The sequence below is a fragment of the Dipodomys merriami genome, unplaced genomic scaffold (assembly GCF_024711535.1).
Source record: "Dipodomys merriami isolate MVZ:Mamm:240054 unplaced genomic scaffold, mDipMer1.0.p SCAF_533, whole genome shotgun sequence".
NCBI classification, from domain to species: Eukaryota; Metazoa; Chordata; class Mammalia; order Rodentia; family Heteromyidae; genus Dipodomys; species Dipodomys merriami.
In genome coordinates, this window is record NW_027206106.1 from 315582 (window position 1) to 594928 (window position 279347).

At 59.7% G+C, this 279347-nt stretch overlaps 4 protein-coding genes, 1 long non-coding RNA gene and 1 other non-coding gene across 14 annotated transcripts; 3 read left to right on the top strand and 3 right to left on the bottom strand.

Annotated features, from left to right (window-relative positions):
- Positions 1–13032: 13032 nt before the first annotated feature.
- Kcnip1 (potassium voltage-gated channel interacting protein 1) lies at positions 13033–193699 on the bottom strand. Of its 5 annotated transcripts, none has more exons than XM_069999218.1 (9): positions 193455–193699; positions 23210–23242; positions 20185–20309; positions 19900–19969; positions 19390–19460; positions 18668–18775; positions 16211–16315; positions 14869–14931; positions 13033–13793 (listed from the first exon to the last, which is right to left on the bottom strand). In XM_069999218.1, the coding sequence occupies exons 1-9, from the start codon at positions 193540–193542 to the stop codon at positions 13746–13748; spliced, it is 711 nt and encodes a 236-aa protein (XP_069855319.1). In that variant the 5' UTR covers positions 193543–193699; the 3' UTR covers positions 13033–13745. The 5 variants fall into 5 exon arrangements, with proteins under 5 accessions (XP_069855319.1, XP_069855320.1, XP_069855321.1 ...); XM_069999219.1 differs by lacking the exon at positions 193455–193699 and adding an exon at positions 137654–137752; XM_069999220.1 differs by lacking the exon at positions 23210–23242 and having other exon boundaries at positions 193455–193694.
- Trnaa-ugc (transfer RNA alanine (anticodon UGC)) lies at positions 174836–174905 on the bottom strand. Its single transcript has one exon. It is a non-coding gene; the product is annotated as a tRNA-Ala (tRNA).
- On the top strand, positions 177936–184375 carry Kcnmb1 (potassium calcium-activated channel subfamily M regulatory beta subunit 1). 4 transcript variants are annotated; one of them, XM_069999214.1, is made up of 5 exons: positions 177965–178018; positions 178722–178825; positions 180139–180296; positions 181480–181651; positions 182754–184375. In XM_069999214.1, exons 3-5 carry the CDS (start codon positions 180163–180165, stop codon positions 183021–183023), a joined length of 576 nt encoding a protein of 191 aa, XP_069855315.1. In that variant the 5' UTR covers positions 177965–178018; positions 178722–178825; positions 180139–180162; the 3' UTR covers positions 183024–184375. The 4 variants fall into 4 exon arrangements, with proteins under 4 accessions (XP_069855317.1, XP_069855315.1, XP_069855318.1 ...); XM_069999217.1 differs by having other exon boundaries at positions 178722–178809; XM_069999215.1 differs by having other exon boundaries at positions 178003–178018; positions 178607–178825.
- Positions 193700–209476: 15777 nt separating the features above from the next.
- LOC138811505 (lymphocyte cytosolic protein 2-like) lies at positions 209477–232063 on the top strand. Of its 2 annotated transcripts, none has more exons than XM_069999207.1 (21): positions 209477–209713; positions 212399–212461; positions 213613–213659; positions 215028–215093; positions 215669–215700; positions 216523–216560; positions 217759–217954; positions 220132–220229; positions 221346–221412; positions 221510–221593; positions 222520–222545; positions 222640–222662; positions 222851–222934; positions 224188–224218; positions 225784–225796; positions 226237–226366; positions 227043–227089; positions 228087–228178; positions 228987–229064; positions 229778–229933; positions 231807–232063. In XM_069999207.1, exons 1-21 carry the CDS (start codon positions 209636–209638, stop codon positions 231927–231929), a joined length of 1572 nt encoding a protein of 523 aa, XP_069855308.1. In that variant the 5' UTR covers positions 209477–209635; the 3' UTR covers positions 231930–232063. The 2 variants fall into 2 exon arrangements, with proteins under 2 accessions (XP_069855308.1, XP_069855309.1); XM_069999208.1 differs by lacking the exon at positions 209477–209713 and adding an exon at positions 211779–211795.
- Positions 232064–233662: 1599 nt separating this feature from the next.
- CUNH5orf58 (chromosome unknown C5orf58 homolog) lies at positions 233663–238018 on the bottom strand. The gene is made up of 4 exons (XM_069999209.1): positions 237909–238018; positions 237469–237518; positions 236287–236383; positions 233663–233985 (listed from the first exon to the last, which is right to left on the bottom strand). The coding sequence occupies exons 2-4, from the start codon at positions 237493–237495 to the stop codon at positions 233885–233887; spliced, it is 225 nt and encodes a 74-aa protein (XP_069855310.1). The 5' UTR covers positions 237496–237518; positions 237909–238018; the 3' UTR covers positions 233663–233884.
- A 209-nt stretch (positions 238019–238227) lies between these two features.
- Positions 238228–259488, top strand: LOC138811508 (uncharacterized). Its single transcript, XR_011367424.1, has 3 exons — positions 238228–238358; positions 242601–242779; positions 259237–259488. It is a non-coding gene; the product is annotated as an uncharacterized lncRNA (long non-coding RNA).
- The last annotated feature ends 19859 nt before the right edge of the window (positions 259489–279347 follow it).

Below are 279347 nucleotides of genomic sequence, written 5' to 3' on the forward strand. Positions count from 1 at the left end.
GGCCGGGGAGGGGTCAGGCTGTGCCCAAGGCCCAGAGGCCCCTGCCCTGAACACGGCCCCCAGGAGAACTGGGGGGTGGGAGGCGGGAGCCAGGCTGGAGGGGCTCGCGTCGCTCTCCGTCAGAGCCCCCCAGCCCCAGCATTGTGCTGGCTGTCCGGGAGTGGACGCTGGCGGAGAACATTCTCCGCGGTGTGTGAGCCGCGAGACCCGGCCTTCACCTGGGGACTCTCGGTGAAGTCCTGGTGCTGAGAGTTCTCCCACAAGACAAAGGCTCAGGGTAACAAAGGCAGCTCAGAGCTGGGGCTGGCCGAGACAAGGGGCGTGGCCGCTCGCCGCACTGGCCGGGTGCTGGATGCTTCTGGGTCTTTCTTGGCCCTTCCACAGTGTCCCTGCAGAAGGCAGCTGGGTCGGGACGCGGCCCGGGGCGTCGGCATGGCGTTCCCGGCTGTGTGAGTGCTCCATGGCTGATTCTTCTTCACGAGTCACATCTTCACCTGCTCGCACTTAGGAATCCAACCTTGTATTTTCCCCTTCACCACTACGGGGCGTTTCTCTGTGGGTATTTAGAGATGTGCGTTTCTATGAGTGCGTCTCTGTCATTCATATCTGTCTATCGTCTGTCTGTCTGTCTACACATCCACTTACCCACCTTATATCTGATCTAGCAGTCACTCTCAGGGCTCATTTCCGCATAGATAATCAGTGAATCTGTTCCTAGATGGATAACACTTGTGGGGATTCTCTAACTCTTCACCTGGAAAAGCAGATGAGAAGTTGATAAAAACAGGAGAATTAGAAGTGCTCTGTTCCGGTTCAGACCGAGGGTCAGCCCAGTCGGCTGGGCCGAGGACTTCCGGGAATGGCACCCTGCCCATGCTCGGGAAGTCCTGCCGGCCTCCGCGCGTCCGGGCAGCCTGGCTCCCGCGGTGACCTCTGGTTTCGGGATAGGTGAGGTCACCGGGATGTCAGGGTGCTGAGCTCTGCAGGCTCACCCCTCCTCCACGCCGCCACAGGCCCTTCTGGAATGTGTCCCAGAAACACAGGAGGGAGCGTGAGTCACAGTCCTGTCACCACGCAGGCAGGACGCCAGTGGGTCGTGGCACCGTGCACACGCACAGCCTCTGTCAGAGCAGCCTGTCGGGCTGCGTCCTGGGAGGACACCGGCAGACCTTATTTTTCATTCTGCAGATGGCGAATCTACAGACGCTCGGCAGAGGGACAGCACAGGCTGGAGCCGGGCCTGAGGGTTTAGAGTCAGGTGCATCATGCGGTGGAATTCAGCCGCGTGGATGGCTGACCTCGCGTCTGAGCAGAGGGCTGAGGGCAGGGGCTCTGTCGTAGGATCTGCGCTTCTGTAACACGACAGTCAGGGCCCGAGCCCTAGAATGACACCCTGTGCATGCCTTTCTGCACGTGATGAGCAACAGCGCTCAGGTGCTGGACGCCTGGCCACGGCAGTGTGCTACTTACTTATATCTGCTCCCTCCCTCCCGCCCTCCCTCCCCCTCCCCCAGCAATGCTTGAGTGAGCCAGGCGAGCCCTCAACCACCCATGGTGACTGCCCCACACCCACTTTTAGTTTCTCCCTCCCGTTTCTTTGTTGGGAGTGCTGCGGTTTGAGTTCAGGGTCTTCATGTGCCAGGCAGGCGTTCTATCGCTAGAGCCAAGCCTCTGGCCCGGGTGATTTTTAATAATGAGTGTGTAAGCTTTCTGTAAGCCCCTCCGGGAAGTTCCAGCCTCTAGGAGGTGAGAAGCCACGCTCGCAAGGCAGGGGCCAGGCCAGAGGGGCTGCGGTCAGCAAGAGCCCCAGGGTACGGCTGAACTCACATTCACGTTTTATTCACTGCCCGGGTGAGGGGCCTCAGTGAGACGGCTCCTTCCCCACTCAGGGCTCCGCTGACAGATTTCCGAATGCCGGCTCTGTGCTCAACGGCGGGCCGTGTCTAGGTGAAAAGCAGCTGTTCAGGCCAAGCTGTGGCGGGGCTTGGAGACCGGTGCTGGAGCACCCACGGGAGGCCTGGCCGGCGGACGGGGCGGAGGCCCGGAGAGGCTCCACACGGGGCGTTGGGCTGGGTCCTGAGGGATGGGAGGGGGGACTGGGGGCGGAACTCGCCCAGGTGGCCCAGGACACCTTGTGGGAAAGGCCCTGGCCTAGGCCCACATCCCAACCAGAGGGAAGGGGCGGCCTGCCTCCTGTCTCTTCCGCCTGAGGAGTTTTCCTCTCTCCAGCTCTCTGAACGCCCAATGTCCACAGTCACAGAACCCCTCCCCCACGCCGGGACTCCCCTCCCCCACACCGGGGATGCTCCCCATCCCCTGGGCTCAGCCGGATGCACGGCTGTCAGAACCCTGGCAGCCAGACCCCGTGGACCCCCGCGCCCTGCATGGCCTGTGGACCTCCATGCCCTGGGTGGCCGGTGGGACCCCCCGTGCCCTGGGTAACCCGTGGACCCCCTGGGTGGCCCGTGGGACCCCTGTGCCCTGCATGGTCTCCACCCACTCTTCCCACCCTGGTGTTTTGCTTTGTGTCCTCCACCAGGAGCTCCGTTCTCTCCTGAGCTGCATGGCCACCGGCACTTTTAGAAACTTCCAGAGCGTAAGGCCCTGGAGTCCTCCATCTCATCTGGGCCACAGGCCAGGGGGTTGAGCTGGGAGGGCCGCGGTGCCGTCCCGTCCTGGGGGAGGGAACCCCACAGGAGGGCTGGACGCACACGGTTCAGCAGCAGAACCAAGACCAGACCAGGGTGAGCTCTACCAAGTACCAAGTATCTAGGAACCGCTCCATACACACACAGGCAGGGCAGTCCAGGCTTGCTGGCCGGCCACCCCTCCTGTCTGGTCAGCCCGAGGCCCTGGCTCCACGCTCGTGTGGGGGAGGGAAGAGCCTGTCGTGGCGGTCCGGCCCTGAGCCCGGCTCTCTGCCCTCCAGGGGGGTGGTCCGGCCCTGAGCCCGGCTCTCTGCCCTCCGGTCCTCCCTGAAGCCCCGTGCCAGGGCCCTGCCTTTACTTCCACCCCTTTGTTCTTAACCTCTTTCTACTGGAAGAACATGACTCATTCATTCATTCACACGCATGTTCAAAAGTCGCTCGCCGGTGGCTCTCATGTTCAAGTGCAAGACAGACAGGTCCAGTGAGCTTCCAGGTCAACCAAGATTTTCAGAGAAGGCCAGGCAGCGTTTCCAGCTTTGGGGCCACAGGTCTCTTTCACGACCTCTCGAGTCTGCACAGACGATCGGGAGGATCAAGCCGGGCGTGTCCCCAGAGGGCTGACGAAGCCGGGCCGGGGGCCACGGTTTCCAGCTCGGGTCCTGCAGTTTGCTTGGCCCTGTGCTGTCTAGAGCCGGCTCCTGTGAAGCACCCAGCTCAGAACGCCTCCAGCTGGGACAGCGCCCAGGCCGGCGGCAGGGAGCCGGGTGGCGGCTGTGGGGGCGACAGGGCACCGTGGTGTGCATAGGAGCCCGCCAGGGATGTCCACAGAAGAGGGGGGCCTGAGGAGAACCCTAAGGTCTGAGCAGGTGCCCTGCGGGGTGCCGACTGAGGGAGGTCAGCGCTTGGCGCTGCTCGAGCAAGGCCAGGGGGCCGGCAGGGGACTTGGGGTGGCCGCCGGGTTCCACGCCCAGGAGTTTGAGCCTCAGCCGGGCACTGGGGAGTTAGGGCCGTGGGGGGCACAGGAGCGCACTTGGCACTGGGGAGATGAACGGCCAGGGCTCAGCGGGAAGCCGGGCAGCGCCCCGGCTGTGCCCGAGGAAGGAAGGGGGGCCTTGGCCTCCACAGCCCTGGCCTGTGTTGGGAAGAGATGCTGGATTCCGTGATGGGCTTGTTTGCTTTTCCCAGGCCCCGGGCTGGGGGCGGGAGGGGCGGGGAGGAGGCGGTGTGAAGTTGGCCGAGATTCCAGAAGCCGAGTAGCCAGCCCCGGTGGCTGAGCACGGCACTGTGCGCAGACCTCAGCCAGTTCAGCTCTGGGCCGGGCCTCCGCGTCGGGCTGGGCCCTGTGGTCTGGTGTAGAAAACAAACTCTGGAAATCCAATCCTTTCCAAACTCTTTTGTCTCCCTTGCAACTTGATCCTAGCTCTGAAACTGCCAATCAGAGAGGACTCGGCCCAAGTACCCCCCCACACACACTCGTCTCCATTTTCACGTCCCACAAAGATGCCGGGTGTGGGAGGGGGCAGAAGCGGCCTTCCACATGGCCACCCAGAGGCTAGGATCCCACTTCACATCCCCAAAGTGGAGCTGGTCCGCGGGGCATCTTCACCGCGCCCCGGCCTCTGCTGGAGCAGCTGTGTAGCCTTTCCCCCGCCCCCCAGCTCGCTAACCCCCGGCTGGCCAGGGTGCAGCGCAGTGGCCATCCTTATCAATAATGAACATCTTGAGTTCCTGAATGGCACTTCCAGACGCATCCACCGTTTCCTAGTCAGGTCCCAGCCTTGCTTAATTTGATGCTTGTCTGAAATTTAAAAGTACCTGGCGTTGCCTGTGACAGTGCGTCCGGGAAGGGGGCCTCTGCCAGGGCGGCTGGAGCTTACTGTCCCGCAGGGCTGGAAACTAGTTCAAACAATGGGTCAAATACACCTGCGCCCCAGGCCGGCGTCTGCAGGGCTGAGGAATGTGGGAACGGAAGCTCCCGGTGCAGGTGCAGTCTCCGGAGGCTCCGGCGCTGTCTCCGGAGGCTCCGGCGCTGTCTCCGGAGGCTCCGGCGCTGTCTCCGGAGGCTCCGGCGCTGTCTCCGGAGGCTCCGGCGCTGTCTCCGGAGGCTCCGGCGCTGTCTCCGGAGGCTCCCGCCCTGTCTCCGGAGGCTCCGGGCCTTCTCCCCGGCTGAGTGGCGGGTGGGGTCTGTGGGGAGCAGAGGCCTGCTGCCTCCCCCCAGTCCAGCATGAAGCACCGTCACTTTCCCTCTTTCCCTGCCTGTAACCATTACGGTTCACGTGTAATTAAACTCTGGAAAACACCTGCTTGAGGCCAGCGCCGGTGTCTGCTCTATAAACAGTAATTTACTCTGAGCCAGGAAATAGACTGTTCATAGCAGAGAGGGCCGCTCCCGTTAGAACACAGCTAAGCCCCCACGCGCTACGGAACCAATTCAGACAGAATGACCGGCAGGAACTGTGTTCAGGTGTTATCCAAGAGGGGTGCAGTGCTCTTGGGAAAGCCCCAAACTCGGTCATGGTGACCCCTCTGCCCCCAGCAGGAGGTGAGGTTGAGTCTTCTTTCTTCCTCCTTCCTTCCTCCTTCCCTCCCTCCTTCCTCCCTCTCTCCTTCCTTCCTCCCTCCTTCCTCCTTCCCTCCCTCCTTCCCTCCTTCTTCCTTCCCTCCCTCCCTCCTTCCTCCCTTCCTCCCTCCTTCCCTCCCTCCTCCTTCCTCCCTCCTTCCCTCCCTCATTCCTTCCTCCTTCCTCCCTCCCTCCTTCCTCCTTCCTTCCCTCCCTCCTCCCTCCTCCCTCCTTCCCTCCCTCCTTCCTTCCTCCTTCCTCCCTCCTTCCTTCCTTTCTCCTTCCCTCCCTCCTTCCTCCCTCCTCCCTCCCTCCTTCCCTCCCTCCCTCCCTCCTCTGCTGCAACCCCCTCCTTTCTATTTTCATTCTTTATCTTGCTGAGAATTTGAACTCAGGGCCTTGGGCTCTCACTTAGCTTGCTTGTTCACAAGCTGGTGTTTTTGCCACTTGAGCCACGCCTCCAGTCCAGCATTTTGCTGGTTAATTGGAGATGGAATCTCATGGGCTTTGATCTGTGATTCTCTGGATCTCAGCTTCTTGAGCAGCTAGGGTTACCAGCCCAGCGTGCTCAGCTGCCTGCCCTGTTTACTGTAGCTGGGTCTCTAAGACTAAGTTTGCCAAGGAGGGAGAGTTGATTTGGGCTCTTATGTGAGCCTGGTGGCCTCAAGCATCCCCCTCAAAATCCGGTCAGCTTCCAGGGAGCCAGGCCTCAGCCAAGTCCTGCCCGAGGGCCGGACCCCAGCGTTGCCTGGCACTGTTTCTGAGCCCGTGGGCAAGCACTCACTTTTGGGGCTTAGAATCAGTCCAGCCTCTGCTTCACTTCTGTGAGTTCTGCCTGTCCTTCCCCAGAGCCTTTAATCCTGGAATAGAATTTTGTAGACTAACACTAAGCCCCTTCGGTGTGCAGGGGGGATAAATGCAGAGGAATCCACGAGCACTGGGCTTCCCGTGGCAGACAGAATCTACTTAAATTCGCCCCTTCCAGAACACGAGCAGCGGTGCCCAGCCCCGCCGCCGGGAGGGGAGAGAGCACAGCACAGGGGCAGCTCCGTCCCGGTCGCGCGCACACTCGCCGTGGGCACACGCGTGGGGCCACTCGTCCATCTGTCCGTGCGGGGCGCACTCAGACGGCCTCTGCGGGCCGCTCCCGCCTGCGGCTGTGGGCCGTGTGGGAGCGCAGCCGGACGGAGCGCGGCCAGGGCGGTTGTTCTGTTCTGGGTCCTGGACGGCCGTGCGTCGCTGGTCAGCCCGGCCCTGGGCCGGGCCGGTCGTTCCGGTGGCCGTGCCGCCGGTGGTCCACCCTGGGGCTGTTGTTTGAGAGCTGGGGGTGCCCCGGGCCTGCTGGGGACCCCTGTGAGCCGGGGCCGCTCTGAGGAGACTGGCTCTCCCAGGGGACCTCCCAACCCGGTGGCCTGGGTTTGGGCACTGACCGCCACCACCAAGGGCCACGGCCGAGTCGGGGAGTTCCCGCTGGCTTGACGACACTTGTCATGCTGACTTCCCTCCTCGAAGGAAAAGGAGGCTGCCCTGCAGGGACTACGGGGTCGGCTTCTTGCTCCGGGATGCCCCCCCGCCCCCCCGCCCCCCCCCACCCCCCAGCCCCCCTGCCCTCCCCGCCCCCTGCCCTCCCCGCCTGGCCCCTCCCCTCCCTACCCCTACCCCTGTCCTAGTCAGGACTGGAAGGCCCGACCCTAGCCTAGGGGACCAAAACCATCGGAAGGAAGCATCTGGTCAACTTCAAAGACACACTTCCTGCCCCCTTTGTGTGAGGACTTTCTAGCCAAGAAGGCAGGAAGGGACCAAGTACTGGCTATGCAGCTCAGCCGTCCATGCTCAGCCCTGCGCAGGTGCTGACCACACGTCAGCTGTCCATGCTCAGCCCTGCGCAGGTGCTGACCACACAGGTCAGCCGTCCATGCCCGGCCCTGCGCAGGTGCTGGCCATGCAGGTCAGCCGTCCATGCTCAGCCCTGCGCAGGTGCTGACCATGCAGGTCAGCCGTCCATGCTCAGCCCTGCGCAGGTGCTGGCCACGCAGGTCAGCCGTCCATGCTCAGCCCTGCGCAGGTGCTGGCCACGCAGGTCAGCCGTCCATGCTCAGCCCTGCGCAGGTGCTGGCCACGCAGGTCAGCCGTCCATGGCCGGCCCTGCGCAGGTGCTGGCCACGCAGGTCAGCCGTCCATGGCCGGCCCTGCGCAGGTGCTGGCCACGCAGGTCAGCTGCAGGGTCATGTCCAGTTCCGCCTGGCCTCCATGCTGTGAAGCCTCGGGGTGCTGGGGAGAGACGGGGTCAGCCAAAGGGTTCTGAGTGCTGTGCACGTGCGGGCGTTGGCCTCCGGCTGCTCTGGGCTGAGGCTCGGGACAGAGACACAGAGACTTCATGCTGAGCGTGCAGGGGACGGGGAGATGCCGCTGGAGGCGGTCAGCGCCCGGGTCGCGAGGGTCGGAGGGGATCTGAGGTTTGTCGTAGGACATGTGGGAAGGACATGGAGGGATGGCTCACACACACACACACACACGCACACACACGCACACACATGCACACACGCACACGCACACATGCACACGCACACACACATGCATACACACACACAGAGGGACGGCTCACACACACACACGTGCACACACATGCTCACATACACATGCACACATAGGTGCGCACACACACACAGAGGGACGGCTCACACACACATGCACACACGCACACACATACATACACAGAGGGGCGGCTCACACACACACGTGCACACACATGCTCACATACACATGCACACATAGGTGCGCACACACACACAGAGGGACGGCTCACACACACATGCACACACGCACACACATACATGCACACACAGAGGGGCGGCTCACACACACACGTGCACACACATGCTCACATACACATGCACACATAGGTGCGCACACGCACACACACACAGAGGGATGGCTCACACACACACACACACACACGCACACACAGAGGGATGGCTCACACACACACACACACACACACACACACACACACACACACACACAGGAGGCCCACTGTGGTACTGGAGCAGATAAAGGCATCTTTCAGAGGTCTGTCGGAGGCCGTCTTCCCACGGTGGCCTCTGCGGGCCTCCCTGTCTGTTTTGAGTGTCCCCATTCATCCCGGAGCTCAGCACGGCAGGAACGCTGGCCCCAGGGCTTGGAGGCGCCAGGTCTCTCTGGGGTTCAGGTGGGTGGACACCAGGGTGGACCGGCTCTGGTCCTGGGAAGACTCCGTAGCCAACAGCAGCCAGCCACCTCCAGCCTGCCTCCACCTCTCCAGGAGAGTAATCGTACCGAACGCCTGCGAACTGGAGAGTGCACGTGCTCCCCGCTGCGTTTTCAGATGAGAAGACCGAGGCTGGTGATCAAACTGCTAACAAACGACAGGGCTGGTCTCTGCTCTGTGTTCTTCTTGATTCTATAGACGTGAGAAGCTCAGAGAGGTAGAGTCACCTCCCTGGTGACCCTCAGTGGGGTGTCTCTGGGCCTCCCCGACTCCAGAGGCTCCAGGAAGCCCTCTGTCCAGATGCAGCCCAGGGGTGGCTCAGGGTCAGGGTGCCGTGACTTCGGCCCCCAGAGCAAGCTCGGAGCTGGGCCTGGGAAGCAGAGGCTCTCCAGCGTGGAGGCCCTGTGGTCAGCACCGCGCCATTCGGCCGCGCGAGGTGAGAGGCACACGTTTCCAGACTCATTTCACAGCGTGAGTTTTTACAAGACGGTGGGTTTCAGACAGGTCTCGGCTCCGCCGCATGCCCCTGCCCGCCCCTCCTGCCGGTGTCCTTCCCGTGGCCCCCCGTGTATCTTTGGGTCTCTCTGCCTTTCAGAGTCTGGTTTATTTTGCTTTACACCCCCCCTCCCCCCGCTCCCGCAGGTGTCACAGTTCTTCTCTTTTAAATGGTAGAATGACACACTATTGTGTAGATATGCCACACTTTCTTCATTCACTGCGTGACGGGCCTCAGCCGCGGTCAGCGGTGTCACGGTCATCTTGCCCGTGGCCAGCCCAGCTCCTTCCTCTTCCCTGACCTCGCCCAGCCCCGCCCGGCCCAAGGCGGCTCTGCCGCGGCCGGTCCGGCCGGTCCGACCGCATTTCTCCGGCTTCTTAGCCCTGCAACCCTCTCACTCTCTGGTGACCTCTGAGTCAGACTCCCCCATCCGAGCCCTGACCCCAGGGAAGATTCCAGAGAGGACAAGCGTCCATCTTTGTGACAAAACCCACACTCCAGTAAAGAACATTTACCCAGCGCCAGGCGCTGGCCAGGCGCCGGGACCCCCCCTCCCCAGCCCTTCCTGGGTCAGCCCTGACAGATTTATCTTCCCTTTATCTTTGATGAACACCAGGTTCGGAGAGACACCTGCAGGGCACTGCGGGCGGGCGGGGCCGGACCGGGCTGTGCCTTCTGATCCCCGGCCTTTCCTCAGCCATGCTGGGCCCACAGCCAGGAGAGCCAGCGGGGTTGGGGCACACAGACCCTGCTCCTCACACTGACCCTGCTCCTCACACACTGACCCTGCTCCTCACACTGACCCTGCTCCTCGCACACTGACCCTGCTCCTCACACTGACCCTGCTCCTCACACACTGACCCTGCTCCTCACACACTGACCCTGCTCCTCACACTGACCCTGCTCCTCACACTGACCCTGCTCCTCACACTGACCCTGCTCCTCACACTGACCCTGCTCCTCACACACTGACCCTGCTCCTCACACACTGACCCTGCTCCTCACACTGATCCTGCTCCTCACACTGACCCTGCTCCTCACACTGACCCTGCTCCTCACACACTGACCCTGCTCCTCACACTGACCCTGCTCCTCACACTGACCCTGCTGCTCCTCACACACTGACCCTGCTCCTCACACTGACCCTGCTCCTCACACACTGACCCTGCTCCTCACACTGACCCTGCTCCTCACACTGACCCTGCTCCTCACACTGACCCTGCTCCTCACACACTGACCCTGCTCCTCACACTGACCCTGCTCCTCACACTGACCCTGCTCCTCACACACTGACCCTGCTCCTCACACTGACCCTGCTCCTCACACACTGACCCTGCTCCTCACACTGACCCTGCTCCTCACACTGATCCTGCTCCTCACACTGACCCTGCTCCTCACACACTGACCCTGCTCCTCACACTGACCCTGCTCCTCACACTGACCCTGCTCCTCACACTGACCCTGCTCCTCACACTGACCCTGCTCCTCACACACTGACCCTGCTCCTCACACACTGACCCTGCTCCTCACACACTGACCCTGCTCCTCACACTGACCCTGCTCCTCACACTGACCCTGCTCCTCACACTGACCCTGCTCCTCACACTGACCCTGCTGCTCCTCACACTGACCCTGCTCCTCACACACTGACCCTGCTCCTCACACTGACCCTGCTCCTCACACACTGACCCTGCTCCTCACACTGACCCTGCTCCTCACACTGATCCTGCTCCTCACACTGACCCTGCTCCTCACACTGACCCTGCTCCTCACACACTGACCCTGCTCCTCACACACTGACCCTGCTCCTCACACTGACCCTGCTCCTCACACACTGACCCTGCTCCTCACACACTGACCCTGCTCCTCACACTGACCCTGCTCCTCACACTGACCCTGCTCCTCACACTGACCCTGCTCCTCACACTGACCCTGCTCCTCACACTGACCCTGCTCCTCACACACTGACCCTGCTCCTCACACTGACCCTGCTCCTCCATGGGCAGCCCTCTGGGCACAGATGGGCCTTGTCCGGGCACAGCAGGGTGTCCTGCTGTTGAGGGTTGAGCTCTGCATCTTCATGGCTGGGGCTCGGCCCTCTCCTGGGGAGGTGTGTCCGGGTCTCACGAGGGCCATGGACATGGACATCGGCACCCCAGGGGCAGCGGTGACCCCGCGCATTGGGAAGTGTGGGAAGTGTGGCAATGTGTGAATGTGGGGCCTGAGTCCTGAGCCTGAGCCCCAGCGGCCCCAGCGGTTGGCGCCATCTTGTGGTGAGAACTTGCCCTGCAGGCGATCGGGCCGGGAGTCCCTGCCACCACCTGCCCGTCCCCTCTCCTCCACGCCCTCCCTCCCTCCTGCCCTCTGCCTCCCCTTCCCCTGTCCTTCCCACCCTCCCGCCTCGGCCCTACCTCCTCCCTTTCCCGTGTCCTTCCTCCTCCCCGAGGTCCCAGATCCTCCTAGGTGAGCCAGCCTGACGGCCTTGGGGCAGTGCGGCCCCCGAGCCAGTAGAAGGACAGGACATGGCCAGGGCTCAGAGCCACCTGCTGTCCTCCTCCTCCTGCTCCTCCTCTCCCTCCTCCTCTCCCTCCTCCTCTCCCTCCTCCTCTCCCTCCTCCTCCTGCTCCTCCTCTCCCTCCTCCTCTCCCTCCTCCTCTCCCTCCTCCTCTCCCTCCTCCTCTCCCTCCTCCTCCTGCTCCTCCTCTCCCTCCTCCTCTCCCTCCTCCTCTCCCTCCTCCTCTCCCTCCTTGTCCTCCTCCTGCTCCTCCTCCTCCTCCTGCTCCTCCTCTCCCTCCTCCTCTCCCTCCTCCTCTCCCTCCTCCTCTCCCTCCTCCTCCTGCTCCTCCTCTCCCTCCTCCTCTCCCTCCTCGTCCTCCTCCTCTCCCTCCTCCTCTCCCTCCTCCTCCTGCTCCTCCTCTCCCTCCTCCTCTCCCTCCTCCTCTCCCTCCTCCTCCTGCTCCTCCTCCTGCTCCTCCTCTCCCTCCTCCTCTCCCTCCTTGTCCTCCTCCTGCTCCTCCTCCTCCTCCTCCTTCCCCATCGGGCCCTTAGAGAGGGCTGTGCTCCTCCCCCCCAGCCAGGACTCAGGATGGCGACCCCACACACTGTGTCCTCCCCCCCCCAGCCAGGACTCAGGGTGGCGACCCCACATACTGTGTCCCCCCCCCCAGCCAGGACTCAGGGTGGCGACCCCACACACAGTGTCCTCCCCCCCCCCCCAGCCAGGACTCAGGGTGGCGACCCCACACACTGTGTCCTCCCCAGGAACACAGCCGCCTCACCCAGACCCGGCCCCCACTCCTCTGCTGTGCAGATCAGTGATCCCACAGCATTGAACGTGTTGCTTTTGTCCCTGAGAATTACTTTCAGTGCTGTTTGAGTGCTGTTGTGCCTTTCATTTCAATGTCTGTGTTTGGAGGTGTTGAGATGAGGATTGCTTATTTAATCGCAAACCACAATCAGGAGGGCGCCGTAGGCTGGCCGGAACGTCAGCTTTGGGTGTGAGGAGACGCCGTGGAGTTTCTGGGTGTGAAGTGGATCTCACCGCCCGTGCTCCCGCTCAGCTCTCCCGTTAGCTGTCGGCGTTTGTTGCTGGACCCATCACACTTTCCGCAGCCTTGGTCTAACTCCATCCTCCCAATTTGGGTGCCTTTTACTTCCTGCAGCCTTGGTCTAACTCCATCCTCCCAATTTGGGTGCCTTTTACTTCCTGCTTGTGCCAGAGGCATGGGCGTGGGGCACGGCGCTGCTGGGCGGCGGGGGGGGGGGGGGGGGGGGGGGGGGTGGAGTCCGGGGCAGGGGACAGAGCGGGGCGTGGAGTTCCCGCAGAGTCTCCTGCCGGCAGGGATGGCCTCTGCAGTCTCCGATGAGCTCCCTTGCCCTCCTCCTCCACGGACAGCGCGCGCGTAGCACGCAGGACTCGCGGCAGGACGTGGAGGGTCTCCTGCGAAGGTGAGCTTGCGCGTGGTCTCCACGATGCCCGTGATGGGGTGCGGGCCCTGGGGGGGGTGCCAACAGCGGACGGAGGCTGGTGAACGGACCCACCTCTCATCCAGTGCAGTCACGGAAGGAACAATGGACGGCGTAAGAAACAGTGTGTTTATTGGTTAGAACATGGTATAAAATTACAGCATTTTGCAGGCATGTGGATGTCCTGGGCGGGGCATGCAGCCTGGGGGAGGAGGCCGGGGAGGAGGGATGGATGGATGGGGACGGGAAGGGACTCGCACGCCGGGCCCAGATGCTAGAATGGGAGAATTACTGGTCTTGAACTCTGCAGACGAACGAGGTGGACCGCGGGTGGTCGGGTCGCGCCATGCGTGATCGTCGGTCTATCTTACCCGTGTCCAGTCCGTGCCCTGGGTTCGACTGTTCCCACAGCGCTCCCTCGCCCCCCGCGGGAAGAGCAACAGGCACATTGGTTTGGAGGCCCTCAGAGGACGCGTGTGTCTGGCTCGCGTCTGGCTCAGGCCTCGGGCTGCCTGCTTCGCAGGGTCTGCCTGGCGCAGCGGCGGCGGCCGGGGTGTGGAAGCGAGCCGGGCACCACGGTGCCCACGCGAGCAGGGGCCTCCCCCAGGGCAGCGGGAAGAGACGGCATGCTTCAGAACAAACTCAAATCTCAGCGTGTCTCTCTCAAGACGGGAGGAGGAGAAGGTGGCGGAGAGGGGCCACGTGACACCGGGTTTCCTAGAAAGTTGTCCAAAGTGTAAAAGGTGTTTTCTGTCCCAAGAGTCGGTGTGTAAAATCGGAACAAGGGGGTTTAGTAGTGTCTCTGAGGGCCGGGTGCTGAGTGCCCAGTCACATGACGTTTTGGAACAACTGGAGAGACCTCATGATGTTGTCGTCCTGGGAAGAGAGGAGGGAGAGCCGCTGGTTAGAGCCCCGGGTCCCCCTGGGGGCCGCCGTGCACCCCCGCGCCTGCGTGGGTGTCCCCCCCGCCCAGCCCAGGCAGGAAGCGCCCCTCAGGCCTTCAGAGAGATCCGGAAGACAAGATCCGCGTCCACGCCACCGAATTGCATTCTATCAGCCGGCTAAGCCTTTTTTTTTTTTTTTTTTTTTTAAGGAAAACTCTTGTTTCCATTTCCTGGAATTCATTTCAATAAATATCATTTTATATCATCAGAGGCACAAAAGCATGGCGCCACTCTGTTCCTCCCCTCGGTCTCCTCCTTTGGTGCTCTGTGTGTGAATGCTTAGACATAATTTATCGTGTCCCGGTGTGTTTTAGATCTAGCTTCCACATATGAGAGAAAATATGCACTGTTTGTGTCTCTGAGCTGGGCTTAAATCAGGTCCATCCATTTCCCCACAAATGACACTGTTCCTTCTAATGGCCGGGCACAATTTCACTGTGTGTAGGGACCACATTTTTGGGATCCCTTCATCAGTTGGGGGCATCTGGGTCGTTTCCATTTCTTGGCTGTTGTGCCCAGGGGTGTAAAGGTGTCTTTATCGTATCCTGCTCATGATGAGACCCTGTCTCAAAACCAGATGCGAGCGGCAGGGCCGGGGCATGGCGCAGGTGAGAAGCAATGCACACTTGCCTGGCGTGCTGGAAGCCCTGGAAGCCCTGGGTTCAACCTGGACTCACGTCCGGTTTGAGAGCTTGTTCTAGATTTGGTTTTTCCAGCTGTTCCCTTGGGGTCGGACAAGAGGGAGCAGGAGGTCGCAAAGCCAGGGGCAGGCGGGAGCTGCCCCTGGGAAGCTACTTTGTCTCCTGGATCTGTACCTCAATGGATCTGTACCTCCCAACAGACTTGGCCTTGGCCGTCTGCTCGGCCCTGCTGGGAGCAGGTCAGCCACGGGCCGGCGGGGAGCGGAGATGGCCGGGCCTGTGGCGTGTGAGGACGGTGTCCGGAGGAGATAGTATGGCAGGCTTTCCTTCCCAGACTTTGGGGTGCTATGCCTGGTCTCCCCTTACCTCCTGACAGGACTCCAGGAATTCATCTAAAGTCACAATGCCATCCTTATTTTTGTCCATTTTCTGAAAGACACAAAAGGAAGCGTGGAAAGAATGGGGGGTCTGCAGGCAGCGCCTGCCGCGGGTCCCGAGAACGAGGCTGCTCGGGCTGGCTCTGGAGCCCTGAAGCCCGCACGCACATCCTCAACCAAACCAAACCAGCAAACGGATCCGTTCTCACCACACTGCGGCCCACGCTTCCCGCACCCCCGGGCTTTGTGTTGGTCTGTTTCCTGCTTGCAACAAAGTGCACAAGGCTGGTCGTTGGTAAGGAAAAGGAGCTGGCTGAGCTCACGGTTTGCAGCTGGAGGTCGGGAGCCTGGTGCTGCCCTCTGTGGGCTCCAGCGGGGCCACGGGGTGCGGGCGGGGGGGGAGGCGGGCGGGGGGCCAGGCCTGCTCCCTGCACCGGGTGCGGGCGAGGGGGGAGGCGTGTGGGAGGGGGGGCCAGGCCCGCTCCCTGCACCGCTCACCCTCAGCCGGGCACAGCCTCGACCCAGCACCCCAGGACTGAGTCCCCACCACCTGATGCCCCCACCCGCCCGCCTCCAAAGATCCCCTCGCTGCTCACAGGGACCGCGAGGGCCGCGTTGTCCAGGGGGACCCGCAGGGAGGGCAGCGGCGGCCGAGGCTCGACTCTGCCGCTGACCGGGAGCTTTGGGGGCTGTGCGGTGGGAGGCTCCGCTCTGCCATTCCCACCGCCCTCACTCCCGCCCCCTGCGGACTCCTCCGCAGCCACGGCGTGGGACGGCTGGAATCTTCTCTGCCCACGCAGCTCCTCCCAGCACTTCTGAGGGGTGTGTGCGTCTCAGACAGCAGCACACGCCAGCCTGGTGTGTGGCCCCGTGCGAGCGTCGGCCCCATGTGTGGCCCCCGTGCGTGGCCCCCGTGCGAGCATCGGGCTGGCCCCGTGCGTGGCCCCCATGCGTGGCTCACCCATGCGAGCGTCAGGCTGGCCCCGTGCGTGGCCCCGTGTGTGGCTCACCCATGCGAGCGTCGGGCCGGCCCCATGCGTGGCCCCCGTGCGTGGCCCAGTGCGTGGCCCCCGTGCGAGCGTCGGGCTGGCCCCGTGCGTGGCCCCCGTGCGTGGCCCCGTGCGTGGCCCCCGTGCGAGCGTTGGGCCGGCCCCGTGCGTGGCCCCTGTGCGAGCGTCGGGCCGGCCCCGTGCGTGGCCCCTGGGCGAGCGTCGGGCCGGCCCCGTGCGTGGCCCCGTGCAAGTGTCGGACTGGCCCCATGCGTGGCCCCCGTGCGTGGCCCCATGCATGGCCCCCGTGCGAGCGTCGGGCCGGCCCCGTGCGTGGCTCACCTGGAAGAAGATGTCCACGTGCCTCCGGGGCGTGTCCTCCTTGAGCACGGGGTAGGTGTACTTCCCCATCATGTCGTAGATGGCCTTGACGATGTCCATCATCTCCTGGGACACACGGAGGGTGCGTGAGGTGACCGCGTGGCGCCCGTCCCCTCGCCTGGCTCAGCAGGTGGAAGGGGTCAGAGAGCTGCCCCGACCCGTCGCCTGCGGGGGGGGGACCCCCGGGGACCCCAGGGGGCGCTGTGCGGGGCGGGGGGGACACACACGCCCCCCACCCACACGTGGGGGCAGGTCAAACACTCCTCAGAACCCGAGGAGCGAAGGTTCTGACGGATTAAACCTCCACGGGAAGCGGGCCAATGGTCAGGACTGCCAGTGCGCCCTGGAGATCTCGCTCCGCCTCTGTGAGACGTTCCAGCAATCGCAGAGTGTACCCAGGCCTACTTCCCACCCTGCTTCCTCCGCAACCCAGAGGAAAGTGGCCGACACTGTGGTCGACGTGGCTGCAGCAGGACTGGCCGAACCCCCGGCCACGGCCACCGTCTGGCCGTCACCTCCTTCCTTCTCTCGGTTGGCTCTCGCTGGGCGATCACTCGCACCGTGATCTATGTTGATCTTCTGAGCTTCGCGGGCACCTCCTCGCCCACCATCCCGCCAGGTGCAATGCAGTGGTGGAATAAGGGGAGTTCAGCCCTGCTCCCGTGTCCGGCCGCGTGTGCTCTGGTCACTGTCGGCTCCTGGCATGTTCACACGCATTTCAGGTCAAGCTGCAGAAGCCTGGAGGGACTGTGAACCTAGACAGAGTTTGATCCGTAGGCTGTGTCTTCTGCTCCGTGTGCACTACGTTTTCCACGTGTGTCTCGCCCACTTTACTGAATCTGCCACAAGCTATTTTGAAGCTATTTTAAGGGAAATTTTTCAGTTGTGTTTTTCAATTGTCTTGTTAATTACGTAGGTAGAACTGTGAGTTTTGTAACTAGAATTCGTGTACTGTTACTTTCTTAAGCTCATCTGTTCTTTCTAGTGTCTTTGCAGACTCTTTAGAATGTTCTGTGCATACAGACCTTTCTTTACAGATAAAGACAGCTTTTATCCTCCATTCCTACTCTAGCCCATGGATTCCTTTTGCTTTTCTGGCCTCAAATTCCTGGTTTCAACCCTGACTTCTTCCACCATCGCGTGGATGCTGGTGGCTAGGCCAGGGAAGATGTCCCTGATCAGACTGGAAAGCCGCTTGACTCCCAGACTGCTGGCTGCTCTGACTGGCATAGGGGTCGGCTTTTTGCCGAGGAAGTGTGCATTTACTGCTCTAATGTCTTGTCTGTCTTGACATTCTGGTGACTCGGTGACTTACAGTGACATCTTTGTTAAACCAGCTCTACATCCCCCAAATAACAGCCCCGCTTGGCCATGGATAGATTCCAGCTCTTTCTATATCACTGTGATTAACTTGCATCCAGTTGGCCGAAGCGAATAGTGTCTCCGCTCACGAGAAAGAGTGGCTTATCATTTTCTTCTAAGCACTTTTTCCTGGTTTGATTATTAAGGTATTTCTGGTCCTGCCTTCTCTATCACATCTATCTACATCATAGTAATAATCATTACTAGAATCTGCCAGAGAGCCTTCTGGGTGGGCTAACACGTCTCTGGTGGAAAGACTTTAAATTGTGAATCCAACTTCTCTAAATGATAGAGACGTTTGGGTGTTGTCACCATCTTGGAGTCGGTTTTAGCCGTTAGTGCCTTAGAGAAATGGCGTCCGTGTGGCCACTGGCCAGGCGCGGGCAGGTCCTCCACGGCGGCTCTGTCTGTCTGCGTCACACGCAGCACCTCCCCTTGGCGGCTCTCCCCCGACTCGGACCCTTCCCGTGGCACAACACCTTCCAGAGCCCCTGGGTGGACGTGCCGTGGTCTGGCGTCTATGTTGTCCCGCACCAGGCCTGGCCTGATGCCCTCCCGTGTCTCCGGGACAGGGAAGAAGCCCTCAGTCTGCACAGAGCAGACACAGGACTGCGGGAACAAGGCCTGGGGCTGGCTGTGCGCTCTGAGTGTCAGCTGTGGACCAGAGCGGACGCTGGCAGGGCTGAGGTCAGGTGTGGTGGGCAGAAGCCCAGCGCGTGGCTCTCACGCTCCAGTGAGACACAGCAATGTCTAGGCGGGACCGGCGCTAGACGCACACGGGCCGCCCCGTCCACGGCCGTGGGGTCCAGCGTGGAGGTCCGCGGCGGCTCAGGGCGGTTCCCCATTCTGGGGCAGTGTGGGTGGCAGCCAGCGCGGGCCCAGGGTGCTCTCGTCTTCCCTGGGAACTGCTTCCTCGGGTGCTGCCTGCCATGGGTCCTGCGCCCTGCCTGCGGCGGGTCCTCCCGCGGCCGGTCCTCCCAGGTGCACCCCCGCGTCCCCGCCCTGGGCTCCCGGGGGGAGGAGCTCGCTGTGTGGCCCAGCCCCTTCATGGCTCACCTCCTTGTTTATGTATCCGTCTTTGTTGATGTCGTACAGGTTAAACGTCCACCTTAGTTTCTCATGGACAGTTCCTCTCAGCAAAATGGACAGTGCAGTGACAAAGTCCTGAGAAGCGGAAAAGGCCAGAGGGCTGTTAACCACGGGACATGGCAGGGGGGGGGTAGGGGGGGTGGGCAGGGTCTGAGCCAGACTGAAAAGGCCAGAGCGCTGTTAACCACGGGACCACGGGGGGGGTGGGTGTCTCTGAGCCAGCCTGGGGCATGCTCACACGAAGGCCCCGCCCCGCCAGCTTGGGGCGCCGGGCCCGGCCTCCAGGCAGGGAGACGCAGCTGCCGCGGCTCAGCTGCCACGGTGGCGGTTGCTTGCGACAGTGTGGCCGTCTCCTCTAATAGCTATAAGCATGAGCCGCGGGAGCATCCCGAGTTCAAACCCCTCCCCGACCACTCCCCAGTATTCTGAACTCAGTCTGTCTGCCCTGCTCTAATGCAGTGGTAAATCCTAAAGCCCAGCTGGCAGGTGGCCGGGCGGTGAAATGGGTTAGTGCGAAGCGCAGGTCCACAGAGCAGGAGCTCTTACTTCCCTGGGAGCAGGGAAGTTTCCTCTTCCACCTGCTGTCTTAGCGGGGCACTGGTTAACAGTGATTCTCTGACTTGGCTGAGAGCATCTGGGAGCCCAGCCCTCCCCCCAGGGGCTCCCAGGGGGGACCGGGATGCCCGCACCTCAAACTTCACGGAGCCTGCCTGGGTGGTGTCGAAGGCGTTGAAGAGGTAGTGTGCGTAGGTGCTCGCGTCTACAAGACAAGGAGGGGAGGGGGTGAAGGTTGGAGGCCCCAGAGAGGAGGCCGAGACCGCAGAGAGAGACGGAGGCTGGGAGCAGGGGCTGGAGGCTGTTCTGGAGGCGGAGGTGAGGAGCGTGGTGGTTTGAGGACAGGAGGAGCGGGGCCTGGCCGGCCCAGCTGCAACGGCTAGAGAGAGCAGAGCACCTGCCTGGCAAGCTGGACGCCGGGTCCAAACTGCAGTGTCTGGGGGAGGGGTAATGCCCGAGAGAGGCCCCGTGTCCGGCCCGTCCTCAGAGCGCCTTTCCACAGAGGTTCCAGAGTGCTCGGACGCGTGCCCACCTCTTCCAGCGCCCCCCCCCCCCCGCCCCGTGGTCCGGAGGCTCGGCTGTCGGGAAGCGGTGGACGGAGGACCAGACGGCTGCTGGCCGGAGGCCTGGGCGGGGGCACTCACCTCCGTGCGGGAAGAACTGGGCGTAGATCTGCTTGAATGTGTCCTCGCTGACCACGCCGCTGGGGCACTCCTGCGGAGGGGAGGGGGGGGGTGCTGGGCTGGCGTTCTCCTACGACTGTGCGCGTGGGAAATCCCTGTGGCAGGTGGATGGTTGCACACACACACACACACACACACACACACACACACACACACACACACGCTCATGCACGCACACGCCCCCCGCCCCCGGGGTGTGTGGCCATCCCGGCCTCCCTGGGTCTCCTGCTTCTAGGTGTGTCTTACGTTTTTGAAGCCTCGGTAAAGGACCTGGAGCTCCCGCTTGGTGAAGTTGGTCTGGGCTTCGAGCTGCTCCAGGCCCTCGGGCCGGTGGCAGACCACGGTCATCTCCAGCTCATCTTCGATCTTATCTGGAACCAGAGCGTGGCCCTGTAGCGTGGCCTGTGTCACACCAGCCTGGACTCCGGGGGGGTGGGCAGAGGTCTCACGGCCCTGCCTTGTCCCCTCTCCTCCCGGTCACCAACTGCCCCGCCACCTCCTGGACACATCCTCCCTTTCAACACATCCTCTTGCATGCTCAAATCGCCCCCTGGAGCCTCCTGAAGGTGCAGGCTGGGGGCATTAGAAGCACCCCTCCACCAGCAAAGGGAGCCAATGGTTTCAGAGAGGCAGCGTGAGCTGTCTCCATGAACTCAGCACGAAGTTCAGATGAGGACACACGAAATACTGCCTTGTGGGATCTGTGCGGTGTCCGTTAAGTGCCAGGAAGATGACTCACATGGGAGCTGCTCTGTAGAGACAGCAGCTTCTCAGGCATTGAAGGGTGCTCAGCTGTGGAGAGCGGAGGGGGAACTGCCCCCCGCCCCCACCGCACGAGGGCACGGTGTGTGGGGCACCGCGGTGCAGAGGTGTCCTTCAAACACGCAGCTGCCGCCTCCCACCCAAGGGTCAGAGAGTTCACGGGCCTGCCCAGCTTCTGCACACACACACACACACGCGCACGTGCGCACACACATGCACACGCACACACATGCACACGCGCGCACACGCACACGCACATGCGCACACGCACACACACATGCGCACACACACACGAGGAGCCAGAGTGAGGCCCAGCTGAGCTCCTGCACACACATGCACACACACATGCACGCACCCCCAACACACATGCGCACACACACATGCACATACACACACACACGAGGACCCAGAGTGAGGTCCGGCTGAGTCCTGCTCACACGCACACACGCACGCACACACGCACACACACACACACGAGGAGCCAGAGTGAGGTCCGGCTGAGTCCTGCTCACACGCACAGCGGGCTGTCGAGCGCAGTTCTCTACGCCGGCTGGGCTCGATTTCCTCGGCCACCTGTCACTTCCTCAAACCTGGATCCCACACCAAAGGAATCCGTTCAAGTTTTTATCCTGCACAGATTCCCACAGAAGCGTGAGCGCTCTGGCAAGGCTCCGCCGCTCCTGACTGCTCTCGCCCACATGGGACACTCATGCTGCTGGAGTGAGGCCGAGCCCAGTGCGGGTCAGAAGCCCATTTACACACGCCACCGCCGCCGCTGGCCATCATGCTTGCAGGCCTCTTGGTATCCTGGTTTGTAGCTAACAAGTTAAGTAGCAATTACCTAAACACAAAGGGTGCTTTGTAAATCACAGGGCCAATTCTCGGAAAGAAAAGGAAAAAGAAGAGAAGGAAAGGAGAAAACTCCACGACTAATGTAGAATGCTGACGTACATATCTGTCTATCTTAAACTCATTCCTGTCCATCCTGTCGGTGGTGGGGCTTGAACTCGGGGCCTGGAGCTGTCCTTCAGCTCTTCAGCTCAAGGCGAGTGCTCTACCCCTTGAGCCAGGGCGCCACTTCCGGTTTTCTGGTGGTTCATTGGAGATAAGAGTCTCACGGACTTTCCTGCCCCAATGAACCACCAGAAAACCGGAAGTGGTGCCGTGGCTCAAGGGGTGGAGCGCTTGCCTTGAGCTGAAGAGCTCAGGGACAGTGCCCAGGCCCAGAGTTCAAGACCCACCACTGACAGGAAGACAGGAAAGGAAAGAACAGGCGGCCAAATGCCACGGGCACACAAGGGAGGGAGCGAGCGGTTTCACCGACACGCGGGGCGGACTTGTTTGGCAGTACTGTTCCCTCCCTCACCTTCCGGTGACTCATTTCTTTGAGCAGGGTAAGGTAATTCTGATTCAGACACGGCACTTTTGCGCCCCATCAGCTTCATTGAAAACGCACTAATTATCGAGACTCCCTACGGTGGAACTGGGCTTTATTAATAAGGGGCTTGCTGCTGTCCAGGGGCAGGCCCCCGGTCAGCACTGAGAGCGTACCGAGGGCCGGTGCTGTTTCTCCTGGCTTGTTTGCCACCCTCTAGTTGTCAGAGACATAAAGACGTCCACGCCTTTGGGTTCAACATCTGGAAGAATGCCTGCCTGTGGACGTTCGGGGCCGGAACCCGTGGCCGTCAGGCTCGCCCCTCGCTGTACGCCTCTGCTCACTGGTGTTAAGCGTGGCCCTCAAACCTGCCTGCTACACTTAGCCGTGTGTATGTACACATACTTGTCTATACGTAGGCTCAGGTACTGTTCTGAACACTGGCCGCTAATACGCTCTTTCCTCTATATTGCTTGTGTGTAGTCTGTGTTTGATTTCTGGGTTTGTTTGGAAATGGGATGATTTGGCCTGTGGGTGGCTCAGGCTCCCCCCGGGGAACCGTCCTGCTGCTGGGCGGGGACTGGCCACAAGCCTCCAGGGCCCCGCTGCCCCGTGGCGCTCTTAGTCCATTTATGTTCCTGGCCTGGCCCAGGGGCGTTTGACCCTGGGGCTGCCTGACCTGCCTGTCTTCTTCTGCATTACGGACCCTCCATTTCTTCTATTTAAACACACCTCTCTTTGTTGCTCAACAGACTTGAAGCAGATCATAGAAAAATAATACACGCAGATGCGAACATCTGCCTCCCAAACCGTGGACAGATGGAAGGTCATCACCCAAGGGGAGCAAGGAATCACAGAAATTCTGGCCCAGAGTTGTTCGCGGTGACTAAACTTGTGCTGTGAATCAGCTCGAGTGAGGTTTCAGAGGTCCTGGGGTCAGGAAAGGAAAATACGGTAGTTTCTAGGAGGACCAAAGCATCTTTTAAGCAACATTCCCAGCTACTTCTACACAAGGCAAGTGTGCTCACAAGGGCACAGGAAGGCCAGCGAGGAGATTAATTTGCAAAACACACATGTGATGGAGAAACTCTTCTTTTGCATGTGAGGTGACCAAGGAAGTTAAACTTTTTTTACCTCTCTGATACTGGTAAAACCACCAGGCGATGTCTAGGAGAAAGTAAGAAAACAGTTTACCAAATCCATGCATCAAAAATGCAAAGCACACCTCTGTCATCGGACAGGCTGCCCGCAGGAGCTCGGCCGCGGGGTCCGCGTCCCCGGGGCTCTGGTCGGCGAGCAGCGAGTGTCCCGTCCTCCTCCCGGGGCGGACGGCGGGGGCAGGGGTCGCCCGGCGCAGGCTGCCCGCGGGGGTTCGAGCATGCCCTCAGCCATGCGGTCATGCAGCCTGGGGAGATGGATGGCCCGTGGCGGAGGATGCGGGGTGCGGATGGGTCTGGGGAATGCCGGCGTGTGACTGGAGAGTGCCCTGCGGCCCAAGGAGGCCCGCCTGCCTCCACTGCCCCACGGGCCGGGGCTGGACGCCCGGCAGGAGCTGCCCCACGGGCCGGGGCTGGACGCCCGGCAGGAGCTGCCCCACGGGCCGGGGCTGCCCCACGGACCGGGGTTGGACACCCGGCAGGAGCTGCCCCACGGGCCGGGGCTGGACGCCCGGCAGGAGCTGCCCCACGGGCCGGGGCTGGACGCCCAGCAGGAGCTGCCCCACAGGCCGGGGCTGCCTCACGGACCCAGGGCTGGACACCCGGCAGGAGGGCCGACTTCCTCACCCAACAACCACCAGCCTCACCGAGTACACGCTCGCTGTTCCCACCCACAGGCTCCTCCGTACATGCATGTGCATGCGTGTGCACACGCTCACCGCTGTCATCGTCAGTGTGTCCTCTGTACGTGTGTGCACTCACCGCTGTCATCGTCAGTGTCCCCTCTGTACATGCGTGTGCGCACACTCACTGCTATCATCGGCACAGTGTGTCCTCTGTGCATGCGTGTGCACACGCTCACTGCTGTCATCAGTGTCCCCTCTGTACATGCGTGTGCACACGCTCACCGCTGTCATCGGCACAGTGTGTCCTCTGTGCATGTGTGTGCACACGCTCACCGCTGTCATTGTCAGTGTCCCCTCCACATGCGTGTGCACACGCTCACTGCTGTCATCGGCACAGTGTCCCCTCTGTACATGCGTGTGCACGCTCACCGCTGTCATTGTCAGTGTCCCCTCTGTACATGCGTGTGCACACGCTCACTGCTGTCATCGGCACAGTGTCCCCTCTGTACATGCGTGTGCACACGCTCACCGCTGTCATCGGCACAGTGTCCCCTCTGTGCATGCGTGTGCACATGCTCACTGCTGTCATTGTCAGTGTCCCCTCTGTGCATGTGTGCACACGCTCACCGCTGTCATCAGTGTCCCCTCTGTGCATGCGTGTGCGCACGCTCACCGCTGTCATCGGCACAGTGTCCCCTCTGTACATGCGTGTGCACACGCTCACCGCTGTCATCGGCACAGTGTCCCCTCTGTGCATGCGTGTGCGCACGCTCACCGCTGTCATCGGCACAGTGTCCCCTCTGTGCATGCGTGTGCACACGCTCACTGCTGTCATTGTCAGTGTCCCCTCTGTGCATGCGTGTGCACACGCTCACTGCTGTCATTGTCAGTGTCCCCTCTGTGCATGCGTGTGCACACGCTCACTGCTGTCATTGTCAGTGTCCCCTCTGTGCATGCGTGTGCGCACACTCACCGCTGTCATCGGCAGTGTCCCCTCTGTGCATGCGTGCGCACGCTCACCGCTGTCATCGGCACAGTGTGTCCCTCCACATGCGTGTGTGAGCGTGTCCTGTCTTGCGGCATCCCTGACCAGAGGCACAGGTGGCCCTCCGTGTTTTAACCTCTCCCCCTCACAATCGCAGATGGAGCAGCAACCTTCTGCGGTCATTCCTGTCCACAGAGGCTCCCTCGCCCATCCTCACCCTAGTCAGCTCATCACCGTGTTACCAGAGGATATTCTGAGAGTAGTGTTAGGTTCATAGAAACAGGGCGCCATGAACAGAGTCCCCCACACCCCTTCCCCTTTCACCCCCACCCCCTCCCGGTCTCCTCCCTCCCAGTGCTCCCCCACACCCCTTCCCCTTCCACCCCCCCCCACACCCTCTCTTCCAGTCTCCGCGCTCCCCGTTGCTGACACAATATTGGTATATCCATCAGGGGAGCCCATGGCTTGTGCTTAGCGCATTCCCTGCACTTGAAGCTCTCTGGGTTTGGACAGGAGTACGTATGGCATTCACTGCTTAGTGCTCTAGACTAGAATTCCCACACAGCCGTGCTCACAGGGGAGGATGGAGCCCTGCAATGCCGGGACTGGGGGCTGGGGGAGACGGGCAGACCCAGGGGTGCCCACACAGCCCGGAGTCCATGTGACCTCTGTCCTCCACGCAGGACGCCAGGCCTCATGTTAAAGGATGTACTGCGCAACACACCCAGGGGTGAGCTGGGCACCTGTGGGGAGTCAGGGTCACTGGCACACCTGTGGGGCACAGAGGGTCACTGAGCACCTTTGTGGGGCGTAGAGTGGGTACCGGGCATGCCGGTGGGGTGTAGGGGTCAGGGGGCACTGGGCATGCCGGTGGGGTGTAGGGGTCAGGGGGCACTGGGCATGCGCATGGGGTGTAGGGGTCAGGGGGCACTGGGCATGTGCGTGGGGTGTAGGGGTCAGGGGGCACTGGGCATGCCGGTGGGGTGTAGGGGTCAGGGGGCACTGGGCATGCGCGTGGGGTGTAGGGGTCAGGGGGCACTGGGCATGCCGGTGGGGTGTAGGGGTCAGGGGGCACTGGGCATGCGCGTGGGGTGTAGGGGGTCAGGGGGCACTGGGCATGTGCGTGGGGTGTAGGGGTCAGGGGGCACTGGGCATGTGCGTGGGGTGTAGGGGGTCAGGGGGCACTGGGCATGCAAGTTGGGTGTAGGGGGTCAGGGAGCACTGGGCATGCGCGTGGGGTGTAGGGGGTCAGGGGGCACTGGGCATGTGCGTGGGGTGTAGGGGGTCAGGGGGCACTGGGCATGCGCGTTGGGTGTAGGGGTCAGGGGGCACTGGGCATGTGCGTGGGGTGTAGGGGTCAGGGGGCACTGGGCATGTGCGTGGGGTGTAGGGGTCAGGGGGCACTGGGCATGCCGGTGGGGTGTAGGGGGTCAGGGGGCACTGGGCATGTGCGTGGGGTGTAGGGGGTCAGGGGGCACTGGGCATGCGCGTGGGGTGTAGGGGGTCAGGGGGCACTGGGCATGCGCATGGGGTGTAGGGGTCAGGGGGCACTGGGCATGCGCATGGGGTGTAGGGGTCAGGGGGCACTGGGCATGCTGGTGGGGTGTAGGGGGTCAGGGGGCACTGGGCATGTGCGTGGGGTGTAGGGGGTCAGGGGGCACTGGGCATGTGCGTGGGGTGTAGGGATCAGGGGGCACTGGGCATGTGCGTGGGGTGTAGGGGGTCAGGGGGCACTGGGCATGTGCGTGGGGTGTAGGGGTCAGGGGGCACTGGGCATGCCGGTGGGGTGTAGGGGGTCAGGGGGCACTGGGCATGTGCATGGGGTGTAGGGGGTCAGGGGGCACTGGGCATGCGCATGGGGTGTAGGGGTCAGGGGGCACTGGGCATGCGCATGGGGTGTAGGGGTCAGGGGGCACTGGGCATGTGCATGGGGTGTAGGGGGTCAGGGGGCACTGGGCATGCCGGTGGGGTGTAGGGGGTCAGGGGGCACTGGGCATGTGCGTGGGGTGTAGGGGTCAGGGGGCACTGGGCATGCTGGTGGGGTGTAGGGGTCAGGGGGCACTGGGCATGCGCGTGGGGTGTAGGGGTCAGGGGGCACTGGGCATGTGCGTGGGGTGTAGGGGGTCAGGGGGCACTGGGCATGTGCGTGGGGTGTAGGGGGTCAGGGGGCACTGGGCATGTGTGTGGGGTGTAGGGGTCAGGGGGCACTGGGCATGCGCATGGGGTGTAGGGGTCAGGGGGCACTGGGCATGTGCGTGGGGTGTAGGGGTCAGGGGGCACTGGGCATGTGCGTGGGGTGTAGGGGGTCAGGGGGCACTGGGCATGTGCGTGGGGTGTAGGGGTCAGGGGGCACTGGGCATGTGCGTGGGGTGTAGGGGTCAGGGGGCACTGGGCATGTGCGTGGGGTGTAGGGGGTCAGGGGGCACTGGGCATGCGCATGGGGTGTAGGGGTCAGGGGGCACTGGGCATGTGCGTGGGGTGTAGGGGGTCAGGGGGCACTGGGCATGTGCGTGGGGTGTAGGGGTCAGGGGGCACTGGGCATGCGCGTGGGGTGTAGGGGTCAGGGGGCACTGGGCATGCGCGTGGGGTGTAGGGGTCAGGGGGCACTGGGCATGTGCGTGGGGTGTAGGGGTCAGGGGGTACTGGGCATGCTGGTGGGGTGTAGGGGTCAGGGGGCACTGGGCATGTGCGTGGGGTGTAGGGGTCAGGGGGCACTGGGCATGCTGGTGGGGTGTAGGGGTCAGGGGGCACTGGGCATGTGCGTGGGGTGTAGGGGGTCGGGGGCACTGGGCATGCTGGTGGGGTGTAGGGGTCAGGGGGCACTGGGCATGCTGGTGGGGTGTAGGGGTCAGGGGGCACTGGGCATGCGCGTGGGGTGTAGGGGGTCAGGGGCACTGGGCATGCTGGTGGGGTGTAGGGGTCAGGGGGCACTGGGCATGTGCGTGGGGTGTAGGGGGTCAGGGGGCACTGGGCATGCTGGTGGGGTGTAGGGGTCAGGGGGCACTGGGCATGTGCGTGGGGTGTAGGGGTCAGGGGGCACTGGGCATGTGCGTGGGGTGTAGGGGTCAGGGGTGTGCTCGGAGGAGCCCTGCAGTATAACATTCCCCACCAGCAGGGCTACAGAACAGCCCTCACGTGCCTAATCCTGCGGCATCGAAGAGGGAGCCCAAAGGGAAAACAGCAGGTGCACATTGTAACTGGACTTTAAACCACCTCTCTCCGTGACCAACAGCCAGAAAAGTCACTGGGAGAAAAAACAGGAAGTGGCGCTGTGGCTCACGGGGTAGAGCGCTAGCCTTGAGCAAACGAAGCTCAGGGACGGCGCCCAGGCCCTGAGTTCAAGGCCCAGGACGGCAACAAAACAAAGTGGCTGTCACCTGGGAAGACGCCGTTGCACACCACACACTCAGCCGCACAGCACGCTCTCGTGACGGAGCCGGGTGACCCCGAGCCCCGTGTGGCCCAGGGAGGCCTCGCGTCCCCACCTCCCCGGTGCTGCACCGCCACGTCTCACCACCATCGACCATTCTTGGGACATAAAGGTAGTGTCAAAAAAACCCCTGCTGTTTCAATTATAGTGATTTCTGCCAAGATTGGAATTAAGCAAGATATCAACAGCAAAAGAGAAAAACAGGAAGCCCTTACATGCGTGGCAATGGAGCAGGAGCACAGACACACTACACTTCTAAGCCGCCTCGTCTGTAAGGGGCCGACGTGTGTGGGGGACTCTCACGCGAGTCACGCGTGTGGCGGGTCACAGGATGCTGGCAGTGTGGCACGTCGAAGCCTCCGGACCTGGTGATAGCCGGACCCAAAGGGAAAGCTAAAGAGCTGCAAACAGTTTCAAAGAAACGGGGGTACCGACTGTGGAATGCACCGGACCCACGGTGCCCGTGCTCCGCCGGTGTGCCGTGCTGGGGTCTGGCCCTGCTTTCTCCGGTGGGTCGTGCCGGGCCGGCCTGCTGTGGGCGAGGCCCGTGTCCTCTGACTCAGGCCCCCAGCGGATCGAGGGGTGGAGGCTCGTTGGGCACCCGAGGACAGCGTTTGCTCTTCCAACCTGAAGGCTCGCACGCCCCCAGCCAAAGGCTCCAGGGAGTCACGATCCCGCGTGGAGGACACGCGTGCGCACACAGCTCCTCAGCTCGGAATTCTCCGGAGTCCTGCACTGAGCCTGACAAAGGTTTTTTCCTGAGCTCCAGGTATTTCCCCCCAGTCTACTTGGTTCAATAAAATTCAAGTCATGTTTTGCTCCGAGCATTTGTTCTCTTAATCTTGAAACCCCTCTTGCCCCTTTCAAGCAAAATTGAATTTACACATTTCTCGTTCATTTGCACCTCGGTCCTGAGCATGTTGTGAAGAAAACAAGAGTTCCATTTTCTGAAACTCGTGGCGATTCCCCGGTGCCTGCGGCCTCCAGCTCACTGCGAGGGGGCCGGGCCAGGCTGGGGCTGGGGCTGGGGGCAGGAGCCTCCGGATGGGGGGGTCGCAGAGCCCCTCCTGGGAAGACGTTTCTGTGTGACACTACCAGTGCCAGATTTCCACAGGCACGCGTGTGGACACACAGCACTGGGGCTGGTTCGCAGGGCCTCTCGCGCCCTGTCCAGCCACGGCCCCAGCCCTTCCGCATGACTTTCCAAGTGGGGTCTGGTACTTTTGCGCAGGTTGCTCTCAGACCAGATCCGAGTCATGCCTGAGACGGTGGGATGTTTATGCATTTTTGACCGGAATGAATAATTGAGCATGGATGTATCCAGAAGCTGGGGTGGGGCAGAAGAGAGCCCGCAAGTACGTCAGGCCAAGGGGCAAGGACTCCGGTGACCTCCGCCTCCCGTGACCTCTGCCCCCCGTGACCCTCACCTCCGAAGCAACGTCTCCTGCTGCTCTGTTTCAGAACCCATCGAACCACCTCGCGGTGGCTGTAGACCTGAGTGGCCTCAGACGTGTGGGTCAGGCGTGTGCCGCGCTCTGTGCTCACGCTGGGCTGGGTGTGCTAGTTCCAGCCCAACACAGCTCAGCTGTGATCGTGCAGCTAGTGCAGAATTCACAGCCACACGCCTTTTCTGGTGGATTTACTTAAGGGCAGGGCTGCTTCTCCACGTCGCAAGTGTTTCTCGTTCTGCGGCTGTCTGTTAGAGAGGCCTGACGGCCCGTTCAGCCTGGAGTCTGTCCGTGTGCACGCTATCTTCTAGAGTGACCACAGTGGCCATACGTCCACACGGGGCTCGGGAGGGGGCACACCGGTGCCTCGCCCATGACCAGGGAACCGAGCAGACGGGGTCACCGACACCGGGGGAAGACGCCCCGTTAGATCCTCGCGTGGCTTCACGTGGGCTGCCCTGAATAAGGAGACAGTCAGCGCCCTCCCTGTGTTGGTCCATTTCCTAGCTGGAGGCTGAGTGCCAGGGCAGCATCTGTCCGTCTGTCCGTCCGTCAGGGAGTGTGGACGTGGCTGTCCAGGGGCAGGGAGGCACAGAGTCCTCCTCCCTGTGCACTTAATAAATGAAGCCTGGGCAGACGCACCTTGAATTATGAATGAGATTATCCCGCGCTGATGGCTCCCTTCTTGGGGAAGGTGATTCGCTCAGATGCCTTTGACGAGACTACACAGGACATCACAATTGGGCACGTTTTATGCGAAACTTTATGGTGATAATAGTTCCGTCTCATTTAGAAGCAAATCAGACATTATGAACTTCGTGATCTATTCCTGTATTGATTTCTATAAATGTCAGTGCGTCTCACGTCCGCCCGGAGGAGCCGGTGGAGAGCCAATGAAAGTGTAAGATGAGGCCACTGGAACAGGAGGAAGCGCTGGCTCTCCCGAGCATGGGAGGGCCTGAGCGGGGGTCACCGCAAGGCTGCGGCCGACTCTGTCCCGCTTCAATCCACCGTGGGCCAAACAGACTCACCCCAGAGGGGGCGGGCCTTCCTGTGGGCAGGGACCTCCAGCCTCCCAGGGTAAGGGGGTGGGCCTTCCTGTGGGCAGGGACCTCCAGCCTCCCAGGGTAAGGGGGCGGGCCTTCCTGTGGGCAGGGACCTCCAGCCTCCCAGGGTAAGGGGGCGGGCCTTCCTGTGGGCAGGGACCTCCAGCCTCCCAGGGTAAGGGGCCTCCGCTGGAAGGGTTCCAGCTCACTCCAGTCTCTGCCCATCACCGTGTGACGTGGAGGTCACTGTGTGACGTGGAGGTCACTGTGACGTGGAGGTCACCGTGTGACGTGGAGGTCACCGTGTGACGTGGAGGTCACCGTGTGACGTGGAGGTCACCGTGTGGCGTGGTGGTCACTGTGATGTGGAGGTCACCGTGTGACGTGGAGGTCACTGTGGCGTGGAGGTCACCGTGTGAAGTGGAGGTCACTGTGACGTGGAGGTCACCGTGTGGCGTGGAGGTCACCGTGTGGCGTGGAGGTCACCGTGTGGCGTGGAGGTCACCGTGTGGCGTGGAGGTCACTGTGACGTGGAGGTCACCGTGTGACGTGGAGGTCACCGTGTGGCGTGGAGGTCACTGTGACGTGGAGGTCATTGTGTGACGTGGAGGTCACCGTGTGACGTGGAGGTCACCGTGTGGCGTGGAGGTCACCGTGTGATGTGGAGGTCACCGTGTGACGTGGAGGTCACTGTGGCGTGGAGGTCACCGTGTGACGTGGAGGTCACCGTGTGGCGTGGAGGTCACTGTGACGTGGAGGTCACCGTGTGGCGTGGAGGTCACCGTGTGACGTGGAGGTCATTGTGTGGCGTGGAGGTCACCGTGTGACGTGGAGGTCACCGTGTGGCGTGGAGGTCACTGTGACGTGGAGGTCACTGTGACGTGGAGGTCACCGTGTGACGTGGAGGTCACCGTGTGGCGTGGAGGTCACCGTGTGGCGTGGAGGTCACCGTGTGATGTGGAGGTCACCGTGTGGCGTGGAGGTCACCGTGTGACGTGGAGGTCATTGTGTGGCGTGGAGGTCACCGTGTGACGTGGAGGTCACCGTGTGGCGTGGAGGTCACTGTGACGTGGAGGTCACCGTGTGGCGTGGAGGTCACTGTGACGTGGAGGTCACTGTATGATGTGGAGGTCACTGTGTGACGTGGAGGTCACCGTGTGACGTGGAGGTCACTGTGGCGTGGAGGTCACTGTGTGGCGTGGAGGTCACCGTGTGACGTGGAGGTCACTGTGGCGTGGAGGTCACTGTGACGTGGAGGTCACCGTGTGACATGGAGGTCACCGTGTGACGTGGAGGTCACCGTGTGGCGTGGAGGTCACTGTGACGTGGAGGTCACCGTGTGACGTGGTGGTCACTGTGTGACGTGGAGGTCACTGTGTGGCGTGGAGGTCACTGTGACATGGAGGTCACTGTGACATGGAGGTCACCGTGTGACGTGGAGGTCACCGTGTGGCGTGGTGGTCACTGTGACGTGGAGGTCACCGTGTGGCGTGGTGGTCACTGTGACGTGGAGGTCACTGGGTGACGTGGTGGTCACTGTGACGTGGTGGTCACTGTGACATGGAGGTCATTGTGTGACGTGGAGGTCACCGTATGATGTGGTGGTCTCTGTGTGGTGTGGCTTTGGGGCTTCCAGGTACTAATTTGGGCTCTTCTGCACTGTGGGCATGCTGTAGGAGTGACCATGTGACCAGCAGTGGCCAATCAGAGGTGAACTTGCAGCCTGGGCCCAGAGCCAGCCCAGTCCCAGGCCACTCGCCTGGCTCCCATGGGGGCGGGGCTCTTTGGGAGCCTGGGCCTGCACCATGGAGATGACCAGGCCCGGCCAGGCGAGGAGTGAGGACAGGAACTCTGGGCCAGACCAGGGAGTGAGGGTTGCAGGGAGGCCTTCTCTGGTGGCTGGGCAAGGCCGGGCCTCTGGGGCCGGGATGTGGTCGAGAAGCTCACGATGCCCGGGAGGCTTTGCCGGCCCACAGAGAGCAGACACAGACAGGTGTGTTCTGAGAAGCCAGGACCCTCTCAGTCACCAGCGGGCTTGGTGTTAATCCCACGAGAACGGCACCCACGCCCCCTCCCTCCTTGTCTGAACTTTATCGATTTGGTGGCGCAGGCCAGCGCTCTGCCAGGCCTAGCTCCCTGTCTCTGGGCCGGCTCCATGCAAGGGAAGGTCTCCATGAACCAAACAGGCCTGAGACCCTCGGCCCAGCCCCGCTCTGTGCAACAAGGGCAAGGGGAGCGCATCTGACATCCTCAGTGAATAAAACCTGCAGCCTGAGATACCTGAGGTTTCAGCCGGATGCCGGAGGGCTTGGAGATTCCTGTTTAGAATGCCAAAGGGCGTGGAATCGGGCTTGGCTGGAGACCTGACTTGCTGGCACTGAGAATATTATAAGGCAGGGGAAAGATCTCCCCGGGCAGAGAGGCCTATCTGGACCGTCCAGACCCCGCAGGGCACAGGTCCCCGGCTGTGATTAAGAGGCAAAGATTAGACCCGAGAAAGAGAAGTGGTCACTGCAGAAACCGAGTTCAGGAGTGGGGGCGGCGATGAGGCCAGGCTCAGCGATGGGGGGTGCACGGAATATTCTCCGATGTGAGAAGTATTACCAAGGCGAGGCTCTATCTTCTCTCTATTCAGATCACATCCAGTTCTACCAAGTCACAGCACATGCCCACCATCTACCCACACCTCCTATGATCCCAGCTGTTGCTCATTTCTCTAATCTCTGTCTGTCTGTCTGCCTGTCTGATCCCCCCCTCTCTCCGGGGCATCTTGCGCCATGCACGTAACAGTGTTTATCTGAGGGTTTGGGTCATGGAAAGCTGTGCCCGTCTTTTGGTGCTGATGTGCATTTTACAGGTTTTCTACAGTGATCATCTGCTACTGTGAAGAAATTCAATGGACAGACCCGGGCAGACCCGGGGCGCCCTTCTGTCCTCAGGAGCCCTGTGCGGGGTGGGCGGGGTCCTCGCAGGGCTGGCCTGGCCGGGGCCTGGTGGGGTGGGGGCCGCGTCCTGGGGTGGGGACGGCGCGGCCTCACAGGTCCTGGACGCTCCAACAGTGGCTGGCATTCCAGAAGCGCTCCATGCACCAAGTGCTTCGCGTGCGTGTCTCGCCCCTCCGCCCCCACCCTGTGACCCCCCCATGGCGGACAGAGAGGTGTCACGTAGGGACCGAGGTCATCGGCCAAGGCCACCGCAACCGCAGGGCCAGATTCGAACCCCAGGCATTTCTCAGACACTCAGCACCGGTACAGAGCTGAGCCCCAGCCTGGCTATGAAACCCGGCGGCCTGGACTTAGGGTCTGGCGGCCTGGCCCTGGTACTGGCGGCCTGGCCCTGGTACTGGCGGCCTGCTGACTCCGGCTGAGACCCACTTTGCTCACGTAGGCAGTGGGTGTGTTTTAATCACGCCTCGGGGGCTTCAGTGAGGACCAGGTCCTGAACAAAGTGGCACAGGTACTGCCCTGAGCGGCATTCCCCCGTGGGGGCTGGTGCCCGGCCGGCCCCCGAGACCGCGCGCCCAGGAACCTGTGCTCAGCGGACCCCTCCCCCCCAGGCCGCGCGCCCAGGAACCTGTGCTCAGCGGACCCCTCCCCCCCAGGCCGTGCTCCCCGCAGCCCGTGCTCCCCGCAGCTGTGCTCCCCGCAGCCGTGCTCCCCGCAGCTGTGCTCCCCGCAGCCGTGCTCCCCGCAGCTGTGCTCTCTGATCCTCCCCAGGCCGTGCTCCCCGCAGCTGTGCTCTCTGATCCTCCCCAGCCCGTGCTCCCCGCAGCTGTGCTCTCTGATCCTCCCCAGGCCGTGCTCCCCGCAGCTGTGCTCTCTGATCCTCCCCGCAGCCGTGCTCCCCGCAGCTGTGCTCTCTGATCCTCCCCGCAGCCGTGCTCCCCGCAGCCGTGCTCCCCGCAGCCGTGCTCCCCGCAGTCCGTGCTCCCTGGTCCCCAGAGGTGTGCTCACGCTCCGGGACCTTCAGGAGCTCCAGGCTGCACTGCTGATAAAGCATTGTTTTTCTCTGTTCTGTGGACGGTTTTAATATTTAATCAGGGAGGCCTTCTCCTTGGAGAGGGGGCAGGCTTGTCATTATCTTCCTCGCTGCCCCTGGGATCGCTCACTCATTTCCAGTCACACGGTTTAATACTGCAGCAGCTGACGAGGAGATGGCTGGTCCCCAGGCCACGGGAGACACCCCGCCTGGGCAGCCGGGGGCCAGTACTCAAGATGGAGACAGGGCTCGGCCAGCAGAGGCCGCAGAGCGCTTCCTGCCCTCAGAGCACGGGCACCATGCTGAAGGGCGGTTTCGATACAGAAGCAACCTCAGGGTCAGAGCTCCTGAGCACAGCAGCAGGCTGGGCTCCACCACACAGACACAGACACAGACAGACAGACACACACACACAGGGCTCCTGAGCACAGCAGCAGGCTGGGCTCCACCACACAGACACAGACACAAACACACACACACACATACACACACACACACACACAGGGTTCAGACGCATCGGCAGTGAGACCGCTCTCCGGGAATCGGAGCAGCTGCTGTGTGCTGGGCTGGCGGGATTCTTGTCCCCTGACCTAACCATCATGGAGACAATTAAGAAGCTACAACCGTGCGAGACTTGCTTCTTGCTGTGGGAGGGAGTGACGGGTGAGCCTCCGGCAGGGAGCAGGGTGGGCCTGCAGCCTGGAGGCGAGGAGCTTCCTGGACGGGAAGGGCTGTGTGCATCAGACAGACACGCGAGGGGAGGAAGGGTGACGGGGACCCGTGTTCGCGTCTGTGCAGACCCTTGAGCGGTGCTTCCCGGCAAGGCCGTTCCCGCCGCCCTGGGACAGCCTGGACGCTGCTGCCGGCTGACGTGCACACCAGCCCCCTCTGCTCGCCCGGGCCGCCGGGGCTCCGTCTGCACACCAGCCCCCCTCTGCTCCCCCACACCACCGGGGCTCCGTCTGCACACCAGCCCCCCTCTGCTCCCCCAGGCCGCCTGGACGCTCCTGCCGGCTGACGTGCACACCCAGCCCCCCTCTGCTCCCCCGGGCCGCCGGGGCCCCGTCTCTCCCGCACGCCTCTGCTCTGTCAAGGCTCTCCTTTCAGAAGGCGCTGGCCGTTGGTCGGTTACACCTCCTCGCCCGGCCGCAGGTCCGGCCTCCCTCCGTGTCTGCCGGCCTCCCTCAGCCGGTTATTTTCCCGAGTCTCCACACGCCCAGGGGCTGCCGCTTCACGGCCGGGATGCCCCCAGAGCCCTGCAGCGTGGAACCCCCAAATCCTGACTCGGGGGCTACTCGCAGCTCCTGTAACACCACAGGACGAGCTGTGGACGGACCCCGGGAGAGCTCCTCACGGGGCCGTGACGGTTCCGGGCACCAGCCAGCCACAGGCCTGTCGGCCCAGTCCCCGCAGCAGCAGGAAGAGCACCAGCTGCACCCACGGGACACGTGTTCTGACACATTTTACACATCACCGGTGGTCAGTCCTGAGAGGCCTCACCGGCCCTGGGTTCTACACATCGGATCTTCTCCAGCGCTGTTCAGGATTGTTTGCTCACAGGCTTGCGGGTGTTTGCCGAGGGGACAGGTGATGGCACACTGTGCACACAAGCGCACATTCTAATTGCTTTGTGAGCTCCTCCCAGCACCGAGTGTGAGCGGAGGAGGAGGTTAGCCAGACTCTCAGATCTCCTTTCCCGCATGACCGGGCGCGATGTTCGGTCACGGAGTGGCGGAGTTGAGTCTGAGCCTGCTTCCATGTGGCCAGGCGTGAGGTCCGGGTTTGGTGGGTGACAGGTGCGGCCATCTCCCCAGCTCTGCCTCCGTCATCCGGCCTTGGTGCTCCGAACGTGCTCAGAGCTCTATTTTACCATTTCAAAAGACACGTACCCGCCGTGGCTTCTTACGGGGTAATAAAAACGAACCATCTGGGGTTCATTGAAAAACATGTCAGAGCTATTAAAAATGAATGATTTTTTTTTTTTACTTTCAGATGGGATGGCCGTATTATTCAAAAATCATACGCCAAAACGTACTATCCATTATTCATTTATTTCTAATAGACATCTTTCCTATAGATTAGTGTTCTAATTACTCCTGAAAACGTGGGCAGCAGCACGCGGTTTCCAATTAAAATTGTCCTGAAGATAAATTGAGGTCTTTCGTCGGAGAGCACTCTCCCCCGCTCCCGTCCTGAGCATCTGTCATGGGGCACGGGGCAGGTTCGCATTTGCTCTAGATCTCAGGCTCACGCTGACTGGGTGCTGGTGTGGGGAGGGGGGTGGTGGGGCAGGGAGGGGATGGAGGGGTCGGGGCCCAGCTCTCAAGTTCTGGGCTGTGAGTTTCCCCCTGTGTGCCTCCATTTCTTCTGCGGTAAGAAGGGGGACCCGGGCCCTCCTTTCTGCTCCCAGCCTCGGGCAGCTCCATAGTTTATTAATCATTTGTCAATCCAGAGTCATCTTGAACCCGTGCTATTTCCAATTAGATTAGTTTCTTCTTGGGATTGCAAGTCTCATTAAGTTTATTAATTAGGGGACAGCCAAGCTTTTCCAGGTCGGTCCCAGCTTAGCGTTCCGGTCACCTGCTTTGGGCGTGTTGTGGAGGCTTTGCTTTTACTCTGTCTCTGTTTAGTAAGCGTGGCAACGTGTCCTGGATTCTCACAGACAGACAGCCGGAAGGATGGCTGTGCACCACGGCCGTGAGATGTCTGTCTCTCCTTCCCTCTTCCCCGCACCGTGCGACACTGGCCAGCTGAGGCCAGAGCGCGGAGGAGGTGCGGCAGGCAGCGCGCCCAGCTCCGTTTCTGCAGTTCTGCGATGCAGTGCTTCGCTGACGCGAGTGCTGCTTCAACGCTTCGAGGCCACTGTGGCTGCTCCTCCTGTTCACTCCCGGAGCTGTTGGGCATGGATTCTTTGCTTCTCCAGGTCTGGGGAACTTCTGAAAATCTTGCTTTATCTGTAGAAGCTCGGGAGGGCTGGAGAGCAGACTCTGGGGGGTCCTGGGGGCCCCCAGCAGCCTCCTCTCTGTCCTGTTGCTATTAGCGGCGGGGGTGGGGGCGTTTCCGGTGGCGGCTGTGGCCCCACAGCAGCCCTGTTTTTAACCCCAGGAGTGTTTAACTGCGTCTGGACAGCGGGCAGGCTGTGGGGAAATCAAGGGCATGTATATCAAGCGATTTTTGAATTATTTCTCTATTGGCTCTGTGAACGCGTCTCTGGGGAGGCCTGGGAAGCTCCATTAGTTGTTTCCAGCAGGATTAGAGGAAGCCGTGGAGGACGGTCCACAGGGAGCAATAACTGTAAACAGCAGCTCCATGTAAACAGGTCTTAATGCGCTCTCCGTATTGAATTCCGCAGCGGGGACCTCCACCGTGCTCCAGGACCCGTCCTGCGGGCCGGAGTCGGGCTGCTGAGGAGGAGTTGGGCCCGTGCGGGCTGGGGCCTCAGAGCACGCCGGGGCCGTCCGCGTGCCCCAGGCCCGCCTGGGCGGGGCGTGACACGAGCTCCACAGGTCTCTTGGTCAGTCTGCTGGAGTGAGCTCAGAGACCTCGGCGCTGGAATCCATTCCCAGAAGGAAACCGTGCCCAGAGGCTAGGCGTGCCATAGAGAAGAACAGCAGATGCTTGGGTCAAAGTGCAAGTTTGGGCAAATGTGGTTTCCCCTCCCTAAGCTCCACCTGTGGGAGCTTGGTCTCCTTGCGGGTTCCTGGATCTAACTCAGCACTGTCATTGTAATCCTGGGGGGCGGGACGGGGGGGGCTGGCACTGAGCTAGGACCCAAATTGCCGAGGTCCACCTCGGACCGGGACTCCGACGTGAAAATAGCCTCAGACTCTGCATCGCGGGACAGTGACTGGCTGTGCGTGGTCCACCCACCTGGCGGCTGGCATTGCCAACGGTAGAACGCACCCAGTCCTTGGGGTGTCCTCTCAGACCTCAGAGGTCACCCCAGGACGCAGCAGGAAAGGAGCGGGGGCCGGAAGGGCAGCGGAAGGGGTGCACGCGGGGGTGGGGTTTGTGCCGACGCCGGCTCACACCTCTGCAGGTGTCTGGGAGCCGAGACCAGGGGCTCCAGGGCCCTAATCCACACCCTGCACGCACGTGGTGCCCCCCGCCCGGCCCTGTGCATCCGGGGGGCTTTTCTCCCCTCCAAAGCCAGTGCCTAAGGGATGGCCGGGAAGCAGAGGCGGGAGCTGAGAAAGGGGGGGCCCCAGCACGGGGCACGTGTTTCCCCGGGTTTGGCTCCCTCTACCCCCCTCCCCCAGGTCCCAGCACCTCCCACAATGGCACCACCAGCTGCAGACCTGAGCCTCAACTGGGGAGTCTGTGGGGCACGCAGTCAAATGATCCGTCAATCAATCGCATCTGCCCTCCATCATCCACAGAACAGTGAGCGTCATCACCATGGCCCACTGTGCGGTTTATCATCCCTAGAAGGAGCAGACCGAAGCCCCCGAGCCACCAGCTCGTAACCACACACAGCGCTGCCAACCTGAATTACAACCTCACCCTCTTTAAGCAACAGAAGCTCAAGTTGCAGCGGATGAGGCCGTTGAGGAAAGTGTTCTGAGGGCTGCGGGGGCAACGCGCACTCGTTCGGCGTTTTCTGGGTGTCGTGCGTCTGTGCTCAGCACCTTACAACAGTTGTTACCTCCGCAGAAGTGTCTCAACTGCCTTTTAAAGTTAGGCAACATCATGATTTGAAACCTTTGATTTCTACAAAATAATATATATATGTAAATAATCGGGCACGTTCAGAGAGACCTGGGGGGCAACGGCCGTTCCCAGAGGGGTCCCCCGGGGGGACCCCTGTGCGGGGCAGGCTGGGGGTGGGAAGAGGTCGCGTCCGTCCCCAGCTCTGCTCCGCCCGCCCCGCCCGGCCGGGAGACCAGGTGGGTGCCACGCTCCTGGGTCCCAGGCTCCACCCAGGCCAGAAAGCCCATTCCCGAGCGAGGGTTCCCTTACCATCTGACAAGTCGATCAGGCCAAGGAACTGCAAGAGCTTCAGAGAGGAGCACAGGGCCACCACGATTCCCAAGGTCTGTAGCCCTTCAGACTCGCCTTCTGCCCACATCCTCCCCCAAGACGCCCGAGGAAGCGGGCTGCCCGGCCTCCCTCCCAGCTGCGCTGCGGACGGACGGGGCTGCAGGGCTTCTCCCCCGCCCCTCCCTCCCCCCTCCTCCCCGCCTCCTAGCCTGCAATCTGTACATTTCATAGTAAGCTTTGCTTTTATTTCCTTCTTCTCCCAAGGTGATTTCTCCAAAGTTTAACCAACCCCTAACCATCTGCTAGCTGATGTAACATAATTGGCAACATCTCATGGTGTATTGTCTGGAGGGCTGAGAGAGAGGAAGAGCGGCGTTCACTGGTTTAAAGACACTGCTTCCGATCCTAGACAGACCGAGGAGGTAGAGCCGTTATTTTTCCAGGGGGACATCTCTTTTTCTTTTTTTCCTTCAGTGAAGATGATCAGATCACTGGTCCTGGAATGCAGCTGGCCCCTGCTTAAGCTGTCACAGCGAGGTCCCTGCCGGCCAGGCTCGGGTTTCAAGTTTTATTTCTCCATCGGCAGTTATTAAGTGGCATGGGGTTGGATGGGTGACCCCTGGACAGCAGAGAAAGAAAATCTCCTGGATGTAGGAGGGACGGAGCTCTGGGCCTCCGTTTCTTCTTGCACTGGGGTAGCATCAGCCTGGGACTTGTGGGAGGGGGGTGGGGGGGGAAGAGGGGAATGACTTGAGCCTTAGCGGTCAGAGACCCAGCCTCAGTCCGTGCCTGGGTCCCTGGGTCCCAGCTCCCCCTTCCGCAAACAAACAATCTCTGCACAAAGTGTGAGAAGAACAGACATCTGCAGGCACTGGTCTGGGGTTCGAGAAGCTGCTGGCAACAGCACGGACATGTACTCTCTCGATGGCTGGCAGGCTGTCAACAGTTAAGCAAGAAGTGCGTGTATGCTCGCTGTATCCAGACTTGCAGGTCTCTTCCTAAGTCCGCGCTTTGCTCTCTGGGCTGCTCCCTGCCGTGGGTCTCCGTGTGGCTGTGCCGCTGTCCCCGTGTTGGCATGCCCCCTCTGTGCCAGGCTGGTGGTCCCGGGAGGCGGCTGGTACGGGGCACCCTGGCTCACCTTCCCACCAGCTCCCTATTGGACTCCCTGCCCAGGTGCAGGGCGCGAGGCACTCCGGGAGCCAATCAGACGCCAGGCTAAGTGCTCAGAAGGAGACGTCATCCGCCCTCTGAGAAGGGAGGAAACGTCTCCGACATCTACCACTCCATTACTCAGAATTCTGACCCCAAGAACAACTTCCCTCCCGACTGTGAACCCCAGGCTTCCGGAGCGGCGGTGTCTCAGGGAGTGACCTCGCTGGCAGCCAGCAGGACTTCAACGGTGTCGCAGGGGCTGCTGGGTGCAGCTGGGCGTAGCTGCCCGGGCTATCTCCTCAGCCATGCTGGGGTGTAATGGGCTGGGCCTGCTCAACAGGCAAGACCCTGTTCAAAAAAGCAAGAAAAGCAAAAGGCACTGGGATCAAGGAGCAGTAGCAGAGCAGTTGCTCAGCCAGAGCGGGGCTCGCGTTCAACCGCGTGGCCAAAAAGGAAATGACCGGGCTCCACTTTCCACTCCCAAGGGAAGCCCGAGCCCAGGCACGCACCTCAAACCCGCTCTCACGCCAGTGCCGGTCAGGGGTGAGCGGGGTGAGCACCGGTAGCGCCCACCGGCGGCCCACAGCTCCAGGGAGATCTGAGCCCGCCTAAAACATGACACTTTTCCCACTAATTTGTCCCAAATCACCACATTTTTTTTTTGGCCCAGAATTTTAACCTCATGGAGAAATCATAGCCTCGGTGTGTGCGGTGGGCAGGTTTGCACTGGGGACAGGAAGAGGGACATTTGTAGGAAGGGAACGGGACAGACTTGCCCTGGACGCTGTGGCGTGCTTGAACCTGGTGGTCTAGCCGCAGATCTCCCTCCCGGGCACACAAGAAGGACCCCAAACTGTGCCTGGGTATCTTCCCCCGGGGCCATGGAATTCCACTTCTAGTCTAGCCGGCTGCCACAGCCCTCGGCTGGCGACCGTGTGAGCGAAGGTGAACACAGAAGCCCTGTGGTGCAGACACACGCGCACGCGTGCACAGCATCTCCTCTGCCCAGTGCTCCGGTTCTGGGGTCACCCCGCCCCTCACTCAGCAAACCCTCCCGGGGAGACACCACCTCCGCTTATTTGGTGTTCACCTCACATCTGAGATATGCCGCCGTTGGCACAGAAATAACGCTAATAGCTGCGCTTGGAATTTTCTTTAAAATGCGTGGAAGAAATCCAACGGTTCCTCAGAGCTCCATCCCAGAGCTCCGCCTCTACCAGAAAGCAAATTAGTTAACTGCAACAGGATTATGGTTCTGAGGGAAGAAAATCAATATCATTCCCATCACCGGCCAGCACGGCGCTCTTTTGGGGCACAGGCTGGCCTTGTTTAAATTAGTTTTATAATGATGATGATTATGTAACGCAGTAATGATCCGCCGCTCCCCGGCGCTCCTCCTCCTGGGCCTTCGCTTCTCCGTCAACGGTGAGTGGCTTGCCTTGTACATTTACAGTGTCTGAAAAGTCCACTGGGACTTTTTCAAGTGGCAAGGTCCTCTTTACCCTTATGGATCTCTTTGCGCACGGTGGCTGCTTCGTGTTTGTCACACTCGGTGTTCCCATTTGTTTCTGTTGTGCTGGTGGGAAGCAGCCGGGGAGGGGGAGGCGGGGGCACGCGCGGGGCTGGGTGGGGATTGGTGTTCAGCAGGCAGGGCTGCTTCTCGGCCCCCCTCCCCCCTGCAACGTGCGCCTTCCCTTTTGGGGCTCCCTTTGGGGGCTGAGGCTCAGGGGTGAAGCTCTCCCTTAAATCGGGTGGGAGAGCAGGAGGACGCTCACCAGAGAGCCACCGCGTCTGCGCTGGTTGTTGGCGCTCATCGTTTGTTGGTTTGGGGAAACTGTAACTGCTGTCACCGGAACGTGACAGGTAATGAAGCCAGTGACGGTGACATGTGAATGCTCACTGACAAGTGCTGCTCCTTGCTCTCAGGAGGGCTCCAGGCTCTGCTGGAATTTCAGCAGAAATTCCAGACCAATACACACGTTTGCAATCAAGCATGTGGATTTGACTCAGGCTAATTAGCTGCCGGACCCTTCCTCCGGCCTCCCCGGCCTCCCTGCCTCTCTCCCGGCTTTGCTCCCAGGAAGGCGCTGCCTGCGATGCGGGCGGGGAACACCCAGCACCAGGAGCCTGCACCCCAGAGGCGGCCACCGCCGTGTGTGCGCGCACGGCCCTGCGCCCCGGGTATGGTCACGCCGCCCGTACCCCATCCGCAGCACCTGTGATCACAAAGCCCAGGCCTAGAGGAGGACAGGGACAGGACGGGAAGAAAGCTCTGCGGGAGCTCAGAGAGGGACAGAAATCCCGTCCATCGAAGCGAGACATTCGCAGTTTCTCCGCTGGGCCCAGAGCGCTGCGCCCGTTTTCTCAGATCTTGCCGGGACTCCTGCCCAGGCCCGGCCCGGCCCGGCCCGGCACGCCGGGTTGCTCGGGCCTGCAGGCGGAGGGCGCTGGCGCCAGGTTCCCCTTCCCCCCCCCCCCCCCCCCGTGCCTTGGGATCATGATTGGAGTTCCGCAAGCCTCAGCTTCTCTACCTGTTTGTGTCGCAGCACGGTGACAGGTAACAGGTGGCCCCGAATCCAACATGCTACCCCCGTTACCGTCCTGGCTCCTGGGGGGCGGGAGCCCAGTTTAGGTGAGTGGCAGAGGGTCACAGCTAGTAAGGGCTTCGATGTGGACTGAAGGCCTCCCGTCCTCTTGAAAAGTACCCATCTACCGATCTCTCCTCCCCAGTGCTGCGTCACCGTGATGAGCCCGCTCCGTCTCTGAGGACCAGCCAGCACAGACTGCCACCTAGGCACCGGACGGCCGTGTTGAATGAGTGGCGCCCGCTGCCACCCTGTCCCCGGAGCCCCGTTCCCCTGCTGCTCCCTCCCAGGAAGATATTTGTCTTCAGAGGCTGGTAATGAGCTATTTGCCATTACATGCATTTTGACGGATTTTACATATGCTCCAAGAAGCAAGGGCTAAATTACACGGGTGAGTTATTAAAAACAGCTCTCAATGCTGCTATTATTTATTGCATTTCCAACTCTCAGAAGCAGCTGATTACACTGCTTAATCTTGTGTTTTTTTTTTAATTCGCCACCCAGAAATTAATTCTCCCTGCAATGAATACGCAAGGTCAGCCACACTGAACACCCTCTGACAGGCTTCCAGGAGGGAGTCTGACTGGCAGCCCTGGGCGGTCCCCGCCTCCCCAGAGGTGAAGCCCCTCACTTGCACACACACAGCTCCTCCAGAGGGATTCCCAAGGCAGCTCCTTCCGGGTGTTCCCTGCGGCTGCCGTCTCCCCCCACTGAGGAAGGTCCTGAGCCCGGCCCTGTGTGCCGCACAGCCGCACCTCTGCGTCTGGGGCTCACCCCGTCCAGGCTCCCCCAGTGCCCTCTCACCCGACGGTCTGCCTCTGTCCACACTGTTCTCAGCCGGCACGTCTAAGCCTCCCACCAAAGACGGGGTTCCTTCCGCCTCTGTGAACCCCACACGGATGTTGCACACGGGCGCCCGGCCCTGTCACGGATCATTCTGTGACTCTAGTCACAAGCTGAGCTGCTTGAGAGTAAGGACGGATCTGAGGTGACCAAGTCCAGTATTAGATTTACTTTGCTACCTTGGAAAGAATAAAGATTTAAGTCATCTGGATCATCTATCCATGCTACCATCCATCCATCCATCCATCCACCCATCAGACATCCAACCATCCATCCACCCATCAGACATCCAACCATCCATCCATCCATCCACTGACCCATCAAACATCCAACCATCCACCATCCATCATCCATCAACCCATCTACTCATCCATCCATCTCTCCATCTATCTACTTACCTATGCATCACCCCTCTTTCCATCTATCCATCCATCCCATCCACCCATCCATCCATGCATCCTTCCTTCCAACATCTCTCCATGCATCCATCTATCTATCTGTGCACCCATCTTCCCATGAATCCATCCAAGAAATATTCACTGGGGAAATAATGAAAGAGGGCTTAGAAGCCAGCCTCTTGACCTGGTAGAGGGCATATTCTGCCCTGGTCCACATCCGTCCAGTGTCTGTCAGCTATGGCCAAGAGCATGAAATCTGGTCCAGAGACATTGTCATACAGTTTTGTTCTTTTACATCTTCAATTGCTAAACTGAAGCCTGAGGCAAATCCTGCATTTTTCTCTCCTGATTTAATTGGCCCATTATTTTAAGCTTTTGTAGATAGGGGAATACAAAGTCAGTGGATATTGTATTCATCACATTCAAATTAATATGTTCATTTCCACCAAGACAAGTAGTGTAGTTGCAATATTTTCTCAAAACTTTTAATTGAACAGAGCATGGGAGGGGGAAGGTAAAATGAAAACCACCAAGCTCCAATGCTGTTTTTCACTTTCTCAAAATGTGTGCTGCATGTGATCTACTCGTCTCATTAGTGTTAACTGTGAACTAAAATAAAATGCCACTTAACATGTGCTGAGATTTTAACTAAAGCTAAACCCCCACACCCAGCAACTCTCTGAAGTCCAAGAACATTATCATAAAATGTCACAACCTTCTGCAGAACTGGTGGCAGTCCACACTCTGCTGAAGAGGGCTGCTATCTGTCCACCCATCATCCATCCATGTATCCACCATCTGTCCACCCATGCATCCATCCATCCATGCATCCATCCATGCATCCATCTATCCATCCATCCACCCATCCATCCATCTATCCATCCATCTATCCAACCATCCATCCATCCATCTACCCATCCATCCATCTACTCACTCATACACTATTGCTCGTCCATCCATCCATCCATCCATCCATCCATCCGTCCATCCATCCATCCATCCATCCATCCATCCCACCTATCCATCTATTCATCCATCCGTCTGCCCATCAACATATCCATCCATCATCCATCTGAAAATCCATCCATCTATCACCCACCTATCCACCATCCACCCATCTATCCAGTAAGTATTTGGGGAGTCAAGAAGCTGCAGAAAAATGACTGTGGCCTGTACACTTTTCCCGTTTTCCCAGCTTGACCTATGCCCCTCCCCTGGCAAGAAGCCTTGCTACGTAGCTTCTCTTTCTAACTGTGATTAGTACGTCCACTCAGAACTGAATGCTTTGGCAGTCTCTCCCTCTGAAAGATTCCTTTCTTATCAGGGAAAATACACATTGCGCTCTGGCCTCCTCACATCTGTGTCCTGTGCTTTATTTTAGGGCTGATCCGTGTGACTAGTTTGGTGACGGAGCCTGATACGAAACAATGAGACCCTGTGAGACTCTGATGCTCAGTCACATGAGCCAGTGGACTCCCTTTTAAGGAATCTGCAACTTAAAGAGTCCAGGAAAAGCACCGGCTGATAGGGATTCGTGCTGTGTGAGCACTGGCGAGCTTACTTGGTATTCTCAGCGATAGTATGGGGTGAGTATCCCCTGCTTGGGTGAGGTAACTGCAGGAGGAAGTGATGGAGCTGGACCTGGGCCTGAGCAGCCCGGCACGGAGCACGCTTCGCCCGTGTAATACTCCTTACAGCTCCATCCAGGACCCTTCTAGAATTCCCAGGCCTCCTGCAGCCTCGCCCACCATTACTGAGGATCTCAGATCCCATTTCACCTCATTCCTGTGTTTGAAAAACAAATGCCTTTCTGTTTTTATCCCCCAGAAAAGTGTAACTCAGTTTTCTGGACTTCAAGGGGACCAGGATCTTGTTTCCAGATGGCCTCCCCTGGCCTCGCGGGGTCTCCTGGCTGTTAGATTCATTAACTCGGCGTTTTCTAATGATTAGCGCTGGTCAATAACGGGCTGAGCCTGGCCCCTCAATCAATTGTCCCATTACCGAGAATGAAGGCTTCACTTTATTATCAGAGCCCCGGACCTTGTGCAGGAAAGGCTTCTGGGGCTTCGGGCTTCCATTCCCGCTGCAGTGAGGGTTGATTAAAACCTTCGCTTGGGCTTGCCAGCCTCCTGCCTGGGAGTTGGAGCAAACTCTGCTGTTGGGAAGGACTTCCCAGGTTTGGCTCTCACCCAGCGCTGGGGTTGGAAGAATGATCCAAAGGCCCAGTGTTGAAAGGTGTGGTCCCGGAGGCGGGCCACCGAGCGAGCGGAGCTGGTGGAGCCTCAGGGCGTGGTCTCAGGTGCCCGTCTGGGATCACCTAGCTGAGGTGGAGCCTCAGGGCGTGGTCTCAGGTGCCCTGAGGCCCTGGTCTCTTCACAGGGACCTGCTGCCCTTACCCTAGGCCCAAAGCAACAAGAGGGCCACTTGCTCGTAGGGAGCTCCAGAAACTTCTATCTTGCTAAGATATCCTGCATCTCTTATTGTGGCAACTCAAAGCTACCCAATGCGGAGCGAGCTGTTACCTGAGGAGCTCCTGTGCTGGTCCAGGCCACGGCTCCCAGCCACGTCCTTAACACGCCCCGCCCTTTCTCAACACCCAGACACCCTCTCTCCAGCCCCTGTGCCCGCTCCCCGTCACAGTTCTAACAGCCGACGCTCCCCACCCCAATGCCCGCCTACCGCAGAGGGTCCCAAAGGGTGGCGGAAAACAAACACTGGGAAAATGTCCAGACACTGGCAGAGCAGAATGAGGGAGGCCCAGACCCTACCCTCCAACCTCAGAGCACCACAGGGAGATAAACACAGAAGGCATAAGACAGACACAGGGTGGTGAGGGCTTTCAGTGAGGGGGGAAGGAAGAGGAGGAGGAGAGAGGACAGAAGGAGGAAGGAAGACAGGAAGGAAGGGAGGCAGGGAGGGAGGAAGGAAGGAAGGAAGGGAGGGAGGGAGGAAGGAAGGAAAGAAGGGAGGGAGGGAGGGAGGGAGGGAAGGATGTGAGGGTGGGAGGAAGGTAAGGGGGAGGGAGGGAGGGAGGGAGGGAGGGAGGGAAGGAGGGAAGGATGTGAAGGTGGGAAGAAGGTAAGGGGGAGGGAGGGAGGGAGGGAAGGAGGGAAGGAAGGATGTGAGGGAGGGAGGAAGGTAAGGGGGAGGGAAGGAGGGAGGGAGGGAAGGAGGGAAGGAAGGAAGGATGTGAGGGCGGGAGGAAGGATGGAGGGAGGGAGGGAGGCTCCCGAGCTCACAGCAGAGCAGCTGTAAGTGACAGGCCCTGGGGGACAGGTGAGGATGTGAGCAACAGGTTCTCCTCCTTTGAGGAGGCTTCACTGGGCTTCCAAACTGGAGGCCCGCGAGCGGGAGGGGCTCCGAGCCCAGCCTCTCGGGTCGCTCAGTGTAGACGCGTGACAGCCTCTGCCATGGCCCCCCCCCGCCAGGACGTGGGTCCAGACCAGGTCAGCCTCAGAGCCACCCCTCCCAGCTCGGCACGCACGCACGCTCAAGGGCCCGAGACCCGTGAAGACTGGGCAGATGCCAGCCAGCAGGATCCTGCAAGCTCAGGCCACGGGGACAGGACTGTCACGAGGATTCAAACCAGCCAGCAGGATCCTGCAAGCCCAGGCCACGCGGACAGGACTGTCACGAGGATTCAAACCAGCCAGCAGGATCCTGCAAGCCCAGGCCACGCGGACAGGACTGTCATGAGGATTCAAACCAGCCGGCAGCAGTCCTGCAAGCCCAGACCACTCGGACAGGACTGTCACGAGGATTCAAACCAGAAGCTAACTCTGGCCAGTTTCCTGCACACAGGACCGGTGCATGACATTCCTTCTGAGACACGGACAGGGCCCAGCCTGCACCATCAGACCATCACCTAGACGACTGGACTACCCCCTGGATGACCAGACTGTCCCCTGGATGACCAGACTATTGACTGCATGATCAGACTATTGACTGGATGACCAGACTATCCCCTGCATGATCAGACTATTGATTGGATGACCAGACTATTGCCTGGATGACCAGATTATCCCCTGGATGATCAGACTATCCCCTGGATGACCAGACTGTCCCCTGGATGATCAGACTTTTTTGGACTAGATGACCAGACTGTCACCTAGATGACCAGACTATTGCCTGGATGACCAGACTGTCCCCTGGATGACCAGACTATGAACTGGATGATCAGACTATCGACCAGATAACCAGACTACAGACTGGATGACCGGACTATCACCTAGATGATCAGACTGTCCCCTGCATGATCAGACTATCAACTGGATGACCAGACTATCGACTGGATGACCACACTATCGACTGGATGACCAGACTATTGACTGGATGTTTAGACTGTGGACTAGATGACCACACTATTGACTGGATGACCAGACTATTGGCTGGATGACCAGACTATTGACTGGATGATTAGACTGTGGACTAGATGACCACACTATCGACTGGATGACCAGACTGTCCCCTGCAGTTGAGAGAACAGCGTCCCCAAGCAGAACAGCAATTCGTGAAGCAAGGTGCAACAGCAGCCAAGAAGGAATCGGGTCGCTGCCGCAGCCTCCTGTGCCTGGCCGGGCAGCCATCTCCGGAAGGACCCATGAGTGAGGGCCACCCTCACGGCTCCTCAGATGCTCAGATGTCCCCCCAGTGCCCATCCAGACGCAAAGACCTGGCGGTGCTCCTGCCCAACAGGGTCCTCTGGGCTGGCGAGGTGTGCGCATTTAGCCAGAGGAAGTGCTTGTGGGGGAACTGGGCTTGGCCGTTTAACCCCTCCCCCCACCTCAGCTCCCTGAACACCGGCCGTCCACTCCCACAGGACAGGACCCGCACACTCCATCTTCCACAGCTCAGTTCGCTTATTTACACGTCTTATATTCTAAAGAGGATGGGGAAGCTTTCCAGGGTAATCTCGGTTATACCCGATCTTTGTGAGCGGACTCCAGACGCACCCAACTCATTATTTCATAACCGCCCTGCGGCGGACACGTCCTCATCTTTGTAAGCTCGTTTCTAAATGGTTCTGAGTTTCAAATTAGCATGTGGCCGAATGGTGCGCGTCGTCAACAGGCTCAGGGGCGGGAGGGTGAGCGTGGTCTTAACGCCATCTTGCTACCTTCCAAGGAGCAGAGGGACATTTTCTGTTCACACCATTAATTAGAAAAGGTGGATGTAAGCTAAATGTGGAGCAGCGACGGGGGTAGTTACCGTTGTGATGTCTGCCAGCCCAGGGCTGACCAAATCCCCCCACAGGCCGACTTGGGCTTGATGTACAGGCCTCGTGGATAACGTCCGCCCAGAAAGACAGACGTGCAGACCCAGCCATGGCAGGAAAGGATACTTTAAGTAATACGTTTTGCCCTCATTAAGAGCATTAACATTCATGAGTAGGTGATTGTACATATGTATTTCCTACTGTGATGACCCAGATTCGAGTCCTCCTCCCCCTGCGAATGCATACCCAGCATCAAGCCACAGCACGGTTTCGCTATGACTACCGACGCACTCTGCGTACAGCGTATGAACTTGCTGTCTCTGTGGACGTGACTAGCACGCGGTGCCTGTGTGAGTTCATCTTGCCTTTGGGGTTGAGCACACAGTGGGTGCTCGGCAATGTTCAGCTGATGGAGCACTGGGTGCAGGGATCCTTGCGGGGAGAGGCCAGAGACCGGCAGAGTCCTGGAAGAGGAGGCCAGGAAGGGCCCCGGAGAGGATGCTTGGCACTGGGGTATGTGCCGAGAGGGAGGAGGAGCTGAGGGGGAGGCAGGGCCCGGGGGGGGGGGGAGGCAGGGGCCGGGGGGAGGCAGGGGCTGGGGGGGAGGCAGGGGCTGGGGGGGAGGCAGGGGCGGGGGGAAGGCAGGGGCTGGGGGGGAGGCAGGGGCTGGGGGGGAGGCAGGGGCGGGGGGGGAGGCAGGGGCTGGGGGGGAGGCAGGGGCTGGGGGGGAGGCAGGGGCGGGGGGGAGGCAGGGGCTGGGGGGGGAAGGCAGGGGCTGGGGGGGGAAGGCAGGGGCTGGGGGGGAGGCAGGGGCTGGGGGGGGAGGCAGGGGCCAAGAGGGAGGCAGGGGCTGGTGGGGGGGGAGAGGGGAGGGAGGCAGAGGGCGCAGGGAGAGGACTGGTGGGGAGGCAGGGGCTGAGGGGGAGGCAGGGGCTGGGGGGGAGGCAGGGGCTGGGGGGGGAAGGTAGGGGCTGGGGGGGAGGCAGGGGCCGGGGGGGGGGAGGCAGGGGCCGGGGGGGTGGGGAGGCAGGGGCCTGCAGGGGAGGCAGGGGCTGGCGGGGGCGCAGAGGGTGCAGGGAGGAGAGGAGCAGGGGGGGGGAGGCAGGGGCCAAGAGGGAGGCAGGGGCTGGCGGGGGGGGGGAGAGGAGCAGGGGGAGGGGCTGGCAGGGGGGGGAGAGGGGAGGGAGGCAGAGAGCGCAGGGAGAGGAGTGGTGGGAAGGCAGGGGCTGAGGGGGAGGCAGGGGCTGGGGGGGAGGCAGGGGCTGGGGGGGGAAGGCAGGGGCTGGGGGGGAGGCAGGGGCTGGGGGGGGAAGGCAGGGGCTGAGGGGGAGGCAGGGGCTGGGGGGGGGAAGGCAGGGGCTGGGGGGGAGGCAGGGGCTGGGGGGGGAAGGCAGGGGCTGGGGGGGGAAGGCAGGGGCTGGGGGGGAGGCAGGGGCTGGGGGGGAGGCAGGGGCTGGGGGGGGAGGCAGGGGCCGGGGGGGGGAGGCAGGGGCCAAGAGGGAGGCAGGGGCTGGCGGGGGGGAGGCAGGGGCTGAGGGGGAGGCAGGGGCTGGGGGGGGAAGGCAGGGGCTGAGGGGGAGGCAGGGGCTGGGGGGGGAAGGCAGGGGCTGGGGGGGGAAGGCAGGGGCTGGGGGGGAGGCAGGGGCTGGGGGGGAGGCAGGGGCTGGGGGGGGAAGGCAGGGGCTGGGGGGGAGGCAGGGGCCGGGGGGGGGAGGCAGGGGCCAAGAGGGAGGCAGGGGCTGGCGGGGGGGGGGAGAGGAGCGGGGGGGAGGGGCTGGCGGGGGGGGAGAGGGGAGGGAGGCAGAGGGCGCAGGGAGAGGAGTGGTGGGGAGGCAGGGGCTGAGGGGGAGGCAGGGGCTGGCAGGTGCAGGGAGAAGAGGGGGGGGGAAGGCAGGGGCAAAGTTGGGTGCAGGGGAGCCTGTGGCTTTGTTTCCCAGAAACACCCTCCAGTTCATATGCAACAGTGAAAACTGCACGTTCCTGTAGAAGATGTTTCCAGACAGCAGATGCTGGGGAGGAGGGGAGGAGGAAGAAGAGGAGGAAGAGGAGGAGGAGGAGGAGGAGGAGGAGGAGGAGGACGAGGAGGAGGAGGAGGAGGAGGAGGAAGAGGAGGAAGAGGAGGAGGAGGAAGAGGAGGAGGAGGAGGAGGAGGAGGAGGAGGAGGACGAGGAGGAGGAGGAGGAGGAGGAGGAAGAGGAGGAAGAGGAGGAGGAGGAGGAGGAGGAGGAGGAGGAAGAGGAGGAAGAGGAGGAAGAGGAGGAGCAGGAGGAGGAGGAAGAGGAGGAAGAGGAGGAGGAGGAAGAGGAGGAGGAGGAGGATTATGAGGACGATTGTGAAGAGAAGGATGAGGGAGAAGGAGGAGGAAGAAGAGGAGAAGGCTTGAGAGGAGGAGGAGGAGGAGGAAGAGGAGAAGCAGGGAAGGAGGAGGATTGTGAGGAGGAAGAGAAGGAGGAGAGGGAGTAAGAAGGAGAGGAGGGAGAGGGGGCAGGGAAGGGAGGAGGGGAAGGAAGGGGAGGAGGGTGGGAGGAGGAGGAGGAGGAGGAGGAAGAGAAAGGGGAGGAGGGCACGGGAAGGGGGAGGGGAGAGGAGGGGAGGGGAGGAGGCCTTGCTTGGTGGCCCCCGGGTCGCAGGGTGTCGGGGAGGGGGGCAGTCCGTGCTGGGCTCCGGGTCGCAGGGTGTCGGGGAGGGGGCCAGTCCGTGCTGGGCTCCGGGTCGCAGGGGGGGGGGGCCAGTCCGTGCTGGGCTCCGGGTCGCAGGGTGTCGGGGGGAGGGGCAGTCCGTGCTGGGCTCCGGGTCGCAGGGTGTCGGGGGGAGGGGCAGTCCGTGCTGGGCTCCGGGTCGCAGGGTGTCGGGGGGGGGGCCAGTCCATGCTGGGCTCCGGGTCGCAGGGTGTCGGGGGGGGGGCCAGTCCATGCTGGGCTCCGGGTCGCAGGGTGTCGGGGGGGGGGCCAGTCCATGCTGGGCTCCGGGTCGCAGGGTGTCGGGGGGGGGGCCAGTCCATGCTGGGCTCCGGGTCGCAGGGTGGCATGGGGGGGAGGGGCAGTCCGTGCTGGGCTCCGGGTCGCAGGGTGTCGGGGGGGGGCCAGTCCGTGCTGGGCTCCGGGTCGCAGGGTGGCGTGGGGGGGGCCAGTCCGTGCTGGGCTCCGGGTCGCAGGGGGGGGGGGCCAGTCCGTGCTGGGCTCCGGGTCGCAGGGTGTCGGGGGGGGCCAGTCCGTGCTGGGCTCCGGGTCGCAGGGTGTCGGGGGGAGGGCCAGTCCGTGCTGGGCTCCGGGTCGCAGGGTGGCATGGGGGGGCCAGTCCGTGCTGGGCTCCGGGTCGCAGGGTGGCGTGGGGGAGGGCCAGTCCGTGCTGGGCTCCGGGTCGCAGGGTGGCGTGGGGGAGGGCCAGTCCGTGCTGGGCTCCGGGTCGCAGGGTGTCGGGGGGGGGGGCCAGTCCATGCTGGGCTCCGGGTCGCAGGGTGTCGGGGGGGGGGGCCAGTCCGTGCTGGGCCCCAGGTCGCAGGGTGGTGTGGCGTGGGGGGGCCAGTCCGTGCTGGGCTCCGGGTCGCAGGGCGGCGTGTGGACAGGCTGCAGCGTGAGGGCCAGCGAGGGCCAGCGTCCGGCCTTCAGTCTCCGGCGTGTGCCAGCGAGGCTGGGAGGGCGCGTGGGGCCCCGGAGCCCCGTGCCCTGCGTCCGCCGTCTCTGGCCCTGCGTCCCGCCACGGTCACCCAGGACGCGCCCGCGCCCTGCCCTCCCCCACCACCAGCAGCTCCCATCGCTCACCCTGACAGCCACAAATGCCTATTTATTTGCCGACTAACTTCCTGGTGGTTTAATATCCTCTTGAATTACTGTACAATCTCTTTCAAGTTATATTTGATTATTTTTCACATTTAAAAACATGAACACAATTACCCAACAATGGCACGTGCCGTTACAGTCAGGAATAAAATAGTACTGCAATACCCTGGCTGCGTGGCGGGCACCGCGTCAGCCCTGGAAATTATGTCTGTGCCGGGGAGCCGGGTCTGCAGTGATGCGCACCGCATGCAGCACAGGAGACAATAAATAGCCACGAAGGGAGAGGGTGCTGAATAATTAATCCGCGCCTCTCCAGGAGCGCTCTTTATAAATCTGTCCCCGGCGTTCATTTGTTTTTTTACGGAAGCAAATATTTAAAAGTAAAGGATAAGTAATGGCCAGGATGGAGACATGAAAAGAAAAAGTCAGCAGGAGGGAGCAGACGGTTACAGATGGCAGGGCTGCGATGGGCCAGGGGCGAGGGGAGGAGGGCGTGGGGCGGGCACTGGTACCCGTTAGTGCGACCTGTGGACTGCGCACCTGGGTGCCACCAGAGTTTCAGAACTCTGAGGGAAACAGATCTCCCAGAATCTCCGGATAAGAGCAGGACTGGAGGTGGCCCTGTCTTGGCCCTGGCCCTCAGCCCTCCGTCTGCCCCTTGCTGTCCTGGAGCCCGCCTCGCCTCAGTCCTGCTCCCCCCGGCTGAGGGGCCTAGCGCACCCTCCCAGCGCTCCCACATGAGTATCTCAGATCTCTGATATTCTTTTCGTGGTTGTGGGGCTTGAACTCAGGGCCTGAGCTGTCCCTGAGCTCTTTTTGCCTAAGGCTAGCGCTCTGTCACTTTGAGCCACCGCACCACTTCCAAGTTTGATTCACTGGAGGTAAGAGTCTCTCGGACTTTCCTGCCGGACTGGCTTTGAACCGAGATCCTCAGATCTCAGATCTCAGCCTCCTGAGTAGCTCGGATGACGGGTGTGAGCCACCAGCGCCCGACTCAGATAATCTTTGCAAATGTTTTCTATCTCTTTCTGGTTTTCCTTCTAATTAATGATGACTTTAAGGTTTTGGTGGGACCTGGCTTATGCAGCGCGCTGGGACGTAAGGCGGAGCGACGCTTCGCCAAGTCCTGGGCCCCTCGTTCATCCATCATCCCACGACCCACAGCTCCACACTCAGGCATTCGCCTGGGACGAGCGAGGGTTTTATTTGTGCAAAGACTTGGACTCGGACAGCAAGGAAGCTCCGTCCGAAGCAGCCATGACGGACGGCAGCGAGGACATCCCTCCAGAGAAACAGGACAGTCAGTGGGCATCGAAGGATGAGCCGCCATCACCCCAGATCCGCAGGTGAGTCCCCATCACCCACAGTGACTGAGCCCCCATCACCCCACAGTGACTGAGCCCCCATCACCCACAGTGACTGAGCCCCTATCACTCACAGTGACTGAGCCTCCATCACCCCACGGTGACTGAGCCCCCATCACTCACAGTGACTGAGCCTCCATCACCCCACGGTAACTGAGCCCCCATCACCCCATGGTGACTGAGCCCCCATCACCTCACGGTGACTGAGCCCCTGTCACCTCCCTGGGAAGTGGCCCCCAGGAAAGACTGCTCAACTCTAGGCTGACTCATGCGAAAGTGCTAAGGAGGCGGAGAACTCATCATGAGAGAGCTGAACTGTATGCAGCTGGGGGGGCAGCGGGTTGAGGAGGGGCGTGAAGAAGCCCTGGGGCGGGGTGGCTGCGCCCTAACTTTTTGGGCAGCGCAGGGGATTGAACTCCCAGCGTGAGCTCGTTAGGCAACGCCGTCTGCACTGGAGCCGCGCCCAGCACCTTGATTAGCAAGGTTCCAGGGGTGTCAAGATCAATAAAACTTAAAGGCTGGAGCAGAATGCAGGGACACACCACGCACACCTACAAAATTACGAGAAGGGAGGGAAGGGGGAGGGAGCGGTGCGAATGTGGGAAGACCAAGTGTCTTCATCAACGGCTTTGCTGGACAGCTACTACAAAGTATTTCCAAGTTAACGCGTTATGCCCTGGCAGCAGTGTTTGAGAGCTCAGCTGCGTCTGGAGGGTCCCACCAGGCGTCTGTGCCTCCCACTCCCTGGAGCTCGGAGGCTCTTGAAGCTCCCTTTCCTCTCTGGGTTTCCCTCTTCTCCGGGCCCTCGGGCCGGCCTCCAGGCTCCCCCTCCTTTATCCTGAGCCTCTGGCGTCTTCTCTGCTCTTCCATCCTGCCGCCTCCTCCCTGGATTGTTCACGGCAACGGGAAGACCCCGAGTCCCCTCTTCGCCTTCCCTCGGCGGGTCTCCTCGCTCCCTCTGTGGTGGCCCTGCCGGACCGTCTGGTGCGTCTGGTGTGGCGTAGATGGGCATCCACAAGCCCAACAGGGCCGGTGTGAGTGGGCAGGCTCAGCCCCGCGAGCCCCTGGCCCCAGGAGCCCGTGGCAGATGAGGTGGAGGCGGCTCCTTTCGGGGGGGCAGGCCAGGCCTCAGCCCCCCGCCCACCCCGCAGCGGGGGCGTTGGCTCAGGGCACAGGCAACACAGCCGAGCCCAGCTTGGGACAGACGGAGATGGACAGACGGACGGATGGACGCAGGGAGGGCGGGAGTTGCTGTGCACCCTTGGTAGGGAGGGAGGGTCCTCGTTCTCAGTTTTCCCGTGCGCACGCCAAGTTCCTTCGGTCATCTGGCGGCTGCTTTGAGTGGCTTCCTCTCCCGCGCTGTGCGTTCGGCGTCTCTGGCCACACGGGGCTGCCGTGCCGTGCCAGCAGACTTTCCCTGCGGGAGCCCTGAGCTCCGGGGCCCCACGGTCACCCCCATGCCCCCGGCCCTCCGACGGGTGAGGAACCCCATCACCACCATGCGTGTTTACTATTTTTGAGAGTGGTGTTGGATTCGCAGCGAGGAGGAGCAGCCCCGCCCCGCGCACGCAGGGCCTGTGGCGGTGCACCACGGCAGGGGGCCGGCGCTCGCCGCCCTGCAGCCTGGCCAGCAGGTGGCGGTATTCTGGATTTTGGCCACTGGAAGACAGTTTCGGATGGTCTGGGAATCAAGCCTGGGACTTGAACGGCAAGGCAGACGCTCTCTCGTGGCTACGCCGACCTGCGTGTGAAGTACCCGACACCCGGCTCGGTGGCGTGCGGCTGCGGGCACTGTCCACGTGCCGTTTTCCGTGGCACGCTCTGGGTGCCAGGGGAGCTCCTCGTGATGGCGGTGGGGCAGGTCGGCCCCCTGCCTGCAGCACCCGGGGTTCCATCCCTTGTCCCAGAGACCTTGGAGGCCTGGGACGGGAGCCAGGCCAGGCCGGAGACAGACATGGCCCCGAAGGTCTGCAGGCGCCCACCCCCCCACACCGCATTTGTACGTGCGCGTGTTCTGGGGCAGGGCGCAGCTGGGGGCCTGCGCGCTCGGAGGACAAGCCTGGTCCCCGGGGAAGTGCCCGGGCTGGCCCCGCCATCTCCTGACGTTCAAAGGAAAGAAATCTGCCCCGCGCTTGGCAGAAACTTCCCCTACCTCTCTTGCAGGCAAGAACTGAACCAGAACGAAGGTGAAGAGGGAGAGGGAGGAGTTGGCAGGAGAGGAGGGGACCCGAGGTCCTGGGGGGGGGACAGCAGGAGAGGGACCCCAGGTCCCGGGGGGACAGAGGAGGGGGGACCCCAGGTCCTGGGGGGGGACAGCAGGAGGGGGACCCCAGGTCCTGGGGGGGACAGAGGAGGGGGACCCCAGGTCCCGGGGGGAGGACAGCAGGAGGGGGACCCCAGGTCCTGGGGGGGACAGAGGAGGGGGACCCCAGGTCCCGGGGGGGACAGAGGAGGGGGACCCCAGGTCCTGGGGGGGGACAGCAGGAGGGGGACCCCAGGTCCTGGGGGGGACAGAGGAGGGGGACCCCAGGTCCCGGGGGGAGGACAGCAGGAGGGGGACCCCAGGTCCTGGGGGGGACAGAGGAGGGGGACCCCAGGTCCCGGGGGGGACAGAGGAGGGGGACCCCAGGTCCCGGGGGGGACAGCAGGAGGGGGACCCCAGGTCCCGGGGGGGACAGAGGAGGGGGACCCCAGGTCCCAGGGGGCACAGCGCCAGCGTCCGGGCCACACGCGCCTGTGTGTGGGCAGCAGGCCCTCCTTGTGCTCTGGCATTGCAGTGCCCCAGAGAATGGCTCTAGAACTTGTCACAGCGGCGGCCGTGAGTGAGGTGCGTGCACGCGCGCCGGGTGGAGCCTGGTGTGAGGAGATGCGGGGGATGGGCGAGGCGGTGGGATGTCGTGAGTGGGATGTGGAGCTGCATGCCGGTGTGGACAGGGCCTGGGGAGCAAGCAGGGCCCGTGGTCCCCGAGAGCCCTGCCCCCGCCCTCCGTCCCATGCCTGGGCCGGGAGAAGCCCCTCAGAGCCCTCGTCGCCCCCCCCCCCCCCAGCAAGCCACATGCAGACACCAGCCTGGGACCCCACAGCACTCAGCACCACGGGCCGCCGCCCCCGCCCCCGGCCAGGCTAGCAGTCCTCTGGGGCCCCCGAGGCTTGTCCACCCCCTTCCAGGCCCAGAGAAACCTCTCTCGGGACGGAAGCCCCACGGCAGTCGGCCCCACGGGGCTGAGATGCCAGGAGTCACCGTGGCTTACTGTGGCGAGCTCGGTCCCAACGCCAAGCGTCCGGCTGCGGGGACCTGACTTACCTGCAAGAGAAAACACACGTGACAGCCACCCTCCGTGGGCCCCGGCAGGCAGGGACCCGGGGCACATTTCCGCCTTGACCTTGAGCAGGTCCAGCCGGAGGGAAATACCAGGAGGCCGAGCTGCTGGGAGAGGGCAGGCGACCCCGTGGGGGCCGCAGGGGTGGCGGGGGGGGGGTCCCGGGCCTGGGAAGGGAGCGCCACCCATCGGGGGCTGTCGTGCTACCCAGCAGCCAGGGTGAGGTTCAAATGTACTTTCAACCCTCTGCAGGACTGCAAGCCAAAAGGAATGAGCGGAAGGGCGGAGCTGGTTATCTCGGGAAAGAGGCCCCGCCAGCCTGGTGTCTCCCCGCGGGCGTCCAGGGCCTCGGGCAAGGATGAGCGTGGGCTGCGAGTTCCACAGTCCAGCCCCTTCCCCAGCCCCAGAGCGTGCCCGCACACCCCACACCGCACTTGCCACAATCCAACCCCAGACGCTGCCTGTGATGTGGGAGCACCGGCAGAGCCCAAACCCGGCATTCAAGGCGGCCACGCGGGGCGCCCGCTCAGGGGTCCAGGTGTGACCCGCCTCAGGCCGCCCTGGCCCCACCCGGGCTGTGTCCTCCCTGGACTCTGCCCACTGGCGGCGGGTCAGGTGGGCCTCCCCGACTCTCAGGTAGAGCTTCCTGCGGCCTCCGGGCCCTGGGCCTTGTCTCAGAAGACGGACGCAGCCACGTGGTCCTCGTGTGAGACACGGGGCCCCGCCCCTGCTCCCTGGCAGCCCGTCTGCAGGTCTGGCCCATCCCTCCCTGGAGTTTTCTGGAGCCCACGGCCACCGGCTTCTCCCGGCACCAGTTGCTCAGCAGCCATCTTGGACCCCGAAGCAGCACCACGGCTGACACGGGTGACGGTGGGTGAGGCGGTACCTCAGGATTCCGTGCGGGAACTGCGCCTGGCCTGGCCCCCTCCCCCGGCTCGCCTGCGATTAATAAACTTCCTTCTCCATACAGTGATCTGGGGGAGTGGGCCTGCAGACGCAGCAGCGGCCCCGGATCTGACCTGTGAGCAGCGGCGCCCTGGACCACGGACTGACCACGTGTGACTGCAGGGCTGGCCTGGAGGCTGGAATACCTGCCCAGGGGGTTCGAGGCCAAGCGTCCCAGCCCCAGTACAGCAACACGCATGCACACGCACACACACGCATGCACGCACACGCGCACACATGCATGCACATGCACACACATGAACATGCACGCACACATGCACGCATGCACGCACGCACACGCACACACGCACAGGCCTGTGGCTGCTCCTGTGGTGGCTTGCTGCCCTACCTCGGAATCACCATGGTAACGCCAGGTCCTCCACTCTGCCTGGCTGAGGGCGCCGGGCAGCGCCGAGCACAGACCCTGGGTCCCCTCAGAGCCTTGCCACTCTCTCCCAGGAGTCTGGCTTGGGCCGGTTTAGACTTCCTGAGCCACGCCTCCTGCTCGCTTTCCCGGGATTTCCCCGGACCACAGTCCTCCACACTCCACTTGTTGGTCTAAACGTTTTTCCTGGGTTGGCTCAGCCCCTGAGGCGGCTGGAGGACAGGCGTGCGTCCCTCTGGAGTGGCTGCTGGTTGACGTGGGGGGTTGTCCTGGAGCTGGATTTCTCCATCTCTGCCTCCCCTGTGCCAGGATTACGGACGTGAGCCTCAGACCTCTGGGGGCTGCAGGGCCCCGGCACCCCACCCTACAGAAACCTCGCTTAGTCCCTCCTGCGGCCAGGCGGGCGGGGCCGGGAGCACAGGAGCCTCTGCCCAAATCCTCCCTCACACGCCTGGGGCCTTCACCGGGCCTCTGCCTCCCTCTGCTGGTCGCAGATGGGACGTACACGCGCGGCCTTCCTGAGCAGGGGTGCGGGAGGCTCGGGGCACCTGAGGTGTGGGGAGGGCCAGAATCCTGCCAGAGGCACTGCAGGGGGCTGGGCCCGGGTGAACAGAAGTCCCACTCATCCCCGGAGGGGCAGGAAGGGTCTGATGAGGGGCACAGAAAACGCCACTGCCATCTGCAGACAGCTCTGGGATTCCCTGCAGACCGACACAGGACGGCCTGATGGAGGCACCCGGGCCCCGTGTCCGGCCTGGCTGGGTCTCTGCGCCGAGCCCCTCCTTGTCGCACAGCCCGGGGGATGCAGTCGCTGTCCTCGGTCCCTCCACACCTCGGTAGACCCCGATTTCCCCACAGAACCAGGCCAGACAAGGCTGAGGCTGCCGGCCGCCGGCCCGGGCACTTTCAGGGCCAGGGACCCTGGCTTCCGAGGATCGGAGGGGAAGGCCGGGCGAGGCAGCGTGGGTGGAAGGGGCTCCTGATACGTCCGTGAGCGGAGTCATCTGCTCACTGAGCACAGAAGGGAGAGGAAAGCACAGGGTGCACTGGAGCCCGCGGCCGCTGACCACACACAAGGCTTCCCCGCTGGATTCCAGGCTGAGATGCACCCGGTTCAGGAGCTATGGGTGAATAATCTACACACGCAGTGCGCGCACAGGCATGTGCACACACACACACACGCACGCGCACACACGCACGCAGCGCTGTCCCTCCCAGGACCCTTCTGACGCGTCAAGTACCTGCACCTCACCCACCCCTGCCTCCTCCTCACCCACCCCTGCCTCCTCCCCCCGTGCCTGCTGAACCGGCGGCTCTGGGGACCGGGACGCCTCTCTGGCCTCTGCACCAGCCCCTCCTCTGGCACCGTCCACGGGGACGTCCTGCCACAGACCGCCCAGCCCTCACCGCCACCGTGCGCCCTGCCTCCCAGGAGTCCTCTCCTGGGCGGGGCTGGTGGGCCTCTGGCTCCGTCCAGCCCATCATGCCCGCTCTGGACACCAGGTGGCGCTGTAGACCGCACCAGCTCCTGCCTGGGAGCCGGCGAGGGAGGCCTGGGCCTCAGCCACGGCCCACGGCCCACGGGGGGGCCTTTCCTGACCCCCGAGAAGGACCGCTCCTCTGACACAGCCCGGCGTCTGGGGGCAGCTGCGCCCACCACACTCCCTCCGGCGGCCTTGGAGCCCGTCCCTGACCCAGCCTCAGCCCCCACAGACCGGCAAGGGTGCCCTGGTGACCTCAGAGCCCCGGCCTGTGCGGTCAGGACCATGCTCCCCAGGATCAGATCCTTCCACTGCTCTGGGACACTCCATCCCCACTGCTCTGGGATGAGGGAAGGCTGGCACGGATGTCGGTAGAGCTGGGTCCTCCCCTGGACATGGGACTCGGACTCCGTGTGCTCGCTGGGCCGGGCAATTTAGTAGTGGCGGTTCCACTTGCATTTTCCAGACGCGCAGCCTGAGCGTGGAGGGCACACCGGGGCCTCGGGACCCTGCCCTCGGCACCTGCGGGTGCCCTTCTGGTTCTGGGGGCCCTTCCTCTTCCTCTCTGCCCCTCCACAGACCCCCTGCCCCCCTCTGCACTGGAGAATGGTGATGGAGGGTCCCTCATGCCGAGGGCTGACCTTTTCCAGCCCGGGACAGCGGGCAGAGGTCACGGTGAAGGGCGTCCCCACGACATTGTCAACGTTCTGCTCATGGGACCGCCCGGCAAAGGCCTGGAGAGGCGTGAGGCTGCTCGGGCTCCCAGGGCCGGGGGCAGACCGGGGCAGGAGGGGTGGGAGCAGGCCTGAGACCGCCTCTCCCCATCCAATGATGCTTCTGGTGTGGGCCGCAAAGGGAGACTGGAGGCTCACCGTCCGGACCGTGCAGCCTGGCTGCAGGGCCAGCGTCCAGACCCGGGTCCCCGGTGGGAACGGGGACGCGTTTGAGGGGAAAGGGAAGCGTGGCGGGTCCCTCCGTGATAGAGCAGCTCCAGACGATGGTGTGACGCGTCACCCAGCCAGCCCTCTGATGTTGGCCCTGAATTGGTGCCGAGCAGGCCAGACCCACAGCCCAGGACAGCGGCTCACCCAGCCCAGTCCAAGACCACACACACCAAGCGGGTGACAGTACTTGACCTGGCCAGCAGAGAGGCCCAGGAGAAAGTGCCAGACTCCCTCCTTCCCTGCCCTCTCTCTTTCCCACTCCCCCCCACCCCCTCTCTGTCTCTCATGCTCAGCACTGCGGGGACACCTCTGTTTTGGGGTCCCTCTGAGCCCCGGAGCACTGTCCCCACAGGAACTGCCAGCCGAGTGCAAGCCGGGGTTTTAATCAGGCAGCATTTAAACTGTCCCGATTCTCTGAGATTACGCCGGATGTTTACATCCTTTGTAATGAGACAAATTGGGACAAATTGCCAAGGACAGTTATGTAAATGAAACCAACAGAAAGGCTGCATCTCCCGAGCTGGCCAGAGGCTCCTGGGCTTTCTCTCCCTCTCTCCCGGGGACCTACTTTGTATTCCAAACCTCTCCTTGGGCAAGCAGGCTCTCGAGTCTGTGCGACTCCCTCCTCCGTGTAGCTACTCTCTTTCCACCCCAAGAGGAAGCCCCTGCACCATGGAGGGCCCCTGCCCCATGGAGGGCCCCTGCACCATGGAGGGCCCCTGCACCATGGAGGGCCCCTGCACCATGGAGGGCCCCTGCACCATGGAGGGCCCCTGCCCTCCCCGGAGTGTCGGCGAGGTGCTGTGGGTCATATGTGAAGAGGAACTGTGGCTACCAAAGAGAGCAGTCTGTCCTGCGGGACTTCTCAGGGCCTAGGCTTCGGTACTGAGCAGAACGGCTTACAGGAGCCTCAAACCGGCTTGACAAGGGACATTTCAAGACACAGTTCTTCATGAGAAGAACTGGCTTTGGAGAGGTCACGTGAGCAATTCTCCTGCAGGCCCCCTGGCCCCCGTAATCTGTAAGCCTGGCTCAGGAGAGCAAGCCCAGATGGGTAGCAGATGCGCAGTGGGGAAGAGCAGGGGACACAGGCCTGGGGACCTTGGCCACCCCTCCCACCCCTCTGGCCCTCGAGTGCCCCACACTGGCTGTTCCTGTGTCCTGGGCCTGGAGGTTTTCTCTCCCTCTGTACTGGGTGGCCACCGAGGCCCAAGTCTGACGGCTCGGTGGGCAGTGTCACCTGCCTGCCCTGCAGAGCACAGTCCCGGGATCCCCGGACCCCCCTCACTCACCCTGCCACGCCCTTCCCTGACCTGCGGAGCGATCGCCACACTGTTGGGCCTGGGCTTTGTGTGTGTTGGACAGCTGCTCTAGCATTCAGTGACGCTTCCAGTTGAAGTTTCTTCAACATTTAAAGCAAACCGAGGCTGGCAATGGAGGCCGTGTGTGAAGGCTGATCTCTGCCGGCGGTGGGTCCTCGGGGGTCGAGTGCCGGCCGGGAGGGTGGGCCTGGGCCCTGACCTTCCACGCTGGCGGGGAACAGCCCCTGCTTCTCGGCCGCCCTGGCCTGCAGGGCTCAGTCTGCGGGACCCTCCCCGTGGCTTCCCTGCGGGACCCCCACACCTGCACACTGCCAGTCCTCAAGAAGAGCTGCAGGCCGGGCATGGCCGCTCAGTCGGCAATCCCAGCTACTTGGGAGGGGACAGACAATTCAAGGCTGGCCGAGGGGACACGATTAGGTAAAAGTATCTCAACTGATATAAAGCTGGGTGTGGCGCCGATGTCTGTACGTCTGTCACAGCCACGTGGGAAGCTCAGAGAACTGGTGGCCGGCTGAGCGTTCTGGACGCTCCCACGCGCAGGAGCATCCCAGCAACTTCTGAAAGTGAGCCTGTGAATCCCATGTACTGCCCCCTCTTCCAGGGGGCCCGGGAGCAGAGAGGCGCTTGGGGGAGTCCGCGTGGTGGGGCGAGGCTGGGAACCAGCTTCCGGGTCCACCCTCACGAGGCCCTCGCATTTCTCGCAGGCTCCACCCCCTCCCGGGGGCCCCGTTCCCAGGAGGTCCACCCTGCCCCTTCTAGGCTGATGTGCTTCCTGAACTTTCTGGCGACACATCGTAAAATCAGCTCAGAAATAGTGACTCGCCGCACGAGGAGGGCTTCCCCGAGGGCCAACCGAGTCCCCGCAATTTCATGGGGGGCGGGGGGAGCTGACTCAGGATGGCGGCGGGGGGCTGTCACGGCAAGTGGACAGCCAGCTCCAGGCCGCTGGCTCCTCTGTGCAAGCGGCCAGCAGGGCCGTGATGGGGCCGGCCGTGGCTTTCTTCTCGGACGGGCAATTCATCAGGAGTGTTAATGAAAACGCCAGCTCCCTGACTGCAGAAACTTAAGTAATTTATTGGGAATTGAACGCGGGCCATTAAAATGTTATTACAGGCTTGTCAGTCAGGGCCTCCCGTGCTTCCGCTAGGCAGCCTCGGCCTTCATGTGATTGTGTGGTCTCCTGGAGCCCGGGGTGTCTGGATGGTCTCTGGATGGCGTCTGGCTCAGCTCGCCGCGCGGGGTGATCTGCTGCTCCAAAGCAGGGCACGGCGGCTCTGGGTGGCGCTCCTGCCGTGTGCCAGGCACGGCGGGGGGCACGGCCCACGCGGCACCCAGCCCTCACGGGCTGCGGCTCCTGCGGGGCCTGCGTGTGAAGATGGGGGAGCCGGCTCCGTGGGCGGGCCATGTCCGCTGCCACCTCTGTCCCCTTCTGTCCCCGGACAGGAGCGCTTCCAGCAGGAGGCGCCACAGGAAGGGGGCACTTCCTGTGTGTGGCTTCCTCGCCTGACAGAGGGCGGCTGACTGAAGGCCGGGCTCAGCGGGAACGGGCCGGAACTGGTTCCTGGGTCACGGTGAATGTGCAGGTCTTTTTAGGGGGACGTGTAGCCGGGCCACACCGCCCCGTGGGCTGTGACACGCGGGCGGGTCACACCTTCCCCTCGTCCGTCCTGGCGGAGGACTGACTGCTGGGGACCGTACTCCCTCGCCGGCCGGAGGGCAGCGGGAGCTGGGCGACCTGGCGCTGGAGCTGGCCTTCCACACGGACGCGACCGCCATCCATTCCCGTGCCCAGGCCGTCCGGAGCCAGGAAGCGAGCTGCCCGGCCAAGGCTCCGTGGCAGGAGACCCTCCCGCCGCCCTTCCTGGTCTGACGGTGCCTTCCTGCAAGCGACCTCCCATGTCCTCCACAGACGGGCGCGGACCTGCAGCGCACATTCCCGCCCTGCGGCTGAGACCCGCCCAGGCTCATTCCTCGCACCCGCCCTTCTCCTTTTCCTCTGGTCTTCCCTCCTGCTCCCTCATCTTGTCTCCCGGGTTCAGATCTTGCCTCTCCCACTTTTTTAGCAACAAGCCTTTTATTTAGGTCTCTTCCTGCCCGGGTTGTTTGATCTGCCAGTTGTAGGGTAACAACTGTATTTGCTTAATGGGATACTGAGAAATTGAATGAATTCGTGCATAAAATAAAGGCGCAGTCATGTTTCATCTAGTTGTGAGTTATGCGGTTGTGACTGGGAAAGATGCGAATATGGACTAGCTGGGCCGTACCCAGGCTGGCTGGTGGTGATGGGTGTCCCGGCCTGGCCTGGGCTGAGGCCAGGCCAGCCACTGCTGCCTGCAGGGGCAGACCGCAGGGCGGGGCTGGGGACACGGGGGTCAGACACCGTCACCATCGCGTGAGGCAGGGCTGGGGACACGGGGGTCAGACCCCGTCACCGTCGCGTGAGGCGGGGCTGGGGACACGGGGGTCAGACACCGTCACCATCGTGTGAGGCAGGGCTGGGGACACGGGGGTCAGACACCGTCACCATCGCGTGAGGCAGGGCTGGGGACACGGGGGTCAGACACCGTCACCATCGCGTGAGGCGGGGCTGGGGACACGGGGGTCAGACACCATCACCATCATGTGAGGCAGGGCTGGGGACACGGGGGTCAGACCCCGTCACCGTCGCGTGAGGCGGGGCTGGGGACACGGGGGTCAGACACCGTCACCATCGCGTGAGGCAGGGCTGGGGACACGGGGGTCAGACACCGTCACCGTCGCGTGAGGCAGGGCTGGGGACACGGGGGTCAGACACCGTCACCGTTGCGTGAGGCGGGGCTGGGGACACGGGGGTCAGACACTGTCACCATCGCGTGAGGCGGGGCTGGGGACACGGGGGTCAGACACCGTCACCATCGCGTGAGGCGGGGCTGGGGACACGGGGGTCAGACACTGTCACCATCGCGTGAGGCGGGGCTGGGGACACGGGGGTCAGACACAGTCACCGTCGCGTGAGGCGGGGCTGGGGACACGGGGGTCAGACACTGTCACTGTCGCGTGAGAACTCTGCACCGCGGAAAGGCCTTCTGCAGGGGAGGGGCATGAAGGTGGGAGTTCTAGAGAAATCTCTGCACAATCTGAAGAGCAGACGGGACTTGTGCATAGCCCTGGGGGAGCCTGCGGAAGCCCCCCGCCACGGGCCCCAGCTCGACGGGGTCTCTCCCAGCGCGGGGGCCTGTGTGCTGCCGGGCTTGCGGGTGGGGAAGGTCAGCCGGCGCTGCCGGCCCAGGCAGGCAGGGTGGCGCACACAGCCATTATCTGAAAGAGGATATACCACGCGGGTCAAACCAAGGTCTCTGAATTGCTGGGGCTGCGTTCGCTAAAAGCCAAGGCTACCGTTGTCAGGCTGGGGCTGGTGATCGGTCTGCTCTCCTGACACCATGACAACCGTGCTGCACTCTGTTAAACCAGCGTGCACCTGCTTTCTGCAAACTCGGAAAGCCTCGGGGCAGGGCTGTGGGGCGCCGACCGCTGGCTCGCCGTGGCAGTGGGGCAGGGGTCGGTCCTGTCCCTCGTTAGGGTGGGGAGGGGGAGGGGGTGTCCCCTCCCCAGGCCCCCATGGAAACATGGCGGCCTGCAGAACAGCAGGGCCGGCCGAGGGGCTGGGCCGTGCGGGACCATGCTGCGCTCGGGTCCCACGCGGGAGAAGCTGGGGAGGAGCAGGGTCTCCCGACCTGTCTAGAGCTCCCGCGTGACAGCCGAGGGCCTGAGGGTGTCAGGGGTCTCCTCCCGGGGTGGGGAGCGGATCCTGAGCACCCGGGGGCCCTCGCTGCCGTCAGAGGGGCCCTGAGGAGGGAAGGGAGGAGGAGGGGTGATCTGGCAGGGGGGCAGGAAGGGAGCGGCGTGGCCCTGAGCTGGCAGAGGCTGGCTGCTACCCGAGGAAGAGAGTTCTTTTGTGCTGGCCCACCAAACCAGTGCTGAAGGCCGGCACGAGAGAGGAAATGGCACCGAACACGTTCCCGCCCGAGAGGCGGAGAAGCCCGGGCAGCTTCACGGGGAAGGGGACCAGCTCTCCAAGTTCCACGGGGAGGAGGAGGAGCCTTCTCAGCGCACCACGTCCTAGAGCCGCCTCTCCCGCGGACCCACCTCCCCCCGCCCGGGGTCCCGGCCAGGCCACACTGCGCCCTGGCGAGCCCAAGGACCGTCCTGGGACCGGCACCCGGAGGGCAGGGGTCACCATGCACAAGAAGGCAGACGGTGGCGTCTGTCTGCGGTGAGCAGGTGGAGCGTGCGCTCCAGGCCGAGCACATCTGGGGTCTGTCCCCACAGTCCATCCCTGGCTGCTAGGTCAGAGGTCAGGCCATCTGTGAACGGGTAGACCGTGGACCCCACTGAGTGCGTGAGACCAGGAAAGGCATCAAGCCGGAGTGGCCGTGGCCTGCCCTCCACCAAGGCCGTGCTAGGTCTGTGGGGCGGAGCGTTGCTGTGAACTACGCCGTGGGGAGCGGGGAGTCTGTCGAGCCCGGTCCTGTGGCAGCGACTGTTACGAGTGCTACAGCCTGGGTCCGGGCGGCTGCAGCCAGGGCAGCTCCGCGGCCCGGGCTGTGAACGCAGGGTCGGCGTGTCTCTCCCCTGCCGCTCCCGCTCGGCCCTCCATGTGCCAGGCGCCAGTGTCAGCTACCCCGCTGCCCTGGCCACCTGCCTTGCTGCCACCGCCGGCTCCCGGCCCAGGATGCACCTGGGCTCCCGGAGGCCCGCGCTCAGGAGTCTCCACGGCCCTCCCTGCCATCTCCCAGGGTCCCCCCGCCCACATGGCCGGACGCGGCTGCCCTGGTGTGAAGCCCTGCACTGTATGCGCCCCCCGATGCCCCCAATTCTCAGGCGACAGGATCTCAGGGCGCTTCTACCAGGTGAGTGGGAATCCTCCCATTTAGACGAGATATCTGCAGCAGTCAAACCCACGGGGGCAGAGGGGGACGGGTGGGGGTCAGGAGTGGCGGGGAGCTGGGAGACGCTCTCTTAGTCACAGCGGGCTTCCACTCTGAGCGAGGCAGAGCAGAGGGGGACGGGTGGGGGGACGGGTGGGGGTCAGGAGCGGCGGGGAGCTGGGAGATGCTCTCTTAGTCGCAGTGGGCTTCCACTCCGAGCGAGGCGGAGGTGGCGGCTGCTCCACACGCGGGTCTCATTGACACCGCTGAGTCGCACGCTTCAGACAGAGAAGTGCCACGGCCTACACACAGCTGTGTCCCCACACAGCCCGGGGACGCGGAGCACGCCAGGTCACCTCGCCACCCGGCATCCTGGCCCAGCCCCGGCCATCTTACACGCGTCTGAGCACGCACGCTGGCCTGTGGCTGGGAGGCATAACCTCCCGCGGAGCCCGCTTTCAATAGTGCGCTCAGCGCCTCGTGTGACTTCCTGAACACCGCTCTGACTATTCTAAACAAGAAGGTGCATTCGGGCTCCCTCTCACACGACAGTCGAAACTCTTAACACCCGACCACTGTTAATCAGGGACTGTGAAACTGCGTTTTGCGCTCTATGTATCTGATCACAGTGAATAAAACAAAGACAGCCTGTCTAATTATCTTTCTATCGCTCCCAGAAATCGCAGTGTGGAGGGGGACGTGGTAGTGGAGGTAGAGAGGTCCCGGGAAGGCTGAGGACTCAAGACTCGGGGCAGGAGGGGCCGGACAGGCTCAGAGGGTTAGACGGGCTGGGGGTAGTGGATCCCCGGCCCCACAGCACCAGCAGGAGGCGCGCCCTGGGCCCTCGGCGCCTGCCCTGCCTCAGAGCGGCCAGGACGGCCCCCTGCCGTCACTTCCCATTTCCCATCCAGTGACACAAATGCCCACGCGCTGACGTCCGGCCGGGCTTTCACCTGGCACTCAGGCAGTGCGGGCGGCGCGGGGCTGGGCCCGGTCTGCCACACTGGCTGGTTCTAGTCCTGGCACCTGACCTGCAGGGTGCTGGGTTCTGGCTAGGGGCGATCACCCCCTGCACACGGCCTGTCACGGGTACACGCGGTGTCTGTCCCCGCGAGTTCCGGGCAGGTGGAGGGGCCGGCTCTCCCGCGGCCTCTCCCGCACGTGCCCCTGCCCGCGTGGAGGTCGGTGTGGATGGAGTGGAAAGCGGCCGTGGAGCTGGACGCGCCGGCAGCAGGCAGCTCCTCCCGCCGCCGCTCCTCTTCCCACCAATTCTCGCCGCGCAACCTCCAGACACACTTGGAATTCCTGCAAATTACTTCCTGCTGCGACTTGTAAGCCAGGTTGCCAGGCAACAAGAGGGGATTGGGTCCTTACCGAAGGGCCTCATGGGCACGCGGCGCGGCGCGTTAGAAAGATGTCCCGGAGCAGCCCCGCGCCAGCAGGACCCGCCCTGACTCAGCCTCTGCCCCCAGGGCTCAGCAGCCCTAACAGAGGAACTGCTCAGAGAGGGACCCGCTGGCCGGCTGGGAAACTTGCTCATCATTGGCCCTGTGACCTAGCACGGGACTGGGGAGGAGGGGGAGCACAGAAGAGCACGGGACTGTGGAGGAGGGGAGCACGGAGGAGCACGGGACTGTGGAGGAGGGGGAGCACGGAGGAGCACGGGACTGTGGAGGAGGGGGAGCACAGAAGAGCACGGGACTGGGGAGGAGGGGGAGCACGGAGGAGCACAGGACTGTGGAGGAGGGGGAGCACGGAGGAGCACAGGACTGTGGAGGAGAGGGAGCACGGAGGAGCACGGGACTGTGGAGGAGGGGGAGCACGGAGGAGCACGGGACTGGGGAGGAGGGGGAGCATGGAGGAGCACGGGACTGGGGAGGAGGGGGAGCACGGAGGAGCACGGGACTGGGGAGGAGGGGGAGCACAGAGGAGCACGGGACTGGGGAGGAGGGGGAGCATGGAGGAGCACGGGACTGTGGAGGAGGGGGAGCACAGAGGAGCATGGGACTGTGGAGGAGGGGAGCACGGAGGAGCACGGGACTGTGGAGGAGGAGCACAGAGGAGCACAGGACTGTGGAGGAGGGGGAGCACAGAGGAGCACGGGACTGGGGAGGAGGGGGAGCATGGAGGAGCACGGGACTGGGGAGGAGGGGGAGCACAGAGGAGCACAGGACTGTGGAGGAGGGGGAGCACAGAGGAGCATGGGACTGTGGAGGAGGGGGAGCACGGAGGAGCACAGGACTGTGGAGGAGGGGGAGCACGGAGGAGCACGGGACTGTGGAGGGGGAGCACGGAGGAGCACAGGACTGTGGAGGGGGAGCACGGAGGAGCATGGGACTGTGGAGGAGGGGGAGCACGGAGGAGCACGGGACTGTGGAGGAGGGGGAGCACGGAGGAGCATGGGACTGTGGAGGAGGGGGAGCACGGAGGAGCACAGGACTGTGGAGGAGGAGCACGGAGGAGCACGGGACTGGGGAGGAGGGGGGGCACGGAGGAGCACAGGACTGGGGAGGAGGGGGAGCACGGAGGAGCACGGGACTGGGGAGGAGGGGGAGCACGGAGGAGCACGGGACTGTGGAGGAGGGGGAGCACGGAGGAGCATGGGACTGTGGAGGAGGGGGAGCACGGAGGAGCACGGGACTGTGGAGGGGGAGCACGGAGGAGCACAGGACAGTGGAGGAGGGGGAGCACGGAGGAGCACGGGACTGGGGAGGAGGGGGAGCACGGAGGAGCACGGGACTGTGGAGGAGGGGGAGCACGGAGGAGCACGGGACTGGGGAGGAGGGGGAGCACGGAGGAGCACGGGACTGTGGAGGAGGGGGAGCACGGAGGAGCACGGGACTGGGGAGGAGGGGGAGCACGGAGGAGCACGGGACTGTGGAGGAGGGGGAGCACGGAGGAGCACAGGACTGTGGAGGAGGGGGAGTACGGAGGAGCACGGGACTGTGGAGGAGGGGGAGCACGGAGGAGCACGGGACTGGGGAGGAGGGGGAGCACGGAGGAGCACAGGACAGTGGAGGAGGGGGAGCACGGAGGAGCACGGGACTGTGGAGGAGGGGGAGCATGGAGGAAGCCCAGCACTTGCCATCAGAATCAGCACTGAGGGCCGTGTCCTGGGGAGCCGCTCCTCGCTCCATCCTGGGTAAAGTCCCAGCGTGAAGCTGTGGGACGGGGAAGGTGTGGGGCCTGCCGGGCGAGCAGCGCAGCGTGGCTGCAGTGACTCCTGCCCTCCAGGCTGATGCCCCTGCAGGCTTAGCAACCCTCACCCCGCAGGGGTTAGGGCTTCGCGCACCCAGCACGGAGAGAAGTGAAGGAGAAATCGGAGTCGCTCTGAGTCCTTGGGAACATCCAGCCTCCATCCCCCAGGGGGCAGCTCACGTCGACGATGCCCTTCCAACACGGAGGAAGCTGTAAGCCGCCCTTGGCTGAGCACTGTGTGCCAAGCACTGAATACAGCGCTCCGTCCTCACAGCCCTCGGACCCGGTGCTGGGGCTGCTCTGCCCGGAAGTCCCTTGGAGCTCAGACGGGACCTGAGCCACTGACACGTGTGTATGACCGGCGGTGCTGGGCAGGAGCTAGCGCCTCTTCAAAGCGCAGTCCTGAGAATAAAAAGACTCCCCAGGAGGAGCTCGCAGTGGAGGTGGGGTGGGCATGCGGGCTGGGCCGCCGGTGCTTTCACAGGCCACGGCCCCCACGGGCTCTGAGAGGGCGTCCAGGCCTGGTCTCCTGTCCAGAGCGGGCGTTTGGAAGGGCCGACTGTTGGAATGAACACGACGTTCTGTGCCGACTCTCTCCACTGCTGAGGTGTTCACTGGTCCTGCCCACCTGCCTTCACCTTCTCCTCCTCGTCTCCCGACTTCCGTGCTGCCAGGCTAAGAGCGAAGAGAAGCCCTGAGTGCACAGCGCTTGCCTGGCAGGGGGCTGGGCTCCGTGGCATCTCCATCCGGTTCTAGGAGGTGTTTACCTGCTCCCACGGTCTCTGGGGATGGCTGGCAGCTGACCGCAGTTCTGGTCCACGGTGCCCATAATTATTTCCAAGTGTTAATTTCAAGAAGCCGTATTCCGCACCGCACGGCTGTGAGCCCATCCGTCCCTGACACGCGCCCCATCATCTTGGAATCGCGGGCTGCGTGTTTGAGAGGCGCCGGTGCCCGGCTTACGGCCTGGGTGTGCCTGCGGTACGGCACGGCTTCGTGCCCAGAGGCAGGCAACCGATGGGCTCAGCCCCCGTCAGGCTCCGGGAGCGGGCCACACAAAAGGCGCCGTCTCTGTGCTCTTGAAAATCCTTGGGAGAGCGTTAGACTCTGTTAATGGACAAGGATGTGCGGCACACAGCAGAATGCTTCGGTACACGCACACGTCCGAGGCCTCATGTCTAGAAACTGGTAGCTCCAACAGGGCTGGAAGCCAGGCAGTCTGCCTGCAGAGACCACGGCTGGGGACCCGGGGTAGGGTGGCAGACCGGCCCATCCCTTCTCCTTCCACTCCCCACTGGCCCCAGACCTGCTGAGCCGGGGGTGGGCTGGCTCCTCCCCCCCGCTCCCCCCTCCCCTCTCCAGAGGCAGGTGGCTTCCCTCATCTCCCATTCAAAGGGCGTGGGGCTGGCGGAAGGCAGATGAATGAGCTCTGCACCCAGGCAAGATTGTGTTGCTAAAATACGCAGGCTGATTAGGCGTGATTGAAGGGCTGGAGAGAGGCTCTTAGTCGGCGGTGATTTGTTCTGATTTGAAGTACTGCTAAACAAGTCACCAGGAGGCAGGAGGGGGCAGGAGCTCGCGGCACGGGGCCTTGGCGGCGATACATCGCCCGTGGACGCCCGGCCGCACCCAGGGATTCTGGGCCGGGTTGAGAGCAGACTCGGTACATTCATCCTGTCTGGCTTGCACTCGGCACAAAAGCTGCTGCGTATTGTCTTTCCTCTTTCGCTCTTGAACTCCTCATTTTTCTCATTTTGTTTTTCTCTGTCCAGCATTAGAAGTGAGCTGCAAATGAAGTGGAGGCAGCCGGGGGAAGGAGGCGGCCTGGGCGGAATACTGGTGTTATCTGTGGCTCAGAGCCCTCGAGGACTGGCAGGGAGCGGCAGCTTTGGGAAATTCACCCTGTCGGGGCTGACGGCAGTAATTGGGACCAGTGATTCACGACCCCTTTATGGGCTCGTGAATGCATTTATCTTCCAGATTTATCTCATTTCTAAAATCCGTGGCTCCATCAAAAGGAGGGGGTTGGCGGGGGGAGGGAGGGGGGAGGCCGCGGCTCTGCAGAGATGGAGAGGCAGCCCTTGGGGAACGCAGCTTGGGGATGAGATTTCGATTAGGCGCCTTGCAGGAGGCCTCTGCCGGGTGGGCAGTGCGCTGGCCGCCGCCCTCTGCCTCTCGCTCTGGCTGCCTGGGCTTCAGTCATGGGCCTAGACGCTGCCCTCTGCCCCTCCCCTCCAACTTGGACCCAGATGCTTTCTCTGTGGTGATGACTCCGGCCAACTCTCTAAAGGCAGGAGAGACGTAGCCAGGGACCCAGATGCTGGTGACAGACGGGCTGGGTTCTAGCCCCGGCTTTTCCTCTCACAGGTGGATGAATGACCCATGACTCGGTTTCCCCGTAAAACTTGAGAGAAGCACGGCATCCAGCAAGCGCTCGGCCAAGGCTGCCGACACCGCTCACTTTCCCGGGCTCTGCCTGCCCCAGCGCCAGGCCTTGGTCGCCGGGGCCGTGGCCTCTGGGAAACCTTCCTTTGGTTTCTAGCGTGGTGGTGTTGCTTGTGTGCCCAGTAGCCCTAGTTAGCAGTAGCTCGGCCCTGCCCCAAGCAGCCCACAGGAGAGCCTGGGTCAGCTGGTGCGGCCCCTGCCAGCCTGGCGGCCTGGGGTGTTGTGGGTCCCAGGCTGTCCTGGGCGTGAAGTCCGCCTTCCAGGCCTGGCCCTCAGCTTGGCGTCGTTGGTAAAGGAGGACGGAGCTTCTGAAGCTGGCGCTGTGGGTGGCGGGGCCAGGGCATGGGCAATGCAGAGAGGACGGCAGTGCAGATGAACGAAGCATACAGACAGACAGCAGTGCGGACGGACAGCAGTGCAGATGGACAGCAGTGCAGATGGACAGCAGTACAGATGGACAGAGCAGTGCAGATGGACAGAGCAGTGCAGATGGACAGAGCAGTGCAGATGGACAGCAGTGCAGATGGACGGCAGTGCAGATGGACAGAGCAGTGCAGATGGACAGAGCAGTGCGGATGGACAGAGCAGTGCAGATGGACAGAGCAGTGCAGATGGACAGAGCAGTGCAGATGGACGGCAGTGCAGATGGACAGCAGTGCAGATGGACAGAGCAGTGCAGATGGACGGCAGTGCAGATGGACGGCAGTGCAGATGGACAGAGCAGTGCAGATGGACAGAGCAGTGCAGATGGACAGAGCAGTGCAGATGGACGGCAGTGCAGATGGACGGCAGTGCAGATGGACGGCAGTGCAGATGGACAGAGCAGTGCAGATGGACAGAGCAGTGCAGATGGACAGAGCAGTGCAGATGGACAGCAGTGCGGATGGACAGAGCAGTGCGGATGGACAGAGCAGTGCAGATGGACAGAGCAGTGCGGATGGACAGAGCAGTGCGGATGGACGGCAGTGCAGATGGACGGCAGTGCAGATGGACGGCAGTGCAGATGGACGGCAGTGCAGATGGACAGAGCAGTGCAGATGGACAGAGCAGTGCAGATGGACAGAGCAGTGCGGATGGACGGCAGTGCAGATGGACAGAGCAGTGCGGATGGACAGAGCAGTGCAGATGGACAGAGCAGTGCAGATGGACAGAGCAGTGCAGATGGACAGCAGTGCAGATGGACAGAGCAGTGCAGATGGACAGAGCAGTGCAGATGGACAGAGCAGTGCGGATGGACAGAGCAGTGCGGATGGACGGCAGTGCAGATGGACGGCAGTGCAGATGGACGGCAGTGCAGATGGACGGCAGTGCAGATGGACAGAGCAGTGCAGATGGACAGAGCAGTGCGGATGGACAGAGCAGTGCAGATGGACAGAGCAGTGCGGATGGACAGAGCAGTGCAGATGGACAGAGCAGTGCGGATGGACGGCAGTGCAGATGGACAGAGCAGTGCAGATGGACAGAGCAGTGCGGATGGACGGCAGTGCAGATGGACGGCAGTGCAAGCCAGTCCTCTAGAATCAGCCCTTTGGATTAACGCCCTTGAGTGCATGCGGAATCCGCCCTGTGTGCCTCTTCCGCTGCGTTCAGAGCCCAGGGAGCCCCGTGTTCTGGGTGGAGGGCACCGCGGGCGGGCCTGTGGGGTGGGGCCACCGCCCGCTGCCCACGCCCACCCTGGGGTCAGCAGAGGGCACTTGCACGCTGGCACTCCACGTCTGCCACACTGGGTGGCCGGCCACACGGCCCGCGGGTGGAGAGGAGCCAGCGGCGGACCTGCTGTCCGAGCCTGGACTCAGATCCCGCCCTCTGTGGGCAGTGGAGCCGCGGCAGCGCCGCTCGGGGTCTGCAGGCCTGTCAGTAAAGCGGGTGGCCCGCCACGGGCAGCGCCGCTCCGTCCCCCTGCCCGCCCGCCTCTCCTCTGCCTGCAGCCCACCCTCCGCAGCCCCGACTCCCGCTCTAGCTACCCACGCCCCCCTCCCCTCCCCACTGTGGCCTCCTTCCCCGTGCAGGCCAGCGCGGCACTGGACCTCGGGGGAGCTGCTCGGGAGGTTTGATGAGGGGGGAGGAAAAGAGGAGTCAGCTGGGTGAATCCAGCCATGCGCAGAGACAGCCCTGCCGTGCCCCCGGCTCTTCATGCACCGCGCGTGACCAGTTCAGTGCCTGTGATCATGGCGACGGGACACGCCTTCCACATCATCTCCAGGAAGGAGGAAGAATCAGGAGCGAGCACGGAGCCCCCAGCGGTGAGGGTCACCCGCGCTGCGCACCCGGGCATTCAAAGGCCTGGCCCTGCCCACTCCCGCCGGGTCACCAAGGACCCCATGCTTTGGAGCCTCGGGTCGCTCGCCCAGCGAAGGCAGTGTCCATGGGGCAGAGTGCCCTGTCTCTCGTACCTTGTTGGGCTACCGGCATTCTCTTCCACCCAGCGAATGGGCGTCTCCCAAGCTCAGTGGGCAGGGCCCACATCTTCCCACCCAGCCCTCCCTCCTCTCCCCTTTCCCCAGGAATGCCTGGGAAGGGAAGGCCTCAAATGGACCCCGAATTCCAGTTCTCTCGAGGCCCATGCTGCCATGGAGGTCTCCTGACCTTCCTCCGCTCAGGGAGAAAGCGACTGGGGCTCCGGGAAGGGAGACGCCCAGCCAGGATGACGTCCCGTTTCACGAGGGGCCGTGGGAGGGCAGAAAAGACACCCAATTTGTCTGTGTTGCCTAAATACCTCTTAAATTCTCCCTTGAATACTTGTAATTCCGCCGAATGTGAACAATTATAGCAGAGAGCTATTTGTAGGTGGAAGGGGGCTGATGGAATTATTTATCAAAGTGACATTTTAATTATAGTGAAGAATGAGTTTGTTGTCACTGGGATGGAAGGTACACCCCCCCTCCCCTTGATGGCTTCATCGGGGCCGCGGACACAGGAAGCCAAAGGCAGTTCCTTGCGGCAGACACTTCTGGAAGCAGGCGATGGGGTTCTGAGGGGAGGGCAGTGTCCCCAGGGCACATGGCAGGGTTGGAAGAGCCCCTCCAAGCCGCCCCCCCCCCACCCGGAAGCCTCTTCTTCTCCCCCCCTCCTGTGGAGCAGGCCACCAGCAATTGTATTGCTCTCCTCACCTTACCCCTCCCTCCCCCCCTCCTCCTCTCCCTCCCCCTCCTCCTCTCCCTCCCCCTCGTCCTTCTCCTCTCCCTCCTCCTCCTCCCCCTCCTCCCCCCCCTCCTCAGAACAACTACAACAGGTTTCCGTATTCTGCGTTCACACTTCCATAAAACGCACTTCAGCCCTGCTTCCTGCCTCTGGTGGGCCCCTCTCCTGCTGGTAACCCACCCCCAACATTCCTGCCCTTCATTTTCCAGCATATACGAGTTGCACGGTGGAGTTGCAGCTTGGAAATCCAGACATGCGTATGCTGTGATTTAATCAGCCCTCCATCCCCCGCTGACCACCAGACATAGACACTCTGCTAGGTTTTACTATTATTCGCCCTCCGTCATCCTCTTTTCCCCTCCCACACCCCCCTCCTCCCCTCAGTCCTCCCGTCCCTGCGTGTGTGTATCACGTGTGGTGTTTGGGTCTAGGTCCACAATCTCTATGATCCCGGGCCCCGTCCATTTTCCTGCAAATGACATGGCTTCATGTTTCCTTAGGACTAACAGAGAGAGAGAGTATATAATCTAAATGCACATCTGTGTATAGTCGGGACAGGCACACGCACAGAGGTGCGCAGGGCAGGCGCCGCTCTCCTACGCTGACCTCACTCTCCTGTGCATGGAGGCCCAAGTGTGACAGCCTCGCAGAAGGCGGCATAAAGCAGATTCCAACGGTACAGAAGTACACACAGTTAGAATTAAGTCACTTGAAGTAAATGAGCCAATTTCCTCGATCTCCCCGGAGGCCCCCGGCTCTGGTACTGCTTCTCCATAGCAACGTCTACGTCTAGATGCTCCTGCATTGGCCCGGAGATGACTGACACATGCACTCAGGCACTTCTGTAGTCTGTGCTGGCTTTAATTTTCTTCTTTGGAGGAAAGCAAGCAGAGGACACGAATCGCGCTGCAGGCCTTTCTTGTGTGTGTCCTTGGCTCACAGTGAGCAGGTAGCTCACCTTTTCCAAACAGCGTGTGGGGAACTCCGCTCCTATCCTCACTCCGGGATCAGAACGCAGACTCTGGCAAAACTGAGCCCCGAGCCTTTGGGTGCAGCCGGGAGGGCTGGCATTCGCTCAGCATGTGAACGCTGGCCCTGCCACGGGCCCTGCCACGGAAGGAGCAGGCATCCGAGCCACGTGTGGGGCCCGACAGGGAGGGGGAGGTGAGTAAACCAAGACACTATTTATAATCGTGGGTGTCGTGACACGCACTTCAGGTTTAAAAAGAGGAGGACGGTGTCGAGTGTGTGCGATAAACACTCCCTTTCTAGACTGTGAGGCGTTGCCTGCTTCTCTTAGGCCTTTTAGGGCTCCGTTTATTTAGCTGTAAGATGGACAGAACAATCTCAACTCACTGGCTGTCAGGAGGGCGGGGAGTATTTGTAAGAGAGAGAGGAACTGAGTAGACAGAGAAGACACCACAGGAGACCCAGGAGCCAGGGGAGGGCACCGGCACCGCACTCTTGAGTGCAGCCGTGGGCGGCCTGTCTCCACGGGGACGGTGACTGAGAGGAGGGAAACCCACAGCAGCAGATGCCAAGTGTGTGGGGAGGGCAGACGCGGGGCACAGCCTCTCCCAGCACCAAAGAGAAACACCCTAGCATGCAACAGTGCTGCTGCTGGTCTCGGGCCAGAACACCTCAAAGCAGGGGCATCTGTGTTCACGTTTACATCACTCACAAAAGCCAAGAGCTGAGAGCCACCCAAACGCCATGGACCGATGGCGGATGATGAACAGCGCACGCGCGTGCGCGCGCACACACGCACACACGCACACAGAAACGTGCAAGGAAGGACTGGCCAGCCTTCTTTCCAGACAATGTCCTGTACTTTTGCCTGGGTCAATCGGGGACCTCAACCCCTCACCTTTATCTCCTGAGTAGCTGGGAAAACGGAGGGAAGCACCAAGCCCTGCTCCCACGCCGCTTGAAAAAGGAAGACACGTCTGACACATGCAGCCACACAGCTGAAACGTGAGGACACTGTGCCAAGGAGAGGAAGCCACTGCACGGGACAGACGCCATAATTCCTCGGGTCTAGGAGGCGGCCAGAGTAGATCCCTCTGCCTCAGGAGGAGGTTAGGGTAGATCCCTCTGCCTCAGGAGGAGGTTAGGGTAGATCCCTCTGACTCAGGAGGAAGAGGTTAGGGTAGATCCCTCTGACTCAGGAGGAGGAGGTTAGGGTAGATCCCACTGACTCAGGAGGAGGTTAGGGTAGATCCCACTGACTCAGGAGGAGGTTAGGGTAGATCCCTCTGACTCAGGAGGAGGAGGTTAGGGTAGATCTCTCTGACTCAGGAGGAGGTTAGGGTAGATCTCTCTGACTCAGGAGGAGGAGGTTAGGGTAGATCCCACTGACTCAGGAGGAGGTTAGGGTAGATCTCTCTGACTCAGGAGGAGGAGGTTAGGGTAGATCCCACTGACTCAGGAGGAGGTTAGGGTAGATCTCTCTGACTCAGGAGGAGGAGGTTAGGGTAGATCTCTCTGACTCAGGAGGAGGAGGTTAGGGTAGATCTCTCTGACTCAGGAGGAGATTAGGGTAGATCTCTCTGACTCAGGAGGAGGAGGTTAGGGTAGATCTCTCTGACTCAGGAGGAGGAGGTTAGGGTAGATCTCTCTGACTCAGGAGGAGGAGGTTAGGGTAGATCTCTCTGACTCAGGAGGAGGAGGTTAGGGTAGATCTCTCTGACTCAGGAGGAGGTTAGGGTAGATCCCACTGACTCAGGAGGAGGAGGTTAGGGTAGATCTCTCTGACTCAGGAGGAGGTTAGGGTAGATCCCACTGACTCAGGAGGAGGTTAGGGTAGATCTCTCTGACTCAGGAGGAGGTTAGGGTAGATCTCTCTGACTCAGGAGGAAGAGGTTAGGGTAGATCTCTCTGACTCAGGAGGAGGAGGTTAGGGTAGATCCCACTGACTCAGGAGGAGGAGGTTAGGGTAGATCCCACTGACTCAGGAGGAGGTTAGGGTAGATCCCACTGACTCAGGAGGAGGTTAGGGTAGATCTCTCTGACTCAGGAGGAGGAGGTTAGGGTAGATCTCTCTGACTCAGCAGGAGGTTAGGGTAGATCCCACTGACTCAGGAGGAGGAGGTTAGGGTAGATCTCTCTGACTCAGGAGGAGGAGGTTAGGGTAGATCTCTCTGACTCAGGAGGAGGAGGTTAGGGTAGATCTCTCTGACTCAGGAGGAGGAGGTTAGGGTAGATCTCTCTGACTCAGGAGGAGGTTAGGGTAGATCCCTCTGACTCAGGAGGAGGAGGTTAGGGTAGATCCCACTGACTCAGGAGGAGGAGGTTAGGGTAGATCCCACTGACTCAGGAGGAGGTTAGGGTAGATCCCTCTGACTCAGGAGGAGGAGGTTAGGGTAGATCTCTCTGACTCAGGAGGAGGAGGTTAGGGTAGATCCCACTGACTCAGGAGGAGGTTAGGGTAGATCTCTCTGACTCAGGAGGAGGTTAGGGTAGATCTCTCTGACTCAGGAGGAGGAGGTTAGGGTAGATCCCTCTGACTCAGGAGGAGGAGGTTAGGGTAGATCTCTCTGACTCAGGAGGAGGAGGTTAGGGTAGATCCCACTGACTCAGGAGGAGGTTAGGGTAGATCTCTCTGACTCAGGAGGAGGAGGTTAGGGTAGATCTCTCTGACTCAGGAGGAGGAGGTTAGGGTAGATCTCTCTGACTCAGGAGGAGGAGGTTAGGGTAGATCTCTCTGACTCAGGAGGAGGAGGTTAGGGTAGATCTCTCTGACTCAGGAGGAGGTTAGGGTAGATCTCTCTGACTCAGGAGGAGGAGGTTAGGGTAGATCCCACTGACTCACACTTCAGGACAGAGCACAGGGATAGCCACCCACTTCCCAGCTGTACAGCAAGGAGGAAGGCAGATGCGTCTGACACTGAAGCCTCCCGGTCACTGTGTCCCCAGACTCCCCAGCTGCAGGGCGCAGGACCGTGAGGGAGGGGCGCAGGGGCGCAGGGGTGCACAGGTCTCTGGTAAGCGGCCACACAGGGAGACGGCCCTGCTCGGGGAGAAGCAGATGGGTCCGTGCCACTTGGTGGTCGGCCTCATCTGCCGGCAGGGTGCCTGTGGTGCCTGCACCCCACCTCCAGGGTGAACTCCGACCCCACTGTGGTTGGGGTGCACTGGAAGCTTCAGCCCCACGGAGCCATGCCTGCATGGGGCTGGGCGGCTGTGGCCGGCGGCGGCCTGGCGGCGGGCAGAGAGGCCAGCGGAGCACGCGTGCAGCCAGGCATGGCTGACCGGGCGGGGAGATGGCCAGGGGCTGGTGAGGTGTCCTTGGTAAAGATCTGACCGAGGAGGAGCGGCCGGGACCGCAGGTACCTATCAACGCCCAGTGGGGCAGAGCTGCCAAAGGAAGTTCAAGGGGCGTGTTCGAGCCCGCGCCTCCCCTGCTCAGGCCCCGGCTCACCCTGTCCCTCACCAGCGAGCTCTGCTGGACCACGCCTGGCTCCGGGCCTCGGTTTCCCCCCTGAAGGGTGAGGACCCGGAGCTCCTCAGAGAATCCTATGCCTTCTCTCCATGAGACCCACAGTGGGACTTGAGCAAGCGTGGAACTCAGAGGCTCCTTTTAAACGACCCGAGTCCGGCTTCTCCACGCTCGTGAGCTGTGTGATGCTGGCCCGTTACTCTGCCTTCCCCAGTCTGTTTGCCTGTGAAACTGAGAGCCCGGCTGGCAGGCTGCTGGGGGCTCCTGCCATGGAGCGTTAGCTCAGGGCAGAGCCGGGGGACACTGAGGACCAGGCCCGCTCTGCTCTGGCTTCCGGGCTCTCGTGGGGCAGGTGCGGCCTGTGGGAAAGGGAGAATGCAGACAGGATGTGGAGGGAGGAGGGAGAGCAAATCATGGGTTTCTCTGTCACCACTGATTGGAGCTGAAAATAAAACCGAAATTCAGCTGAAAAGTGGGGCGTATGTGAGTCACTGGGGAGCGGCTCCTCGGTACCCTGCAGTCCTGAGAGCCGGCCTGACCACACCCCGCAGTCCTGAGAGCCGGCCTGACCACACCCCACAGTCCTGAGAGCCACCCTGTACCCCTGTACCCCGCAGTCCCGAGAGCCGGCCTGACCACACCCCGCAGTCCTGAGAGCCACCCTGTACCCCGCAGTCCTGAGAGCCGGCCTGACCACACCCCGCAGTCCTGAGAGCCACCCTGTACCCCGCAGTCCTGAGAGCCGGCCTGACCACACCCCACAGTCCTGAGAGCCACCCTGTACCCCGCAGTCCCGAGAGCCGGCCTGACCGCACCCCGCAGTGCCGAGAGCCACCCTGTACCCCGCAGTCCTGAGAGCCACCCTGTACCCCGCAGTCCTGAGAGCCGGCCTGACCACACCCCGCAGTCCCGAGAGACACCCTGTACCCCGCAGTCCCGAGAGCCGGCCTCGCGGCTCTGTCCTGGTCCCCGTGACCTGCTTCTGCCCCAGACCTCACACCATTGAGACCCTCTCTGCGCTGCTGTCTCCAACGCTTGCCATCCCTGTGCAATGGGGCCTTGCTGCATTACCCCCGAGCCCAGCCCTCCACCACCCAGCCTTCTGAGCGCCCACGCCATGCTTTCCCAAGACCTGGTCGCGCACGCGTGGTCAGCTGCGGCTCTCACCTCTGCGAATGGCCCCGGGGCAGCCACTCGATAGCATGAAAGAGCACACCACCACCGGGTTTTCAATCGGCACAGGCCCTGGTGGCCACCAGCCGCCCTGCGGCCCGTCCAGCATCCCCAACGACATCCCCGCCAGACGCATGGACGCAGGACGCTTTCCTCATTGGATTCAGATGCAAAGTCGGAATGGCTCTCGAAGCAGTCCCCGAGGCCTCTGCTCTCCCAGGGAGTCGGCCTGACTTACGCTGAGTGGTCAGGAAGATGGGGAGGGGTCCCCAGTCTCATTCCCGCCCCCCGCATGGCCACAGAGGAGGCTCACACTCACCCTGAGCCCCACAGCCCCAAGGCTGAAATGAACAGCAGCTGCTGTTGTCCTCTGGGCTGGGAGACAAGAGCCACCGAGAGCTCAGAGCACAACCCGGGCATAGTCCGGGGGGTTTTCTCCCCACCCTGCCCCCCACTCACAGCTCAGGGGTGGGCCACGTGAAGGCACCCTCAAGAGCTATGCCAGGCAGAAGCTTGTGTGCTCCACACAATAGAGAGGAAGAGGCCGGCGACCACCTCTCTCCACCCGGGCGGAGGAGGTGGGGAGAGAGCCCGAACGCTGCGGCTGCTCGCGACGGGGAGGAGAGCCCAGCTTGCTGCTGAGAGTGCAGGGGAAAGCAGGCCGGCGGTGGGGATCCTGGGGGCGCAGGACACGGGGAGGAGGCGGCCCCGAGAGCTTGCATTTTTATCATCTGGGCAACTTCTCAGGACTTATGAAGACGTATGCACTGACTCTCTCTAGCTCTGTCCTCAAGTACAGCTACGCAGCTGATCAAACAGTCTTTAAACGATGCTTGTGACCTGATAAACGTGGGCACAGTGGGCTGGGGGGGCATGTGCTCCCCTTAGCTCGGGACAGTGCGACCCTTCGACACTCAGCTGTTGGCTCCCACGGGTGCCACCTCTGGGCCTTCCTGGGGTCTCAGGAGTGTGGATGTGGGGGTGCCCAGGAAGGCCGGGAGCTGAATGGAGTGGGGGGGGAGGGAGCTGCCCTGGCTTTTGAGGCCTTCCCTCTTCTACTTCACCAGGAGCTCTTTGGGAACAAGAGACTCCAGACACGGGCTTTGGAGCCACAGTCTGGAGTGGGGGCCTGTGGGTCTTCCCGTGCTGTTTCAGGGCAGCCATTGCTGCAAACCCTGGAATAGCTGCAAGGGTACCGAGGCACAGAACGGGATTGACCACATACACTGAGCGCCTGGACCCGGTCTGTGGCGGCCCCGGGGAAGGCGTGGGCTCAGTTACCAGCCAGCACTCCACGGTTGCGGGAGCCGCTTCCTACAGTACCGCTCTGGCACCTTGGGGTGCCCGCCAGCCCTCGCCCTGTGCTCTGGGGGAGCTGGGGGAGCTGTGCCTCATCCTGCCTACCAGGGCAGAGTTCCGCCACACACACGGGTCCCGAGTGGCTCCACGGAGTGTGTGGGTGTGTGTGTGGGTGTGGGTGTGGACCTCATCTCCGTGTCCTCTCCTCTCGGCTGGCGGATGCATGTTGTGGACGCTCAGGAAGGTCAGGCTACTGCTGTAGCCCTTCACAGCCATCGTGGGGGGATAATACTAACAACCACCACGGTCTTCCTGGGGATGGCCTTCCGCTCACAGAGCCCCGAGAAACACCTCTCCAGCAGAGCTCCTAAGAAAGCCCAGGTCCTGGGGCACGGTGTGTGGTCTCTAGAATGTGGCATGGACCAGTGGTGGCAGAGGACAGGGGGCTGGAGGAGGTCAGGACCCCAAGAGACGAATGGCCGACAGCCATTTTCCCATAAAGCCTCAGAAAAATCAACTTTAGAGCCAAGGAGGCTAAATCCCAGCCTGTCAGCAGGCAGCGGGCATATCAACCAACTTGCAAGAAACCCGTTACATTGCCTTCGTTTTTATCCTTCCCCATTAGGCTGTTCAGCCCAAGGTATTTAGGAGCCGACGGGGCAAAGTCGATAAGCCAGCAATGAGCTTGGGAACGCCCCTCCTCCACACACGCTGCAGGCAGCCGAGAAGTAGTTCGGGCTGGGGGGGCTGGGGGGCCGGGGGAGAATGCTTGCTTTGATTCCTCCTGAGCCTCTCTAAGCCCTGGCCAGAAGGCCTTCCAAATCCTGCTCTGGGCTGGGGCTGGAGCCTCTGACGGTGATGCAGGGGAGCAGCCGCACTCAGCAGGGAGCAGGGCCCTGGGGCAGGGGCAAATGTCTTCCCTCCAGGCTTTCCTGTGTCAGTGAGCGGGCAGCGGCTCAGGGTCAGCGTACGCACAGGCCCGGCCGTGGGAGGCGTGGGGGACTAACCCGGAAAGCGAAGAGGAGGCTGTGTGTGCGTGTCTGGCGTGGGGCAGCCTTCAGCGGGCTTGCCGGTACACAGGCCACACTCTTCAGATCTACCTGCAGTGACTTTGTAAGAAAGTACAGGTTTCTGGGGCTTCCCATGCCTGCTGACTCAGACTCTCTCAGGGGGAGAAAGGGCGCACTGTGCCTAACCGGCACTACATCACACACTGCGGTGTGAGCCACTGCGTCCAGACACGTACGGCGGCGTGAGCCACTGCGTCCAGACATGCATCACGGCACGTGAGCCACTGCATCCAGACATGCATCCTGCATGTGAGGCACTGCATCCAGACACGCGTCATGGCGTGTGAGCCACTGCGTCCAGACACACATCATACATGTGAGCCACTGCGTCCAGACACGCATCATGTGTGTGAGCCACTGCGTCCAGACATGCATCATGTGTGTGAGCCACTGTGTCCAGACACGCGTCACGACATATGAGCCACTGCGTCCAGACATGCATCACGGCACGTGAGCCACTGCGTCCAGACATGCATCCTGCATGTGAGGCACTGCATCCAGACACGCGTCATGGCGTGTGAGCCACTGCGTCCAGACACACATCATACATGTGAGCCACTGCGTCCAGACACGCATCATGTGTGTGAGCCACTGCATCCAGACACGCATCATGTGTGTGAGCCACTGTGTCCAGACACGCGTCACAACATGTGAGCCACTGCATCCAGACATGCATCCTGCATGTGAGCCACTGCGTCCAGACATGCATCATGTGTGTGAGCCACTGTGTCCAGACACGCATCATGCGGTGTGAGCCACTGCGTCCAGACACGTACGGCGGCGTGAGCCACTGTGTCCAGACATGCATCATACATGTGAGCCACTGCGTCCAGACACGCATCATGTGTGTGAGCCACTGCGTCCAGACACGCATCATGTGTGTGAGCCACTGTGTCCAGACACGCATCACAACATGTGAGCCACTGCATCCAGACATGCATCCTGCATGTGAGCCACTGCGTCCAGACACGCGTCATGGCATGTGAGCCACTGTGTCCAGACACGCATCACGGCACGTGAACCACTGCATCCAGACACACATCATGCGTGTGAGCCACTGGTCACAGCGTGCAAGCCACTATGTGCTACTTTGGAAGTTCCAAAGTAGGTGTCACAGAGCAGAGGGAGGTGGTCAGAGAGGGGAGAGGAGAGGCAGGGAGGGAGCTACAGAGGGGCTGCATAATGCGTTTGTATTAGATACGCGGCGTAAGTTAGATATGCGGTATAAGTTCTATGGAGCAGCAGAATGACTACCACGATATATCACAAGTAATTACGTGTTTAGCAAGAGCTGGGGAAAGGATGAAGTTTCCCAACACCAAGAACCACGAGGAGGAAGGCTGATCGTCCTGATGTGACATGTATCACATTGTATCACTGGGCCCTGTAGATGCTCTTATTTGTGTTCATTTAAAAAAGATGTTGGCTACCGAGATCCCCTGTGGGACAGCCTGGCATCTGCGGCCGGTGCACAGGAAGCTGCTGACAGGGAGGTGCGTTTACGTGATTTCTATTTCTTTTTTCTTTTTGCCGTTAATAGATAAAGCTGCATTAGACATTCCTGTCCCTACCCATGCTCAGTTCTGATACATACTCAGGATAGGTCCTTCAAGTTTGAACTACTGGGCTGTATGGTATGAACTCTTTTAAAAGTCCTACTCTTTCCAAATGCACTGGGCTGTCTCCCTAAATCTATCAGCAAAATCACTTAGGAGAACCAGAGAGAACCCTGTCTCTTTGTATCCTTAACCCATTTGAGTCAAATGAAAACAGCATCACTGGGAGTCAGAATTAACAAGTGAGACATTCCATATGAGAAGACTCGGCTAGAATGAAGACAAAGGTGTGGTATGGGCTCTGGCATCCCACACAGCAGACACATAAATGGGCTTCTCTTGGCTCCAGCTTTCCACTCAATGTATCCAGGCAACAGAAGTCTGGATTTAATAACAGATGTTGCTGCATAGCAATCACCGTATAATGCCAGGGTAGACCGAAACAGCATTTTATCAACCAATAAATGTGCTGTTTGCTTTATTTCACCATGTTGTTCTTCGTTCCCTTCGAAACCGAGAGGACAGATTGAGTCACTCGGCATCTGCTGGGAGCAATCTGCTTGGCTTCATTTAAAATGAAAAATCAGGTCTGTGTTTACATTTTTCAGCAATGCGTGGCTCTGACATGCCAACACCCCAACCGGGCTAGCCGGAAGATCTTTCAGGAAAATCCCAGGGGAGGTTGGACGGCGCTGAGAAGGCGGTCGCCTCCTGGGGGGGACAGATGGTGCCCTTTCCACTTCATGCCACCCCCTCGGGAGAAGTTCGGTCCGCACCTCAGAGAGCCAGGCTGGCAAAGACCCCCGCTGGGCTGCTCCCCAGAGAGCGGCTGGGGCTTTGAAAACAAGCATCCCCTTGGAAAGACCATCCAGCAGGCAGAGGCAGGCTTGACTCACTAGCTAGGTGTAACCCAACACTTAGGAATACACGAAATGGTTTTCTAAGAGAAGATACGGTGAGGTCATTAGCCAAGAAGACCGTTATTTCAGGCCAGGGCAGTGGACCGTGGTGAAGGGGGGGAGAGGAGGAGGCCGTGCTGGAGAGACGCTGACCCCTGGTCTGCATGTGCGCCTGCCCTCAACCCACCGGAGCAAGACGCGCGAGAAGATCCCAGCTGTCCAGAGCACAGACAGACCGCTGTCCTGTCAGGGCTCTGTGAACAATACAACACAGCAACTTCTTACGCAGCATTTACACCGTGTGAGGTATGCTAACTCATCATTTGCAGCACGGTTTTGATGCAGCACGGTGAACAAATCCACCCCTCCTCCAGATTCTGATTCCTCCCCTTCCTCCTCCCCCTCGATCCAATGATTGGTGGGCTCCACAATCCCACTTTCACGTGCTTGTACATAATGCCCTCGTGCTCATCCCTGAGTTGAGTAAGTACCCGGGGAGGTGTGCAGATCCTGTGGCATGCCAGTTCATGCAAGGGCTTTAACATCTGCAGATCTGGGATCCCCTGGGTCCTAGATCCAGGCTCTGCAGATACCCAAGGGTGGCTGCACAGTGCACTGGTACCAGGCTGATTTTTCCTATTTTACCTCATTTTGGTGGAGAAGTTAAGGATCAGAGAACTCTCCAAGCAGCTGATAAAGGAAAGGGGAGGAGGGGGCTCAATCCCATGCCAGCCCTGGGGTGACCAACTGTATTACAAATGATGCTTGTAGTCATGTTTTCTGAGCATGCTCACGGAGCCTTGGTACTTGTGAATTTGGTGCTTAGGCTTGTGAACAAAATGATGTCTTGTTGTTGTTAGTTTAAGGAAGTACGCTTGGAGTGATTTTTCTGATTTGTTACACAGCATAGCTAACCGATACATTGGGGAACTCAGAAGATGATTAAAAGAGCTCCATGTACACCAACTCTTGTGCATCTGGGTAAAACTTTTCAGAGAAAGAAACTAAGGAAAAATTATGCCAAAAAAAACGGGTAAGAGTTATCAAGGTGAACTGTCCACTCTCACACTGGAGAGCCGGCCCTGTGCTCCCTTTGCCCAGGAGGCTGAGAAGCTGCCCACAACACAGCTGGAAGGGTGAGATGTCACCACACACGCACACACGCGCACAAACACACACACTCACGCACGCGCACGCGCACATACACACACACACACACACACACACACACACACACGGGAGCCCTGCCTGCCGACAGAGCGCTGAGCCTGGTCAGACCCCTGCTGCCCTGGGACTCGGTGGCTGACGCAAATGTGGGGAGCCAAGGCGTATTCTGGTCATGGTCTCGGCGGTCCTGGCCCTTGGCCAGTGGGCCCATTGCCTTGGTCTGTGGTAGAGAATGCCATGGGGGGGGGAGGTGGAAGGGGGTAGGGGTGGGGGTTTGGAGGGAGGGAGGGCAGAGGCAGAGGAAGCTGCTCAGAGCCTCATGGTGGCCAGAAAAGGGAGAGAGAGAGACAGGAAGAGGCGGTGTCTCCAAATCTCCTTCCAGGTCAAGCCCCTCCTACCAGGCCCCATACCTTAAGGGATCCCCTGCCTCCCAACAGCCCCGGGTCTGGTGATCAGTCCTTTAATCCAGGGCACACGGAGAGCTCCTGCCCAAACCACAGCAACGTGACAACGACAGAACCCACCACCACCTCACAGAGCACGCGGGCCCGGGGCTCTGGTTCCCCATGCGTCCCCCGGAGGCTGCAGTGTGGATCCCAAAATGACGGCCGGCGGCAGCTAAGAGGAGGTCACGCTGACTTAGAGACAGAACGTAACCTGTACGCACTTGCAGTGCTGGGCTCAGACAGGGTCTCACTTTTGGCTGAGGCTGGTTGCCTGCCTGGGCTAGCCTGACACCACCGCCACCCTCCTACCTATGCAGAGACCACAGGCAAGCCCTCCAACCCCAGCCTGTTTTGTTAAGAGGCTGTTCACATAACGTACGTGCCCGGGCTGGCCTCAGACCACGTTCCTCCTATTTGTACCTCCCAAGTAATAGAAGAGGTACATGCCGCCACCTGGCAAAAACTGCGTGACTGGGGGGTGTGCGCTGTGCATGTGTGTGCCTGTGCATGCGTGTGGTTCTGGGGCTTGAGCTCAGGACTTCACACTTGCTAGGCAGGTGCCCTACCACTTAACCTAGCCCCAGCTGCACAACTGGTATTTCTTACAGTCATTTTCCTGCTTAAATGTAAGTAATCTATGCTTATGAAAAGGGAGATTTTCAGTAAGTCTTGAATTATTATTATCATAATGTTACTTAATATGCACAAGCATAAAACTTAGGTATAAAAATCCTTATGCTTTCAGCACTATTTAGCTATAAAACAGAAACAAATTTCCAAATTAAACACCAATAAGACTGCAATACCCATAAACTTCAAATTAACAGCATGAGTTTAACACAGGTTGGTTGGAATGGATCGTTGCTTGCAGCCAGACTGGGTCACACTTTGCACACATTGTGTAGGGTGAGCTGGGTCTCCTGCTTGCTCGGGAGCTACAACAGAACCGTGCTCCTCTATTTCAGATTCTCCATGCTGTGTATACCTCCTCCCTCCCCACCCCGCTCCCCACTCCCTGCCCTTCCCCCTCCCCCTTCCCTCCCGTCTCCCCTTCCTTGGTTCTTCTCTCCCCTATTTCTTTCCTTGCCTCATTAATGGCATGGAGGTAAACGTACAAACAAGACCGACTAGCATATCCACCTCAACTGAAAGTGGGGTACAGGGCACTAAGATCATATTGTGTAGGTCAACAATACAGATTACCTGGCCAAGGCCAAACAGCAAATAATTTCACCTTTGTTGGTCCCCCCATCTCTGCTGCCGCCGCTCAGCTCTGGTGTTCGGCCTGCACACATGGCACAGATGTGCCGTGGGTTCCTACTACTCACGGCGCACAGGGTGCTAGCTGGGGGGTCTCACGGACACCAGCACTGTGGGTCCCCATCCTCTCCCATCAGTGACGCAGTGTCTGGGGGACCCACGCACATCCACCTGTGTAGCCGGTAATCTCCAGAAGGCGTACAGGACCATGAGGCAGATGAGGCCACTGTGGTGATGCTGAGTTACTTAAGGAATCATGACAAGAAAAGTGCTGGCATGCACAGGGCAGGGGCCCGGCTCTTACGCGCCTGCGCAGGGCAGAAGCACGGCTCTGATGTTTGTCTGGCCTGAGGCTGGTGGGTTCTGTGGATGTAGAACCCGAGAGCAAGCGGTTGCTATGCAAACGAACCGCTGCTGCCTTCACCACACGGCCTCCTCGGCGGCCACCGCGCGTTGAGTTTCAGAGACTGTGGGTGTGGTGACACATCCTCTTGCTTAGTTCTGGCAGTCCTGGGGCTGGAACCCAGGGCTTCCCGCTTGCTAGAGGCACACTCCACAAGGCGAGCCGTCTCCAGTCCTTCCTTGCTTTGGCTGCCCCGTGCACAGGCTTGGCTTGTTCACGGTCCTCCGATGCACACCTCCCATGTGGCTGGCATGAAGGGATATACCACCGCATCCACATCCAGGCTGGCCTTGAACCAGGACCCTCCGGATCTCTACCTCCGGAGCAGCTGGGACCCCAGGTGCGAGCCACGGTACTCAACTTCTTTTGATATATATATATATATATATATATATATATATATAAATTTTTGTCTCAGCAATTTAAACTGCAAAACCATTTTTAACTTGCAGACCATATAAAAATAGGTCAGCATAGCTGGACACAAAATGAACACATAAAAATCAGTAGCTTTTCTGTACATCGACAATGCACAGGATGAAAGGGAATTTAGGAGAACAATTCCATTCACAATAGCCTTTAAAATGTACCCAAGAAGAAACCAAACTAGGAGGTAGAAGATCTCTACAGTGAACGTTATAAGGCAGCGAAGAAGGACACGGGAGCGGACAACAGAAGGTGGCGGGGTCCTCACGTCCTGGCAGACCACTGTGAAAATGGCTGACCACCAAAGTGATCTCCAAATGCAGTGGGACACCCATGCAAACCCCAATGTTCTTCACAAAGACAGAGACGCCAATCCTAAAATGATTATGGAAGCACCAGAGGCCTCAAACAGCCAAAGCAATCCTGAGCAAAGGAAAACAAGAGTAATGCTGGAAGGATCACAATGCCAGACTTCAGATTATCCTACAGAGCTGTAATAAGAAAAATAGCACGGCACTGGCACAACACAGACCCAAAGATCAGTGAGTGGATTAGACGGCCCAGAAACGTGTCCACTCAGCTACAGCCATCTGGTTTTTGACAAAGGAGCCCAAAATGTACACTGAAGAAAAGATGGCCTCTTCCACCAACAGTGCTGTGGAAATGGGGCATCCGTGTGAGAAGGGTGTATTAAGTCAATTCAGAGCGGATCCAGGATCGTGGTGAACTGGAATAGCTCAGCAAATAAGAGAAGGACAAAAAGGATCACATCTAACTAAAAGGCTCCGCACCGGACAGGATATGGTCACCAGCCTGCAAGAACAATCTACAGAATGGGAGAGAATCTCAGCCAGCCACACAGCTGACAAGAGCTTGGTAACCAGAATGTAGAGGCGGCTCAAAAACCCAAACCCTTAAAGAATTAATAAAACAATTAACAAACAGGCAAACACACTGAACAGGTAGGTACTTTGCTAAAGAAGAAGGACAAATCACCAATAAGCACAGGAGGGAATGGCCCGTATTCCTGGTCATAAGGAAAATAAAGGGAAAACCGTAGTAAGATTCCATCCCTCTCCAGCCAGAGCACAAACAACCCACGCCCATGAGGACCCGGAACAGTCTCACACTGGGAGAGGGAACGTAAACCAGAGCAGCCACCCTGGAAATCAGTACGGAGGTTCCTCAGACCCTGACCACGGACCGGCCCCATGAACCCCAGGAAGGTGAGCCAGGGTACACCACAAGTGCTTACACGTCCATGCACACAGCAGCTCTACCTCAGGAGCCCGGCAGCCAAGCTACGGACAGCCAGACCCCTGCGCCGGACGGATGCAGCAAGAACGTGTGATTGTATGTGCACACACAAACACGTGTATGTGTATACACGTGTGTGAAAACGGAACCGTGAAACCCGCTGAGACTTGGTCAAGGTGTACTGTATACTAATCGATGGATGCTAATGAAAACGACAAGATTGAGAAAGTGACTTAAAAATCAGGTCAGGAGGTTTATGGGCTTAAGTTTAGGAACAGGAAATAGTTAAAACACATGATCTAGGATTAGGTATTTCTGTCACCATGCCAACGAAACACATAAATCAAAGCCATTGTTTATCCTGGGGCTATCTATGCTGGGCTTCAGCTTGAAGGCCCTGCTGGAGATTCACGGCACGACCCGGGTGCACGGCTTGGGGTGTCTGGCTTGGGGTGTCTGGCTTGGGGGTATGACCGGGGTGCACGGCCTGGGGTGTCTGGCTTGGGGGTGGGCTGGGCTCTGGGCAGGGCCTTCGAGGGAAGTGCCCTACGCCCAGCACTGGGGAAATACAGATGCATGATACAAGTACTCAGAGCACCCTGCTTTGTCCATAGAAGCACTGTAGAAAAACACAGTAGAATCTATTACTTGCCCAGACAGCTTGGCAAGGATGAAGTAGCCTTCATCCCACTGGTGTGGGAGAGCTCGGCCTCCAGCCCACCCGCAGTGTGACCTTGGGTTTAATCTGCCTGCACTTCCCCCGGGTAGCCGCCGCCGAGGCTCAACCACCACCACCCTCCAAAGACACTGCGGCCGGCCTGGGTGTCCACAGGTGTCCTCAGCTTCAACCAACCGCTGACTGAAAACCCCATCTGTCACGGCGTGGCAGGCTTTCCCTGGTCCTTGACACAGCACTGTTTACACAGCTCTGTGCAGTATTAAAAGGATCTGGAGGGAATTTAAAGATCCTGCAGGGTGTGCACAGGTTCTATGCAAATGCCCATCACTTTGGTAACCTGTGCAGCCTGGGATTTAAGTATCAGGGAGGGTCCTAGAATCAACGCTCCTGTTGCCACGGAACAACTGTATCTGATGTGCTCGCTACACTCCATGAGCCCAACAGACAGCACTTGCTGATGAAGCCATCTTAGTGACTGCTGCCGGGAGCTTGGGGTTCTTCAGCCCCTTAGAGGAGGGGGGAGTTCTGGGCTGGATCAGAGCGCTCTGAAGTGCTGCCTGGAGCAGGTGTGGGCTGGATCAGAGCCTCTGCAGGACTGTGTGAGCAGGTGTGGGCTGGATCAGGATCAGAGCGCTCCGCAGGGCTGTGTGAGCAGGTGTGGGCTGGATCAGAGCCTCTGCAGGGCTGTGTGAGCAGGTGTGGGCTGGATCAGAGCGCTCCGCAGGGCTGTGTGAGCAGGTGTGGGCTGGATCAGAGTCTCTGCAGGGCTGTGTGAGCAGGTGTGGGCTGGATCAGAGTCTCTGCAGGGCTGTGTGAGCAGGTGTGGGCTGGATCAGAGCGCTCCGCAGGGCTGTGTGAGCAGGTGTGGGCTGGATCAGGATCAGAGCCTCTGCAGGGCTGTGTGAGCAGGTGTGGGCTGGATCAGGATCAGAGCGCTCCACAGGGCTGTGTGAGCAGGTGTGGGCTGGATCAGAGTCTCTGCAGGGCTGTGTGAGCAGGTGTGGGCTGGATCAGAGTCTCTGCAGGGCTGTGTGAGCAGGTGTGGGCTGGATCAGAGTCTCTGCAGGGCTGTGTGAGCAGGTGTGGGCTGGATCAGAGTCTCTGCAGGGCTGTGTGAGCAGGTGTGGGCTGGATCAGGATCAGAGCGCTCTGCAGGTTGTGTGAACAGGTGTGCTCAGGCTGGCCTCTGACCCCTGCCCCCGCTCCCAGCTTCGGTTCATTCCAGTAGTAGCCAAATCCTGGAATGAGTATTTCTGTTTCCTGTCAGTACTGCGGTAGAACTTGCGGTGAACCGAGGCGGCAATTCACCACAGAAGTGGGAAGTGCTTGCTCTGGCGCGGGGAGGAAGTGGGCACCGTGTCGGGCCCGCCCAGCACTCTGCGCAACCTCAACGTTGGAGCGCTGCCTGCCTGGTTTATCAATGCTTTTCCTCTGGTGTTGGGATTGGTGGCACCTTGGGAGGGCAATCTGGGGTACACAGAAGCCTCAGCATCTGATGGGCTTCTGTTTTGGGTGCTTAAGGTCCCACTTGGGCCCATCGGGGAGAAAATCCTCTACTTGCAGAAAGATGTATGCAAAAGTTGTGATCTAAGAACCAAAAATCTCTGAGCAGATGTTTAGTCTAGCGTGCGCGCACGTGTGTGTGTGTGTGTGTGTGTGTGTGTGTGTGTGTGTGTTAGAAGAACCTCTTTTTATCATGGGGACATTATGCCCGCGGTGTAATTCCGGCTTGCCTTGCCAGGTCCCAGGGCTGCTCCCCGGGGACGCCCAGCTGCAGCCCCCCTCCCGCCCCCCGCAGGCCCCAGGGCTGCTCCCCCTGGACGCCCAGCTGCAGCCCGCCCCCTGCAGGCCCCAGGGCTGCTCCCGGGGGACGCCCAGCTGCAGCCCCCCCTCCCACCCCCCCAGGCTGGGCAGGGTCCCCGTGCTTGCCTCTGCCAACCCCCAACACCTTTCCTTCTTCCCACATTTATCACTGTGTGCAGACTGCTATTTATCTTACGGTGGAGACACCGCTCTCTGATTTCATATCTCTATTAAACAAGGGGAAATGAAAGATAGATCGAGGGGGGCGCATTTTTCAAGAAAAATGGTGGGAAACGTGTTTTCCTGTGAGATTGAAGAGTACTCCTGCTGTTTCACATGCAAATGGCCCACTCGGCTTGCTGCTTTGCTTTTCCTGACCCAGACTTTCAGATTACTCCGTTAGGAGACCTCCAGATGCCCCCAAGGTCTCTGAGGTCTGCTGTGTCCTGCGCCCTATTTTTGTGTCCGCGAGTCTCCCTCTGCCCTGGCCCGTGTGCGTGCTGTGTGACAGAGCACGGCCAGCCCGGTGGTTGAAGTGAGGGAGGGCAGTCAGGAGCAGCAATGCTCTGGAGGAGCCGAAGCGATGGAGACGGACGGAGGCCAGGGAGCCAGCCCTGCGATTCCTGCTGAGAACCTGCCGGAAGCCGAGTCCAGATAGAGTGTCCCACATGGAGGGGAATGCGCATCTGTGGGCATCAGAGCCAAGTCCAGCAAGGTGAGGGACAGCTAGGGTAGGGTGACCCGCAGGGCCACACATACGCCCAACAGCCTTGCAGAAGCAGGAGCAGGGAGACAAGGAAGAGCAGACGGACGCAGGGCTGAGGACGGACGCAGGGCTGAGGGACGGACGCAGGGCTGAGGGACGGACGCAGGGCTGAGGGACGGACGCAGGGCTGAGGGACGGACGCGGGGCTGAGGGACGGACGCGGGGCTGAGGACGGACGCGGGGCTGAGGACGGACGCAGGGCTGAGGATGGACGCAGGGCTGAGGACGGATGCAGGGCTGAGGGACAGACGCAGGGCTGAGGGACAGATGCAGGGCTGAGGGACAGACGCAGGGCTGAGGACGGACGCGGGGCTGAGGACGGACGCAGGGCTGAGGACGGACGCGGGGCTGAGGACGGACGCAGGGCTGAGGGACGGACGCAGGGCTGAGGGACAGACGCAGGGCTGAGGACGGATGCAGGGCTGAGGGACAGACGCAGGGCTGAGGATGGACGCAGGGCTGAGGATGGACGCAGGGCTGAGGGACAGACGCAGGGCTGAAGGACGGACGCAGGGCTGAGGGACAGACGCAGGGCTGAGGACGGACGCAGGGCTGAGGGACAGACGCAGGGCTGAGGATGGACGCAGGGCTGAGGACGGATGCAGGGCTGAGGGACAGACGCAGGGCTGAGGATGGACGCAGGGCTGAGGATGGATGCAGGGCTGAGGGACAGACGCAGGGCTGAAGGACGGACGCAGGGCTGAGGGACAGACGCAGGGCTGAGAACGGACGCAGGGCTGAGGGACAGACGCGGGGCTGAGGACGGACGCGGGGCTGAGGACGGACGCAGGGCTGAGGACGGACGCAGGGCTGAGGGATGGACTCGGGGCTGAGGACGGACGCAGGGCTGAGGACGGACGCAGGGCTGAGGGACAGACGCAGGGTTGAGGACGGACGCAGGGCTGAGGATGGACGCAGGGCTGAGAACGGACGCAGGGCTGAGGGACAGATGCGGGGCTGAGGACGGACGCAGGGCTGAGGATGGACGCAGGGCTGAGGACGGACGCGGGGCTGAGGACGGACGCGGGGCTGAGGATGGACGCGGGGCTGAGGACGGACGCAGGGCTGAGGGATGGACACAGGGCTGAGGACGGACGCAGGGCTTCAGTTTGGGGTGAGGACACAGGGGCAGGCAGAGCCAGCGCCTGGCTCTCTGACACTCAAGGACGCTGTTCAGCTCTCCTCCCGCATCTGTAATGAGCTCATGACAGACATCTCTTGGGGCAGCTGCTGCAAGGGCTCCGTGCCACCCGTGGCTCCGGCATGAGGACTTCACCACCAGGTACCTACGGCGGGCGACCCTCTTCTCCTCCCGTGGGGCATCTCTGTTCAGGGGCCCCTGCGGGGACCCCCCAGGGTCGCCATCTGCCGCTGCGGTGCCAGCGCCCACCTGCCACCTGGCGCGGGGCCTGCGGTGGCAATTATCACTTGCGGATCGATTCCTTCGAGCCCTTTTGAGCAGGCTGAGGAATGCTGTGATTAAAATGATTTCAAACCTGCCTCCTGTCTCACAGCTTTTAGTATCTGGTCAGGTTCGGGGCGAGGGGGAGGAGGCCGAGGGGGAGGAGGGCAGGGAGGGAGATCTGGCGGGATGCGGCTGTAGGCCGTTTCTGGGAGCACTGAGGCTGGCCCTGGGCTGACTGTGCCCCGCCACCCACGGGCAGAACGGGCGTCAGAGCGCAGGGGAGGGGCACGGCCGCCCCCCAGGAGACAACACCCTGAGCCCACGCCGCCTGCCGCGTGTGTGCGTGTGGGTTTCTCCACACGGACTGCTGCGTGTGTGTGGGTTTCTCCGCTACGCACCGACTGCCGCGCGCGTGTGGGTTTCTCCACACGGACTGCCACGCGCGTGCGTGTGGGTTTGTCCATGCTGGCCAGATGAGAGCTGGCACCCACGTTCACGGCTGGAGGGCAGTGACCACCCTAGCACACCTGAGCCGGGCACGGTTCCCTCCGGTTCACACCAGCTGCCTCCTGAACTTGGCCCAACAACCTTCGGAGTCCATCATCTCTGTCTGGAACCTGAGGAAGCGGAGACGCAGCGCGAGTTTGCGTAAACAACCCTGGCGGGAAGTGTGACTGTCTCTGGTGAGGGACAGATGGTTCAAGGCTTCCCCAAGGCCTGGGACGGCCACAAAGTAGGTGCCGAGTGTCCACAAGAGCTCAGTCGACAAGAGGAAGACTCGGAGAGCCCTTCCTGCTCTGCATGGGGGCAGACTTCAATCTGGCTTATATCAGGATCCCCAGAAACAGCCTGAGGGGTCACGTGCTCTGCTGACTGCGTGGGTCCAGGCTGTGGCTGTGGGGTGGTGCCAGGGCTCGGGTGACAGTGTCTTTCGCGTGCTGGAGATGGCGGTGGAGTCTCTGCCCCTGGAAGGCGCCTGGTCTCTTCCTCAGGAGGCCTCTCCACACGGATCTGCTCCTCACCTCTGGGTCCTGGGGTAGAATTTTTAGATCCTGAGATTCACTGCTGACACTGACACAGAGGTACCCAAGCTCAAGCTTCTGTCCGGGACATCACCACCACGAGACAGGTCCACCGCAGATGCTCTGCCTTGGGGGATGGGGGGGAGGGAGCCGGAGGGGGGTGGGTGACGCCGGCCTGCGGCAGACACAGCCACGCAGCCCTTCGTACGTCGCAGGCTGACATGTAACGTGTCTCTGCTGCCCACAGTCCTCACCTGCGCTGATGATGTTGTACGGTCTGTGAATGATGTCACAACATCCACATGACCCTTGAAAAGTAACAGCTCTTCAACCCTAGCTTGAACTCTGACCACAGGCCTTTCTTCCTGGCTCTGGCCACAACTGTCCTTGCTCTTGCCTCTTTATGAGTGCAAAATAAATTGTCTGCCGCCCCATCTCCAGATATCACCCAGCGATCTCACCACGGTCCACCGCCCGTCTCCAGATACCACCCAGCGATCTCACCACGGTCCACCGCCCGTCTCCAGATACCAGCCAGCAATCTCACCATGCCACAGCCTGTCACCAGATACCACCCAGCGATCTCACCATGGTCCACAGCCCGTCACCAGATACCATCCAGCGATCTCACCACGGTCCATCCACCGCCCCATCTCCAGATACCACCCAGCGATCTCACCACGGTCCACAGCCCGTCACCAGATACCACCCAGCGATCTCACCATGGTCCACAGCCCGTCACCAGATACCACCCAGCGATCTCACCACGGTCCATCCACCGCCCGTCTCCAGATACCACCCAGCGATCTCACCATGGTCCACAGCCTGTCACCAGATACCACCCAGCGATCTCACCATGGTCCACAGCCTGTCACCAGATACCACCCAGCAATCTCACCACGGTCCATCCAACCCCCTGCCCCATCTCCAGATACCACCCAGCGATCTCACCACGGTCCATCCAACCCCCCCCATCTCCAGATACCACCCAGTGATCTCACCACGGTCCATCCACTGCCCCATCTCCAGATACCACCCAGCAATCTCACCACGGTCCACCGCCCGTCTCCAGATACCACCCAGCGATCTCACCATGGTCTACCACCTGTCTCCAGATACCACCCAGCAACCTCACCACGGTCCACCGCCCCATCTCCAAATACCACCCAGTGACCTCACCATGGTCCACAGCCCCATCTCCAGATACCACCCAGGGATCTCACCACGGTCCATCCACTGCCCCATCTCCAGATACCACCCAGCGATCTCACCATGGTCCACCGCCCGTCCAGATACCACCCAGCGATCTCACCATGGTCCACCGCCCGTCTCCAGATACCACCCAGCGATCTCACCATGGTCCACCATCTGTCTCCAGATACCACCCAGTGATCTCACCATGGTCTACCGCCTGTCTCCAGATACCACCCAGCGATCTCACCATGGTCCACCGCCCGTCTCCAGATACCACCCAGCGATCTCACCACGGTCCATCCACCACCCCATCTCCAGATACCACCCAGCAACCTCACCACGGTCCACCGCCCCATCTCCAAATACCACCCGGTGACCTCACCACTGTCCACAGCCCCATCTCCAGATACCACCCAGCGACCTCACCATGGTCCACAGCCCCATCTCCAGATACCACCCAGTGATCTCACCATGGTCCACAGCCTGTCACCAGATACTACCCAGCGATCTCACCATGGTCCACAGCCCGTCACCAGATACCACCCAGCGATCTCACCACGGTCCATCAGACGCCCGTCTCCAGATACCACCCAGCGATCTCACCATGGTCCACAGCCCGTCACCAGACACCACCCAGCGATCTCACCATGGTCCACAGCCTGTCACCAGATACCACCCAGCGATCTCACCACGGTCCATCCACTGCCCCATCTCCAGATACCACCCAGCGATCTCACCATGGTCCACAGCCTGTCACCAGATACCACCCAGTGATCTCACCATGCCACAGCCTGTCACCAGATACCACCCAGCGATCTCACCATGGTCCACCGCCCGTCTCCAGATACCACCCAGCGATCTCACCATGGTCCACCACCTGTCTCCAGATACCACCCAGCAATCTCACCACGGCCCATCCACCGCCCCATCTCCAGATACCACCCAGCGATCTCACCATGGTCCACAGCCCGTCACCAGATACCACCCAGCGATCTCACCACGGTCCATCAGACGCCCGTCTCCAGATACCACCCAGCGATCTCACCATGGTCCACAGCCCGTCACCAGACACCACCCAGCGATCTCACCATGGTCCACAGCCTGTCACCAGATACCACCCAGCGATCTCACCACGGTCCATCCACTGCCCCATCTCCAGATACCACCCAGCGATCTCACCATGGTCCACAGCCTGTCACCAGATACCACCCAGTGATCTCACCATGCCACAGCCTGTCACCAGATACCACCCAGCGATCTCACCATGGTCCACCGCCCGTCTCCAGATACCACCCAGCGATCTCACCATGGTCCACCACCTGTCTCCAGATACCACCCAGCAATCTCACCACGGCCCATCCACCGCCCCATCTCCAGATACCACCCAGCGATCTCACCATGGTCCACCGCCCGTCTCCAGATACCACCCAGCGATCTCACCATGGTCCACCGCCCGTCTCCAGATACCACCCAGCGATCTCACCATGGTCTACCGCCCGTCTCTAGATACCACCCAGCGATCTCACCATGCTCCACCGCCTGTCTCCAGATACCACCCAGCGATCTCACCATGGTCCACCGCCCGTCTCCAGATACCACCCAGGGATCTCACCACGGTCCATCCACTGCCCCATCTCCAGATACCACCCAGTGATCTCACCATGGTCCACCGCCTGTCTCCAGATACCACCCAGCAATCTCACCATGGTCCACCGCCCGTCTCCAGATACCACCCAGTGATCTCACCATGGTCCACCGCCAGTCCAGATACCACCCAGCGATCTCACCACGGTCCATCCACCGCCCGTCTCCAGATACCACCCAGCGATCTCACCATGGTCCATCCACCGCCCGTCTCCAGATACCACCCAGCGATCTCACCATGGTCCACAGCCCGTCTCCAGATACCACCCAGCGATCTCACCACGGTCTACCGCCCGTCTCCAGATACCACCCAGCGATCTCACCACGGTCTACCGCCCGTCTCCAGATACCACCCAGTGATCTCACCATGGTCCACCGCCAGTCCAGATACCACCCAGCGATCTCACCATGGTCCACCGCCCGTCTCCAGATACCACCCAGCGATCTCACCACATTCCACTGAGAGCCACCAGTTCTGCAGCCAGGGCACAGATGGCTTCTGTTCCTGGCCCTTCCGGGAAGCAGAAATCCCTTCAGGCCTTTGGAATCCTGGCTGCAGTGCTTTCTGCTCTACATTCTCCTAGCTGTGGCTTCCTTCCTCCTAATCCTTTGTGCTTGTTTGCCTCCTGCTGAATCATTTTACATTTTAATGATCAGTTCCATTTCTCAGGTGCTCTGGGTGGGTCATTAATTTCATGGTGCTCCACTCTTATTAACAGTTTTGCTCTGAGAACCAAGGGCCTGATTAACCCCCACCCTCCCTGTCCTCTGCCTCCGTTCCTGCCTTCCCTCACAGCCCAGCCTCCAGGAGAGAAGCCAACGCTGGTCCTTGCGTCACTGTCTTCACATGTTGGTTTCTGGCAGGGAGCAAGGTAACGTGGTCCATGGGGAGGCCTGGCGCAAACAGAGAGGCTTTCTTACCTTCTCCTCACTATGTGACCCCAGGAAGCCGCAGGAGTCTCTCCACAGCGCAGTGTTCCCCTCCCCCTTCAAAAGCTTCCATGCAAGTATTAGTGCAGCTCACGCAAGACTGAGAAGAGGACGGATGCCCAACTGTTGTTCTTCGTCCGTGTGCACATGCTATCACCCACTGCTGCAAACACCCTGTCTGCACTGGGCTCCTTTTTCTCATTAGAGAACTAGACGACTTAACACTGTGCTGTGTCGTGTGGAAATGAGGCTTTTAGATTTAAACGTTATCTAATTATTTCTGACCACAGTCCCCGCAAAAGAGATTCCAGTCTGCAGATGAAAATCTTCAGGTCACAAGATCCCACTGGGAATAGTCACAGAGATACAACCAAGGCCTACGTTTACTGTGCTTAAATCACATCGTCTGAAGCAAATAGCATAATCACTCCTCAGATGAATTCATGGAATTGAGTGGTCCTGCAAGACATGCACTGTACCTAATGAGAGAGTATGAGGTCCAACAGTGCCTGGCTTATAACAGATCCTATCCGACGTCAGTCTCTTTCCTTATCTACTTAGGGGTCGACAGTTGTGCCTGAAGTCCCAGCTCCTTGGGAGGTAGAGTTGGGAGGACTGTTGTTCAAGGCCAGCCCAGGGTAAAAGTAAAACTCCATCTCAGCCAACAAGCTGGGCGTGGTGATCGGCACGTCCACCTACGGGGGCATGGGTAGGAAGACTCAAGTCCGAGCCAGGCTCCTGGCAAAAAGGTGAGTAACCACCTGTAATAGTCGTAAATAGTCACAGTAAACATGGGTTGTGGGTATATGGCTCAAGTACCAGACCGCCTACCTAGCAAGCAAAGACCTGAGTTCAAACAACAGTACTGCCAAAACAATAACAGCTGTAGTCGTAATTTTAACAGTAACAACCGTGAGTGCTTACAGGAGAACAGAGCGTCTTAGAAGCCCCCTGCCTTCCTTCTTCCTTGCCACATTCTCTACCGGGGTCAACGTTCCCTTTGCCTGAAGTAGTTAGTGCCAGTCACCCGGCTTCCCGAGGGACCTTGCCCGGGGCTTACGTAGTTATCGACTCAGCTACCGGATAAAACAATCCTGGAGCTTCTAAGTCACCTCTGCAGTGACTCTGGGGAGGGAAGGGGTTGTGTGCCGGCCCGTCGCTCTCAGAGGCTGGAACAAGCTGTCCCTGTCACTAATAGAGACCCGAGCGTCACTAATTGGCAGGCAGAGGCTGTGTTCTCTCTGTGGGAATCAGGAGGAGTGGATCGTGCTCTGAATGCTCATTTCCTCATCAGCCGTACTTGGGGATGGGAGTAAGAGGGAAGCGGAACGGGGCACAGGAGACTGCACAGAGCCCTGGATTCGTGGTTGCTCTGTCGGAACCTCCTGGAGTCAGACTGAAAGGGCACAGGATGTGGCGGCGGGAAACCAAGTTGAGTTCCTGAATGTTTCTTATAAGCTAAGTCAGAGATGAACTCAGTCTCCCTGAGCCACGGTGTGCTGTTGAGTGAAACAAAAATTTTAAGTGTGACTGGTAAAAGTATTTGTTGAATAAATTAATAAAATTGGATAGATCTTTCAAAGAGATGCGACACCACTTATAAAACAATCTGTTTTCTTTTGCATGCATGTGGACAGAAAACATAAGGCTCAAAAATTCAAAACTAGTGAGAAGCCACAGGCCGGCTTCTGAACTGGGAAGGAGCAGGGTGATGAGCCTCGCAGCCACAATAAAGCTCCCAGCCTTATAGAAATAAAGAATGCCGAAATAAAGCTCAGTCGGTAGAAGGCCCAATGGTTTCTTGCTGTAGCTCAGATTTGGCAGTCGGGCCTCTGACGCTCTGCCGTGCACTGCGATGGAGGCGTGGCCTGTGTGCGCACGGCTCTGTGTGAGGGCAGGGGTGGGGGAATCTTCTGGAATGCACAGTTTGCCTCTGCCCATGCTTCCTGCAAGGCCCAGGCCCAGGAAGGAGGCAGCTCTGCAGAAGAGCACGGGACATCAGACATGGGGTTCTGGGCCGAGCACAGAAGAGGAAAAGGGGGAGGGCGGTACAGGAGATCCACTAGATCCCTCAGGCTGAATTCCGACGGGGACCCCCCCGCCGCGGCCGCCCCGGCGAGGGGCAGTGTGGACCCAGGGCTGGGAAGGACCCCAACCCGAGCAGGGGCACAGTGCTGGGAGGGAAGGGCAGCTCTGCTACCCCTGCCCGAGGCTCCTCACGGGGGCCCGGGGCGCCAGCCCCGTCCACTGGCAACTCCCGGGCCTGCTCCCTCCCCGCTGTGCCGTGGGAGGTGGAGGGCAGCGGTGGCACTGAAGCCACGGGTGAGATGTCACCGGGCACTGGGGAGGCTTCGAGCCGTGGTGGCAGGCGGCGGTGGCGGTCACGGCAGCCCCCACCCTGCTCAGGCAGCACGGGGGTCTGGGCCTGGCTGGCTGGGGCAGAGCGGGGCCTTGCTCTGGACACCTGGTGGGGGAAGGTGGGTGCCTCCCTGATGAGTGGGGCCCTGGACCGCGGGGGCCACAGCAGACGGTGCCAGGGGCTGCACTGCGCCGATCCAGGGCCCGACTCCCGCACTGGGACCGCGTCCCGCTGGCTGTAGTCTAGCTTTCCGGTTGCAGTTGGAGCCCTGGGCTCTGGAAGATAGATTTCTCTGCACCACAATTCCAGGAAACATGAAATGCAAATGTACCCTGGCTGGAAGGACTTTCAGGAGAAAGAGCAGCACTGCGTGCTTTGGCAGGAGAATGACTCAGGGCTGGGAGACCATGCACAGGAGACAAGGGCATCTGGCACCCACAGGTGCCAGTCTCGGGCAGCGGCTGCAAAACAAGCGCTCGTGCACGGAGCTGCTGGGCTCTGGGAGCTGGGTGAGGGGGAGCTGGGCCAGAGAGGAGCGCGCTCATCTACCAAGGAAATGTGGGTCCTTCCGTGCCTGGCTACAGCGGCACAAGACCGGGCACAAGACTGAGCGTGTCTGCCCTCTCCAAGCTCCTGTGTTAGCTGCAGAACCCCAGGGCAATGTGGTACGGAGGACAGATCTCACAGCGCACGGTCCGCTCCCTTTGCCCCGCGCTGAGCTCATGCTGCCTCTGTCCTGGGCTGGGCTCTCTGTCTCCTCTCTGCTTCGCAAATGCGTGTTCATTTTGGGGTGTCAGGAAGCCTGCCTGTAGGAGGGAGGGGCCCACAGCCTCTCTTCTATCTGCAGGGCTGGAGATGGAACGCTATGACTCTTGGTTGCTAGGCGGACACTTTACTACCTGGGCCACCCTTCCCGCCACATCTGAGTCGACCACTGATGTACTTTTCCGCTTGTGTTTGGAGATGCAATGCACTCCTGGCGAGGGCAGGTCTGAGTCCTGGTCGTTTGGCGTACCTGTGCCGACCAGGCCCCGTGCTCCTCCCGGGCACAGGTGGCCGGGGACCGGCCAGCGGGGCCTCAGGAGCCTCCCGGCCCACTGCGGCATGGGCAGCCGCTCTGTCCCTTCTGAGACTCCCGAAGAAGTGTGATCCCTGCAGAGGCGAGCAGGGCGCTGCCCTTCTGAAGTGACTGGTCCGTGCATGGGAGTCAGGGTTAGGGTTAAAGGACTCTCAAGGGAGGGTCTGATGTAAGGGCTGGCTTGCCTGGGCCTCTCTCACGATCTCTGTCTCTCCTTATGAGAAGCCGAGAGTCACCGTGGGACTCTGCTAGCCAAGAGTCACCACCAAATACAGACCTTGAACCTTGAACCCGAACCCGACCCGTACCAACAGATGGAGACGGCGGGTGAGGGGTGCGTCCCGAGCAAGGTCCCTCCCCTGGGACAGAGGCCAGTTCGGCCCCACACCTGCCCCTCCAGGCAGCGTCCGGCACTTTCCCGTGGGTCTGACCGGCTGCTTTCCCTTTCTGCCTCCACTCCTCCTCGACTCTGCCGGCCCTCTGGCTACCCCGGCATCCGCTTGCCGACAGTCTCTGGTAGGACAGGCAAGGCAGGTGCATCTGGGGCTAGGAGCCAGCCAGGCAGAGCCCAGACTTCTTAATTGACATTTAAATGTCAGTGCACCACATTAAACATTATGGGTGCTTCATCTCAGCCCTACGGCTGCCCACATTAATTAAGGATGCCCTTTGCTGAGCGGAGACAACGCACTGTGGCGGCTACACTCCAGCCGGGCTGCTGGCCCCTGCCCGCCGGCCCTCCCGACAGGAGAGAGGGAGGGGTGGGAGGAAGGAGACACAGGGAAGGATGGGGAGGGAGGAGAGGCACAGGGAAGGGTGGACAGTGGAGGACGGGGAGCCCGAGGGGAGGAACGTGCAGGCAGCCACACCTCCCAGGAGTGACCTCACGCTGGCCTGCCCCTGCAGAGAAGGTCCTTGACTCAGTTTACCTCTACCACATCTGGGTGCTCCCATGGGCCCAGTCCTTTAAAGGAACTCACTGTGAGGGCAGCAGGAGATGTCTGGGGCTGCACCCTGCACACGGGGCACACTGCTAACAGTGGCTGGGGGGAGGGGCTGGGGCACACCACTAACAGTGGCTGGGGGGAGGGGCTGGGGCACACCACTAACAGTGGCTGGGGGGAGGGGCTGGGGCACACCACTAACAGTGGCTGGGGGGAGGGGCTGGGGCACACCACTAACAGTGGCTGGGGGGAGGGGCTGGGGCACACCACTAACAGTGGCTGGGGGGAGGGGCATACTGCTAACAGTGGCTGGGGGGAGGGGCATACTGCTAACAGTGGCTGGGGGGAGGGGCTGGGGCAGGGGCCAACTTGTCTGTTTTTTCACTCTGTGCATCCCATGAGCTCTGGGGGGAGGGGCTCTGAGGGACAAGGTCAGGGTCACACAGCCAACACAGGACAACGCCACTGCATGAACCTGGGCAGAAGGGCCTCCGTCTGGCCCAGGACACTGGAGTGCAGGCGGCAGCCGGCAGCTGGCTGGCGCGAGCAGCGTCTGGAAACCCTGCTGAGCACCGACTGCGGGTCCGGCTGTGCCGTCACCCGGAGGCTCTGGGACGGACTCCGGCACCGAGCCTGCGTCTGCACACCGGCCCACGCGCCCTCTCCCGCCGCAGGGAGGTGTGGGCAGGGCCTGGGGCCGGGCAGAGTCCCTGGCAGGGAGGGCAGCACGGGCAGGGCCCCAGCCTCCCGGGGGGCTCTGAGGACCACTCCTCCACGCTCTCACTAAGTCCTCTGGTAAACCCAGAACTGGGGGCCCCGGAGCAACGCTGAGGTGGTCTTGGCAGTGTCCAGTGCTCCTGAGCATCACCCCTATTTGTTGCTTGGCTTGGGGGCTTTGGCTCCATGACCCAAAGCAAGGATAGAACGCCTATTTCCCAGGGTCTCGAGAGTGCATAATGCTAGGCCTAGTGTATACTATGTGCTCAATAAACAGTGGGCTTGCAATTGTCCAGGTTGGGGTAAGTCGAAGGTTCATAGCAGGCTGGTTGCGTCTAGGCCAGCCTCACCCACAGTGGAGCCAGGCGCCCTGGCTCTAGGCTTTCCCGAAATGACCAGATCATCACACGCCTCCACGCTGCCCGTCTGCCCCGGGCATTCACCAGAGGCCTCCTGGCAGGTCACTGGGAGACAGGGAGAGGAAGGAGACACGGGGCACGCAGCACCTGCCCCTCACCACAGCAGCACTGGGCACGCAGCGCCCGCTGGGATGAGCCGACTGGGACTCGCTCGGGCAGAGCTGAGGAGTGCGTGGCCTCCTTGCTCAGGGCACAAGCAGCAGGAGCTGTAAGAGCCTCTCTCACAGCCTCAGTTTCCCCAATGTGGAATGAAATGCCAACTCAGCCACTGCGGAGAGGATTAAACGCAACCTCCGGCGGTGGGCATACAGTCGGCGCTGCACTGCACTGGCTCCTGGAGTCCGCACTATGCTTTCCGTGCCCGGCCCCGGGGGAGGCTTCGAGGCCAGGCCAGCAGGCTCTGTGCACACCACCAGCCCGAGGGGTGGCTGGGCCCGGGCTCTGCCTGTGAGGCTGGGCCTGGGGGCCACTCGCCACGCAGCCGGGAGCAGCCCCGGGATGCTGGTTCTCAGAAGGAGGCAGGAAGGAAAACGATCCAGCCTCCGCCTGGCAGCGCTGGGGCATAATCACAGAGCTTGTCAAAATAAGACGTGGAGACAGAGCTGCTCCTCGCCAGCAGCTTCTCAGATCTCTCGGGGATCCCTGGTTTAATTAAATACCTGGTGCAAACGCTCAGCTTGGCGCTGGGTCTCGGCAATATGCCTGGATCAAAAGCCCACCCTGAACGGAGCCAGGATGAGGGTGGCTCTTCCCCTCCTTACACGCGCCACGGGTGGTGCAGAGGAAAAGGAGGAGGGGAGAGGAGGGGAGGAGGAGGGGAGAGGAGGGGAGGAGGGGAGGGGAGGGGAGGGGAGGAGAGGAGAGCAGAGCAGAGCAGAGCAGAGCAGAGGAGAGCAGAGGAGAGGGGCTATGGGAAGGACACTCACAGGGAGGACACAGATAAAGCCGTCCAAGGAGGCTCTGTCTGCAGCGGAAGGAATTAGATGGGACATAAAACGAGTTTCCCAACTGGGAAACTCGCCTGCAAAGGAATTTTCTGTGGTGATGAAGGAAAATCAAACTCACATCCTCAGGACTGCTGGGGGCGGGGTGGGGGGAGCCAGGGGCCGAGGACCCTCTCTCCTCCAGCCTTCCTCCAGGACTGCTGGGGGGCGGGGTGGGGGGAGCCAGGGGCCGAGGACCCCCTCTCCTCCAGCCTTCCTCTACGCCCTCTGCCCTCAAGAGCTGCAGCTCTCCGCCTGGCCCCGTTTGGTACACAGAACACGTCCTTTAATCCCTGCAGAATGGTAAGCTCGGCTGCAGCATCAGACAAGACTTAACTGAAATCCTGGGGTGACAACCGGAAAATAAACACTGAGCAGGTCTTGAATCCAGATAAGCTGACATGCGGATGTAGCTTCCTCCTGGAGGCCCCGGCCCGCACCACCTTCCCACCAAGTCTCCGAGGATCGTAAACAAGTGGGCTGTGGGCTGGGTCTAGCATTCAGGATTTTTCTCTGGGACACTGCCTCTTTTTTTTTTGGCAGTTGTGGGGCCTGAACTCTGGGCCTGGGTGCTGTCTCTCAGCTCTTCAGCTCAAGGTGAGCACTCTACCACTTGGCCACAGCACCACTTCCAGCCTTTTCTGTGTATGTGGTGCTGAGGAATCGAACCCTGGGCCTCACGCATGCGCGGCAAGCGCTCTACCACTGAGCCACCTTCCCAGCCTGGGGGCACAGTCTTTTAAAGATGCAGGGGAGAAGGGGGCCTCGTACCGCCCTGGCTGGAGGACAGTGCAGGGGCAGTGGTGGTGTGGAGTGCAGAGCATCCGGGCGGGCTGCCTGGCTCAGGCCTCGACTCGGTGTGACAGTGTGACGGTCACTCAGCCTCGCTAGGCCTCGGCTTTCCTCGTCTCCTACACGAGGTGTGTGAGTGTTGCTATAGCATGACGGGTTACGAGAATCAGATCTGCGGCGTGGCCAGCACCCGGGAGGAGTTCCATCTAAGGATACAAAGGACCAATGCATGGGCCCAGGGCTGCACAACTCTGAGCTGGGCCCAGGCCCAGGTGCTCAGGTCCCTGGAAGTGCTCCCGCTGGGCAGCTTCAAGAAGCGCTGTGTCTGAAACCAGAGTTTCTCCCCCTCCCCATTCCCTCTCCCTCTCAGGCCCCCAGCAGACAGCCGGATGCTGTCTGGGTCCCTTGTTAGGAATCCCCCGCGTACCAGCCGCCGGGGCGCAGACATCATTCTGGGGGCCTCCGAGGCTGGCGGAGCTGCCCGTCCTGGGGCGGGGCCGAGTCCGCCAGGCCGAGCCAGCATCGCGCTGGCCTGCCGGGTCCGACCACCACCCCAGTCACCACGCCCACACCACCAGCGTCAGCACCGTTACCACCGGGAATCACTCGAGCTAACGTCCGCTGGACCTGGCCTGGGGACAGGGGTTATTTTGAGAAGAGTCTCTAGTTCTGCTCAGAAGACTGTGTCCAGAGTCTCTTCAGACTCTGCGAGCCCTGTGACTACCTCGCTACTTACCTAAGGGCCTTCCTCTCCTAGACACTCTTTCTTCTCTTCTAAAACCGAGACCTAGCCTTCCTGGGGGGTTCTTCTGTCAGTGAGGGCGGCGGCCCCTGTGGTGGGCAAAACGGCCGGATTTCTAGCTCATGGTCCTGTTTGTAGGAGCAGCTAGGTTTCAGTGGCCCGAGACTTCTTTATAAATGCCGCTCTTGCCACCTGCACAGCGCTCTGGCTGCGGTGTCTTCCCACGCGGGGGGGGGGGGGGGCAGAGAGGAGGACCTCACAAACCACAAACCGCCGCTGAAAATCCACTCCTCAACATTCACTGCCGACAAAGACGTGTCTGTGACGGCAGCCAAGTCTACCCAACATGAACTATCAGTATTTTAAGTTCCTTGTATTTCTACCGTCACATCTGATTTGAAAACATCAAGCCAAATAAAATTAAATAGGCTTTTTCATTACAGAATTTCTATGAACCCCGAATGCCTGATGTACTCCATGAACGTCTCTTGGAAGAAGAGAAGCAGCATGTAGCATTTCCTAAGCACAGCTGAGCACAGGGATCTTTGTCATGGCTCAGTGTTTCAAGACCCAGGACTGACACAGTGAAGCCAAGTGTGCTCAGCGGCTCCGCCAACAGTGAGAGTCCCTTGATTATATTCTAAGCATGGGTTAGAGGCAGATAGGTTTAAGTTGAATGGATGTCAGCTCCTTGGAGAGAAGGAGATTTCTGTAGCAAGAATGTGGCCATGGTCTAACAGAGGGGAGGCCGGGCTGCCGGGCTGCCGAGTGGCATGGGCCTTTGAAGCCCAGGCGGCATTTCCGCATTTCTTTGCTTTGGTGTGAATATGCTTCTGGTGACAGGGTTCCGGCTGGCAGGGGGAGCAAGCCTGGAAGCGCTTCCCAGGGGCCGGGTGCTCCTGGCGGGCTTCCCCAGGTCCAGGTCCTGAGGCAGAGGAGGGCCGCCCAGGCTGGGGTCAGCCCAGGGCAAACCAGCGACTCTGAAGGCAGCAGCCCCCTGCCTAGGGATACTTGGCTACAAAGCAACTCCTCAGGTTCACGCACAGCTCACTCCAGCTCCCGAGACGAACTTCAAACCCAGATCAGAAAGCATGGCTGAGCCAGGGCCCAACCAGGTTGGCAGAGCTCTGACTGAAAGCCGGGACCGCGGCGGCCCAGACTTCCAACGTAAAGGTGAATGAGAAACGAAGGTGTAAGAGAAGGGCGCGCCACTGAAAACCTGCCTATCTTGACTTCCACGCTGGGAAGTGGGCCGGGGAGGGAGACTCTACCACCACACACAGCCCTCGCTGGAGTTGGTGGGCCGAAGAACCTCAAGAGAAAGTCGGGGCTCAGAGCAGACTTGGGTTGACGGTTCTCTTCAGTTACTGAAAGCCCTTACGAGGTTACTTCAGTCCTTCCTGGGGAAGTGCCACTTTAACTCAGCCCCAAGTTCTCAAGGACAAAGCTCCAAGGAGCACTCACTGTCCTGAATTATGGAACACAGCAGGAGATCAGCCAGGCCTGTGATACACAGAACCTAAGGTGATAATGAGGGTATGTTCAAAGAAATAAAGGGGAGGCTTGAAAATCTGGGGGGTACAAAGATGCTACAAAGATACCTTAGCTGGTGGAAGCCGAGGCTCAGGCCTGTCATCATCCTAGCTACTCAGGAGGCTGAGATCTGAGGATCACGGGTCAAAGTCCGGGCAGGAAAGTCCCTGAGACTCTTGTCTCCAATTAACTACCAGAAAACAGGAAGTGGCGCTGTGGCTCAGGCGGTAGAGTGTTCCCTTGAGCTGAAGAGCGCAGGGACAGCGCCCAGGCCCAGAGTTCAAGACCCATGACAAAAAAACCCCAAAAAACAAAAACAAAAGCACAAAAAGATACCTTAGCAGATTTACATGAGAATATAGAACATGTATAAATAACAAAAATATTAAACATTTTCAGTCTCAATGGATGGGATGAATAAAGAGCAAATTAGACACAACTATGGAGAGAATAAAGACGTGCGTCCTAACGATATGTTACCCAGAACACAAGCGAGGGAGACAAAGGGCAAAACAGTGAGCAGTGCCTGGGAGGTGGAGGGCGGAGTGGGGCCCCACACGGGCCTGCAGGGCTGTTCAGAGGGCACGTGCACTTCAAGAGGTGCGGCAGACAGCACAACCGTGGCAGAGACGTCTCGGTGCGGGCGGAGGGGGTGCAGGCCCAGCCGACGTGCACAGCTGCTGGGCTCCAGCCGCTGTCCCCTACAGAAGCCAGACGCCAGGCAACGGCATCGCTCACCTGTAAAGGGAAAATCATGGACCACCGGCGGCGAGTTCTCAGTGAAACCATACCTTCAGAAGAAGAATCAACCAAAAGCTTTAGACAAATAAAAACTGAATACACACCACCCACAGGGCTAGAAGAAATCCACTAAGATACAACTCAGTCAGCAGGAAAATCAACCAAGACAGATCCAAGGTTCAAAAACCAAATATGTAATGAATATGTACCCAGACCTAAGTGGATCTGACTGTATAAATGGATGACACTAGTGTCTAACTGGCTGGGTTCATAGAAGGTACCGGCTTTGGGTACAACACAGACCGTGGCAGACCAACTTCCACCTGCAAAGAAAAGGAAAGCCTGCAGAAACAGACGCTGGGGAGGCCTGGAAAACGAGGGCTACAATGGGCCCCTGGTGCAGAAAAGCAGTCCTCCCTGGAAAGCTAGGGACGACTGGGAGTCCTGCCAGGGCGTCTTCCCACTCCACCCCTGGGCTGTGGCTGGTGCTGGCCCCTGTGGAGGCTGGTTCCCAGGACACAGAAACAAGCAGAGCCCGGCAGAGCCGGGGGCAGGGCTGGAAGGTAGAGGGGCCGACGCACAAGGAGCCAGGGTCTGGGCAGGAAGGGTCTCCTGTCTTTCAGGGCTTAGGAGCCAGAGGCCAGCCAGGCTCTGGGTGAGGCTCTAGTGGGTCCCACTAAGAGGGACCAATGGGAGGGAGGTGCTCTTTCTCAGGCCGCACCCGCCCTCAGGTAAGCTAGACTGAAGGAACCAGGCCTCTTCCTGCCTCCCCACTGAGGGCAAACGGAGCCTACTGGTCGGCTCACTTGTGCGTGAGTCTCAGTGGCTCACTTATGCGTGAGACCCAGCGCGCAGTCAGAATCGTGAGCCCCAGGGGGAGAAAGGAGACAAACAGCAAAGCACAGGTCCACAGCCGACTCCAGGGCTCCAGTCGCCAAACCAGACTGCTCTGGAAGGGCGGACAAAGCAATAGAACCAGTCTCCTGACCTCTGACCTCTAGCGTCAGCAGCTCTCTGTAATCAAGAAACAAATACAAGAAAGCGATTTTACAACAAACTCTGATAAAGCTCCAGAAAACATCTTGAAAAGGCTGAAATCTGTTTAAAAGCTAGCCACGTACACATGGCAAAATGACACACGATAACGAAACAGAATAAAAGCAATTTCCGACCAAAGAAAACTGAACGTCACAAACACTGAAAAGGGTATTAAAGGAAATCCCGGGCTGAAAGCAAGAGCGCAGGAGCGTGGTAAGGGGCGGAGAACTTGGCAATGTAGAATCTAGATCAACACAAAAGCCCTCGACTATTCAAGGTAGGAGAATCAACGTCCGGTGAGACTTTCAACACACAGAGCTGCGTTCCACTGCTGTGACGTTTTCGCATCGTTCAGGCCGTAGCAGAGGTCCTAATTTTCAAATGCTCTGAACCTAGATCCTTCCTGACTTGGCAGGAAGGAGGGTCTGCAAGTTCAAAGCCAGCTTGGGCTACACAATGGTGTTATCTTTAAAAACGCACTGGGGTGAAGAATGTACAACTTGTACCACAACCACCAAAAACAATCCAGGGATGTAACACAAAAAGCCAATATGAGAAAAGGACAAAAATACAAACATATGTGCTCAATTAAATAAAAAGGCCGGAAAGAAGAAACAGAGAGAGAGCACAACAGAAAACAAAAAGCAAACAGGACACCGTGAAGCCCAGCACCACAAACAATACTTCTCTCAGCCCAGCACCGAGTCCCCAGCACCACACACACCCATGACAGCATCCGGGGCGGTAAGCGGATGACAGCGAAGGAAAGTCTGCAACATTAAACCGCGCGCGTTCCAGCGAGCACGCTCGGGTGTGACCAGTTTCTCGGCACTGTCTGTGTTGGGCCGCTGGCTTGCTGGTTTCGGTGAACACCTGGTGAAGGAGCGGAAATTAGAGAAAACTGATGACACGTGCAAATTCCACTGGAGGTGTGTGGCGCTGGCCGAGCTCAGGTGGTTAACAAGCAAGGAAGAGCATAAAATGACAAGCCCGCAGTGCCGCAAGGGAAACCGGCGTTACTGCCAGATCAATGTCGGGAAGGGACCCAAGGGAAACTAATAGCATTCACCCCACACGGCCCTCGTTTATCACACCATGAAAATCCAACCAAACTAAGGAAGCTGCGGTGTGCGAGGATACAGTTTTGTCTAAAATACTTCCCTTTCTCAGCCCAACTCCGGACACTTCCCACCTTTAGTGAAATATCAGCACAGGTGCTGTTATAACCTGTGTTTTGCCAACAGGAGGTGCGTTCACTGTTTCACCATGTGCTCCACAAGCCCTTTCCTGCCACCTCTGGGAATGAACAAGCAGAAGCTCCTCGGGTGTGCACAGGGGGGCGGCCGGGGTCTACCCAGCATCTGCTGTGGGCTCAGGGTGGCCGCGCCCCTCCCCACCCCAGCAGGGTGCTGGCCTCCTCCCCAGGGCCGACCGTGGCCGGTGAGGGCGGGGAGGAAGTGGCCTGGTGTCCGGCTGGCCGGTATCCCCCTCCCCTGCCCCTGTGGGCACTGACCCAGCTCTGTGGCTCCGCTGAGCCCTGCTGGGCTCTGACCCAGACTGACCAGCTCCAGAACTGTGAACAATGAGCACCTGTTCTCATCTACGGCGTTTTGTTAACACAGCAGCCTGAGCAGACCCAGACGGCATATGTGTCTTCTTTGCTTTCTTTGGCAAGTGTGAGTCCGGACACCTCCAGGGGTCTTCACAGCTGTCACCTTGCAGCAACTCTAGAGACGGTTTGGATTTGGAGGCTGGGTCCCGGGACTTCATGTCCGGTACACAGGGGGAGGTATGGCTGTCACATCTCCAGCCCAGATGACCCAACTCCCACACAAGTGTGGGTCTCCAGGCTACATTTCATTATCCGCCTTCTAGCCTCCAGATGGCACAGTACAGCCTGTTGCACAAGGGGTGTGTACAGTAATGCAGGGTGTGTATGTAACAGTGAGTGTGTGCAGTAACGCAGGGGGTGTGTGTAACAGTGAGTGTGTGCAGTAACACAGTGGTTTGTATAGTAACAGTGTGCATAGTAACGCAGTGGGTATGTATATGTATATGCATAGCAATACGGTAGTGTGCATAGTAGCACTGTGGGTGTGTACAGTAACACTGGGTGTGTACAGTAACAGTGGGTGTGTGGTAACACTGTGTATGTACAGTAACAGTGGGTGTGTACAGTAACACAGTGGGTGTGTACAGTAACACAGTGGGTGTGTACAGTAACACAGTGGGTGTGTACAGTAACACCGTGGGTGTGTATAGTAACTGTGTGTAGTAACACAGTGGGTGTTTAGTAAAGGCTGGCAGATCTGAACTGTAGCTTACGTTCCACTCACCATTCAGTGGGCTACGGCTGAACAGCGATGGTGACGGTGCTCCAGCGTGACTGGGGTGTGGCCGCAGCCGGGGCTGGCAGCTCCAGATACTGGGCTGTGAGAACTGGAAGGCTGTCAGTGGACCCCGAGCTCCTGCAGGTGCCAGGTATCTCTCTGGCATTTCAGATCTGCCATCTGCAACTCGTGTAGCTGCCAGGCAGGCCTCTGGCATCAGGTGTTTTTAGGGTTGTTGTGTTGTTTTATCGTTGTGTGTGTGTGCGGAACCTGGGGTCTAGGTGCTGTCCCTGAGCATTTACGCTCAGGGTTGGCACTCTATCACTGGAGCCACAGCTCCAGTTCTGGCCTTTTGGTGACTACCTGGAGCTGGCAGAGAAGCACTGGACAGCCCAGCTCACCTTCTGGGTCAGGGCTGGAGGTGAGAGGCCTGCCTTTTCCCCGGGAGATTAACTGCTGCCACGTCTGGCCCCCAGGACTGGCCAGAGCCCACTGTAAGTTTAGATGAAGTTTTGCAGTCAGAAGTATTGAGATCAAATCCAGCTTTAGAAGGTCAGGGTGACAACTGGCCCAGCTGAGAGGAATGCATCAGGCTCCAGACGCTGCAGGGTCTGGGTATACGATCACCTCGCCCGCACCCAGACGCTGCGGGGTCTGGGTATACGATCACCTCGCCCGCACCCCAGACGCTGCAGGGTTTGGGTATAAGATCACTTCGCCCACACCCAGACGCTGCGGGGTCTGGATATACGCTCACCTCGCCCGCACCCCAGACGCTGCGGGGTCTGGGTATATGATTACCTCGCCCGCACCTCAGACGCTGCGGAGTCTGGGTATAAGATCACCTCACCCACACCCCAGACGCTGCGGGGTCTGGGTATAAGGTCACCTCGGCCTGCACCCCAGATGCTGCTGCAGGATCTGGGTATACAATCACCTCACCCACACCCCAGATGCTGCGGGGTCTGGATATAAGATCACCTCACCTGCACCCCAGACGCTGCGGGGTCTGGATATAAGATCACCTCGCCCGCACCCAGACGCTGCAGGGTCTGGGTATACAATCACCTCGCCCGCACCCCAGACTCTGCAGGATCTGGGTATAAGATCACCTCATCCGCACCCAGACGCTGCGAGGTCTGGGTATACAATCACTGCACCCGCGCCCCAGACGCTGCGGGGTCTGGGTATGCAATCACCCCGCCCGCACCCCAGACTCTGCAGGATCTGGGTATAAGATCACCTCACCCGCACCCCAGACGCTGCGGGGTCTGGGTATAAGATCACCTCGCCCACACCCCAGACGCTGCGGGGTCTGGGTATACAATCACTGCACCCGCACCCCAGACGCTGCGGGGTCTGGGTATGCAATCACCCCGCCCGCACCCCAGACTCTGCAGGATCTGGGTATAAGATCACCTCACCCGCATCCCAGACGCTGCGGGGTCTGGGTATAAGATCATCTCGCCCACACCCCAGACGCTGCGGGGTCTGGGTATAAGATCACCCTGCCCGCAGCCCAGACGCTGCGGGGTCTGGGTATACGATCACCTCGCCTGCACCCCCGACGCTGCGGGGTCTGATTAGAAGTCACCGCGCTGAAGGCCTCTTGTAAGGCTATCCAGCCCTACCAACCCTGCAGTGGACAGAATGTCCAGGGCAGAGAGAACCAGAGAGGAAGCCTTTCAGGGTCAATGCAGAGATGTCTCTGACCCGCCGGCTGTCCGGCCCCATTTTTGGGGTGTCCACAGAGGCCTCCTCTGTGGGGGCAGTAAGCAGAGTCTGTGTTCTGAGTCCCCCGGCCGGCCAGTCTCACGGGGACCCTGACCCCAGCAGCAGAAAGAGGGCTGGTTTGGAAGAGTGCTGCGGTGAGCGGGGCGGCCACAGGAAACTCCGTGGCTCTGGCCTGGGCGGTCGCTTTTTGGCGGCCAGCAGTGCCACCACGGAGGGGGCTCTCTCTGCCGGGCCCCTGGGAGGCCGGGCATGTCGCTACCAGGGCGAGCCCTGCGGCTCTCTGCCTGTCGTCCGATGGCATTGGGTCTGCTGGTGTGAGCATGGGTGACGGTGGTCCGAGGCCCGCGTGGCTGGGCTGGGCAGGGCAGGGCTGGGAGCCAGCTCGCCCCAGGGCTGCTGGGAGCAAGGGGGCCATCCCAGGCTGTCACCCCGCCCCGACTCCGTGGCCTCCTTCCTGGGCTGTGGCACGGCTTGTACAGGTTGTGCAGAGAGGGGCACCAAGGGCCGGCAGGGGAGTTGGGTGCGAGGGAAGTGAGCAGCGGGCACACTGTGCTTGTCGCAAACGGAGAGACCAACTGCACTTGCTGGAATCACAGGCCATGAGGGCTAACGCCCGAGTCTGTTCTCCTAACTACCACCCTGCCTGCTCTCCTCCACCGGACTCCAAGGTGGGGATAACTGTCCTCGTGTCAGTTAATGCAGCATGAGCTCAGGAGGGCCAGATGCCTGCCAGAGTTGGGATCATGGAAGTATGCTTACCCTCCCCCCACCCCGCATGCCAACGCCGGCAGCCCTGCCTGGACGCCGAGACCCTTCTGGCTGCTGCGTGTGGGCCGCAGGTGCACCTCCCCAGCCCCCCGGGCGGGGTGCCTTTGGCCCTGGGCGCCCTGAGGGCACGTGTCCCATTCTCCCCCCTTCCCCCCCCCCCCCCCCCGCCGTCAGGTGGCTCACTTTGCAAAGCCACCTCTGGGAAGCTGTGGGCCAAATCTCTCCTCCAGCAAAGATGTTTCCAGAGCAGAGCGGCAGAGTTTGATGCTCACCACAATCTATCCAGCAGCACGCCCTGGAGACCTGCCATGCACAGCCTCCCTTCCTGCCCACACAGCAGCCCCTCCTCCAGCAGCGCACTCCAGACAGACGACAGCAGGTGTGGGCCATGGCCACTGCTGAGCCAGGGAGAGGCCAGGGGACACGCAGCCACCCCCCACATGCACACACACACACACACGTGCGCGCACACGCACGCACACACACACACATCGACCATGACCACTGCTAGAGCCAGGGAGAGGCCAGGGGACACGCAGCCACCCCCCCATGTGCACACCCACATGCACACAATGCACACACACGTGTGCACACGCACACATGTGCACACACGTACACACGCACACATGGACACGTGCGTGTGCACACACGTGGACACGTGCACACACGGGCACATGTGCACACACACATGAACACACACACACGAACACACACACACATACACACACGCCCCTGGTTATGTCATTTGCCGTCTCGGGACCCTGACAGTAAGCAGTCCATCACCAGAGGTGGGTCTTCCGATCTCCAGAACTGTGAGCTGGAGAGCTTCTCTTTGTACAGTTTCCCAGCCTTTGGCATCTCACTATAGAAACCCAAATGGGCTCACACCCTCCACCAGCAGAAGCCAGGAAAGCACCACTGCAGACACCGCACCCCTGCGCTGACAGCTCACCCTGGACACCACACCCCTGCGCTGACAACTCACCCTGGACACCGCACCCCTGCGCTGACAGCTCACTGCAGACACCGCACCCCTGCGCTGACAGCTCACCCTGGACACCACACCCCTGCGCTGACAGCTCACTGCGGACACCGCACCCCTGCGCTGACAGCTCACTGCAGACACCGCACCCCTGCGCTGACAGCTCACCACGGACACCGCACCCCTGCGCTGACAGCTCACCCTGGACACCGCACCCCTGCGCTGACAGCTCACTGCGGACACCGCACCCCTGCGCTGACAGCTCACCACGGACACCGCACCCCTGCGCTGACAGCTCACCACGGACACCGCACCCCTGCGCTGACAGCTCACCGCGGACACCGCACCCCTGCGCTGACAGCTCACCCTGGACACTGCACCCCTGTGCTGACAGCTCACCCTGGACACCGCACCCCTGCGCTGACAGCTCACCGCGGACACCGCACCCCTGCGCTGACAGCTCACCCTGGACACCGCACCCCTGTGCTGACAGCTCACCCTGGACACCGCACCCCTGCGCTGACAGCTCACCGCGGACACCGCACTCCTGGGCTGACAGCTCACCCTGGACACCGCACCCCTGTGCTGACAGCTCACCCTGGACACCGCACCCCTGCGCTGACAGCTCACCCTGGACACCGCACCCCTGCGCTGACAGCTCACCGCGGACACCGCACCCCTGCGCTGACAGCTCACCCTGGACACCGCACCCCTGGGCTGACAGCTCACCCTGGACACCGCACCCCTGCGCTGACAGCTCACCGCAGACACCGCACCCCTGCGCTGACAGCTCACCGCGGACACCGCACCCCTGCGCTGACAGCTCACCGCGGACACCGCACCCCTGCGCTGACAGCTCACCACAGACACCGCACTCCTGTGCTGACAGCTCACCCTGGACACCGCACTCCTGTGCTGACAGCTCACCCTGGACACCGCACCCCTGCGCTGACAGCTCACCGCGGACACCGCACCCCTGCGCTGGCAGCTCACCGCGGACACCGCACCCCTGCGCTGACAGCTCACCACAGACACCGCACTCCTGTGCTGACAGCTCACCCTGGACACCGCACTCCTGTGCTGACAGCTCACCCTGGACACCGCACCCCTGCGCTGACAGCTCACCGCGGACACCGCACCCCTGCGCTGGCAGCTCACCGCGGACACCGCACCCCTGCGCTGACAGCTCACCACAGACACCGCACTCCTGTGCTGACAGCTCACCCTGGACACCGCACCCCTGCGCTGACAGCTCACCACGGACACCGCACCCCTGCGCTGACAGCTCACCGCGGACACCGCACCCCTGCGCTGACAGCTCACCCTGGACACCGCACCCCTGCGCTGACAGCTCACCCTGGACACCGCACCCCTGCGCTGACAGCTCACCCTGGACACTGCACCCCTGCGCTGACAGCTCACCGCGGACACCGCACCCCTGCGCTGACAGCTCACCGCGGACACCGCACCCCTGCGCTGACAGCTCACCTTGGACAGCGCACCCCTGCGCTGACAGCTCACCCTGGACACCGCACCCCTGCGCTGACAGCTCACCTTGGACAGCGCACCCCTGCGCTGACAGCTCACTGCAGACACTGCACCCCTGCGCTGACAGCTCACCCTGGACACTGCACCCCTGCGCTGACAGCTCACCGCGGACACCGCACCCCTGCGCTGACAGCTCACCCTGGACACTGCACCCCTGCGCTGACAGCTCACCGCGGACACCGCACCCCTGCGCTGACAGCTCACCCTGGACACCGCACCCCTGCGCTGACAGCTCACCCTGGACACCGCACCCCTGCGCTGACAGCTCACCGCGGACACCGCACCCCTGGGCTGACAGCTCACCCTGGACACCGCACCCCTGCGCTAACAGCTCACCCTGGACACTGCACCCCTGTGCTGACAGCTCACCGCGGACACCGCACCCCTGCGCTGACAGCTCACCGCGGACACCGCACCCCTGCGCTGACAGCTCACCACAGACACCGCACCCCTGCGCTGACAGCTCACCCTGGACACCGCACCCCTGCGCTGACAGCTCACCGCGGACACCGCACCCCTGCGCTGACAGCTCACCGCGGACACCGCACCCCTGGGCTGAGGAATACGACCACAAGGGTCTGCAGGATGATGGGACAGAACACAGACAGAGCCTCTGCACCCAAAATGCCCACGGACACGGGCTGTCGTCAGCCCTAACAGCACGCAGGGGCGGGGACACGGAGCCCATGTTCTCCTCTCCGGGCAGCGAGCACCCAGCCGCGCTCTCACTCTGCGCCCAGACCCTCCCCTGCCCGGCGGCACGCTGCCCTGGAGACTCCACACAGAAGCTGGTGGCCCGGGGTGGCAGCCCAGAGGAGCTGAGGAGCACCCAGCCCACCCGTTACGCTCCCTACTTCTCCCTTGAACTGGCCAGACTCTAGTCAGACGCTCTCCCCACCCCCATGCCTGCCCCAGAAGCTTCTAGAACACTCCTGCCTGCCCTCATCTGCCCGGGAAAGGGCTTGTCACACATCTGGCTGGCACTGCAATGCTGCAGTGTGAGTCAGAGGCGCACACGACAGGAAAGGTCACGGGCTCCCAAGTTAACTGGAGGAGGAACTGCCCATTGGCAGAACCCCTTTGAGTCCTTCTCAGGACTAGGGGGCGGGGGGCACGCGGACTGTGCGGGCACTAAGTGCCTCGTGAAGGCCTTTACCAGATGCTCACAAGCCTCTTCCAGAAGTTCAGGATCCTTGCGGAGCCTCTTCTAGAAGCTCTGAGCCAGTCTGGAGTCGTTCACCGAGTCTCAGCACCACCGTGGAGATGCAGGTCAGCCACGTCATGCTCACGACATCCAGGGGTGGTATCTGGTGTCCCCCACTTTACGGAAGAGGAAGCTGAGGCTATGTCCCTTGCCCCAGGCTGACCAACTGCCACACGCTGGAGCTGGGGTTGGGCTGGCCGGGCAGGGCGCACGTGCTCCTAGCCCCTCTCCTGGGGCCCTCAGAGAGACCGGCGCTTGCCCTGGACAGCGCCGCTTACCCAGCCGGGGCTGCCGCCCAGGTCCCTGCCCTGACGGTGGGCACACAGGGCACCTAATCAGCCGGGCCTCCAGACCGAACCCCGGAGTGCAGCCTTGGGCAAAGCTCCGGGGCCTGGCGCCCTTGCTGTCAGAGGCCCCTCCCCAGAGCGACCTGGAACAAAGCCAGGTATGTCTTTCTTCTCTCAGGACTCCCTGTGCCTCCCTCCGTGAGCTCCTGGGGCCCGGGCGGGCGAGCACCGGGCAGAACTCTGCCGCACACTGCTCGCTCACTGGCCCCCCAGCCGGGCGGGGCTGGGCTCGGGCCACACAGCAGACCCTGCCAGCTGCTGCGTCCCTCCGTCTCCCTCTGTAAAATGGAAGTGCAGACTAGTTGAAATCTAACATTTTCCCCCTCTGAAGTGACATTTTGTGATGTCTACCTTGGGGTAGGCTGCAAACATTTGCTAACACAGTTACCACGCGCTCCTTATTATACTGTGAGTGCTTTACATGAATTACACCGCTGAACCTTGCTGACAGCCGTACAAGACAGGTTCTATTACTGGGGCTCTGCAACGCAGGGGAAGGAAGGCACAGAGACACAACAGAGATCAGAAGCGTGCCCAAGGTCACACGAGTTTGGCAGTGAGGGAGCCGGGGGGCAAACCCACTCGGTCTGGCTCCAGAGCCCTGGAACGGCCAGGCATGGCAGATGGGGTTGGAGGGGCCGTGCGAAGCGCGTGCCTGCTGCATCCAGTGGGGCTGGCTGGGAAGGAGGGGGCTGGGGCTGAGGGCGGTGGGAAGGCAAGGAAGGACTGTAGGTGCCGGGCAGAGCGGCTGAGGACAGATGTTCCTGGAGGCGCCGGGAGGCGGAAAGGCCCTACCAGAATGCAGAGGTGACCTGCCCAGGGCCCAGCTGGTGCAGGGGGCAGGAAGGTGAGGCGGAAGCCTGGAGGTATGGCTGCAGTCAACTGTCGCAGCCCGTGAGGAGGGGACACGGGGCTTTCGTCCGAGCTGGGGTTCTTGGACCCTTGGGCTGCTGGCTGTGAAGAGGACAGGGGCTGAGGGGCAGCTAAGGGGCAGGAGCTGCCCCACTCCGGGCACGCCCCAGAGCACTTGGAGATGCCCGCTGACGTACAGAGGGCCAGGAAGATGTGAACGATGCTGCGGGGGGGGGGTAACCTGGAGAAGGCCCTGGTCAGGGGTAAGTGACCCCCGGGGGAGCCCTCCTGTCAGAGCACTTCCTGCCTCCCGGGGCTTCACGTCTGCCACGCCCCGCACCTTCCAGGTGGATTACAGGGAGGAGAAAGGATTGCCCGACTCTCAGAGGCGGTAAGCGGCCACAATTCCAGAACTTGCCTCTTGTTCTGGCATATGCCCAGGATTCTGCAGCAGGCTCTGAATTGTGTAATTATCCATGTGATAATTATGCCTGGCAGAGCTTCCCAGAGCACCGCCGAGGAGTCCAGCCACCATCAGCCTGCTCTGCCCAGCCCTTTATGGGCATGATCAGAGTAGACCCTGGTCCCGGGAGCCAAGGCTCTCCGCGGGAGAGCAGGTGAGCCCCCGTCAGACTGCGACTCCAGGGGAGGCTGCCAGAACCACTCAGTGTGGTCTCCTGGTTTACACAGGCCTGTGGTGGAGCGATTCCCACCCCAACCTCCCACCCCCCCAGCCTCATAAAGACCAAGGGGGGGGGAGTTAAACTTGCATCAACTTGGGGCAAGCGGCTCATCAGTCTACCCGGGCGCCTAGGGCCTCCCAGGGTAGCTATAGATCCTGCCCAGGCTCTGGGAAGGGTCAGTGACTTCACCAGCACTGCAGATGTGATCGCCAAAGCGCCAACGTTCCTTTGTCCCAAGCACACTCTGGAGGAAATCGCTAAGCACTGGATGCTGCTCTCCCTCCTGCCCGCTTCCTTTCGGAGATCAGGGAGAAGCTGCTGGAACATCCGCCATGCAGCCGGCAACAGACCTTACCTGCGGGGCAGGGAGGGGGCAGGCCTGTTCCCAGGGGAGGCTGCTGGCTGCGCCGAGGCCTCACAGGGTGGCATTTGCGCTGGCAGACTCCTAGCCGCTGGCGGCAAGCTGTGGAGGTTGAGGAGCCTGATTGTGCTGGCACACCCAGCAGGGGCCCATCTGCCAGGAGCACACTCCCATTAACTCCGATCACAAACCACACAGCAGGCGCGCCGAGCCGCACGCTTCTCAGAGCTCCCGGGACGCTGCCCACAGCCCTGGGGGGTGGTCAACATGAGGGCCGCAGGTCTTGGCCCCGGGCAGGGCAGGACTTCCAAAGCAGGCCAGGCTGTCCACCGACCACTGACTGATCCTTGAGCTGCCCTGCTCCTGCTGACAGTGTCCACGCGGCAACGGGACCGAGACTCCTGGGGGGTTAGAACTCCACCCAGATGGCCGGGGTCCATCCAAACCGCTGTCCCTGGTAGACGCCGCTGAGCAGTCCTGACACAACCTCCAGTGTCCCTCCTCGAGACCTGGTTGCTGCCGGGCTGGCCGGAGACCACCTTTCCTGCCCTCACGTCTCACGGCAGCTGTTCGGAGCCCTCTCCCGTGAAATCCATGCCCTGGGGATGCTGGCACCGCCAGGGCAAAGCGGCAATGAGGGAGCATGCCACCTCCTCTTTCACTTGGACAAGGAGGAGGCGCTGGTGTGGAAGGAGTGATGGATGGGTGGAAGGAGCCCAGGTGAAAGGAAGCCCCCGGCTGCACCAGCGCTGCAGATGTGGATTAAGCCACTCCAGCACTGGGGTTTGTTTGCTGTAGCATCTAGCCCTGCTCTAAAGAACAGGCAGCTCTAGTCTACAACTACCTTCGAGATGTCACGGTGTTACCTTGCTTTGTTGGTGGTGGTGGCGGTCGTGGGGCTTGAACTCTGGACCTGGGCGCTGTCCCTCAGCTCTTAAGCTCAAGGTCAGCACTCTACCACTTGAAGCCACAGTGCCATTTCCAGTTTTTTTTGGTGGTTAAATGGAGATAAGGGTCTCACAGACTTTCCTGCCTGGGCTGGCTTTGAATCGTGATCCTCAGATTTCAGCTTCCTGAGTAGTTAGGATTACAGGTGTGAGCCACCGGCACCCAGCTACTGTTACCTCTTTTGAAAGGGTGAAAACTCATACTCATATACCACCTTATGTTGCTCCTGATGGTGGCTTGTGCGTGGATTTTGCTTCTCTAGGTTCTAACTCTGTTTCCTCCCACTGTGAGCTGTTACTTGACCTGACATTGCAAGCAGGATTCTGAAAGGCCAGAGAGTTTTTTTCATATAATCCAACACACAAATTATGAGAACGGTCTTTCAGCCTGGAAGAACAGTTTAACACACAGAGATATGTGCGCACGTGTGCGCACACACACACACAGAACTACACACCCACAAAACCAGGCAGAGAGCACTATGCGGAGGGAAATGCAAACGTGGATGTGGTCAGGACTGAGGTGAGAGACTCTTGTCCATCCTCAGATTCTGAACCTGCGGTGCCTGCTTGGAGCTCTGGGAGGAAGGTCGCTGGGGTCAAACCAGGCACCAGAAGAGAGCCGGTGATGGACGGCGGTGTCTCCCTGGTAACAGGTGAGGGGTGGGAGCTCGGGCCAGGAACTGTCACCCTCAGCCCAGTGTCTAGAACTGCGGCTGTAGACGAGGCGCAGGATACACCGGGCCCCCAGCAGCGTCCGATGCGGGCCTGACAGACACTGCTGCTCAAGTGCTTCTCCTCGGTGCCTGTGGAGATTCTGTGTGGCCCCAGCATGACACCATAACCATCCAGACAGCTCTTGGTGGAGATGTGCTCCTCATCTCCGCATAGCCTACAGTCAGACGCAAACCACAGCACAGGCAATGGCTCTAGCTCTCAGCTGAGTGTCGGCCGGGGAGCAGGCTCGCGCAGACGCCTTCCCAGGAAGCTCTGCATCAACCCAGGAGGGGACAACATCCTGCTTTTACAGAGGAAGGGTCTGAGGCTCAGAGACAGTAGGTGATCTACCAAGGCCACACAGCTTAAGGGACACAGAGCCAGGCTCCAGACTGCACCGCTTCAGCGAGCGCCGGCACCGCGTGCCCACTGGCAGGGCAGAGAGGGGGCGCGGGGAGGACGGCTGTGCAGATGGACGCCATGTAAACACCACAGTGACGCTGAGCTCAGTTCAGCCTTTCTCGAGCTCCTGACTTGGTTTATTGCTCCCCAAAGCGTTGGAAGTCAGCCAAGAAAGGAGAACAGAAGAAGGGGTGGGAGGGTCTGCTGTCGGTTCCAGAGGGCAGAGGGGACGGTGGGGGGCGGGAGGCAGGGCGTGGGGGGCAGAGGGAACAGTGGGGGGCGGGAGGCAGGGCGTGGGGGGCAGAGGGGACGGTGGGGGGCGGTAGGCAGGGCGTGGGGGGCAGAGGGAACAGTGGGGGGGCGGGAGGCAGGGCGTGGGGGGCAGAGGGAACAGTGGGGGGGCGGGAGGCAGGGCGTGGGGGGCAGAGGGGACGGTGGGGGGTGGGAGGCAGGGCGCGGGGGGCAGAGGGGACGGTGGGGGGTGGGAGGCAGGTCAGGGAGCACGGGGAGCAGGCCAGGGAGCACAGGGAGCAGGTCAGGGAGCACGGGGGCAGGTCAGGGAGCACGGGGGCAGGTCAGGGAGCACGGGGAGCAGGTCAGGGGGCACGGGGAGCAGGTCAGGGAGCACGGGGGCAGGTCAGGGAGCACGGGGAGAAGGTCAGGGAGTATGGGGGCAGGTCAGGGAGCACGGGGAGAAGGTCAGGGAGTATGGGGGCAGGTCAGGGAGCACGGGGAGAAGGTCAGGGAGTATGGGGGCAGGTCAGGGAGCACGGGGAGAAGGTCAGGGAGCACGGGGGCAGGTCAGGGAGCACGGGGAGCAGGTCAGGGAGCACGGGGGCAGGTCAGGGAGCATGGGGGCAGAGGGAGCAGGTCAGGGAGCACATGGAGCACCAGGAGTGGGTCAGGGAGTGTGGGGAGCACAGTAAGTGGGTCAGGGAGCACAGAGAGCAGGTCAGGGAGCACCAGGAGCAGGTCAGGGACCGTGGGGAGCACCAGGAGCGGGTCAGGGACCGTGGGGAGCACCAGGAGCGGGTCAGGGAGCACATGGAGCACCAGGAGCAGGTCAGGGAGCACGGGGAGCACCAGGAGCGGGTCAGGGACCGTGGGGAGCACCAGGAGCGGGTCAGGGAGCACGTGGAGCACCAGGAGCGGGTCAGGGAGCACGTGGAGCACCAGGAGCGGGTCAGGGAGCACGTGGAGCACCAGGAGCAGGTCAGGGACCGTGGGGAGCACCAGGAGTGGGTCAGGGAGCACATGGAGCACCAGGAGCGGGTCAGGGAGCACGGGGAGCACCAGGAGCGGGTCAGGGAGCACATGGAGCACCAGGAGCGGGTCAGGGAGCACGGGGAGCACCAGGAGCGGGTCAGGGAGCACGTGGAGCACCAGGAGCGGGTCAGGGAGCACGTGGAGCACCAGGAGCGGGTCAGGGAGCACGTGGAGCACCAGGAGCAGGTCAGGGACCGTGGGGAGCACCAGGAGTGGGTCAGGGAGCACATGGAGCACCAGGAGCGGGTCAGGGAGCACGGGGAGCACCAGGAGCGGGTCAGGGAGCACGTGGAGCACCAGGAGCAGGTCAGGGAGCACGGGGAGCACCAGGAGCGGGTCAGGGACCGTGGGGAGCACCAGGAGCGGGTCAGGGAGCACGTGGAGCACCAGGAGCGGGTCAGGGAGCACGTGGAGCACCAGGAGCGGGTCAGGGAGCACGTGGAGCACCAGGAGCAGGTCAGGGACCGTGGGGAGCACCAGGAGTGGGTCAGGGAGCACATGGAGCACCAGGAGCGGGTCAGGGAGCACGTGGAGCACCAGGAGCAGGTCAGGGAGCACATGGAGCACCAGGAGCAGGTCAGGGAGCACGTGGAGCACCAGGAGCAGGTCAGGGAGCACGTGGAGCACCAGGAGCAGGTCAGGGAGCACATGGAGCACCAGGAGCAGGTCAGGGAGCACGGGGAGCACCAGGAGCGGGTCAGGGAGCACGTGGAGCACCGGGAGCGGGTCAGGGAGCATGGGGAGCAGGTCAGGGAGCACGGGGAGCACCGGGAGTGGGTTGGGGAGCACGTAGAGCACGGGGAGCAGGTCAGGGAGCACGGGGGCAGGTCAGGGAGCACAGGGAGCAGGTCAGGGAGCACAGGAGCAGGTCAGGGACTACGGGGAGCACAGGAGTACAAGAAGTGAGTCAGGCCATCGAGCACAGCGTGGCCGTGCTCCCTTTGTGCACAGGCCGGCTGTGCAGGCAGTCCAGATGCCATGTGACGTCCCTCGATGTCACACGGAGCCAGGTCTAAGCACAGGTGCAGAGCCTCGGGCCTAGGGAAAGCCAAACCCCGCCTCCAACACTGTCCCTGCCCTCTCCGGCCGGGACCTCAGCCTGTCCTTTGCGTGTCCTCTCTGAGATTCTATTTTCTTACTTTTACGGTAGAGTCTTGGGCTTCTGACCATCGAATGAGATAATCTGGTGTGAGCCCAGAGCGGTGCCGCACGCCACGTGGCAAGCATCTCTTCACCCGTGAACAGACCACACGCATCCTTCAAAGAACGGCTTCTGGTGACATGAGTCCCTGGGTGGTTTAGAAGCTTGGGACCACCGCAGTGGGGGCTGGGCATGGGGGGGTGAGAAGCCTGCCTCAGTTTCCACCCTCTGCAAACCGCACACGGCGCTCTACAGCCTGGAGTGTCTAGCTCGGGTCCTGTCCCCCCTCGCCCAGCTGTGTCTCCACTGGAGCTCTTCCTACCTGGATCCCCTCTCTCTCTCTTAACAAGTGTAATTGCAACAATGAAATGACAACAAGCAATTAATTCTCCCTATCTGGAGAGCTCTTGCAAGGCAGGCAGCTGGCTACCTGCAACCGCCTGTTTACATTTTCTTCCAGACTCTTCTTTCCCCTCACCCTCCCTTGCTTGACTTTGTTCCAGGATAGTGCAGGCGTGATCAATCAACTCCAGAGATGGATAAAGGCTTCAGGCCTCTCTAGGACCGAATCGTCTTTGCTCTTTCCATCCCCTCCCCTCCTGAGCCACCTGGGAGACGCCCGCTAGCCGCTCCTGCTCCATCACTCTTCCCAAGGAGCCCCCGTGGTGGGAGCTCCTAACCCAGTGGGCAGAGGAGAAGCCTAAGGCCCAGCAGAAACAGTTAGCCAGGGCCACACCCAAGGAAGCAAACCCGGGGGCTGCCGCCTGAGGTTTAGTCTCCAAACCAATGCCTTATTTTACAGAATAGCCCCGGGGCCCCGGCGCCCCGAGCCCAGCTCACCTTCCGCAGCAGGCCACCCGCCACACACGACCCCCCAGGACCCTGGCTCAGAGCCGCAGGGCCAGGGACACAGCGACGGCCGTCCACATGCGCGCGTGGCCCTGGGCTGGCATCATTGGTTACGCCCACCCCAGTCTCCACTAGGAACAGGAATGACACGTGTGTGCCGCGCGCCCCTGGCCCTGTGCGGGGCAGAGGCCGGTGTGCACGCACTGCTCTGACGCTGTCCTGGAGGCACTCCCAGGGTGGCGGGGCCCCGCGGCCAGGACTGGCGGGCCTTTGGCGCTAGAGCTGAGGAGCAATGCTCGGGCCAAAGGTGCTTCCCAGCCCCGTTTCACAGCGAGGATGGGGGGGGGGGCACTCTGCGTGTGGCTGGAGGAAGGCACCGCTCCTTCCACCGCCCCCAGGCCTCAGCGTGGACCGAGCAGGGCTGGCCCCAGCTCCGGGCAGGGCGGCGGCACAAGGAATCAGGCTAGTCCGACACTTGGAGGTTTCCGGGACGCAGAAGTGCCAATACACCTTCCCGACTTGCCAGAGAAATACTGCAGGGCCCCTGCAAGTCTGGGGTTGGTGGACGTGCACGCCCGTAGCACGGAGAGCTGCTCCCTGGTCACCCACGTGGTCCTGGGAGGCAGGACACTTGGCTCTTGGTGTGTCCAAGAGCATATGCGTGCTTCTCCACGCTTCTCCCTTCTCTCCACAGACCTTCACGGAGGCCTGACTCCACGCTGAAAGTTCCAACGACACACGAGAGAGGAAACCTGAGGCATGAGCTGATCTGTTCTTTCCTGCTTTTGTCAAATACAACTGATGAAATTTGAGTTCTTGGGTCTGGAATCCCTTCTGAGAAGGTCGGGGACAGGGGAGGGAGTGTCTCCAATCTACTCGTCACTTTACCACCGACACGGACACCATCACCACCGTGACTAGCATCTCCCCTACCTGACCACCACGATGGCTACCGCACATGGAATCATGCAGGGTGATCCCCACCCCCAGGTGAGGCAAGGGCTCCCGCATCTCTTGGAGCTGGGGACTCTCCCGGGTCTGAGTGGGAAGCTGGAATTCTGCACTTCTAGCACGTTCCTGGGGGAGGCTGGGCTGCTGGTCTGGGGACCAGGCGTGAAGCAGCAGTGATCTAGAGAGCAGGTAGGTGACAGCTTTCTTTTGTGACGTTCTTTCTCTATGCTGAACACGTGTCTTCCACCCTTGGCTTGCTGCACTTACTCCTCTAACAGCCTTGGGGGGAGCTGCCAACCGTGGCCTTCTCGATTATATGTTGATGAAGGCTCACCCCCCCCACTCCCCAGGCCACATAGCCAATAGGGATTTGAATCCAGGTCTCTGCTCACCTACATATGCGGAACTGGACTTGGGCCAGGGAAGGAGAGGGCACAAAGAAAACAGATCGCAGGCTCTTCATGGGGCTCCCTGGCAGAGACAGGCGGATGAAGCCACTGACTGAGCCCTCCCCGTCCTCTGGACCCCGTGGAACCCCGGCTCTGCCGCCCGACAGACTTGGAGATGTTTAAACGCTGGCTGCATCTGGCCCTGACGGGCTGTGATGGCTGTCACAAAGGTAGACCAACCCAGTTCCCATGCACGATTAGCACAGAGGAGAGACGTGTAATCCTATTAAATGAATTTGCTAGTTGGCCTTCTGCCCCCACTCATTTCATAGTCAAGCATGTACAGTGTCAGCTCCAATGGAGACAGACGCAGGGGTGGTCTGCTCGGGCGTGCAGGCAGCTTGGCTGCTCAGCACGGGTAATGGGGTGCGCCAGCCTCCCCCCACGGGTCTCCCCACCCCGCGAGTGCATGTCGGCTGCCAGGCTCCACGGCGGAAGCTGGTAGGAGGAGCTAGCGTCAGCGAGCCAGTGAGCAGCTCGGGCTCTGTCTGCTTTGGGACGACTCTACTGTCCTCCCATTCTGCCACCCTGAACAGGCACGTCCTCTTTTCTTAGAGACTCAGTTTCCTCATCTGAAAAATGAGAACTGTTCACAGCACCTTGAACTCTCGGACTGAAACTGGTAAATAACCCAGGAAATGCCAGAGCAAGGTTCCGGGATGAGTGGAGGGGGTCAGCGTTAGCTAGTTTTAATATCGGTTACTCTTAATATTAACAATTATTATCGTTATAGCTAATAATACTGTAATAATTAATGCCCTGTGCACCATCGGGGATCTCTCTTAGCACCTGAAGTTGACAACCTCCCGTGGAGGGTAACAAAAAACTGTTCAGGGGTCTGGTGGTCAAGGAACGGGGAGACCGGCACTGCCACGGGACAGGTAGGGTCACCCAGGAGGGGACACCGCCCTGGGACCGAACACAAGACCCCAAAGGGCTCAAGGTATCAGTTCTGGGCTCACCCCTCATCACCCTACCCCCGTTCCCCATTTTATAGAGAAGGAGACTGAGGCTCAGAGGGCTCTGTCTATGAATTGAGAGAGAAGGGTTCGATTCCGAGACTCCTCTGCACTTTAGCCAGGGGGTCCTTACCAGGACATGTCCTCCTGGCAATGGGATGCGAGTGGAGTGTGGCTCCTGACACACACACACACACACACGCGCGCGCGCACACACACACGCACACACGCACGCGCACACACACACGCGCGCATGCACACGCACACACACATATGTGCACGCACGCACGCACACACACACACGCGTGCGCACACACGCACGCACGCACACACATGCACACACACATGCACACACACATGCACACACGCGCGCGCATGCACACGCACACATATGTGCGCGCACGCACACACACACAAGCGCACGCACGCGCACACACACACACACACACACACACACACACACACACACAGAGCCAGCTTGTAATTTGGCTTGGAATAACAAGAATCGAGTCCAAAGTGCTGGTCGCAGAGTAGTGCCCCCACCGGTGACAGCTACTTCTAGAAAGTGACCTACTTAAGATGTCACCTGTGGGAGGTGAAGCCTTGAAAGGAGTTTCTCCGAGGCTCCGGGACTCCTTGTCTCTTTCTAACTCTCTCCTTGTCTCTCCTAAATCCTGCCTGAGGAAAGGGAGGGCCGGCTTCAGAACATTACGCAGAATATGACAGGGCTTCTCCCAGGAGCCAACTCAGACTTCACATCTGTTCCACCATTCCACGTCCCTCCAAGCCATCTTGTGCGCACGTGCGTGCACACACACACACACACACACACACACACACACACACACAGACACACACTGGCATCTCCACAGACCCCACAGCCACCACGTCTGGACCCAGTGACAGGCTTGGCACTCATACACCCCGTCGTTTGTGGGTCCCGCCACACGCGTGTGCGCACACCCCACCCCCCGGGGTCCCCCGGCACCCACGCACTCCTGCTTCAGTCACTCCTGTCACTCGCTGCTTCATTCACGGGCTCTTCTCCTCTCTCTGCAGCCTCTGTCCTCTGAGCTGCTCACTGAGCCTTAGTGCTGAGGCCCTGCCTGGCGGGCAGGGGTGTGAGCCTGGTCCTGCTCCAGGGACCAGCGGGAAGCCTCACTGATCTCAGGCCGTGTGTGCATCTTTCCACCGGCCTCTTTCTGTTCCACCTGAGCCCCTCTGAGCTTCTTCTGGGGTTCTGCCGTGGGGCTCCTGGTACACGGGGGATGGGAGCAGGACGGTGCTCTCAAACAGACTCAGTACATTGCACAGACAGAGCCGATTCAAAGGCAACAGACAGAACAACAGAACCATTCCAGGCAGAGGGCTGGGAAGGGTTCCAGCGGGAGGCTAACTTTTCCTGTGAACCAGCCGTTCACTGTGTACAGTCTACCCACCGTTTTGTTGAGTAACTACTATGTGCAAACACAAAACAAGCTGGGGACTGAGAAGAATGACCAGAACAAGTGTCCTCCTGTGGGGATGGGACTGACACCTGTGCTGCTGCTCAGCTCCACACCTGGCGTGAGTCACAAGGATGCACACCTTGAAAGAGTCTAGGCATTCAGGGGACAAGTCCCTCTCCCCTGGGGCTGGGGGTCTCCCTGGGCCCCTGTGGGAGGCGTGCGGTGAACTCCTGGATGGTGAGAAGCGTGTTAGCGTCAGGACAAACAAGGACAGCGATGGGCAAAGCCCACTGCATGCCAGTGCGCCTCTCATGCAGACTCCCTTTCACAGACTAACTAACTGGCATTTCTTCATCCTGAAGCCCTTGAGTCCAAGACCGGGTGCCGGTCAGGACCGCCGCCTCTGCGCCGCTCCCCCTCTCCCTGGCCAGGGCACCCACTGCTTCCTGGTCTCCCACCAGAAACCCCACGGCTGGTCTCAGCAGGCCCTCCACGGGCTGTCTGGCTGAGGAGTCACGGGGTGGGTCCCCCATCTCTGTCTCGCCAGTGGCCTTAGACACGTGGAGAGCTCTGGGGGTGGGTGACGCACCTGGGGCACTGTGGAGAGCGAAACTGCTCCCTTCCCCAAGTGACAGCTGCCTACACCAAGGGCTGACTGGGCACAGCGTGTGTAGTGGGATGCCTGAGCCAGCGGCAGCCAGCCCCGCGGCCCCTCTTCCCCACTCAAGCCGGCCAGCCCTGTCCACGGTGCTGACCGGTCGGGCCACCCTCCTCCCTTGCAGGGGACAGAGGCCCCATACCCGGAGCAGGGCTTTTCTAATTAAAGACACACAGAGACCACAAACAAACAGAAAGAACAGGAGGTGAGCCTGAATGGGTTTATTCAGTAGGGCAGCCCGTAAGTGACCTCACGCAGAAGCGTGGCCCCCTTTGAAGAGGCGTGTTTCTAGAGTGTGTTCCCAAAGCACCGGGTCCTGACGTGACAAGCAGGAGCCAGCAGAGGCTGCAGCCCAGCATCAACATCCCACGCCTGTCGGCCCAGTTGCGGCACTAGGCTGGAAGAGCATTCCGGAAGGCACCGCCCACTGCCGGGGTGGCAGGAGAGCCACACATCCAACAGACCCACAGCTTGCTGACACCTGTTACGCAGCAGAGCCTGGGCCGGGCGCTGAAGTGCACACACCACAACATCTATTTTAAGAGATTAACTGCCACTGTCCCTGTCTTACAGTTGAAGAAAACAAGGCTTAGTCATAGGGCTAGTCAGTGGCAGAGCCTGGACTTGAACCCAGCAGGGAGACTGATTCCTGAGCTGAAAATCCCAGCCAGGCTCTTCCGACTGCACCTAATCACAGCTGAGCCTGGCGTCTCAGAGATCCTAGCAGCCGCTCTGATGAGAAACACGGGCAATAAGAACCTTAGAATCTGGGAGCTGAAAGGAACCGGAGGAAACGTCTAATACAGCTTCCTTCATACAGACACTGAGGCACTGCCGGGGAGGTGACAGCCAGGCTGTGCTTGTTGACCGCCGGCCCTCACGGACGGACTCTGCCAGCTCCAGTGGCCTGCCGTGGAGACCCAGGGGGAGCAGCCCGCGTCCCAGTGGGGTGCGGAGGGGGGGGAGACACCGGCTGACTCTGAGCACCACCTAGGCTTCCAGCGGCTTGCCTCGCTTGCCTCGGGTGCAGACAGTGGCCTTGGGCCTTCTAGGAGCTTTCAACAAACATGGCAGGCGAGCGCAGGGGAGAAGGGGTTGGGCAGAATGAAGTCAAGGAATTAGTGCGTATTACGCAAAATTAAGAAAAACGAGGGAAGGAGGGTGGGGGGAATGAACGGGTGAGAATGCTGAACAGGTGATGTTGATCAGGACGGGTTGTATTCATAAGCTGCTCTGCTAAATGACAACCCTTCTGTACAAGTACTTAAAGGTCATGAAACAAACACCGAGGGGGTTAAACAGCCCGCACTCTGGTACTCCCTCTTGCCTTTCGAGGGTCTTGGGAGAGAAAGCCAAGTGTTTTCAGGAGTTGGGGGGAAGGGGGAGCTGGAGTTTGGGGGGAGGAGAACGGAAAGGCATCGCTAAGGTCTGAGCCGCACTCTCTTCCCCAGGGCTACGCACAGAGTTCCAAATCCATCCCGCAGATCCTCTCATCCTCCAGCAACTTCCGCTGGTTGGCCGAGGCCTGGGCATCAGTGTCTGGCGCGAACCCCCTCCCCCCTCTCCCCCGGCAGCATTCCTACCCGCTCCGCTCTGTCTCACAGAGGCTGAGGCTTGGAGAGCGCAGGGGACCCTGGACCGGGCTGAGACCCCCTCGCGCCTCTCCAGGGGAGCAAGCTCAGATGGTGTTTTAGAACAAACCTGAGTTCACTGTGCCTCACCACCCCTGGCCTCTGGGACCTCGTGGTGGTCAAGCAAATGACCAGGACGGATGACACCTGGATTCTGTGCTCGAGAGGCAGGGCTGGACATGGAGGCCTGGGCCAGGCTGTGCTGGCCTGCAGGTGGGCCAGAGTGGCCTGCGTCCGGCCTGACTGGTCTGTCTGCTGGGACCTGCACTCATGAACCTCTTCCTTGTGCTGGGCAGCCTAATGTCTCTGGGGCTTGGGCCCGAGTTGGCGCCCTTCTTCCTGAGATTCCAAGGGTAGGTCCCCGGGAGGACTCGCAGTCCTGATCCCTGGGTAGGAACACGCCCCAGGGGTGGACTGTGCCCAGGGGCCCACCATCACCAGAAACAGCCGTGCTGCTAGCCGTAGACTGTGCCCTGGGGCCCACCATCACCAGAAACAGCCGTGCTGCTAGCCGTGAACTGTGCCCTGGGGCCCACCATCACCAGAAACAGCCATGCTGCTAGCCGTGAACTGTGCCCTGGGGTCCGCCATCACCAGAAACAGCCGTGCTGCTAGCCGTGAACTGTGCCCAGGGGCCCACCATCACCAGAAACAGCCGTGCTGCTAGCCGTGAACTGTGCCCTGGGGTCCGCCATCACCTGACACTGTGGACTGTGCCCCGGGGTCCGCCATCACCTGACACTGTGGACTGTGCCCCGGGGTCCGCCATCACCCGACACTGGACTGTGCCCCGGGGTCCGCCATCACCCGACACTGTGGACTGTGCCCCGGGGTCCGCCATCACCCGACACCGGACTGTGCCCCGGGGTCCGCCATCACCCGACACTGTGGACTGTGCCCTGGGGTCCGCCATCACCTGCCGGCCGTGCCGCTAGCCGTGGAAGGCCGGGCACTGGCACCTGTCGGCAGGTGCTGGCGTGGTCAGTGCTTGGGGCGTTCTCCCTTCACCGGCCCAACCCTGCCTGCTGCCTGCACCTCTGCCCAACGTGGTGGCCAGCTTGGCGCCCGGCCTGACACGCCACCGGGCCGGCGCCTGGGCTGGGCAGTGGCGGCCGTGCCTGAGCCGGGCGGGTGCCCTCCGGGGCGGTGGGGCTGGACGCGGGTGCCCGACCCCGCGCATCCCCGACCCCCGCGGATCCCCGCCCCCCGCGGATCCCCGACCCCCGCGGATCCCCCGACCCCCGCGGATTCCCCCGCGGATCCCCCGACCCCCGCGCATCCCCTGCCCCCCGCGGATCCCCCGACCCCCGCGGATCCCCGCCCCCCGCGCATCCCCTGCCCCCCGCGGATCCCCGACCCCCGCGGATCCCCCGACCCCCGCGGATTCCCCCGCGGATCCCCCGACCCCCGCGCATCCCCTGCCCCCCGCGGATCCCCCGACCCCCGCGGATCCCCGCCCCCCGCGCATCCCCGACCCCCGCGGATCCCTGACCCCGCGGATCCCCGACCCCCGCGGATCCCCCGACCCCCGCGGATTCCCCCGCGGATCCCCCGACCCCCGCGGATCCCCCGACCCCCGCGGATCCCCGACCCCGCGGATCCCCCGACCCCCGCGGATCCCCGACCCCCGCGGATTCCCCCACGGATCCCCCGACCCCGCGGATCCCCGCCCCCCGCCCCCCCCCCCCGCGCATCCCCGACCCCCGCGGATCCCCCGCCCCCCCCCGCGCATCCCCCCACCCCGCGGATCCCCGCCCCCCGCGGATCCCCCCACCCCGCGCATCCCCCCACCCCGCGGATCCCCCGCCCCCCGCGCATCCCCCCACCCCGCGGATCCCCCGACCCCTGCGGATCCCCCCCCCCCCCCCCCCCCCGCGCCGCCGATTCCTTTGGCTTGCAGTGGTCTGGGCCGGGGCCGCGGGCCTGGGCGGAGGGGCTGAGGGCGCAGAGGGCGCGGAGCCCCGCGTCCCGGGCCGGGGGCGGAGGCAGCGGCGGCCCCACCTGTGAACGGGCCCGGGGCGGGGCGGGGGGGGGGGCGGGGGGGGGGTCCGGGTCCGGTCCGGTCCGGTGCGGGTCGGGCCGGGCGGCGCCTACCTTTGGAGGGCCGTCTTTGTCTGGTCTGCAGGGAGGAGAAGGTGCCCATCACGGCCCCCATGGCGCGGAGCCCGCCGCGTGCCTCCGCCTCCGCAGGGCGCCGCGGGGCCGGAGTCCGACCGCCCGAGCCCCGAGCCCCGCGTGCGGCGGCGGCTGCGCTGCGGTGCCGTGCGGTGCGGGAGCCGCTCCGCCCGCCCCGCCGCGCACCTCGCTCCGGCTCCGCTCCGCGCCGCGCGGCTGGGGCTGGGCGCCAACCGTGAATGAATGGAGCTGGAGCGGGCGGGAGCGCGCGGGGGGGGGGGGGGCGGGGAGAGCAGGGGGAGGGCGCCAGGAGGGGGAGGGCGCGGGGAGGGCAGGGGGAGGGCGCGGGGAGGGGGAGGGCACCGGGAGGGGGAGGGCGCCGGGAGGGGGAGGGCGCGGGGAGGGGGAGGGCACGGGGAGGGGGAGGGCACAGGGAGGGTAGGGCACGGGGAGGGGAGGGGGAGGGCACGGGGAGGGGAGGGCACAGGGAGGGGGAGAGCACTGGGAGGGGGAGGGCAGGGGAAGGGGAGGACACGGGAGGGGGAGGGCAGGGGGAGAGCGCAGGGAGGGCAGGGGGAGAGCGCAGGGAGGGCAGGGGGAGGACACGGGGAGGGAGGTCACGCAGGAAGCACAGAGGGAGGGGGCAAGGAGGTGGGGAGGGGGAGGGCTGCAAGGTGGGGGGGAGGGCCGGGTCTGCAGAGGCGGTGGCCATGGGGAGGGCAGGGGGAGGGCAGGGGTTAGCTGGGGCCCAGAGAGAGTGGTGCCGGCAGCTCAGGGGTAAGGGGGGTGTCCCAGGGAGCATATGTATGTGTGTGCACACGTGTGCACGAGTGTGCACATGTCCATGTGAGCCAGCATGCTCACCACGTGTGCCTGGATGTACGTGTGTGTGTGCGCGTGTGCGTGCTCAAGAGTGTGGGTATGTGGCCATGTGTGTCCCCCGAATTCCGTCAACCTCTGCCCACTGCCAGGGCTTCTGGAGAGGAAATCAGCCCTGCCTGGCAGGGACTGGCGAGTCCTGGGTTTGGGGGGCCTGGGCCTGCCGGGGGAGGGCTCTGCGGTTCCGGCCCTCCCTTCTCTCTCAGGAGTGTAAGACCTGTTGGGTGGCCCCGAGTTCATTCTGAGGGGCTCGGGCTGCCCAGGACCTCCCGGCTCTGGCTCCAGGCTGGGGCCCAGGCCTGTGGTGCAGGAGGAGGGGAGGGGTTCCCGTGAGGGTTGCTCCACTGTCCTCCCGATTCCCCGCTGGGGACTCAGCCTGGGCTGCTCCCAGGCCCCGCCCAGTGCTTTCCTTTTGGCCATCCAGAGGCAGGTTTACCATGCCGTCCCCAAACGTGGCTTCCTGAACACACACGTAGGTGGTGCCACAAACATACGGGAGACGGGTCCTCTGGCCCACACAGACTTGGCTGAGGTACACAGACAGACCCAAGCCTGTGAGACCCACCCATGACACAGAGACCGCATGCTAGCGCATGCTAGCGGCCCAGATACCCAGGCCCACCAGCTCGCAGCCAACGGGCACTGTTTCACCTGGGGGGATGCGGGCCACCCACACGGCGTCTCTTTAGGGGCACAGGTGGCCGGCATCTTGGCGAGGGGCCTGAACAGCGACGTGTACCAGGCCAACACAACAGGTAGGGCCTCTCCAGACAGTCCCTGCCCACGTGCCCGATTTTGTGTATCGGGAAGGTTTGCCTCTGGGCACTGGAATGGGGTAAAGTCGCCAAGATGGAGTCCAAGCTGCTGGACCTCTTGTGGTCTGGCTGCTTCTGCCCATCCTGTCTCAGGTGACTGGCCAGGGTCCTGCAGAGGGCCTTTGCACCTCTGGTCCACTCCTCACTCCTGTGTCCCTCTAGTGGCCTGATGCTCCAAACTGATCCGCTTCAGGACCACGTGACAGGAGTCAGCCCGAGGTGGGTGGGGCACAGCCAGCTGGGGGCCGGGAGGCTGGGTGGGTGGGTGCGGATCTGTTCAGAGCCTCCGATGGCATGGCGGCATGGCGGCATGCTCCTTCCCCAGAAGGGCCCTGCAGGCTCCCGCTCACTCCCGCGGAGCACAGGTGAGCCCGGCCCAGGAGGACCAGGGATAGGGCTCTGCCACCCCCCACCCCCAAGTGTGTGGCCTTGCCTTCCCTGAGCAGGCACAGCTCAGAGGATTCACTGAGAAGCAGTGATCTTGAGCTTCAGAGCAGGCCTTGGTGGACTGCAAGGCCAGGCAGTCGCCTGACGTGTGGGGTGAGGCGTGGACCGAGCCCCTCCCGTCCCCTCCCACCTGGCTGGTGGCAGTCTCACTCCTGGCCTTGAGAACGCAGATGAAGAACGGGTCCCACTTCCCAATCTCCCCAGGAAGCTGTCAGAATTGCCCCTCTGGCTGTGCCAAGCAGGGAACCAGCCTGGACTGTGGCTGATAACCGGTCCCTTCCAAAGAACTCCGGAAGTGCAGACCCGAGAGGTCAGGATCCCCGCCACTTAGGAAAGTGACTGTCAGGGCAGGCAGGGCTGGGAGGCAGCCCTAGGCATTCTGTGTGCTGAGCAGGCAGGTGGACTAAAGTGGCCAGCCAGCGCCGTGCTCCAAATAACCTGTCTTTCTGAAATGCATGCAGAACTGGCATCTGATATGCTCCCTTCCGGCTCGCTTCCCTCTTCTGAGGTTACGTAACAATCCCACCAGCAACAGCAGCCACCGCTGTGGAGCTCTGCCCCAGGCCGCCCATGCCTGCTCTCCCGCGCTCCCTGCGCCCTCTCTACAACCCCACTCATTATGCCCAGTGCACCTCACAGACACTAAGACGCCGAGTGGCTAGCAGCCCGCACAAGGCCACACGGCATGCCGACGGTGGGGCTGGCCTAGGCTCTGATGGTCTGACCCCGAGACCTTTCTCCCTGTCCAGCATCCTGCGGGGTGCACACAGGGTCAGCTCCCCACAGCGTCCTGCGGGGTGCACACAGGGTCAGCTCCCCACAGCGTCCTGCGGGGTGCACACAGGGTCAGCTCCCCACAGCGTCCTGCGGGGTGCACACAGGGTCAGCTCCCCACAGTGTCCTGCGGGGTGCACTCAGGGTCAGCTCCCCACAGCGTCCTGCGGGGTGCACACAGGGTCAGCTCCCCACAGCGTCCTGCGGGGTGCACACAGGGTCAGCCCCCCACAGCGTCCTGCGGGGTGCACACAGGGTCAGCTCCCCACAGCGTCCTGCGGGGTGCACACAGGGTCAGCTCCCCACAGAGTCCTGCGGGGTGCACACAGGGTCAGCTCCCCACAGAGTCCTGCGGGGTGCACACAGGGTCAGCTCCCCACAGCGTCCTGCGGGGTGCACTCAGGGTCAGCTCCCCACAGAGTCCTGCGGGGTGCACTCAGGGTCAGCTCCCCACAGTGTCCTGCGGGGTGCACTCAGGGTCAGCTCCCCAGAGTCCTGCGGGGTGCACTCAGGGTCAGCTCCCCACAGTGTCCTGCGGGGTGCACTCAGGGTCAGCTCCCCACAGCGTCCTGCGGGGTGCACTCAGGGTCAGCTCCCCAGAGTCCTGCGGGGTGCACTCAGGGTCAGCTCCCCACAGTGTCCTGCGGGGTGCACAGAGGGTCAGCTCCCCACAGTGTCCTGCGGGGTGCACACAGGGTCAGCTCCCCACAGTGTCCTGCGGGGTGCACACAGGGTCAGCTCCCCACAGCGTCCTGCGGGGTGCACACAGGGTCAGCTCCCCACAGCGTCCTGCGGGGTGCACACAGGGTCAGCTCCCCACAGTGTCCTGCGGGGTGCACACAGGGTCAGCTCCCCACAGAGTCCTGCGGGGTGCACACAGGGTCAGCTCCCCACAGCGTCCTGCGGGGTGCACACAGGGTCAGCTCCCCACAGCGTCCTGCGGGGTGCACTCAGGGTCAGCTCCCCAGAGTCCTGCGGGGTGCACACAGCGTCAGCTCCCCAGTGTCCTGCGGGGTGCACTCAGGGTCAGCTCCCCCCCACAGAGTCCTGTGGGGTGCACTCAGGGTCAGCCCTCCCCACAGCGTCCTGCGGGGTGCACACAGGGTCAGCTCCCCACAGCGGCCTGCGGGGTGCACACAGGGTCAGCCCTCCCCAGCTTCTATAGACTGAATACCTAGGAGGAGAGCAGGGAGGGGAGGCGGGCACAGCGGGCAGCAATGATGAGTGATCGTGTCTCCTGAGCAGATGAACGGGCCGGCCATGCACGGCTTGAGCCCATCAGTGCCGCTCCAGCTCGGGCACCAGGACTGGGAAGAGGAGGCTGAGGAAGCCTTAGACCTGTGGCCCAGCCTCGGGAGCCGCACCCTGCTGCCAGGCCCGGGGGCGGGTGCCCATCCAGCCTCACCCAGGACCCCGCTCCACCCCTTCTGGGGAGGCTCCAGGATTGTGGGGGAGGCGTGGTGGGCCAAGTGTGTGGCCCTCGGAGAGTCAGAGAGAGACCATGTGAAGACAGAGGTCAAACAAGAGGGGACGGATGCCCAGCTGGCCTGGGAGAGGGCAGTGGGGGCGGTGAGCAGGGGTGCTGAGTTGGGCTTGGGCAGCGAACGGGAACCTGCCAGGCAAACGCCTCTCTAGGCACAGGAGTGTATTCAGCTCCAAAGAACTCTCCATCAGTCTCACACTCCGAAGTGCCCTTGCGGGCACCGCCAAGCCCATTCGTGGAGGGACTTTGGAGGCAGCAGATCTAAGCTCTGTGGCCACGAACTCCCTGACCTGCGGCTCCTGCAGCAGTGAGGAGCCGAGTGCCAGGAGCAAGAGGGCCGTCCGGGTCTCGGGTCTCCCCTCTGCCACAGTCGGAGCCGTCCGGGTCTCGGGTCTCCCGCCACAGTCGGAGCCGTCCGGGTCTCGGGTCTCCCCTCTGCCACAGTCGGAGCCGTCCGGGTCTCGGGTCTCCCGCCACAGTTGGAGGCACTGTGACAGCTCATCAAGAGACAAGGCCGTCCGGGATCACAGCTTTACAGGCTTCTCAGCCCACCGTGCCGACCAGGTGGTCAGCCTGAAACAGAAGGTCTCACCAAGAAAGGGAGGCTTTGCTGAAAATTGAACTGGACTCACTCGTGTTCAGAATTTGGGAGTAGCGGGGACCCGGGAAGCGTGGTCCCTGAGTCCTGGGCTGCCAGGAGAGGGTGGCCGGCCCCGCGGCCCCACAGAGGCCTGGGGGGGGGGGAGGACAGGGTCGGCAGTCCTCCCCGCAGAGTTCGGCAGGGGACAGCATGCGAGATTCTTCGTTTTCCTGGCGGCAATGCTGAGCTGGAACTCAGGGCCCTGTGCTTGCTGGGCAGGGGCTCTACCGCTGAGCCATTCCTGCTCTGGTAATTGTGAAACAAGGTCTCTCTTCCTGCCCGGGTGTGGACCCAGAGCCCCTCTCTCCCTCCATGCCAGCATGGAACGGGTCCAGAGGACTTGTCTGGGCGGGCCCGAGCCCAGTGTCTGCTCCCACGCCTTCCTTTTATTTGGAAAAGATCACAGACGCAACGACAAATGTCCGTGGGGGCTGGGGCAGGAGGTCCAGGCACCGGGCTTTCACGGGGCTCCGCCTGATGGGGTCCCCCAGTCCACCGCCCCGCCGGAGCTCACAGCTCAGAGCTCAGGCTCAGCTCCAGTCCGGAGCTGAGTTACAGTTTCCCCTCGGGTGTAAACCCAGCGAGAACCTGCGCAGGCAGGGATCTTGCCCCCTGCCACAGGGTCGGGCTCCCTTGCCCAACCCCTTCAGGGACAGGGCTTTCCCGAACTCTGGAGGTCCTAGGGGCGGATCAAAGGAGGCTGAGCAGGAGTCTAGATTGTTCTGAATGCCTTCACTTGGCAGCTGAGGAACACGAACAGAGAGGCTAAGCAAGTTCAGTGAGGCCACACAGTGCTATTCATGGCTTCCCGGCTGTCTCAATTTAGAGAATTCTAACAACTCTCAAAGTCCCTATCCTCAAATTCCCTTCCACCAGCTTCAAAGCAGCATGATGAGGAACTGATTGGAAGATACTTCCAAAGTATTTTTCCTAGGATAATGAAAAACCATTTTCTCTTCCAGCATGTTGGCAGTGGCCCAAAAGTAGCAGAGAAGCGGTTGCCCGCCCCCCACTCTCTCCAGTGAGGGGGGGCAGGGGGCTCCGCGGGGTCCCGGGCCGCAGTGACCCAGCGGGGCTGGGGGGAGGGGGAGAGGTGCAGTTCCCACCCTGTTCCTGGGTTGCCAGTACCATGGTCTCCCTCCCCGAGCCAGAGGCTGTGCCTCGGCTGGGCCAGTGGACGCGTTCTCATTGAGCTCGCCTTGAGCTGAAGAGCTGAGGGACAGCGCCCAGGCCCAGAGTTCAAGCCCCACGACCGACCAAAAAAAAAGGAACCCAGCAGTGCGCAGTGCAGGAAGCTGGCAGCTGGGGAACAAGCCTGCAGGCCTGGGGCCCCCTGGGTGTGGTGGGCTGCCAAGCTGGAGTCTGACGCCACCGGCACGGGCAGCAGGAGGCGCTCTTGCTCAGGAAGAGAGGGGCTTGCAGGGTTGGCTGGCTTCTTGTCCTTCATCCTCACCGACTGTGGAAACGCCCTCCCAGACACACTCAGAACCGTCTTCACTGATCTCCTAGGCATCTCTCAACCCACTTGCCTTGACCATCAAGAGCAAGTATTGTATCGCTTTGGAATCTGATGAGGCTGAGCTTTTACACCTGGGAGTGATTTCTAGGACTTTTGCATACAAGGATAGAGAAACACAGAGGCCAGCGTGGACTGCCCGAGATGGCCGTGAAGCAGCAGCAGGAGGACCGTCCTGACCTTGAGCCTCACAACCCACACAGAAACCAGCCCGGGGCTCGGCTCTGGGGGAAGGGGGAGGGGAGGATTTAGTTCCTTAAAAGACTGACACCGCTGCTTCCCGCCGGGGCTGGGCTGCCCATCTGCTGGGAAGCCTTCACAAGTCAGTTACTTTAGTCTCGGCTTCCTCAGAGAAAAAAAGAAAGCAAATAATTGTGCAAGTTTTATGCCACGGTTGTGAGGATTTTTTGTTTCAAAACCTGTACAGACACATGCAGTAGGAACTCAAAAATGAGTCATCATTGGAATTGTAGTTTTATTGTTATCCTTTTTAGAAATGTTTGTGAGCATGCTCTGGACACTTACAAGGGGCTGCACTGAGGCCATGCACGGGCGAGGCAGGCTAGGCAGGCGCTCTACCCCTGGAGCGCTCCTCCACACCCTTCCAAGGCAGAGACCAGCCAGGGCCGAGCTCTCCCCTGGGCGCTCCCCCACAGCTTGGGTAACGGGGTGATGCTGTGCGCAGGCAGAGTTGGGATGGAATCTCATGAGCTTCTTCTTGCCCAGACTGACCTTGAACTGGGATCCCCCAATCCAGCTCTAGAATTACAGGTTTGAGCCACACTGCATTGGTGAAAGCCCAGGAGCTGGCTGGCGGGGGCATGTGGGTCAGCTTTACACTGCGCTGAGACATGCCCGGGATCAATCAGCTCAGAGCGGGACAGGGTGTGTTTGTACTGACCGGTTCAGACCGTGGTGGTGGGGGGTGGCGCATTGGCTTTGGGACCGGAGTGGTGGAGCACCTCATGGCATCAGAAGCGGAGAGAGAGAACGAGGGGAGGCAGGGTCCTAGAGCCCCCACCATGGGCGCACCCCTCCACCTCACCTCCGCTCGCCCAGCCTCCCTCCCGCAGGCCCCACCACGACCCTTGACCACGGCGGAGCACTGCAGACCCAAAGCGCATCACGGGAGAAGCCCAAGGTTACTGCACCTAGCACTGCCTCAGTGGTGGGCATTTTCCTCAGAGTTTATTCCAAACAGAAAATACCTTTTCCTGCTACGTTTGAAGTGTTTGTTATGTCCTCAGTTGGCCTAATAATCGCCGGGAGAGGAAATGCTGGCCTGGTCTTGCTGGCATAGAGTACAGACTGCCAAACGTGTTCCCTGGATCGGAAGGAGAGCGGCTGACATACAGCAGGTTTCAAAGAACTCCCCTCACCACACACACAGAAGACAGGCTCGGGAAAGACCGCAGCGGCCGTGGGTGGCAGAGTCCACGCCGACGCATCTCCTTTGTCAGAGAGCCCTACCACCAGAGCCCGGGCCAGAGCGGCACCGCCACGTGCCTTCCGTCACAGTAACCCACGGCAGGCCCACAGGCCCGGGTCAGATGTGTCAGCTGAAGATCTCTCATTCAGGAGGGCCTGGCCACGGGTCCCCTGACAGGAGGAACAGCAAGTCCCAGGCATGTTTACACACTTGCTTTCAAGGAGAAATGAAGAGAAAAATAAAGCGTGCCTGAGGGCTGCGCAGGGACGCTGGCATGCGAAGCGTGTGTCTGAGAATACCTTTTGGACGTTTCGGCACTGGGACGGCACGACTGAGCAATGCAACGCTAAACTAGAGACTCCACCATGACGCCTCAGCTCACGAGCTTTCCCACGCTGCCGCTGTAGTGCGCACAGTACTGAGGCTGACCCCAGTTCCCGGAAGTGCTGCCAGGGTTTCCCAGAGCAGTTCTGGAAGAACGGAGAGGTTTTTCTGGGCTGGCTCTCAGAGTCAGAGTATTGGCCATGTTCACTTTCACAGCCCCGGCTAGCAGAACGCAGTCCTACAGGAGGTAGGGAGCCCTTTCTTCTGGGTGCCATGGCCGGTGCCCTGTCCTCCTGGAGGCGCTCCTGACCCCAGGGCGGAGCTCCTCTGCTCCAGCATCAGGTTACCTGCATCCCGGCTCCCACCCAAAGAACAGGACTGAAACGACTGAGAACAATGACCCAAAACCTGCTGCGCCCGATCCTCCTCCCTTATGCATGACACTCCAACCCACACGAGTTTCCTTTGTGGGGACACATGCAGCTATCTGCATCAGTTTTTAAAATTCAACCTCAGCACCTCCAAAGCCCCATGGCACTGTGATTCTGAAAGCTAAATACCTCACAAGAAACATTTTCTCTGGATTTCAGAGCTTACGTGAGTATCTTATTTAAAAGGAACCCAAGATGCCAATGTTCTCCTCTAGAAGTTGGGGCACACGGGTGATTACTCTCACAAGGGCAAATGGGGTCTCTGGGAGTCTGACCTCGAGACTCACCGTCTTAAGAAGACCTGGGGCATGGGGGGCGGGGGGGGGGTGACTGAGGTCCAGTGGCCGGCTGGAGCTCCCACCCTGGTGAGAAGAGCCGAGAGCCCGAGCCCCAGGAGACTACTGTTTATCAAGACTGCAGAGCAGTGGAGACCCACATGGGTCAAAGACAGGAAAGCTGGGCTCCTGGGCCACTAAAGGAGCTTCTGTCTGTGACACCTTTCTGACAGCCATGCCACAGCTAAGCAAGAACCTTACAAATGAGGATGTGACCACTAGAGCCCTTCTGCATGAAGGGCTGCTACTGCCCACCAGGATGCCCGGGGTCTGACCACTGCGGCCTCTGTTGCTGCTCTTAAGCAGCACTGAGGATCTGACCCCCCAGGGGGCAGCTTGCAACCGGGCCCCCTTCCCCGCGCTCCCCCGCACCCCCATGCCCACACATGCATGGCTGCGCGTTTTGCTGTTTTAGTGTGTATTATTTTAGGAACCTGTGGAGATGTCAACTTGAGATCAGGGCTGTCTCCTGGGTTTGTAAAAAGCGGCACTTAACAATGTTCAGTGAGCAAACAACCAATAATCACTCGTGACTCCAAGCCGGCTACGGGGGACAGTGAAGAGGCAATCCACAGCACAAACACCACCAGAGAGCCGTTGTCACTCAGGTTTTCAGAAGGGAGTATCTGCCTTCTGGCACATATACACCCCGAGGGACTTTACATGTGCAGGCAACCCAGGGAAAGCCTTCAGCTCTGGGCCCTTTATTTCACGATTTTATTTACTTGGCTTCATTTGATTTCGCTTTGTTCCCGTGCGTTTCACTTTGCTTATGTCCCCTTGTTATCTTAGTTTACTGAACAGTTTGAGATTCACAGGAATGCAGAGTGGAGAGATATTCAGAGCTCAGAGAGCTCGCACCCACAGGGCCCCGCACCAGACGGTACTTCATAGTAAGAGATTCTACATCTCACAAGTGTCTTTGTGCTTTGTCATTCGTGTTGAGAATTACTGCTGCAACGCAAGAGCATCTGACATGAGGGCACATTTTCATTTTCCCAGAACACAGAACCGTGGAGACCTTTGTCACCCGTCGGGAGTGATGTCCCATTTCCTGGTCTGAATGCTAACCTCCAATACTGATGTCAGCAGAAACCCTCTAAAAATTTGCCTCAATATGAAAATTCCAAGCTAATAACCCTGTCATTGAGTTGAAACCACCACCCTAAGGTCACAAGCCTCGACCGGAAGGTCAAAACTCAAGACCAGTTCCCAGATGTTTTGTTTTTAGAAGCTACACGGTAACTCACTAGTTAGCCCTGAATTAGGGGACAGCCAGGGTAGAAGGGAAATTTAGCATGTGATGCCAAGACAGCAGAGCTAGAATGTGGACAGACAGACGGACGGACGCTAGCTCTGAAGGCCAGCTAGCTGCACACTGTGCTGGGCCTTCAGCTTTACTCACTCAGTCACTGATCTGAGTGTCAAAGGTTACAAGCCAGACCCGATCCAAAGCACCCTAACATCCATGAGCCCGTGCCCTGGCCCTAGAATGCAACGCTGGCAAGGGAGAGACGGCTCCCCTGGGCACCGGCGCCTCCCAACCCCAGGGAGCTGCCTGGGACCCAGGCTCTCCGGCCACCTCAGCAGAGAGCAAGCACACAGCGGGCCAGAGTGACTCCTGGCCGTCACTCTGCACTCCCTCCCCCTCCTCCTTCCCCAAGCCTCTGGGCTCCACGGACACAGCAGGGGCCACACAGGGACCTATTTTGTAATGCACGTGGCCCCGGGGGCCGTTGTCAGACCTGCGGAGAGAGCGGGCAGCACTCCTGGGGACCCCCCTCTCACCCAACGCCCGCCTGCAGCCGGCAGGGGCAGCTCTCCTCCTGAGGCCTTTCTTTGACCCTCACGTTTAACCGGAAGCAACTTCCATTTTTCATGAAAGAAAGCTGAGGCCCACAAAGTCTCCCTCCCTCCCTCCAGATACCTGGCAGTCCAGGGGCTCAGACCCAGGTTCCCTGACTTCCAGCCCTCGAACCTGAAGAGCAATGAAAGGAAGAACGTGGGCTGGCTGGGAAAGGGCCGGAGCCGCCGCCCCCAGCACCCATCCCCCCCATGCTCAGCCCCGAAGGGCTGCCCTCCCACCCACCTGGCCGCTGAGGAGGTCCAGCTGACAAATGCACTGTGACTGGCGAGACGGTCCTCATAATTACGTGTTATTAAAATGAGCACCCAGACGCTTCCTGACACGCCTGCCTGGCAGAGCTCGTCAGGAGGTGATGGACGAGAGGCGCTGGAGGCCCAGCGCGGGAGCTGGGACAGGAGGAGAGGGCGTGGGGAGGCTCAGGACCCCCAGCAGAGGTCTGCACAAGGCCACTGTCTGCTTCCTGGCTCTTGGTGCACCGCCGCTGAGGGCACCAGGCCTTGCTCTTGCAGGGTGGGCTGCTGACTTGGCTTCCTCGCCAGCGCGCAGAGCTGCAGCCTCGAGAGCGGTCTGTGCATGTGGTGGAGAAGCGGGCTGTGTCCTGTGCAGACATTAACATGAGCCCCAGCCGCCGGCATGTTCTTCAGGAGGGGGAGGGGACAGGCAGTGTAACTAGATGCACGGTTATTTACGGCAATTGCAGCAGTTCCGCGACTTGGATTTTCGACACTACACCTCTATTGCATTTGCGCAGCAAATAAGTGAACGTTCGCTTGCACACATATTTTGGAAAGCCAGACTGAGGACTGGTTCAAGTCTTCCACCTAGACCTGGTAGCCACCACAATTCCACTCCAGGCTTCCATCACGTGCACACCTGCTAAGGGCTACGGCAGACATGGGGCCAGGGGAGCGGGTCAGGTACAGAAAGCACCCTTAGTCTCCTGCAAGGTAACACCTGGGGTGAGATTTGCAGCCATCAGGATGACTTAACAGAAGAAAGGAGGAGGACGTGAGGGAGAAAAAGCCCACGGAAAAGCCGGACGTGAGCTCCATGAGGCAGAATCTCTCAGTGGCTCTTCACTTTGCCCACAGGAATATAAAATGCTCCATCCACTTTACTGATAATTCTGCCCTTGGTCAATCACCTGCATAATGGAAGGGATCTCACCAGAAAAATACAGCCTTGAACCTCTGGTCTCTCCGTCTCTTATTAAGACAGGAGGAGAGAAAAGCTCTGCTGAAGGGATTACTATTTGTATAGGGCCGGACGAAGGACAACTGTTCCTCAGAAGTGTTTGCTTTCATCCTTAAATCAAGCCAGAGAACTTGTATCCATGAACAGAGATGGCTAGAACAGAATGTTAAGGCCAGCGGTGGAGATCAGTGCCAGGAGGAATGCAGAAAGGGAATGAGGAGAAGGCCGCTCAGCCAGAGGCCTGTCTGGCCCTCACAGGCACGGCCCGCGTCTGCGCACAAAGACATTTCTGGGAGATACGCAATGACCCCTGAGAACTCGGTCAGAGGCTTTACAGCCTCCATCCAGCCCGGCTGAATTCTGTCCAACACAAACCTAGGGTTTTAATAAAAATCATGGATGTAATGCCCTTGAGGGCAAGTCTAGGGCTAAAAATACTGACCAGAGGTTTCTCTGGTTTTTTAAATTTACGTTCAATTTATTAAGGTTACAAATTCATACAGACACAGGTTCTTCCATAAGCTCTGAAATTCAGCTTATAAATCTTATTATTTATTTATAAGTCTAGCAAATCACTTTTAAGGGGACCTTTGAGAAGTGTTTTGACTCATTTACAAATGTGCTTAATTAAATTACTCCAAACACCGTAAATTAATATACTTAAATTCCTAACTAACCTTCTCAAATATTTAAGTAACTATCCTAAATCTAATTCATTAGATTCATACATATGGCAAAGCTTAAATTTCTTTATAGGCTCTAGTACTCCAAAGTAGTAACATTTCAACTTAGAAACTGTTGTCAAAGCAAGCTGATCAGTGAACACTTTATGCTGGAATAGAACCATTAGTTTATAACTCTAAAAGGCCACCCTTTCATAACCCCTGTGCAAGAATGACGAAACGCAGGAACTGGCTTCTAGGAAGGGGTGTGCCTTTCCTCCACATCTGTGTACCTAAGGCCCAAGGACGTCACCGGGGCCTGTGCCCGGCTGTCTCCTTCTGAGATCTCCCCCCTCTCCCCCAGACTGACAGCCACCTTCCCACAGAGGGGCTCTGCTCAGACTCAGCTCACTATTCCCACCCTCCTCTCGGTGCCCGCCCTCAGCGGATGCTCTGCCCTGCTCTGGAAGATGACCTGGGGCGTCTCCTACTCCCTCCTCCCTCCTCCCTCCTCCCTCCTCCCGTGCTTCACACCCAGCACTGCAGCCCATCCAGAAACGCCACACCTCCCAGCTGTCTACCTCCCAGCTGTCTTCCTTGCCCTTGCTCCTATTCTTGATGACTGTGATTCTTTCCTCTTTTCTCTATTAAACAGCATATGATGTTAAGCCAAGTTTGCATTGCTGGGCTAAGTCCTATTTTTATCATAAAATTTTTGATACACAGCTGGCTTCAGTTTGCTAGTATTTTTGAGGACTTTTAGGTCTATATTTATAGCCCATATTGGTATTTAATTTCCATATTTGATGCCAGTCATGTCTAGCTTTTTTATCAGGCCAATATCAACCAGCCTCATAAATGAGTTAGGAAGTATTTCTTTTATTTTTCAGAAGAGTTTGTAAAGAGTAGGTGTTCAGTGTTTGGTATAATTCTACAGTGAGGTCATCTGGGCTTGAGCTTCTGGGAAGTTCTGTTTGTTTTTTTTTTGCTGGTCATGGGGCCTGAACTCTTGGCCTGGGTGCTGTCCCTCAGCTCTTCAGCTCAAGGCTAGCACTCTACCACTGGAGCCACAGCACCACTTCCGGCTTTTTCTGAGGAATTGGAACCTAGGGCCTCATGCTTTCAAAGCATGCACTCTACTGCTGAGCTACCTTCCCAGCCCCTTCTGGGAAGTTTTTAAATTATTGAATTCTTCTGCAAGTTTTAAAATTATTAATCTCTTTTTAAACATCTACTTACACTTCAGGTTTCTTCTTGAGTCTATTTTTCCAATTCATATGTTACTCACTTTGTTCACCTACAGTTATTTGTAATAACCATCTACCCACCTAATACTTTGTATACTTTATTTTTGTAAGCATGTTTTTTTTTAATCAGTTGTGGGGCCTGAACTCTGGGCCTGGGCACTGTCCCTCAGCTCTTCATCTCAAGGCTAGCGCTCTACCACTTGAGCCACAGCACCACTTCCAGCTTTTTCTGCTCATGTGGTGCTGAGGAATTGAACCCAGAGCCTCATGCATGCAAGGCAAGCACTACTACTACCTACCTTTCCAGCCCCATAAGCATGGTTTATAAGGGCTTTTTTGTTTGTTTGTTGGTCAGTTTTGCTGATTGTTTAAAAGAATTACTCTTAAGAATAAGGTGGCAAAGAAATAGGGCATCTCCCTAGTTCTCTCTGATCAGAGAGTTAGGGTCCTAAGGCACACTTCACTCCAAGAGAACAATCACAAGAAAAATAACAGAAAATAATAGCAGAAAACTTCCCCAAACTCAAGAGACAAAATCTCACCCACCTGACAAAAGCATACAGAACAGGATCCAAGAGGAAATACTTCTAGACACATTGTAGTGAAAACTCTGGACTTAAGAAACAAGGAATTAATTTTAAATGCAGCAAAATCAAAGAAGGAGTGACATTACAATGGAAAAAAGATCAGAATCACTGCAGATCTCTCCTCACAAACCTGCAATGCAAGGAGAGCCTGGAATGGTACAGTTCAAATCCTAAAGATTGACAACTGCCAACCCAAACTGGTGTACTCAGCGAAGATATCATTTACATTTGACAGTGAAACTGAAAACTTCCACGACAAACAAAAACAAGAAATTCATGAACACTAAAGCAGCATTACAAAGGCTACTAAGGGGAAGCACACATTCTGAAGAAAACAAAGTCAAGGAAACACCTCATACTAACATCACTAAACTAGTATAAAGCACGGGAAGAGAAAAGCAGCAAAATATAGGAAATCAAGAAAATGGCTTTAAACATGACACACCTCTCCACAGTAACCTTAAACATTAACGGACTCAATTCCCCAACCAACCGATGAAGAGCAGCACAAAAGGCCAGAAACAAGATCCATCCATTTGTTGTCGCCAAGAGACCCATCTCACAGACAAAGATGGGATGGAAAAAGATCTTTCATGCAAATGCATGTGCAAGAAGGCAGGAATAGCCCTATTGGTATCTGATAAAACAAGAGGTTTTGTTGAAATAAGTTACAGAGACAGGAAGGTCATCACATATTAATAAAGGGAATGGTCCATGAAGAGAACATCGTGGTGGCCAATATTTATGCAGCAAACAATGGGGCACGTGAATACATTAAACAAGTACTTTTGGACTTACAGAACAAGATAGATCCCAAGATAATAGCAGTGGCAGACTTTAACACTTGGCTCTCCCCAAAGGACAGGTCAACCAAGCAAAAGATAAGCAAAGAAGCTTCTGAATTAAATGGCACCATAACCCAAATGGACTTAACTGATAGCTACATTCCACCCAACAATGACCCAGTTCACATCCTTTTCAGCTGCTCATAGAATGATCTCCAAAACTGATCATATCATAGGACACAAAAGAACCTAAGAAAAAACAGATTGAGACAACTCCTAGCTTCTTATTTGACCACAGTGGAATCAAACTAGTTCTTAACAAAACATAATGCAGAAACACCCAAACACTGAATAGCAAATGGGTGACTGAAGATCTATATAACAAAGCAAACTCCAAGACAGGGAAACAAGAGATCTTGCTCTTTGCTTTTTTTTTTTTTTTTTTTTTTTTTTTTTTTTTTTTTAACAATTCTGTTTCCTTTACTTCATGTACATTTGAGTGTGTATCTTTGAAAGGGTTCGGGGGAGGGTATAGAACTCAAGAGAAAACGTGTGAAAAGGTGCAGCAGTGGAACTCACTGGACACTGATGAAAGTGAACTAAACAACATGGGTGGAGATGGGAGGGAGGGACTGGGAAAGGGAGGGAACAAAAACCACCGCACAAAAGGAAATGTACTCCTCATTACCTGACTCACGGCCTGGTAATCCCTCTGTATTCCACCTTTGTAATAACAACAAAGTAAATTAACTTAAAAATACTTTCAGGCTTTTATTTTTCTCCCTGTTCTTGTTTCTTTTTGTTAACTTCTAATCCTCATTGACTCCTTCCCTCTGCTTGCTTCTCTTCTTTACCAGTGTCTGAAGGTGGAAAGGCAGGCGTTGATTTGGTAGTTTTCTTCTCTCTGCATGTGTTACCTACACTGCACAAGTGTTTTCCTGTGGTTTCTTCTTTGACCCATTATTCATTTATGAACATATGCTTAATTTCCATGTGTTTTTGAGTTTTCAAATGTTCTTCCTAAGGTTTTTTTCCTCTGTGGCCAGGGAATATCATGCATAATTTCAATCACTTTAAATTACAGAGGCTGTTTTATTGAGTAGGAAATGGTTTATACTGCAAAGTGATGTGTATTTGAGAAGAATGTTTGCATTGATTCATAGGTCGATTATTCTACAGTATCTGTTAGATCTAACTGGATCACAGTGTTATTCAAATATTCTATGCTCTTGCTTATGTCTAAGAAGATTATACATAATTTCTGTCTATTATTGAAATTAGTATATTGAAATGTCTAAACATTGTTCAATTGCTCTATGTATTTTGGGGTTCTACTTTTTTGGAGAATATGTGTTTATGCTTTTCATATCTTCCAATATTTTGTCCTTGCATGTTTATAAAATGTCCTTTTCAGCCGGGCGCCAGTGGCTGTTGCCTATAATCCCAGCTACTCAGGAGGCTGAGATCTGAGGCTCATGGTTCAAAGCCAGCCCAGGTAGGAAAGTCCCTGTAAGACTCTTATCTCCAATTAACCACTTAAAAACCAGAAGTGGGGCTGTAGCTCAAAGTGGTAGAGCGCTGGCCTTGAGCTGAAGAGCTGAGGGCCCTATGTGCATCACCTTGAGAGTTCTGGAACAGCACCCAGGCCAAGTTCAAGCTCCATGACCGACAAAAATTAAAAGTAACCTTTTTATCTACAGTGGTATTTTTGTTTTGAAGTCTGCTTTGACTGGCATTAATCATGGCAGCTTTTTCTTCCTTTTTCCTTCCTCCCTTCCTCCTCTTTTTGTTGGCAGTACTGGGTGTGTGCTGCTATGTCTGCCTCCGAGTTTTTAGTTTCATTTTTCTGACCAAAACATAAATTAACCTTTACTGAAACTTGTAATAAAGAGAAAAACAATCAGAACATCAGAGGAGTACCATAACTAGACATTCTATAAAATAACGAATTCTTCATGCTTCTACAGAAGACACAGATTCCAGGGCCATACGGCCCAGGAGGGTTCTAAGTGTGTCTTTCAGTATAGTGGACTCAAGTAATCAATGTAACAGTGGGACCCATGTCTGTTGGTTAGAGGCTAGTCACAGGTCTCTCCTGTGGGTATATGACATCCTATAAAGTCACAGTCCAAGGAGGGCTTGAACCTAAGGCCTAGGTGTTTTTTTTGCACAAGGCTAGTGCTCTAGCACTCTGAGCCACAGTGCCACTTCTGGTTTTCCGGTGATTCACTGGAGATAAAGGAGTCTCTTGGACTTTCCTTCCTAGGCTGGCTTTGACCCACAATCCTCAGATCTTGGGGTTCCTGAGTTGCTAGGTTTACGGGTACCAGCCGCCGACACCCGGCTTGCCTGAGGTCTTTTAAAGAGCAGCCTGGAGGCAGGTGTAGATGGCTCATAATGCAAACCTAGGGACAAAGCCATTCCACTGACATGTGGCCACTCCCCTTAATCCAGTAATTTGGTAGGCTAAAACCTGGACAGCCCAGACAGAGAAGCCGGAGAGATCGCATCCCAGCCCTAATGTGTTGCCAGAGCCCAGGCCTCACCCAATGGCCTGGGTGTCATCTAGGTTTCACGGGAGGCTCAGATCGGAGGACCGCGCTTCAGGCAGAAAAGTTCTGGACTCCGTGTCTGTGGGGGAGAAGCTGGACACAGCGGCATGTGCCTGGCAGCCTGGCAATGACAGACAAGAGTAAGCTCAGGCCTAGGCTGGGCAGGAAGTGCCAGACAGCCAGGGAAAAACAGGCTGGAGGCATGACTCAGCTGTAGAGTGTCAATTTGGCAAACATGGGGCCCTGGGTTTAAAAACAACCAAAACTGGAAGCAGGAAGGTGGTGCTCTCCCTCGAGAACCTAGAAGAGTACCTGCTGTCTGAGGCCACCGATGTGGCCCTGCATCCATCCTCCACTCTAAATGGCACATTGAAAGAAGCGACAAAGACCATTACACTGAAATAGAGGCCACTTCCCCTAATCCAGTAACTTTGTTTTAAAGCTAAATTGAGGAACTAAGTGACCTAGTGATATCCTCTTATTGGCTGAGTGTAAATGCATTTTGAGAGCAAATGCTCCTTCAGAAAAGATCACTTCTAATGTTCTTTCAGATTGTCAATTTGCAGGGTGAAGGGGACTGTGATTAGACCACCAAAATAACAAAGAATTCTGAGACCAGCAAAAACGTTGACGGCACAAATGTGTGATTTAAACTGCCAAAGTGCCAGTGCATTTTTGATGCCAAATATACTTAATCAGTAATAATCCGGCCCCTCAAGAAGGCTTCTAATTTGTTTTATTGCCTTTTTAGATTTGTCTCCTTTCATTTTCTAAAATATAATCATAGTTCAGCGACTCCATCTGTGAGCGATCAGTGATGAATTCTGGGTGGTAATGACGTACAAGGAGAGAATAACAATTCCTTAATCACACTATTTCCACTATTGCCATCTCATCTGAATTCACGGCTTTCAGAAAATTCAATTATATTTGCAATTTCATCAAGAAATTACTCAGAAAAGTAACTGACAGAGTAATGGCTCACTCGTTTGTCAGGAGGGGGCTGAAGGCCAGAGAAGGAAAAGCAGAGAAAAGAAATGGGAAAAGACAAACTTGATGAAAAGTGTCATAAAGGCACTTTGATTTTCCGAGAGGAAAGGGAAGGGTGAGAATTTTATAGCCTCAGATGTCAGGGTGGCCACTGGAGAGGCTGTGACCAGAGTCCCTAAGTGGAATCTGCTCGTACATCTGCCCGGGCCTAATGTCCCTCTCTGGAGCCATCGCTGGCCTTCGCCATCATTTGTAACACCCTGGCCGGTCCTCATTCCAGGGAGAGATTTATGACGGGCGATTGGAGAGCCCCACTGCCACCTTTATCATGTGGGTTTCGTATTGGATTTCTGCTGCCTCTCACATCAGCGGCTGGCTGCAGGTTGAGGAGAGGCCTTACCTTGACGTTAATCTTGTCAATAAAGATTTTCTCGGCATTCAGAGGAGAAAATTAATCACTCTCTACAACTAATATCTGCTGGCATTCTCACTCTGTCAGACAACTCAGCCACTAGACAGCAGCTGTTGGAGAAAATCCAATCCCCGCCTGCTCTGTCCCCAACCCACATCTGTGCCTGAGTCTGAGCTGTTCTCAGTCCCTGGAGCTGCACAATCCAGGTGCCTTTCCAGATTTGTCCCTGGAGTCACGGTGGTGCCTGCTGGGCTGGAGGAAAACCATCAGGCAGGGATGGCCCAGCTGACGGGTACCAACCTGCAGCCACGGTCACCTCTCGGTGCAGCTGGGGAGCTGGGACAGGGAGCATCAGCCTGGTGCCCTCTGCCAGCAGTGCGGCCACCAGTGGTGCCAGCCACCCTTTCGTCAAGGCTCCAGAATGACCTCCTTCTAGACGACACGTGCCCAGGAGACGCCTGGAACAGCAAAGCGTCATCCGCAGTCTCTCTGCGCAAGGCTGGATGGGCACATGTGTGTGTAAGCACAGTGGTCCCTGGGCACCCACAAGGAGACCGGTTTCCTCCCTGTGGGTGCTGGAGCGCTTCATAGAAGATGGAGTAACGTGTATGTTCATGGTCTACACATATCCTCATGAGTGCTGTAAACCATCTTTAGATGGCTTAAAGTACCTAGAACTCGGATCTCAGCCTCCTGAGCAGGAAGGATTATGGGGTGCACTACTGCCTGGCTAGACACCATTTCCCATCTGCCACTGGTCTAATCCAGGCACAGGAGACCCATGGGTCCAGAGAGCCAGCTCTTCCACGAGCAGGCCTGTCTGCTCAGGCACATGAGTGCTGATGGAAATAAATTCCTCACCAAAGTTAATTTGAAGTTCCATTTGTGCAGACATTTTCCAGGGACACTTCTGTAGATGGAGCGACTCGGGTTGCTGGTCCACTCTGGAGGTGTCTCCTGGGGAAACAGCTTCAGGAGGGAAGGATCTGGCTCCTGGTTTCAGTGCGTATTTGTGGGGAGGGCACGGAGGAGCAGAGCAGGGCATGTGGTGGTGGGCCGGAGGAGAAGCATTTGGCGTAGCTGCTCTTCCTTCTCCCCTTCGATTCCACGTGGGCCCTCCAGGGGACAGCGCTGCCCCTCCAGCAGGTCTTTCCCTCCTAGTCCTCTCAGACACAGTGCGGGCCCTAGGCATGTCTCCATCTAGCCAAGTTGACCATCAGCAATGGCCATCAGAACTGGGTGCTGGTGGCTCACGCCTGTCATCCTAGCTACTCAGGAGGCTGAGATCTGAGGATCACAGTTCAAAGCCAGCCCGGGCAGGAAAATCCATGAGACTCTTATCTCCAGTGAACCATCAGAAAACCGGAAGTGGCGCTGTGGCTCAAGTGGTAGAGCGCTGGCCTTGAGCTGAAGAGCTGAGGGACAGTGCCCAGGCCCAGAGTTCAAGCCTCGCTACTGACTGGGAAAAAAAAAAAAGAGTGGCCATCCCACATTCATTCACCTGCTGCGGAGAGGGGAGCTCGGCCCCTGTGAGACTGAGTCAGAAGGACTTACGAAGGCCAGCTGTGCTGGTCCCTCCGCAGCTGCACCCCTCACCCTGGCCTGCTTCCTCGGGGCAGAGCGGGCAGTGCAGGGCTGGCACCCGCTCTCACCCTGGCCTGCTTCCTCGGGGCAGAGGGGGCAGTGCAGGGCTGGCACCCGCTCTGGCCCATGAGCAAGGGGAGGCGTTTGGTCACGTGGTTGGGAAAGTATTTTTTTTTGTTTCCTTTCAGACATGACTAAGCACCAGTCTTGTTTTTGTCACGCTCAGTGTGGCCCTGTCCAATGTGGCATTCCGTGAAGTCACCGGTGCTCTACAGGAGAACATGAAGGCCAGCGGGGCGGCCTGGGCTGGCTGCCGTCCACTGGGGCTGCCTGTGTCTTTCTCAATCATGAGCATCTTCAAGGTCACAAACATCTCCTCCTCCGTGTTCTGAGTAACCGTCACTTTCTTCTGGAAGGGACTAAGCTGGCTCTGGGACCACGCGGCGAGCGTCAGCTGCTGCCCTCCCTTCCCGTGCAGGCCGCGCCCTTCAGCACAGCTCACCCATGTTGCAAATGCCTGGCTTTTTCTCTTACTACTGTACAGTAATTGTACAGAGGGGTTTCCGTGTGAGATTTCTATGCGTGCGTGTTGTGTCTGGCAGCATGCTAGCCATCCCTCAGTCAGCTGTCAGAGCTGGGTTATCTGAACGGCTGTGGCGGCATCTTCATGCGGAGTTCAAGTAAACACTACCGGCAGACCGAGGTGGCAGCACACTGCCCACACCGGCCCCCTGGATCCATCTTACCACAGTGTGGCATCTCCTCACACCACCACACCAGGGTGAGTACAGCTGGCAAAGGGCTCTGAGAGAGAGGGAGGGAGGAAGTCCAGAGAGCACATCCCTGCGGTGCCTACAGGTACTGAAATTGAAGTTGTTCTAGTTTGCCATTAGTTATTGTTGTTAAAATTTTACTATGTCAAGTTTATAAGCTCACTTTTCCATAGGTATGTACAGAAAAAATAGTATTTATAGAGCGCAGTACTAAAAACGGGTCCCGGGGCCCCCGGGGGTGTGGGGGAGCCCACCACAGATGGGGCCCCGGAGCCCACCGGGGGTGGGGGGAGCCAACCGGGGGTGTGAGGGAGCCCACCGGGGTGGGGGAGCCCACCACAGATGGGGCTCTGTACCACACCTCTCCAGCCTCAGGCTACCCGGGCACAGGGTGGGCACTCACTCAGTATCTGCTGACTTGCAAACATCTGCGCCAATAGTGTCCCCAGTCTAAGGCTTCCTGCAGCCTTCATGAGAGTGGGAGGGCAGATCTGTGGGGACACAGGTGGACGCTTCTGCGGTGAGATTCGCTTCAGTTCTCGCTCTGCAAAGGAAGGGCCTCGGGACCAGGGGAGGGCTGTATTTCTGCTCAGGACCTCCCATCTGTAGGCAAAGTGCCCCACAATCTCAATCAGAAACAGACCGTTCAAGTCTGGGCCAGCAGGTGCTCACAGACACACAGCCCTGTGGTTCAATGGGGCCAGACTCTAAAGGAAGAGCTAGGTGTGTTGTTGCTGCTTGTTTCTGTTTGCCCTTAAGAAAGGTGTGGTACGCTTCCAGCTTCCAGCGTTCAGTAAGCCTTGTGGTCTGCCACTGAGTCAGCTCGTCCAAGACACTCAGCTTATCAAGAAGAAAGGTTTACTTTGGTTTGCATTTCAGAGGCTCACTCTATGGCTAAGAGGGGTCCACAGAGGGGGTGAGGCCCCGCTGAGCCACTTGGTCAAGTGCGGAGGGTAAATGGCCTCCGTGGGGGGTGGGGGGGAACACGGGGTGGGAGAGGCTGCTCACTTAATGACACCTGGAAAGCCCTGGGGTGGGAGGGGGAGGGGGGAGGGGAGACCCAGCTCCCAATGGTCCCCCCAAGGGCACGTCCCCCAGAGACCTAATTTCCTTCTGCCAGGCCATGTCTTGCAAAGGCTCTATCACTTCCTAAATAGGCCTGGGCCGGGCATTTCAGTGCAAGAGTGGCTCTCACGGCCTTTCCTCTCACTGGGTACCCGCTGCTTGCTCAGGTCCTCCAGACTCTCTCCCTGCAGGGAGACCCCCTCCCCCAAAGGGAAAGGCTGTCCTAAGGCACTGAGAGCTCAGAAGCAGCCAGGCCGGGGTTGACGGAACTAGCGGAGCCCACCGTGCATGTCCTCTGCTGAGGAGAGGGGAACGCAGCGGCGTCCTCTGCTGGCAGCAGCAGCTGCCGTGCTCTCCGCAGCACTCGGAAGCCCACCCACTCCCACAAGAACAGAGGCCGTGGTCCCTTCTGGGCACCCAGCCCTCGGCGGGTGCTCTGCAGCCACCGGATTCACCAGCTGGGACACCAGCAGCACTGACCGCCTGCCACAAAGGGATACAGGGATCAAGCAGCAAACTGAGAAGCAGGCACGCCGGAGCCCAGGGACGGGCCAGCCCTCCGCAGCAGCAGAGGTTCACAAAGCACCGAGCGGCTAGCTGCGCTCCTTCAGGGGCTCCTTTGTTCCCGGCTCCCTGGAGCGCCCCTGTTCTCTGAATCACAAAGCCCCACGGCAGAGGTGTCCTGTTTTCTCTGCTTCCGACTAGTCAGACACAGGTCTGTGTGAAATCAGCCTCAGATGCGTGCAGATCCTCTGGCCCCCCTGCCAGCGTGCTCAGCCCTGCCGGGCTCTGTGGGCCGGGAACTGCAGTGGAAGCAACGCTTGTGGACACCAAAAGTCAAGCTCAGTTACAGGAACTAAGTCAGTCCTCACACAGCTGAGGCTGTGGACAGAAATCCACACCTGTCACAACCGGAGCCATGGCGGGGGCGGGGGGTCGTGACGGAGACGCTGCGGGGAGCACCCGCTCACAGGCCACCCCGGGCCTGGCCCCTGCCAGCGGACAAGCTTCCTGAGCCGTGCAAGCGTGTCCCCAGACCTCGCTGTCTCTGTGAACGTCACTCTCTCAAGCCACCAGATGCTCTTTGGCTACAATCACACTCACATTGCTAGACAACTCTATCACTGTCCCAAACTCAGGGTCCCAACTTCCTGCAGCAGATATAAGCCACGCTTGGCATAAAGAGCCCAGCCCAGTCTCCAGCCAGGAAGGGGCGTCCGGAGCTCTGCACAAGTGTCACAGCTCTCTGGAGCTCCAGCCTTGCTGGGACAACTGCTTCCTGGCCCTCCCTTCCCCCACAGCCCCTCCGCTCAAGCCCAGCATCACCCCCACGATGGCCACCCGTCCTCTCTGGTTCCGTAGGGAGTGACAGGCCACAGGCCAGTGCGGTCCCAGCCCCCCCTCACCCCGCCCGAATCTGATCGAGTCTGGTCCCCAGGTTCCTGGTCCCAGCTGCCGTCGGAGCTTGTCCTGGAGACTACAGTAGCTTCCTTCCCGGCCGACTCAATCCTCGCTGCCCGCCCACTCTGTACAACTCCTCTTGGAAGAGTAGTTGTCACCAGACGGAGGTGAGGTTTAGTGAAGTTTTCCTTTAAAGGTAGGAACTCTTCACTTAGGGTCCTTGATTTCGATCGCAGAATAGTAATTCTGGAAAACTTGGCGGAGCTTTTTTAAGTAAACAATCAGGCAAGCAGACAGACAAAAAGCAGACAAACACAGAAAGGCGGGGCCCTCTCCAGCAGAGGGGGTAGAGACGCTCAGCCCCTCCGGCGGTTCGAGTATTGATGTGGTAATGAAGGGGGTCTGGCTTCCTCGTAGTGCAAAGATAGGTGCTTTATCTTTGCTTCTCGGCAGGTCTGGTGGGACTTTCGGAGTTTCCAGGTTAAGGATGCATCCTCCCATGAAACAGATCCTGCTCTGTGAGACTCGGCGGCGCCCACGCTCTGCCGTTTGGGGCAGGTGGCTGAAGTCTGGGGAAGCGTTTTTCTCAGGAAGGCACACATCCCGTCAGCCAGGTGTTAGTTCTTGGGGGGAGGAACGCATCCTGTGGTCTGTCTTTGAAGCAAAGGTGGCACTAGTTTCTAAACACTGTGTGTCTGAGTGGCCTTCACCCGGCCCCGTTTCCGTCATCCTGTCTCTGGCGCTTGCTCTGGGCAGCGCGCTCCTCAGTTCCCCCTGGCCTCTGTCTGCAGGCAGGCACTCCTCCCCTCAGGTCCCCTCTGCGAGGCGTGGCCTGCCTCCCCTCCTTCTGCTTCACTGGCCCGGCCGCCCATCCCTGCTCCCGGGGCCCCGGTGCCGGCAAGCACCGTGCTTCCTTCCGGAGCGGCTGCCCGAGGCACGGGGCAGACGGATGGGGGCGCTCTCCCTCCCCCGCACACCTCCCCGGCTGCCTGGCCTTGTGCACGTAGGAGCTGCAGAGCAGGGGGGACGGGGCCTGCCTGGAAGGCTGCCCGGGGCCCTGGCGCTCAGCCCAGCCCGTACCTTGTTCCTCACCTGCGCCAGCCTGCTACTGCGCGTGCCAAGCCTCTTACATGCAGCAATTTGCAAAATTAAAGTTTCCTTCCGCCTGCCTCTGGCGGCAGGGAGGCAGGAAGCGGGGGGGGGGGGGGGGAACCTGGCCCAGGGCTGGTCCCAGGCCTGAGCACCTCCGCTCCACCGCTCCCCTGGATGGAGCACACACACACACAGGGAAATGGTTGTAGGTGCACAGCAAAGGAGGAAGCACAGGCCACTGCCTCACCGCGCTGCTTCACTGCTTCAAGGCTGGCTATCCCGTCTCCCTCTAGGGCACGGTGGCCCAGGGATCCAGCTCCCCCCCCATCTTAAACCCTGTTTCCAGAAGCACAGGCCACTGCCTCACCGCGCTGCTTCACTGCTTCAAGGCTGGCTATCCCGTCTCCCTCTAGGGCACAGTGGCCCAGGGATCCAGCTCCCCCCCCCATCTTAAACCCTGTTTCCAGAAGCAGACCGCCTAGTCTGTGTTCTGTGAATCACACATCTCCACAGACAACATGCTGAAGATAAGAGGTCTGACAAAGGTCAGAGGCCATGTCTATAGCAGTCTTCTTGCCGGCAGAGTTTGGAGGCCGGGAGGGGGGGGTTCATGTGGCGAGAGCAGGGGATCTCTGGAGACCTGGCCGGGGCGGCCACTGAGCACACCAGGAGACAGCCACTACCCCACAGATGCTCAACCACAGCCACAACAGAGCGCTCTGCTCCAATCCCAACCAGATCCTACCTCTTAATGTCTCACAGCAGGAATTCAAGTGCAGGGGTCAGATCGTGATCTGGCAGGGCAGGGCGGGAGCAGGGAAGGAGGGAGGCAGGAGGGGGGAGCGTGAGGCCCAATCCCGTTCCACCTCGGGGTTCTGCTGCCGGGCAGGAGAGCAGGCCTCTCTGCACAGGTGCACAATGCCAGGGGACTTGTCCACGTGCAAACCCCAGCACGCTGCTGTGCTCCTGGCTCTGGGAGGTAAACCAACAGCGCCATGGGCCTAGGGACAGCTCCAAGGCCTGACAAGCACAAGAGGAAGCCACGGCCAGAGACAGTTTTAATCGGCAAACACGTTAGCTGCCGCAGATGCACAAGCGGTAGTCTTCCCTGACCTCTGACCTGTCTGCACTCGGGGCTCTGGTGCTGGGGGCTGGGTGGGTCCTCATTGTGGCCTTGGAGGGGGGGCCTGCAAGCTGTGCACCACACCTGTTTGCCAAGGGTCCCTGCTTGTCCTGCACTGTGAAGGTTCAGCTCTTGGTCGCTGCTGCCCTGGAAGCAGGCCCTCCTCCCGAGCTCCCAAGACCTCCTTCAAGGGGTCCCTCCGGAGCCACCCTGAGCCCCGGGGCCTTGCTGGACGTCTCCCGGCTGACGTCACTAAGTCATCTGCCCTCCAACCAACGTCCTCCCATACCCTCATCTCCACGTGGATTGTAAAAACGCCCAGGTTTCTGTGTCTGTGGGCCTTCCTCTCTGAAGGCACCTCTGTCACATAAACCTTAAACATTCAACAAATGAATTTTAACGTTAACAAGTCCCCGAAGGTGTGCGAGGGAACACACATTCTCTCTGTCCCGGGACAGCAGCCGGTGGGTGATGATGGCAAGGCGGTGACTGCTCTAGACTGAAATCAGAGCCTGCAGACTCCCATACCCTGGCTCAGGAAGCTGGAGATGAAATTTTAGAAAGCAACACAGAAGGAAGGTTTACAACACCAGGGAACTTGTCAAAATGCAAATTCTGATTCCACCCCAGGTCCACTGAGCAGCCTAGGGGGCAGGGTACAGATATCTGGGTTTCTAGAAGCCCCCCCCCCCGGGGTTCAGTGCTGAGACTGAGAACCCCTGGTCAGGATGGCCCTGGCCCCAGGCCCACTGGCTATTCCTGTGACCCCCCGCCCCCAGCAGGCCTGCCCACCCTAGAACCTGGCCAGTGAGCCTGAGTTGTTCCTCAGGCAGCAGGATGGGCGCCGAGGGAAGCAACCTCCTGACTCTGCCTAAAATTGCAGCCATTCTTTACCTGCAACCCACACTGGCCCCTGCAAATTAATAGCCCTGAATGGCCAGAGATTTGCATAATGGCTTTCCTGTCCCTTTCAGTTGCTCTAATTAATTGTTTTAGAATACGATTCCCCCATTCCTTGGCCAACAGCGGAGGCTCTGTGGCCCTGTGGACCTCAGAATCGCCGTGGGGGAACTTGGGAAAATGCAGATACCCGCCTCTTCCCCTACCTCTCTTGGCCTTGGAATTCTGTCCTGTGGCTCCAAGCTGGATCTACAGTGTACATGCTATCTGGAGAGCAGCTCCAGGGCTGGACCCATGAAGGACTGGGAGAGGGGGGAGGACTGAGACTTAGGGAGGCCGTTCAGCAGCCCCAGGGCTCTGGCTGGCTCAGCTGAGGGCCAGCTCTGTGGAGGAGGAAACAGGAAGGAACCGGAAGGGAGAGGGAGAGGAGTTCTAGGTGCTGGTGCCTGAAGAGCGGCTGCGGTGGGGTCCTCAGTTCCTTCTCCTGGAGCCCCAAGGGCCGGGCTTGCTCGGCAGCCTCTCCAGTCAGCACTGAGCACAGGCCCGCCTCGCCCCAGAGCCTGAGCCCTCAGCCACCCCACGCTTCCTCCTCCTGGGAGAGAAACGTCAAGATCACACAGCTCCACGCCTGGCTGCCTGCGGGCGCCAGAACCAAAGTTCAAGGCTCCTCTCTGCTTTGAAAAGCAGCTCTGAAGCGGAAGGATGGAACAGGGACGGGCAGGCGCCTCCTGCCTGTGGCGTGTCGGACGCGGGAGCCTCTGCGGGGAAGGGGGGAGCATCCCTGAACCGCTGGACTTTGCAGTCCATTTCACTGAGCGAACTGTTGCTGGGAAGGAGCTGGCCGGCCTGTGCCTGTGCTGCCCTCTGCTGTTTAGAATGGTACTGGCTGCAGCCAGCCCAGGCCAGCGCCCAGAGCTGGTGGCCTCAAGCCTGGAGGAAGGGTCTGAGGATCCCACCCTCACCGGCTCTGCTCAGCACAAGACTCGCTGCTCTCCCAAGAGCCCCCAAATCCTGCCCAGGGACGGCAGCCTTAGGGATTACAACGCCTAGCATTATTTGAACTCTGAATGCAGTATTGGCACTTTTCCAAATTTGTGGGGGGGCATGTACAACACAACAAACTCATCAGAAGATAATGTTGGGGCTCAGAAAATGACACCCCAACGTGGCACCTGGTCGGGCTGAGCTGCCCACGGTTTCCGGCCTCCTCACGGCGTCTCTCTGGTGCCTACTCTGGCATGGGAGGGCTTTTTTATCTGACTGAGGAGATGTCTTTCCAAAGAAGTGCACTGTCCTCAGCCCTTTCCCTTGGCGCCCTCGTTAGACAGCAGGAGAGATGAACCTGGGGGACGGAACTGGACGCGGTCACTCACACGCGGATGGTCCCCCGCCTTCTCCTGGGGACCCCTGAAGCCCTGCGGGACTTCGGCTGCCTCGAGGGCCCACCGTGCCCACAGCTTGCTTTCACCTCTCACTTGTCTACATGGCACCCCCAAGACCCCTGGTCTCGGGTCCACTCACCCCTCCATTCCCCTGCTTTAGAGAAGCACTGCAGGCTGCTGGGGTGATTCCTATTCAGTCTCCCCTCTCCTCCTCCAAACACAGCCTTCCCCCCACCTTACCCTCTGGGCACACCCACAGCACACCCCCAGAGGTCTGCAGAATCCACACCCCTGCTCCACACTGTGGAGGACAGAAACCAAGGCAGGGCCCCACAGCTTACCAGCAGAAATCTGAATGCAAGTGGCTCAGTTCCGGGTCCTTTCTCTTGAAGACGGGACTGTCTGCCCTAGGGGGCGAGTTCCACAGAACCATGACCAGAGAAGCCACACAGCCAGCACAAGGCATCCCGGCGGGACATGGGAACAGCAGTGAGCAGGAGGCACGCGAGGACAGGGGCACAAAGTGGTCCTCCTCATCCCAACTGCCCCGATTAGATGAACTCTGAGCACAACCCTGGAAGTCGGGGTGTTCCACAAATAATGGAGCACCCCCTCCCTCTCACAGTGGGTCTGAGCTAAGGTGGGTCTCTCAACAAGCATTTATTATCGAAGGATTACCTGGGGGCCTCTTGTTAAATACTGTGTGTATTACCTCATTTAAGTAGTCTTTGTTGTTTGCATTAAACTGACTAGTCCTTTTGATTCCAGGTAAATTTACAATAAACACCCCTCCCTCTCCCCCCCCCCCCCCGCCCCAGGGTGCATTCCTGCAGGGCTCAGAAACTTGGCTGCTCGCTTCATTCACAGCCCAATTGCCTGTGAAATGAGGCCACTTTCTTCAAGTCCTTTAATTGGAATCTTCCTCTGACTCAAGAGGCCGGGGGGGGGGGGGGGGGGGGCCTCCACAAACCGGCCTGGCCGGCTTCTCCTCCAGCAGAGCCTGCCCTGCAGCAAAGGCAGGCCCGGCAGTGGCGGGTGTTGGCTCCCTCCCCCTCCCCCGGGTGGGACAGGACCCTGCCCCTGCAGGACGTGCTCAGGTGGGAGAAGGCAGACTGTCGGCGTGGGGCGGGCGCAGGAACTCCAGGAAGAGCTGAAGCCGCCCAGTGTGAGGACAGCCTGGGTTTCTCAGTGACATTCTGTCTCAAAGAGAGCCAAGAAGTCCTGTGTTGGAGAGAGAAGCACAGACAGGCCGGCCCATAGGGGTTGCGATGAGTTCCAGGGCTGCCACCAAGGCGGACTTTTACCCAGACTCACTGCAAGGGCTCACGCACAGCACGGGGAGAGCCTGCCTTGCATTTCGGCTTTTCTCTGGTGGCCGAGGAGGAGGGGCGCGCTGTGCGGGGCGGGGGGGGGGTGGGGGCGTCGGGAACACGTGTGAGGCCGGGCAGGACAGGACAGGACAGGAGAGAGAGCAGAGTGGAGGGAATCAGCAAGTAGCAGCAGGCCTCCACCCTGCAGGGGGCAGCCCCCCACGGGGGTCCTTCAGGCCCGCCCGGGGCCAGCTCCCACCCGAGGAGGCCTCTGCCTGCTCCGGGGGTCCTTCAGGCCCGCCCGGGCCAGCTCCCACCCGAGGAGGCCTCTGCCTGCTCCGGGGGTCCTTCAGGCCCGCCCGGGCCAGCTCCCACCCGAGGAGGCCTCTGCCTGCTCCGGGGGTCCTTCAGGCCCGCCCGGGCCAGCTCCCACCCGAGGAGGCCTCCGGGTGCCTGCTGCAGATGGCAGTCCTGTCCCCGTTTGTCCTTCCTGGCACCCCAAGGATGCTGACTCTGCTTTCTCTGGCAGCAGATGGGAGGCTGCTCCAGTTCGGCCCTCTGCCCGTCCTCTGGGCCCGAGGGGAAATGCTCCACGCGCAGGAGGCGCTGCTGCTGCTGCCCTTTCTGCAGCCCCTGCTGCACAGGAATCAGGTCAACACTGCAGGCGGCCCAGCCCCGCGCCCCACGCTGCCACCTAGTGCCCAGGGCGGCTGGGAGTCTCAGCGGGCAGGCCCTAGCTTAGCACTCTGCGGGGGGCAACATCAGGTCTGGGATTCGTGTCCACCACTGCCTCGCTCCTGCCATGCCCTTTACCATGTCCAGTGCTAACTCCAGGAAGGGCTTCCACACGGAGGACAGAAAAGAACAGCTGGGCTGATGGGACTTAAATTAGATGTGTGTGTGTGTGTGTGTGTGTGTGTGTGTGTGTGTGTTTGTGAGAGAGAGACAGACAGACAGACTGACTACTGTTGCAATCACAGAACACTGAGCCTGGAGCGCTCAGAGGACGAGGCTGTGGAAGGGCTACCCTGCCCTTCCTTGCCCTGTCAGTCAGGACTCAGTGGAGGGAGGAGCTGCCCACCCACCAGGTCTGTTGAGGAGGGAGGGACTTCCTGAGGACAGCAGCTAAGAGGCTGTGCTGGTGACCGGCCCACCGCCAGCTCTAAGCTGCTGAGGCCACTACAGCCACAGCTCAGGGTGAGGAAAGATGCCACCACGGCTGCCACTGTGTCACCACCACGGCAGTGTCCCCAAGGTCCTCAGGAGCCAAGGAAGAGGTGGACACGGCTTGGAAAGGCCTTGCACCGTGGAGTGCCACAGGAGAGGAATTTGGCTTCTTCGGATAAACCGGGAGGACCCATCTTTCTGACCGGTGGCACCCCAGCCTGTGGCACTGGCTGTAGGGTGCCCATTTTGGAGGACTGAGCCCTTGTGGGCGGGCAGAGGGGCAATGGCTCGGGCTTTCTCTGGGCAGGTGGGCTCCAAGGGGCCTGGCAGCTCCGAGCAGAGCCTGGGTTCTGCTGGTCCTTGCGCCCAGTCGTCAGGAGCAGGGGCAGGGTCCTCTTGCGACTGTGGACTCAGCTGCAGAGGGGCTCCTGGGCTTCCTCAGGCCTCCATCGCATCCTCCCACTCATGCCTGCCCTGCCCGGCTAGACCTCGGGGTTGGCTCTGTCACTGCAATGGAACGCCTCTTTTAAAGGTTGTTGGACTCACGGTTTCAGAGGCGGAGTCCATGACTGGCCTGTTTGAGCCATGCTGCCTGTGGAGAATGTGGCACCAAGGTGCTCCCCATGTGGCCAGGGGGAAGAGGGGAGGCCGGGTCCCACAGTAACCCACCTCCCCTCCGCCAGGCCCCACCATTCAAAGGCTCTGCCACCCCAGTGGCACCAGCTCTGGGAACAGCCTGAGCATGGCCGGTGTCCCAGATCCAAACTAGGACACCTGGAGAGGCCAGGAAAGGCACCTGGGCTCTGAGCCTGGAGTGCGGGCTGGCTTTCAATATCAAGTCCGTCCTCTCCGGGGACTGATGCCGGGGAGGGTGGGGACGGGTTTGCCCCTTTATTTACTTAGCGTCCGTGGGGCCAGGGCGACAGTGGAGGTGCTGAGGGACGGCAGAACTGGCATTCTAGTGGGAAAGACCATCAAGAGGGAAGAGAAGGGGCGGTGAGAGGGGCCTGGGGAGGAGGGCTGGGACCCAGCACAGCCAGGGAGGAAGGGGCAGCTCTAGGCAGGGTCTCATCACGACGGCCACGGTGGGCACCTGGCTTGTCCTAGGAGGGGTGGAGGCCTTTGTATTTTTGGTGGCCTTGGGAGTTGAACTCGGGGCTTTGTGCTGGTTAGGCAGGTGTTCTACTTGAGCCACATCTCTAGCCCTTTCACTCCAGGTCGTTGTAAGGAGGAGTCTGGAACTTGAATCTGCCTGGGCCCCGCATTCAACAGCTCAGGCTACGCTGTGTGAATGACGGGTTGAGCAGAGGCAGGGAGGCCAGGAGCAGGCTGTTACAGGGACAGGTGTGAGGTGACAGCGTCTGGATAGGGTGCTGGTCAGCCCTTGGAGTTCAGACCAGGGTCCACTCTGCCCACCCTCTGCCCTCCACCCCTCACCCCGGGCTAAAGTATCCCTGGTTCTTTCTCTGGCCAGGCCTCCTGCTCTCTGGGGTTTGCTCTGTCTGCACTGGTCTCCCTTGTGAAGAGGCCTGAGCTGTGTGCAGTTGGACAGCGTGTCTGATGGAAGGCTCCATGTTGGCCCTACTCCTCACGTGGGCTTTGGGACATTCCACCTGCACAAGCTCCAGGATCCCCGCACTGCTCCATGGAAACGGAGGTGCGCTGGCAGCAGGCTGGGGTACACACACACCAGCACAGCCCCGCCAGCCCTCCCTCTCAGGCCTGCTGCCCGAGCAGCCTGGCCGGAAGCTGGGGACGAAACGTCAGCCTCACAGAGGCAAAGGAGCGGAGCTCTGATGACGGTGGGGACGGAGATGAATGATTTATGTCCGGCCTAATGGTTACATAAGCAGCTGCTGCTTTAAAAGCATCCCACAAACAATATGAAACATTTATTTAAGTGGTTCTACACTGTGGGGAGTTTGATTTAATCAGCTTTTATTTCTGTTCTCATTAGAGTGAAGTCTGGCAACTCCAGGAGTCAGCCCTACCTCTGTTAGCAGCTTCCAGACACTGAAAGCAAATATTTTTACTGTACCACAATTAAACATTTATGCAGCACCCGGCTCCCCAGCTGGCCTGTAGGTGGGAGGGGAGAGGCGCAGAATTCCTGTCACCCCAAGAAAGCACGGAGCACCCGCATCTAGCAGAATTAATAAAGCATCTGAAGATCCCGGTGGAGACGGAGCAGCTGTGGGTTCGCAGGCTTTCTGATGTGCAGGCGGCGGGCCTGTGTTCGGGGAGCTGGGCCTTTCATCTTTGAGATGCTGGGCCAAGAGGGAGTTTATGCTTTTGATTTGAATCCTAACACCGTCACCACCAGAATCCATAAGCAATGACAAGAAGACCCTGGACGGGGTCTGCACACGCCCCATCAGCAAACCCCTCCTGCAGTTCCCCGGGCCCGGGGGAGGGCACAGTGCTTTGCTGCACTGGTCACATTCTACTTCCCAAGCCACACGGTGCTGCACAGACATCGTGAATTGGTCTCCACATCTTCTGATGTCTTAGAAGTGTGTAGAACTTGCAGTCAGGCAAGACGGCATAAGTTGGGGATTGAGAGTTCAGGCTGTCCTGCACACAAGGGTAGTGGTGAGATTCTGGCTCAGAACTACAGAAAGGAAGCGATGACACAAAGGGGAAGGGAGCGGGAGGAAGGGAGGGAGAGGGGGAGGACGCAGTCAGGAATGTGTCTGTGGGCACACACACCCCTAGGCTGGCGGTAGGAACCTCTTCTGTACGGTACCTCTGCCCCAGGCCCCATGCTTTCCTGAGTACCCTGCCATTACTTCTTGGACACAAAGCCGGGTTTAAGGCTTCAAGTACGGAACCCATCCTCCACAACTATGAGAAGCAGCCTTGGTGACACCCAGCGCGCTCCGCCGCTGAGCCACACCCCTGGACCTGGTTTAAACCCAGGTCCTCCTGCCTCTGCTGTGTGAGATTACAGGCACATCGCTGCACCCAATGGAACTTATGCTTTTTTTTTGGGGGGGGAGGTCCAGTCATGGGGCCTGAACTCTGGGCCAGAGCGCTGTCCCTCAGCTCTTCAGCTCAAGGCTAGCGCTCTACCACTTGAGCCACAGCACCACTTCCGGCTTTTTTCTTTTTGCTTATGTGGTGATGAAGAATCAAACCCAGGGCCTCATGCATGCAAGGCAAGCGCTCTACCACTGAGCCACCTTCCCAGCCCTTGGCACTCATGCTTTTTAAACCATTGTTTTTAACAAGCTTTTTCAAAGCCCGTATCATTTCTGAGACTGGCAAAGGCACAGCGGCGTGGCCACGCTTGCAGGCAGGGCGGGAGTCTGAGTTGCTCCGTGGGTGTGGAGGCAGCCTGGGTGGCAGAACTTCCACCCCCAGGGTCTCCTCGGGGAGGTGATCCCCGGAGCACAGGGCTGCTGCTGCGGGAAGCAGGCGCAACGTGTCGGCCACCAGATGGCAGTGCCCTGACGCCACTAAGCAGAGCCTGTTTGCCTGGCTGCCCCTGCCTAATCCAAACAGCATCCCTGCCACGTGTGGCACCACAAATTAAAGTGCCAAGCCGTGCCGGGCACAAGGAGCCCGGCGAGGCCCGAAGCGGCCACCCAGGAGAAGATGTCTGCTAGCTGTGATGGGACAGGAGAGGACTGGTGGATCGGCCCTCGAGGGAGTTGCTGGTCCTGGGGATTAGGGCTGCGGACAGAGAAGGCTCATCAATAAGCAAGACAGCCACATTCGGCAGGAAGCAGATGTCTCGCAGATGATGAGGAGGGCCCCTTCCCAAGGGGACCACAGGTGTGCAGGTATTGCTGCGGAACCTCCCGGGGCCTGAGACCAGACTGTCCCTAGATCAGAAGGTGGGAGGGAAGTCCCTGAACGAGCAGCCTCCTGCCAGGATGACCTGCCAGCGCGGGGGCAGGTGACACGGCTGAGGGTGGAGCCTGAGGCTCACATAGAAGGTTCCAGCAAAGATCCTGCAGCCTCTGTTGTCAGGCAGGAAGAGGCCCCTGCTTCCCCCGGAGACCACAATTTCTCACTGCTGATCCTTTTATCCAATAACCTCTATTGAGTTTCCTTCTGATTACAAATGTTGAACACGCTCGTTGTGGAGAAATTGGAGGCCACAGGCAAGCAAAAAGGAGAAGTTAAAAACAGGAGTCCTGCTCTTCAGATAACGCCAAGTGCGTGCCAGGAAATGACTGGAGTGCCACCCAGAGAAGCCACGTCGGGCAGGGTGGGGCCTCACGGCTGGCCTGGATCAAGGGTCAGCGGCCCTCCAGGGAGGCCTGGCCACGTCCCGCGGGGACGTCAAGGCTCTCACCCTGGCCGCTTGTCTTGGGACAGGGCTGGCTGTCACAAACTGGGTTTGGTAGGTGGGGGGACGGTGGCCTCCTGCTCATGGTGACAACGAAGTACGTGTTCTTCACCGAAGAACGTCAGCAGGTTTTGGCAGCATCTCCTGGGCTACACAATTAGGGACCCAAGGGTGGAAACTCCTGCCAAAGTGGGGTAAGTCTCAGAAAGCCCTGTCCCACTGTCTTCTGTCTGTCTGCCACAGGCCCAGCCCTGCACGTCCCAGGGGACAGCACCTGTTCTGCCCCAAACACTAACGTTTATACATCATACAAGAATACACAGAAAATGAGCTGGCTACTCCAAATTCCCAACTAGGCGCCACCCACGTGCACTGGGCACCTACTATGCGCTAGGCATTAGGAGGCAGCTCCCCCCTCAAGCCCTCGGGTTCACTCTGTGGGACGCCAGCAGGACACAGGGCACAGCCTAGAGTTCTGGCCACTTATCCCTTATTGATTCCTACTCAAAGCAACTGGGCAGGGGTGAGGGGGATCCGGCCAGGAGCTCTCAAGGAGATTTTGACAGAGAAGAGATAGCAACATACATGTGCACACATTACACACGTGCACCCACCACACACATACATACACATGCCGCACCTACCATACACATGTGCACACATGTGTATATAGACCACACATGCACACATGGGTGCACGCACATACACAATGCTACACACACCATATACCACACACACACACACACACACACACACACACACACACACACACACAGAGTTTAACTCTGGCCTCTCACCCCACAGGGGAAGTGGCATTGGTCACCCTGGGTTGGGGGCGTGATTTCTTATCTCAGAGCCGCTGAGCGCTCTGTTGTCGTGGTGATATAGGGGTTACAGGAAGGGCGTAGGTGGCGGGCCCTCAGACCTCGCCAACACTGTGACTGTGGTGACTCCCACCCTGCAGGCCAAGGAGGCCGAGGCCATGCATGAGACAGAGATGTGGACGGGTATTTGAGTCCATGTCTTCTAACCCAAGGCCTGGTGTCCTGCCTAGTACCAGCTGCAGTGTAAGCTGTGACGTTGTAATTGAGAGGAGCTAAGTTTAGAAAGGTTTCATTATGGCAGGAAATGACTCCAATGTGTACCAAGGCCAGGAGAGAGGAGAGCAACTGGAAAGTGCCCTGTGCCTCCTGCCCCAGCTAGCAGGGGCCAGCAGGTGTCAAACGCTCCAGATGCAGGCCCTGGAGGAGATCAAGGGCCCCACCCAGGCCTGCTGCCAGCTTTTCATTTCATGAGGAAAGCTGGTGCCACACACTAGACTTCAGATGCAAACCGCCCCCCGTCCAGTGTCCCCACACGCCTGCTGCTCACCCTGGACTCATCCTGGCTCTCAGTTCTACTGCCATGGCAACACAAGCTGTGTTCATCTAACCTTTACTCCACTTAATACCAGCCTCCAGCCCAAGAGTCACTCAGATGTGGTGCAAAGTGCATCCTCATTCGGTAAGGAAAGAAAGCATCTTACGCAGAGAAGGCTAAGATGTTAGATCTCGTGATCTCTCTTTTTTTTTTTTTTTTTTTGGTTCAGTCGTGGGGCCTGAACTCTGGGCCTGGGCACTGTCCCTCAGCTCTTCAGCTCAAGGCTAGCACTCTACCACTTGAGCCACAGCGCCACTTGCATCTTTTTTTCTTTTTGCTTATGTGATGCTGGGGAATCGAACCCAGGGCCTCATGCATGCAAGGCAAGCGCTCTACCACTGAGCCACCTTCCCAGCTCCAGATCTTGTGATCTCTTACAGTGCCTCGCTACAAACTGAGCTTGGCCTAGGGAAAGGAAAAAGAACAGATAGAGTGTTCAGCACGCTCGGTGTCAGGGGCTCCCCGGAACCGTGGAATGTGACCCTGTTTTCCATGTCCCGTCTGACAGTGTCCCATGTTTGCTCGTTCTTTAGAAGATGTCTCTAATTGCTCCAAAGTGGGGCTTCTGGACCAAAGGGCTGATATGTTGGATGGAGGCCATTCCCGACACCCTGCTGCCGCATTTCCTTTCTCCTTTTTCTTGGAGAGTCTGCGGATCCTCCCTGAATTCACCTCAGCGACTTCATGGCTGCCCGGCCCAGGGGACAAGTTGTTCCCCAGCCTGAGGGCTAGGGTTTTTCCACTCACCCCGTGGCTGCCATCCTTGTTTTCCTGCTATTACCTCACAGGCTGCTTGCTTCTCTGACGGACACTGTCTGGAAAGCCCATGAAGCTAGCAATAGGAGGAGGCTGAGCGACGTGGTGGGCCGGGTCAGTATCCATGGAAGGAGGCTCTGGGGGAGGGGCAGGGCAGAGGCCCAGGGAGCAGCGGTTCCTGTAGCCCTCCAGCCACCCCTTCCACTGACTCCTGGTCCTTCGCTGTCATGGGCTGGGCCCTTCGTTCACTCGACACACATGGCTAGCTCCTGGGAGGCAGCAGAGTGGGTCTGAAATCGCAGGACCTTTCAGAGTCTGCGACAGAGGGGTCTTAGTTCAGATTCTTTGATGGGTGTGTGTGTGTGTGAGAATCTGCCAGGTGCCGCTGTGGCCCACGCCAGGACAGCAGTACATGCCACTGGCAGGGCTTTGCCTCTTCTGTCCTGGCTTCCTGGGGCGCCTGTTCTGAGCCAACCTCAAGCCCCGCTGGCCGACACAGTCAGACTCCATTACGTTGTCCCTCTGCATCTTGACCCAGACCATTTGCATTTTCCCATCCTAATTTCGTTCTCTCCCGCTCCCTCCCAGAGCCCTCTGCATTTATAGCATGCTTACTAATCCTGCCTGACCCTGGGCCCCCGCTTGGCCTGGGAGGCAGCTGCCGTTCCCTTTCCACAGGCCTATTTAAACACTGGTCCAAACAAAAAACGCCAGCTTTTCTGTTCTGTTTCAGGGGCAAGGACACAGGTGAGCTGGTCTGTCCCCTCTCACCTGACAGCAGCGTCTGCACCAGGCAAGCCTTCGAGGCTGGGTGTCTGCAACCCCTACGGGCTGTGTCTGTGTGTCTGGCGGTTACCCTGGAGCTTAGACCAGAGCATGGAGGAATGGGTTCCATGTTGGCTCTCTGCAAACCCGGCAGTTAAACGTCCGACAAGGGTCCAGTTCTTAGTGCTTGCTGGTGTTCCAGGCTTCAGTCATGGGCCAGCACAGATGGGGATGCATTAGTCTCCATTTTAGAGGTAAGATACTGAGGCACGGTGAGAGGCTGCATCTCAACTAGACCACCCAGCCCTGAGCCCCACCCATGAGTCTTCCGCACGGTTGTCATGAGTCACTCTATTCTCATGGTCCCGGAATCAGGGTATCGTGAAGAGATGCTGGCTGAGTGCCAGTCCCCTCACCCTCTCACTCAGAGCCTTACAGACAGCAAAATCCACCCAGCCCTGTGCTTGCAGCCCAGGCACGGCCCCTGGCAGTGTGCTCAGCCTTGCCTGAGCAGTCAGAGCTCAGAGCCGAGCTGGGGTGTGGAGCCAGCCAGAGAGCCTGCACCACCATCACAGCATCCAGCCTCAGGGCGCTGCAGAGCTCCACCCAGGAGGAGCGAGAGACATGGCCGCCCCTCCTCCAGCACAGGGAGGCTCCTTCTCTGAGACTCACAATCGCAGGTAGCTTTAGGGAAACAAGCACAAAACCAAACCCCGCTCCTGGTCTTAGCTGAATGCTCTCCAGTTCGGGGCTGGCGCAGGGCAGGGTGGCTGGAGAGCCCGGTGATTACCCTCTATAAAGCAGGCGGGCAGGCTCTGCCTGCCCTGGCCGAGGTGGAAGGTGCCTTCACGTACACCATTCACGACACAGCCAGCCTCACAGCCCCGGCGGAGACCTCCACCGGGAGAGCAGGGCTAGTCAGGTTTCTGAGGCCCCTTGTGGCTCCTCCAGGAGGAGGAGGCCAGGGCGCTCCGTGGCTGCACCAGCGGCCGCAGCCCTGGCAGCGCCCCCGTTCCCTGCTTTGGCTCAGCCGTCCTTCCAAGGAAGCGCCCGGAATCCCCACCCTAACCCTCAACACTATCCTTGCCCAAGAAAACATGTATTCTATTTTTATTTATATTTTTGTCCATCATGGGGCTTGAACTCGGGGCCTGGGCTCTGTCTCTGAAGCTCTTTTGCTCAAGGCCAGTGCTCTACCACTTGGAACCACAGCTCCACCTCCACTTTTCTGGTGGTTAATTGGATATGAATGTCTTGCAGGGACTTTTCTGCCAGGCTGGCTCTGAACCACGGTCCTCAGATCTCAGACTCTTGAACAGCTAGGATTACAGGCGTGAGCCACCGGTGCCCCGTCAAAGTAAGGTCTGAAAGCACCAAGAGTACCAATGAGAAAATAAAGGCCCAGAGAGGGGCCAGCACTTTCCCAGGGTCACACAGCACCCAGAGGAAGAAGGTCTTGGCTACAGGAATACCAGGATTCATGACCAGCCTAACCCTTCACCTTCAGCTTTGTCTCCTTCTTCTTCCCGTGCACACACAAGGAAAATCACTTCCCATCCCTGGTGTCCCTGCCAACCCAGAAAGACCGAGTGAAGAATCATGTCCAAATATGCCAGGATGGTCTGGTCCAGGGTGCCAGTTTTGCTGCTGGGGCTGCCTGACAAAGTCTGGAACTGCAGGTGCAGAGGCCGGGGCAGCAGCTGCCATCTGTAGGGCTGTGTACCTGCAGCAGAGCTGCGTCCCGAGGCTGTGAGCTCAGATTTGTCCATGTTTGGGCATGGAGCCTCTGCCCAGATGGGACCCAAGGCAGCCGCCCAGCCCGGTGTCTCCAGGGAGGCTGAACTTCCTGCCGGAGCTCCAAGGCCTCTGGTGTGGGTGTGGGTGGGGGTGAGGGCGGGCAGAAAGAAACCATCTGCTTGCGGGGACCACAGGCAGCGGGCTGTGAGTACAGGCGGGCGTCTAAGCGCTGGAACTGGGGGCTGGAGCTGGTGACACCTGAGGGGCTGGTGGGGGGAGGGCCGGGAAAATAGCGTGCAGGGACCCCTCCCCCTCCAGATGCTCAGCAGAGCTCCAGAGTGGCTGGCTGTGTCTGGGCTGGTGTCAGCCGGTCTCTCGAGGGGCTCACTGGCCTGGCCCTCAGCATCCAGTGACCAGCAGGTGGAGATCGGGACCAGCCCTGGGACAGGGCTAGGCATGGCCAGCCCCCACCTCACCGGTCCCTTCATTAATAACCCTGGCTGCTCCTGTGTGTGTGTGTGTGTGTGTGTGTATATGTGTGTGTGAGAGTATGTGTGTGTATTGTGAGTGTGAGTGTATGTGTGTGTATATGTGTGAGTGTGTGTGTGAGTGTATATATGTGTGTGAGTGTGTGTATGTGTGTGAGTGTGTGTGTGTTTGTGTTGGGGGAGGGTAATGGTCTCTACTACAGCTCTTGGAGGCCGGTGCTGTGATTCTCCCATCTCAGTCACATGATGGCTAGCAGGGACCCAGGACTGGAGCACGTCTGTGACCCCAGCTCCCCTTCCCCAGGCCCCGCCGAGCCTCCCACCTCAAGCTCTATTTCCTGCCCTTCTAAGGAAGAGGATGCATGTGATCCTCTCCACAGACTGCCTACCACACTCTGTACCTCATCACCTTTCCACAGAGACACTTAGCCGCCCACAACACTGGGAAGTTCCTGGAGTCCTAACTGAAGTCTGCTGTTACTGCTGACATTCCCTGTCGGACCCCAGGTCTGGGGGTCTCACTGTAAGCGATGAGCCTTAACTTCCAGTTGTGGCCTGGGGAGGCGGGGTGAACTCGGGTCCCTCCAGCTGGCCCCACTGCTCCCCCTGAGCACTCCTGGTAGGAAGAGACAGAAAGGAGGCAAGCGCAAGTCTTTTCCTCCAGGGGAATTCTGCCCACTCGCAACCCCACAATGTCTCCGTTGGAAAGGAGGGGCTCCCTGCCTCTCAGCCCCCAGGGTCACTGGGTCACCTCTCACCTCTGTGTCAGAAGCAGAGGGACAGTTAGGGGCGCAGCTCCACGCCTGGTTCTAAGGGCAGTGAAGGAAAGGGCGGGCCAGGCTGTCTGGGTCAAGGAACTCAGTCCAGAGCTTAGGAGAGAAGCCTGAGCAGAAAGCAAGCTCTCTGTAGACAAGAGCCTGTCTCCAGAACTCTCTCCATGCATAAAGGCCATGTGTTTACACTGGAAGCAGGCAGGGTGAATGGGGCCTCCCCGATGTCAGGCTGGACTTCCCCACAACGGGGGAACCTCCACCTGCACTTGTGGCAGAACTGGATCCTGACCACTTAAACAAAAACGAGCCTCAGAGCTTACCCAGAGGCCCGGGGCAGCTGACTGAATGCAGGGCCAGCTGCAGGCGGGGTCAGTGGCAGCGCTGTAGGCCCAGATCACCTAGATGCAGGGGCCTGTCCTGAAAAGGTCTGTCTGGTTTACACCCTGGGGACATTGCCCAGGGGCTGGTGCAGGAGAGTAGGGGTCTTGGGTAGTGCTGAGTGGGGAGACAGAAAGGGAAAGGGGTGAGTGACTGCCCACCGCTGCTCACCATTTCCTGCAGCCCTTGTAGCAAATGAGCACAAACTCCATGACTCGAGTAACAGAAAGCCAGCATCCCACAGTTCTGAAGCCCAGCGTACAGGGTTGCCAAGACCCTTGCAGGGCTGCAGAGCTGTGGGGACGATCCCTTGCTCCTCGCCCGCTCTAGGTCAGTGGCTGCCAGCACCCCTGCCTTGCTGCCCCATCCCCCAGCCTCTACGAATTCCCTCACTGGCCTTCTGCTTAAAGGACTCTCATGGTTACAACTAGGGTCTCAAATCAAACCCAAGCCAGCCTCCCATCTGGGGACTGCTACCACGCCTGCACAGGTGTCACACCGAGCAGCATGCACAGGTCCTGGGATGACAGGCGGATGTCCGGAGGGCCCAGGCTGCCTCCTTCTGCAGAATGAGGAGGATGGAAGGCATGCTCAGAGCAGACGGGGGGCGGGGGCGCCTATGAGATCAAACAGCAATACTGTTGATAGCTGGGCTCGTCTCACTTGCTTGTCTCTGTGGCCCTAGAAATGACTGCTGCCCCAGGCAGCCATGGGGAAGAAGCTGGTGATGGCCCAGAAGCGGGGAGAGACGCGAGCGCTCTGTCTGGGAGTGACCATGGTGGTGTGTGCGGTTATCACCTACTACATCCTGGGTACCACTGTGCTGCCTCTCTACCAGCGAAGGTACTGACCTCCAGCCAGCCCCCGACTCTCCCCGGGCACCCCAGGAGAGGCAGAGTGGTTGAGACAATCCTCATTCCCAGGCTCAAGCGTCACTAGCAGGGAGGGTAGGCTGGCTTGGGGCCTGCTGGCCTGGGACCCAGTGGTGACAGGTCAGGGTGTCCTGGTCAAGCCACCGCCACGGCTCAGCAGTCCCTGCAGTGTGTGTGATCGTGGGTGCGCAGCAATGTGTGTGCACAGCTCTCTCCCTCTGAAAGGCCTGTCCAGGTGAGCGATGCCTCACGGAATGGGAGGCCACCAGCTCCGGTTGGGGCTTCGCTGATAGACAGCAAGGGTCTGCACTGAGCTGCCATCTGCCCCCTGGAGCCCCATCCAGGAGTCTCTGAGATTATTCCATGATCCTGTGAGGCCCCGCTTTTACAGAAGAGCTCTGGGATTTCTGGGAACACCTGATGCCCCCACCCGCCCCGTGAGCATGTCTCAGACCCTCCTCTGGGCATGTCTGGCTACTGTCGGTCTCTGCTCTCTGAGAGTGCTCTCCCCAGGAAGACTCACACCACGGTTTACAGGGTGATGAGCCTGTTGGCCTCTCTGGGGCCTGTGCCGTCCTCGAGTTTTACAACCTGGAGCCCTGCCAGGCTGGAGTCTCAGAGCAGCCCAGTGCGGCCGGCACACTGCCACAGCCAGATCAGCCTCCTTCCCGCAAGTCCTCGCCCTGTGCACACCAAGCCCCTTCAACATCTGATCGGTTTTAGGAGGGACAGTGATAGATTCATAGCCTCCCAACCTATCCTCCGTGCTGTGTGGCCGCAGAAAAGCTCTTGGAACATCTGAGCCTACTGCACACTTGAGTGAGACCAGGATGCTGTGGCTAAGACCATCCTGGGCCTAGCTACACATGAGGGTCACCCCAGAGGCCTTTGAACCCTGCCAGGCCCAAGCCATTCCGATTCCACGGGCAAGCCTTGTTAGAGCCCCCGGGTGAGAACCATCACACAGGTGGTATCTAACTCCTGAGCAGGTCTGAAACTGCTCCTGTGACCCCACCCCAGGCCCAGGAGCTTAGATGCTGGCAGCCAGATGAGAGTTCTGGCCCTGGATTTCTCTAAGGCTCCTGGAGAACCAGGGGTCCAAACTGGGTGTTTTGTGTGTCACCCCGAGGCTGAGACATGTGTGGTCCCCCCAGTGTGTGGACCCAGGAATCCACCTGCCACCTCATTGAGACCAACATCTGGGACCAGGACGAGCTAGGGGGCAAGAAGGTGCCCCAGTACCCGTGCCTGTGGGTCAACGTGTCTGCTGTGGGTGGGTGGGCCGTGCTGTACCACACAGAGGACACCCGGGACCGCAACCAGCAGGTACCGTTTTCACTGTGTCAACCAAGTCCGACAGGAGGCCAGGCCTCAGCCAGAGCCAGTGGTCCACGGACTACAGTGCGTGGACAGTGCCAGCATTTCTGGCCTTCTCCGTGATGAAGAGCGTAGGAACTGCAGGGAGGTGGTCTACAGGCATCCTGAGGCAGGCCGGGCAGGGCACCGCCCCTGGAAACACCTGAGGTCCACATGCGTGGTGAGCACAAAGCCTCTCACACGGGTGGGAGAACCAGGTTCTCTGCCCTGCCCTCTCTGCCTAGCTCCCCAGCTGGGCCTCATCAGAACAGGGCGGGGGACCCTCGTAACAGTGACCAGAGCCAGAACGAAGCACATGGCCATCCCAAGCTGTCAATCCTGGCCTGCCAACCTCTGACCTGTGGCTCACACAGGATCAGGCCTCAAAGAGTTTGCCACTGGAACTCTGGCCGGTAGTGTCGCACTGGGAGAGCTCACCTTGGAATGGGGTTTCTGACTTCTGATGTGTCGCTGGCCTGGTTGCTCCTGGCCTCCTGTCTGTCGGGAGGGAGTGGCGGCTGCCTCTGCATGTGGCTGTCCTCTGCTCCCGCCAGGCCCCACCCCTCCCTGGCAGCTCCCCCTGGCTGGGCACCTGCCAATCTCACCTGCCTCCTCTGCTTCCCCCGCCCAGGTCTTATGCATGAGCTAGTGGGTCTCTGAGCATGGGGCTTGTGCCCTGAGTCTGAATACAAAGTGCAGCTGTCCCGTGAGGCGTGCGGTTCACTGGTCTCCCTGGACGGTCACGTTTAAAGCACCTTAGTCACCTCTAGGTGCTACTGCTGTTAGCCCTTTTACACAATGAAGGCATGAAGGTTCAGTAAGGGGAGCAATTTGTCTCAGATTTCACAGCCCACAAAAGCAGAGCCAGGACTTGGTGCAGTTGGCAAGCGGTATGCTGAGCGGTCCCAGTGTCCCCACTCACATCTAACACAGCAGCCTCTGGGACCGCAGAGTGCACACGCAAGTCCCAACTCCAGCAGAGGCTGACTCCACAGCCAGCCTTTCCTTCCTCCATCCCGGGGCCTGAGAAACCAGGAATCCAAGTCCCCCAGCACCTGGCTTGTCCCCACAGTGCTCCTACATCCCCGGCAGCCTAGACAACTACCAGCTGGCCCGGGCCGACGTGGAGAAGGTGAGAGCCAGGTTCCACGAGCACCATGTTTTCCACTGCTTCTCCACGACGCGGGAGAACGGGAGCAGCGTTCTATACCAGCGTCTCCACGGGCCCCAGGCCCTTCTCTTCTCTCTCTTCTGGCCCACGTTTCTGCTGACAGGGGGTCTCCTCATTATTGCCATGGTGAAGCTCAACCGGTCCCTCTCCATCCTGGCAGCCCAGAAATGACCATCCCACACCACGCCACCACACACACGCCCGTCACAGGGGCCGGGAAGCACTCTTGCCTTCTCCCTGCCTTCAGTCTTCCCTCCAATCTGTCCTGACTTCTGCTGCAGGTTGGCCTTTGGGAAATCTCTTTGCTATGTCATTTCCTACTCAGCAATGTGCGGTGGCCCCTGTGGCTCCGAGGACACAGGGACAGCCCGTCCTCGCTCAGTGGTTCCCATCCATTACCTCTTCTGTCACGGCCTATCCCACGAAGGACCGGGACTGTCACCACGGTGCCTCTGTTCCCACCCAGGTAGCCATCCTTGGTAAACCCAGCACCACAGACACAACAGCAGCTCCCATTTCTAGGGCTCTTCTTGAAAGGACACTGTTTTTATCTCAGCATGTAAAGGTACTATTGTCTCTGTCTGCAGAGGTTTACTTCCAAGGCCCAACAAACACCAAGCCATCACATAAAATGTTGTTTCCATCGCATTGACTCATGTAAGTGGTGGCATTTCCACTTCATTCATTCACGTAAAATGCTGCAGTAACTGCATTGCACCCATGCACGTAAAAAGCTGCAGTATCGGTTTTACATCCACACATGTAAAATGCCGCAGTATTTACATCATGCCCACTCATGTAAAAGGATGCAGTATTTGCACTGCATGCACGCATGTAAAATACTGTGGCATTTGCACTTCATTCACTTACGTAAAACACTGCAGTATCTGCATCACACCCACTCACGTAAAATGCTGCAGTATCTTCATTGCACCCACCTGTGTAAAACCCTGCAGTATCTGCATTGCACTCACTCATGTAAAATGCTGCAGTATCTGCATTGCACCCATTCACGTAAAATGCTGCAGTATCTGCATCGCACCCACTCATGTAAAGTGCTCCAGTATCTGCATCGCACCCACTCATATAAAATGCTGCAGTATCTGCATCACACCCACTCACATAAGATGCTGCAGTATCTGCATTGCACCCATGGACACGCTCCCATATACGTTAGGTCACGTAACACATAATGCAACCTAAATGCCCGCAAATAACTGTAATACTGTATTACTTGGGGTCTAATGACAAGAAAGCCTGTCCACATTCAACATAGATGCAGTTTCCCCCTAAATATTATTAACCTGCAGTTGGTTGGACCCATGGATGCAGGTCCTGCTGGTACCCTGCTGGTACCAGGGGCACCATAGGTAAAACAACCAAGGGCTGTGAGGAAATAAACCAAAGCACACAAGTATCAACAGGGGATGGTGGTCTTTTTCTTTAGCCCCCTTTTGCTTTTTTAAAATCAATTTTCAGCAATAAGAAAATTATGTATTGCTTGTAATTAATAAAGCAGTAGTAAATGCATTTTGCCATAGTTGGAATGTGTCTTCCATGCGTTTGTGTATTGGGAATGTAACACCAAATGCGCATGCCTCTCGGAGGGGCCCCGAATGGCACGCTCCGTCTCCATGCCATGTTGTTCTCCATGTCTGCCTGACGCAGCGCAAGCTGCTCATCCGATGCAGACGCAGGCCCTGGGACCCACAGGCCTCCAGAACTACAAGCAATCAATTTTCCTTTATATATTACTCAATCTGAAGTACTCCAGCACAGCTATGGATAAGGGACTAGGACACACGGAAGGAAGTTCGCCTAGAGCTGTGTTTTCAACACAACCTCCAGGGGGCTGGAAGCTAAGTGCAGGCAGTGGTGGCCAACAGCAATGCCCCGTCCCCCACAAAAGCCCCATCCAGGCATGCTCCGCACCCCTCCAGGCACACATCCTTTGTAGGAAACGAGTGCAGTAGTTCACCTTAGCCAGGGTTTTGCTTTCTGCACTTTTTGAATTGTGGTCCAGAAATTTTGAATTCTGCAGGTAAGCACCTGATTAAGTTTTGAATTTCACGCCATTCTGAGCTGTGAGAAAACCTCCTGCCGCCCTGCTCCACTTCACCAAGACCGGTGAGTCACGCTTCATCAGCCTGTCCTCCTGGCTATCCACCACCACACCTCGCCAGGGAACAGCGGCCTTGCGACCACAGTCAAGGAAACAAGAGCTGGCAGTCAAGCAGCAGGCACACAGTAACCCAGCACTAGACCACGGCACTCCTATCACCGCACCCCACACCCGGACCCTGTCATCCCACACGGGGAAAGAAGGGTGAGGGGAGAGAGACTACACCCACTTGACGTTTGTCACAGTAGGTTTTTATAATTGCTCTACTTTATTAGTTTATTGTTCATCACTTGCTTGACTAATTCATAAGTTAAGCTTTCACAGAACACACATTTATATTCACCCACATATGGAAAAGCCCAGCCTGTCTCAGGTTTGCCATCATCTAGTCTCAAGAATCTGCTGGACTCTGGGGACAGATTCCCAAAGCAAAGAGGGGCTATTGTAATAGTAACGTGTTTACAGATCTTGTGGCTCATTCTAGGGACCTGCTGGACCTGGAAGGGGAGGGAAGCTGGGGTCACGGAGCACCCCATGGTGGGACTGTGCCCCTATCGGTGGGCAGTGTCAAAGCTGAATTAAATTGTAAGGCGCCTCTCAGTGTCAAAGCTGGTTACTATCAGTAGGAAAAAGCACCTCTATCTGGTTTCAGAAGTATTGCCAGAGAAGAACCCACACACGTTTCTCTGTCTCTCTTCCATGGTAATGTGCATCATGTAATCTTTCCATTTTGGGGTACATTTTGCTAATCACTCCCTGTGCAGGAACCTGTCATCTGTAACAGTATTAAGAACTAACATTTGTTGGGAACCTGTGTGCTGGGATCTAGGCCAAGCCTTTCCACATTATGGCTCATTTGGCACTCATTTAATATCCTCCCCTAAGGTTACTGCTGGCATCTCCATTTCATAGATGGGACAACTGAGGCACAGGGACAGCCCAGGAGTCAGCCATAGTACAGCTGGGATTTAAATCCAGCCATCCAATAGGAGATCAGGGATGAAATCCAGCCATCCAATAGGAGAGCAGGAATTTAAATCTAGCCAGTATGGCTTCACACTAACCACTGTGAACCTCACTCTTTCAGCTGTTCCCAGAGGCAAAAGCCATGTCTGATGACCCATGGGCCTTCCTGCAGAACCTAGGCTCTCAGATGACCCTGGACTGCCCCTGTGATGCATCAGTAGGTGTTTGATATGCCAAGTCTAAGCACCTGTAATGAGGGCAGTGTCCAGGCTAACCATCTGCCTGAGTCTGCTCTCTCCAGCCTACATCCAAGGCCGCCTGGGGCCAGCACACCCCATCCACAGTGGTCCTGACAGGGCTGCTGCTGAATGAACCAGCACAAGCGAGACCTTTCATCCACCCCACCCCTCTCCCACTGGCTCCTGTGTACTTTCCCCAGTGCTCTCAAGCACTCTGAATTTATGGGGAAGAGCAAGGCTGCCAATGGGACTGCGTCCCTGCCCTGCCAACCATCCCGGGGGTGCTAGTTTCCTTGGAAGTCAACTTAATGGGAGAACCATCACCTGTCCTGACAGCAGATCTGGCGGGATTCATCTTCCCAGTGTGAGACAGGCAAATAAATCCCTTGGCCCAGAAACCAGGCTTAATTGGAAATTAAATTGCATTTCCATGCCAACCACAGGGTGCCCGTATCCACAGCTGACTCATCAAGGTGAGGTTTATGCTGGGGCGGGGAGCCCAGGGTGCCTCACTCAGGTGCACAGCACTGTGTCGCCGTCACTGCGGGTTTCCTGTGTGCACCGGTCACTCCTCTGTGCAGGCAGAGCCATGAGCCACACCCAGGGGACTGGCCGTGTTCTAGCAGCTCAGGGCCAGAGGCACAGAGAGAATAGAACAAGGAAAACACTCAGAAGCCACAGCTCCTCCGCACGACGCACGATGTGGTGTTGGTGGGAGAAGGGGACCTGCGGGCAAGGCTCTGGGGAGTCGGGAGTGAGGTCAGGCTTCGGAGGCCCTCAGCTGTGCTTCCCAGGTCAGACTGAGGCCTTGGCAGCTTGATCTCTGACACAAGGGCGGGTAGCCAGTTGGCCAAATGAGGAAGGAATTGGCTTTGTCTTCATTACCTTCCCCCAGCTCTGATTTTAGAATCAGAAAGGATGCATGCGAAGTGGCGTGGGGGTGCACCCTAGATGAGGTGGCAGAGAGCCCCAGCTCCCACTTCTGCCTCTGTTTCTTGTTGGCTGATGGCTCCAGCCGGACCTTTTAGAGTAGCCACTTTTCCATTGCTGTGACAATGCTCAAGAAGACAGCTTGAAGGAAGAGAGGACCACTTTGGCTCATGCTCTCCCGAGCTGGCTTCTGTGTTGCTCTCAGACCTGCAGTGAGGCAGCAAGGATCAAGGCAGAAGACGTGACAAAGGAAAGGTTGCTCACCTTATGGCAGCCAGGGAGCAGAGACAGAAGAAGGGATTCTTCTCTGAAGGCATTCCTCCAATGAGCACAACCCCAGCATGACTCATTTATCAGGTTAATCCACTGATAAGGTCAGAGCCCTTAAGACCCAATCATCTCTCAATGATCAAATCCATCCGTCCCGGAGGGACCTAGCCTTTAACACATGGGGTAACCCTTCCTAGCCAAATCATAGCGGTCTTCTCTCTGCATTGCAGTTCTCTGTCTCTGAAAATGGGGCCAGGAGAGCTCTCCACATCTGGGGCTCTTGAGTGTGTTAAATAAAATAGTGAGCACAGAGTGCTTAGAGCCATATTTTGTATACAACGGGTGCGTGATTATTGCTGAAAGTATGGCTATTAAATCTCAGAATTTGAAATCTGGAAGGGACCTTTGAAACCCGCAGTTCCCAGTTTTAGAGATAAAGACACAGTTGCCCAGAGAAGAGAAGCCACTTGATCAATGGGATGGGATGCTTGTCCCCTCTCCTTCCCCTCTGACTTCCTCCATGCTGGTGTTGGATGTAGACACTTAGAAGGGGCCTAGCCTACGGCATGAAGACAGAACACCCATGAATGGGAGGTGGCCTTACACAAGAGGTTAGGCAAGACACTCATGAATGGGAGGTGGCCTTAGACAAGAGATTGGGTAGCCAGCTCATCAACTTCCTCCAGGGAAAACACATCAGGAAAGGTGACCTCGATAAATTAGGGAGAGTCCTCAACAGAACCCAAATAGCTGCCACCCCTTTGTGGGACTCACACCTCCAGCATTGTGGGGAAGGAGCTGCTGCTGTTTATGAGCCACCTAGACCATGGTGTTCTGTTACAGTAACCCAAAGGAGTAAGACAGGTGCAAAGGTGAAGACGAGGGTTCGAGGCTAGGCCTGACTCTACTCCGCTGTTTGCATTCTAGGAACACAGATGTAATCCTGGCTTCAGTCAGAGGTTCGGGGTTGGCTTTGTCTTCAGCGCCTCCTGCCCTCTTCTGCCTCAGACTGGAGGTCTTGGATAGGGGGGAGCTTTACAGTGCAAATGGGCTTCTCTCAGCTGGCTTGGGCACCCTGTGTAGGGTTCTCATCTTCTTCCTCTGCTCCCTGGGGGACCTTCAGATGCCGGACCCCTCTTCGTGCCCTTCAGGATGGGGAGCAGATGGACACTGGGGAGAGCGCTGGCTTCACCTGGCCGATATGTTGTCTGCAGGGGCATTGTAAGGCCAGCTGTGTGAATGGGGATGGGAGCTGCTGCCCAAGGCCACCCCGGGCAGAGCAGAACAAACCTTGCTTGCACTCATCTTGTGACAATCACTCTGGCCACTTGTCAGTCTCAGCACAGTAATTCAGAACAGAGCACCAGGAGTCCCCCGGAGGAGCAATGACCACCCACCCCAAGGCTGCCTGCCAGGAAAAGCACCTGGTGGCTCTAAATCCCCAGGGTTAGGTGCCCGAGGCACCATGGACCATTCCCACAGGGTGAAAGAGCATCCAGGCTCACATTCCCACAGGGTGGATGTAGATGAACACACAGACAACTACATCAGTGAATGACTGCTGTGCGACAGGCCGGGAGGTGCAGCAGCACATGTAAACTGGAACAGGAAGAAGAGCCGCCCCACACAGCCCATGTTGTTCAGTTCAGCCTCATCCCTTCCAGCTACGGCCCCAGCTGAGGCCCATGAGAGGAGGAGACTTCTCCTGGTTGACCATAAGTGCCGGGGCTGTGCCCCATCTTCTCCCAGCCCCAGTGCCCCCGATGTGGGCATGATGGGCCCCACTGTATGAGGGCAGGGACCTAGGATGGAAAGTGGCTTGCTTACCACAGCCAGCAGGATCTCGTGCAAATCTGGCCCCAGAGCTGTGACTTCTTTCCTAACACCTGCTTCCTTCCATAGCTACTTCACACCACCACTTCTTCCCTTGGGGAGGAGACTGGGGCTTGGGATGTGGGGAAAGTCTGTAACACAGAGGAGACTGGGGAAGGTGACAGCCACAGACGGAGAGCCTCTGGGGCCTGGGAAGACTGAGAAGGACCTTGCTTGCTCTGCTCCTCTCTGTGCTATGGTATCACAGTACATACCTCCCCCACACCTGCCAAGGGGCCTATTTCTAGCTACTTTTAATTTGGAACAAACTAGCCGCTCCCCCGTGGTCCTGAAGTTAATAAGATGTCTGCACACCAGTGCCAGGAAAAACAGCCCTGAACAAATTATTCCGGCCTGGAATTAGGGTTATCTAGGAGAAAGAAAAAGAGAGAGGTGGGGGTGGAGAGGAGTAGCAGAGAAGGGCAACTTGGCACATGCTGGGAATCCAGCTTCCCTCTCTTCCACTGCCACAGACCTATGAAGACCCCAGAGAGCATCTGGCCAGCTCGAATGAATCAGGGAGCGATGGGCTACTGGAGGAGATGGGCAGGCTAGTTATGCTGTGGGATCGACGCACACCCCTAGTCTGCACCTCCACATTTCACCTGCACGTGCCTAGGGCCCTAAACTCTGAGCATCTCCTCATGAGGAGAGCTTCTTGCAGCTGCCTTGCTGAGGACGGGAGATCTGGGGGAGGCCCCTGGGAAAACCTCTCCCGACAAAGAGAAGGGTGTGGCTATCATACAACCTTGGCCTCTGGTGCTCTTTCCTGCACCCCAAACACGCTACCCTCTGGAATCTGTCACTACCCCGGCACAGCAGGCGGCTTCCCTGAACAGTCCTGCTGGTTCACAGTTCTGATGAACTCGCCAGAGGCGTAAGGCGGCTTCCTCCGTCCTCAGACAAGCTCCTGTGGTTGCACATGTGTGGGGCAGGTGCTGCACAGGGCTTCCCAGGCACCCGACCCCTCAGCGTCCCAGGCTGGTGTCTGCCCAACGCCACACGTCGCCAGGCGCCTCCTCTGGGCTGGGCTCCACACAGCCGTTCTGCGGGTGGAAGCACAGGGCACATCGCCTCGGCTCACAGAGCTCGAGGGTGTGGGGAACACGGGCTCTCACACCAGGGTCTCACAGGGTCGCGCGATCACAAACTGTCAGGGGTAGGAGACACCTGCGGGGATCTCATCGCTGCACAGGGTGACTTCACCCCTGCAGCAGGCCGCGACGGGGCAGCTTGATGCCAGCAATACCTTGGGTTGCTGGAATCAGGAAGGAGTCACAGTCCAGAGACAGGCAGGGCCGAGAGGGTGGACCAGAGCCTTCCTGGTACCCCAGGGCCCTCAGAGTCAGGGAGAGGTGACCATGGGCCGGCAGCCGGCAGAACAGCAGAGAGAGTCGTCTGGAGCCTCCCTTGTGTCCCAGAAATTCCCAAAGCTGGTGAGAAATAACTACTTATTCCTGGGACAGAAAGGGGAAGAGGGGGCGGGGGACATGCCATCCTTAACCCTGCAAACCCTCCTCTCAAGACTGGGTCTCTGCAAATCTAGAACTCAGTGCCATGAATGATGAATGCATCAGTGAAATCACAACAGAGGCTAGCAATCAGTAAGTGGTCAATGTGTCCATAAAGGGTGGCTTCCACATCCACCTGGGGTGGGGGTGGGTGCACACGGCAAAGCATCCTCTAGGCTTCCTCAGACCTTTCTCACCTCCCGCTCCAGGACTAGCCCCGCTCTTGCACTGTCACTGACCTAAGCCGGTATTTAATTATTATTATTGGTATATGTGGTGCTGAGGAATCGAACCCAGGGCCTCACATATGCTAGGTAAGCACTCTACCACTGAGCCACCTTCCCAGCCCCTTAGCAAGTATTTCACAAGCACCTGGGTGAGGCAGGGCACCAGGTACCCTGTCCGTGCCTGGCACAGAGCCAAGGCAGAGTAACACTTGGTTCTCTCTGTGGAGCGGAGGCGAATGGCACAGATGCAGTTAGGATATTCTCTTCCCCTGGCGCCTGCCCTGTGCCACCTCCCCGAACCTACAGAAAACCCGGCCCCGGAGCGGGTCGGAGGCAGGACAGGTGGCCACTCCTTCCCCTCTCTGGGATTCTGAGCACCCTGTCCTCCCCGCTTTGCTGTAGGGGCCTCCATTCCAAAGTGGCTGTCTCCACCAGCGCAGCCTTCTTCCCCTGCCAGCCCTGCCTCCTCCCATCTCAGCTCACAGACTCCTCGGTCTGCCCCAGAACCTGGGCTCTGTGCTCAGCGGCCCGGGCTTCCCTTCATCTCAGCACTCAGCAGGACGTCCGGGTGGACTCACCAGACTGCACACTCCACATTCACCCCCATGTCCACTGTCTGGAGCACATGGGAGGTACTCTGGAAATACATGAGTGAATGAACATAGACAAATAGGTAGAGAAAATATGCTCAGGCTCCTCTGTTCAAGTGGCCATCTAGCTGACTCCCTGTGTCTCTTGCCCGCACGCAAACACAAACTTTTTTGCATGCTTTCCTTAGCAGACTCACTCACTCTTCCCCTGTTGCATAACATTCTTCTGCAATCACTCTCTGCCGTTGCTGCCTCAAGTGCACAGACACACCTGCCGTCAGCAAAACCAAAGAGCCCTGCCGGGGACAGGTCTGTGCCACCACTGGCATCTGCAGACCCCTGCCCCTCTCTGCCTGTGGCCTGTCTCCTGACAGTCAACGCAGCACACTCCACCACGGTTTCTAGTTCCAACTGCCCTGGACCCTTGGAACTGTGATGTGGCTTTCCCAGGTAGCAGATCAGGGCTGAGACCCAGCTTTTGCTCCATTCAGGCTGGAGTGCTTTCTGGGAAGTGAGTCTGGGACAGGATGTCACCCTCTCAAGGTCTTGGTATCCATGCAGAATTGCGTTGTGAAATCTATGTTCTGCTCCCTTTGGGAAGTGAAGCCCCTGGCTGGGAGCTCTGCTGCTGTGTTCCCCTCCCCTCCTGTGCCCCCATGCCAGGCCTGCGGTGACCTGACCAGGCATTCTGACTGTGAACATCAGGGTCCTGGGTGTCCTGGCGGGGGGAGTGTCCTCTTTCAGGAAGGTAGTAGGGAAACATCAGCAATTTGGAAAAGGAAATAAGAGGAATCTCAGCACTTCCCACCCACGTCTGCCACTGTATCTACCCTGGGACACTGGGCAGCTGGGGACCTGGGTCTCATCACCAGGGCTGGCACCCATATCCTCTTCTATTGCAAGTTTGTAAAATGCCAGTGAGGAGTTTGTGGTCCTCCTTCCTGAATATTTGGCCTCACATTTCCAGTGCCTCTCTCCTCTCTCCATCCCCGCCCCCCCCCCAAAGGACTCATCTTTCCAGAAAGAGGCCATGAATATTTAAAGACTTTTTTTCAGCTATTGGAACCACATAATGCTACTAGTCACTCTATAAATTCAACTCTAGAAAGTTTGCCCACGTTCCCCAGCACAGATGCTGCAGTGGGGTCCCTAAGAAGTTAACTGCCTTCTGGCCAGGGGCTGTCGGCCCATGTGGGGCTAAGGATGCACACTTGTCCCTGATTCTGCTCCCCAGCCTCTGGGCCAGACAATCCTGCAAACTGTCTGTCATGGCAGTTTGGAGAAGCAGGGACACTGACACTGACACGAGTAGCAATGTGGAATTATAGACACCCACGGAAACAGAGCAGGCATGGCATCCAGAAACACAAGGCCTGGAACTCCACCAAAACAAGCTCTTGGCACTCAAAAGCAGAGCTGGTCTGAACTGTACTCACCAGTGCGAGGCCGGTTCCAGCCTTGGGCCACCTCCTGCCGGTCCCCCTCAAACATTATCTGATCCGCAGAATGACTCACTGTTCACCGCATCAAATCTCTCTTATCAACACCACACGACTCTCCGTGGATAACTTCGTGAAACTCCAGTCATGCTAAGGCACTTCTAGTGCTCTGACAAGGGCTCTGTTCCTCTGCCTGTAGCCAATCAGCCACACGCCGGCAACCCCGGTTCCAAAGTCCCAGGCAATTACAGTCGGCTGAGCTCCCAGACAGGGTGCAGCCCGCCCAGAACCAGGACCCAGGTGGTCGGCATCCTAGAATTCCAGCCGCCCCTGGAACTCTGGTACACCAGAACAGCCACACTCGCCGCCACACAAAGGCCACACGGGAGTCAGGACGCATCCAAGCGGGAAACGAGGTTCGCAGCAGTCTCCCTACCTTTGCTGAGGGTCCCGGTGATGAGCTTGAAGATGGTCTGGGCAAATTTCACGAACCCGAGCCTGCATCTTTTGGAGCAGCCGCTCATGGTGACGGAATGCAGCCGGGCCCTGCCCGGGGCAGCCGGAGATGATGATGGCTCTCGCTTCGCAGGTCCCTGGACCGGGGAGCCTGCCTGGACGAGCCCCAGGAAGCAGGTGGCCCCCAGAGAGCCTAGCTCCAGGCTCGGCACAGCACCGCACGGCTCCTCTGCAGCAGGTCCAGCGTCTGCGCCCGGCGTCGGAGGGAGGCGGGCTCCCTCCCTCCCTCCCTCCCGTCGCCTCCTGCTGTCCAGTCGGCGCTCACCCCGGGAGGGAGGACGCGGGGACGCCGGGCTCACCCCGGGGGGGGGGGACGCGGGGAGGACGCGGGGCGCCGGGCCGGGGCTCACCCCGAGGACGCGGGGAGGACGCCGGCCGGGGCGGCCCCGCGGGGGCGCCAGGCGCTCGCTGAGGAGCCCCGGGAGGAGCCGAGCCGGGAGGGAGGAGCTGCAGCCGGCCGGCTCCTGCGGGCGGCCGCGCTGTGGCCGAGAGCGCGGGTCGGAGGAGGGAGGCCGGCCGGGACGCCGAGGCCCCTCGGGGGGACGCCGGGCCGGGACGCGGGGGAGGCCGGGCCGGGACGCCGAGGCCCCTGGGGGGAGGCCGGGCCGGGACGCCGAGGCCCCTCCGGGAGAGGCCGGGCTGAGACGCCGAGGCCCCTGGGGGGAGGCCGGGCCGGGACGCCGAGGCCCCTGGGGGGGGGAGGCCGGCCGGGACGCCGAGGCCCCTCGGGGGGAGGCCGGCCGGGACGCCGAGGCCCCTCCGGGAGAGGCCGGGCTGAGGGGCGCTGGACGCCCGGGGTCGCCCCGGGTCGCCCGGGCAGGTGGACCGGCGGACGGCGGGTCCGGTGAGGAGGCCGCGCCGCCCCCTCGGTGCTTCCGGCTCACGACCCGGCCCTCCACGCCCAGCCGCGCCCCACGCACGCGGCGTCGCGCGGAGCCCGCTCAGGAGAACACGCGCCTGCGCCTTCGTCGTGGGTTCCATCCGGGCACCCCGCCCACCGGAGGTCCCGCCCACCGGAGGTCCCGCCCGCCTTCGCGCGGGCCTCGCCCCTCAGGGGCCGGTGCACGTGCCCGTCATCTGTTGGCGGCCTTCGAGCACAGCGGAAGTGGCCGCACCACGCTTCCGGCGTCTCCTTCCCGGGCGAGGAGCCGCCTCGCGCCCGTGGCCGTTCCCCCCCTCAGGCGGTGCCACCCTCGCGGCAGCTGCTCCCGCCGCCGGCCGGCGCCGCCTCCAGGCCGCCCTGGTCCGTCCCCACCGCCCGCCGCGCGGGAAAGCCCATCCGTCCGCACGGGAAAGCCCGTCCCCGGGGGAAAGCCCGTCCCCGGGGGAAAGCCCCTCCACGGGGGAAAGCCCGTCTGTCCACGCGGGAAAGCCCGTCCGCGCGGGAAAGCCCGTCCACGGGGGAAAGCCCGTCTGTCCACGTGGGAAAGCCACCTGTCCACGCAGGAAAGCCCGTCCACGGGGGAAAGCCCGTCTGTCCACGTGGGAAAGCCACCTGTCCACGCTCCCCACACCCCGTGTGAGTCCTGAGGAAGATCCCACCTCCCACTGTGCGGGAAAGCCCGTCTGTCCACGCAGGAAAGCCACCTGTCCACGCTCCCCACACCCCGTGTGAGTCCTGAGGAAGATCCCACCTCCCACTGTGCGGGAAAGCCCGTCTGTCCACGCGGGAATGCCCGTCTGTCCATGTGGGAATGCCATCTGTCCACGTGGGAATACCGGTCCATCCACGCAGAAAAGTCCATCTGTCCACAGGGGAATGCCATTTGTCCACGTGGGAATGCCGTTTGTCCACGTGAGAATACCCGTCCATCTGTCCACCGGGGAATGTCATCTGTCCACGCCCTGCCCGCGTGGGTCCGGAGGAAGATCCCACCCTTGTCCTTCCCCAGAAGACACTAAGTCACTGCTTGTGCCACACAGGCGAAGGCCGAGAAATCCAGCAGCGGAGAAGCTGGTGAAGCCGAGGGCCCTGTGAGTGGGAAAGAATCCACGGGGCTGGAGACGGAGCCCGCGCAAGGGAAAGCAGAGAGAAAATACCAGGAGTGTGCAAGGCCAAACTTTTTCACTGGAAAGTAAAAGGCCGAGCCTGCATACACTCGACATTTAGCTCCCCTCACGGTAGCAAAGGAAGCATTTTGCCATTCCTTGGTGTCGGAACTCTCAGTCTTATAGATAATGAGTCAAGTCCAAAGAGGGTCAGCAGGGTCCAAAATACCACACAGCAAGATAATGCACCCCCCCCCCCAAACAACAACAACAACGCAGACACAGTTGTGTCAAGAACATCCCTGGAGAGAAAAGACAAGTTGAACCCCTACTGAATTCATGGAAGGAGCACACAGGAGAAAATTGTTCTCTGCCCAGGAACCCACTATACTGCAGACACGGAGCAGAAGAGGAGCAGTGAGGTGGCCCTGGGAAATTAGACCAACAGCAGGCTCCTAATTAGCCAGCCTCTGCCACAGAGGTGCACGATCTAAGGGTGCGCAGAGCTAGCTCCACCTGAAATGCCTCCTGGAATCTCCTCACATCAGGGCAGGCAGACGGGGGCTCCAGATGGTTCCTGACCCTGGAGAAGGGCACAGGCTTCTCTGTGGGCAAGGCTGAGGGAGGACAGGCACGCTGGCCTTCAGAGTGGAAGGGCCGCCCCCTGCAAGGCTGGCAGTGGCACCTTCGCCGAATCCAGTTCACTGAACTCCTTCTCTGTGCAGGTGACTACTATCCTAAGTACTTATTCCAAGCCCTTATTGGAGCCCCATGAGACAGCCACTATTACGTTATTCATTGGAAGTAACTCCTCGATGGCCACAGAGCAAGGACAGAATTCTAAACCCAAGCTGCTTGGCATTGGAGCCCTAAAATTCCTGGAAATTTATTTCATGTGCCATCAGGATTCAAGATCCAAGTGAGTGGCAGCAACAGGGAGCCACATTTTGCCTCAACGCCGGAGGAAAGAAGGAATGTCCATTATAGTCAACTCATTGAGGCGAGATGACAGAGACTTTGCCTGCCGTGGAAGAATTCCCTCAACAGTGAGTTATAAAGTGGGAGGGGCGGCAGAAAGAGACGTAGCTAGACAGACACCAGTCACTGTCTAACCAGGAGATCAGAGCAGCTATTTGGCAGAGAGAATTTCTTACGGAGAGTTACTGGCAGGCAGTGGGAGGCCTTAGATGGCTGGAAGGGCACAGAGGAATTGCAGAGATGCAGAAAACAGGACAGAGGGTAGGGACAAAGGCAAGGAGGTGGGTTCCCTGCTCTGGAACCTGGGCAGGTGACAGACAGACCAGGGTGACAGAGATGCAGGCCTCCCAGGGTCTGCCTCTGGCTGGTCTGAATGCCTATAAAATGGGGCCCATGAGGGTGATGCTGGGAATTCAAGATGATGATGATGATGATGATGATGGTGATGATGATGATGATGATGATGATGATGATGATGGTGATGGTGATGATGATAGTGATGATGATGATGATGGTGATGATGATGATGATGCAGCAAAACCCTAGGAGCTGGCATTCACTGGTGCAGCTGGCCTGGAGAGCCATCACTAAGGGGAGGGCAGAAGGAAGTAGCCGGTGAGAAAGGCATCCAGCCTCAGCTCCGGCCCCTACAGGCAGACAGAAGTGTGCTTTAGTATGGGCTGCTGTACCGTGGAGTGGAGTGGAGTGGAGTGGGGAAAGGAGTCTTGACCCTGGCCGAGCGCTCACAGACCAGCCTGCTCTAGATGGCGTCTGCTCTAAAACCCAAGAACCTTGTTTGTGCATTTGCTCATTCCTCATATATTTACTTAATAACTACAACGGGCCAGGCCAGGCCTGAGGGATGTGCTGGAGAACAAGATGGAGCCCTTCCTGCGTGAAAATCGTGTTTTAGAGTTCAGTGGGGGAGGGACAGCTCAGACCGGCATCCAACCAATCCATAAAGCCGAATTCCAGGGAACAAAACACTTGGATACAAATAATAAAAAGGAGCGTCCAGCCTGCACTTTTGAATGAGCAGGACGAGGCCTCCCAAGGTTTGCTGGCCAGCTCCAAGAAGAGGAGGAGACTGGGCAGGAGTTGGGATTGTTATAAAGCCATGGCTGTGATTTGTGACCCCGGCCAGATGGTCTTTGGGGGTATTGTGTTGGGTTCTCCTTGGCTTGAAAGCTAAAAAAACTTAAGAGTATCCCAGTGACACTGTATCATACCCATTTCATAGAGAAGAGGGGCTGGGGAGATGCGCAGACCAGTGGGGTGAGTGACACCCCAGGGAAGTAGGGGGAGGGAGGAGACAGAAGCCACCAGCCTAGTCAGAAACAAATAGGATCAGGTCTGCCTGGGAAAATGGTACGCATTTCCAGCCAGCAGATGGGAGTGGAGGTGAGGACCTCAGGAAAGCAGGCAGAAACTAGTATTCTCATAAATAAATGATTCTTGTTGCCGCTGCTAAGAAAGAAGACAAACGTAGCCTCCCACCAGGCCCCAAATATTAGCATTTAAACACCCACTTACACAGGTGGGTAAGAAAACCCATTTCCTAAGAATTAAATCAGACTTTAGTTGTCCTCTAAGCCTCAGAAAAATCAGTTCTGCTTGAGCCTGCACCTTGCAGAGGGATTCAGTGTTGCTCCGGGGTGCCAGCTCTGCGTGCTCAGCAGGGAGTTCATGGCGTTTTCTGTTATAATTGCAAGCAAATGATGCCTGGGAGGCCTTGGGCAATTCATCGGCACTGTTTGCTGGAGCTCTAAGGCTCATTTGCGGTGAGAACAGGGTGCGGGCTCAGGGATCTCCACGCATTCTGCACTGTACTGTCAGCAAGTCTGTGGGCCTGGCTGGGTGGGCAGAACAGCTGTGGTGCTTGTGGAGCAGGCAAGAGGGCACGTGAAGCTGGGGGGGGGGTGGCTGTGGAGTCAAGGAGATTTCCTGTCTGTAATCCTTGTCCTTCCTGAGCCTCACAAATACGTCTACTGGAGGTCAGGCCCCAGCTCAAACCAGCCTAACCCAGCCGGTTTGGTACAGGACTCCATTCTGCCTGGCAGGAAGGTGGTTGCACTGTGTGTTTTAGAAACGGTTCTTTGGAATCCAGGCAGAATCCTTCCTGTATCCTGTTTTGGCACGGGAAAGGCTACCTGCATCTGGTGCCTCCTGTTCTTATAACAACATCGGCCTATCTCCTGGCTTTGATGTCTGAGTCTGGCCCTTCTGACATTTGTTCACAATAGTGTAATTTCCCCACCTATCTGTCCGGCCTCACATGGACAGCTATGGGGTGATAGGCAGGGAAGAGTGCTCACACAGGCACCCCGTGGCCTCAGAAACCCCCTCACCAGTCTCTGTGAGTGCCAGACACCCTGGCAGCCCTGCTCACTGCCACCTGGAAGGACTTGAGATCCTGATCTCGTCAGCACCTTGCCTGGCATGTAAGCCCAGACTGGAATTCAAACATCTGCTGTGCTAGCCTGCGCGGGGCCTCTGAGGTTCCTGTGTTGGAAACTTGATTCCAACGTCACAGGTCCTGAGGCGGGGCCTTCGGGAGGCGTGGTGCGGTCGTGAGGGTGGACCGGTGAGGGCACCATGGCGCTGTAGGAGGAGAGGTGGGACCTGAGCTGGTGGCTTCCCTGCAGCCCCACGTGTCGTTCGCCAAGGGCTGAGCAGAGAGGGGCTGGCTCTGTGACCACGGACCTCCAGGCTTCTAGAACTGTGCACAAAATCCAGTTCTAGCCTTTACCTATTAGCCAGTCTGGGAATTTTGTTAACAGCAGCAGGAAACAGGTGAAAGACTCACTGCAACCACACATTATCTGTGACCATGTAACTCAGTAGTTCCAAGTCTGAGCCTCCATTCCATCTTCAGGAAGAGAGGGAGGATGACCGCAAGAGCAAGGTCACGTCCGGGGCCACTCCAGGGCCGCATCAGAGCAGCTGCAGTGGGGATCTACCCGTGGGACTGGCAGAGGAAGCCTTTAATAGTGAGTGAGCGTCCCTTTCAATAGCCATCAACCTTTGGCAATGACAGGAGCGCCTGGAGGGCAGGCAGAGCGCTGGGCCGATGGGGAGAGGAGGCCATGGTGAGCCGGCACGAGCACCAGCCCTGGGGGCGGAGCAGGTGGCAGTGCTCACCGCCGATTCCAGCCGCCTGCCCTTGTCATTGTGCCCAGCGCCTCAGATGGCGAAACCAGCTCCATTATCAGCAGAGCTCAAGCCCAGCGCCAAGCTGGTGCACTGCGGGCAGGACAGGAGGCTGCGGGCTGGCAGCGGGGAGGCTTAAGTTTATGTCCTTGGGCGACTCTGTCACCTCCTCCATCCAGCTCATCACAGTGAAGGAGTCTCGTCCTTTTATACACTTCAACTGCCCGTTACCTCTACCCCTCTTGTGCATTGCCCCGCGTGCCTCTGAGCAGAGCCACAAGCCCTCCACGGGGACACGCCTCCGTGTCCCATCTGCACATGACAGAAAGGAGAGGGCCACTGGCCTCAAGTAACCAAACCCAGCCATGCCGAACACTGGACTTCAGCTTGTCTGCTGGCTGTGGAGTAAGTTCCCACCTCTCCTCAAATCCCTGAGATGTTAGTCACACACAAAGGGCTTGCCAGTTTCTCTCTCGCTCCCTTTTGAAAGTGAAAATAGAAGGGAAATGAATCAGGAAGTCAGATGGAATTGATGCGGAATAGACTGGGGTGTAGAGGAAATCAAATATACCCTTCAGCCAGCCTCATTTGGTGGCAGTCAGTGGCCAGAGCCTGGCAAACCTGCCCCCTACGATGCCCCCATCTCCACACAACAGAGAGAGGGTGTGGGCAGGAGCACTGCTTGGTGGGGAACCAAGAATATTGGAGATCCAGAAAAAGTAATCTGGGTCCCAATCAATAAGACGGTTTCAAAAGCAATGAAAGCACCAGCAAGTTCACTACTTTCCAAAGGGTGTTCCCGTATTGTGTCCCCTTAACCCCAGAACGCCGAGTCTCCCGTTTTCAGACTGTACCCCCAAGAGGTCAGGAGACTCCCCCAAGGTGACCGCAGCGGGGTCTGTGCCCACCGCTGTGGGAACTTTGCTGGCTCCACAGAGCCTAGGCATCTGGTTGCACAAGTCTGCTAATCGTTAGGACTCTGAGTGATTCCCAAAATACTACGGGGCAGCTTCCAGGCGTGACCCTGAGCCGGGAGAGGGCTGAAGAGCCAGGCCTGTCGTGGGCCTGCGGGCCGGGCCGGGGGGCACCCAGCTCACTCAGCAGACCCAGCAAGAAGACACAACCAGGCATGGTCCACAGCAAGGGTGGCCAGGAAGCATCCTCCACGGGGAGGCCTGCGTGGGGCTCTACGGGACCAGACCCCAGGGGTCTCTGCACACAGGCAGATGGAGAGATTTCAGCCTCACAGTCCTATGCCACCGCTGCTCTGCTGTGGGGCTTCCGCTGCCCGAGGGGACGCTGAGGAGTCATTTGGGGTCAGGACCGGCTGGATCCCACCATCTCCATTGGATGAGGGAGGAAGCCTGTGTGGGTGGGGGGGGGGGGCGGTCGTCACCCTGCACCTAGGACACGGGTGCTGCCCACATTGCCCATCTTCCTCACTAGAGGGCGCCCACGCTCCCTCGCCTATCAGCCAACCTGGCCGGCGCACGGAACCCAGGGCTGCGGAGAAGCAGCCTCTCTCTGCCTGGGGAGGGGCGGGTCTCGCTGGGCTAGGAATCACTAGCATCGAGAGCTGGCTGTGAAGTAAGCTCTGTTTCCACAGTGCCCACCCTCAGCCCCCTCCACTGCCCTCCACGCAGAAGTTTACTCACCACCAAGCTCATAGTCTAGACTCATGGAGCGCCCTGGAAACGGTATGAATCTCTCTGCAGAGTCCAGATTTCCTCACATGCTTGCAGTCACCCCTCCTCGGCTGAGCTGCTCTGTTCTGTGTCTAGCTACGACAGCTCCCCCATGCCCCCACCAGGAGGTGATGTATGTGGTGGGAGTCAGACTTCCACGTCTCCCCGAACCAGACGTGACGGTCCATCTTGTGGACCACAAAACCTCCAATGCCTAGAATAGAGCCTGGCACATAGAGAGCAGTGAATATTTTATGAAGAAGCCACTGACTCCAACCCTCGCTTAACCTTGGGTTAGTTACTGAGTCTCTTCGAATCTTGGTCCTGGGATAGAAACACACTGACAAGGGCTGGGAAGGTGGCTCAGTCGTAGAATGCTCACCTTGCATGCCTGGGTTCGATTCCTCAGTACCACATACACAGAAAAAGCCGGAAGTAATGCTATGGTTCAAGTGATAGCTCAGGGACAGTGACCAGGCCCACAGTTCAAGCCCCAGGACTAGCAAAAAAAACCCACTGACGAGACAGGGTAGTTGGTGGTAAGGTCCAAAGGAGGAAATCCAGTCTCGGTTCTCAGCTCTGAGCTTAGTTGGGGGTAAAGCTTCACTAGTGACAGCAAGAGTCCTGTAGCCATTCGTATGTACCTGTGTACACACGTGTCCTGCATGCAGGCATATGCATGTATGTGCACACATGTGCATGTGCCCATGACCTTGTGGGTACCTGTGATTGCAGGACACACATGCATGTGCCCATGACCTTTTGGGTACATGTGATTGCAGAACTGGGAGGATGGGTCTTTTGACTCCCTTGTTCTTATAGTTGAGGAAACAGAGGCACAGAATGGCCCAACAGAGCGGTGAAGACTTGCTTTTTAAGCCCAGCCAGTTGGACTCTGCCCTTGCTTGTAGGCCCCAAGGTCGCCTGTGCATCACCGTGCCTCGCCTGGAGTGTCCCATGAAGAAACAAGGCCGGCCTGACCTTACTTCTAGTGCTTTCCGCCCCGGGTCCATCAGGGCAATGCAGAGGGCACAGCCCCCTGCCCCACCCCCGTAGCTCAGACACATGCTGGTCCTCGTGGGGTCTGGTACCAGCCTTTGAGAGAGCACCTTCTTTCACTATGATATATAGTGACATTCTTATTTCTGGGGTACAACGTGATGGTTCAGTGCCCATGCGCCCTGTGCGGAGATCAAGCCAGGGTAATTGGCCCAGTTAGCACACCTACATTGTCGCTCCTCCTGCCTGTGCCCGCCATGGCTGGATGACAGACACACACCAGTACGCCTGATTTGTTCACTGAGATGGAGTTTCACTCATTTTTTTTTTGTCCTGGTCTGGCTTGAAACCATAATCCTCCTAGTACCAGCCTAACAAGTAGCTGGTATTACGGGTGCCTTTCGAACAAGCCTTTCGCTGAGGACATGTGTTCATCATGCTTCCTTTTCTCCTAAGGTAGAGGGGGGTTTCATGGAGAGAATGACTGTCTAACCCTCCACTTCCTGTAGACCTGGTGGTGGACAGAGGGCCCTGCTTCCAGAGGTGGGCGCTGGACGCAGGGAGTGGCCTCCAGAATGGCTGTCATGTCCTGAGTGGCCTTGCATGGCAGCCGCTGGTAGAGGGGATGCCCGGGGCGGGGGGGCTGGCACAGCCGGGCCTGTGGCTGCCTCCCAAGCCCAGGTTGTCTCCCCCCTTCCTTTCTGTGATGAAAGAACGAGAGCGGCAGATGGCCTGAAGGCGGGGACAGAGAAAACTCCTGTGTGTGGCAGGAAAGGGTGCCTGCTGGTGAGTTCCCCTCCGTCTCTCCAGGGAGCCGTGGACGCTGCCCGTGGTCTGGGGCTGGCCCTCTGCTCACGCCGCCACGGCGTGGGGCCGGCCCTCCCAGCGGACCCCTCACTGCTGCCCGCGATGCCTCAGGGGCGGCCCTCCCCGGGAAGCGGCCTGGAGGCTGCGGCTCCCAGAGGGCCGTTGGGAGGCCCCGCACCCTGTGTGCCGCCAAGTGTCAGGAGCCTCCATTCCCTGGGCATTCCTGAGCATCCCACACGTGCACACACGCGTGCACACACACACACACGTCTCACACCCCGCCCCCCGCAGCCCAGCCCCACACACCCCACTCCTCGTGAGAGCCCCTTCCCAGGCGGCCAACAGAAGTGGGGCTCCCCAACGCCGGACCACGTCTTCTCAGGAACTCCTCTTTGCCCCGCAGGCAGAAGGAAGTCTTGCCCCCAAGCTCAGGGGAATTGCCCGTGACTCATACCCAGCCTGCCCTTTGAGAGATCCACTTCCTGAGGTTAGGGCTGGGGAGGAGCGGGACTGGGGCCAGGGAGGGGTGTGCGCGCGCGTGTGTGTGTGTGTGTGTGTGTGTGTTCCTTGCAAGGCCTTTCAGTGCTGCATACCAGCGTTCTGGTTCCTGAGCTTTCTGAAACCCAGAGCTTGTGGCTCTTCAGAAAATCAGCTCCCAAAGCATCCATTTCCCCTTATTGATCCGACGTCTATTTGGACGTGTTTTGAAGGAGAAGGAAAACCTGGAACTCTGTGGGAACCCAACGCAGTCACCCTGCGCCACCCACTCAGTGGCCCACGAGAAGGTTCTAGCAGCACACTCAACCCGGGCCCTCTGCAGCCCAGCTGGCTCTGCTCCTCGGGACCCCCAGCTCCCCTCATGCTGGGTTCCGAGGCCCTGGCAGGACCCCAGCCCCCCCCCCAAGCTGGGTTCTGAAGCCCTGGCGGGACCCCAGCCTCCCCTCCCCCCGAGCTGGGCTCTGAGGCCCTGGCAGGACCCCAGCTCCCCCCGTGCTGGGTTCCGAGGCCCTGGTGGGGCCCCAGCTCCCCCCCTCCCCGTGCTGGGTTCCGAGGCCCTGGCGGGAGGCTTGCCTGCACTTGCGCTTGCTGACACAGCAGCTTTGCCCAGATCCGGCGGGGAGCTGCCACACCCCACTCGGGAGGCACGCGAGGGCAGGGCTGGCTGAGTTTTCATTGTGCCTTGCAAGAACCATCACCAAAGGGAAACAAACAAAATGGGGAACTGAGAATCACTCCGTGAGGCCAGCCGTGTTCTCACACTGGTGGAAGGAGGCACTGGCTGGGGGCGCAACAGCATCATTTATTTCTTTGTTTATCAGTCGTGAGTCTTGAACTTGGGGCCTGGGCACTGTCCCTCAGCTCTTCAGCTCAAGGCTAGCGCTCTACCACTTGAGTCACAGCACCACTTCCAATTTTCTAGTGGTTTATTGGAGATAAGAGTCTCACGGACTTTCCTGTCCAGGCTGGCTTTGAACCGTGATCCTCAGATCTCAACCTCCTGAGTAGCTAGGATTACCGACATGAGCCACTGGCACCCGGCCCATCATATTTATTTAAAGCAAGAGAGACAAAGGGACTGATGTTCATTGAAGCTCATTTTGAACTGCTTTTTTTGATCTTCCTCCCACAAATCTGTAGGTACTTGTGTCCTCTTTTCATGGTAGAGAAACTGAGGCTGAGACAGTGACTTGTCCTGTGTTAGAAACAGGGCTAATTACTAAAGAAAGGATTCACAATCTGGTCTGATTATGTCCAGGCAGCCTAAGCTTTCCTTACCCCAAGGTATCTGGGCTCTACAGTCCCTTGCCCTCTCTCCCTCTCTGTGCCCTGTGTCTACTTACTCTGCTGTCTCTGTTTCTCAGACACAAAGCTCCTCCCAGCAGCCCTGTCTGCCCCTCAGCTGCAGGTTTTTTTTTTCCTTGCTGGTTCTGGAGCTTGAATTCAGGGCCTGGGTGCTGTCCCTGAGCTTCTTTTGCTCGAGGCTAACGCTCTACCACTTGAGCCACAGTGCTACGTCTGGCTTTTTCTGCTTATGTGGTGCTGAGGAATCAAACCCAGGGCCTCGTGCATGCAAGGCAAGCACTCTACCACTGAGCCACCTTCCTAGCCCTGCAGGTTCTTTTCTGCCTATCAACTCCTGTCATAAACACCGTGTTCTCCTGAGAGAGCCTGGCCCTTCCTCTCACACAAATGCCAGTGGAAAATCACTTCAATAATTTTGTGATATTCTTTACTTCTTGATTTATTTCCATTACCCATGCCCCTGCCAGAATGTAGAGTTAATGACAGCCAGGGCCTCATGTTCCTTGTTTCTGCTCTTGCCTGGAGAAGTGGAAACACTTTAGAAATGTTGGCTGACCGGCTGATGGATGGATGGATGGATGGATGGATGGATGGATGGATGGATGGATGGATGCGTGGATGGGTGGATGAGTGGATGGATGGATGAGTAGATAGATGGATGGACAGGTGGATGGATATATAAAAATATATATGTATGTATGTATGTATGGACAGGTGGGTGGAGGAATGGATGGATGGATGGGAGTATGAACAGTTAGGTAGTTGAATGGATGGATGATGGATGGACAGGTGTATGTATGTATGTGTGTATGTATGTATGTGTGTGTATGAATAGATGAGTAGATGAATGGACAGGTAGATGGATGGGTGGGTAGATGGACAGGCAGGTGGATGGAGGGTGAATGGATGGACAGGTGGGTGGATGGATAGGTGGATGGAGGGTGAATGGATGGACAGGTGGGTAGGTGGATGGATGGATGGAGGGAGGGAGGGATGACAGATGGACGGTTGGATGGGCAGGTGGGGTGGGTGGAAGGGTGACTGGCAGAGCACTGTTGTCTCTCAGGATCTGGAGGGCTGTCAACACATCCTGTGCTGCGGGCCGCCTGGCCTCTCTCACCACACTGCCTAATGGTAGAGTTGCTCTTTTCCTCCTGTCTCCACAGTGTTGGGAAAGAAGTCGCAACGTGTCCCACACCATCCCACACCAGAGAGGGGACTTACGCCTGACCCCTTGAGGGCCGGGCCAAGGTGCCATTTTTACTAGGGTTTGAAGGACACACAGTCTTGGGTCTTCTAGCAAGGCTAACTGTCGGTTTTAGGTGTTCTGCTGTGGCTTTGCAGTTCTCTCTTCTCCATGGAGTCTGTGTTTTTGTTCATGGCTTTGTCGGGGCATCATCACCCAGAATTCCACCCCTGCTTCCCCGAGGACACACGGATCCTGGCAGGATCCAGCGTCCTTGGCGACAGGGCCGTGCAGAGCAGCACTGGTGGGCTCTGCGCCCGGGCAGCCGGGCGTGGGCAAGAGCAGCTTTCAGGATGGCCTGACCTGTGTTCCCAGAAAGGCCGCCGCCCTTCAGCTACGCTCTCCTACATCAGCTCCTCGGCTGCGTCTGCAGAAGGCCAGATGAGTTCCAGGCAGACATGGATGTGGCAGCTGTCCGTGGGTCTTCTGGTTGCACATCTCCCCTTCTGTCTCTGGTTGTCGGTGAGACTCTGGCCAGGCATCTGTCCTCCATGCCTTCGCTTCCACAGAGCAGCGGCCTTCCCCTCCCCGCCTGGCCTGGCCCACACCCACCGCCCCCTCTGACTCTCACCGAGTTCCAGCAACAGACCCGTCTTGAGTTCAGGCTGCCAAAGTGAACAATAGGGCAGCTGGGGAGGGAGGTTTGATCGGAATCTGGACAAGCCCTCCCGCTCCTGCTCACTCTCGACCAACCTTCTGAGGCACCTGAGCTAAAGCAGCCGAGCTGGAGAAACGGCAAGGGAGGCTGCCTGGAGTCCGGTCCCACGGCCAGATGGCTGGCTCACGCGGTGGGGCGAGGCACCGGTGCTGTACAGTAGCTCCCTGTGGAACACGGGTCCTCTGGAGCCTGTGTGGCGGAGGCCTGGTCTTCCAGGGTGATCCCAGGCACCCTGGGAGGATGAAGGCCCTGGCCTCCCGGCCTCCAGCAGGAGGGAGGACCTTCCTGCAAGTCCTCCCGGACAGTAAACACAGGCTCTGGTGATGAGCCTTGCTCAGGCAGGGCCCCCGCTGCCCGGTGACCACTCAGGCCAGTGTGTCCCGGGGCCACACACAACCGCCATTGCCCCCTCCCCTGGTCAGTGTCTCCTGCCCCAATCAGATAAACTGCTTCTGAACACTGGCCTCGAGCACCAGCTCCCAACTCCTCAGCCTCCTTCCTGTTCCTACATTTGTTGCTCCCATCTTTCTCCACAGCCCCCTCTGCATGCACGCACACACGCACCTGTAGGGTCCCTTCTGTCTGTGACTAGTTCCTGTCTCCCAGCTCCGTGCTGTCATGGAAGATGTGTGGAGACTGCTGATCCTTCCAAACCTTGAGCTACAGCATTGCGTTCTGACTCCTAGCCTCCACCAACTGCAGGTGGAAAATACTCGAGAAAAATCGCATCTCCAGACTTTGTCAGGAGTCCCTGAGCAACAGACCGGAGCAACTGCTTAATTAGCAAGTACTTAAAACAGTGTGCTAGGTACTGAGTGGGCTGTGAGCAAATACCGCAGCCCCCCCTCCCGCTCCATGAAATGGAACCTGCGGATGGTTCTGGAATCCATTCTCTGTGCATGCTCAACGGTGATCACAAACCTACAAGGGCCTTCCCTAGCCTTTCCTGGTGGAGGGAGGGGGAGGGATGGGATGGGAGAGGGCCTGATCCCACCACGTGCTCCTCTTCCTGCCCACTGCTCACTGCCCAGGGCCTTCACATCAGAGAAGCTGGCGTCTGGGCTCCAAGGTTGTGGCTGCCCCATTTTACAGGCAGGGAAACTGAGTTTGGTTCTGTTTTCCCGAGCCTCCCCTAGGGGCTAAGAGACCCTGCCTGGAAGTTTCCAGAATGCAGCAGCCAGGGACAGATGTAAAACTCGTGAGTGTTGGGAAATCACCCAGGGGAGGGGAGGGGCAATGGCTCTTGGTCTGAAGCACTGGACAGAGGACCGTCCCCGGAGTCACGCGCCCCCTGCCCCTGCCCGCCCTCCGCTGTCCCTTCTGAGGAAGGGGCTACCTCCGGGGAGGGGCCCGGGCGCCCGCCCCACACCTGGCCGTAGACGTTTCCGAGCTCGTTCAGAACAACCTCCCAGGAACGAACGGGAACCACCTGGACTCAGGGAGTGGGGCTCCCCGAGAGTCCTGATCCCGCAGGGCATGCCCCAACCCCGGGGGTCAGCGCAGAAAACAGGGGCTCCAGACTCAACCTCCCTTCCCTGCGGGGGCCTAGGAAGCCGGCGGGGTTGCTACCGCTCTGGCCGGGCTCCACACTTACTGGATGCTTCTTCCAAAGGAGCCAAAATGTTCAACACCATCTTCATTCCAACTTCTTTCTGCCTTTCTGTCACGTGTTACCCAGTGCTGGTGTGAGCAATATTAAATATATACGTATGCACGTGTGTGTGTATGTGCGTGTGTGTGCACACGCGTGCGTGCATGGATGCATGCGCAACACTTGATGGAGCAGTTAGCGTGACTAGAGGCTGCCATGATCACACACATCCCTTTTGAGACAGAGGGCTTGTGCGCTGCCCGCTCGGTGTGTGGAAGTGTCTGACATGGATGAAAATGAGCAGCTCCCGCCTCATCTTATTTTGGGCTCAGTAGACGGTGGAACGAGGGGTAGTTGGGGTTAGATGGGTGGGGGGCATAGCAGAGGGAGCCTAAACCGGGAACAGAGTGAGTCGGCCGCCGTCGGTGCGCTCATACCCTCTCCTTTCAGCGTGACTGATGAGGGGCATCCGGGTCTCAGGTAGCCTCTGACCCGGCTTTACAGGTTTACAGGAGAGAGACGTGGGAAGTGCTGCGTTTCAACCCTTGCCTAAGACGGTACAGCGCAGAGCTGTTCACCTGAGGAGTCGGTGAGGCCGGCTGTCCAATCCGGCGCGCCCGACGCCCTCCCTCCCAGGGGACCCTCTCCCCCAGGGGTCAAGGGCACACGCGGGCCTCCTCGGATGGGAGCCGCAGTTGGGGAGGGGGAGGAAGCCGGATGGCAGGGGACAATCAGGCTCCCTTCCCTTGACATTCACTAAGGGGGGAGTGTCTGTCTGTATTTCAGGTCCATCGTCAAAATGAATGGTTAGCTACAAAGCCCTGGCGCACGGGACAGCGAGTGGAGACCGGGCGCCGGGAATCTTCGTGGAAACGTCCTTGAGCTGACCTTGTGAAGAACTGGCTGCCGCTCTGGGACCGTGGGGGAGCCGCCAACCCCATCTTTCTGCGTATTTCAAGCCCCCAGAACTGCGCTTCCTCCTGGTCTTATTTAGAAGCCAGCAGAGGAAGTGGTAAAGGAAACTAGCTACGTCGTTTTCTGAGAAGAGACCATATTTGTGCCTGGGGGAAGCTGCTGCCTCCCGGGCTCTGGCTACCGCAGAGAAGAGGGCGCTCCCGGGGCGCGGGGGGCAGGGCACGGGCTCAGGAGCGCGGGGGGGCCTCTGCTGGCCACCGAGCCTCCCAGGACGGCCACCATGGCCCTGAGGAACGTGCCCTTCCGCTCCGAGGTCCTGGCCTGGGACCCCGACAGCCTGGCTGACTATTTCAGGAAGGTGAGTCCCGCTCTTCCGTGAGTGCTGGGCAGGGGTGCAGACTGGCGTGGGTGCGAGGGTGGGATCCGGACGGGGCATGGGAGGTGTGCCGGGCTCTAATCCTAAATGAAAACGCCCCACCGTCCTGAGAGTTCAGTGCTGTCCTGCAATGCCGGCCCAGCAGGATGACGTGGCCCAGGTCCCCAGCGACCACGGGCAGCCGAGGCAGGATTCGAAGCCGGTCTGGCTCCAGGGTGCGTGCTCTGAGATGTGGAGGAGGTTAGAAGCACCGATGGCAGCCCATGCTGGCAGACTGGACAGGAAGATGGAGTCTGGGGATGGCAGATGGGGCATGGGGGCAGGGCTGGGTGGACATCGGCTCCTGTGGCCTTGGGCTGGGTGGACATGGGCTCCTGTGGCATTGGGGTGAGGTGGGCATCGGCTCCTGTGGCATTGGGGTGGGGTGGGCATCGGCTCCTGTGGCATTGGGGTGGGGTGGGCATCGGCTCCTGTGGCATTGGGGTGGGGTGGGCATCGGCTCAAATGGCATTTAGGCACTCTGAAAGGGGTCCTTCCTTACCAGTGTTTCACTGGGGCCTTGGGGGGGGCCTGGGAAGCAGCCCCGAGAGCTGGGCCTCAGGGGATGGGGATGGAGGCTGAGCTCAGGCATCAGGCCACACTGAGCTGGGCCCAGAGCGCTGTGGTCCACCCTCTGGACAGGACATAAAAGGACTGAGGGTGGGATCGGGGAGGCCGAGGGGAGGCCTGGACACCCCATCACTGCTCCCAACGGAGAACAGGGGCCCCACACCCTTGAGCACAGCTCCTGGCGCCCAGGTGAGTTACACAGACAGCCGGTCAGCAGGGGCGGCAGCCCCCGGAGACCTCCCGCCGGGCTCTGGCTGAGAGGCGCCTCTCCTTGTGCAGCTTGGCGACCTTCCCTCCCGTAGAGTCCTGACTTCTCTGCCCCTCGGCTTCCTCCTCAGCGGATGAGCGCCAGGACCCCCGCGGGGTGGCTGTGATGGGAAGTCAGGGGTGAGGCTTCAGGCTCGGGGAAGCGGGGAAGCGGCCCGGGCGGGCGGGAGCCGCAGGGCGCACCGAGGCTGGGCGCGTCTGCGTGTCTCGCCGGCGTCTGGCCTACAGGCCCGGAAGAGGGAGGCCGTGTGCCGCGTCTTCAACGCCTCCAGCACCTGCAGCGTCCGAGCATCTCTGCACCGGGCAGTAGAGTCCCTGGCTCCCACTCACCTGTTCAAAGCCACACTACGTTCCCCACTCACCGTGTCTCCTCAGGGCAGGGCCTACCCTCTCTGAGCCCCAGACACCCCATCCAAAGCCAGGCCACGGCTCTAGACCAGACGTGTCTCCCCCAGGTCTCCAAGAGGGTCGCCTAGGGTGTTGGATGACAGGGCAGCTTCCAGCCAGGTGTGGCGGTCAGTCGCTCAAGAAACCCAGGTAGGATCACAGTCCAGTGCCTGTCAGGGCAAGAGCAAGATCTGATCTGAAATATAACGGAAGCAAAGAGGACTGGGGGTGTGCCTCATTGGTAGAGTGTGCCTCGCATGCTTGAAGCCCTGCGTTCAGACCCCAGTGCTGCGGATTCAAGACCTAGAGGCCCAGATCTCACTGGACCCCAGCTGAGCACCTAGATCCCACCCACAACACAGTCTGAGGGTTCTATCGGAGCCAGGACTCCAAACCACTGGGATCGGCCGGCTGATGAGGACAGTGGGCAGGAACTAAAGGCGCTTGCTACAGAGCTGAGCCCACACCTCAGAGCTGACCCCCAGCTTTCAACTCTGACCTCCGACTTTCTAAGCGCACAAGGCCACAGCAGTCCTGTTTACACTTCTGCATGTTTGGTGAGAAGAGTTTGATTTGCCTGCCCCGAGAAAGCTGGCTCAAACTCTGAGGACCACATCTGTGGGAGGAGCCCGGAATTTCCAAGGAACAAATCTTTAACCTTTGGCACCCGAACTTAGTGGAATTTCAAATAGGAACGATTGAGGACAAAGTGGATTCAAGACCAAGTGAATCATTCCTGATGATTCCTGGTTGGTTTTGGAAAACAGCGAAGACCTTGCACAGGGTCCCTTCCTTTGATCAGTAAGTAATTCCGTTGTTCCCAAAGGAACAGTCCAGACAGAGTCGCTCAAGTCCTACTCCGCTGCTCCGCGGCCACAACCTCCAGCAGCAAACGGGAAGTCGGGAGCGGCCCTAGCTGCCGGGGCCATGCGCTTCTTCATTTACATTTGGCAGCGCTGGGGTTTGAACCCAGGGCCTCACACTTCTGAGGTTGGCGTCATTCTGCTGAGCCACGCCTCCAGCCACACAATTAGCCATTTCTATCATGGCCGTTGGAACAGCAGCTTTCCGACGAACCTTAAAGTCCGATGTGGAGGGATTAAATAAGAGGACACTGAACCTGAGTGAAGTGTTGAGGTTATTGTTTTAGGGGAGTTTGGAGCAAAAAGTCAGGGTGTCAGACAGATGATGACTGATGGCTTCTGAGCCTTAGGAGCGTCTCCGTGGTCCTTTCTGGAGGAGCAGGCACCAAGGACGTCTCTCTGGAGCGTGGGAACGAGCCGCTTCCCCATGCCGGGCATCCTGTTAGCTGGGCAGGGCCGGCTAGCCCCCACGGCTGCGTGTGAGACAGGCAGACCGTGGCGGGGGCCGGCCTTGCTGACAGCACCCTCCTCCTCTCCACAGCTCAACTACAAGGACTGCGAGAAGGCGGTGAAGAAGTACCACATCGACGGCGCGCGGTTTTTGGTGAGTTCCAGACGGCCGGCCACTTGGACACCAAGGATGCCTGGGAAAAGGATGCCTGGCTGTTTTCCCAGGGGCTGCCGGCCCAGGCGGCCTCCCTCACTGCTGGGGTTCCCCCGCTGGGTGCTTGTTTTCAGCATCCCTGCGTGGCCCTGGGTTCGACGGGTCCGCCAGAGCCCTCGGGCTGTCATCCTCTGATGAAGGAGCCTCCTCAGACCCTCCCCAGGTACCACGTACACTCTAAGGTCCGAGTGTGCGGAGGAACGTGATTACAGTTGCATGTGCAACACACACACACACACACACACACAGCCAGATGCCATGACTCACGCCTGTAATCTTAGCTACTCCTAAGACTAAGACTGAGATCTGGAGGCTGGTTCCGGGTCAGCCAGGGTGCCCAAGAGAGAGAGAGACAGACAGACAGTCAGACAGACAGATGGATGAAGGAGGGGGGAGGTGGGAGGGAAGAACAGGGAGGGAGTAGGAAAGTTTGGAGGCTTGGCCATGGTCCCTTCTCTCAGGACTCTGCCTGACTCCCCGTCCCTTCCTCAGTGGTAGGAAGAGGGCAGGGTTAGCAACGGCTGTTAAGAGCTGGGTCAGATGAATCCAGTGGGCACCTCAAGGTGGCCAGCCGGTCCCTGCTGAAGGGCCCAGACCCTGCGGCTTCTCCCTGGAAGGCCTGGGTGCCCTGGATCTCGGAGTCCAGTAGGAGAAGGCCCCACACACGGTCAGATTCAGTTCACGAGAGGATTCTGCATGGTTGCAGACCTGGTCCTCACATAGCTGTCCACCCTTCGAAGTGAGATCATTTGTCAACATCCAGAACTCAGAACACGGAGCCCAAGCCCTGGCCCCTTCCGTGCTCAGTCACCACTACCTTCTCCTGCCCCAGCCTCTCTCTGCCCCAGCCCCTCTCTGCCCCAGCCTCTCTCCTGCCCCAGCCCCTCTCCTGCCCCAGCCCCTCTCCTGCCCCAGCCCCTCTCCTGCCCCAGCCCCTCTCCTGTCCTGCCCAGCCTCTCTCCTGTCCTGCCCAGCCCCTCTCCTGTCCTGCCCAGCCCCTCTCCTGTCCTGCCCCAGCCCCTCTCCTGTCCTGGCTAGACGCCCTCCTGTAGGTTGTAACCTGCCTGCCACCTGTTGTGTTTTCATTTTAGAACCTGACAGAAAATGACATTCAGAAGTTCCCCAAGCTCAGGATGCCGTAAGTTCTCCCTCTGACCCCATGGGAAGAGGGGAAGTCCGGCAGTAAACCGAGTCAGTGGTACATTACGGTCCACATGACACAGGAAAGTAGGAGGAAGGTTAAGGACACAGTCAGGGTACAGGGGGAGGAAAGGGAAGTAAGATTCCTGCAGACATCCGGGTGCTGCTGTGGAAGGTGCCCTGGCGGGGACCTCCCCCCCCCCCCCGTCGATGGCTCGGTGAGGTCTGGTCCAGGGCTTTGTCCTCCACTGGGTGGGGGTCTTCCTCCCCCTAAGGACGTCTTCAGGCTCAGTGAGCCTGCCCAGGAAATACCAAATAACCAGAAAAGTACAGTGCGCCCAGCTCCCAGCAGCCGAGCAAAGTGACCCAGGACACGTTGACAGATCACCCTCGAGCGGGCTCGCTAGCTCTGACACACAGCTGGCTTCCATTGCATGAAAGGAAAACCCTGTGTCTTTAGGTGCGAAGAGGTGATAGGAAAGCCAAGTGTGAAAAATGGCGGAGCCGGAGGTCAGACTTCCTGTCACTCAGTTCTTCACTTGTGAGCTAGAGAGCAATACCAAGTAGCAATACAGCAGCACTTTATATGAGGACGCGGGGAGTACTGTGCGCCCAGTACTGTGCGCTGCTTGTCCCGGCCCCTCTGGGGGTTTGCTGAGAGTCTCGGCTGCCACCAGCACCGCCCAGCCGCCCCCCAGCAGCGGTCCTGAGACCGAGGCACGCAGGGCCCAGCCCTGCGGGGGCCGCCAACCTCCCTTCTCAGCCTGTGGTTTGGCATTTCCTTCCTCACCCAGTTTGAGCCCCAGTGGCTTGCAGCTGGCTGGTAGATACTGGTGCTCATTCCCGGCCCTGGCAGCGCCCGTGTGGGACCCAAAGAGGTGTCTGGACCCTCAGAGCCCAGCCCTGGGTCCCACATGGGGGTGAGGCCAGCACCCCCTTGGGGTGGGGTGGGGGGAAACAGGCACCAGTGGGGAGCAGATAAGCAAACGGGGGTGAGCAGGGAGCAGACAAGAGCACACAGGAAACAGAGAGGACAGCCTAGTCCTCCGGGTTCAGAGGAGAGTCTGGAAGTCCAGTGTCCAGCAGCGGTGCTCAGCCCCAGGAATGACCAGGCAGAGGGCCGCACAGCCTGGCGTCTGGGTCCTTGGGCCTCCGGAGGTGGGAGAGCCACGTGGGCAGGGCCATCGCTGAGGGGCTCTGTGCTTGCCTGTGACCGGGCGGGCGGCAGAGGCTGGGGGCAGTGGGGGGTAGCTGACCCGGGAGCGCCCGCCGGGGCTCACACGGTCAAGGACTCCTCGACCCCGCAGGAAGGAGGAGGGGCCAGGAGGAGGTGGTTGAGCCTCTTCACCCGGCCTTGATCTTGTAGGATACTCAGTAAGTTAAGTCAAGACATCAACAAGAATGAGGAGAGGAGGAGCCTTTTCACACGTAGGTGAGTGGGCCGCGGCCACGGGCCCCGGGGGCCCCCCGTCCCGAGGGGCTTACCAAGGATTCGGGAAGCGGGTGGCCCAGGTCCGACCCTGCCCCAGGGTCGGACACCAGGAGAATGAACGTCCCCTAGAACCAACGGCGGGCTGCCACGTGCTCCCATGAGCCACCAGTGTGGCTTCCAGTATTAGGGGGCCACTGTGCTCTGGTTGCCAGGCAACAAGGGCGCAAGCCATACCTTCTGCTGGGGAGTCCTCTGCCAGAGCGGGGCTGAGGAACGAGCGTGATCTTAAACCAACCTGCCATTGACACAGTACCACTAACTCAGCACCATTAACTTAGTATACTATTAACTTAGTACTATCAACACAGTACCATTAGTAACTCAGTACTATCAACCACCAACTCAGTTCCATTAACTCATACTATTAGCACAGTACCATCAACACAGTGCTACTAACTCAGTATTATCAACTCAGTACCATCAACACAGTACCATCAGCTCAGCACCACTGACAATACAATCCACTAGGTACCATTAACTCAGTACCACTTACACAATGCTCTTTGCCTTGGCAGACCCCAGGTCCAGCGGTTTCCTGAAGAGAGAGGTAAGGTGTCGGGCTGAGAGGTGATTGCTTTAGAAGGCACTGGGTTCCTCAGGTCTTCTGTCTTCTTCCCGAGTCTCCCTGGGCGTCACGCGGATGACCCCACTCGCTTGCCTGCTCTCTCCAGTGAGAGCAGAAGAGACGCATACCTGGGGAGGACCGGGGGGCTGTGGAGAACTTGGAAGGACAGCCAGCCGTGACTGGGCCGGCCTGTGCCTCGGGGACCCCGGGCGGCTTTCCACTGTTCAATGCTGCCTGGCACTGGGTGTGCCCGCCGCGCCCTGTCCAGTTCTGCTGAGGGGAAGCCGGAGTCCAGTCCCCTGCGTGTCTTAAGCACCTGTAGGAGGGAAGATTAAGGAGGCCTCTGCCCTCGGTGGGATGGATCCTGGGTCAGGAGTTCTAGGTCGGCAGCGGCATACGGATGGTCAGTGGTCTGGGTTCCGCTGCGGTGACGAAGCCCCGAGACTGTGCGGTGGTTCAGGTCCTGAGACCCGGTGCGTGGTGCAGAGAGCTCTCATACCACACGTGGCCTGGTATGGCAGTGGCACCGCATGGGAACAGGTGTGAGCGTGGCCAGGGGCTCCGCCAGGATGGCCTCACTTCCTACAACTCGCCTGCACACACGCTGGTCCAGGCCCCGAGACCCACGTCCGTCCTGGAGACCTGGCCGAGTCTCCGCAGAAAGCCACGGATCCACCCCGGCCCCAGAAACAACTCTTGTGCCGTCCGCTCACGCTGTCCTGCCGGTGTGGGGTGGGCTTCCTTCGAGGGACACCACCCGGCCCTTGAAGGTGGGTGCTGACACCCGTGTTTCCCCTCCCACAGAGAGCCAGGAGGAGGAGGATGGCGGCTGGTCGTCTTTCGTGAGTATGGCTGGGCTCCTCCCAGACGCACCCCTCTGGCTCTGTGCTCTTGGGCTGGCGCGGACCCAGGCCTCGAGCTCCCTCGCAAGCACACACGCGTCATTCCCAGTGCTCCGGGTCCCCTGGCCAGCTTCCCCCGCTTTCCTCAGCACCGCCGTTGTTACAGAGAGGAGATCTTTATTACTATAGCAGCGGTGGCCATGAATAGCATCACCCTGGTGCCAGAGCCTCAGACCGTGTTAACTCAGGACTGAGCGCACCTGGGTGGAGGGGGCCACGGGCACAGGGGCCACGTCCATGGGGGTTACATGGGGCCCCGTACATGGGGGTTACACAGGCTCACGTCCATGGGGTTACACGAGGCCATGTCCATGAAGGGTTACACAGGCTCACGTCCATGGAGGGTTACACGGGGTCACGTCCATGAAGGGTTACACAGGCTCACGTCCATGGGGTTACATGGGGCCATGTCCATGAAGGGTTACACAGGCTCACGTCCATGGGGTTACACGAGGCCACGTCCATGGGGTTACACGAGGCCATGTCCATGGGGTTACACGAGGCCATGTCCATGGGGGGTTACATGGGGCCCCGTCCATGGAGGGTTACACGGGGTCACGTCCATGAAGGGTTACACAGGCTCACGTCCATGGGGTTACATGGGGCCATGTCCATGAAGGGTTACACAGGCTCACGTCCATGGGGTTACACGAGGCCACGTCCATGGGGTTACACGAGGCCATGTCCATGGGGTTACACGAGGCCATGTCCATGGGGGGTTACATGGGGCCCCGTCCATGGAGGGTTACACGGGGTCACGTCCATGAAGGGTTACACAGGCTCACGTCCATGGGGTTACACAAGGCCATGTCCATGGGGTTACACAGGTTCACGTCCATGGGGTTACGTGGGGCCACGTCCATGGGGGGTTACACAGGCTCACGTCCATGGGGTTACACAGGCTCACGTCCATGGAGGGTTACACAGGCTCACGTCCATGGGGTTACACGAGGCCACGTCCATGGGGGGTTACACAGGTTCACGTCCATGGGGTTACACAGGGCCACATCCATGGGGCTCACGCAGGTTCATGTCCATGGGGTCACGCGGGCACACGGCCATGGCAGTCACATAGGCTCGCGGCCATGGGGTCACGTGGGGTTGCGGGCCGCCCCTCCAGCCCTGGTCTTGCTGGCAGGAAGATGACTACGAGAGCCCCGACGAGGGCGACGAGGAGGACGGGGACCAGGGCGACTACGAATCCCCGACCGAGGGGGAGGAGGCGCCTGCGGACGAGGCGGACTACGAGCCCCCGCCCTCCCATGACGAGCAGGCCCTGCAGGGCGCCATCCTGCCCGCCCCGCCCCTGGCCAGCTCGGGCTCCATGTACATCGGTGAGCGCCTGGCGGTGCCCGGCCGGCCCGGCCCCGCACCAGCCCCCACTTCCCCTCCTCCATCCCAGCCTTGCCCAGGCCCGCACAGGCCTCCACCCCCCAGCCTCCCCCCCAGCCTCGCCCGGGCCTGCACAGGCCCCCACCCCCCATCTTCCCCCCCAGCCTCGCCTGGGCCCCTCCCCGGCCCCCACCCCCCATCCTCTCCCCCAGCCTCGCCCGGGCCTGCACAGGCCCCCACCCCCCATCCTCCCCCCCAGCCTCACCCAGGCCCGCACAGGCCCCCACCCCCCATCCTCCCCCCCAGCCTCACCCAGGCCCGCACAGGCCCCCACCCCCCATCCTCCATCCCAGCCTCACCCGGGCCTGCACAGGCCCCCACCCCCCATCCTCCCCCCAGCCTTGCCCAGGCCCACACAGGCCCACACCCCCATCCTCCATCCCAGCCTCGCCCAGGCCCGCACCAGCCCCCACCCCCCATCCTCCCCCCCAGCCTCGACCGGGCCCGCACAGGCCCACACTCCCCCCATCCTCCATCCCAGCCTCGCCCAGGCCTGCACAGGCCCCACTCCCCCCATCCTCCCCCCAGCCTCGCCCGGGCCCGCACAGGCCCCCACCCCCCATCCTCCATCCCAGCCTCGCCCAGGCCCGCACAGGCCCCCACCCCCCATCCTCCCCCCCAGCCTCGCCCGGGCCCCTCCCCGGCCCCCACCCCCCATCCTTCCTCCCTCCCCCATCCTCCCTGCCTTCTCCCTCCCTCACCCCTCCCTCTCCCCCATCCTCCCCCCATCCTCCCCGCCTTCTCCCTCCCTCCCCGCCTCCCTCCCCCATGCCTCCCTCTGCCCTCCCCACCAGCCTCCCCCCTCCGCTGGCCCCCCACCCCCTCCATGGTGGGTGCCACATCAGCCCCCTGGAGGACCATGACCGCCGTGGGGCTGGCGGGAGCTGCTGGCCACGGGCTCTTCCTCCTCCTGGTCTTGTCCTGGCCTCTCCCTGCCAGAGGCCGGTCCCCGCCTCAGCGGCCCAGGGTCAGTTCTGAGCACCCCAGGTACTGGACGTCCCCAAGTCCAGAGCAGTCCTGCACGCCATCTGGTCACAGCCAGCTCCTGCTTTAAGGAAGAGATGAGCGAAGCGGGGAGGTGGACCAGGCGGGCAGGAGCACTGACTTGGTGGTGTGCTGGCCTGGATGGTTGTGTGTGTGTGTGTGTGTGTGTCCACGCGCGTGCGCATGCAGGGGTGTGCATGTGTGTACGCGTGTGTGCATGCATGTGTGTACGCGTGTGCGTGCATGTATACGTGCACACGCGCACATGTGTGTACGTGTGTGTGCACGTGTGTGTGCATGCATGTGCGGGTGTGCATGCACATGCGTGTGTGTACTCGTGCTGTGTGCGTACTTGTGCATGTGTGTGTGTGCATGCACATGTGAATGTGTGTGCATGCGTGTGTGCGCGTGTGCATGCATGTGTGTGCGTGTGTGTGCACTTGTGCTGTGTGCGCGTGCGTGTGCACACACGCATGTGTGTGCGCACTCGTGCATGTGTATGTGTGTGCACTCGTGCTGTGTGCGCACTCGTGCATGTGTGTGCGTGTGTGCATGTGCATGTGAATGTGTGTGTGCATGTGTGTGCACACGTGTGCATGAGTGTGCGTGTATATACGCGCGTGTGCGTGCATGTGCGTGTGTGCACTCGTGCTGTGTGTGCACGTGTGTGCGTGTGTGTGTGTGCGTGTGTGTGCGTGTGTGCACTCGTGCTGTGTGTGCACGTGTGTGCGTGCGCATGTGTGTGTGTGTGTGCACGTGCGCGCGTGTGTGTATGTATGTGCGTGTGTATAGAAGCACACACGGGCTCCCTCCTTCCAGCCCTGTGTGAGAGCCCTCCCTGCCATGGCTGAACCCCTGGCCTGCTCTCTGATAATGCCCTCCCGGACACTCGAGAGGCCCTGTGTGCTGTGCACACAGAGTGAGCAAACTCGGTGTGAAGGAAGGGCAGGCCCAGTGTCCCCGCTGGGCTCACGATGGCCGGGCGCGTTCCAGCATGGGTGGGGGGGCGGGGGGAGCTGGGGGTCCCCAGGCACCACAGAGTTGGGCACAGCACCTGTCTTCCGAGACCCGTGACGTTGGCCGGCCGGTGCCGACGCTGGCGCCCTCTCCCAGTGATGTGTTTGTGTTTCTGCAGACCGCCCCCCCGCCGGGAAGGCCCCCCAGCAGCCCCCCGCACTGCCCCAGAGGTCGACAGCCGCCCCCCCTCCGCCTCCCGCCAGCCGGGGTCACATGGTAGGTGCCTCCCGCCCGCCCCGGCCACTTCCTCCCCTGTAGGAAGGGAGCGTGGAGTAGCGCTCCCCAATTCCCATTTGGCAAAAGGCTGGGATGGGGCACCAGGCCCAGTCACCAGTACTTGGTGTGCATCGCGCCACTTCTTGGTATTTTCTTTGCACCGTCAACAATACCAATGCAGAGTGAAAACAACCCCCTCTCCGGTGTTCCTCGTGGTACCATCTTCTCCTACTTGAGATAGATGAAAACCGCAGAGCAAACTCTCGGAGAACCAAACGAAAGCTGACACCTTGGAGCTACTGCCCTCTGGCAGAGAGCGTGGCACCACCTGCTGGCCAGCGCCAACGGCTGGCTGCCGCAGCCCTGGGCAGGCAGAGGGGAGGAGTGAGGGAGAGGCGGGGGTGGGGTGGAGCCGGGCACAGCGCAGGGGACGGCCGCTCTTGCTTGTGCAGCTCTGGCTGAGGGAGGCTCTGAAGCTGAGTGTGTCCACGAAGCCACCTGCTGACACACGGGCAGAGTCCACCCGTCCCTCGGCTGATGTCCACAGAGTGGCCCCCGTGTGCCAAGCACTGTCAAGGGGCCAGAGGAGCGGTGCTTTTGGATTGAGGGATGGGGTGGGGTGATACTAAGTAAATGGACACAGCCATGAGTTGACCAGTCATGCCTGTCTCGGGGAGCGGGGTGGGGGGCGGGGTGGGGACAGAGGACCAGGACCATGGCGGGAGGTGGGGTTGGGCTGGAATAGAATGGGGACAGTCGTGGAGAGAGCAGAGACAGAGGAAGACCCAAGGACAGCCACGCCCCAGAGAGCAGGAGGTGTTCCAAGAAGGGCACGAGGCCCCGAGGTGGCCGTTGAGGGCCGGAGGGTGGGCAGCCCGGCTCGGGCAGGGCCGCGCGGGCCATGGTGTTCTCTTCATGTGACCGGAGTCCTGGGGGGCTCAGCAGGGCGGCCCGGTGCTCAGCGCAGCCCTGCAGACAGAGCGGGAGGAGAGGCTGTGCCGCTGCCCCTGGGGAGCGGAGGTGCCGGTGGGATGCCAGCGCCCGGCTCAGCTAACGCCGCCGGGGCCTGTGGAGGCCCAGCCGTGCTCAAGATCATTTGGTTCTGCCTTTCTCCAGCCCCTCCCCATGCCCCAGGCCAACCACGAAGAACCTACCCGGGGGCAAAACCACAAGCCGACCAAACGTAAGCTCGGGGCTGCTCCTTCCCTGCCCAGCGGCAGCCTGCCTGTCCCCAGCCGGCTGCTCTCTTCTTTGAAGTGACCCCGCCCTCTTCCCTCCAGTGCCAGCCCCTTCCATAGACAGGAGCACGAAGCCACCCCTGGACCGCTCGCTGGCCCTGCCGGACAGGGAGGCCTTCATGCCAGGTACAACTTGGTGCAGAGTAATCCTGGGCCACCTTTATGACAGAAAGGTGACATCTCTGTTCAACCCTTGAATGGTATCCTGGCCTGAGGCAGTTTGGAAGAATAAACTCCTTTTTTGGAGTGGGAAGAGGGGCTTGAACTCAGGGCCTGGGTGCTGTCCGTGAGCTCTTTTGCTCAAGGCTACAGCTCTACCACTTTGAGCCAGTGTCCCTTCTGGTTTTGGGATGGTTCGTCAGAGATAAGAGTCTCAGGGGGACTTTTCTGTCCAGATTGGCTTTGAACTGAGATCCTCAGATCTCAGCTTCCTGAGTAGCTAGGATGACAGGCGTGAGCCACCAGTGACCAGCTCATCTAGGAATGAACTCTGCTGGTGATGCTTATTTTAACACGAGCCCCTGGCATGTGGAGGGAACGCAGGCAGAGAGGGCAGCGATCCGTCCAGGCGGCAGGAAGTTTCTGAGTGTCGGGGTCAGGGAGTGGAGGAGCAGGAACTGGCCCCCATATCTGCAAGCGCCCCAGTGCTCCCCAATGCGGTGAAAGCCAAATCAGCTCAGACAGCTTAGCCACGCAGAGTTCTCGGCTGCACCTGGATGGCACAGAGCCTGCGTCACCTGCGCTTGGAGAAAAGTAGAGCACACGCACAGGAGAGACACACCAGCGCCCCTCAAGCCCAGTGCACAGCCCACCACCGTTAGCCCCAAGTTCAAAGGTTGCTCAGAAACGGAGTCTCCCCCGCCCTGTAGCACAAGGCTTGCTTCTGGTATGGAGAGGGGCTGCAGTTATGGCCAGTTAGAGATGGACATTCCCAGGGGCGTTGGTCCTCTGAATGCCTTTGAGCTCTGGAGGGGACCTGGCCGAGCCACTCCGGAGGGCCGGGCTCGGGGTCCTCGAGGCCTACGCTCAGACCCCGCTGTCTGTCCTCACAGGGAAGAAGCCAGCATTTGCTGAAAAGGTGAGTGGCTTGCGGGCCTGGGTGGGGGTGGTCTGGGGTGTTTGTCTTGCGTCTTGTCCTTCCCTCACCAGTCCCTCACCTTGCTGTCTTGCAGCCCGCGGCCCTGGCAGGAGGAAGGTAGGTGGTGTGTGTGTGTGTGTGTGTGTGTGTGTGTGTGTGTGTGTGTGTGTGTGTGTGTGTGTGTGTGTGTGTGTGTGTGTGTGTGTGTGTGTGTGTGTGTGTGTGTAACAGGAGGCAGCGGCACTTTCTCTAGAACTCTTCTCCATGGCTCAGTTCATGCTCACACATCTTGTCTCCACCCTCAGGGTGCCCGGGGAGCATCTGCCCAAGATTCAGAAGGTGCCGGAGCGAGCCGTGCCCCTGGCCGGGAAGAAGCCGCCAGTACCCAAGTACCTGTCTCTTGTTCTTAGCTTGCCACTCCATGGCTGGGCATGCCGGCCCCACCCCGGCCTGGCCCCGCATGGGCAGAGGGTCTCTGTGGCTGTGCTTACGGAATGTCCCGGCATCGCAGATTAACTGGGAAGTGCCAGGGTCTCGGAGGAGAGTGGGAGCCTAGCAGGGGTGGGGGGAGGGGGTTCATCTTCATCTGGAAGGGAAGGAGAGGAGAAGAAGGGAGGGGACGAAAGGAGAGGAGAAGGGGAGGAAGGAGAGAGGGAAGAAGGAGGGAATGAGAGGGGAAGAAGGGAAGGAAGAGGAGAGGGTAGAAGGTTGGATTTCGGGACTTCTGGAAGAAGTTGTTGGACTTTTCCTGCATTGCCAGAGCAAAGTCCCAAGGTGCACTGCGTGTGCACTCAGTGCGGAGAGCAGACAGGGCAGGGGAGGAAGATTTGAGGTCAGCGCCAGGGCGCACTTAACGAACCACACACCCACTGTCCATAACTGCAGGCCGCTGCGATCGGCTCCCGTGTCTGTAACTTTGCCAGAAAGTAAAGCAGGCAGGACCACCGTCCTGGGCGCCGGGCAGACTCGCCAGCCGGGAGGGAGACTGCCAGGGACGGTGACCCTGCTTGGCTGGGATGGGGCTCAGAGGAAGACCAGAGCGAGGGAGCGGAGAGCGCCCCAGCCACGGAGCGCAAGGGCATCCCAGTGCAAAACCACCCAGCGGTGCTCAGCCCACACCGTCCGTGCTGGACGAAGCTAGAAGGGGCTCGGCCAACTTTCCTCCTCCCCTCCAATCGCAGGGAGCCGCCGGGGCAGCGCGGAGGCCCTCAGCGCCCCGCTGCCGCCGGCCCGCAGGCGGCTCCGGTGTCAGGGACCACGGCCTCAGGCCTCTCCCGGGAGTGACCTTCTCCCCCTGCCTTCTCTCCCACAAAGATGGGGCCACCAGACTGGTCCAAAACACCCACAGCGAGTATTGCCGCAAAGCTCCACTTGCGTGCAGAAACATCTCCTCCATTAAAATTAACAGCGACTAAAGGGGACAGTGGCCACAGGCGAGGGTTTGTGGAGCTCCGCGTACAGAGACGGCAGAGCACACGGGTGGCCCTGCCCCCTTCCCACCACCGTTCCTCCATTCTCAGCCTTCCTGGGGACTCACAGCCTTCTCTCTGGACTTGATTTCTCTGGGTGCAGTTTGGTGACAATACATTCTCAGGCCAGCTCCTGACGCTTGCTTCTTTTTCTCTGCTCCAATTCATTCCAGGCACGGATGGGTACCGGAGAGAAGAGAGAATGTAAGTAGGAAATGTCATGTTGGAAACGCCTGGCCCGGGGGAAGCCGGAGCCGGGGTCTGTGGAGATGAGGACCGTGTCTGTCGTGGTCTTCCTGAGGGTCCATCTCCTGGAGCAAGACGCCATACTGGGGATTGAACCCAGGGCCTGGTGCTTGCTGGGCAAGGGCTGGCGGGACTGGAGCCATGCCCCTAGTCCACGGTGGGTCCTTGAATCCGGGCGCCTTGTGTTGGGGGTCTCAGTGCTCCCCGGACCCCACCACGCTGTTCTAGCTAACTCCTGTTCCTCAGAGAGCCCCCAGGTGGAAGAGCCATTACTCCAAAGGAGTAATTAGCAAGGTGAAGGGAGAGGTTGCGGGGGAGGGGGGTGGGAGGGGGGGCAGGGGTGGGAGGGTAGGGGGTGGAGAGTACCCTGGGGCCAGGCCTCACCCAAGTGGGCCAGGCCTCTGCGTCCACTCTGCACCCAAGGAAGGGGCATAGCATTATTGGATTTGGGATGGAACATTCCGCATCCCAGAAACCACACGGGATCCAGGAGGGGCAGGGCTTGAGCCTCTCTTGCCCTCCTGTGCTTCGCATAAAGAATCATCTTTTCCCTTTCAATGGGAGGGAAACTGAGGCTCAGAAAGGTAAGATACTCTAAGTGTCCCAGGTACTAAAAAGCAATCTGAGTCTGAATCCAGGCCTGAATTCTCCCACACGATGCCATGTGTCGGCCGGACTCCACGGCTGTGGGGCTGGGGGGCCTGACGGAGGCCCGAGGACCAGGGATGCAAAACCTGCCTTAAGCAGCACTTACGGTTGCCAGGCTCGAGAATCAGCTCACATAGCGGGAGTCAGAACACGTAGAGGAAGGCGTTGCTGCGCCCCTGCCCGGACGGCTGCACAGACAACCCCCGGTTGGCCCTTTTGGTCTCCTGGCCAAAGGCCAATGTGCTTCTGAGCCTCACTTCTTCCCTGAGAGGATAAAGAAACAGTCAGTAGGGTGGCCGTGAAAGGAAATCCACGTGGCTGTAGGCCACGTGCACTATAAATAAATGAGAGCTTGCTGCTTTTAAGAGGAGTGGATCTGGCCGGAGAGCCGGACGGAAGGCCGGGCTTCCCAGGAGGGCTGCAGCCCTGTCTGCAAACGTTGGCAGGGCAGGAGCCCTTCCCACCAGCCGGCCTCCACCTGTAAAGCGAGGGCACTACATTGCTAAGGGCTTCCAGGGAACAGAGTGAAATACCGTGTGTGAATCTATGGGCGAAGATTATACACACTGTAAATATTAGGATAACTTTGAGGATCTCAGATGGGAGCATCCTCAGGTTATTGTTTCTATTAGAAAATCATAAACCACTCATCAAGCGCTGAGATGCTTGTGATATACTTATTGTGGTGCACCATAGCTGGGAAACAAAGAGCCAGCCTTGCTTCTGTGATTGAGAAATGTGTTGATCCTTCCAGGAACTGTGTTTGGACAACAAGCTAACATCTTCTCTCTCTCTCTCTCTCTCTCTCTCTCTCTCTCTCTCTCTCTCTCTCTCTCTCTCTCTTCTCTTTCTCTCTCTCTTCTTCCTCTTACCAGGATGAAGATGACGGTAGGTTTACAAAATCTTTCTTACAACTTCTGTCTCATCCTCTTGTTTTCTAGTCAGGCATGTAAATGGAGTCCTTTAGCTGGGAAGTTACAGGACCAGTTAGAGCCATTATACTCACAGACGCACACCTGCATCTATTCTGTCACTGCATAGTGAAATAAAGTGGGATTCTGTGGTTGGTTTAACAAAGAGAATTGTTAGTCATTAGAACAGTGCGGATTTTGGGTGGCAACATTTAAATGCCATGCATGGTTTGATGGAGCTGTTTTGCAGTCTGCATGGCCTCTGAGGTGAAGAGGAATAGAGCTGACAGTGTGGGGTGAATGAGCCAGCTTGGGGATTGGCCTTTCATAGAGCAAACAGCCTGCCAGCAGTCCTGAAGGCTCCCCGGATGCCTGGATTCTGACGATCTTCCCAATCTTTGTCTTCTCCCCTCCCAGTGCATAAGAGACCTCTGCCTCAGCCGGCGCCACTCCCACTGAGTTCCAGCACTTTCCACTCAAGGTCCGCCAAGCCAAGTCCCAAGCCCCCCCTCCCTGCGTCCCACAGCCCCGGACCCTTCAACGAAAGGTGTGTGGCTGTCTCCGGAAGCCATGTGAACTCGGTTAAAGTTACTTTTACACATCGGCTGCAGTTTGAGGGTTCTGAGTTTGGAAACTGGCAGAAGTCCTCTGGGGGGTGATTTCTCTTTGTCGAACAGGACTGGGCGTGCTGCTGCACAGTGACACCCAGGCCCCGACTGTCTGCGTACCACAGGGCAGGGTGCACAAGGGGAAAGAGAGCGAGGCCAGGAGGGGCAGGCAGCTGCAGGAGGACCACATCTCAGATGAGGCCAGCCCTGCGCAAACCTGGCAAGATCCTAACTTGAGGACACAACAGAAATGAGCCCGCGGGGCAGGCTCACGGGGGGAGTGCACGCACGCCTAGCTTGTGTGAGGCCCTCGGTTCTGTACCACAGAAGGTGGGAAGGAGGGAGGGAAGAGGAAGAGAAGAGGGGAGAGAATGAGAAGAAGGGAGGGAACACGGAGCGAAGTTGCTCCCTGTTCCCCCTCCCCCCGCTAGCCCAGAGCACCCACCCATCCGCCCAAACTGGGTGACATTTTTCAAGCATAACCGATAGGTTGAGGCCCCGGGAGGAAACAGCAGACAGGAGATGGTGGCGGGGTCCCTCCCTCCTGGATGCAGTCTGCCAGCGCTGGGGGTTCCGGCCCCAGCCCTACCTAACATCCCGCCCTCCCGCCCACAGCAGCAGCTTCCCGCACAGCGCCTCCCTGCCGTCATACCTCTCCCAAGGTGGGTACCCGGTCCTCCGGGGCTTGCGCTAGCCGCTGCTTCTGCACGGCCGGCCGGTGATGGGTGTGGCCTCTGTGGCTGTGGTGTTCTAGGACCTTCTACGGCCCTATGGCTGTGGTGTTCTTGGTCCTTCTGTGCAGAGCAGATGAACACCCAGAGGCCACATCACCGGAGGGTGGAAAGTAAAGCACACCGAGTACGTTCCTTGAGACTCAAATGAGAGAGCGAGGGAGTGAATGGAGACTGAGGAATGAACGGAACATTCTAGCTAAGGGAATCCTTCCGTGGTATACAGCGGTTCTCACACAGAAACCCACACGCCACCTGACGTCAGCACAATCGAACCTTCCCCGAGAGAAGGAAACGGGGTAAAGAGGGCCTTAAAGAAAGTGGGGTGCACGCGCTCCCCGCACGGCCCTCCCCTCCCCGGCCTTTGTTAGAGGAGCGAGGAGCGCATGGGAAACTCAGCAGACACAGCGGGGGGCCGGCACGGTTTGGAACTGCCGGTCCGTCCAGCTTCCGTGTCTTTTCATGAAGACGAGGAAAACGTAACGATCACCACCACGCACCGCCTCGCAGCGGAGAATGCAGCAGGATGTCTGTGAAAGACCATCTAGAATGTTCTCAGTGACAGGACATTAAAGCAACTGTCACGTGCTCTCAGGTGGATGTCCTCAGCTTCCAGTGCATACAAGCACACCTGGGATACTTACAGTACACAGCAGGCCCAGCTAGGACATCATACACGTGAGGCTCTGTTCTGCAAGCTTCGTGGACATGATTGCACAATAGCTCCTGAGCGCCTTTGGGTTTGGGAACAGGGGAAATGATTTTCAAAGCCCTGTTTTCATGAAATGTTAATTATGGAAACAGCTAGAAGGGCATAGGAGGGTGGGGAGGCGTGTTATGAGAAAAGTAAACTCGAACTCGCAGTACACTAATTAATGCGGTGCACTAATGAAAGCAGTGCATGACTTTCTGCCATGTGTTCCTTAAGGGCTTAGCAACAGACCCCCTCCCCGAGTGGAAGGGAGAAACTTCTCCTTGCCGGTCCCCAGCAAGCCGCAGCCGCTGTCCCCTGGAGCAGAGGTGAGGAGCCACACGGCTTTTACTGTCCCTTGGTTTGGAAAGAGCGAGGCGGTGGCTGAGCTCAGGGTGGGGTCTGGCCTGGCGGGAGTGAGGCTTGGGTCAGGTCCCAGCCCCGCAGACAGACCAACAACAGAGGAGCCAGACTAAAGAAAAGAAGTTCTTTTCCTTGCATGCTCTCCCAGACTCCCAGGGGCAAGTGCGTGCTCTGAGGAAAGCAATGAGAAAAGAATCCCGTTTTTCATCTGCTTCCTAGTCTCTGACCTTAGCCGAGTCTCTGAATTGCTCAATGAGCTGACTGAACGTTTTGCGCGTGGATGGGGTACACAAGCTAAGGAAGTTCCCGTCCCCGGGGTCTCCCGGCCTTGTTCCCGGCCACCTGGGTCAGCAGACTCTGCGGTGCTTACAGACACTCCTGTTTGCCCTGATGATTTTTTTTTGGTGGTCGTGGAGTTGAACTCAGGACCTAGGCACTGTCCCTGAGTCTTTTTGTGCCCAGGGCTAGCGCTCTACCATGCTGAACCATAGCACCGCTTCTGGTTTTCTGGTGGTTAATTTCATGGACTTTCCTGCCCCCGCTGGCTTCACACCGTGATCCTCAGACTCAGGTCTCGGCCTCCTGAGTAGTTAGGGTTACAGGTGTGAGCCACCTGCTTCATTCCAGTGACTCTTTATTCAAGTTTAAGAGCACACATGTGTCAAGCCTCATGGGGCTGCGGTGAACACTGGTGGAAACGACCTCTCGGGGGCTCTCATTTCTCTTAACCCGGGAAGGGCTGAAGTTCTTCATTCTAGAACTTTCCACTTGCAGAATTCCTTAGAGGAAGAGTGGTACGTTTCTTATATCACCCGGCCAGAGGCAGAGGCTGCGCTTAGGAAGATAAACCAGGTATGTGTGGCAGCTTGCTTTTGATGTTCTGCGTGTCCTTGGCGATGGAGGGGGTGTCTGACTGGCCCCTTAATGTGGCATGAGAGGAATAAAGGCAGGCCATCATCGGTCAGTACACTCGGAGGGCTGATCTAACCGGTACGGTGCATTCTCACGCCACAGTGACCTACTGAAGGGAAATGAAAAGCCCAGGACGGGTCGTGGCACCAGTTTTGTGTCAGGAGAGGGGGCAGGACTTGTCTGCTGTTAGGTTTGCTGATGTGTCATCTGCATGACGTGCTGAGTGCAGACACCAGAGCGTTGGAGGGGCGCAAACGGGGTGCATTTGTAGGTAGATGGGCGTCTTCTGCCAGTGGGGGTGGAGAGGAAGGGCTGGAGAATCAACTCACCAGAGTGAGAAGGTGTTCCTTCACCACGGAAGTCATTACTCCTCCCGGCCCTTTACCCACTCAACCACTGATTTCTGTTTTATTAATGCGGAAAAAAGGATGCTTTATTTTTATCAAGAGCCTTGGAGGAGGCCGACTGGGAACTGCCTTTGATCAGATCACTGCCGCCTTTCTTGATAACGATGCGTGCAGAGGTCCCGGGGCTGTCACTCTTGGGGCCGGCGTTGGCTGACCCAGTGGCAGGGTGTGCAGGTTCCCAGGGCTGTGGGCCTGAGTGTTGACTTTCTCCACTGCTTCCTCCATGACACACGTTTGTTCTTTTAGGACGGCACTTTTCTGGTTAGAGACAGCTCTAGAAAAACAGTCACCAACCCCTACGTGCTCATGGTGCTTTACAAAGACAAGGTGTACAATATCCAGATCCGCTACCAGGAGGACAGTCGGGCGTACTTGCTGGGAACTGGCCTCCGAGGGAAAGAGGTGAGGACTCCCAGCTCACATGCCCTGACTTCCCTCCCCCGTCTCCCACGCACCCACACGGCCCACGGCCCACTCCACAGCCTCTGGAGGTTCATGCAGTGTGCATACAACTTCAGAGTCAAGCCCCACTGGTGAAACCCTGTGTTGGTTTGCTGCGGGGAAGTAAAACCAAAAGAGGGACAGTGACTGGTTCTACCACAAGATCCTCCCGCCCTTCCTCCCGCCCTCCCTCCCTCCCTCCCCCCTGGTTTATCTTCCTAAGCACAGCCTCTTCCCTCTTTTAATCTAGGTCTCATATTCCAAACAATCCCACGTGACGTACGTAAGCATGACTGGTGGGTGGCGGGGGTCCCAGGAGGACACAAGGCCTAAGCCTAGGACACAGGAAACAAGGGAGCAGAACGCAGTTCAACAGCAAAGCTAATGTGCTTGACTTGGCAGTGCGAGGCAGGAAGTCCAGGCTGGGCCCACTGTGGGCCTCGAGTGCTGCAGAGGCCCGCCCCACGCCGTATGATGCCGGCGCCGGCACGGAGTCTTCCCTGGCCCTCCTGGTGTGGCACAGTCAGGGAAGGTCATGTCGAATCATGGTGACCTCAAGGCCCAGGTGTGACCCTGTGACTTTGATTTGAGGAGGGGCTTCCTAGGTAGGACTTGGGGCCACTGTCTAGTCCAGGAAGCCGCCATGCAGGGTTTAGAATGGAGTCTAGTATCGCCAGTGTTTCCTCATTCCTGCTCTTACACCTAGAAGCCTAGCTACTCAGGAGGCTGAGATCTGGAGCGTCACCGTTCAGAGCCAGCCCCAACAAAATGCCTGCAATACGCCGTCCCAAAGAGCTAGCTAAAAGCAAGGTCAGAGGCCTGGCTCAGATGGTCGAGTGCAGAGAAGCAAGCTAAGCAAGTGCCAGGCTATGATTTAAAACACTAGTACTGAAAAAAAATAGCATTAAAAGTGTCCAGTTAGATGTTGTCAAACACAAGTCTCTCCTATTTCTGAACTCCTTGCTATAGCTCCAGTGCACTTATAAGGCGTATTTAAAACACCATCTGAGGAAGCTGGAGAACTAGAACTCTTGGCTGTGGTGATCACTAAAATACTCGGGTCATTTCCTATGAAACCCGGAGGTCTGGCTCAGCAAAGACAGCCAAGTTGTGGAAGAAATTCTTGTCTGGCTTAGGCTTATATTCTCATCCTAATCAAGTTATGGGATGGTAGTCAGCATCCATGTGGAAAACCCCTCAGCACTGCCTTTCCCCGGGGAGAGTGACAACTCGGCCCTGTCCCCACTGTGCTGTTTGGAGGGGGGGGGTCGCCTCCAGGATAAGGAACAAGTCACACGTATCCACAGTCCAAATACCTCCGCAGAGGGCTGGTGAGCAGAGCACGCGCACGGTTCTCACTGCAGCCCGAGCAGCAGGCTCTGGTGTAACACACGTCTTGGTACGTGCTTGGTAGATGGAGGTGGCCAAGGAGACCCAGGAGGGCTCTTGGGAAACAACTGGCATGCTGTATAGCACTTCCTGGCAGGGTGAGCAATGGCTGACGCCCTGATTCTTGCTCCTCTCAACTCTACTCCCGGCTGCAGTGAAGAAGGGACACAAAATGGAACCCCAGACGGAAACAAACAGAAGCCTGAGGCGAGGGCATCAGCACTGTTATCCTTTATCTGAAGTTGAAGTGTCTTCTCTCTGTGATTTGTTGGGAATTTCTGTAGCACCGATCACTGAAGACATTTGCCAGACTGGACGTTATTTGCCCCCCACCCCGGTGTTTGTAGCCTGGATAGGGGGTGTCAACCGATGGGAAAAGCAGGCCTAGAGAGGCCTTTGCTCGGGGCTGGTGCCGACTTACGCCTCCCTATTCTCGCTCCTGCAGGACTTCCTCTCTGTGTCACACATCATCGATTACTTCCGGAAGATGCCGCTCCTGCTCATCGATGGCAAGAACCGAGGCTCCAGATACCAGTGCACACTGACACACGCTGCGGGGTACCGCTAGCCAGCCAGCCCTGCAGACAAGCTGTCCTCTAGCCTCGTGATTGGACGAACACTTGGGACTGAAATGACCCTCAACACGTGAACGCAAGAGGTGTCTTATTTTCCATTTCCATAAAATGTTTGAAGACTGCCAAATATCTTATAATTTATTTTTAGTGGTTATACAATGCAAGAAAGGGGTGAACACACCGCAGTCTGATAGAGCATGGTGCATAGTACTGCCTGACAGTACTTCAAAAAACACGGGGTATAGTATTTTTAAAGGTATTTTTGCATACCACTTTCAAAATACAGTTTAATATAGCTGTAGGCATAGTTTGGGGTCTTTAAATGCTGTGACAGTAGTTTTTTGTATCATGTAAAGCTGGTTTTTAAATTTTGTTTTAAATAGGCAAACCTGTGTCATTCATAGGTGATTTTTTTTTTTTTGTCAGTTGTGGGGCTTGAACTCAGGGCCTGGGTACTGTCCATGAGCTTTTTTCACTCAATGATAGTGCTCTACACTTCAAGCTACTTACGGTTTTTTGGTGGCTAATTGGAGAGAAGCGTCTCATGGGGACTTTTGTGCCCGGGCTGGCTTTGAACCAAGACCCTCAGATATCAGGTTCTGAGCAGTTAAGATTTTAAGTGTGAACCACCGGCACCGGTTCACAGGTGAATTATTCTGTTAATTACAAGTTAAAAATTACTAAAACATTTTCTCAGCAGCAGTCATTTAAGAGGCTTCTTTCTTATTTAATCTGTTTAGCTGGAGAAGTTTTCGTGTACTTTTTATGACAAGATAAATGCATACTGGGATAGCTTCCTAGTGTTTTTGGTTTATTTAGTCCATACTATTTTTTGTTTTAAAGCAAAGCCACAAGTACCGAGAAGCCTTGTAAACTGAGGGGCCTCTTTGGTGTCAACTCCCTGGTTTGAGGGCGCTCTCCCCGCCCCCCCCCAGCTCCACTGTGGCACAGGCCCAGAGCTGGGGCCGTGGAAGGCCAAGGGCAGTGCTCCTACTTACACGGCCATCCCTTTCCTCTTATGTACTGCTGTGTCGAGTCCACCGTCTGTGGCCCTGGTGCTTTGGTGGCACAGTACTTCATGAGCGGAGCACAGCAGAGGACTGCTTGCCTTATTAAGATAGCTGAGCAGCACACACAGAGATCGCAAGTGTCCTCCCTCACCTAACGTTGAACCCTGAGCCTACTCTGCTGATGGTATCATGATCTCCCAACAGTACCTTGTTTGGAACCACGCCTTTACATGTGGGTCTGATGGGGATACTGCTTCCCTATTTTTCAAATCCCCAACTCTGCCATAGGCCCGCTCTGTTCATCCTTCTCAAACTGGCATTATTTGGAAGGATCATAGTGTCTTATTTCCATTCCTCCTTCTGGCTGGGCCCCACCTCTCTTAACCGAAGGCTTCGGACCTCCGCTGTACCAGTCCATGTGGCACAGGGCAGTCAGGGGCCCTCTGGGAAACGTTAAACCTGGGTGGAGACACAGGATGTCTCGTTCTGGAGACCTCTAAAGGCAATGTAACCTGGAGCTGGGTGCTGCCTCCCACCTAGCCCCAGCTGGAGGAAACAGGTCTGTGAGGGCAGACCTCAGACACCCAGTAGACAGCGGATAGGCTTTTGGAAACCCTGAAATCGAAGTCACATGACCAAGTGTTTTAGAGCTGGTAGTATTTGGTGTTTGGTACCTGCTAACTGAAGTTCTGGTTAGTTTAAAGGTAAAAAGGCAACAAAGGTTCCATGGCAAACTTCCCATGTCCTGTACACTTGTACCAACAGGGAAGTAAATCAGCCACCGTGTAGTAACACATTAAATTACTACGGAACAGCCTTCAGAAATATGAAACGTTTATTCAGAACTCTTTTAATGATAGAAGTGTATTGGTAAACTCAATCATTCAGCTATTTAGCTTAGTAACAAAGTCAGCACAATAAAACGGTGATGGGAAATGTCAGACGGAGTTGTTGGGTTCTTTTGGTTCCTTTATGTGCTTTATCTTCAAAGGCTGCTCCAGCTGCACAGTCAGGTCACAAAGCAGTAACTGAGCATGCTCTGGGAAAACAGAAAGAGGTACTCTAGTGCCTTGTATTCTCTCTTTAAATGGCTGTTTCTAAGTTTGTTTCCAGATGACCACTGATCAAATCGCAACTTAAGTGGACCCCATTGTGACTTACTCTTCAAAGCTGGGTCTTATGTAACACACAATATGCCCCTTCCTGCAAGCTACTCTGGTCAGTTAGTAATTGTATTATTTTTCACTGGTTGAACATTTCTCAAGTAGGAGTGAGCATTTCTATAGTGGGAGTGAGTTGTCCCTCTGGACTGACAGCTCTTAGGGACTGTTAGCAAGCTACCCTCTCATCACCCTGGTAACGGCAGTGCCTGGGCAATGGAGAAGAGGGCTTGAGGGCTTGTATGGGTGCTCTTACTCCACAATTCTTACGCGTTTCTCTTTTGGTCTGCTGCCTTGTTTGGTGGGATATAGCCTCAGTTTGTCCCAGGAAGGGGATTTATATATCTAAAAGCTTCTATCTGCTAATGCTCAATTTGAAGGTTCACTAGCCTTAACACTCAGGCTGGAAATCCCATTTCCTCAGACTTCCAAAGGCGTGGCTGCAGAATCTTCCAGCATTTAGTATTCCTACTGAGAGGTCTCATGGGATACAAAGTAATTTTCCATCCCCATTTTCTCTCCAGAATCTTGACTGTCCTTTTTATTCCGCTAAGCCTGGACATTAGTATTTAGGGAGGATGTAGGGATTTAGGGAGTGTTTGCTTAATCCTCCATATTTACCAGTTTTCCTTCTAGTCTTGTTCTACAAATTCCTGATATTCTAACTTCCTGAGGGACCCACACAACTCTTCAGGAGTATGTCTACCACATTTATTATGATTTTACTTCATGACATACTTGCCAAACTACAACAACTCGACAATCAAAACTGGATCTAATGCTTCTCTACTTAAAACCAATTCAAACATCCAGACAACTGAGTTTGATAAACATTTTCCAAGAACCTTTTATAGGAAGACACTGTGCCAAGTGCTGGGAATATCTTTAAGGAGGGTTCCATTGAGCAGGGACAGAAAAGCTGTAAACATATAATTATAACACAGTGTGCTAAGAGATAATGTCTATGGGAAGAAGGGAAAACATTCCAAGCTCAAAATGTTCCCAGTGGAAGTGACCTAGTCAACTAGTAAGGCATTGTTAACCTGGTAGGGATTACAGCGGTGGGATTTCAGAACACGTATGTAAGGTTCAGACACACAAAAAAGCATCCTGAGCACACGAAGCACTCTGTATGTGTGAGCACAGTGCATTCTAGGAGTGCTGGACTTATTCTAGAGATAATGGTGGACTAATGAAGGTTCTCAGAGGTTTACATTTTAGAAAGAAAATCTTCATTCAGGTACAGCACCTCATCCTGAGGGGTCCACACTGGTGCTGGCAGTTCTCTGATTGTGTCTGCTGGGAGTTTCCTCCCATGAAACATATCTGGCCAGGGAAAGGGAGGGGGGAAAGTGCAAAAGCCTGGGACAGGCTGTGTAAGGAGACCAGGCAGGGGTGCTGTATGGCCCCTGGAGGCAATGACTGGAGCCGTGACCCTGTGAACCTGGGCTGGGACCTGCTGCTCCTGACTGCATAAGGAATATGTGGTAAGGTTGTTACTTGGTTACTGCTAGGGGAAGGTATCCACATCGAGGCTAGCTACGATAACCACATGGTGTTCTTAGAGTAACTAGACACTTAGGGTCGTTTTCACAGTCAGAAAGAGGGCCTGGACATGAAGCAGTGGGGCCACAGATGTCACCTGGGGACTGGTCGGGAAGGGGCCCAACACAACAGGGGAGACTGAGACCTCTGGCAAACCAGGGAGCTCCCCAACACTTCCGTGTTTGGTCAGGGATGGATCGGCTCTGAGAGTATTTAATTTACAGAGTGTTGCATGTTTAACAATGCATATATGAGTGGAGCGACCAAGTGCCACGACCAATAAGGCCTACTATTACTCCATGAATGTTTTAAAAACGCACATGCTGACATAATTCTAGTTCTTCCTTCAAAGTGAACTTTGGGGGCTCAGTAAGGGTTCATGGATAAAGACACTGGATGTCACAGTTGTTCCATGTAAATTACATGGCTTAGGTGGCCTGGTGGGAGCCTGCTAGCGTTGGAGTAGGATCAGGTCTGCTAACTCTTAGGCCATCTTTATACGCCCGTTCCTCGGCACTGCAACTTGGCGTAATACGGCAGTCCTAACCAGTGGGGGACCATGCAGCGGAAGCAGGCGCGAGCGCCACCATTGATTCTGCAGCCGACAGGCAGCGTTCCAGGGACTCCAGGCTCACCTTTCATCCGCCTCACCTCCTTAGAGATGGTCTTGAGGTTTTTAATGATGGTCTCCACCTTCTGCTTATGGTCCACAGCCTCATGACCGCGCTGGTTCTTAAAGAAACACAGGGTACACGTCAAAAGCATTCGTTAGACACACCTCCCGGGATGTCTGCCCTGGGTCACTGTGGGCTGCTCAGTCCCACTCTGCTCAGTCCTGCTCTGCTCAGTACCGCCCGCTGCTCAGTACCGCGCGCTGCTCAGTACCGCGCTGCTCAGTCCCACTCTGCTCAGTCCTGCTCTGCTCAGTACCACCCGCTGCTCAGTACCGCGCGCTGCTCAGTACCGCGCTGCTCAGTACCGCGCGCTGCTCAGTACCGCCCGCTGCTCAGTACCACGTGCTGCTCAGTACCGCGCTGCTCAGTACCGTGCTGCTCAGTACCGTGCTGCTCAGTACCGCACGCTGCTCAGTACCACGCTGCTCAGTACCGCACGCTGCTCAGTACCGTGCTGCTCAGTACCGCACGCTGCTCAGTACCGCGCTGCTCAGTACCGCGCTGCTCAGTACTACCACGCTGCTCAGTACCGCGCTGCTCAGTACTACCACGCTGCTCAGTACCGCGCGCTGCTCAGTACCGCGCTGCTCAGTACCGCGCGCTGCTCAGTACCGCGCTGCTCAGTCCCACTCTGCTCAGTCCTGCTCTGCTCAGTACCACCCGCTGCTCAGTACCGCGCGCTGCTCAGTACCGCGCTGCTCAGTACCGCGCGCTGCTCAGTACCGCCCGCTGCTCAGTACCACGTGCTGCTCAGTACCGCGCTGCTCAGTACCGTGCTGCTCAGTACCGTGCTGCTCAGTACCGCACGCTGCTCAGTACCGTGCTGCTCAGTACCGCACGCTGCTCAGTACCGCGCTGCTCAGTACCGCGCTGCTCAGTACTACCACGCTGCTCAGTACCGCGCTGCTCAGTACTACCACGCTGCTCAGTACCGCGCGCTGCTCAGTACCGCGCTGCTCAGTACCGCGTGCTGCTCAGTACCGCGCTGCTCAGTACCGCGCGCTGCGCGCATTCCCCCACCCCCCTTCCCGCGTGCGGCCCACTCACGGGCGGTGGAAGGCCGCCCAGGTGAGAGGCCAGGGTTCCACGTTAGCTCTGCCGTGGGATGACCGGCCACTCGCGGGCTAGGCGGCCCGCACTCACCTCGCGCGGGCCCCGCACGCCAGACATGACTGCGCACGCGCCTCTGGCTCCTGCAAGACAAGCGTGGTGGTCGGCGCGCTGCGTGTCATGCTCTGCGCATGCGCTGCGCACCGCCCCGTGGGGGGAGTTCCTCACGTCGCGCATGCGCGTCCGCGCCGCCCTGACGGGGAATGCTCCAGAAGCAGAGCTGACCCCCGCCCCGCCCAGGCCCGCCTCGTGCAGCCGAGGCCCACGCGGACCCCGGGGTCGGCCGGGCCCAGCGCGAGGCGAGGCGCGGCCCCGCCTGGCCGCAGCCCGTGCCCGCCGACCGGCCCGCCGCCGCCATCTCCCTCACAGGCCCAGCGCGCCCGGCCTGAGCGGCCCGACGGCGGCCCGCGCGGCTGAAGAGGGCCGAGGAGCCGCCGCCCCGCCCGCCCTCCCGCCCGCCCAACGGTCAGGACCTGCAGCCGCCGCCCGCAGCTCCCCAGGTTCCAACCGGCCCAGCACGCACAGGGGGAAGTGCGCCTGCGCCCCGCGGCCCCGCCCACGCCCCGAGGCCCCGCCCACGCCCCGAGGCCCCGCCCACGCCCCGAGGCCCCGCCCACATCCCGCGGCCTCGCGGCCTGACTGGCCCACTCCTCAGCCGGCTGCATCCGGATTGGCCAGTTTTTCTCACCACGGAATGGCGGCAGTTGAAAGTCCCGCTTCCCCCTGCGGCGCTGGACTTGTGGAGAAGGTTCTGGATGCCAGACTGCAGATCTCGCGAGAGGCTGTGTGAGTTGACGTGGCGGCAGCGGCCTGCTACCTGCTGTGCCTACCCCAGGCCCCTGGAGCCGGGACGGGCCCCACCCTCGGGCGGGCGCGGGGTGAGGCCTCCCCGGGGCCGCGAGGTCCCCGCCGCGCGGACTCAGGTGAGCACCGCGGCCGGACGCGCTGGACGCGGGTGGGCGGGCAGGCGAGGGGAGGGGAGGGGAGACCAGGCCAGGCCAGGGGAGACCAGGGAGGCCAGGGGAGGCCAGGGGAGACCAGGGAGGCCAGGGCAGGCCAGGCCAGGCCAGGGGAGGCCAGGGAGGCCAGGCCAGGCCAGAGGAGGCCAGGGAGGCCAGGGGAGGCCAGGGAGGCCAGGCCAGGGGAGGCCAGGGCAGGCCAGGGCAGGCCAGGCCAGGCCAGGGGAGGCCAGGGAGGCCAGGCCAGGCCAGGCCAGGCCAGGCCAGGCCAGGGGAGGCCAGGGAGGCCAGGCCAGGGGAGGCCAGGGCAGGCCAGGGAGGCCAGGGCAGGCCAGGGCAGGCCAGGCCAGGCCAGGCCAGGGGAGGCCAGGCCAGGGGAGGCCAGGGGAGACCAGGCCAGGGCAGGCCAGGGGAGGCCAGGGGAGACCAGGCCAGGGGAGGTCAGGGGAGACCAGGCCAGGGGAGGCCAGGGCAGGCCAGGGGAGACCAGGGCAGGCCAAGGGAGGCCAGGGGAGGCCAGGCCAGGGCAGGCCAGGGGAGGCCAGGGCAGGCCAGGGGAGGCCAGGCCAGGGGAGACCAGGCCAGGCCAGGGGAGGCCAGGGCAGGCCAGGGGAGGCCAGGCCAGGGGAGGCCAGGGGAGACCAGGCCAGGCCAGGGGAGGCCAGGGGAGGCCAGGCCAGGGGAGGCCAGGCCAGGGGAGGCCAGGGCAGGCCAGGGGAGACCAGGCCAGGCCAGGCCAGGCGAGGGGAGGCCAGGGCAGGCCAGGGCAGGCCAGGCGAGGGGAGGCGGGACGGAAGCTGAGCTCCTGCGTACGCAGGGGACGGAGGTGGAGAAGCCGGGACTCGAGCATGTGGTTCCCAGGACGACGCCTGCCCTGGGCTGAGGGCCGGTCCCCCTGCCATCAGACATGCACACCCCAAAACCAGGCCTTGTGACAGCCAGCAGCACGGTCTGGTGGCCATCTTATATTCCATTTACCTGGTGTAAGATCTCCTGGCGGACGTGCAGCGGAGCTCCAGCCCAGTCACTGCTAGCTCTGCCATTCTGGGTCTAAGGTCCCACTCGTGCGTGGGCCACTGCAGTGATGGCCTCCATATTTTAAATTTGCCTTTAGCATGCAAATTTAAAGCCCATCTACCAGCAGCATAGATAGAATAAAACGTAAAACAGAAGTAATGGGAAAAAGGACAATGGGACCAGGACCGTATTCTGAGTCATTAGTTGAACTTGCAGCCAGGTACAGTGACTGCAACCAGACGCTTGTTGAAATGAGTTCTTACTGGGTGTTGGGCGTTAAATGCAGTCCAGCACCACTGAGGCCTTCTGGAGACTGTCAGAAGGACACTGCGAGGGGGAGTCCGTATTGTTTAGTGCCTGCTGTACTGTGTGAAACATCCTTTGTACCACTGACACAACGTGTCCCCCTCAGACCACCAGCACGGTACCCTTCCCTCCTAAGAATTCTCAGTGTGCGTTGTGTGCCTTTCCCAGTTCCAGGCCCAAGCCCTGGTTTTGTACCAGGTCTTCATGTTAATAGAAACACTTGCAAGTGTCACTTTTCATTGTGTGCAGAGCATCCCTCAACTCCCTTCCTGAGTGATGAGAAAGGATAAAAATGAGTACAGAAGACCCGAGACCAAGTGTCTGTCAGTACGCCCCATGTGTGGTGGGAGCCTAGTCTGTCTGTGTGATTCGTCGTTTTCCTGCTATTTTCTCTGCAGTGGCTCTCAGATGCCTACGTGGACATCCTCACCCCAGTGCCTTAGAGTAGGAGAGTATGTGGAGGCTTTTTAACAAGGTGATTGTGCTGAAATGGCATGTCTGAGTGTCCCTTTGATGAGAAAGTCTGACACACAACCACACACACAGATATTCACCCACAGGCAAAGACCCGGGTGGAGATGGCACCCTGTGTTGGCAGAGGAGAGAAGCTGGGAGGAGGCCCACTGCTGACGGCTTGCAGCGGCCGGTCGCCAGCTCTGTGGTATTTTCTTATGGTGGCCTAGGAAACTAGTGCTTCGTCTCTTGAAATGATGAGTGCATGGTGGCTTCACAGGTTATCGGCCTTGGCCATGTACACCCAAGCGTACGTTAACAAAACAAAACAAGACAAAAAGCATTGGCATTGCTTTTTTTCTTTTGGCAGACTGGGGTTTGAACTCGGTGCCTTACACTTGCTAGGTAGCTGCTCTACCATTTGAGCTGGGGCCTAGTCCTTTTAGTTACCTTCCCGGTGGAGCCTTGAGTTTTTGCATGGGGTTGGCCCCAGACTACTTGTTGTCCCCTGGTAGCCACCGTCCTATATGTGTTCCACCACTATGTGTTGAGATGGTACATAGTGAATCTGTAGACCAGGCTCGCCTTCTGGTATTTCTGTCCTCAACTGATTTATTAGGGCCAGTAATGGGCTGGAACTCAGGGCCTCCCATTCTTACTTGACTTTTTTTGCTCATGGCTGTTGCTCTACCACTTGAGCCACACCTCTAGTCTGGCCTTTTGCTGGCTGTTTTGGAGATGAGTCTCACAGACATTTCTGCCCAGGTTGACCTGGAGCTGTGGCACCCGAGTAGTTTGGATTACGGGCCTGAGGCCCCAGCAAGCATCATCTGGCATCAGAGTGGTGCAGAGCTGGTGAGGGCAGCATGGCAGCAGTCACGGAGGTGCCGCTGGTGCCTGGAGTGGCGACACCGGGCGGGCTCAAGGGAGGGCCAGGGCCAAAGCCTGGGCCACAGGGGTGCGGGGGCAGACAGGGGGAGAGGGCCGAGAGCCCGGCTGCCCCCTCACTGCTCCTGTCCAGGGTGAGCCGAAAGCTGCCGGCCCGCTGAACAACAGCACAGGGCATTGATTATTTTGTTTGTTTGTTTTTGGTGGTGGTTCTCGGGCTTGAGCTCATGGCCTGGGCGCTCACTGGCCCTACGCACTCAAGACTAGAGCTCTGCCTCCACTTCTGGCATTTTGCTGCTCAATTGGAGGTAAGGGTCTTATGGACTTCCCTATCCAGGCTGGCTTTGAGCTGTGGCCCTCAGATCTCAGCCTTCTGGGTAGCGAGGAGGACAGGTGTGAGCCACAGGTGCCAGCCGATGACTTCTTATAGATTTGTACCACTGTATTAGGAACAGCACATCACTAAATGGCTTGTTACTCACAAAAAAAATCAACTTTGTGTTTTGTTAAAATAAGCATTTTAGGAGAATAAAAGTTCAACATTCAGGAAAATGAACTATAATAATCTATTCCATGAAATTATCTTGGAGCAATGATGACTGCTTGTTGCTGGGTTTTTGTTTATTTTTAGTAAGAAAATAAAACTTTAAAAGCATGATCTGCCACTTAATGCTTGAGATCCTAAAAAATAAAATCTATCTTCCTTAATAAGTTTGCAGATATACTTGCTAGAACCCAATCTGGCTGCAGTTGTTGATGCTGCTTTCTTAATCAAGTAAGAGATTAAAAAGCTGGCAAATTACCCCATAAAGACAAAAGCTGTTTCAGAACAAGGTGATTAAGTGGTTTATGGAGCCGAGTGTGAGAGCCTCAGTTAGCTTTATTACAGATTCTTGACATAAAGCCTGAGTTTTCAGGAAGATAGATTGAGTAAATTCTGTTACTTCTGCTGGATCTCCGGGCTCCCATTTCCCTCTCCGGTCTGCTTCTTGTGAACTAACAGTGCTGGCCTCTGTGTCTGAGGACCTCTGCTGCCTCATCCCAGACTTTCCGGATCATGCCATTATACAGCCCCTGGGTATGTGATTTTGAGCGTGCACAGCCTTTACCTGGACAGCATGGGCACAGCCAGGAAGATGAAGGAGACTCCTGCATACCCAACGCTCCTGGCTCTCTGCGTGTCCCCTTCCACAAAGGAGGCGAGAAGCAAGAGGCGGACAGCCACGGCGAGCTGAGGGGAAGTCGGCCCCTGCCCGGCTTCTCTCTGCTTAGGTGGACTTCTTTTCCTCCAGGGAAAGCACCTGTGAAATACTGGCATTCATGAGATTATGCATTTCTTAGCAGACTACCTGAAATGTTTTCACTTCTCATAAAAAGATTACCAGATTAAAAAGAAAGAAGTTAAAGTCAGCTTTCAGACAAGAGCAGGCTATTGTTGAGTGTGGAGTGGCACATGCCTCGCTCAGGATTTGAGATTCAGATTTAACTGGGAATCCCATGTTGTTATTTGCTGAATCTGACAAGCCTCTCTCACAAACTTAGGAGAACCGGGAGAAAAGAAGAGCAAGCAGCAGGAAAACGTGTAGATTAGAGGAGCAGAAGCCGGGTACCGGGGATTGTTGGTGTTTGCAGGAGACTCACTGCGTCAGATCGCGGCTCTCCTCTTCTTTCTGTAGCCTGTGATGCCAGCGGATGGGCAAACGCTGATTGCATTCAACGAGGTACTGTGGTTTCACGGCTGCTTTCCATGTCCTGTTGTGTGAAAACTCTGTGCTGGGCTTTTTATTCAGCGAGGCACAGTCATGCACAAGTTGTGTTCATTTCCAAAAATCCACCGGTCAGGGAACACCAGTCTCTGTCCCCAAATGAAATAGGTTTCCAAGTCTATGTCAGCCATTCACCCCAACAATACTTCTCTGTTTATGGGAAGCATAGATCTTGGCGGTGTGCTCTCCCTGTGGGCTTTACGCCTCACCCCCACTCCCAGCCCTTGTTAGTGCTCATGCAATGAAAAATAGCATCATTATGAAGCCAGTTACACTTGAGTCTAAGTGTGTGCTTATTTTTTGTGATGGAAAGAGAAATGAATTTGAGTTAGAAGAATATCCACCCAAATGTTAAGGACGATTTCTTTCAGCAGCTTAGTTTAATCTCTTCGGGTCCTCTCTCTGGCTGGCGCACCAGTGGGCGTGCTTCTTTAAAGAGGGCTTCTGGAACTTTAGGGGGTGTGTGAGAGAATGCAGGTTTAGGTTTAGAGAATGCTGATTTAGTGCGTCTGAGGTGAGACTCCCCAGACCTGTGCGTTTTGCCTGGGTGGAGCGTCGCCACAGATCTCCAGTGCGTGGCCACGATGGAAACATTTTGGCTCCCAAACCAGAATCAGGAGAATAATTTCCCCTTAAGTATGTAATTTTAGTCCTAAGATGACATTCACTTAATTAGGGTGGAAATGATTGGGAGTAAGGCCCCTGCCCAGCTGGGAACAGGTGCAGCCGTCCGCTGCCAGGTTCTCTAGGTGGTGCCCTGTGCCGGCAGAAGTGCTCACCGTGGCCTTGTTCTGTGGCTGAGGGAACTGGCCCCTGCGATCGTGGCATCCTAGAAGGCTGGAAATCAGATCGCGCTGCTGCCTTCAGCCGTATGCCCAACTTAGCCACGTTTCTGGCCTCTGAGCCAGAGTGGGGGGTGGGGGAGTGGATGAGCTGGAGAAACCTAACCCTGGCGTCCTGGCCCGAAGCACCCTCCGTTCTGACTGCCTTCTGATCCTGGCAGCTGTTTTGGAAGCCGGTGCCAGGCTGGCAGCTGGCAGGGAGCGGCACGTGGAAGGGACTATGGCACTCTCTCGGCTGTGGATCATCATTTGAATAAAAACCAGATGACTTAGGATCTGTCCAAAGTGAAGGATGTTTTAATACTTCACGTGTAAAAACACGGATGTTTTGCTTCTTTTTTATTAAACAGATTTTATTATTTTCAGAATCATGTCAGCGTAATCGTTTTACGGGCAGATGAAATATTTAGCCCCCTGCCATGGGAGTTCTTCTCCAGCAATTACCATGTGGCACGTTCACTGTAATTGGGTTCCCACCTAGGATTTTTCCCTGGGTCTGGGTAATAAGTGAAATATGACCAGAATTTAAATTTGTCAATTACAAGCACACGTAGTGCATAAACATACCACAGAGCCATGAATTCCAGACCATGGGCTACTGCTGGGGGCAGAGCCTGCAGACGGGCAAGCAGAGCCTGGCCCCTTCCACTGGTGTGGAAGCTCTCGAACGCCTGCTTTGCCCGGCCCTGTCCCTTGACTGTGGGGTCAGGACGTGGCAGGCCGCTGTCACAGGCAGCTGTGCGGGGTCAGTAACGGACTGATGGTGGTGAACTCTGAGAGGAGTTGAGACAAGGAAAGGGGGGCTTCCATCTCCTAAGCATGCGGACTGCTGTGTGTGTGTTGAATCTTTCTGGAAGCATCTCTTCCATGCGGTGCTGTTGTAGGCATGTCACCAGCAGACGGTCTATGATGCGGCGGACGAACAGACAGGAGCTCACGGGCCCCACAGCGATGCGGACACGCGCCGCCCCGAGCCCCGGGGAGCTGCAAGCAGTGCAGCTTCTGGTGACTTCTCTGTGTGAACATTATGGGGTGTACTTGTACAAACTAAGAAAACAAAAGCATCACTGGCGGTGCAGTCCTCGGGGACCACAGGTGCGTCCCGTGCCTCTTAGGAGACGCGTCAGCTGGACGCTGGCAGGGATGGAGGCGGGTGTGGGGTGTGAGACGTGGGACGTGGCTGGGGTCCTTCTCAGGAAGGGACATTACGGCTGAGAAGCGAAGCAAAGAGCACTCCAGACAGAGTGTCTGGAGGGGCTGTGTGAGGACAGTGCAGCCCAGCAGGTAGAGCGACGGAGGGGACCGCGCCGGCAGGCGGAGGGGCCGGCTGAACGCCCACAAGGAGCCGTGTCCAGAATTGCGCTGCTCCCCCGTCCCTCACAGAAGCCACTGAGGGGTCTGGCGCATGTGGGGGTGGCCGCGGTGGCCGCCGATGTGGTTGTGTTTGTGGCCTCATGATGGAAACAGGCTTGGGGGGGACGAGAGCAGGCAGCTCTGTCCGGAGTGCGTCGTGGCTAGTGTGGAGGCTTGTGGAGGTGGGAGGGCGGGGCTTGGCAGGGGCTGCGTGGGGAGGGAGGTGGTAGAGGCCTGTGTCAGCACAAGGTGGCAGGTGAGGCAGCCGGGCTGGGTGCCTTCTCCCCGCTGTCCCGTGGCACACGGGGCACTCGTGTAGGGACGGCCTCCCCTGCAGCCTCTCAGACTAACCCCATCCCAGAGACCACCCAAGGCTTCTGTCCCCCCCCCCCCCGCTGGGCTGCAGTGAGCTGTGGCTGGGCTCCTTGGCCGGTTCCAGGACCGTTGTCCCTTTTCATCGTTAGAGCCCCCAGAGGGTGCCTGAGTCTCAGCTAGTATCAATCTGTTGCTTCTAGAGCTTTCCACGTAGTATTTTCTGGCATGGCGGACCTTCGATAGGTGAATGACAATGGAAAGGGACAGAGAAGGTGAAGAGGTTGGAGTGCAGTGAGCCCAGAGCAGGCCCGCCTGGGACCCGGGCCGGGAAGGAGTGTGCACGTCTCCCACGGCAGGGAGCCAGTGCACAGGGCCACGGTGTGGGATTCGAGCCAGAATACGCCAAAAGGACTTTCAAGAAGGAAGTAGAGGTTCTGGCAGCCTAGTGTGGTTGAAAGGACCCAGGCTTGGGAACCAAGCGGTTCAGGGTCGGATTCTGGTCCTCCACCTGCAGCCTCTCTGGACCCCAGCACCCTGGTCTGTAGGGTGGGGTAATTTCAGTACTTACCTAGCAGGGACTTGGCAAGCCCATGTTCAACCACCGCACATTAATGCACCAGCTCCCTGTTTGTGGGGAAAGAAGGCTGAAGAACTTGTCTGGCCAGCCAAGAAAGTGCCAGGGGCTGGGACGATCTTTCACCTTGGCCTTGAATTCTGTCCCGTAAGGACTCTTCTTCCTGTGGTGGATTCTGGAATGAGGAAAGAGGAAGTTGGCTATTGGGGGGGGGTCCCCTCTCAAGCGGACAGATGTCCCCCCAGGCAGGTTTAACAAAGAGCTCTTTTTTATTATTGTTATTATTCTTCATGATTTACAGGATGCGTCACAAAGCCTCTGGGCACAATCTTGAGGCAGAGTGGAGTTAATAAATTGGATCTGTTTCCTGCTTAATTCATGGCTCTGACAAAATTAAAAATGGAGATGGATGGGAAGCCTAAGAAAGCAAAGTGTCCCAAAGCCTGGACTCCTAAGGGTGTTTGGGGGGGGGGAGGATAGGGGGTTGGCAGGTGGAGCAGGACCCAGCAGATCAGTACCTGAAACAAGCCCAGCCAGGAGCCACGGAGACTTCCACGGAGGGAGAGGCCTGAAAGGGACCTAAAAGAATGACTGTGAAACAGAAATCTTCCTCCCGGCCTCCCTTATCTCTGTCTCTCTCCCTGCTCTGCACCCCTCTCCAAAACTACTGTGTAAGGCTCAGAATAGTGCTCCCTCAGAAAAAGAGCAACCAAAACCATCGCCTGTCATCTCTACGAGGAACCATAACCACTAACATTTCCTGCTGACAGGACTGTTCTCACCTTCCCTCTCTATTGTTCAGCTTTTGAAATGTCCTTAGTGTTCAAGAAAATTGAACAAAAAATCCTATGTTATCCCTTTCAGAAAGAACCCAAGTAATCCCTGTTATGTAAACTCTTGGAGAGAAGGGTCTGTCCAACCCAGTTGCTAAGCCATTAGTTGCCATAGCAATGCCTGGCCCCAGAGGCCATAAACAACCATCCGACTCCAGCTCGGAGTACAAGCCAGTACCAGCTCCCTCAGCGCTCCCCTCCACACCAGCAGCTCCTCTCCTGCATCCACGGGAGGCCACACCAGGGGGCTGAGAAAGCAGAGCCAGGCTGAGGGCTGGGGTCGCCTTCGGTCTCCCAGGGAGCTGGGGTGAACTGTTCCTTCTCTCTCTGTGCTCTCTCCTCTGTCTTCTTGGATGCTGTGACCCAGGGCAGGGTAGGTGAGGGGCTTTTAGAGGAAAAAAATCTCAGTACATTCTGGACAGCTCTTTGTCATGTTGTATACGGCAGAGGAACGTAAATACTGGAAGAGAATGTTCCAAATGCTTGGTAGAAATTATCTCACTTGATTTTGGCAAAAATACTGCAGATGAAGAAACAGGTGCATAGAATAAGTGACTTATCCAAGTTCCCTGACCAGAAAGTGGTAGAAATGGATGGTTGTTTGTCTGGTTAGTTATTGGTTGTCCATTTGGTTGGTTGGTTGTCTGTCTGGTTGGTTGTCTGCTTGGTTGGTTGTCTGTCTGGTTGGTTGTCTGTCTGGCTGGTTGTCTGTCTGGTTGGTTGTCTGCTTGGTTGGTTGCTGTCAAACCCATGCTGTCTTATTTCTTCGGCTGCTGATGTGTCATTGCTTGCAGAACAAGAACGGACACACACAGAGCTCTGATACTCCTCGGCAGCTAAGCGTTTTGCATGCATTATTTAATTGCTCTGGTTGGGCTAGGATGGTGAAGCTGAGAGCCACTTGTGTCTGGCCGGCCCACGTCCCGTGGTGGAGCCTGGAACCCTGTGGTGATTAAACCCAACACTCTCCTTGGCAAATGAAGAGCCAGGCCCCGGGCTGGACTACTTTGCTCCAGCCTGGCAAGGAAGGTGGACTTCATGACTCTGCACTTGCTGTGCCCTTTACCCTCAGGCCGAGTCCCAGGGGGACTAAGCAAGTGCTCTTCAGATGGTGCCGGGTGTGAGATGATAGTGGCTCGTCTCCCCAGCCTGGCTCTACAGAGTCTGGGGAAGCTCCTCTGGGAGGGAGGGCGGGAGGCAGTGTGGCCGGGGAAAGGATGGCATGCTGGGTTGGGGCTCCTTTCCAGGGAGCCCTGCGCGGCAGCGTCCTTCCCAGTTACCACTCGGGTCAGTGGGGTCTTCAGTCCTCTCCTGTTCCCTCGTTGGGGTAGAAGCGGTACCGTCTTGTTTTCAGCCAGAGATGCGCCCCACAGCTCTCTGCTTGGCCCAGCCCTGCCCGCACCGCGGCAGGCCGCCTCCTGGTCGGGTGTGCCCAGTGCATTCGCTCCCCTGTTCTGACTCACCACCCCACTCATCCCCGAGCGCCTCCCCGGCCGGTAATTGCTTCATGTATTATGCATGGGTGCGAGGCCTGTCTCCCTGCCCTCTAGAATGTGAGCGTCAGGAGGACCGGATGGGCCATGCGGCCAGCCGGCCCCAGGAGAGCCGGCTCAGGCCTTCATCCAGGCCGAGCACACTCTGTCCTTCTGGCAGCTGGCTGGTTGGTTTTCTTGGGAGTTCCCACTGTGGCTGATGGTCACAGCCTCCGTTTTCCTGCAGAGGCCTCCTGTCTGTCCACCAAAATCTGTGTCCATCTGTCGTGGGACGGAGAGCGCTGGGGGTGTAGCCTCCCTCCGCGGAGGAGTCCTTGCCCGGCCACGCCCTTTGTAAGGAGCTGGGGTGCTCCCCTCACAGTGGGTGGGCGGAAGGAGAGCGCGGTCACTGTGCACGCCAGCACCGGCAGACGGCGCGGGAGTCCCCGAGTTCCTGCCGTCCTTGGAGGACACGCTGCACGGGACGTCTCATCCCCCCGGGCCAGAGCACCGGACCCTCCCCGCACACACACACTCAAGGCCTGCCTTCTCCTCCTCCTAGTTCTGGACCTCCAGGCGGCTCCCTGAACTCCGTGTTCATCCTCAGCGTGTTCATCCACAGACCCAGTTCCTGGGGTCGTGGTGAGGAGGAGGCGGAGTGAGGCGCTGCTGGGCAGGCGCCGGCCGGTGTGTGCTGTGTGCTCTGTGACGGCGGCTCACCCCAGGTCTGCCGGGAACTCCGCAAACAGTGCAGAGTCCGGCTGCTCAGCCCCTCCCTCCCTTGTCTGGCTAAGCCGTGTCTTCCGGAAGCAGTTGTCCAGATTGATTTTTACTTCTGTTTCCATCTATAGTGGAAAATTTGTACTGGTTATTGACTTTTCAACTCACCACAGCCCATCTGGACAGTGTCCCATGCCCACCCTCCAGAAACTGGGGGAGGGGTCCTCTATGCCCGCCCTCCAGGGCTGGGGAGGGGTCCTCTGATGCCCGCCCTCCAGAAACTGGGGGAGGGGTCCTCTGATGCCCACCCTCCAGGGCTGGGGGAGGGGTCCTCTATGCCCGCCCCTCAGGGCTGGGGGAGGGGTCCTCTATGCCCACCCTCCAGGGCTGGGGGAGGGGTCCTCTATGCCCGCCCCTCAGGGCTGGGGGAGGGGTCCTCTATGCCCGCCCCTCAGGGCTGGGGGAGGGGTCCTCTATGCCCGCCCTCCAGGGCTGGGGGAGGGGTCCTCTATGCCCACCCTCCAGAAACTGGGGGAGGGGTCCTCTGATGCCCACCCTCCAGGGCTGGGGGAGGGGTCCTCTATGCCCGCCCCTCAGGGCTGGGGGAGGGGTCCTCTATGCCCACCCTCCAGGGCTGGGGGAGGGGTCCTCTATGCCCGCCCCTCAGGGCTGGGGGAGGGGTCCTCTATGCCCGCCCCTCAGGGCTGGGGGAGGGGTCCTCTATGCCCGCCCTCCAGGGCTGGGGGAGGGGTCCTCTGATGTCCGCCCTCCAGGGCTGGGGGAGGGGTCCTCTATGCTCACCCTCCAGGGCTGGGGGAGGGGTCCTCTATGCCCACCCTCCAGAAACTGGGGGAGGGGTCCTCTATGCCCGCCCTCCGGTCCCCTTGCCGCCCTGTGGCCAGCAGGCCTGCGCCGCTCTTAGCACACAGCGTGGTGGCTGTCTCCTGTGCCTTGCCCAGGGTGACCGCACTTCATAGGACAGATTTGCTCCACCCTGGGTGCACATGCAGAGGTAGAACTCTGCATCCTGTTTGTGCGGTCTACAGCCACGCTCTGTCCAGCACCAGCCACGAGGCAGGCTGATAAATAGCTTACTTATGCAAACAGCACATGGCCACCCATGAACTCACGGTGTGGAAGCAGCAGCATGTGGGAACATGTTTGTCAAAACTGTCTGAGCGAGCTTATGAAGCTCAAGGAATGATGTGACGCAGTCACCTCGGCATCTGTCCCCCGGCTTGTGACATCATGGCTTCAGACGGCACGTGACGTGACACCGACTGTCCCCGTCGGCAGCGTGCCCTGCGCAGCTCCGCCCTGTGTGCTGCGGCACTGCTTACCTGTCCCCGCGGAGGCTCCCCCGCGCCCGTGCCCGTGCCGTCCTTCATCCATCCGCAGCCTCGACTGTGTGAGGTGTCGGGCCCCACTAGAAGGTGAATGCTGGTAGTGAAGGCCCACAGCCGCCCAGTGAGATCCGCAGTACTGGCTGAGTTTCAGCAGCGGCTCTGACGTAGCTGGTGCGTTCAGTAAGCCCTGTCCTGTGGGAGCACACACAGGCCCTTCGGTGTTTCTGAGATGGCTCGCTCACAACTCTCAGAGGCCCGGGAGAGAAGCAAAGCGCAGGTCAGCACTCAGGAACGCTGCGCCTGCCACTCGCCTGCTCGTGGGGATCGGACGCCGTCGGCCAGTTGCCCTGTTAGTGAACATGGTCTCACAAGCACGGGTCCAGGCTGGGAACTGGAGGCTTTCTGTTGTCCTTGCAGTTGTATTCTCCTCCTCAAGGAGGCCCAATGACCTTGGGATGCGGAGGCCACCAGCAGGTGGGTGGAACGCTGCTGTCTCGTGTGGGCGTGCATGCTGCCGAAGGCCTTCAGCACTGCGTTCCTGGCATGCTAACGAGTCCCAGGTGACCGGCCCCCTTTGGCTCCAGCAGTTTGATGACCCTTGAACAATTCAGGCGTTGGCGTGCAGACCTCCCTCCCCATTCCCAGTGTAACCTCTGCCTTGCCCCAGACCTCACGTCAGTAGCTGGCAGGTCATATGCAGAACTGATAAACACGTTGTGTGCGTGTGTGACACATGATGAAAATACTCCAGAGCTTGGAGAGTGTACCCTTCACAGTGGTGCGCACAGTTCCCTGGCAGAACTCTGGCAGACACCCAAGTGGTGATGGTTTGGTCTCCCCGTCACAGGGGGTGGTGTCGGCACACTGCCTTCACGCATCCTCCTGTGTCTTTGAGTCACTGCTGGGTGACTTGTGGTCGCACTACTGAGTGAGGGATGTGTGAATAGTCCTTGGATATGGCTTAGGGACTCATGAAAGCAAAATGGTGTGTGTGTGTGCCCAGGACAGACACTTCTTTCCCAGGTATTTCCACTCATGGCCAGTTAGCATCGGATGTTTTCCCCAGATCCGGAGCACTGAGTTAATTTGAAGGGAACGCAGCAGGACCCCGCTCTGGCCAGCTCTGCACATGTTGGGTGTAGTTAATTAGGAGTGGCAGCAGGGGGTGCTGTTTCCCAACAAAGCCGAGCAGGCCAGCTTTGCCGCCTGTGAGGGTCACCCCCCTCCTCTTGTGGATGAGGACGTGGAGAGGGTCCCTCTCGGAACTCTGGGGCTCTCAGGGAGGCCCGGGGTCCGCCTTTTCCAGGGCTGGCGCGGAGAGAGGGTGCTTGTGTGAAGGTGGCTGTGTCATCATTTTGGTTTGTTTTAATATGCACAACCCTGACTGCAGCCTTCTAGAACACGACTGGTTCTCATCAGCCGAGATTCACTCCCAGCCTGGGGTGTTGTCATGAGTACGGGCGTGAAGGGCACCGCCGGCCCACCGTCCACACCAGGGGGTTGCAGCATGTGCTCCTTTTTGTGTGACCCCGCATCCCTGTCCCCTCCGGGACCTGTGCTGTGGCACTCGGTGCGGCTGGCCTCCCTGGGCCAAAGGCTGCCGCCGCTCCCCCCATCCTCTCAAACCCCGGTGCGGCACTCGGCTCTTCCCGTGTTCGTCTCTTTCACTGGGCTTTGCTGTGGATTCTCTGGCACACAGAGCTGCTCATTTGCTCCCGGGTCGTCAGCATGGGCTTTGGGGCAGAGCATCTGCCCAGAGGAACGTGCTGGACAAGTAGAGATAGGCTAGCCTGCTGAGTAAAAACTGCGGGTCCTGGGGCCGCACAGACCGAGCCCTGGACAGATCCCGTCGGGTCGCCGGCGTGGTCGTGTTCCTCAGGGCCTGTCCCCGACTGCGGCCACGGGGCCACGTTTGACCCTGTGTGTGCACGTGCACCCGCTCACACGTACATACGCATACCATATGAGGAATGCTGTTCCGGGAGCTTCCGAAGGAAGCCCCCGGGGCCTCGATCCAGACCTGGGGCGGTGTCCCGGCAGGAGGCTCCACCCCGCTGAGGATGTCTGAGCAGACTCCCCTCAGTCTGAATCCCGGCTTTCCAGGGAGCCCAGGGGCTCTAAGCACGCCACGCACCGGCATCTCAGGAGCAGCAGCCACACAGGAGGCGTAGGAATGAAACAGAGGCGTGGGGTGCAGTGCGGTACGCTACGCCGCTGGCGCACCCCAAGCAGCCGGGCCGGATCTTGGTGCGAGACCGTGGCGTTGACCTGGGCAGCTCACCTGGCTGATGGCGCCCTCTGCCTGTGCACAGAGCGGGAGGCGGCCGCGGGGCGCCCGGCCCCTTGGCGTGAAGCCCGCTGGCCCAGGCCGCAGGCCCCCAGGGAAACACGGCTTTGTGGACACCAAGGTGACGCCCGTGGCGGAGCCCAGAGCCCTCGCTGTGGGCCGTCTTCACCAACCGTGTTTTGGAATCATCTTTTCTCTGTTGGTCAAACAAACCCCCGCTGGGCGCGGCAGGCACGGGGGGGGGGGGGGGGGGAGGTTGGGCCAGCGGGTGGCTGTGAGTCATTGTTGATTGAAATTAGAGTCTCAGGTCTGCCTGACCATGGCTTCCTCATGGAAACTGTGTGTCACTGACCCCAGAGCAGCTGTGGGGCTCCTGACCCCCACCCCGAACTGCGTCTCCTCCTCCCCCTCCCCCTCCCTCCTCCTCCAGGACTGTGTCCTCCTCCTCCCCCTCCCCCTCCCTCCTCCTCCAGGACTGTGTCCTCTTCTTCCTCCTCCTCCTCCCCAGGGCTGTGTCCTCCTCCTCCTCCTCCTCCTCCCCCCCAGGACTGTGTCCTCTTCCTCCTCCTCCTCCAGGACTGTGTCCTCCTCCTCCTCCCCCCTCCTCCCCCTCCTCCCCCTCCCCCCCCTCCCCCTCCTCCTCCCCTCTCCTCCCCCTCCTCTCCCTCCTCCTCCAGGACCGTGGCCCCACCCCAGTCCAGAGTCCCCCCCACCCCCCTCTGATGTCAGCTGTGCTCCACCCCCATGCCCATTCTCCTGTGACTAGCCAGCCGCCAGCCGCCAGCTGGTCCCTCCCACTGATTCTGGTCTGTTTCCCGGGCTCGGCTTCATGTTCTTCGTGGACGGCAGGGTTTTCTGTGGCTCTGGCTGCGGGCAGCTCTTCTCGGTGGGGCATGGCTTCTCCAGAGGAGCTGCCGGAGGCCGGGCTGTGGGGGGCGGCTGCCCAGCCTCCCTGCCCACCCAGCGAGCGAGGCCGGGCTGGGGGGTGCGGCTGCCCAGCCTCCCTGCCCACCCAGCGAGCGAGGCCGGGCTGTGGGGGGCGGCTGCCCAGCCTCCCTGCCCACCCAGCGAGCGAGGCCGGGCTGGGGGGGGCGGCTGCTTCCAGCCCCTTGTGCCCCTCGCGGGCGGCACTTGGCAGCCAGTCCCGTCACACTGCAGGGTCTGGCAAATGGGCCTCCACCTCCTCCCGTGCCCAGCCCTGCCCCCCGCTCAGAGGAGGCCAGGACGGAGGCCGTGGGGTGGTGCCTCTGAGTTCCCATCGGTGGCCCGTGTCTAGTGCCCGGCAAGCCCTCGGTGTCTCCCGGGTGCCATCTGCAGACTCCACCCAGAGCCCAGCACAGGGCTTTGTGAAAAGCCTTGCGCCAGCACTGGACGCGTGGAGCCTTTCCCCTCGGGAGGTGGTTCACCGATGGACAGTAGGGAGTTGTCCCCCTGGCCCACTTGGCCCCGCACGGTATTGGGGTGTCTTGGGTCTTGAGGAGGGAGTAAAATCACACAGGGAGATTGGGCAGCCTACTCACACCCACACACATTTTATCCAGGGACCCGTGCCTTTGCAGGTCTTGATAGTCATGGGGTTCTAGAGCCAGTGTCGCATTGTGCAGACGCTGACAGCACTGGACTGTGCACCCCGTCTATGCAGAGCCAGTGTCTGCACAGACGCTGACGGCACTGGACTGTGCACCCCGTCTATGCAGAGCCAGTGTCTGCAGACGCTGACAGCACTGGACTGTGCGCCCCGTCTATGCAGAGCCAGTGTCTGCACAGACGCTGACGGCACTGGACTGTGCACCCCGTCTATGCAGAGCCAGTGTCTGCACAGACGCTGACGGCACTGGACTGTGCACCCCGTCTATGCAGAGCCAGTGTCTGCAGACGCTGACAGCACTGGACTGTGCACCCCGTCTGTGCAGAGAGCTAGTTAGAACACACACACACACACACACACACACACACACACACACACACACACACACACACACACACACACACACACACACACACACACACACACACACACACACACACACACACACACACACTTTTTCCAGTCCTGGGACTTGAAATCAGGGCCTGGTACTGTCTCTGAGCTTTTGGGTGGTTATTGGAGATAAGAGTCTTGGGGAGGGACTGGGAAGGTGGCTCAGTGGTAGAGTGCTTGCCTAGTATGCATGAAGCCCTGGGTTCGAATCCTCAGTACCATATACACAGAAAAAGCTGGAAGTGGCGCTGTGGCTCAAGTGACAGAGCTCTAGCCTTGAGCATAGAGAGGCTCAGGGACAGCACCCAGGCCCTGAGTTCAAGGCCCAGGACCAGCAAAAAAAAAAAAAGAGTCTCAGCAAGTTTTCTGCCCAGGCTGGCTTCAAATCATGATATTCAGATCTCAGCCTCCTGCGTAGCTAGGGGTGTAGTTGTGAGACAGTGGTACCCAGCTAGAACTTATTTTCTTTTTTCTTTTCAAGAAATGTGATTTATACTGCTTATACACATTTAAACCCAGTCCACAGAGAGCGAAACGCAATGCTTGTTGACTGTGGTGTGGCGTGACTTAGACCAGTGGGCGAAAGAACATGAGTATTTATTACTCGGCTGGGTCCGGTACTGTCTTCAGAGCGGTTGAGCGTGTGTGTGTGTGTGTGTGTGTGTGTGTGTGTGTGTGTGTGTGTGTGTGTGTGTGTGTGTGTGTGTGTGTGTGTGTGTGTGTGTGTGTGTGTGTGTTGAATACCCCTTGGCCCTTCTTCTAGAGCTGGTTGAGCCTGTGTGTGTGTGTGTGTGTGTGTGTGTGTGTGTATGTGTGTGTGTGTGTGTGTGTGTGGTGAACACCCCTTGGCCCTTCTTCTAGAGCTGGTTGAGCCCGTGATATGTGTGTGTGTGTGTGTGTGTGTGTGTGTGTGTGTGTGTGTTGAACACCCCTTGGCCCTGGAGGGAGTTCCGTGCTGAAAAGACACAATGTGGGAGCCACGTCCTCTCCGCGGTTGCTCTGCCCCACCATGCCCAGACCATCCCGGCTCTCCAGGCCACCATTTCCTGCCCCTCCTGCCCCTCGGCGGCTGTCCAGGCCCTTGTGTGAGGCACAGTGACCAGCCCGGCAGGGCCGCCTCCATGCCCGGGGGCGGCTGTTTCAGGCGTGGACAGAGGTTGGTGGTGGTCTGTGGCTCAGAGGGGCGGGCTGGGCCGGCCGTGACCTTCCCTCCCTCCACTCACGTGTCTGTTTGCCAGAACACAGACACAAGTGGCCACCGAGAGTGTGTCCTAATGTCACAGACGGGCGTATTTTGCTCAGAAACATGCCCTGTTAGTTGTTGAAACCTTTGCTGCATTCCCTGAAACAAATGACACTAGTATATTTTCTTTTGGGGGCAGTCACTGAAAGCCTTTTATGTTGACAATGACAATATTATATTCCACAATCTATTTGCATGTCTCCATTCTGCGGGTTTTACGGCTCGGTATAAATCCCTGGGGCTGAGGCAGCTGAGCTCCACAGGGAAACCCAGGGCCTTCCGTCCTAGGCCAGGACAGGCGTGTGCATCCGACTGAAGCTGTGGAGAGAGGAGCCGAGGGGCTTGTGGGCACGCAGGCGGGCCCCGCAGTACAGATGGCTTTCCGGGAGCAATGGCGGAGCACGCACATCTCTGAGGTGCTCCCCACGCCCAGCCCCGCCAGCCCGTGCGGAAGGCCGGAAGCTTGAGCAAGGCCTCGGGAGGGTCTCGGGCGCTGAGCCTGGCACCCTGCACCTGCTCTCCCCCATGTGTGGAGCTCAGGAGCATCTTCCCCACTGGCCGGTTGGGGGCCGTGGAGCTGGGCCAGGGTGCGGGCACCCCTGAGGGCTCGCTCTGTGCTACGCACGCTCTCTTAAGTCCTCACAAGTCCTTCCAGGTAGGTGCTGCTGTCGCACAGGTTACAGGCCAGGAGCCAAGGCCTCTGCGCCAGGGCCGACTGTGCGGGCCGGAGCTCGGGGCCGGGCAGGTGTGCTGTGCTGTTGGGGAACAGAAGGAAGCGTGCTGCGTTGTTCTCAGGAGGCTGTGGGTGGCGGGCGCCCACCGGTCCTCGGGCCAGGCGTGGAATGGCTGTGCTTCGTCTGTGCAGGCCTCGCTCCTGGGCCGGCACGGGCCGGGCGGCAGGCGGGACTCCCAGGGGAAGGCTCTGTGGCCGGCTCCTCCCCGCGGGCGCCCGCTGCTCCTCGGCTGCCCGGCTCCTCCCCGCGGGCGCCCGCTGCTCCTCGGCTGCCTCTCCGCGGAGGCAGGTCCCCTCGGTGGGGCACAGGAGCATGGATTCACGTGGACCGAGACCCACCTGAACGCCTGTTTTCAAACTGAGCCTTTAGGTATAGCACTTGGAGTGAGATTGCCCCTTTTGTTTCCCAGGTAATAGAGTCCTATCTTCCCCTGTCCCCCTTCCTCCAGAGAAGTCTGCTTGCGTGTGGAGCTTGGCCTCCCGGCACCCGCAGGAGGGGATCCTTGATGGTCACGTCTCGCCGAGCCGAGCCGCGGGGTGTGACACTCGGGCTGAGCGGGCATAGCGGGGGGCAGACCGCCCAGCCGACCTCGGAGAAGGCCTTGATTCCACTGTGCTTTCACTTGAAACACCCGGGCAGCGCCTCGCCAGGGCTGGGGGCTGGGTTTCTCCGGCAGCAGTGGCCGGCCCATCCTGGGCTACGTGCTCAGCATGGGCCCAAGGGCCAGACAAGAGGCTGGCTTTAGGTGACACCAGGGCCTGCCTGTCCTGGGCAAGCCTCATTCTGTGTTCTGTGTCTTGTGTGGATTCTGGTCTCTGCTTTTAGAGCAGACCCAGTTGTGGAGCCTTAGCCAGTGCCCGGCTCGGGTCAGGTCGTGGTAGCTTTATCTCCTTTGAACAGCCTTGCTCCTGTGCGGATCTAAAGGCAGGGTAAAAAGTTCATACGAACGCGAAATCACTTGAGATTTCTCCCGTGCCTGTGTTTGTTGTGTGTGTGACTGGACGTCCCCCACCACGCTGCCCGTGTCCCCCTGAGGTCTGGGGAGCCCTGGCTGGGCTTCTCATCTCCCACGGCTGTTCACCGGAAGCTGTGCTGCATGCGGCCTGGACCAGGCCCTGGGCCCAGAGCTGACGGTGCATCCCTTGATGGGCTGGGCCGCAACTGGAGCCTCACCAGCTCTGCTGTCCAGGGTCTGCTGTCCAGGGCTCTGGCTGTCCAGGGCTCTGCTGTCCAGGCTCTGCTGTCCAGGGTCTGCTGTCCAGGGCTCTGGCTGTCCAGGCTCTGCTGTCCAGGGCTCTGGCTGTCCAGGGCGCTGGCTGTCCAGGGTCTGCTGTCCAGGGCTCTGCTGTCCAGGGCTCTGCTGTCCAGGGCTCTGGCTGTCCAGGCTCTGCTGTCCAGGGCTCTGCTGTCCAGGGCTCTGGCTGTCCAGGCTCTGCTGTCCAGGGCTCTGCTGTCCAGGGTCTGCTGTCCAGGGCTCTGCTGTCCAGGGCTCTGGCTGTCCAGGGCTCTGGCTGTCCAGGGCTCTGCTGTCCAGGGCTCTGCTGTCCAGGGCTCTGGCTGTCCAGGGCTCTGGCTGTCCAGGGCTCTGCTGTCCAGGGTCTGCTGTCCAGGGCTCTGGCTGTCCAGGGCTCTGGCTGTCCAGGGCTCTGGCTGTCCAGGGCTCTGCTGTCCAGGGCTCTGGCTGTCCTGGGCTCTGGCTGTCCAGGGCTCTGGCTGTCCAGCGCTCTGGCTGTCCAGGGCTCTGCTGTCCAGGGCTCTGCTGTCCAGGGCTCTGCTGTCCAGGGTCTGCTGTCCAGGCTCTGCTGTCCAGGGTCTGCTGTCCAGGGCTCTGGCTGTCCAGGGCTCTGGCTGTCCAGGGTCTGCTGTCCAGGGCTCTGCTGTCCAGGGCTCTGGCTGTCCAGGGCTCTGCTGTCCAGGGCTCTGCTGTCCAGGGCTCTGGCTGTCCAGGCTCTGCTGTCCAGGGCTCTGCTGTCCAGGGCTCTGCTGTCCAGGGCTCTGCTGTCCAGGGTCTGCTGTCCAGGGCTCTGCTGTCCAGGGCTCTGCTGTCCAGGGCTCTGGCTGTCCAGGGCTCTGCTGTCCAGGGTCTGCTGTCCAGGGCTCTGGCTGTCCAGGGCTCTGGCTGTCCAGGGCTCTGCTGTCCAGGGCTCTGGCTGTCCAGGGCTCTGGCTGTCCAGGGTCTGCTGTCCAGGGCTCTGCTGTCCAGGGCTCTGGCTGTCCAGGGCTCTGGCTGTCCAGGGCTCTGCTGTCCAGGGTCTGCTGTCCAGGGCTCTGGCTGTCCAGGGCTCTGCTGTCCAGGGCTCTGGCTGTCCAGGGCTCTGCTGTCCAGGGTCTGCTGTCCAGGGCTCTGGCTGTCCAGGGCTCTGGCTGTCCAGGGCTCTGCTGTCCAGGGTCTGCTGTCCAGGGCTCTGGCTGTCCAGGGCTCTGGCTGTCCAGAGCTCTGGCTGTCCAGGGCTCTGCTGTCCAGGGCTCTGGCTGTCCAGGGCTCTGGCTGTCCAGAGCTCTGGCTGTCCAGGGCTCTGCTGTCCAGGGCTCTGCTGTCCAGGGCTCTGGCTGTCCAGGGCTCTGCTGTCCAGGGCTCTGGCTTCTTCAGGCTCTGGCTGCCCCGGCTCTGGCTGGCTCTTCTATCTCACACAGTTGGGAAGCAGACTTCAGTTGCGCGTGGTGGCTGCTGCCTTGTTCCCACAGTGCACTGACCTGTTTTCCTCTCACCAGGGCCTCGGGCTTGCGTCAGGAAATGGAGGGAAGGGGCTGCGTCACCCTCCTGAACCTGCTGAAGAGGCCAGACCGGGAGCAGCCATCTGGTGGAGACGGGGCGGCGTGTGAGTTGTGCGGCAGCCTTTCTTCATCTTGAACTGCAAATCCTTGGAAACCTGAGGCAGGCTCTGAATCAAGCCTAATTAAAATTCACTCCGTTAGGGCCATTACTTAAAACCAGCTCTTTGTAATAAAGCTGTGTAACCATAACGAAGCCCCAGGAATGGAATCAGGCGACCATGGCTGGGCCTGGTGCTGGTGGGGCAGGTGGAGACTTCCAGAATGGAAGCAGTGTTAACTAGCCGAGGGTGGTTGTGGGGGCTTGTGGAGTGTCGCGGTCACGGGTGGTGGTGGTGCTTACCTGGTGGCTGGCTGGTACCTGACCGATGGTCAGGGGCAGATGGTCTGGGGCTCTGTGTGTTCCTGTGCCGCCCTCCAGCGGCCACTAGGGGGCGAGCTGGCAGCGTGGACGGGGTGCTGGGGAGGGGCGGTGGGTGGAGAGCCGGGGCAGAGCCCTGGCCACATCCCCGGCCTGCAGGGCGGCCACACTCCCGCCTCCCACAGCCAGCGCAGGCCAGGATGACTCAGCTCAGCACCCCTCCACCCGTGGGATCTGCGGGGCCGGGGCCGAGGCGCCTTGTCAACACACCCCTCCCCCTCCTCCCCTCCCCCACTCCTCACGGGTCAGGGGCGTCTGCGCTGCACTGGAAGGAGCTTGTGGGCAGGTGAAGGAGTGCTGGGCGCAGTGGCGTGGGGTCAAAGGGGCCGAGCAGCCTGCCTGCCACAGGACTGCAGCCTCCCAAGGCCTTTGTGTGAGCGCAGCAGAGCCCAGGCCGCCCTGGGCCAGGTCCATCGGCTTCACCCTGCGTGCTGTGCGTGCCGCACGCTGGGGGGTGCCGCACCCCGTTGCGCCCATGTTCATGATTGTCCTTGTGACCACGCGCATCCGTAAAGCTTGTGAGGCTCAGAGAGGGCAGGTCACAGGTCACAGGTCACAGGGCATGTAAACGGGAACTCAGCCTTTGGCCGGCTGTCAAGGCCGCTGGTCACAGTGTGACCAGACAGTGTGAACACTGAAGCTGCTCTTCCTGGGGGGGGGGGGGGGGGGAGAGGCCACTCACCAGGCCCAGGCCTGAGTCTGGCAGAAGGCCCTGGGCTCGTGGAGGGGCGGGTCTGCCCCATGTCTGATGACCTTGTCCTTGCTCTGACGCTTGTGTTTTCCTGGGAGAGGGGCGGCATGGTGGGCTCCCAGTGGGTTGGGGCTGTGCGTGCTCATACACAGTGCTGTGTTTGTCCAGCACTGTGCCAGCACCCAGTGGGCCTCCTGCTCAGACTGAGCAGTGATTCTCAGGCCCAAGCACTGGGGTGGTGTGGGGACATTGTGAACGCTCGAATGTTTGCAGACCTGCTCCGCAAGCTCTTCCTGCCCCATAACGGGAACCCTAACCGGGCCAGAGCCCCAACCCCGGAGACCCTGAGCACAGCAGACCCTTCCCGCCAGCCCTCTGCGCCTGCAGTGCCCAAGAGTCAGGTTCAGGGAGGGCCTCTGTGCCGCTGCTCTCCTGACCTCCACCTTCCTGACCTCCGCCCTCCTGACTCGGGGGACCTGGAGGAAGGGAGGAAGGTTCACGGCCATCCAGTACCCACAGCAGCCGGGACCCCTGGTTGGGGGTGGATGGTGTAGGGTGGAGGGTCCCCCGGGCCTGTGAGCTCTGCCCTGCCGCAGGATGGTGGCATCCCCGGTCACCTCCGCAGCTGGCCGGGCGCCTCCGTGGTGTCTGAGGTGGACGCCCCTGTGGGAAGGCCACCTCAGAGCGAGCGAGCGAGCAAGGCAGCGAGCCTCCCGCGGGGCCTCAGCCCCTGCCAGCGTGACCCCATTGTCCTTCAGCCCCCAGCAGGCAGGCACCTCTATTTACACTAAATAGAGCCGCTTCAGCTGCCGCTCCTGTGTTTTGGTCAGGTCACGCTGGAGGCCCTCAGCCGGTGCCAGCAGGCGGCCCGTGTCCCTGGGGTGCTCATGCGGGCCCCCCCCTCCACCAAAGTTTAGCAAACACCTTATCGCCAGCACGCACATCAGGTGATGTTATGAGCGATTGGGGTGTCCTCCTCCCCCGAAGTCGGCACTGCCCTGGCCAGGCCGGGCTGTGCTGTGGTGGCTCCTGCCTCACCCCACGCCGCCCATCACGCCCCCTCCCCGTGGCCAGCCCCGCAAGAGCAGGCCCCGCCAGTCGCACGTAGAGTGGGCCTCATTTTATGCAGGGGAAACAGAGGCAGCGAGCAACAAGGCCTCTTGGCCAAAGTTTCCAGGCCTCTGCCTGCCCCACCCCTCTGAGCTGCTCTGTGTGCAGTAGCTGGGAACCTGGACGGAGGCATGGGGGTCTGGCTGTGCAGCCATGAAGACACTCTGCTGGCTGGTGAAGAGACAGGTGGGGGGCAGAGTGCCCACCGACAGAGCAGAGGCCAGGCAACGGGCGCAAGGGGAAGGAGGCGGGCGGCCCTCTGGGGAAGCTCCCTCCCGCTCAGATCCAGCTGGCGGGAGCAGGAGAGCGTGGAGGAGAGCGGAGCCCGGAGAGCATGCCATGAGCACAGAGGAGATCAGAGCCCGGAGGGCGTGCCATGAGCACGAAGGAGAACAGAGCCCGGAGAGTGTGCCATGAGCACAGAGCAGAGCCCGGAGAGCGTGCCATGAGCACAGAGGAGAGCAGAGCCCGGAGAGCGTGCCATGAGCACGAAGGAGAGCGGTGCCCGGAGAGCGTGCCATGAGCACAGAGGAGAGCAGAGCCCGGAGAGCGTGCCATGAGCACAGAGGAGAGCAGAGCCCGGAGAGCGTGCCATGAGTACAGAGGAGAACAGAGCCCGGAGAGCGTGCCATGAGCACAGAGCAGAGCCCGGAGAGCGTGCCATGAGCACAAAGGAGAACAGAGCCCGGAGAGCGTGCCATGAGCACGAAGGAGAGCGGTGCCCGGAGAGCGTGCCATGAGCACAAAGGAGAGCAGAGCCCGGAGAGCGTGCCATGAGCACAGAGCAGAGCCCGGAGAGCGTGCCATGAGCACAGAGCAGAGCCCGGAGAGCATGCCATGAGCACAGAGCAGAGCCTGGAGAGCGTGCCATGCCACCTCTGTGCTAATTACACGGACGCCCCGTCCTCTGTGCTAATTACACGGACGCCCTGTCCTCTGTGCTAATTACACGGACGCCCCGTCCTCTGCTCGTTACACGGACTCCCCGTCCTCTGCTCGTTACACGGACTCCCCGTCCTCTGCTCGTTACATGGACGCCCCGTCCTCTGCGCTCGTTACACGGACGCCCCGTCCTCTGCTCGTTACATGGACGCCCCGTCCTCTGCGCTCGTTACACGGACGCCCCGTCCTCTGCTCGTTACACGGACGCCCCGTCCTCTGCGCTCGTTACACGGACACCCCGTCCTCTGTGCTCGTTACACGGACGCCCCGTCCTCTGTGCTAATTACACGGACGCCCCGTCCTCTGTGCTAATTACACGGAAGCCCCGTCCTCTGCTCGTTACACGGACGCCCCGTCCTCTGCTCGTTACACGGACGCCCCGTCCTCTGCGCTTGTTACACGGACGCCCCGTCCTCTGTGCTAATTACACGGACGCCCCGTCCTCTGCGCTAATTACACGGACGCCCCGTCCTCTGCTCATTACACGGACTCCCCGTCCTCTGCTCGTTACACGGACGCCCCGTCCTCTGCTTGTTACACGGACTCCCCGTCCTCTGCTCGTTACATGGACGCCCCGTCCTCTGCGCTCGTTACACGGACGCCCCGTCCTCTGTGCTCGTTACACGGACGCCCCGTCCTCTGCTCGTTACACGGACGCCCCGTCCTCTGCTCGTTACACGGACGCCCCGTCCTCTGTGCTCGTTACACGGACGCCCCGTCCTCTGCGCTCGTTACACGGACACCCCGTCCTCTGTGCTAATTACACGGACGCCCTGTCCTCTGCGCTCGTTACACGGACGCCCCGTCCTCTGTGCTCGTTACACGGACGCCCCGTCCTCTGTGCTCGTTACACGGACGCCCCGTCCTCTGTGCTAATTACACGGACGCCCCGTCCTCTGTGTTCGTTACACGGACGCCCCGTCCTCTGTGCTAATTACACGGACGCCCCGTCCTCTGTGCTAATTACACGGAAGCCCCGTCCTCTGCTCGTTACACGGACGCCCCGTCCTCTGCTCGTTACATGGACGCCCCGTCCTCTGCGCTTGTTACACGGACGCCCCGTCCTCTGTGCTAATTACACGGATGCCTCTGCGCTAATTACACGGACGCCCCGTCCTCTGCTCATTACACGGACACCCCGTCCTCTGCGCTCGTTACACGGACGCCCCGTCCTCTGTGCTCGTTACACGGATGCCCCGTCCTCTGTGCTCGTTACACGGACGCCCCGTCCTATGTGCTAATTACACGGACGCCCCGTCCTCTGCTGGGCTAAAAGCTCACCAGGCCAAGACCATGTCTTCTTGAACAGCCAACTTTATTCTGGAATGATTTGTGTTTAATAAACCAACACAGACACTGTAGGGCGGGCTTTTCAGTGAGCACTGGAAACTACAAAACCTTACACACGGGTGTGAGCACCTCCACAACCAAACGCATGGCCCTTCCCTCCCCCCGGAGCCCCGCCCTGCTCCAAGCCAGGCAGCTCGGCCTCCCCAGGCGGCTGCCAATCTATGCTGGCCCTGGAGACAGCCGGCCTCCTGTCTGGCCTGGGCTGTCCCGTGTGCTTTCCCGTCCTGTCTTCTGTCTGGCCTGGGCTGTCCCGTGTGCTTTCCCGTCCTGTCTTCTGTCTGATGTGGGCTGTCCCGTGTGCTCTCCCGTCCTGTCTTCTGTCTGGCCTGGGCTGTCCCGTGTGCTCTGCTGTCCTGTCTTCTGTCTGATGTGGGCTGTCCCGTGTGCTCTCCCGTCCTGTCTTCTGCCTGGCCTGGGCTGTCCCGTGTGCTCTCCCGTCCTGTCTTCTGCCTGGCCTGGGCTGTCCCGTGTGCTCTGCTGTCCTGTCTTCTGTCTGATGTGGGCTGTCCCGTGTGCTCTGCTGTCCTGTCTTCTGTCTGGCCTGGGCTGTCCCGTGTGCTCTCCCATCCTGTCTTCTGTCTGGCCTGGGCTGTCCTGTGTGCTCTGCTGTCCTGTCTTCTGTCTGGCCTGGGCTGTCCCGTGTGCTCTGCTGTCCTGTCTTCTGTCTGGCCTGGGCTGTCCCGTGTGCTCTGCTGTCCTGTCTTCTGTCTGGCCTGGGCTGTCCCGTGTCCGCTCCGGTCTTACCATCTCCCACTCACATGATGTTTGTGAGTCACATTGCTGTGTCCAGGTCAGTGTCTTGACATTCCTGCTGCTTTCCAGGAGTCACCGGGAAGCTAGACGCTTCCACGGGGCAGCCGGAGCCCGTGTCTCCTGCCGCTCTGACAGTGGGCGTAGGTGGTCCCAGGGACGTGGCCCCTCTTGTGTGACGTGGGATGTGCGTGGAGGGCTCTGCAGTCCCCTCAGCGCACACGGCTCCCTTCCGGGCACGCGCCCCTCCCTGCAGAGCCGCACCGCTGGGCGCGTGGCCGGTGCGGCCATCAGCCAGTCCTACGGGGAGGCAGATCCTCCCGCAGCTCGGACTGGACTCCTCAGTGTCCAGCAGAGACCCTGGTGTCTCTGCCCAGGGCGCTGCTGCGGCCTGGACAAAGTGAGTTTCTCCTCCAGAGGGCAGGGGTCACCCGGGGCACGTGGCAGCCTCAGCTGGACCTGCTCCCCCCTCCGCCCCCCTCTGTGCCAGAGGCCGGGGCTGGAGTCCCCCAACCCCCTCCCTCCTGGCCGTGGTTCCTCGGGGAGTGGTCAGGGCGCATTCAGTGTTCTAGCACTTGGGAAGTTGGGGTGACCTGTAGTGAAGGACCACTTCTCTGAGTGCGTCTTTCTGGGTGGAGGAAGTCAGGTCTTGTTCCAGAACAAGCTGGAGCAGGTGGCCATCTCCAGCCCTGGCTTTGGTGCTGACCACAGGGCTGGATGCCAGGGGGAGATGTTCACAGGGCAGCGCCCCAGGGGCAGGGCGGAGCCAGCGCTGGTGACAAGGAAGTGCGGGAACGGCTCCACCGTCTCAGAGGGGGGAGTGGGGGGAATGGGGGGGCTGAGCCGGACCCTGCCTGTGCGGGAACAGCTCCACCATCTCAGAGGGGGGGGAATGGGGGGGCTGAGCCGGACCCTGCCTGTGCGGGAAGAGCTCCACCATCTCAGAGGGGGGGGGAATGGGGGGGCTGAGCCGGACCCTGCCTGTGCGGGAAGAGCTCCACCATCTCAGAGGGCGGGAGGGGGATGGGGGGGCTGAGCCGGACCCTGCCTGTGCGGGAAGAGCTCCACCATCTCCAGGGGGGGGAGGCAGGGGGAGGGAGGGAGGGGGACGGAGGGGGAGGGAGGGAGGGAGCGAGCTGCTGATCCAGACCCTACCCGCCCAGTTCCTCCCAGCTCTGAGCTCAAACCCCATCCCTCCCTGTGCATGCCAGGCAAGGCCTCCACCTCTGAGCACACCCAGCCGTGATCTCTTCTCCCTTCCACCCCTCTCTCCCTTCCTCCTCCCTCCTTTCTCTCTCTTCCGGGCTCTTCCCTCCCCTCCGCCCCCTCCGGCTTTCTCTCCTAGGACCTTGCTATGTAGGCTGTCTGGCCTGACACTACCTAGCCCAGGCTGGGCTCAAAACCCAAGCTCCTGAGTGCTGGGAATACAGGTGTGGGCCGCCACACCCGGCGATGGCCGAGCCTGCGCTTTGCTGTGGGTGCCCACGCGCAGGACGCTCACGTCAGACGCCGGCCCGTGCTCGCCGAGGCCCACCTGCCCGGGGCCTCTCCTGCAGCCTGTCTGCTGCGGTCCTCCTCTGCTCCACACGCCCCAGCTGAGTCCTGCCCCCCCCCCCCCGCCCGCCCGCCTTCCTCCACAGCCCAGAGGCCGCCAGGCCCCTGTGTCACCCACTCCGTGTGGTGGCGGCGGTGCCGGGGCATGGCTTGGAGGGGTCACGTGACGCAGTGCTGACCCACAGCGGCGTGAACTCGCGGGTGCCAGGGGCGAGGGTCTCCCGCCCCGGCCGGCGCCTGGCTCTGTTCTCACAGGAAGATGGTTTGAGGCTGCACAGTAGCTGTCTGTGGGTCGCGACTGCCAGCCCCTCCTCTGCATTCCAGAGACGTCAATGAGGTAGCATGGAGAGCCCAGGGCCCGCTCACAGTCAGTGCTCCGTCCAAGGCAGCCATCCTCAGGATGGTTAGTTTACCTCCCGGTGGCCAAGGCACGGGCTTGTTCCCTCGCGGGGGTGTTTTACTCCAGAGTGAGCCTCCTCAACCCTGTGTCCCGCGGGCCATGGGCCGCCCAGTGTCCGGAACCCCTGCCTGTCTCCCACCAGACCTCCAGCTCCAGCCAGGCCTTGGTGGAGCCAGCGCTGCTGTCGGCGGCCTCTGGGGGGCAGCAGAGCTCCGTGAGCCGGGGCTGGACGTGGGCTGGGCAGAGGCCACCCAGTGGTGACCAGGCTGGCCAGGCGGCCTGCCGGCCTGCCCAGGGCCCTGGGCCAGGCCGCCTGCCTGGGGGCCAGGCTGGGGGTTGGGGGGGAGGGAGAGGGTGGGAGATGGTGGGGGTTAATGGTCCATTCCCAGCCTGTTGTGTGTGTGGGGGGGTGAACCTAGGGAGTGGGGGCAGGGCGGCCTGCTGGGGGGCATCTGGTCCCAGGGCCGGATTTTCTGAGCCCTCATCAACCGTGCCACACCTGGGCTTTGCGTAGGGAGGCAGGGGGGCCCTGCGGGTCTGGGGCCTGCCCACGCCTCAGGCCTCACGCCATCACTCCGCATCTGTTTTGGCATACCTTGGTGGGTATGGTGTCTCCACGTGTGTACAGTGTGCCCTCGTGCTAGAAGCCGCTCCTGCTCCTCCCTCCTCCTGCGTGCTCTCTCCTCGCCCCCTGAGCCCTCTCCCCCCATGGTCTGCCTGGGAGAGATGGCGTGCCTCTGCCGCTCGGAGTCTGGCTTGCTTACTTAGGACGACCTCTGTTCCTCCTGTTTCCCTGCATCCCGTGGCTGAGGATGAGCTCGCGTTCCCCAGTTGGCTGTCAGGACGTGCGCCTGGGCTGACTGTGCGGCTCTGCGTCCTGAGCGGCTCTGTGGTCCTGAGCATCTCTGTGTCCTGAGCATCTCTGTGTCCTGAGCATCTCTGTGTCCTGAGCATCTCTGTGTCCTGAGCATCTCTGTGTCCTGAGCATCTCTGTGTCCTGAGCATCTCTGTGTCCTGAGCGGCTCTGTGTCCTGAGCAGCTCTGTGGTCCTGAGCATCTCTGTGTCCTGAGCATCTCTGTGTCCTGAGCAGCTCTGCGTCCTGAGCATCTCTGTGTCCTGAGCATCTCTGTGTCCTGAGCATCTCTGTGTCCTGAGCAGCTCTGCGTCCTGAGCAGCTCTGTGTCCTGAGCATCTCTGTGTCCTGAGCATCTCTGTGTCCTGAGCATCTCTGTGTCCTGAGCATCTCTGTGTCCTGAGCATCTCTGTGTCCTGAGCGGCTCTGTGTCCTGAGCAGCTCTGTGGTCCTGAGCATCTCTGTGTCCTGAGCATCTCTGTGTCCTGAGCATCTCTGCGTCCTGAGCATCTCTGTGTCCTGAGCATCTCTGTGTCCTGAGCATCTCTGCGTCCTGAGCATCTCTGTGTCCTGAGCAGCTCTGCGTCCTGAGCATCTCTGCGTCCTGAGCATCTCTGTGTCCTGAGCAGCTCTGCGTCCTGAGCATCTCTGTGTCCTGAGCAGCTCTGTGGTCCTGAGCATCTCTGCGTCCTGAGCGGCTCTGTGTCCTGAGCATCTCTGTGTCCTGAGCAGCTCTGTGTCCTGGGCAGCTCTGCGTCCTGAGCATCTCTGCGTCCTGGGCGGCTCTGTGGTCGCCCGCACGCAGGTGTCTGTTGCGTGCAGGCTCGGTCCTCCGGGCCTGCTGGGGAGGGTGAAGGGAGGAGGCTCTCAGGCTCTTCCTCCTCTGGCCTGACCTCAGGCCGGCACCTCGGAAGGGAGGAGGCCGCGTGCACACTCGGCTGCGGCCCCAGCAGGTCAGGAGATCCCCCACCCCCGCCCCAGGGCCTTGAGGGGCTCCCGGGGCCTGGCGCCTCTCCCCAGGGAGACCTTGGGTCTCTACACAGCGGCATCTCCACACAGACAGTGGATGCCCCAGGATGCCCCAAGTGTCTTGCGTGTGGGTCCAGGGCCACGGCTTGGCATAAGAGCTTACCAGGCAGGTAGGCAGGAGAAGTTCATGCAGGCAAAGCCTGGTGGGAGAGGGGACAGACCCTAGAAGGACTCGAGACCACAGCTTTTAGTGGGGTCTGTGGGTCAGTCCGGTCCTGCTGTCAGAGCTGTTAGCAGCAGCAGCGACCTGGGCTATGATTTCCTTATAAGGATACATGCACAGGAATTAGGAGGTCGAGGAAGAGAGATCAGAGTCCAAGGCCAGCCCATGCTTGAAGGTTCATGAGACTCCATCTTACTCGGTGGGTGGACACAGTGTCTCCCGCCTGCCTTCTGAGCTGGGGCAGGGGGTCCAGGGGAGCGTGCCCCACCCTGTGTGAACACACACAGAGACGGACGGGGTCCAGGGGGGCGTGCCCCACCATGTGTGAACACACACAGAGACGGACGGGGTCCAGGGGAGCATGCCCCACCCTGTGTGAACACACACAGAGACGGACGGGGTCCAGGGGGGCGTGCCCCACCCTGTGTGAACACACACACAGACAGAGACGGGGTCCAGGGGGGCGTGCCCCACCCTGTGTGAACACAGACAGAGACAGGGTCCAGGGGAGCGTGCCCCACCCTGTGTGAACACAGACAGAGACAGGGTCCAGGGGAGCGTGCCCCACCCTGTGTGAACACACACAGAGACGGGGTCCAGGGGGGCGTGCCCCACCCTGTGTGAACACACACAGACAGAGACAGGGTCCAGGGGAGCGTGCCCCACCCTGTGTGAACACACACAGAGACGGACGGGGTCCAGGGGGGCGTGCCCCACCCTGTGTGAACACACACAGAGACGGATGGGGTCCAGGGGAGCGTGCCCAACCCTGTGTGAACACACACAGAGACGGGGTCCAGGGGAGCGTGCCCCACCCTGTGTGAACACACACAGAGACAGAGACGGGGTCCAGGGGAGCGTGCTCCACCCTGTGTGAACACGCACAGAGACGGGGTCCAGGGGAGCATGCCCCACCCTGTGTGAACACACACAGATGGGGGTCTCAGCACAGGCTGACTGAGGCAGGAGGCCAGACCCCACGCTGAGAACAGTCAAGGTACAAAGCGGCTGGAGGTGTGGCCCAGCAGCAGAGCACGGGGTCTTGACTACAGCCTTCAGTATTGGGGCCGCTGAGTAATGGACGGGTGAGTGGGTGGATGGATGGATAGATGGATGGATAGGTAGGATAATGGATGGATGGATGGACAGATGGATGGGTAGGATAATGGATGGATGGATGGACGGATGGATGGGTGGTTGGATGGATGGATGGATGAATGGATGTATCAATGTATGTGTGGGTGGGAGGATGGGTGGACAGATGGGTGGATGAATGGATAGGTGGACCAATGAATGGGTGGATGGACAGATGGATGGATGGATGGACGGATGGATGGACAGATGGAGACTGGATGACTGTGTGAGTCCAGCTGTGTGCAGTGTTCTGAGCCGGAGTCCAGCCTTCCTGGTGTGGCCGGCTTCCTCCCTCATGTGGTAGAGCCATGGGCGAGGAGGGTGAGAGTTCTTCCCGTGAGCGCTGAGCTCGGAGGGTAGCAGGCTGGTTGCTGGCTGTGTCTGCCACCGTGAGGAGGGTCGTTTCCCAGAGAGCCTGGCCCCAGGCACCAGAGGTGTTGCCAGCCCTCCACCGTGGGGGGTGCGGCCCCGCTCGGCCCTGGATGAGCGGCGGCAGGGCCGGGCTCCGGGGAGGCACCCAGGGCTGGCGGTCAGTCCTCTTCTCCAGCAGCGCCCTCCCCCCACCCCGCCCGAGCCCCAGGGAGGGGCCGGCCGGCCGGCCAGAACGTGGGGCTGGGGACAGTGACAGCTGCACCTGTCCAGAGCCAACAGGAACTGTGCCCCTGGATTTTCCATGCCGTCGATTCCGAGATCAGGCCTGATTGCCCACGCACCCTGAAGCTTGCCTCAGGCAGGGCAGGGCTGGGGGGTGGAGGGTCTGAGCGGCCTGGAGAGAGGAACTCCAGAAGCTGGCAGGTCCCTCCCCACCCCCTCCACACGTCTGCACCTGCCAGGAGACAGATCCCAGACCCTGGGGGGAGAGCAGCAGCGCCCGCTGGGCCCTGAGCCAGAGATGCTGGCAGAGGGAGCGCGGGGCTCTGCTCCCAAGCGTGCCGTCAGCCGAGTGGACGATGGCTGTGGAGAGGGCAGGCCGTGGCACCCGGAACCTGCGTTCCAGCGTCCTCCCCCCTTCCCCCTCCCCGCGACCCCGGGCCCCTCCTGCATCCTCCCCCCTCCCCCCTCCCCGCGACCCCGGGCCCCTCCTGCGTCCTCCCCCCTCCCCCCTCTCCGCGACCCCGGGCCCCTCCTGCGTCCTCCCCCCTCCCCGCGACCCCGGGCCCCTCCTGCGTCCTCCCCCCTCCCCCCCGCGACCCCGGGCCCCTCCTGCGTCCTCCCCGCGACCCCGGGCCCCTCCTGCGTCCTCCCCCCTCCCCCCTCCCCGCGACCCCGGGCCCCTCCTGCGTCCTCCCCCCTCCCTGCGACCCCGGGCCCCTCCTGCGTCCTCCCCCCTCCCCCCTCCCCGCGATCCCGGGCCCCTCCTGCGTCCTCCCCCCTCCCCGCGACCCTGGGCCCGTCTCCCCCATCCCGTGCCCTGCTGTCAGTATGTTCACTCAGACCCAAGCAGATGCTGTGAGAAGCCTTTCTGTGTGGTCTGCTGCTGCGGGTGCTCTTGTTACTATCAGATCTCCAGTCTTCACAGATTTTCTATAAGGGCCCCAGAGAAGTCTCCAGAACAAAAGGCACACATCAACCGCAGCAGAGTCAGGACAGCAGGGCTGAGGGCCCAACAAACAGCCTCTGGATTCGACTCCTCCTCGCACCCACAGAGCAGAGCTCGGGGCCTGGCCCCAGCCTTCCAGGGTCACCCCCACCCCAAGTCCAGTGGCATGTGACGCAGAGGGGAAATCCCAGGAGGGGAGCAGAGGGTGTGGGGGGCTGACCAGCCCGCTCTGCGCCCTTGGCCTGCCCCTCCAGGCCCCCCAGGCCCCGCCCCGCCCACCTCCACCCCCACCCCCCAGGATCCTGGCCCTTGAACTTCGTCCCTTACTCCTGCGGGACACGGGGCTGCTCAGCTCCAGGGCGGGAGGCCGCCCACCAGTTACTGGGTTGAGTCTTCGTCTGGGGTGGGGTGGGGGTCTGTGGGTGGCAGGATGGTACCCACAGGAATACCAGCACCGGCCCAAGGCTAGCACCTAAGCAGCTGGGCCCAGAGCTTGGGGCTCTGACCCTGCAGGTGTGTGCAGGGGAGGAACGCACACCGAGCTGCACCTGTGCGTGGTGAGCCATGGTGAACAGGTGCAGTGTGGAATCCCGCGGCATCAGCTGCATGTGGAGCAGGCTCCCAGCACAGTGCTCTGTCCAGAGTGGACGCTGGGCGGGGACGGTGGCTCCGTGGTGGAGCGCTCGCCTAGCATGCATGAAGCCCTGGGTTCCATTCCTCAGCACCACAGGCACAGAAAAAGCCGGAAGTGGCGCTGTGGCTCACATGGTAGAACGCTCGCCTTGAACAAAAGCAGCTCAGGGACAGCGCCCAGGCCCTGAGATCAAGGCCCAGGACTGGCAAATAATAATAATAATAATAATAATGATCACAGTAAGAGTAGATGCTTCCCCACAGGCTCCTGAGCAGGCATTTGCAGGTCTCTGCTGTTTGGGAAACTGAGGCAAGACCCGGGGGCTCCGGGTCCCAGGACTCGGTAGGAGTGGAGTCAGCAGCAGCCTCCCTCCACCCTCACCCCCTCCCGCCAACCCCCCCCGTCTGCCCCCAGCAGGGGTGTGGGGCTCATTAATTCCTAGGCAAATGGGCTTGGGGCACGCGTGCAGGCGCAGGTCGCAGGACGGCTCAAACAGGCCCAGACCGCCCCGAGCCCCGCGGCCACCGCCCCCTGGCCTCTAAATGACGGTGTGGAGCACTTGGCTGTGTTCAGGGTAAACAGGCGGAGGAGGGCCGGAGAGGCTGGGGGCAGACATGCAGCCCTGCCAAGCCCAAACAGGACGCCCCCCACCCCGCGCCCCAGGCCCCGGGGCCGGCTGGGACCGGAGGCCGGCGTCCAAGTTACAGCACGCATCATTACAAGGGGCGACTGTGTGTCCACACCAGGGGTTCGCTCCACAGACCCTGGCTGCTCAGGGGCAGCACGGGGAAACCCCCCCACAAAACCACAGAACACGGGGCACAGTCCCCCCCCCCCGGCCCTGTGTGCCCGGGTCCTGTGGAGATGGACACGGGGCCCTTACAGTTTCGGGGAAGCACCAACAAAGATGCCCCAGGACGCTGACACGGCCGCTGTCTCTGCTTTTCTTACCAGCACCACTTCAGTGCGGACAGGAACTAGAACCCCAGAACCTGAGGCCTGTCCACGGTGTCCAGGGATCACCCCTGGAGTCCCGGAACCCGAGACCCGTCCACCGTGTCCAGGGGTCGCCCCTGGAGTCCCGGAACCCGAGACCCATCCACCGTGTCCAGGGGTCGCCCCTGGAGTCCCGGAACCCGAGACCCGTCCACGGTGTCCAGGGGTCACCCCTGGAGTCCCGGAACCCGAGACCCGTCCACGGTGTCCAGGGGTCGCCCCTGGAGTCCCGGAACCCGAGACCCGTCCACCGTGTCCAGGGGTCACCCCTGGAGTCCCAGAACCCGAGACCCATCCACCGTGTCCAGGGGTCGCCCCTGGAGTCCCAGAACCCGAGACCCATCCACCGTGTCCAGGGGTCACCCCTGGAGTCCCGGAACCCGAGACCCATCCACCATGTCCAGGGGTCGCCCCTGGAGTCCCGGAACCCGAGACCTGTCCACGGTGTCCAGGGGTCACCCCTGGAGTCCCGGAACCCGAGACCCGTCCAGGAGTCGGCCCCGTGGCCTGCACTCATCTGGCTCCCCTTTGAGGGTTCACCTTAGACATGCTGTCGGCTCATGAGAGGAGGAGACAGGCAGCTTCCAGGGCATGTTTGATTCCCCTGAACCTGCTGTGCCTGTGTGTGTGTGACACCTGCATGCTGCTGTGCACCGCGTGTCTGCCCAGAAACTTCCTCTCCTCACGGGTCCGTGATGAAGGTGGTGCTGACAGCTCCTGAGGGGTATTTGCATGTGGGCAGAAAAGTCTGGAACATGGAAACGTCTCGTCTCCAGAGTGATCTGCAAGTGGGCGATGGCCAGCCTAGCCCCCTCTGCACCTTCGTGAAGACGGCGCAGGCCGAGGCCCCGACCTCTTCTTTTCATCCGCCCCCCCCCCCCAGCTCTTGTTTAGAAGCAGCAGCTCAGAGATGGGCGGACGTGAGTTAAAGGGACTCGGAGCCTCCGTTCCTTTCTTCTTTTGTGTCCACTCGTAGGCCAGCGATGCTGATGGGGCACGGGCATTCTGCACCTCTCTTTGGAGTCACAAGAACATCGGTGTCACACACAGGTGTGGCGGGAGAAGGAGGGCTGTTCCTTTTCCAGACATTAATTCTGTACTTATTTATTTTTGAGACAAGATCTCAGGCTTGAGATTCTCCTGTCTCAGGTCCCAGGGGTTGGATTACAGGCGTATGCCACTATTCCCAGCTACATATAACATATATATAATAGATAAATAACATGTATATGGTCCCGGGGCGCTGGTGCCAGGCTCCGGGCCGAGGCAGGGCTGTGCTGGCACCGAAGGGCTGACCGGCCTTGCACCTCGGTGCCCAGCTCCCTTGCAGTCCCACCATTCCACACACGCTTTGCTCACAGACGCCAGCACTGTCCAGCCAGCTGATGGCCGCGGGGGGGGCGTCCTCTGGGGCACACTGAGGGGAAGCTAGCTTGGGGGCCACTGTGACGTCTGGGCGGGTGCCTGCCGCCCCCACCCCCGCGGTGGGGGGAAGTGACCTGTCTAACACACCACCAGCCAGAGCAGCTCCGAGCTGGCCAGCGGCCCTGGAGTCGCTGCCAGTACCACCAGAGTCAGAAAAAGGTCTTCATGTGGAGAAGAACCGTTCTGGCGGAGGCCGCGAAGGTTGGAAGTCAGTTGGACGGTCCGGCAAGCCGACCCGGCGCTGCACGGGGGAGCAGCCGGGCTTCCCGCGCCGGCCACGCCCGTGTCCCCGCCATCCATCCACTCTTTCCCTGGCTTGTTTGTTCTGCAAGTGTGCATGTGTGTGTGTGCGCGTATGTGTATGTGTGTATATGTGTGTTGTGTGTGTTATGTACATGTGTGTGTTGTGTGTGCTTGTGTATGCGCGTGTGTATATGTGTGTGTTGTGTACATGTGTGTTGTGTGTGCATGTGTGCTTGTGTGTGTGTGTGCACGTGCGTGTGTGTATGTGTGTGTGTTGTGTACATGTGTGTGTTGTGCTTGTGTGTGTGTGTGTGTGGCCCTGACAGGGTCTGCACATGAGTGTAAGTCCCCACGGCTGCCACCAGCACCCGACAGTACAAACGTGTTGGACGGAGCGGGTCCCTCGGGCTGCAGCATGACCCCGGTCAGGTCCTGGCTCCGACTAAGGCAACTCCAGAGTCCTGGCTTTCTCCTGTGCGAAGGTGTCAGGCTCCAAGGAAGTGCTCTTCCCAAAGGGTCTCTGCACCCCCCCCCCCGGCTCCCTGGCCCGGCTGCGCCTCCCTCCAGACCCTGCCAGGGTTTGCTGAGCCTTGGCTGGCCATGAGTCCTGGGACCCCATCCCTGGTCCTCGGGCGGCGTCCCGGGGCAGCTGTGGGGCAGCGGGGCAGGCCCAGAGGACTCGGCCCCTCTCCTCCTCATATCTCTGCCTGGCCACCACTGCCGGAAACCAACAAGTCCATAAATGTCTCAAACAGAAGGCAATAAAAATCTGGAAGGAGAAGTTGAGCTCTTGCCTAACCGCTCGCTAGCTCCTGAAAGGGCCCGTTTGTGTCTCTGGAGCCAGGGGAACCGGTTTTAGAACCTTGGCTCTGCCAGCCAGCGTCCCTCCTGGCCCCTGACTCTGGGCTCCCTGTGCCCCGGGGCCGGGGGGGAGCAGAGCAAGGCCCCCACAGGCTCGTCCCGCACCCCTGGCCAGCAGGCCCGGAAGCCCCTTTCAGCGGGTGGAAGAGGCGGCGGCGGCCACGGGCCTGGCTGCTCCTGCTCAGTGCTGTCCTCGCCACGCGGTGTGAAGGCGGTTCTCACCGAGACCCCGCACGCAAGCCCCTGCCACGGCCAGGCGCAGGGGATCACAGGGGGAGCCCAGGCTGGACGGCGGGGTCCCGGGAGCCGAGGGAAGGGCGTGGCCTGGCCTGGCCCCAGAGAGGGGGACCCAGCCCTCCCTGAGTTGCTAGGGCTCTGCGAGCTTGGGGCTCCTCTGGGGTTGGGACACTCTTCTGCGTGTGCAAGCGTCCCCTGGCCTCTTCTGTTCGTCCCGGAGGAAGACACGGGAAGTGAGGGTCACGCTCAACAGCGGTCTCTGGTCTGTGGAAGGTCGGTGGGACTAACGGGAGGACAGAAGCGGGAGGGGGCTATGTCATTTCCACAAGGTCCCCCCCAAAGGTCAGGCCTGGCCCTCCCCGGCGGGGGTCAGCGCATGAGAACAGCGTGGCCGTGGCGGCCGCCTTGGCGTGGAGCTGGAGCGCGGGCCTCCGCCCTGCCCTGGCTCCGGGCCTCCTTCGATGGCCGTGCAGGTTTAGTCAGACGAGACCGCGTGGGGAAAGAATGTACCAACACCACCTCGTGTGGTCTGGCTGCTGTCTGTTTTAATCCTGTGAGTTTAGCGGTGTTTTCCTGTGAGATCAGTGACTAGTAACTGGGAGGAAGATGCACGTCCAGTGTAGGAAGAGATGTGCGCTCCTGACACATTTAAAGCAAGCGTGTTGGCCGGCCGGGTGTGACAGCACAGTACGATTAGTGGGACCAGGCTCTGAGCCGTGAGGTTGGATCTGCAGTGTCGGCATCCATCTCCGCAGAAAGCCACGTCTGCGGTTCTGTGTGTCGGGACAGGGCAGAGAGCACAGGGCTCTCTGATTTAGGCCAAAGCCCCAGTTCTGGTGGCGGTTCTGTCTCCCCCTGGGTGAAGGACGTTCTTTTAACAACCTTGCTGTAAAAAAAATCCCACAGGACAGCAATCACAGCAAAATCAGCTTGGCTCAGCGCCACCCACTCCACGGAGAGAGTTCGCAGGAGAACAGGGCGGCCGTGGGCTTCTGCTGGACCCTCTGTCACGAAGACAAACGCCGAGCGTGCTGGGGCAGGGAACACCCACAGTGCTCCCATTCAGCTCTCCTCACACAGTGCTCCTCACGCAGTGCTCCTCACGCTCAGTGCTCCTCACACAGTGCTCCTCACACAGTGCTCCTCACATAGGGCTCCTCACGCTCAGTGCTCCTCACGCAGTGCTCCTCACGCAGTGCTCCTCACATAGGGCTCCTCACGCTCAGTGCTCCTCACGCAGTGCTCCTCACGCAGTGCTCCTCACGCAGTGCTCCTCATGCAGTGCTCCTCACGCTCAGTGCTCCTCACGCAGTGCTCCTCACACTCAGTGCTCCTCACGCAGTGCTCCTTACCGCAGTGCTCCTCACGCAGTGCTCCTCACGCAGTGCTCCTCACGCAGTGCTCCTCACGCAGGGCTCCTCACACAATGCTCCTCATGCAGTGCTCCTCACGCAGGGCTCCTCACGCGCAGGGCCATGCATGTCACAGTCCTGGACATTTTTTTTAAAGTTGCTCTGACCCAGGGCTTCTGTGACCGGGAGGGAGCTCCACACACTCTCCGTTCAGGGAAAGCGTGTGTCTCGGCTGACACGGGTCTAGGACGGCGCTGCAGGCAGGGAGATTCTGGTGAACCACGTGCGTTAGTCTGTTTTCCATTGCTGTAACAACATGCTGGAAGCTGGGTATGTCTTAAGAAATGGTGTTTGTAGCTCATCACTGAGGAGGTGGCGTTGCTCAGGCTTTGGCCCCGGCCCTGGCTGTCTCTCCACGGGGCACATGGCGTCGTGGGAGGAGCAGGTGCCAGAGGAGGCAGTGGGGGGTGCACCGAGCTGACTGGGGGAGCGGGCGTGGGGGGTGCACCGAGCTGACTGTGGGGAGCAGGCGTGGGGAGCAGGCGTGGGGAGCAGGCGTGGGGAGCAGGCGTGGGGAGCAGGCGTGGGGGTGCACCGAGCTGACTGTGGGGAGCAGGCGTGGGGAGCAGGCGTGGGGGGTGCACCGAGCTGACTGGGGGGAGCAGGCGTGGGGAGCAGGCGTGGGGGGTGCACCGAGCTGACTGGGGGGAGCAGGCGTGGGGAGCAGGCGTGGGGAGCAGGCGTGGGGGTGCACCGAGCTGACTGGGGAGCAGGCGTGGGGGGTGCACTGGGCTGCGTGTGGGGAGCAGGCGTGGGGGGTGCACCGAGCTGACTGGGGGGAGCAGGCGTGGGGGTGCACCGAGCTGACTGGGGAGCAGGCGTGGGGAGCAGGCGTGGGGGGTGCACCGAGCTGACTGGGGAGCAGGCGTGGGGGGTGCACCGAGCTGACTGGGGAGCAGGCGTGGGGAGCAGGCGTGGGGGTGCACCGAGCTGACTGGGGGGTGTCTGGGGAAGTCGGCTGTACCGGGCAGGCCAAACGCGAGGCCTGCGATGGATGGCAAATCCAGATCATTCCAAGAAAAGGCCGAACAGTCTACACTGCCGTAAGGAAAGTCTCCAGTGTGTTTGGGCAACGGTAGTTGATTAGAATGGTCTTAAGAGGCCTCCACTGGGCCAAATGCAGGTTGGGAAATCAGTCCGCCTTCTTCCAGGGAATGGGAACGGCCCTTGAATTGCGCTGGAGAGAGTTCAAGGTGGAAGCTCTAAAGACGACCCCTCTCCCCTCAGCCAACGCAGGCTTTTCCTCTCTCCAACCACTGCAGAGTGCGGAGACCGGCCGGACAGACCGAGCAGCCGGGTACACCCGGGGGACGCATTTCGGTATTTAGGCGGCGGGTGGGGCTTTGCTGTCGGCGGCAGGGGGAGAGTTTGGGAAAAGCCACCTGAATGTGAACAGGTTCGACCCGGTTCAAACTGCACAGCAGAGGCAGAGGGCTCCCCTTAACCAAAGCACCGGACGAGAAACCACCGTCAGAGAATTCCTGGTCGCACGCTCCGGAAGCAGCTGGTGGGCTCTCTGACTCAGGCCCGGCTCTCCACGAGCCGCTGCCAGCCCCACTGGGCTCTCAGAGAGCAGGGTTCGAATCCCAGCTCCTTCACCGGCTCGTTCAGATCTCCGCAGGCTGGGATCTCTCGCGAGGCACCGGAGGAGAAGGGAGGGGGGCAGGGCGTGCCCTGGGCACGTGGGTCACGTGACAGCATTGTCCCCCTCACGGAATCGCCGTCCCTCCACGTCGTCACCACGTTCAGGTCAGGACACCCGGACGTCACGTGAGAGTAACCGGGCGTTTATACCGTCGTGGTGATCTTATTAGGTGCAGCCCTCCACGGTCCCGACTGGGGACGCGGTTTCTCAGTCACGGCACTAACCGCTCAGGAAGCCATCGGCCAGCCCCGGCCCCCATGGCCATCCCCAAGCACCAGGCTTTCTGGTTCCTTCCATCCATCCCTTTCATATATGCAGCACTTTGCAGAGAGCGTGGGCTGGGTTTGCTCGTGAGTCGGTGTGAGCGTTTTCCTTTGTGTCTACCCCCTCCATCTTCACAGTGCCCAGTGGCTGGTCCTGTAACCCCCACTAAATACATTTTGTATAGAAGAAGCGTTTTTCCATCACCAAGGCTGTGGAGGGGCGGGGAGACGCTCGGGTCAGCCGTGACAGAATCTGAAATAGTGAGGGGTCCAGAGGGTTTTGGAAAGCAAAATGCAGATGTGCGACCGGGCGGGAGGGGCCAGACCTGCGGCGTCCTTCCCGAAGCCCGGCAGGCTGCGCCCCGGGGTGTTTGGCCCTTCCCTGCCCTGCCTGCCT

Bases quoted from the DNA above. Each gene is read 5' to 3' on its own strand.
- Kcnmb1 (XM_069999216.1), top strand. From the start codon at position 180,163: ATGGGGAAGAAGCTGGTGATGGCCCAGAAGCGGGGAGAGACGCGAGCG. The intron at 180,297-181,479 runs GTACTGACCTCC...TGGTCCCCCCAG, and splicing joins CTGCCTCTCTACCAGCGAAG to TGTGTGGACCCAGGAATCCA. The intron at 181,652-182,753 runs GTACCGTTTTCA...TTGTCCCCACAG, and splicing joins CCCGGGACCGCAACCAGCAG to TGCTCCTACATCCCCGGCAG.
- Kcnip1 (XM_069999218.1), bottom strand. From the start codon at position 193,542: ATGAGCGGCTGCTCCAAAAGATGCAGGCTCGGGTTCGTGAAATTTGCC. The intron at 16,316-18,667 runs GTGAGCCATGAA...CGTGTGTCCCAG, and splicing joins ACGGATACATAAACAAGGAG to GAGATGATGGACATCGTCAA. The intron at 13,794-14,868 runs GTAAGGGGAGAC...CTCTCTTCCCAG, and splicing joins TCCTGGAGTCCTGTCAGGAG to GACGACAACATCATGAGGTC.
- LOC138811505 (XM_069999207.1), top strand. From the start codon at position 209,636: ATGGCCCTGAGGAACGTGCCCTTCCGCTCCGAGGTCCTGGCCTGGGAC. The intron at 215,094-215,668 runs GTGAGTGGGCCG...TTGCCTTGGCAG, and splicing joins AGGAGCCTTTTCACACGTAG to ACCCCAGGTCCAGCGGTTTC. The intron at 215,701-216,522 runs GTAAGGTGTCGG...CCCCTCCCACAG, and splicing joins GCGGTTTCCTGAAGAGAGAG to AGAGCCAGGAGGAGGAGGAT.
- CUNH5orf58 (XM_069999209.1), bottom strand. From the start codon at position 237,495: ATGTCTGGCGTGCGGGGCCCGCGCGAG. The intron at 236,384-237,468 runs GTGAGTGCGGGC...TGTTTCTTTAAG, and splicing joins GCGTGCGGGGCCCGCGCGAG to AACCAGCGCGGTCATGAGGC. The intron at 233,986-236,286 runs GTGAGCCTGGAG...CTGTTTTCCCAG, and splicing joins GGAGGTGAGGCGGATGAAAG to AGCATGCTCAGTTACTGCTT.